Below are 284,208 nucleotides of genomic sequence, written 5' to 3' on the forward strand. Positions count from 1 at the left end.
GTGCCCATTTGTAACCATCATGAGGATCCAATGCTTTGTATAACTTAGCCTCACACCATGGGTTAGGTCTCCCTAGCAGCCTGCCACCTGTTAGTAATTCTTACGATTGGAAGATGTAAAAGCATATCCAGTATTTGGAACATCTGAAGCTGTCCAAGGGCTTGTTCCACATCCTGCTCTGGCTGTTCCCCTTCCAGCCTTGTCATCCTGGTGCTAGACTGTCCCACACCTTGCACAGCCATCTCCCCATCCTGTGCCCTGGCAGGACGGCACATAGATTTCATAGATTTCATAGAAATTTGAGCTGGAAGGGACCCCAGAGGATCATCGAGTCCAGCCCCCTGCCCCAGGGGCAGGAAGTCAGCAGGGATCATAGGTTCCCAGCATGATAAGCATCCAAATGTATCTTGAAGGCGTTCAAAGTGGGTGCTTGAACCGCCTCCGGTGGCAGTCTATTCCAAGCCTTGGGGGCTCGGACAGTAAAGAAGTTCTTCCTTATGTCCAGCCTGAAACGGGCGTGGTGGAGTTTGTCCCAAGGTTTGCTTATGACAAGAGTTCATGCATCAGGCAGGTTCACTGATCAGGCCGACTCTGTCCAGTGCTTTAGCAAAGCCTTTGTGTGAGCAGCATATACATTGATCAATATTGCAGCGAGGCCTCCAGGGTCACTGAGCCACGAGGGGACAGCCGGGATGGACAGGCAGGCAGTCAGGACTGCATGTGTTGGGGTGTGCACAGCGGGGCTGTGTCTGCCGTGGGAGGGCCAGGCAGTGCACAGGGATGTGCGGGGATGAGTGCATGCGAGCAGGGTTGTGTGTGAGTGTGGCTCTGCGCTCGTGATGGCCTGGACGGGGCGTGTGGAGAGGGAGATCTGTCAGGGCAGGGCGATGTGTGCAAGGGGTCAGGGCCAGGGGCAGGGGAGGTGTGTCAAGGCAGGGCGTTGTGTGTGAGGGGACAGACACAGGGGTGGTCAGGGCCCTGGGGATCCCAAGCACCTGACTGCACATGCACCACACAGCCTGGCTGGAGCCAGAGCTGCCTTCTCCATCATCCAAACCCAGCTATGCTCTTCTCCTTTTCCAGCAGTGACAGAGGGTTATGGGGTGGTCTGAGCCTCCCTACTAGCTTCTGCTGACACTGGCAGGGACTTCCGCCACCCACGGCTTTGCAAGCAGCAGTGCCAGGAGCAGAGCAGGGATGCAGATCTGCCACCAGCAACCTCCCACTGGACAAGCCACTGGGAACCAGGTGCACCATCCCACTCTGTCCCATGGGAACGGTGTCAGAGCAGGTTGGGATGGATCCTGCCTTGAGCCGCAGCCAGTCCAGACAGAGCTGGGGTCCCCTCCTGCCACGCAGTCAGCCCCACTGCCCAAACAGGGCCCAGGCCCACATTGTGCCCAGGCTCCTCAGGGAACGGTGCTGGGCTGGGAGCCTGGGGGGCTCCTGCATCCCGCACCCACACACAGCAGCTGATTCGTGGTGGTTCAGTGCGATGGAAAAGCAGCTGATCCCAAGCAGTTCAGTTCCATGGAGGAAACATCAGCCCAGCTCAGGCAGCAGCTGTGGAGAGGGGGCCTTACAGCTACAGAGGGCATGAGCTGCCCCACCAGGAACCACGGGAAGGGAATTCCCCTCACCCCATCCCTGTCCCCACCCGGAGCCAGCCAGGAGGGGAAAGGTGCGCGTGTGTGTCCTGATGCTGTCCCAGCACAGAGGGAGCTGCCCATGGACTGCAACTGGGACCAGAGGCTGCCCCACAGACTCACACCCCATGGGTTGCCTTGTGCCGAACTGGGGCCATGGGGCTGGAAAGGAACAAGCCCAGAGACCCCAGCCCCACATGAGCTCCCCGGGGCTGTGCACCCACCTGTACCCTCACCGTCCCAAAGGCACGAGGCAGCGCAGAGTGTGTTGATGCCTCCTACAGCTCATCCAGCTGGTCTCCAGGTGCCTCCTGCCTGACGTCAGACTTACACAGCTGCCACCGCTGTGACGTCACACAGAGTGCTGCCAGGCTGGTACTGCAAATCCTTCCACCATGGAAAATAGTCCCTTACCCCACCCCCAATCCCTCCAACATGGGAAATAGTCCGCACCCCGGCCCTAGGGTCCCTGCACCAGAAGGAATTGCTCCCGCTCTCTCCAGAAAGAAAAAGTGAAAAAAAGTAGTGAGGAACAAGCAGGATTTAGTAAAGCAGAGTGGTCACTGTGGGCCCCTCCTGGCCTTTAGGACATCAGCGTGTTTCCACCTCCTGTAGCAACAGGTGGCAGCTGCCTGGGACAGATACGGGGCACCCCCCAGCACTCCTGGGTTCTGCCTCCCGCTCGGGGGGGGAAGTGGGATCTAGCACCTACAGCATGGGATGGGGAACAAGGGCACAGACAGACCAATAATGGGACAAAGGGCCCCAGCAAGCAATGGTCTCAGGTGTGAGCTCCTTTCCCCTTGCCTTTCCCAGCCCCCTCTTCCCCATGGCTCTGCAGCAAGGGCCCCGTGGTGCTCCACCTGGGCACTGCCCCCACCTTTCCCCACTGGGGCTCCCTCCAAAGCAGGCCAGGAGCTGGGAGATTGGCCCCCTTTGTCCTGCAAGTGGCACAGCCCCCGGCCACGATCAGTGTCCTTCTAGGTCCAGCCCTGCCAGACCCTTCTCTGCCCCAGAGACCTGCTGATTGTCACTGATCTTAACTTTGCACCCAGCCCAGCAACCTCAGTCTGCCCAGCTGCCACCTGCTGCCTTGCCCAGCCCCCCGCCACTGCCTCGGGACCTTCTCTCCTGTCCCCACATCAGGTGTCAGGGAGCAGAGACACCAGCCCTGCTACCATCCCTGCTCCCCCCCGGGGAATTAACTGGACTAGAGCTGGGCCAGGAGCTCCAGGCACACGAGAGCGAGAGGAGCATGATTGTGCCACCACTCCCAGCCCAGGAAGGGCCCGCGGCGGTGGCTACATGTGCCGAGTGGGCACCAGTGGGCACCCACAGGGCAGGGAAGGGAGGAGACCACAGCAAGAGCAGCAACGTGAATTGTGCCCAGGGCTGTGAGCAGCTCTGGCAGGTTTGCTGCAGATGGGATCCTGCCCCGAAGAGCCCCATCGTGTCAGCTCCCCTGGCGGGACGGCCTTGGCTCTGACCATGCAAAGGGCCCTGGTGCAGCCCCCGTGGGAGCCCTGCCCCCAGCCCCTCTCCAACACCAGGAAGCAGGGTGGGCTCTGCCCCCCACCCCGCCTTGGGGCATAGCAGAAGCATGGAGGAGACTATGGCTGAGTCTCAGCCAATGGGAGCCCAGAACGTTAATGACCTAGGGAGGGTCATTCTGGCAGGGGGTAAGGATTGGCTGAGAGGGCTGTGGACGGTACTCCAAGAGGTACCCCCTCTCCAATTGAAGGGATCAAAGCAGGTGCACAAGCGCTGTGGGAGGTGTAGAGACCCTCCTCCCCGTATAGAGCAGAGCCAGACCACCAATGGGGACTTAACCTTTTAATGAGGGAACAGTACTGGGAACATAACAGGCATAAATCGGAGGGTATAGTGGACACTACAACGCCCCAAGGGGGCAGGATTCAACAAAGGTTAGACACTTACAATCATTGACAAAAAACAGGGTTAACAAAATATAAAACACGAACAGCAGAACAAACAACACGGGTTGGTGAAATACAGAAAGGCACAAAATACAAAATGTCAAATGACAAGGAAATACAGGGTCTTGGTACCTGGAGGGGGAGAAAACACAAAGGCCCCTTTTCATTGCAAGGAGATTAGTTCCTTGTTAACTTACCCATCCCAAGTCACTTCAGCTAGGACTTGAACTCAGATCTCTCACATGGCAGGAAGACTGCTGCTGCACAGCCACCACTAGTAGCCCTACACCAACCTGCTAGGGGCCTTAGCCTTCCTGGAGCCCCGGCCTCACGCTGATCTGCCTGACCTCTGCTTGGAGGAGCTGGGAACCTCTCGAGTCGCTGCTCAGATCCTTGCTGGAGCTGGGGAGCCTCTCTTCGGGGATCCTGGAGCCCAGCGGGGAGCCTCTCCTGCCGGCCGCATGCTGCTCTGCTGAGGGTCCAACTGCTGCCTGCAGGTCCTGCTCCTTGAGGCTCTTCTGGGGCAACTGCTTCCACCCTGCTGGCTCAGCTCTTGCCAGCTCTGCGAAGCTCCTTCCTCGTGGTCCCTCACTGGTGTCCTCCGAGTCAGCTGCAGTGCCCCCTTTTATCCCCCTCCAGGTGACCCAAAGGGCCAATCAGGGGACACGGAGGGTGAGTCTCTGGGGCCTGATTGGTGAGGAAAGGGGATTCCAAGTTCTCCAAACATCTTTTACCCCTTCAAAACGCCTGGGCCAAATCATTACCAGATTGGTGAGGAAAGGGAATCCCAAGTCTTTTGCCCTTTCAAAACCCCTGGGCCAGGTCACTGCCAGCCAGCCCGTCACATCCTCCCCCGCGGAACGCTTCACCGTCCCCGGTGAAGTGCGGGCCTCAGCCTGGAGAACTACTGGAGCCAAGGGGCAGCGATGGGGACCTCCCCTGGCACCCCCGGGCATCGTAAACGAAGCAGCGGACTGGCTGAAGCTCCCGCCTTGGCCGTGGGGTGCAGTCTGGGCCAGGACTCCACGAGGGCCCCGGCGACTCGGGTTCCCTCTCACTGGAGGAGTCTGCCCCACTGGCAGGTAAAGGCATGGGGATGTTTTCTCCTTCGGTCTCACCAGGCGGGGCCCCATGAGCAGCAGTCCCCGTCTCCCCTTCACCCTGAGGAGTGGCAGGTCCTAAACTCGGGTGAAAGTCAGCAGGGTGCCACCTGTCAGAGTCCGAGTCCTCCAGGGGAGCTGCAGGTACAACTGCCGGCTGGGTGGTGCGAGGCCTCTTTCTACGGGGAGACCTAGGCCTCTGTTCTCATGGCTCTCTCTCGGGTGGAGGGGGCCCCGCCAATTCACCAATAGGCAGCAGGAGGTTCTGGTGGACCATGCAACTTCGACCCGGTCCAGACTCAGGGGAGAATTCGTATACTGGGAAGTCTCCCAGGTGTTGCACCACTGTATAGGGTTCAGCCTGCCACCGATCAGCGAATTTGTGTCTCCCAGTTAGCCCCAGGTTTCGCAGCAGCACCCAGTCTCCTTGTAACCCTTGCTCACGCACTCAAGCATCATAAAGCCGCTTATGGCGTTGCAGTTTGAGCTACCAGGCGGTATGTACGATGGAGACAGTCCCGAAGCTGTTGTGCATATTGACCATGAGTCAAATGTTGTTGGTAGACTCATTCGACCCCAAAGCACAAATCTGTGGGTAACCGGGGCTCCCTCCCAAACATGAGTAAATGCGGCCTGACCCCCGTTGCATCATTCTTAGTGCAGTTGTAGGCATGCATCAGGTATGCGATAAGCTGGCGCCATGCGGCCTTCTGTTCCTGCTGGAGGGTACCCAGCATATTCAAGAGAGTGTGACTGAAGCGCTCAGGTTGGGGATCCCCTTGGGGGTGGTAGGGTGTAGTCCTCGATTTCTTTATGCCAGCCATTCGCAGAACTTCACGCAACAACCGGCTCTCAAAACCTCGCCCCGATCGGAGCGGATTCTTGCGGGCAGCCCAAACACGGAGAAGTACTTTTCCCACAGTACTTTGGCAACTGTTCTTGCTGTTTGATCTTGTGGAGGGAAGGCCTGGGCATATCGGGTGAAGTGGTCTGTCACAGCCAGCACATTCCCCTGTCAGTGCCCCTCCTCTTCTCTGGCTAGGAAATCCATGCACACAAGCTCTGTGGGTTTTGAGCTCTGGATGGTGTGTAGATAGGCAGTTCGAGCGGGCAGGGTCTTCCTCCGCACACACCGATCACAGTTTGAGCATTTAGCCCTTATGTCTTCAGCCATTTTGAGCCAAAAGAACCGCTCACGGGCTAGAGCCAGGGCGCGCTCCACCCCCACGTGCCCAAAGTCATCATGCAAGGCCCATAACACAAGGGCTTTATACTTCTGAGGGAGGATGAGCTGCCAATATATCCGTCCTTCTGGGTACTGCACTTCCTGCTGTAGCACTCCATCAAACAAGTGAAGACTTTCCCACTCCCTCAACAGGAGGTGGGATGCTGGGGTAGCATTATTAAGGGTCGTGGGGCAGGTATTCCCTGATCTCCGGGCACGCAGTGCCTCTCACACATCTGGGTCCTGTTCTTGTGCTGTCTGCCATTCTGTGGCCGTGATCTGGGGCAACGAAGAGGGAGTTTACATGGACTTGGTAGCCTGGGGGGTGCCCAATCTGGATGCAAAAGATTCAGCTAAGGTGTCCGGAAGGCATGCAGGCCAGACAACTGGAATGAAAGGAGAAAGGTCCCCCCAGCTTGCCCAAATGGGGGAGGAGTGCCATCTAGCAGAAGAGCGTCTGATGAATCTTGAGCGTATGGCCGCTAAGATATATTGAGGAGGCCCTTGCGCTCCCCCTTCCCAATGTGGGCTTTGGAAAATAGCCTTTGGGCAGAAGAACAGGCAGGTTTTAGAGGCAGCTATTCTGGCAGGGAGCACTGCTCAGCATTGCGTGGTTGGACACCCTGACATGTTAAGTGTCAAAATCATTGGAGGGCGGAGTCCGGGGAGGCAACAGGAGCGCTGGAGTGCTGAGACTGCTTGGCACAAGGCAGGAACCGGGTAGCACCATGGACCCGCAAAGCTCTCTCTGGTGTTTGCTGTTGCTTCCTACTCCAAAAGGGGAGGCAGATGGGAGAGTAGCCCTGGCTCCGTCCCCGGGTGGGCTTGAACCACCAACCTTTCGGTTAACAGCCGAATGCGCTGACCCATTGCGCCACAGAGACAAGGCCAAAGGGCTTAGCCCCTCAGGTCCTTCTCTTTCTGCCAGCCACCCCACCATGTTGTGCAGTGAAGCATATGCCCTGGGGCCCAGCAAGGAAGAGGCTGCTAGGTTCCCCCCGGGAGAGGCAATTCCTCTCCAGGAAGCCCCAGTTGCTGGTGGGCCTCCTGCCTTCCTCAAGAGACCTCATCGCAGCTGGGGCCACTCTCTGCCTGGGCTCGGGGGTGAAAGGAACCCAGTGCTCAGGCCCGGAAAAAGGGTGCTGGGCTGAAAGGTGCAGCCACTCCTATCAGGATGGCTGAATTGTCAAAGGTGCTGCATTTAGATTACAGCCTCCCCTGGAGGTGTGGGTTCAAATCCCACTCCTGACATCTGGCCCTTCTTTTCCCTGCAAGGCTCCTTCCCTCCCTACACAGCTGTTGTTCTTGCAGTAGAGGACGACACAGCAGCTTCCTCCAATAGGCTTCTGGTGCCCCATGGCTGGAGGTGCAGCTCATCCTTGGGCCTGCACCCTGTGCCAGGCCTCCTTCTCCAGCCTGCAGCTGTGGGTGGGCCAGCCTGTCACAGGGTGTGCCAGCACCTGGGAGGATGGACATGGTGGTACAGGCCTCTGCTGACAGGAGATCAGACGGCAGGTGAGGGGCAAGAGAGAGCTGCAGCCTGCCTCCTCCCATTGCCTTGGCATGCTGGGTGCCCACAGCTCTTCCTTCCCACTCTTCTGGAGGACAGCTTCTGGGTCAGGAAGAGGAGCTACCAGCTGGCCCCACCCACCTAACTCTCCCCCCCAGAAGCTGAGGCAGAGGCACCCCCTGCCATCCTCCTAAATCCTGCCTGGCACCACTGCTCTTGCACTCTCCAACAAGACCATCCCCAAGAGGCACTTGCTCACACTCGAGCTCTTTCTCAAGCACCGCGGAAACCCTCCCTCCCCGCAACGTGTCCCTGTAGGGAGCAGGTGTGGGCAGCACAAGCCGTGCTTCCAAGGCAACTGCTCGAAAGCTCCACACTCTCTTCTGCAGGAGCCCGGGAGGAGTACACATCTGCACAGGCCTGGCTCCATGCCCAACGGCTCAAGGAGATGATGAGAAAAAAGGGCAAGCAGGCAACAGATGGCAAGAAGACGCAGCATGACGGGAGGCTGTGGGAGGAAGTGGTCGAGGCAGGGAAAACTGGGGACAAGTGACATTTCTGGCAGATGGTAGCCAAGAGGCCAAAACATTTGAGCCCCCCCTCGGGTCCTTCTTTTTCTGCCAACAGCCCCACCATGCTGTAAAGCGAAGCGTATGCCCCGGGGCCCCATGTGGTCTTTGTCCAGTGAGGAAGAGGCTTTTGGGTTACCCCTGGGAGAGGCAATTCCTCTCCAGGCAGCCCCAGTTGCTGGCAGGCATCCTGGCTTCCTCCAGTGACCTCATAGCGGCTGGGGCCACTCTCTGCCTGGGCTTGGGGGTGAAAGGAACCCAGTGCTTGGGCCCAGAAAGAAGGCACTGGGCTGAAGGGGGTGGCCAGGGAAAGGCCCTTCCTGTTAGGATGGCCAAGCAGTTGAAGGCACTGCATTCAGTTTACAGTCTCTCCTGGAGACTTCACTCTGGGATCCAATGGAGACTAGCTAAAGTTGGCTACAAGCCAATCAATTGGAAATGCATCACTGGTTGCCAGGTAGATGGACAGTGGCTTTTCTCCTCACTCCCAGCCATGAGGTTATTGCTTAGAACAATGGAGTGTTTAAGCTGCACCCTCCTACCCTCAGGTGTGTGAGGCCAGTCACATAGACAAAGGGAGCAGGTTTCCCCCTCCCTCAGGAATGTATCCAGCTCAGGTTACAACTCAGGGTTACCTGAAGTGGATTGCGGGGTGGGCACCTGCCATGGCCTTGCTGCTTTTCCTTCCCCCTCACACCACAGCAGCTCAGCAGAAATGAAGTAGGTACTGGGGCTGCCACTAGTGACCACCACTTTCCCTAAGATCTGCCCTGAGCCTCTCCTTTCAGCAAGGGCTCCACACCTTCAAGCATCCTCTCTAACTCAACTACTGTTCTCAGTCACCCACATGACCATCCTCTGCTCCCTTCAGAACTCTTTACTCCAGCTTGGCATTTTCCTCCTTCTCTACTGCCAAGTAGGCCATGTCTTGCAAAGACAAAGCCTCCAGCTCAGCCCCACCATTTAGGGCCCAAGGCCCCTTCCTGATCCCCAACGCTCTGGGACAGGATTCTTTCATCCTAGGCCAATCAAGCCACGTACTACCTCCTCCCCACTCTGTGCTTTGCAATTTTGGTTCCCTCCTCACTTCTTTACCCCATAAGCCTCCCAATCACAGAAAAAAACCTTTCTCTATGCTAGGCATGCACTACATTTGGGAAACTCAGCCCAGGAAGAACACTGCCAGCAGCACTCACACCCCTTCTAGCCATCATGGGAAGGAAGAGTGAGAGGAGACCAAGCATATGCAGCTGGAATCTACCTCAACTGCCCCACAAGGGGCCTGCCTCAGGCAGCAAACAACTACCTTGCCTTCTCTGAGGCTCAAACTCAGGACCTGCAAGTTAGGAGACTGATACAATACCAGCTGTGCTAAGAGGGCCCTCCTGGCTGAAGTTATTGGTCTAGCACCATGACCTGGAATCATTACTTTGAGGTCACAAGGGTCCATCTGCCAGGTCTAGAATAAGAGACCTGGAGGGGAAAAAAATAGCACCTCTTCAGATCAGAACATGATTGTCATTCTCTCTTTCAGGGATGGCCTCCTTCTCCACAATAACCCAACCAGATTATTGTGTGGATATTAGCTCTGTGAACAAGCCTGGTGAATTCTTGACACAAGCTGCTGGTCTTTTGCAACAAACAGCTCCGTTCAGGTCCTGGGACTGAGCACTCCACCTCCATTTGACTTCTCCCTGGGGCAAGGAAAAGTGAGGCAGGACTAAACATGAACAAAGAAGGCACACCCCAGCCCCACAGCACATGAAGGGCACTAAGGGCTGCTCAGGGCTGGGGTAGCCCTATTCAGGAGCATTGGGTATTTCTTACCTCAGGGAGAATACTCATGGCCAGGAATTGACAGCTGTGCTGGGCTGATGCAGAGTCCTGCCTCTTGGTTCTTGATCCTGAAAACATTGCCTGGAGGCAAAACCCCCATGACCTGCTGTCAAAGGCTAACAAGAAGGGCCCTGGGAGAAAGAAAGGGTTGTCCTTCCATCTGGGCTCCACAGGAATCTGTCCAGTGGTTGCATGTTCACCAGAAGAAAGTCTCCTTGTATGCACCTCAGCTCCCTAGCCTCCTCCCCCAAAGGCCCTAGGGTGGGGCGGGGGTCTTTCTCAGTGACAGCATTGCCAAGGGAGTGTGAGTGGGGGCCTGTGGGAGCCCCAGTGCAACTGTGGCCTGGTTCTTCTTGTAGGCAGCAGAGCTAGACTTCTTCCTCAACTTCTAACCACAGCCCAAACCCGACACCAAAGTCCCACAGTAGGAACCACATCAGATTCAAAGGGTGGAGCTAGATAAAACCATAACAATATAGTATTTTATGTCTGCACCATACCAAGCACATGAGATTGTGTGTGTGCATGTGTGTATGCATGGGTAATGTGCCCCATCTAGGGACCAGCCGCCAAAAAGTGTTAAATAGCCAATAACAGAGAGACTTAATTGTTCTTTTGCTTCAGCTGAAACAGCCCCAGGCTGCAGTTTGGAACTGGTGACACCGAGCTCTGCGTGTAGAGGGCCCTCAGTTTCAGACATGGAAGATTTGACCACATAAGGGGAAAAGAGGGCCTTCTAGAGAGGAGGGCTCAGAGAGCTGGTTCTGCCTGTGGTTCTAGGGCTGATTCAGCATGCCTTTCAGGAGTTTCGATCAGGTAGGTATCTGCAATGCTAGAAAGGGAAGCAGGTTTTACCCAGGTGTTCTGCACTTCTCAGGTAAAGCACCTGCTGAAGACAAGCCCAGATAACATCACCTTGGTGGAGCTGTTTACTATGAGTGTCCTCAGGTGAATGGCGGGAGCAAATCTAAGTGTTTTGCCCAGGGATCTGCAACTAGTCCATGCCAGTGGTTGAAGTTAAACCCCATATCTGATCTCGCTCTTTCTACTGGGCAGCATGAATAAAACTCCCAAACCTCCTGAGTAATGACCAGCTAATTGACTTTAGTGTGAAATACCAGACAACTCCATGGGCACATGGGATCACAAGGAAGCACTCCTCTGTGGAATCAATGACAACTAAATATCCCCAGCTGGGGGGAGAGTGGATAAGGGTCACCGCCTCCCTCATGGCCCGCTCTGCAGTGCAGTGCCTATTGCTGTTTTGTGCATGGAGAAGGCAGATCTCCCCAAGGTGAAATGCTGCAGCACAGTCTGCACCTTTTCTCAGACTGCTGGTCCCCATTTAGGTTACACCTCCTGCCACATGCAGCTTCCTGCTGGCTCTTGCTCCCACCCCTTATTCCCAATAATTTTTTGCGGGGAGGGAGGGAACCTGCTCCCTTTGTCTATGTGACTGGCCTCACACACCTGGTGGTAGGAGGGTGCGGCTTAAACACTCCATTTTTCTAAGCAATCATTTTAGCTTCTCATATCTGCCAAGACATCTGGAAGCTAAAAGAAGGGGCAAAGCAGTCCTTTCTGTGCAGGGAGGACACTGGGGGTAATGGCAGATTAGTAAAGAGCAGGATGCCAAGATCACGGCCGCTCCCTTTCCACAACAGTGAGCATCCACCAGAGCAGCCCCCCTCTGCTCCTGCCTTCAGCAAGAGGAACTGAAACGTTTTCCTGTTTTAGACTCACGGGTCCTGAACCAAAATGGTTTTGGCAGGTGCAGAGCTGAAGTCAATGGGGTCACCGTGTGTTAAAACCACTTTTCCTCCTCTCGAACAGTGCAGACCTGTTTTCACATGACAGTTTTTGACACTTAGGGGTTTTGTTTTCTTTTTGTGCTCCCTGCTGGCTCTTGCCACCCACGCTTAGCTCAGCACTAACCTCTAACCCTTTCCTGTTTTCTTAAACACGCTCCCTTTCATTTTCTGCCTGTCTCAACTCTGCTTTTTAAATGTGGTTCTCCTCTCTTCTGTTAGAAAGTCAAAAGAAACAATGAACTTAAAAAAAATCTCCATGTTGAGTTAGGGACAGAAGGCTGCTAAGGAAAGCAAGGATGGGAAGGTCTACCTTGACATTGGCTGCTGCGGCTGTTGGGCTGGCTCCCTTCACACTGCCTCCTTGGAGCTGAGCCAGGGGCTGGGGCTGAATCTAGTGCCAGATCCTTGCACCCTGACTTTCCTGGGGCCAGGGTTGTGGTGGGGTCTGTGCACAGTGCTTTGCTGTGGCTGTTGTGGTGCCAGGTGACTCCCCCTTTGTATTAATGCCTGGGGCTCCTGCCCCAGGAGTGATGCTACTGACAGCCAGTTGTGGACACAAAAACCAAAACATTTCAGAAATGATAGGGACAAGCATATTCTCCAGAGACTAATGAGACATAAATCAAAGAACCATAGATTTGGAAGGGAGTTCACGAATCACCAGATCTAGCCCCCTGAAGAAGAGGCCTGAACTCCCAGCTCCCTGCTGTCCGCAGCACACATCTGTCCCTATGTCAGCCTCAGAGTCAACGGCCTCAGCAGGTGAAGGCTGGTGGGTACTCTACAAACATAAAAATCCAAACAGCTTAAACTTTCAAGGGAGGAAGCAAAAAACTAGCAGGCTGTTCGAAGAGGGAGGATGTGGTGAGAAACCAAGAGGACAGAGTTAGATGTGTACGGTTTTCAGTTAGATGCAGTAACAACAGCTCACAAGACCGTCCACTTCATACTGTCACAAGCCAGGCAGGGCTTCCTTTCAGCAGAGAAAAAGAAACCTAGAGCACCAGGACACATTAGTAAAGCACTCACTTTCCAGGAAAACATGTTGTTGAGTTACTTGCTGCTGTGCCTGTACCGTAGGGCTGATATTTAATTCCTCTTTCCCCCAGGTGGTTAGCATACAGGTCCATATTTTCCAGGATTTCTAGGCAGGTCTCAAAGGAGAGGCCTTTGGGGAAAATGGGTGAGGATGACCTAAGGGAACAAATGCCCTGACCAAAATTCCTATTCCTTCTACTCCATCCATTCCCTGAGTGACAGACTCTGAAAGGAGACTAGCAAGCTCAGGAAGATAACGAACCAGGAGAATAGTGAACTGAATCAACAGAGAAACAGAAAAAACAGAGCCCATACTATACTCTGGTTAATGCAGGCTGTCACTACAGTTGCATTTGGCAATTGCATCACCCTGCTGGATCATAGTGCGACACAGTCCAGTGAAAGCTGTAGAATGGATCCTTCTCAGCAAGGATACTTCCTGGCAAAACCTCTCCTACTCCATTCCTGTATTTCGTTTTACATTCTTTGCCTATGTTTGTCTTTGATCTGAGCTGCCTCTGTCTGGGGAAACTGCCCATGGGGGCAAAGGAGCATGGTCACACTCATTCCCCCAAATCTGCAGTAGGTCCTGGGGTTTCCCAAGCCCTAGCATATGCCAATGCAGACTTTTGAAAAGTTGGGTGCAGGAAGGAGGGTAGAGTTTGGGGGGGGGCAGGGAGGGAGGGGGTTCATCATCACATCAAAATTAAAAATAAATTAGAAGCTTGATGAATATGCTGTGGGTCAAGTGATACATTATTTTGTTTAAGATCCAATCAGAAGAAAATACCACTGAGTTGGGAAGGGGTAAAGGGAGGGCAAACATATGGTGCTAGGGCTATATACCTGTCACCAAGCCTGGCCCCTGCAGTCGTATGCATGCCTTGATGTGTACGTTGCATACATTGTTCTGGGTTGCTATCTTCAACCTTTAAACATCTTGGCTTTAGCTCCACACAGCCCACCAGGTCCCACACACTTGGAGGCCTCCACCCTGGCCTCAGCCCCTTATAATGCAAGTTACTTCCCAGGCACCTTACTTGTGACATCTTATCTACCTTGATAACTATAGATCAAACCTCTAGGTTTTTATAACCCACTGTAATTATCAGTTTTGGCTGAGTGCCTCTCTCCAGGGTCTCTCTGGTTTCTTCTCTATTTGGCTGGCTCCTCCCAGCTCCTGCCCTCCTGGGCTTACTTATAGCTTCTGCTGCCTCTCATCTCTATGCCAGAAGTTCCTTCTGTTAGCACAACCTGGGACAGACTGCTTCCCTAGCTCTGGAGACAGGCTTATCTAGCCCCTGACTCCTCCCCTACCCCATCATCTGACCCCAGCCTGTCCTTGCAATAGGGTCCAGGTGCTGCAAACCATCTATTTCCAGGCTTACTACTCTACAGCCTGTACTTCACTTCTGCAGTCTGTACCTTCCTGGAAGTTTCCCTCACTGGACACAAGGATGGCACAGTCATCAGCACATTGAAGAGCAAGGGTGATTTTTTTGAAAATGTTGGTCTTCAAGCAAAAATGTCCCAAATGATGAGCCCTCCATCTGCTCAATATTCAGTGTCCATTCTGGAAGGAAGACAGTCCTTAGTGAGAACTGGTTCTGTCCTTCATTTTTCTGACCATCATCCTGGTTCTCACCAAGGACTGCCTTCCTTCCAGAATGCATCTTTGCTTGACCCCAGTTCAGATGACAAATGGATCTGTCTCCAATCTGCTACAAAGTACAGTTATACACATCTGGTCATCAAGAACCCTTAGGACCTTGATGAATTTTTCAGGGCATCCAAATCTGGCCAGCGGTTTTCAAACGGCTTTGTGACTGAAGGAGACAAAGGCCTTAGTAATGTCTGTGCAGGCCAAATACAGGTCCTAGTGTTGTTCCCAACACTTTTTTTGGACCTGGCAGGAAACAAAGTTCATGGCAGTTGCTGTACAGGATGGTATGAAACCACAGGGAAATTCCAGCAGGACTTCCTCAGAAAGGGGTAGAAGATGCTTCAGAAGGATGCAGGTGAGGATTTTCCTTGCTGTAGAAGGAAGGTGATACCTGGACAGTTCCTGAAGACAGACTTTTCTCTTTTCTTAAAGATAGACACAATGTTAGCATCCTTCCGGTCCCCAGGGATCTTCTCATTGTTCCTAATTCAAAGTATATATTTTTGGAATCTCAATTCTAGTTCGTAGCTATGAGGTTGAAGATTTCAGCAGGTATGCCATCCAGTCCAGTAGCCTTGCTGTTCTTGGTTTCCATGATGGCATGCCAAACTTCTTCTAGGATAGGAGGGTTGGCTAGGGATCCACTTTCAGGTTTTTGGGTGATATACTCGATGGTGGCATCCATCACAGTTGATTCATGGTTCAGGAATGCCTTGAAGTGCTCTTTCCATCTTTAGATAGTTTAATTATCTTGGAAGAGCATTGAACCATCCAGCAACTGCAGGAAAGTAGGACTGTGGGAGGTTGGACCACAGATGTCTTTCATTGCCTGGTAAAAATTATGCATATGATGTTTGTCAAAGTGGAGCTGAATCTTCTTGACTGTATTTTGCCACTTCTGGATTTGATTTCTTGGATCATCCTTTGAGCATTGTCTTTGAAGAGCTGATAAGTCTCCTTCTGCTGAAGTGAGGTGTGTCATCTTACCAAGCAGAATGAGCCATTCTCTTTCTGTGAAGGAGGGCTTGTATCTTGATATCACTCTCATCAAACCAGTCTTGGTGTTGATGTGTGATAAAGCCAATGGATTCGTAAAAGGCCATATGGAAAATGGTTTTAAATCTCTTCCAGAGTTCCCCAATTATAACTTCAGTTGTGGGCAGATCAGAAAGCTTTTCATGAAGACACTGATGGAGATCCTTGCAGACATTCGACTCTTGAAGATATTTAGTTGGAAGTCCCTCACATTGCATTTGGCTGGTTTTGGTGTTTTTGGAGCAAGCCAGATATTCATAATGGCTTGAACAAGATGGAGAGCTGCCCAGTAGCCACTGGTTCCTTGCATGGCTCATATGAAATGGACATCTATTCCACCATGGGCTCTAACAATAACAGCGGAGGACATTCCAGTGCTTAGAGCAAGGGTGTCTCTCAGTTGTCTTGTATTTTTCACTTTGATTTTGTCCTCCTTCTGAATATTAGTCAGAAATAGGTCAAGTTTGGAACAGACCTGGTAGTGGGGGTCTACTACAGACCCCCACACCAGGAGGAAGACGTAGACCTAGAATTCTCAAGACAGCTCTCAAAGGCAGCATGCTCAAAGGACCTGGTTCTCATGGGTGACTTAAATTACCCAGACATCTGCTGAGAGGAGCAGTCAGCCAGGTCTGCCCATTCATGTAGGTTCCTAACCTGTATACAGGATCTGCACCTAACACAGAAGGTATATAGTCCCAGTAGGGGAAATGCCTGGCTTGACTTGGTGCTGGCTACAAGGGAGGGCTTGGTCTGGGATCTGAATGTACAAGGTAACCTGAATGGCTTCTGACCCTGGATAACCACCCGACCTGGCCACCAATGACCTGACACGGCTATGCAGGTAACCTGCATAGTGACCACCTGTTGGTAGGATTCACGATCTGGCAAAAGGTGGGAAAGATAACTAGTAGGGCAGAAGTCCTAGACTTCTGGAAGAACAACTTCAACGAGCTCAGGCGATTAGTTTGAGTGGGACTGAGAGGTAATAACATCAGTCAGTTGGGAGACCAGAAAGGATGGGAGTTCCTCAAGGGACTGATCTTGCAGGCACAATGGGGTAACATCCCGGTACACACAAAGGGAGGCAAAAGAGCCAAGAAACCCTCTTGGCTAAGCAGGGAAATCCAGGAGAGCCTAGAGGGGAAGAGAGAGGCTTACAGGCTGTGGTAGTAGGGGGCAGCCACCAAAGAGGAGTATACCTGCTTGGCTCGTGCTTACAGGGAAGCAGTGAGGAAGGCCAAAGCAGAAACAGAAATCAGGCTGGCAACAAAGGTTAAAGGAAACAAAAAGTCCTTTGTTAAGTACATCGGGAGCAAGAAAGCGGCACAGGGCTGCTACAGGATGGACTAGGGCAACTTGTACCAGATAGGATGGACAAAGCTGAGCTCTTAAATGATTTATTTGCATTTGTGTTCCTGAACACAGATACGAATACACCTCCCAATGAGACTTTAGTGTGGCGTGAGAGAGATACCAATCCACCAATGGTTAGTGCTGACCTAGTGAAGGAGCACTTGGAGGGGTTAGATGTATTTAAGTTGAATGTGGATAACCTGGAAAGCCTTCAGAGGAGGGCTACTCATATGGTTGAGGGCCTGCAGGTAAGATCCTATGAAGACAGACTGGGGGACCTGAATCTTTTCACCCTCTGCAAGAGAAAGCTGAGAGGTGATCTCATGGCTCTCGACAAGTTCATCGGGGTCGGGGGGTCAGCAAGGAATAGGAGATACTCTGTTTACCAGGGTGTGCCTCGGGGTTACCAGAAACAATTGCCACAAAATGAAGGAGAGCAGATTTAGATTGGACATCAGGAAAACACAGTTATGGTGAGGATAGCCAAAATATGCAATGGGCTTCCAAAGGAGGTGGTGCTTTCCCTATCTTGGAGGCATTTAAAAGGAGATTAGGCAAGCACCTGGCTGGGGTTACTTAACCCCAGTGCTCTTTCCTGCCCAGAGCAGGGGTCAGACTCAATGATCTGATAGGTCCCTTCCGACCCTAGAAATCTATGAAATCCATGAAACTGTTCTTTGACATCATCATCAGCTTATACACATTGAGGACAGTGGCATACAGGGTGTTATTGAGCTTAAGATGAAGGGTTATAAGACATTTATTGATGCCTATGGGGAGTTCTTTAAAATGGCTAATTAGCTTCTGGTTTATGGCAAAACTAAGGTCATGAATGTGTCTGTCCTGGGCCACTATCCCTATCCAGAAAAGGTATAAACCTTGACCCTCTTACCTCAGCCAACCCTTATCTGGTCATCTTTTATCATTGAGAATTGCAAGGTTGAGGTTTTTAAAAGTTTATTATTATTTCACTGGGCCCCTGGAGCCAATGACAATCCTTCTTTACAGTTATTTATTGTCTTGGTTGTCCATCAAAGTACAACTGTTGCTGGCAGGCTGTGCCCTTGAACCCAGGTTTTTGGCCTACCTGGTGTAGCCACTCATCCTAGTCTGCCTAGTCTGTTGCCTCCTCAAATGAACATTGGGGCAGACATAGGTAGTCAGAACCCGATGTCTGGGCCTACCTACCCACCCAAGCCATACAACTGGAGTGGTCAGCTGACCCTTTACCCCTTCTTATATAAAGCCCTAACCCAGAAGAGGAAATGTCTGGACAAAAAGGTTCAACCTTGTCCTAAAGCTGTCTCACCCTCGACTTCTGCCTCAAATGGAAACTCTGGCTGCCTGACTCAGCTTGTGCATGGACCCTGAGTTTGGCCTGACCCTTTGGATTCTGAATCTGTTTCCGGTTTATCTCCCAGATACACAACCCAGATATCTCCTGACTCCATACTCTGCCCAACCCTCTGTATCTTTGATTTGATTCCCCAGATGAATAGTCTGGCTTTCGATTTCCTGGCTCCCCACACTCAGACTCTGAACGCTCCCCTTTTATCTTGGTTGTTTCTTCTGACCCTGGATAACCACCAGACCTGGCCAACCAATGACCTGACATAACATTTCCATGTTGCAAAAGTCTGTCTTCTTATGATGATTTCAACTGTAGAGACTGTGATCCCACTGGACATGGTTATCTAGTCAAGAGCAGATAAGACACCCAAGGTTTAGGGTTCATTTTCTAGCAACCTTCTTGTGTAGGGTGAGCAGAGGGGATCCTGAATAGAATCGCTCAGGTATGGTAGCAGCTGCCAAATTTTAACCCTGTCTCAACCCAGGGAAAAGACATTAGGCTACCACTACCTGAATGTAGACTCATGGCTGAAAACTGATGCATTTATTGGCTATGTCTTCAACATCACTGGTCAACTGCTGTGGGGCTTTTCAAGGTTGGTACAAGAGACAGTGTCATTTCTTGTCTCAGATATCTGCATCTGACAGTGTGGGGGGGCACAACTTTGCGCCACTGCCACTGCCAACCCTATTCCTGCGAGGCACTGGGTCTGGCTGGGTTGTAGCCCCAGCCCCACCACCGGCACTGAAATCATGATGCCACCACCATCATCATCCCCAATGCTGATGGGCCCTGGCTCCAACCATACTGCAGCACCATGCCCTGCACCCTGCTGCTGGCACAGAAATCTTGGGGGGAGTTGCATGCCCCCATCTGCCCTCCAGGCACGTCACCTATGACTGAGACTGCTGGTGAGTGGTCCCCATACAACAGCTATTCTGGATGAGCGGGGGACGCTAAGGAGTGATGGCACAATGGCTCATCCCCAGGTCTGGGATTCTTGCATGGGTTGATCCTGCAACCCTGCAGCTGGTGGTTGAGATCTGCCTCCAGAGAGCTGTCTGTCATGGGAGTTTTGATGGTAGATTTTTATGTTGCTATACATTTCATATTATTACTAGTTATGAAAAAATGTTTTTTCTTCATGATGACAGATGCAAGCATCCACTACAAGCTGAAAAGTTTTCTGCAGATTCACTTTGTAGATAAACTCCCTGCCCTTCTCCCTCAATTCATTCACTCACCTTCACAATAAGTTCCTCCTTTGTTTCTTGCGCTTTAATGTATTCCCCACCCATTTCCTCTCTGTCACAGTCCAGAGATAGTCCTACTTACCATGCACCTTTTTCTTTTTTTAGTTTCTTTTTTGATTATGTTCTTTCTTCTATGCAGCTGCACTGAAAGGTAAGAAGAAATATGCCTAGCAAAGAGAGCTCAGAGCTTGTTTATGAAGATGTTTCAGGCAGTTATGGGACTTGGTGGGGACTGTGGTGTGCAAATGTGGCACAGGCTATAGCGAGCTCAGGAACATGGACGGAGGGGGAAAGACTCCCCTGCTGCCACTGCTGCTACTTTTGTGCTGCCTGGGGTGGAGGTCAGTGATCCGGGAGTGGAGGGGCAAGTCAGGGACTCTCAGGTGATCCAGGGGTGGCAGGACTGATTGCAGGGTGGACAGAGGATTCAGGTTCTCATACAGAGTGGTGAGGTGATTTGCGGGGTGGAGGGAACAGTCCAAGTGGCACGGTGAGGTCCCTTCCCCCAACCCCATCCTCCCTGGCCTATACTGTGGCTTTCGACCTGGAAGGATGTGGGCAGTGGGGTTCCGCAGGGCTCGGTCCTCGGGCCTGCACTGTTCAACATCTTCATCAGTGACTTGGATGAGGGGGTAGAAAGCACCCTGTTCAAGTTTGCTGATGACACTAAGATGTGGGGGGATGTGGGTGCACTAGAAGGGTGCAATAGGCTACAAGCTGACCTTGACAGGTTGCAACGGTGGGCGGATGAGAATAGGATGGGGTTTAACACTGATAAGTGCAAGGTGTTGCACATGGGGAGGAAGAACCGGCACCACACTTACAGGTTGGGGAACTCTCCTCTTGCCAGCACGGAGACGGAAAAGGATCTTGGAGTCGTCATTGACTCCACGATGAACATGGGCCGGCAGTGTGGGGAGGCAGTCAAGAAGGCCAATCGTACCCTATCATGCATCCACAGATGCATCTCGAGCAGGTCCAGGGAGGTGATCCTCCCCCTCTATGCGGCACTGGTCAGGCCGCAGCTGGAGTACTGCGTCCAGTTCTGGGCGCCACACTTCAAGAGGGACGTGGACAATATGGAAAGAGTTCAGAGGAGGGCCACTCGTATGATCAGGGGTCAGCAGGGCAGGCCTTATGAGGATAGGCTACGGGACCTGAACCTGTTTAGCCTCCACAAGAGAAGGCTAAGGGGGGACCTTGTGGCCTGCTACAAACTGGTCAGGGGGGATCAGCAGGTATTGGGGGAGTCCCTGTTCCCCCGTGCGCTGCCAGGAGTGACCAGGAATAACGGTCACAAACTGGCGGAGGGTAAGTTTAGATTAGATATTAGGAGGCGCTACTTCACAGTCAGGGTGGCTAGGGCCTGGAACCAGCTTCCAGGGGAAGTGGTGCAGGCTCCTAGCCTGGGGATTTTTAAAAGGAAGTTAGATGAGCACCTTGCCGGGGTCATCTGACCCCGGTGCTCTTTCCTGCTAAGGCAGGGGGTCGGACTAGATGATCTACCTAGGTCCCTTCCGACTCTAGCTACTATGAAACTATGAAACTATGAAACTAGACAGCAAGAGAGCAGGGCAGGTATGGAGCAGACTGGCAGGTCCTAGGCACATCCCTGCTCATCAGTCCTCTAGCTGTAGGTCTGAGCAGTACCCATTAGAGAAGGAATTAACCTCAATGTGTGGCTAAACACTAGGGATCCTGATTTTCTGTTTCCTGCAGAAAAAATGTGGAAAAACAGATTTTCATAGACTTCACAGATTTCTAGGGTCGGAAGGGACTTATCAGATCATTGAGTCTGACCCCCTGCTCTGGGCAGGAAAGAGCACTGGGGTTGAGTAACCCCCACCAGGTGCTTGCCTAATCTTTTAAATGTCTCCAAGGTAGGGGAAAGCACCACCTTCCCTGGAAGCCCATTCCATATTTTTGGCAACCCTCACCATAATTTTTTTTCCCCTGATGTCCAATCTAAATCTCCTCTCCTTCATTTTATGACCATTGTTTCTAGTAACCCCAAGGGATGCCCTGCTAAACAGAGTATCCCCTATTCCCTGCTGACCCCCATGATGAACTTGTAGACAGCCACAAGATCACCTCTCAGCCTTCTCTTGCAGAGGGTGAAGAGATTCAGGTCCTTCAACCTGTCTTCATAGGATCTTACCTGCAGGACCTCAACCATACGAGTAGCCCTCCTCTGAAGCCTTTCAGGTTATCCACATCCCTCTTGAAGTGTGGCACCCAAAACTGGACACAGTACTCCAGCTGTGGCCTCACCAATGCCACACAGAGGGGACGTATCAGCTCCCTAGACCTACTCATGATGCACCTACTAATGCAAGAAAGAGTTCAGTTAGCCTTACTTATTACCTTGTCACATTGGTAACTCATTTTCATTTTTGCATTGACTATGACTCCAAGATCCCTTTCCACTGCTGTGCTACTGAGAACGGTACTTCCCAATCTATAGGTGTATTGGTGATTCTTTCTTCCCAGGTGCAGCACTTTGCACTTATCTTTGTTAAATTGCATCCTATTCTGATCTGCCGACTTCCCCAGTCTGTCCAAATCTGTCTGAATTCGCTCCTTGCCTTCAAGTGTGTTTACTATACCCCATAGTTTGGTGTTGTCTGTGAATTTAGACAGGGTGGTTTCTACACCCTCATTCAAATCACTGATGAAGATATTGAACAGTACTGGTCCAAAGACAGAGCCTTGAGGGACACCACTGCCCACATCTCTCCAGGTAGAAACCGACCCATCCACCACCACTCTCTGAGTGCATCCCATAAGCCAGTTTTCCACCCACCTGACTGTGAAAAAGTCCATGTCACAGCCACTTAGTTTATTTATAAGAATTGGGTATGACACTGTGCCGAAAGCCTTTTAAAATTCAAGTAAATAACATCTACTCCTGCATCGAAGCACTTTGTGACCTTCTTTTGCCTTTAAAGAAAACCACAGGAAACCACATATTTCCTCTTGCAGACTGGCAAAGTTGCAGTCTGAATGGAGCTGCTTGGGGCTGGGGGAAGTGGGAGCAGGGAAAGCGGAGGCAGGGGGCACCACATACATGTGAGCATGCACACACATGTGGCTAGCAATACAGCCCGGCAGGATAGTGGGAGGCAGCTGCATACAGGCAAGTCTATGAGATAGGGGGAGGGGTTGGAGGGCCAGGACTTAGGGACTGGCTAGGTATGGTCCAGGCATATCTGCTGGTGACACATCGGGGGCATGTGCCCCCCCACCCAATTTTTTGTGCCAACAGAAGGGTGCAAGGCACAAGGCTGTAGCCTGGCTGGACTGGCACTGGTCAGGAGCCACCTCTGTGGCCCAGTGGGTGGAACCTGATGCAGGAGGGTGGAGTGGGGTGGGGAGATTTGGTGCCTGCTGTAAGCACCCTGACAGTCTGCCATCTGCTGCTGCTGCTGTTGGGGAGGCACTGTGTGCCAGGAAGGGGCCATGTGCCCCCATACTCACATACCACCATACCCACACACACCTATACCTGTCCACACAATGTGCACCCACACCCTCTCCCATATTTCCCCACACACCCTAGGTCCACCTACACCCCCCACATTCACCTGCATCCTCTTCCCCCCCCCACATACTCCACACACTTTCCAATAAATCCCACACACATGCCATATCCCACACCCCCCACACAGGCACAAACCCCACACACACTCACGCCCCCACAAACCCTACATCCACCCACAAAGACATATCCCACACACACACTCCTCCACACCTCACAATGCACACCCACTCCCTACCACACCCCAAACACTCCCACACATACCCCCCAAAATCAATATACAAAAGGAAGATTTTATTTTTAGTTATTATGTGATTGCATTAATATACACAATGAAAACACACATAAATCAGGACAAAATATTTTTTGAAAGAAAATTAAAGTATATTATAGTAGAAGTTTGATTTTTAGTATAGGATTTCTGTTTTTTCTGGTTCCACGTTGACAAACTGCCCCCCCAAAACTTCTGATGGCAAAGGTCAGAGGGTATGGGTGGGATTTCCAGTCCCAAGATGGCAATCAGGGGGGAAGGCACCCATCAAGGGGTGGGACTACCCTTGCAGACCTTGACAGTTCATGAGAACTCGTTTAGTGGCCCTCCAGCCAAAATAATTGTCTGCCCCTGCTCTAGATGGCAATAAAGGAATATGTTTACCTGACTGAGCACTCAGTTCACAAAATGCTGTACACTGAGGGAAATCCCATTCAACAAGCTGATTATTAATCCACAAAATCTGGCAATTTTCCTTTTCCTGAACTTGTCATAGTCAGCTACTCACAATGTACAAAAGCAATTCAAACTATTTTTAACGCTACAGTTCTGCTGAATTCTCTTCAGTAATCAGTTCATTCATGTAGGTGTTTGTTTGGTTAAACAGTTTAACAGTCATGCATAGCATAAATGGCCATTCTTTCACCAGTAATTGGCTTCTTGATGCCCTCTGAAAATTTTACTTGCCTTCCAGTGCTCAAAGTAGCTGACGTGTCTCTTAATATTCTCCATGCTTGTCTAGTTACAAATATACATCTCTGCCAGAGAACTCCCCAGGCAAAACCAGAAACTTGATCTAGTTTTTGAAGTCACTGACTAGAAAATAGTCCACTTTAGGACAGGCTCTGAACCAGTCTTTGTGTCCTGTACTTGTTCCACACGGGGCACTAGATACACCACAGTGATAGATTAGATTTCCTATCATCACTCAATGGATTGAACGAATCAGAACAACAGGTTTATGTGATTTAGAACAATGGTGAGACTAGATGTGCAGACGAAGGCCAACCAAGGGAGGATGGGGGGCCTATTTGTTCTTTTGGAAAGGGAAATCTGCAAATGACAGGACATTGGTTTTACCATCAAGGACAAGATTGTCAGCTGATGACTGACTTTGCTGTTGCAATTAATGAGCTCCTCATGATCTTGGAGTCATTATTGACTCCAAGATGAACATGGGCCAACAATGCGAGGTCGCAGTTGGCAGGGCTAACTGGACCTTGTCGTGCACCCACAGGTGCATCTCAAGTAGGGCCAAGGAGGTGATCCTCCCCCTCTATGCAGCACTGGTCAGGCCGCAGATGGAGTATGTGTCCAGCTCTGGGCGCCACACTTCAGGAGGGATGTGGACAACATTGAGAGGGTCCAGAGGAGGCCACTCGCATGATCAGGGGACAACAGGGCAGACCCTATAATGAGAGACTGTGGGACCTGAACCTGGTCAGCCTTCACAAGCGAAGGCTGAGGGGGGACCTGGTGACCGTCTATAAACTCACTAGGGGGGACCAGAAGGGTTTAGGAGAGACCTTGTTTCCCCTAGCACCCCCTGGGGTAACAAGGAATAATGGCCACAAGTTGTTGGAGAGTATGTTTAGATTAGACATCTGTAAGAACTACTTCATGGTCAGGGCGGCTAGGATCTGGAACCAACTTCCAAGGGAAGTAGTGCTGGCTCCTACCCTGGGGGTCTTTAAGAAGAGGCTTGATGCTTACCTAGCTGGGACCATTTGAGCCCAGTTTTTTCTCCTGCCCTGGCAGGGGGTCGGACTTGGAGATCTACAAGGTCCCTTCGACCCGACTTCTATGACTCTATGATTCTATGATTTGGTCCCCCACACTTCACAATTTGCTGATGACTTAACTTATTTAATAATAATATTCCTACATAGCTTCTCAGGTGTATACCAGGTTTTTGTTGCACCTTACTATATGTCTTCTTATCCACAATGGCAGGATGTATTCATTCTGTCCCTGCCAGGATGTTCTTGTTCAGGTTCCAATGTTCTGAAACACTCCTTAAGGTACATCCTAGATTGAATACATCAAATGCATCTGAATTTCTTCTAGACCCATCAATGCTGATGCCTTCTCTCATTGTACATGAGCAAACAGGTCTCTGTTGTTAAGGGTACATTTGGTTAACCGTGTTTCAAAGGTAAATGCAATGACTTCATTTTTTTGGCCTAACCTTTTTTATTGGGTCTCATGACACTCCTTCTTACTTTGGTAGTGCTTGCAACTCAGGTACAATCTCTGTATTTCTGATTGTGGAAACAAGAGCACTCCAGATTTTATTTAAGAGGATACCTCACTTAATCCTAGAATTTTCTGACTGAAATGGAGCTGTCCTGCTCTGGCCTTTCCTTTTGAGAACGCAAGGCAGAGAAAGGAGGAACAAGCATAGGAAACAATTTCAAAAGCTGAGTGACAAGAAATCTCCATCGGGAGAGGTGAAAGTGGAAAAGTACCAGCAAGGGCAGACTTTTGCTAGGGCAGCACAAACCCATGGAGAACCATGAAGAGGAGGCCAGAGAAGTGTCCCAAGGCACAAGCCACAGCAGCAAGCTCAGCATCCTGGACTAAAGCAGGGAAAAGAAAAGTGAAGCATTGGGCTGAATGGAGAGAAGATTCAAAGTTCCTAACTGTCCATGATTTGCCATCCGTGTAGAAACTGGAAATACCCATGAAAATGTACAGCAAGGTGGAAGTATTAGTGCAGGGAGAGAAGGGCTAGGAAAACCGAGGCATTGATGGAAGGTCCAGCAAAGGATACACACATAAGAAAAGGTCTAAGTGAAGATGTGAGAGGCGGGGAAACGTTGGTGCAGGAGCAGTGAGCAGTAAGTCAAGTACTAGAAACTTGCTTACATGAACTGAAGTTGAGGGAAGAAAACGAGTGTGTAGGAGAGATGCAGTGTTACTGAAGCAAGACCAATCAGAATGGTAAATTTCTGGATGATTCCTAATTAAGTCTGTAAATTAGCATTGGGTATGCAGTGTGGTGGTGTGTACAGGAAAATGGAAGGTTCTGAAATAAGGTCAAGCAGGTGCACCATGTCCTCAGGCCCACACAAGTGACCTCCTCACTAGTAGGCGCACTGCAGCACTGGAAGCAGCCACATCCTGCACAGCAATCTGGCCTCCCAGCCAGATGAGTGCCCTCTGGGCAGGCAGAAAACAACACAGACAGTCCAGGAACAACCCACAGTCGCCTCCCCAGCAAGTCTCCACATCCCACCGTCTCCTGCTACTCCAGACTTCATTCACCGCATAGCCGCAACGTCTGCCAGGCACAGCGGCCAAGCTCTGTACTGCTGTTTGCCAACTATTACAGCTATTTCTTGCAACAGGACAAGTTCATGAAGATATCCAGTGTGTTATATTCCAATGTACAGATATCCAAATTAGACCATTAATTTGGTATGTGCCACATGGAAAGGCACAAACTGTGGTGAGTCTGAGAGCACATGGAGAAGGTGTTTCTTTTGCACAGAAACTGAGCATTCCCAATCATTGTCACTGCAATTTCATGATGTTCACAGATGACTCCCAGTTAGTATTTTAATTGGGTTTTGTTTGTTTGTTTGTTTGTTTTTAAGTTTCAGGTATTTCCACATAGTTCATGATGGCTGGACCCAAGACACTGATGGAAGTCCTTTTGGAACATCTGGAAAACCTCTCAAAAAAAGATTATAAACACTTCAAATTTATATTATCTGAGATCCCATTTGACAACAAACCTTCAATTGCCTGGGGTAAACTGGAGAAGGCTCACAGGACAGATGTTGCAATACTCTTGAAACAACACTATGGTGAGGAGAGAGCAGTAGATGCAGCTATCGAAGTCTTCAAAAGGATCAATCGCAGGGACTTGGCTGCTAAATTCCAGGAGGAAAAGGACACAGGTAAGAAGTCCAAAGATAAATGTGGCAGCATCGGGGAGATGCCCATCACTGGGTATTCCCCAGCCCGAGGTTATCCAAGGGTTGTTGCTGCCTGTGGTATCTGCTTGCCTGTGAGGACTTGGTGCTGATTAACAGACTGAGAGTATGCCAAGCGGGCCAAAAATCCCTTTACAGGTAGGATTTATAGTTTTGGTATTAATATGTCCATCAATAGTTTCAACACAGTATGAAATTAGGGCCTGCCCCCTTAAGTGCTAGCCAGATGCTGTAACAGTCCATCCATCCATCCTACAAAACTTGAGGCTGCCCCCGTTAGGGTTAGCCAGTCTTGCCAATGGGGTGGCCTGCAAGCCTGAGCTGGTCACTGCTGCCTGGGGGCTCCATCACCCCTGCACTCCCTCCACAATCCCCCGGAGTTCAAACCAAAGTTCACATAACAGAAAAACAGGAGCCTTGCACTCCTCATACCCCGATCCGGGAGTGATGCAGCTGGGCTGCTTCATTCTCTCCTCTCCGGTTCTTACTTCCCCACTGTGCTCCCAAAGGCAGATCCTCTGGCTTCCTCGCCGGCTGTCAAGCGGATGAGTGTCTGCTCCTGGGGTTTCCCTTTAGTTTTACTCTGGCTGGGTTTTCACTTTCACCCGGCCATGGGCTGTTTTGAAGTTCACCATGGCTCTATGGGGAACAGCTAAGGCCAGGGAAGGCTCACAGAGCTTTCTTCTCCCTCACTCTGCTATACTGAGAGCTTCTACCTCCCATGAGTCGTATCTCAATAAAATATCCCCATCTGTGATAGCTATAGTAGGAGCAACAGGCAACTGGTAACACCTACACAGGCCAAAACTCAGGGGCAGGCTGGAGTGATGGAAACTGCAGAAGAGGTGAGGCCTGGCCTCCTAGGTTGCAGGTACATTTTTAGGAGCACTGGACATGCCAGGCTGACTGGAGCACTGGTCCATCTTGCACAGTGGCCTGGCTCTGGCAGTGGGCAACAGCTCAGACAGAGGCCTCAGAAACTCTGCAGTGTGCAGTTATCTAGTAATTTTCCCAGAGAGATGAGTTCTTAGTAACTCAGATGTCAGCTTGTATTTCAGGACAAGAGTGCTTAGAGCCCTGTCAAAACTCCTGCTTGCCATTTAATGGATCCTGTTACAGGTGTGTGTCCCTGGTGGCCCTTAGAAATTTCTAATTCTCTGTTTAATCTTGTCAAGTGTTTGACCTTGGCATATAGTGGCAGTGAGTTCCCGAAAATATTCCTTTTCTGTGCATAAAAGATTTTTTAATGGTTTTTAATCTGCCATCTTTCAGTTGCATGGACCGGAGGTGCTCAAACTCCTGGCCTCTGCGAGAAATGCAGCTTGTGGTGCAGTGTCATCTAGCCTACAGGGCTCCCCACAAAACTATGGGGAGCCCCACGCCCTGGTCACCAGCTCAGGTCTCTGATCCCTATGAAATCCCAGCACACAACACTAGGTGAGGGTCACACCAGGTCCCAGGGCCCAATCCCAGTATAGACAGTTGGGAGGGGGCAGCATCAGGCTCCTGGGGCCTGGGCCTAGTGTTGGGGGCTGGCAGGGAGTGCAATTAGGCCCCAAGCCCCCATCCTGGTGCATGGGAGTCCCACAACTCTTCAAATAGCTTGACCAATGGCGCTGCTATACGTTCGGCCAGTTCTTTCAGGATCATTGGGTGCAGGTTTTCAGGTCCAGCGGATTTGGAGAAGTCCAAGCATTGTAAAAGATCCTTTACCTGTTCTGAGCTGATTTTATTTAGGTTGTTGCCTTCCCCGCATTCCCTAGGCCTCTGGTCAGATGACCAGCCCCCAGTGGGTTTCAGAAATACCAATGCAAAGTATGTATTCAGGAGTTCTGCCTTTTCACAGGCATTGATGTAGGCTGCCCCTGGGTATTCAGTAGAGGTCCTACAGTGGAGCCCAATTTTTTCTTGTTCCCTATGTATCTCTCTTGGACATAATAGTCCTTTTAAAATGCATCTGGCCTAGACATAAAATCCTAATTTATGGTTAAGTTCCAAGTCTTTACTTACAGAAGATCATCCAGGCAGCAGCTTGGAGGCACGTTGCTTGTTGCTTTCCAAAATGTCCAGCACCAGGAAGAGACTGTCCCCCCGTCCTTTCATTTATCTGGCCAAGTCACCTGGCTGACCAGTTTGAACCAAAAAGAAAGCAAAAGAGAAAGACAGAGGTCCACCTGCAATGACCCAAGTGCTGGGCAGAGAGAGGGGGATTTCTTCACATGGAGCATGTGAAAAGCACATCTCCTCATGACCTAGACAAGGGCTGGATGTCTAAAGGGCACTTTCTACCCTTCATATACTAAGCTCTTGTGAGAACCCAGCCCCATCTGTGTGAGCAAAGCAGCTTGCAGGGTCAGGCCCTATCATGGTAAAAGAAACGGTATTTCTCAGGCAGCCCCACGTGAGCAGAGCATGTACCCTTTTCTCCAAAGATGTTTCCTGCCTCCCTGAGCCTTGGGGGGAGGTGATTGTGTTTCCTTTTACTGTAGAACCCGCAATGACCAACTCGTTCCACCTTCCTGTCCCCAGGGCCACACTCTCTTCTGCACCACTGACATCTGCATACAATTCTTTTTGCAGCTCCAGGTCATGGGCAAAGCTGTGGAAGATCAGGAAAAGGTATGTCACAGACCAACAAACTGGTGCCGAGCAGATATCACTGATTGCCAAAGCTCAGCTAGATCTACCATCCCACAAAACTTGGTTTGCTACTTGAAATCAAAAATAGCTCGTGTAAGGTAACAGGCTGGAAAAAAGGAAATGGATGGAGGCCTGGCAACAAATTCAGTTTCCCCAGAGCACGGTTCTGGGAATGAGGTGAAGCTGTCTCCTCCAAGTCACACCTGAGGCAGTCTCCTGCAGGCTGCTGTAAGACCCTCTCGTCTAATCTGAACTTCTTTTAAACAAAGTAAAAACTAGAAATCAGCAGAACTAGGCTGTCAGCTCAGGCATCTGCCTTAGCACACCCCTGTGCAGTCTGAGCTCAGCCATCAAAGACAGTGACAGACAGATTGTACAGCCTTTTAAGCAAATTGTGCTTGCCAAAAGTGTACAAAGCTCACAATGTTTTGTACCCTGAAAACCCCCTGCAGAGGCAGGGAGGGAGGTGCCAAGTGCCAGATACCAGTGGGGGAAATGGGGAGGGGGTGTGGGGTGGACATGACACATCCACTTTACTGCCCCAGGGAAACATGATATGATAATGTCACCCAGACCTCTTCCATTTCCCACACATTCCCCAAATTGTAACAATTGCCTATACAACTCCTTCTCACTCCATAGCCTGAGGCATTATGTAGTGCTTCTGTGTCCTGAATTGACAGGTGTCACCCCAGAAGTGGCTGCATTTCAGCAATTAATACAGAGATGCCTGAATATACACACAGAGCATTTCTGTGCTTCCATGTTAATGTCAGTGGGGCTATTGATATAAGGATGGACTATAAGACCAGGGTCACAGTTAATTAACTGGGGATATTTGATGAGGAAACGGGCAATACAAATGTAAGAAAGCATTATGTCTGTTAAAGTTGCAACATTAATAATTACTGATTTTTTTCCTTTAATTCCTTTGAATTTCCAATGCAGGGTATATAATGTTTTATGTCTCTAACCCAGGCTGCATGGAGATGTATACTGCACATATACAGAACGTCTACAGATACTTAAAAGACAGGAACTGTCTTCTTGGTGAGAAGGTTAATCTAACCAACAGATACACAAAAGTGGTCATTGTAAAGGACCCACATGCCAAAAAGAAAGATCAACATGAAATAATGACTTTGAGAGAGAAATACATAAAAACCATAAATGAGCAAAGGAGATCCCTTACCATCGGTGACTTATTTGCAGGTGATGAAAATGGAGAAACTCAGCAAATTGTGGTGCTGTTGGGAGCTGCAGGGACTGGAAAAACAATGACTGCAAGAAAGATCATGTTTGACTGGGCATCTGGAGAGCTTTATCAGAATCAGTTTAATTATGTTTTCTACATACATTGCAGGGGTTTTAAGTTAGGCAGTGAGCAGAGAAGTCTTGAGGATTTGATCTTAACAAACTGCCCTGCTGAATGTGCACCAATGGAAGAGATTTTAAGGTATCCAGAGAAAATCCTCTTTATAATCGATGGATTTGATGAACTGAGATTTTCCTTGGATCAGCCAGAAGACAACCTGTGTTCTGATCCCCATGAGAAGAAAGCAGTGGAAATCACACTGGGCAGTTTATTCAGGAAGAAAGTGCTTCAGAAATCCTACTTACTCATTACTACACGACCAGCTGCCTTAGAGAAGTTGAACGAGTTGTTGGAAAACGAGCGCTGTGTAAAAATACTGGGTTTTTCCGAAACTGAGATGAGAGAATACTTTGACAAATATTTTAGGGATAAAGAGAAAGCAAGAAGAGCCTTCAATTTTGTAAGAGAAAATGAAATGATCTTCACCATGTGCTCTGTCCCCATGGTGTGCTGGATCATCTGCACTGTTATAAAGCAGCAGATGGATGAAGGTGAAGATCTTGCACAGAGTTCAGAAACAATCACAGGAGTGTACCTGCTCTATCTTGACAATTTATTGAAGGGTTGTGACCAAAATTCAAAGCAACCTATACAAGCCAACTTGAAGGGACTCTGCTCCTTGGCTGCAGAGGGAATCTGCAAGCAGAAGATCCTGTTTGAGGCTGAAGAACTCAAGAAACACGGCTTAGATGCATCTGACTCACGCTTTCTGAATGAGAACCTCTTTCGAAAAGCCAGTGACCGGGAATGTCTCTACAGCTTCATTCACTTGTCTTTCCAAGAGTTTTTTGCAGCTTTGTTTTATGCTCTAGAGAATGAAGAAGAAAGAACAGGCAGAGACTCAGGAAATGATATAAAAGATTTGAAAACCTTATTGGCTGACTATGACAAATCAAGAAATTATTTAATGCTAACTGTGAGATTTCTGTTTGGTCTCTTGAATGAAGAGAGAATGAAGAACATTGAGAAAAAACTCAACTGCAAAATTTCATTGACTATTAAACCCAAATTACTAACATGGGTTAAAACAAAACCCAAAACATGTCCATCTCCCCCATTCTCAGAGTCTGGTAGACCACAAACATTCCTTAGTAAGAAGCATACTGAAACAATTGCCCAGCTTGAGGAATTTCACTGTTTGTATGAAATAAGAGAGAAAAGTTTTGTGCAAAATGCACTGAGTCATTTAACTGACCTATGGCTTGATGATTATACATTTACCAGAATGGATCAAGTAACACTTGCATTCTGTCTAAAGAACTGCCAGAAACTGGAATTACTTAACCTAAATTCCTGTGCATTTGTGTCTGAGGACCCGGAGGAAGGCATGAATGAAGATTCCCTAAGACCCCTGAAGCAGCAACATCTGTAAGTATTACTTGACTTATAAAACATCATTTCGAGACCATATTTTGTAGGCTGTCCCAACACAGGTTTGCAAACGCATCCTCTTCCCATTGACATTACCCTCGGTCACACATTAACCGTGGCAGTGGGGCCCACAAACTGGTGAGTGGTGAGTGATGGGAGGATGCATAGGAGTGCTGATGTCCAGTGGGAGGAAGTGGTGCCATTTACAGGTCTCTAGTGGATTCTTTAAGTGGAGTCAGTGGTTGTAGAGCTGAGTGTAGTCCCTTTTGACAAGGCCTGCTGTAAGCCCAAGGTTTACCTTAGCAAAAAAAAGATGTTTGACCGTGTCCTACAGTCCTGGTGTGTTCTGTACCTCAAGTGCTCTGTTCCAGCCCTAATGGTGAAGTGGGAATAACTATAAGGAGGGTGATAGTGATCTGACATAGGACTCAAACATGACAGAGTCAAGGTGGCTTTTCAGAAGCTGCATCCATTAAAAACAAAGTTTTCCCTGCCTCCCCCTGTTCCACAACCCACCTTTCCCCTCCTCTGTTCTTATCCCCTTGGCAACAACTGTGACCACTGAAATCCATTGGCTTTCTGTTAGTCCACTTGCAGCATCTTATTCCCCATCATTGTGCCTGTAGATTATAGGCCACACTTATCACATGAAGCAGTAGGCATCGGCCTTGGTCCCAGAAGCTAATGAGATGGGGAGATGATGCAGAAGCCATGCAATGACTAGCACAGACTCCAAAAGGGCAATTTTTGAAGGAGGACAGACATAATGTAGGATTGGGGTGGGAGGGATCTTACATAGAGTATGATCTAGGATCAGATGCAGTTCCCAAATTCTCTTGCTGCACAGCTGACTGCTTCCTTTAAATTACCCTCTTTTAAAAATTTCTTCAGTACCTCTGCATATTCCCCTCATGGAACCCTTTCCCCAACATTTCCCCTCACTCCTCCAACATCTTCAGACCCACTCCAGCATTCCTTCTGTGACACCTGCTGCTTTTGGCAAACCCCATGTTTCCCATTACTTCAAGGCCACCCCCATGCAATTTGCCTTTGTTTCTAACCACTCCATGCTCCTGGAAGGATGGAAAGACTTTGGGGTGGTAGTGTGTCTATGAGCCAAAGGGGTGGCATTTTATCTCCTTCCTAGCCATCCAAGTAGCCAGATTTGGAAATCAAATGCATATTTTTGGTATTGCTGTGTCCAGGGGAACTGTACTACTTAATGCATAGTGCTCCCTACCTAGGTGACTACATTGTCCTCCTGACTAAACATGCTTGCAATCAGCCATATCCCATATATGTGCCCCTGATGGATTTATAGTGAGCTCAGAATTCTTAAAACAAAGTTGTCCACAACCTTTAGTTGTCAAACTACCTATGACAGAGGGAAAAGCTGTGCACGGCTTTTTAAGGGGGAAGCTGTGCATACCATTTTAAGGGGGAAGGTGTGTGGCAGGGCACTGTTGGTGCCTGCCACTTTAAGACCAGAGCCAAGCGGCCAGCAGGTGCTTGATCGAGGCAGCCATTTTCGATCCCTGGCTGCCTATATAATCAGATCAGTTTCCTGGTGGCAGAGGAGGTAGCAACATTGCTTGTTTGTTTGTGAGGTTTTATGTATCAACCTGGAGGTAAGGGGGGAACTGTAGGGGATGGTTAGGAGGCTCATTAGGAGGATGGTGAAGCACTGGAACAGGTTACCTAGAGAGGTGGTTGAATCTCAATCTTTGAGGGTTTTTAAGGCCCAGCTTGACAAGTGTTCTAGTTGGGGCTGGTCCTGCTTTGAGCAGGGGGTTGGACTAGATGAACTTCCTGAGGTCCCTTCCAACCCTAATTCTCTATGATTCTATGACTGGTTATGTACTATCCTTTGGATGCTCTGAAAGGATCCTCAGGGGGAAACCTTTGCCTACAAAGCAGCAGGCACATCAACCTCCTGACACCCTCACGTTTCAGAGGAGCCTCAGAGAATTTAGATTATCAGTATGGCTGGGAATTATCCTATTTAAGTAATCTGTTCCTTGCCATCTCATCTATTTAAACCAAAGGCTGTTGAGAGATGGGGCAGATCTTTTGCCAGGGGAATATGCAGTGCCATGTACAGTAGGACCCCAGACAATGATGGGGTCTGCACCATTATTTTTGGATGATAGTGATTGAGTGCTTTGCTTTTTGTTGAGTTTAGTGCTTTCTGTGAGTGTGCCTACATGAGATCTCTACTGTGGAGTTGCCTAATTAGCTCTGTAACAAACATCTCAGCGTCTACACATGAAGCCCTATTAGGCTGCAGGAAACTAATAAACTCTGCAGCCTGTTTCCCCACATCCCCAAGCAGCCCCTTGCAGGCTGGAACTCTGCTAGTCTGCAAAGGAAAACCTGTGTTTTTCCAAATTTTTCTCCTTGAAAAGAGAGAATCTATATCTTTCTGTGGCAGATGGAAAATCCAGATCCCTGTTCATTACTCAGCCTTTTGCTGGCTCCATAGTCTGCAGTCACTGACCCTGTTTGCAGCCTACAAGTAAAACTCAGAAATAATGTAGAGGAGAAGGCCACTCCTGTGCTGAGCCTGAATAGCCAAGATGTTACACTCTTCCACTAGGAAGCTGAAAACCCACATTCTTGGCCCCATTTCCCAAGAGTGGGTTTGAAATTGCATCTCTCTGACTTTCAAGGCAGTGATCTAACTTCTGTTCCAGAAATCGGGCATTACCCAGAACCCTTCCTGGTGCTTGTTTTGAACTGAGGCACTGTCCCTTACAGGTGATAGTTACAGGCAAAAATGGATGGGAGATAGTTAAGGGAGTTTGTGCCATAACAGAAGTAAGAATCCAGGCCAGAACTGCTCAAAGGCTTTCTCCTTTCCTCCTGGGCCCATATATCTTCCTTACTACTTAGGGATCCAGCTTCAAAGGAATTCCGGAGAGAGCTCTGGATGATATTGACCTGTCCCTCAGTCTCTCACTTTATTTTTTTGGAGATCCTCCTTTATAGCCTGTTTGTCCATTGCCAGTGTCTTGCACTTTTTGGCTACCACAAACATCCTCGGCTCCTTTTGGTACCTCTATCCCAAGAGCCTTCATGATTCTTCCAATGTTGACCTGGTTTATTGTACTGCCCTATTCAATCTTTCCTATTACTTACAGTTTTTGAGCTGTTGTTGGGTCAGCAACACAATCTTTTCCAAGTGTCCCACCTGTTCATGGACCTAGAAAACCTCAAATGGGGCACTAGACTCCTGGCTACTGAATATTGTTTTCCTACCTGGTGTGCAAGGTCATTATCTGGGACCATGCATAAGGTCTGTCTTGACCTTCGATAGCTGGATGCCTCCTGATAATGGGGCAGGTATTCAATCTACCATGTCTGCTTAGGAGGAGACAGGAATAGGGTACACCCAGGCAGATGGGTGGGAAGCTGGAAAGAAACCCTGAGGGCAGTGGTAAGTGCAAAGGCACTGAACTATGGAGTGGGGTAGGAGTCCTGGAGTGGAAGGAGGAAGGGGGCATGTTCCCCAAAGCCATGCCCCTGTGGGGTATTCCAAAAACCTCATCTTAGCACACCATGTACTGGGCCCTGTGGTCTCCTCCTATGAGGGAGACGGTCAAAGCTCCCTGGTCCAGCCAGCTTCTTCACAAGCAAGTGTGATCTTGCCCATCATCACTTACCACCACTTGTTTTGGTTAGACTTTGACTATCCCTGGCTCCACCACAGGTTTAATCTACTGTCATAATTCACTTCACAGGTAGTTATGGTTTGTGTGTGTGTGGAGGGGGGAGGAGAGTGCAGGGTGAGGAGCTGCGTCTTGAGGACGGCTCTGGTCTCCTGTCCCAGGTACTGGGCCATCAACTTGTTTATGGTCCTCGGCTCCTTGGGGGGGGGCGGGGGGATGGCACAGTGAATAGGAGTGATATGACTAGAAAGGCTCCTATATGTATCCAGGGAGCTCCTACATATTAATAGAGAGCAATTGGATGCCACTTCCACATGGACTTTTTTCCCATGTAGGCACCTAAAAGTCTGGGAGGCAATAGTAGAATACCACCTGATGTGTTTTTGCTCTACCCTCTTGGGTTTCTCCCCTCAGCCCCAAATACCCATCTGTCCTCACTGTCCCCTTATGTAAAGGTTAAGTGTGCTACCCATGTTCCCCACTGTATGACAAAGTGAAGTTCACCACCAAGATCTTTCATGGCTGGACATGGTACTTAGCTCTGGTCCTTGGCATCCCCTCCTAAGTGCTGCTTCCCTCTGCCCCAGTATTGAACACATGCAGCAGCCCCTCTCTCCCATACCCCTTTCCATGAAGATAGTGGCCAGAAAGGTGAAAATGAAACAAGACATGAATACTACTGTCATATCTTCCATAGCCTCCTACCACTGTGAACACGTCTTTTATCCATAGGCAGATCCAGGATGTCATGAAGGAGGGTGTTGGACCATGGAGGATATGGGAGCTGGGCATGCTTGGAGGCCCCAGGCCAAAGGGAACAGCAAGGATCTGGACATGAAGCAGGCCCACTAATGTGGGGTTGGGGGGGGAAATGCCCACTTCATGGCCATCACCACTGCCACTGTCTCCAGCTGCAATGGCCATAGTGGGTGTCCCAGAGCTGTTCCTGCTCTGCTGCAGTCAAGGGCTGCAGGGAGCAGGTGTTCAGGTGTTACCAGATTTGCAGCTGCTACCACCCCCTTATGGGCACTAAGTTGGGCATGCAGTTTACTAATCTCTGCCTCACACTTCTGATGGCTTGCTGCTGCCTTTGCTGCTTTGTTCTCATCTGCCAGGAAACAAGTTGCTGCTCTTGCTTCTGCTAACAACACTTTAGTGAGTGCTAAGTCTTCCTTATACTGCTCTTCAGTCCTGCTTGCCTTGTCTCTCTCCTCCTGCATATCTCTAAGTAAAGTCACCATTTTAAGCTTTTCTGCTATAAAGTCACACCCATCCCTCTCACATTAATTCAAATGCTGTTGTAATTGCTCTTTCTCATGCTCCAGTTCCTGCCTCCCCTTTAATATTTCAACCGTTTCCAAACATGCATAGAATAATGCCCATGCAGCAGCTGCTACCACGTGGCTTAATGATTGTGCAATACTATTCAAAGCCCAGACTCACTTCAGTCATGGATTCTCACCCTTGAAGCACCCCCTTTCCCAGGGACATTTTCCCTTCTTCATTACCCATCTCTCTCACCTGCTGTTTTTCTTCTGTCTCAGGCGAGCAGCTAAGGGGGTTTTTCCAGCCATCTCAACTTTCCTTACCACACTACCAAAAGCCTCTTTCATGCAGTCACTCAAATCTTTATCACAGACACAATATTGCTGCAAAATCTGAATTCTAAGGTATAGCTCTTAACTTTAAGATAGTGCCATAAAGAGTTATTCTAAGCACAATTCTTAACTTTAAAAGTTACAGGAGGTTACAGAATAGTCTATGAGAGAGGGACCTTGTTAAAGGAGCTTGGTATGATAGAAAAGGAGAGGGAGAAAGCTTTCTGAGGTCTGTGCCTCAGTTTTCATGCTCTGCTGCAACTACTCAACAATTACCTCATGATCAGGGTCATGTGCTGCCCACATTCTCCACCAATGTGTTACCAGATTTGCCCAGCAGTTTGGGGTGTACTCATTTACTAGGGGTATGCTTCTAGGGGTCTCTGTAATTATGTCAATGTGCTGCTTGTGTTACTTGTGTTTCTATATGGAGCTGTAACTGTCTCTTCTAAAAGCCCTCACCCCCAATGGAGCTACCTTGCAGGACTCAGTTTCAATGGGGCTAGGTTCCTCCAGCCACCAAATCAGTCAAGTACACACACTAACGTGACATGCTTGACCTGGCCAGGTTCATCAGCATGGACAGGCTGACACCCTCATATGCCAGGAATCAGTTCATTAAGGTAAAAACAAAATGCAGTCAGACATAAGCACACAGGTAAACAAAATACCTCTGAATCCATCTGGGTATCCAGTTGACACCCTCATGGGCCAGCATTCAATTCATTACGGAACATCTGAGCCAACCTGGGTCAACTAGCCTGTACAAGTTGACCCCCTTATGTGTCTGAAACTCAGCCCATCCCAATCTTTCACCCTAACTGTCCTAGTAGTAACCCCCTTGATGAGCAGACCCCACTGTGGTTTTGGGCATTACAGGGATCTTTGGCTTAGGTAAAAGAAGCACTGCTGCAGAGAAAATAGGGAGGTCGAGGGGAAGAAAAAGTAGGTGAGGTTCATAGAAAAAGTATAGCAACCAGCTTGACCAAAAAAGTTATTTATTGCCAGGTATATGAACTTATGATGATACCAGTAATAATAGCCATACAAGAGAAAATCAACTAAACAGTTACAATATTACATAGTTTCAATTAGGGTTTTGGGGAAGTCTAACTAGAGTTTGATTAGCAAAAGTCAGGTTTAGAAAGGTGTGCCTGGAGTAAGAGAATAAAAGTCAGGTTCCTGGAGTCAGAGAGGGAGAGAGTTGAGGTCTCACCACTTAGAGAAGCTTGAACCAGTCAAGGTTCCCAGGTGTTGTTGGATCTGGCAGACAGACCGTTCTCAGCATGATCAGTGGAGAGATTCCAGGTAGAAAAGGAGTGGAACTGGTGCAGCTTTGGATCCAAGCACCAGGACAGATGCTTGAGCTTGGGTAGGCTTTTTGTAGGGAAGGGGAAACACTACGTTTGTTTAGGGGTAAACAATGGTTCATCTGCTGGATAATAGGAATTGATCATTGCTGGCTACAGGTGGCATTACTCTGAGGGAGCTCATAATACAGACAGGAAGATTCAGTGTTTTGGATACCAATAGAGGAGTCATTACTAGAATTGGTCTGATAAATGCTGAGCTGGGTGTATGTAGATGTGGGTTGAACTGAGAGGTAACACAGGGTATTGAGCTCTGCCAGAAACAGTAGTAGTAGCAGTGTACAGGTTCCTGATTTTTGCACTTGCTCCCTGTCTACAGCCGCAGCCTGTGTGTCCCCCACTGGCCAGAAGCAGGTGCTGGGAGGAGGACACTGTTTGCCACTGCCACTATTCCAAGTTGAGCCTTGCTCCTTGCACAGCTGGAGTGGGACAGGAGCAGCTGTGGGGTTCCCCCCGGTTCTTGCATCATCCAGGAAAAGCAGCAGCAAGGAGCACAGGTTCTTCCTTCCAGAATCTGTTCCTGGAGTGTGGGATACTGGGTGGTGGAGGCAAGGAGTTGGTGCTGGATGAGGCACCCTGTACAGTCCCAATCCACTACTGAAGTGGGGCAGGAGTTGTTCTGGGGTTCCCCCTGTGCTTGATTCAGATAGAGAGAGCCATGGCAGGAGCAGAAGGGGCTGTGACTGCACTGTCACACACCTTGGATCTGGCCCTGCTTCTAACCCATTCTGCTCTCCAGAGCGGGAGATCAGAGGCTTCTCTGTGGTGTTCTCCAGGATCACTTAAGAAAAATCCCAAACTCCATTTAAGGAACCTGCACTCAGTCTGGGCTTGAACATCTAGCCCCAGTGGGAGTCCCCTTACATTCCTAGCTCTTCTTCTGGAACACCACCTGTGGTGGGCCAGTAGGGAGTACTCCTGCTCTGGGGCATCCACCACACTGCACCCAACCTACTACCAGGCACCAGGCGTCTCCCTGGGTCACCTCACATCTGGCTGACCCCCTTCCTGGAGTACACCCACAAGCATGGGGGTATCACTGTCACCACCCAGGAGTCCTGATCTGTCCATGGCCCTGTGGGGTGCACAGGCTTTACAGACCTTGAGGGTGCTCAACCCACTGCAAGGACTTGGGGTGCTTTCTTTAGCTTGTAGCAGTAAAAGCAGCTTCCCTTAGTCAACTGAACTAAGGGAAACCAAGTCATGCCACTCTCTCTCTCCCAGTCAGCTCACACTTAGTACAATGGTGAACTTTATTAATTACAGGGAGTAGGCTTGGGGGAGGGTACAGGATAGGGATGTATCACAGAGTAACCTTAGAACAAACAGTGTGGCTAGGTAGCTTTTGATCACTTATCTCCTTTACAGCAAGGTATGTATCTAGATAGGCTTCAAGTAGTTTACTTACAAGTAGCATTCAGAGGCTGACTGTGCTTTCCTCTGGAGGCAGGCAGTTTATGGTGGGTCAGTGAGTTTCCAGAGAGATCCCTATCTCTCTGCCTGGTCAGTTACTCACATGCTCCCCCAAGATGGCTGAGCTACTTCTTCCAGGAAGAAGGGCTCTTAAATAACTTTTCATGACCTCATCACTAAGTTCCCACCAGGACCAACCCCACTGGCTGAAGCCCAGTGCTTTTAAGTGATATCGCCTTCCTAGGTGAAGGTATTAGTCATCTGACGTGCAAGGGTGGGAAACTTGAGATAAAGGGAGCAGGTTCCCGCTCCCTCAGGAGTGTCTCCCTCCCAGGCCAACTGACTTCCATACCCAATCAATTCAGGTGTTTTTGGGTGTTAACCCAATGATTTAAAGACCATCACTGGTCAGCTCAGAGACTGACATCTCTTGAGCAACTGCCCCCCTACCACAAGGCTAGGGCTAAAACAAAAGAGACTAGGTTCACTCCCCCTGTACTTGCCTTGAGGTCACCGTACTGGCCATAACCTGGAGCAACCAGATTGACAGACGGGTGAGGAGACAATGGCATTCTGCTACACCACCTCCCAGGGCTGTGTCTTCGGCCTTGCTCTTTCTTCATAATCCACTGCAGCAGGACCCTCCAACTTGTGGGCTGTGGGCGGCATGCAACCTGTGAGGGGTTAATATATGGCTCCTGCACTCTCACTCAGGCAGTGCTCCCTACATTTCTCTTATAGCAGCTGATGTCTCTTGACTCTGCTTTCCCTCCTCTGGATGCTACTTCTTTCCTTCAACTCAGGAGATGGAGCACTGCAGCATCATGGGTAGCTGATAGTCACACCTTGGGGGGGAGGAGATCAGGTCTGTGTGCCAGGGAATCATGCCCCTGTGGTGCAACAGTGGTGGAGGGGGGATCAGGTTTGCATGCCTACTCAACACAGCAGGGTTGGGGTGCATTGTGCAGCCCCTGGAGGCTTAGAAGTTGAACATCCCTGCACTACAGAACAACTTTACCCTGACTCCCACATGGCTCCCTTCACAGAGACAACATCCAACCACCCTGCTGCTTAGTTTCTTCCCAAGGTTCTTCCTAGCTAAAGATCCTCTGCCTCTGGTGTCTGAGACTTCCCAGCATCATCTACCAGCTTTGTTTTAGTTCAGGACACTTCAAAGCCCTTAATGGGGACAAGATCTGGCCACACAGAGTGACTCTTCACAGACCTTTTCTTTCTTTTAGGAAAACTGAATCTTTCCCAGTTGAACCTGAAAACGGAAGTGTTTGATATACTTCCTGGCACATTCCCAATAACTGATTGAGCTGCCAGTCTCCTATTAATCCTTTCTCCGCCAGCATGGGCCCATATACCCCATCCCAGGGTTGGAATTGCAGAGTGAAAGCAGTTGCTCAGTACTGATAGTACTCTGTAGCAGGCTTGCCTTTTGGAGCTTGGGTTGAATGCCAGGCTTGAAATCTTCCTGTTTTGATTGGTGGAGCTCATCTCCCAATCAGGAAGCAGCAAGAAGAGTTCAGTCATGCCCCTTTCCTGAGGGGAGGGGGTGAGGAGTTCCCCCTCCCCTGCCCTCTGGACCTGATTGAAGACTGCAGCACTCAGGTCCAGAAGACTTTAGGGGTAGAGCTCTAGGGAGTATAAAAGGAGCTGTGTGCCCAGCATGAGGGGAACACATCCAGGAGAGAGAGAGAAGAGCAGGGCTTAGAAGAGCCGAGGAGAGCTGCAAAGCAGTAGCCCAGAAGTGCCCCTGAAGACTTCCATCAGTGGGGAATGGCAAACAGCTTCAGCAGCTAGGCTCTCGCTGTGCAGCAAGTCACACCGCGTCCAGACCCTGGGAGCTGCATGAGGCATTTTGGGTCTGCAACCTCTGGCAAGCAGCCGGAGACACAGTGTACAGGCCAGTGCATGAAGCTGGACCCCCGGAATGAAGCTGGGAGCTCGGTGCAGGAGGTGCTGCCCAGAGGGTCCGGGAGCGGACAGAGCCTGGTGCTGCACGAGGCAGCCCAGGCCTCCGACCCATAGCAGAAGGTTGTGCCCAGAGACCCAGACGGTGATTGGGCTACTGAGCCAGCCAGCAGGGCCAAGCCAGAGGCCCCAGGAGCCCTGCATAGTGGAGCCCAGTTCCAGGGTACAGCGACCTCCCCCACCAAGCCCACTGCTGGCGAGAGAGCAGCCTGGCGCAGAGGACGAGGGCCACCCTCCAAGTCTGGGAGCCATGAGTTGCAGGGAAAGGAGGATTCCCAGAGGGGAGGGGAGTCCCCCCTCCATCCTGGTTAGTTAAGGGCTCCTGAAAGTGGAGGTGCCACTGGGAGGGCCCCCCTAAAATTACCAGCGTCTTTGTAGGGCTTGGGGAAAAGCTCAAGGGCATTGAGGTTTCCCCTTGGGATTGTTTATCTTTGAGGTTTCTCTGTTTCAGATCCACCTGTGACTTACCTGTAGCTGGAGCACTGGTATAAGGTTTTATGTCATTTACCCAGAGGGTATTGTTTATGTTACTGGTTTAGATCTCTTATATAGTACATATGTTTATATCCATGATCCTTTCCCTTGTGATAAGTGAATGTAAATACATGTGTATATAGTGAAGTCCTCTGCCTGTCCTGGCCTGGTTCTGTAGGGACGGAGGGAAACTGAGCAGCCTGCAGTTCCCACCCCACAGCACACCTGCCAGCTAACAATCCCCTTCAGTTGGAGAAGGGGAGTATATACCCAAGTTACCTGGGCTACAACTCATATTAGACTTTGGAAGCAAACCCAGAAAACTTTGGACTTTTTGAGTAAATTAAAAGCGGCACTCTCAGTTAAATAAATATGACATCTTTTACTGTATATCCAGGTATGAACAAACAATTGGGCAACACAAAAGGAAAGAAAAAAACTGGAGAGATGCGTGCTGAGAAGTGGTAATTTAAGCATTCAAATGCCAAAGGTTAAATAATGAATTGATCCCACTAATTATAACCTATTCTGTTTGCCTGTAGGTACATCTTTTGGTACCTGATACAATTTGCTTTCGACGTACAGCGGATTTAAACTGTTGAATAGCTCACATGCAATGTCTGATCCCTCTGTCTAGGATGGGTTTGTAATGCTGAAGAAGTGGAATGAAGATCTGTGTGCACAGAATCAAACCAGGTCTATTCTCTTTGCAGGGAACAGAAGAAGCACTCCTCTATTTACCTGCTGTGTGAAGCACTGAAGGGCCCACACTGCAAATTAAAAAAACTATGGTAAGAAAAAATGTTTTTCTTGTAAAAGCCCCTCACTCCCTGATGTTACCCCAGGAATTCTGCAGCAGAGGAGGCATCTCGCTGTCCCAGGCTGGTTTAGCAATGGTAGAGAATTATCTCATTGCTCAGGATTATGTTTACATTTCTATCCACTAGATCTTTCATGGTCACTCAGTGGTAATGCCATAGTAGATATTTCCTCCCCCTTGCTTTCTTTGGGCCACCCACCCCTTCTCTCTTTCTTTCTTTCTCCTTCCACTCTCACCTGTTTACCTTGCCTGCTACCACAGCTGCTTTTACAGGGAAGGCCTTTAGTACAGGGAGGGTCTGGTATTTGGATCAGACGGCAATGCCGGGGCTCAGTTTGGTCCCCTCTCACAAGGCCTTCTACAGCTGGATTGTAGCTGTGGAGCATGCTCTGTTTTAGTCTCCAACTCCTCTTGTTGGATTTGGATGAACAGCTGTTTGGCAGGACCCAGGATGCATGCACCTCTCTGAGACTGCCTGCTATAGAGAGCATTGGCCTCAGCAACACTGCAATTGCCAGACACAAGTGTGACAATGCACTGCCACACACACACACGTGTGTTTAACATCAGTGCACAAGGGTCATTTTTTCTTTGGTGTTCAGCCTTGATCAGAGCCATATGAACCAGATGTGACCACCACAAAGTCCCATTGCACTGCCCAGCACTGGCAGTTCTACAGAACCCCTTCCCCCGAGTGCATAGCAGATTTGACACCTCAGAGGACCAGCTCTGGCACGTGCTGAGTCCAGCTCCTCATTGCAGCTAGTCAGGAAGTCAGAGCTTTAATGAAAAATGTACAATATAGCAGAAAGCATTCTCTAGAGAGCACAGTTCCCATTTCCAGCAGTCCTGCCCCCACATACCTGCTGCAGGTCAGCTCCGGAGGGCACTTGGGGAGCCAAAGCTAGTCTATTTGTTGTTGTCTTTGCTCTGCCTGCCCCAACTACACCCGGCTTCCTAAAGGCCCTGTCAATCTGGAGGGAATGAAAGGGACATGAGGGGGGCTGTGGATGTAGGTGCCTCATGTTTAGTGAGCCAAGAGGCCTTCTGTTGGGTTGAACTGGCTGCATCCCACCCAGGACTGCAGGAACACTCACATCCATGAAGGACATCAGTGAGACTGCCCCAGGCTCATTCCACTGCAGCTGCTCCTGAGAGGTAGGAACTGAAAAGCAGCTTTGGAGGGATAAGCCCAGAGCCCCAGTACTGGGTAACTTCTGGCTTTGGAAGAACCTTGCCTGCCATGGGTGACTGGTGCAGCGGCCGGTCAGTGACCAGGGGGGTGCTCCTCCTGTGGCCAATCTCACCAACTGTGGGGGGGGGAAGAGGCGCGTCCAGTGGCACTTCACCTGGCGCCCCCACTCCCTGGCTGGCACTCAAGAGGGGGCACTGGCATCCCCGCCTGCCCCCTGCCTGTCACCTAAATGGGGAGTACTGCCTGTCTGGGAGTGCACCAGTGCTCAGGGGGTGCACATGAACCCCCATGCACCCCTTAGGTGTCACCACTGTTGCCTGCCTTTTTGTGATTTTTTTTTTTTTTTTTGACATTTCAAAGAGGACAATTAGCACCTCCTCAGGCTGAGCTCTCTCTCTTTAGAGAAGCTGAGGGGTTCCTCCCGCCAAAAAAAAACAAACCAAAAAACAAAACAACCAGGTGGATATATTTCTTGCCAGGGTCACTTGATCCCAGCTGACTTCCCACCTATGGTGGAGGGGCTGGACCTGATGATCTCTTGAGGTCCCTTCCAGCTGGTAATGTCTATGAAATCCCCCCCACTCAGGGACAGGCGTTTTTGTTGCTTCACAAAAAAAAAAAAAAAAAGGCAGGCAGACAGACAAGTGAACATGCATTTTTATTGCACCTGAGCAATTGGTAAGAAGCACACTCAGGTGTTAAGAAACTCTCCTCTTGGAAGAAACTCTGGCTTGATGGAGAAAGGACACTATGCACCTGGAATCCCCAAGATGAGACAGTGATCTGTGGGTCAGTCAGGGGTCCTCATGGAAACTGTACCAAGCCCAGACAGCTGAGGGATGCTGGGAATTATACTCCTGCCATGCAGGGGAGATCAGTGACATGCCAGTGCCCTGCCTTTGCCCATTCTGTTGCCCCTCGATGCCAAGCCACAGCCCCCACCCCCTCAACCCTGCTGCTGCCCCTCACTCCCAACCTGAAGCCTCCTGCCTCCCCAAGCCCTGCCAGAGGGGCCCCAGCTGTCCCCATCTTGGCTAGAAGAGGTTCATTACACACCTTTGTGTTTGCATGTTATGAAGCCATAGATAAGGCAAGGTAAGCAGTGGCGATGCAAAATAAAACGTGTCTTAGCAGTTTTACTTTAACACGCTGAAAAGACTTTTAAAGCAGCAGGAAATCCCTCTCATGCAAACACAAACGCAGTTGTGGCAGCATAAATGGGAAAGATCGTGGTGGTACAAATGCCCTGGGATGCTAGTCCTTAACCCGGAGGGACAACAGAGACAGCCTGAAGCTGAAGACAAGAATTTGAGTCCAGAGGGGGAACTAGGGGCAGCTAGGGGCCATCGATACACTAAGACTGAAGGGCCAGGCCAGAGCCTGTGGGCCTAGGCTACCAGCCTACAGTCAGAGCAACCTGAAGTCTAAGGCTAGGAAGGCCAAAGCCATACAAAGGACTAACTGGTAACCAAGTGATTCCTGTGGGGCATGGAAGTGGCTGTAAGGGTGGGAGGAGGCCACAAAGGTAGCCTATAAGGCAAGTAGGGCCCAAGGAACAAGTACACAGGGAGAAAAAGAGAGAGACTCATTTGTCTGTTAACATCAAGGCATGGCAGGAGAGTAGGGTGAGACCCTGGGAGGTGGCAGTGGGAGCTGGAGAGGAAAAGGCATCTGTGAGGGGGAACCACAGAGGCCCTCAGGCACCAATCTATTACACTAGGCTGGAAGGCAAAGTGGCAGTAGGCAGCAGCCAGGCTTGCAGATGATCACAGCCACCTGCTGCCTTCACTTCTCAGCAGGATGCACCTGTGCCAGGAAGTGAAGGAACTGGGAGTTACATTCTCCATTCAGATCCACACTGGAGGCTCTGGAGCAGGTCCTGACAGCATGAGAAACAGGTTGCCTGTTTTACCAGGTCTTTACTCTCCACCATGACCTGGGAGGCTCCCTCTTTCTGGGATGTGACACCTCTCTCCCTCTCTCTTCTTTTGATGCTTTGTCTCAGTGGAAGGTGGGTGCAGTGTGTCTGTGCTGGGCTTGGCAGCTGTGACTGGCCTCTTAATGCCCCGATCACTCTCCTCTGTGTTTCTTGCTCCTTCAGGTTGTATCATTGCCAAGTCACAGCCACATGCTGTGTGGGGAAACACACCCACCTAATGTTCACTGTTCTGTCTTCCTGGTCTGTATAAGCTGTGGTGTCAGAGCTTTTCCCACTAAGATTATCTTAGACCCCCTTTCTGGCTTCAGAGGAGGGAGTGGGGATTTAGGGTATGAAGTTCCTTGTATGTTAAAGGTAGAAATTCCTTTTGAAAGAATCAGTAGAGACTCCCTCTGGGGAAAGGGCTCATAGCTTGGAAATAAGGGACATTATGCCATCCTTTATGCCTTCAAGGAGTGCAAGTGCCCTTCACTTTCTCCCATGTTAGGTGCCAGGACTGAAAACAAGGTTACAGGAGGCAGCAGTCAGGCTTCCAGGTGGTGTGTGAGGAACCAACAGTACCACTCTCCATGTAGAACAGCCCCAGAGCTGTGGTTCAGACTTTCCCGACAAACTCACATGGTCTAGACTCTAGGCACTCTCAGGGTCTCTTCTCTCCCAAACACTAGCACCTCACATGCCTTGCAGTCATTATTGCTCTGTCTGTGTCTCCCTTTCATTGTCTTTCTCCAGGGAAAAGTGGGTCATTTGTAGGTTGAGCCCCTTTTTAAAGTGGAAAGGTGGGACCCATGCATGCCTCTTCATGACCCCCCCGCCCCTGCAGCTGGCACCATGGCCAGAGATGAGCAGAGTGTAAGTGGATGTAGGCTTCCCACTATGGACTAGGGGCTCCCTGCCCACCCAGAAGCAGTGTGGGGTACACTGTGTGTGGCAACACTGCTGCCGGGCAGGCAGGGGGTATGTGAGTGGTGTGGGGCTCCCAAGGGAAAGGCAGAAGGGCAGGGAGCCCCTAGCCCACAGTGGGCAGCCTACATTCTCCCCACTCCGCACACAAATCTGGGGAGGGGGGTATGTGCCCACTCCAGTCCTGGGCACCATGCACTGCCCTGGATGAGAAGCGCCCCCAGCTCCCACTCCCTTCCTTACCATGGGGATCTTGATCTGCACCTGCCCAATTAGGTGGTCACTCTAGTCATTTGCTTCCTGTGCTGGGCCAGGCTGCTGCCTCCCCAGGCCACAGAGCTGGGAGTGGATGGGCTGTGGGGAGGCAGAGCCAGAAGAGGGCTGGGGTCTACAGAGAATAGCAAAGCTGGTGCTGGGGTGTGGGGGAGCAAATCCAGTATGGATCCTGCTTGATGCTAGAGAGGAGGCTCCTCCTGCACCAGGAGCAGCTCTGATCTGCCTACACCCTTCCATGGCTGGGCAGAGCTGGACCCACCTGATTGAGGGACACTGAGTTTGAGGGACTTCAGGGGCAGCCTCCTTCCAGTTCTGCCTTCTGATTTGGCAGGAGGAAGGTTCAGGGGCAGGGCTTTAGACAGGAACTGCTTGCTCAGGAGCAGATATTTTTGTGGCTGGGCTCTTTTTAATGCTGATTAGCCACAGGTGCAGTGCAGGCATTGGGAAGCACTGGTCAGGACAGGGCAGGAGGTGGAACATCTGTCCCAGTGTCGATGCTGATTGGCCAAGAGAGTGCTGGTGGGTGGGACCGCCTGTCAGAGCAGATGTGCGGAGCCCCTTTCACACATCAATATCTCTCCTCAGTGTTTTTTCTCTCCTGCAGGTTGCAGGAATGCTATCTCACAGATTCCTGCGGTGGAGATCTCGCAGATATTCTCAGCACCAGTCTCAGCCTGATAGAGCTGGACTTGACTGGTAACAATGGTCTGGGGGCTGGTGGCGTGCAGCTGCTGTGCGAGGGACTAAGACAACCCAGCTGCAAGTTACAGACACTGTGGTAAGGCGGGCATGGCTTGCACCAGCACCTCGATATGATGTGCTTGTTTGAGGGAATTTTTTAGTTCAGCCAAAGCCAGGCCCACCCCCAGCACCTATCCCTGCATCTCTGAGTCTGTCGGTGCTGGGGGCAAATGCAATTCCCAGGTGCAAGGAGGCAGGGAAGGTGCAGCCTGGTGCCCAGGCCCTACCAGTGGGCTGTGGCAGTGGCTCAGGTAGGCACAGCAGGAGACACAGGGCAGGGGAATGCAGCAACCTGCCAGAACACCCCTGGCACCCCACGCTGCTGTGACTGAGATGTATTTCCTGAAGAGGAAGCAGCAGGACAGCCTCATTACAGTGCCACAGGTCTGCTCATCCGCACCCCTGGGAGGCAGCACTCATTAGCCCTGGTGCCCCTGTGTGAACAGCTCTGCTGCTGCTGGGGAGGTGCTGCGTGCAGAGTCAGCTCTTGTGTCTGCGCGGCCTGCCCGGCCAGTGACCAGTATCGGGCAGGCTGTGGACCTGTTTAGAGGTTTGGGGTGACGTGGAGACCATGTTGATGTGAAGTGTCCTGTTCAGTTCTGTGGGAGCCTGAAGCAGGGAGCACAGGGATGCAATCAGTTGAGAGTCACTGGCCTGAGGCGCAGAGACCTGGGCTGCCAGTCAGGAGATCTTTGCAGGGGCAAGTCACTCACCCCCTTCTTCTTTCTCATCATGTGTAGTATAGGTGCAATGATGGTTTCCTCCCTTCTCCTGTACCTTGTGATATCTGCAGGAAAAGTGCATGAAATGTTAATGAATGCCTGAGCGCAGAGGCACTTGTTTTCATCATTACTCCCCTTCCCAAATGCTAGGCTGTTCTTCCTCAAGACAATTGGTCACTCCCTCAGGGAGCATTACTACAGCTGGGAATTGCTGTGGCACTGCAATGGTCTGCCCATATTCACAAAAAGCAAGACACCAGTATCAGGAGTCTTTTGCTTATGAGAATGTTATGGGAGACTGTATCAAAAGTCTTGTTACAATCAAGGTAGACTACATCCCTTTCTCTCTGCCCTGCCTTGGGATATCCCGCACACCCCTCCTTTTTCACCTGTGTACTATTTGGTTTTAGCCTGGTCACCTACTCCAAACCAAATTCCTGAGGGAGTGGGAGTTCACTCTTTCCTTTGTCCCAGAGCCAGTATTTCAGGAAGGAGAAGGGTCGTTTTGTTAACACAGACAAGCTTGAACCTCTGGAGGGAGGCTCCAGATGTTTGTACTGTGAGGAGATAAAGAAACTTATCCTGTTTATTAGGATTAAGTGAATTTTAGCCATGTGTTAAGAGTTGCTGAACTCAATATTGAATGAGACTCAGTTTATTATATATTGCTCAAGGTGTTTTCTCTGAAATCCCCTTTTTTTCCCCTCTAACCCCACTCTCTTTCTCTGAACAGTAAAAGGCTACCTGCATGCAGCGTGCTGGCCATAGATTCCTGAGGGGAGAGGGGTCAGACAGCCTTTATAGCTCCCTTTGCTCAGCTAGCTACAGTGGGCTTGGCCCTTTACTTTCCTCCAGTACAGGAGGCTACTTTTGAATGTTTCAGGCTAAAAGAAGCACCCTAAAATACCATGGTGGGGCTAAGTACCCCCAAGGTCTGGAGGTTCTGCGTATTCTGGGCTACAAAGAGCCCCAACAAGGACCAGAGCCCGGGTGGTGGCAGCAATTACCCCAGGCTTGTAGGTGTGCTCCAGGAAGGGGGTCAGCCGGATGTAAGCTCCCCAGGGGAGACACCTGAAGCATGGTTTTGGTTAGGCACAGTGAAGTGGCTGGCTCAGCATAGTAGTGCCCCGTACTGTCCCGCCACTCCGTGATCCCCAAGTAGATCATCCCAGAAAAAGCTTTGTTTAACTGGGTCTTGAAAACCTCCAAGGATGCAGATTCTGTAATCTAGCTGGGTAACCTGTTCCAGTATATTAATACCCTGCTAGGAGAATATTCTTCCTAATATCGAACCTATATTTCCCTTGCTGCAAGCTGAGACCGTTGCTCCTTATTCTGTTATCTGCCACTGCCAGAAACAGTCCATCCTCTTTCAAACATCCTTTCAGGTAGCTGAAAGCTACTATTAAATCCACTCTGTCATCTCTTCTCCAAACTAAATAAGCTCAGTTCCCTCAGTGTCTCATCAGAAATCATGTGTCCCAGGCTCCTCACCATTTTTTTGCCCCCTGCAGGCCTCTCTCCAATTTGTCCATATCCTCTCAGTAGGGGGGAGGGCCCAAAACTGAACACAGTACTCCAGATGTGGCCTCACCAATGCTTGATAGAGGCAAAGAATCACTTCCCTTTACCTGTTGGCAACACTCCTATAAATGCAGCCCAGGATGCCATTAGCCTTCTTGGCAACAAGGGCACACTGTTGGCTCATATTCAGTTTATTGTCCACTGTAACCCTCAGATACTTTTCTGCAAAGCTGCTACCCAGCCAGTCAGTACCCAGCCTGTACTGGTGTGCTCTGTCCTAAGTGTGGGGCTTTGCACTTGTCCTTGTTGAACCTCATGAGATTTCTTTTGGCCCCATCATGTAATTTCTCTAGGTCAGTCTGAATCCTAGCCCTGCCCTCCAGCATATCTGCTATCCCCTCTTTCCACCCCCAGCTTAGTGTAATCTGCACACTGGCTGAGGATGCACTCTGTGCCATCTTCCAAGTTGTTGATGAAGACATTGAACAAAACTGGCCCCAGGACCGACCCCTAGAGCACTACACTTAATACTGGCTGCCAACTAGACATTGAGCCATTGATTGGGCATTGACTGAGCTGTCTGAGCCCAATGCTTCATCCAGTTGTCTATCCACTGTACAGCCATTCATTCATCCCAGACTTCCTTAGCTTGCCTATGAGAATGTTATGGGAAACTGTATCAAAAGTCTTGCTAAAATCAAGGTAGACCACATCCACTTGTGTCCCCACATCCACAAAGGCAGTCACCTCACCATAGAAGGCAATCAGGTTGGTCAGGCATGACTTGTCCTTGCTGAATCCATGCTGACTGTTCCTGATCACTTTCATCTCCAAGTGCTTAGAAATCAATTCCTTGAGCATCTGCTTCATGATTTTTCCAGGGACTGAGGTGAAGCTGACTGGTCTGTAGTTCCCTAGATCCTCCTTTTTACCTTTCTTAGATATAGGCACTATGTTCTCCCTTTTCCAATCATCCAGGACCTGTCGTGATAGCCATGACTTTTCAAAGATGGTGGCCCATGGCTCTGCAATCTGCTGCTTCCATGCTGCGTTTTTGAAGGTTCAAGTGTGTGGTTTAGTTGCCCTGCCCCTCATTCTTCATTGGCCAGGAGCAGAGGGTAGCAGCCAGGCCATTTTCAGTGCTAACTGGCCACAGGTGCAATACAGACATTGGGGCTGATCAGGAAGCACTGCTTTCTCCTTGGGTGAGGGGTGGACCTTGGGGCAGGGCAGAAGGAAAGACTTCTGTCCCACTGGCCATGCTGCCTGGCTGGGAAGGGGATGGCTGGCTGGGGCTGCCTGTTAGAAAGGCCCTGTTCATGCCTTGATCTCTGTTCTCTGTGCTTCTCTCTCTCTGCAGCTTGTGGGGTTGTGCTCTCACAGATGCCTGCTGTGGTGATCTCGCCATTGCCCTTGGCACCAGCCCCAACCTGACAGAGCTGGACCTGAGTTTTACCACTGGTCTGGGGGCTGGCAGCATGCAGCTCCTGTTGGGGGGCCTGAGATATCCCTGCTGCAAGTTACAGATGCTGCGGTAAGGAGCTCGCGGTGTCCTCGAGGCACTCCCCAGGGTCTTTGTGTAACTTACTGGAGGGCCGTAAGTCAGTGAGAGGCTGGTGCACAATGGTTGCTCTTTGAAGCAGCAGGGAGGATTACAGAGCTCAGTGTCTCTCCTGCACCCACCTGCCTGGACTGGGATGACATGTTCAATTCTGGATTCCTTTTCCCCTCCAACTGGCTTCCAGTGGATCCTGCCCATGAGTTCCCTGAGGGAGTCAAAGTCTGCTTTTCTGAAATCCAGGGTCCTTACTTCATCCTTCCCTTCCTCAGGACCCTGAACTCAATCCTTGCATGGTCACTGCTGGCCAAGTTGCCATCCACTACTACAGTGGTTCCCAACATTTTTTATACCACAGCAGGACAGGGCACATGGAGCTGCCTGCCTCCCTCCCAGGGCTGCCCCACCTCCCAGCACATGACTGCCAGTGGTAGGAGCTGCTCACCTGGGCAGACAGATGGGGGTCCAAGCAGGGGGCTCATGCCATGACCCATCAGCCAACCCTTCGCAGCCCAGTGGTTGGGAACCTATGGACTACTACATCCCCCACAAATTCTTCCCTGGTTGTGAGCAGCAGGTCAAGAAGAGCACGGCCCCTAGTTGGCTGCTCCAGCACTTGCACCAGGACGTTGTCCCCAGTACTCTCCAAAAACTTCCTGCATTGCCTCTGCACTGCTGTATTCCCCTCCCAGAAGATGTCAGGGTGATTGAAGTCCCCCATTGAGAACAAGGGCCTGTGATTGGGAAACTTCTGTTTGCTGTTTGAAGAAAGCCTCATCCACCACTTCCTCCTGGTCTGGTGGTCCTTAGCAGACCCTCAAGACCACATCACCCTTGTTGCTCTCCCCTCTAACCTTAACCCAGAGACCCTCAACAGGCCTGTCTGCAGTTTCATACAGAAGCTTTGAGCAATCATACGGCTCTTTTACATGAAGTGCAACTCCTCTTCCTCTTCTCCCCTGCCTGTCCTTTCTAAACAGTTTGCACGCATCCATGACAGTGCTCCAGTCATGCAAGCTCCCACCAAGTCTCTGTTATTCCAATCACGTGATAGTTCCTTGACTGTGCAAGGATTTCCGGTTGATCCTGCTTGATTCCCAGGGTCCATGCATTTTTGTACAGGCACCCGAGGTAACGAGTCAGTTGCCTTGATTTCTGACTCCTTAATGCCCAGGAAGTGTGAGAGCATCTCCCCTGCTTACTCTTCCTCCAGGTATTCCACTTCCCCACTTACTCAGGGCTTTGGTCTCCATCCCCCGGCGAACCTAATTTAATGCCCTCTTTGCTAGGTTAGCAAGCCTGCCTGCAAAGATGTTCTTCCCTCTCGTCTTCATATGGATCCCACCTCTTCCCAACAATCCTTCTTCTGCTCTCTTAGCTACTCAGTGAGGTGCCAGTTGTGCCGGGAGGCAGGAATCAGAAGGGAGCTGCAGGAAGCAGCGGTAAAATTCTGTATTCAGATGCTACAATCCCTCTGTTGTGGAAGGCCTGAGAGCATGGCAACAGGGTGCCTTCTCAGGCCATTACTATCTACTGTGTCCAGGGGACCTGCTTGCCATGGGGTCTGACACCCTTTTCCCCTCTTCACCCTTGGTACTTTGTCTCAGTGGAAGGTGATAGTGCTGTGTCTTTACTGGGCTTGGCAGCTGTGACTGGTCCCGTAATGCCCTGATCACTCTTCTCTGGTTGTCGCTCCTGCGGCTTGTATCATTGAAAAGTAGCTCTGCTGCTACCCCTACTTGGCCTGGAAGCTGCCTTCTCTCCCCAGTCCTGCTGCTCACAACCAGTAGCAGATTGGCTCTTTTGAGGCAGAGCCAGAAGAGGCCTGAGGTCTGCAGGGAGCAGCAGAGCTGGTGCTGGGGCGCAGAGGAGCAGATCCCCCCCAGCTCCTGCATGGAGCCTGCCTGCATGGGTGCTGGGGAGGGGGCAGCCTCCTGCCCCAAGGGTGGCTCTGACTGGCTCACCTGGTTCTGGGCAGGAACGAACCCACAGGATTTGTATGGAGGTGAATGGGCAGCACTGATGGGGCGGTGGTGTTTTTTATAACATTTTGTTAGAAAACAGGCAATATCAAACGGATTTAAAAAGGACCCCACCTGAGGCCTCACAAAGGGAATACAAATACAATTTCAAGAAATTACATAATACTCGCATGACAAACAACGTCTCATTCACTTTGCTTAAAACTCACGTGCTGCCTTGCAGCTGGCCGGTGGGAAGGCTCAAGAGCGAGGCTTAGGGAGGAAGTGCTTGTTGTGTCCCTCGTTCCCGTTTCACGGGGAGCAGAGGGTTGCAGCCAGGTCCTTAGGAGAGTGCTGATGCAGCACAGACATCGAGGCTGAGCAGGAGGCGCTGGGTTCTCCTTGCTGAAGGGTTGGATCCTGGAGCACGGCACAAGGCGGGACTTCTGTCCCGTTGTCCATGCTGGTTGGCCGGAGAGGGGGCTGGTGGGTGTGGCCACTTGTCAGAATGTCCCTGTCCGTGCCCTGACCTTCCTCCTCGGTACCTCTCTCCTTCAGGTTGCGGGGTTGCGGTCTCACGGATGCCTGCTGTAGGCTTCTTGCTGCTGCTCTCAGCACCAGCCCCAGCCTGATGAAGTTGGACCTGAGCGATAATGAGGCTCTAGGGGATGGCGGCGTGCGGCTGCTGTGCGGGGGGCTGACCAATCCCGGCTGCAAGTTGCAGACACTGCGGTAAGGAGTGTGTTGGCTGCTTTAAGCACCCACCAGGGTCTCTGTGTAGTGCCCGGAGAGGGAGGGAGTCAGGGACTGGCTGGTGCCTGGCAGCTGTTCTGTGACGCGCAGCGGGGAGCTCAGCGCTCAGTGCCCCTCCAACCCTCCGCCACCGGCTTACAGCCTGCACCCTCCTGCCTTGACTGGGGTAACACCTTGCTTGGTAAAGCCAGGCCCACCCCAGGCCCAATGCCCCTCCCTCGTGTGGGGGGGGGAAGGGGCAGCTCAGTGCATCCAGAGCACGGGGGTCAGTTCCAGTGACAGACCTGGGACTGGGCAACGAACCTGGATTGAAGCTGCTCTGTGAGGACCAGAAATGTCCCAGCCGCAAAGTGCAAGCGTCTGTGTAGTGGTGCAGCCAGGGCATTTTATCTTGCCTTTGATGCCTTTACTCTAATCCAAAACAGGGTTTTTTCCCCACATCAGCCCGGGTGGAGGGGAAACCGCCTTACTGATTGCAGTAGCAGCCCCAGAGCTGGGGGAGGCTTAGCTCTGGATTAGGCCAGGATGGCTCGTTTGTGTGGGGACACATGGCACAGAGGAGCATGGGAGAGTCCATGGGGTGGGGAGGGGAAGCTGCAGGCTGCCCCCGGCCCTGCCCCCCATACCTGTGTCTGCAGCCTTTCTGCAGACAACTAGCAGATGCTTCCTGATCTCAGGCGCTCATGGGGGTCTTCAGTCCCCCTGACAACTGCTGGGAGGGAATCCAGCAGTGTGCAGGCAAGCTGGGGGGGTTTTGGAGAGGGTGCAGTAACTCTGGTTGCTGTACAGTCATTTAGTATTTGACTTGCACCAGGAAGTTGTTCCCAACAGTCGCGCTGCTGAATGTTTTTTTTCACGCCACTGACTGTGCAATAGCTTGTGACTGCTGCACAACAGCGTCGCATCACACCTCTTGCTACGTGACACTACTGTGCAGTAGTCATGGCCTACTGTCCAGTCAGTGCCTCATGTAGATGTGGCCAATATTCATATGTTGCTCATTCATATAAAGATTCAGGTCTGTGTTACCCAATTTTGTCTTTCACTGAGATTTTGCACTGAACCTGTTTGCCTGTGGACTGGAAGGATGCCAATTAGCTTGTGTCCATGTAAAAAGTACTGATCTGGAAAGAGGGCTTCGTATCCCTTTCCCAGTTCGGTTTCTTTTACTTTGCTGGCTAACCCGTTGTACCATCTGCAGAGGGTCCTTTTGAAACAGGCTGGCTTTAGCCACATACCTGCAATTTAGCAAGAGTCCCTTGAAAACAGCTAAGGTTTCAACAGGCCAACAAAGTCTGTAGCTGACTACATACGGTGCAGCTGTTCCAGAAAGGCGAAACATAAGTTGTTACGGTTCGCTGCTGTTACACACTTTTCCAAAAAGCAGTTCTTCCTTCTTGGCCAACTCTAATATTAGTGGCTTGAGAAGCAGATTCCTATTCTCCTGCCCAGGCTATTGCTTGCGATTCAAAAGCAAGCCGATTGATTCCTGACTGCGTGCCAGTTCAAGCACATATATTCCTAATTCAGGGTTGTCCTAGGCCAGACTCAGTGCGGTCCATCAGTTACTGACCACTTCTACAGCCTACAGGGATGCCCTCAGCTATTTCTTCCAGGAAGCTTGTAGTGAGACCGTGACACAACTCTCTGGACACGGTGGTGTTGATGGAGGCCAGGCAGAGGTGTTCAGGCTCAGGGCACGATGACATGAAGGTGTGTGCAGGCTCTGGCGTTTCCTGTTAGGAGATGCCTCCTTCTCCAGGAAGGCAAATGGCAGTAGGTAGCAGCCCCGTTGTAGATGACCACAGCCACCCTGCTCCCTTCACTACTCAGTGAGATACCAGCTGTGCCAGGAGGCAGGACTCGGCAAGGAGTTGCAGGAAGCAGGAGTGAAAGTCTCCATTCAGATCCACCCCAGGGGCTTCGTAGCAGGGCCTGAGAGCAGGACAACAGGGTGCCTTCTCAGGGCTTTACCCTCCACCATATCCAGGAGCCCTGCTCGCTCTGGGGCCTGACCCCATTTCACCTTTTCTCTCTCTCCCCTTTCGATGCTTTGTCTTGGTGGAAGGTGGATGCGTTGTTCCTGTTCTGGGCTTGGCAGCTGTATCTGACTCCTTAATGCCCAGATCACTCTTCTCCACTTTTCTCACTCCTGCCGCTTGTATCATTGCCCTGTCACACCCCTGTGCTATGGGGAGAAACACCTTCATGGTGCCCCCTGTTTTGGCCTTCCCCGAACGGTATAATGTGTGGCTTTTCTCACTGGGATGTCCTTAGACCCCCTGCTCGGTTTCAGAGGAGGGAGTGGAGTGGGGATTTAGGGCCTGAATTTCTGTGCATGTCGAAGGTAGAAATCCCTTCACTGCGGGCTACGACTCCCTCTGGGGAAAGGGCTCATAGCTTGGAAGAAGGGACGCTGTGGCTGTGAAGGTTGCATGTGCCCTGCACCTTGTCTCATGTTAGCAGGCAGGACTGAACACAGGGTGTCAGGAGGCAGCAGCCGGCTCCCAGGTGGTCCATGAGGTACCAGCAGTGACAGTCTCGTCTCCAGGAGCAGCAGCCACCGACCTCTGGCGCTGGTCCTGCCAACAGGCTCATGCGGCCACGGTCCTCTCAGGGTCCCTTGTCTCCCTCGACACCAGGGCCCCCCATAGCCCTGGGGCCGTCGCCCTCTCTCTCTTCACCTTCGACCCCTGGTCTCAGTGGAAAGGCAGGTCTGCTCCTAGCTCTACTGGGCCTGGCAGCCACCTCCTCTCCCCAGACCTGGTGCTCAGAGCCAGTAGCAGACGGGCTGGGGTCTCCTGGTGCTGGGGCACGGAGGAGCAGATTGGTGCTGGGGAGGGGGCTCCTCCTGCTCCAGGGGCAGCTCTCACTGGCCCGCACCGGTCTGGGGCTGGGCAGGGATGAAGCCACCTGATTCATATGGAGTTGAATAAGCAGCCCTGATGAGATGACCTCCTGCTTGTGCTGCCTTGTGGTTAGCCAGGAGCGGGGTTTAGGGAGGAAGCCCCTCGTTCCTCTTTGACAGGGAGCAGAGGGTGCGGGCTGGGCCCTTTTCAGTGCTGACTGGCCACAGGTGCAGCACAGACTTTGGGGCTGTGCTGGTTTCTCCTTGGCCAAGGGGTAGATCCTGGGGCAGGGCAGGAGGCAGGACTTATGTCCCATTGTGCATGCTGATTGGAGATGGATGGTGGCGAGAGCCAAACCTAAGAGCAGCTGCTCTGCGCCCCACTCATGCCCTGATCTCTCTCCTCTGTGCTTCCCTCTCCTGCAGGTTTCATAGCTGCTGTCTCTCAGATGCCTGCTGTGAGGATCTCACTGCTGCTCTCAAGACCAACCCCAGCCTGACAGAGCTGAACCTGGGCGGTAATGCTGGTCTGGGGGATGGCGGCGTGCGGCTGCTGTGCGAGTGGCTGAGACATCCCAGCTGCAAGTTACAGACACTGGGGTAAGGAGCACAGGGCTTCCATTGGACCCTCTATGTGTTGGGCTTGGTTTGGGGGGGAGGCATGCCTGGTGCCCATACTGGGCACAAAGCCAGGCCTACCTGTACCACCTCTCCTGCAGCTCCCAGTGCATGTGTGCTGGGGGCAAATGGACTTCCCTGGTGCACGGGCCCTACCAGTGGGCTGTGGCAGTGGCTCAGGTGGGCACGGCTGGAGGCACAGGGCAGGGGAATGCAGCAACCTGCCACAACACCTCTGCCACCCCGCGCTGCCCAGCTGAGATGCGTTTCCCGAATGGGAAGCAGCACGATTCCTTCACCGTGGTGCTAGAGGCCTGCTCCTCAGCATCCCTGGGGGGCAGCGCTTGTTATCCCTGGTGCCACTCCGTGAACAAGGCTCTGCTGCTGCTGCTGTTGTGGAAGTGCTGTGCGTGGAGCCAGCTCGTGTGTCTTTCCGGTCCGCCTGGCCAGTGACCAGTGTTGTGTAGGTTGTGGGCCTGTTCACAGGTTTGGGGAGAGTGCTGGGGGCCATGTTGAGGTGAAGTGCCCTGTTCAGTTCTGTGAGAGCCTGAAGCAGGGAGTGTAGGGATGAAAAAGGTTGGCAGCCACTGGCCTGAGGCACAGAGGTCTGGACAGCCGGTCAAGAGATCTCACTGCTTCTTGCCAGGAGGCAAGTCACTTTTCCCCTCTCTTCTGGTTAGTTTGCTGAAAAGGTGCTGAAGAAGGAACATGATAGCAGACTTTAACTATTTGCCATGAAGAGGAGGGAAAGCACCTTTTCCCTCTTGCTGCGGAGAAGGATGTGAATCAATTGCCTAAAGCTACAGCAAAGTAAATTTTGCTTGGATAGCCAGAAATACTCTTCACTGTGCAGATAGTGAGGTAGTGGAATAGACTGCCCAGGGAAGTTGTGGACTCTCCATCGCTAGAGGTGTACGGGTAGAGGGTGGACAGCTACCGGTCAGGGATGATCTAGGCATAGCTATGCCTATTTTCTACCATGGGCATTTATTCCCATTGCTTCTGGGCTTTGCTGCTTGTTCCTAACCCCAGCTCCCTTTTTTATGCTATTTGTGTCAGGGTGTTTTTAAGCCTCCCCAGTGGCTTTGGGTGTTAGGTATAGCTAAGGCTGGGGACTTCAACTGGGGTGTGCTGATTCTCCCACTAGGAGCAAAGCTAGAGGTTCCTGGCTGGAGGTCATGCACCTCCACTGAAGGTCAGACTGATTGCCATGTTTAGGAATTTTACCCCATGGTCAGATTAGTATGGACTGCAAGGGTTTTGCCTTTCTCAGTAGCTGGGGGCATAGCCCTCTACCTGGGACCTCTTGAATATGTATTTTCAACATTTTTTATAAACAGGAGGCTATCTACTGCGGTTCTGCTTTACCTGTGCCTAATTAGAGCATTAGGTCTATGTTGTATCAGGGTTAGTATAGTTTTATGTACAGTTGATATAGGATAGTTGTATAGGATAGTTTGAAAAGGGATGATCCTGCTTCTGGCAGGTTTTTAGACTAGGGGCCCTTGTACATGCCACAAAATTGGCCTTTAAGGCTGCTTAAATGTACTTTAGCACCACTTTAACTGTGCTGCTGCTTACACTGTTGGTGGCATATTCCACTTTAAATGACTTTGGGACACAGCAAAATAAAATGCCTCCGAGGTGTTTAGTTTGCTACCTAATGAAGTGCAACAGCTGCAGAGGGAAGCACCAGGTCCTGTGCTGCTCAGGGGCTGTGCAGGCAGCTCAGCGGCAGCTCATGCGGGCAGGCTCCACTGAAAAACAAAACAAAAAACCCCAGCAAGCCTGATCTTCCCCGCTCCTCCCTGCACCCTGGAGTCTGCCTTGCTGCCTGAAAAAAAGTTGCCTACCCGGGTCTAGATTATGCCCTTGGGTCCCCTTGGTCTGGCTGACTAAGGGAGACTGCTTCAGACTGAGGGAAGCACAAGTTCTTGCAGTGGGTCAAATACCCTTAGGGACTACTAGGCCTGTGTTTCCCAGAGGGCTCAGGTCCCAGATCAGTCCAGATACTGGGTGGTGGTGGCGTTACCCCCAGGCTTGTGGGTGTGCTCCAGGAAGGGGGTCAGCTGGATATGAGGTGCCCCCGAGGGAGGCACTCAGAGCCTGGAAGGTGGTCAGGCACAGTTAGGTGGGTTACTTGATGCAGGAACACCCCCTCCTGGCCACCACAGGGGAAGTCGAGCAAGAGGCATGTTGAGCAGATGGTGTCTGTAGTGGGGCAGCCTCACTCTTGTATTCCAGGAAGCTCCATACGAGGGCAGGAGGCTGCTTCAGGACACCTGTAGTACTGGGGGAAACATTCAGACTTGTGTAGGGCATGAGGAGCATGGGTCCAGATTGTGAATCTGTGGCTGGGAGAGGCCTCATTCCCATTTTCAGGAGGCTGTTAGAAATATTATTAAAAATGCATTATCAATAGCTGTTAGCTCCCATCAATAGTGTTGTCCTTTGAATAAGCAAGGCTGCCAGCCCTCCTTGTCTCCTTAATGAGAGAGGGAAGGGGGGGGTTGGAAACTGAAGGAAAAACTCCAAGAGCTCTCTTTGTTCTGCAAATTTACTATCTCTTTGTTACACTAAATCACACTTTCTTTGATGGCTCCCACAGTTCTTAGGCTAAGATAAGAATAATTGCAGTCTTAGCCTTGAAGTTAAACCCTCCATAACCTCCAGTGCTTTCTGGGCAAGCGTAATAACCTAATACATATTAAGCCTATCCGCCCCGCATACTTAAGTAGCTAATTATAATACACATGGGATGCATGATCTGACGTATTCTCATGCATGTTTGTATGAACCGGAAATGAGTTGTAAGAGTTCCTGTTTCTGTACACGTGCCAGAAAAGAGGGGATAAAAGCCTGCTAATGATTGTACTCAGGGGCAGAGGGTTTTGATCTTTTGTCTTCTCCCTCTGACCCTATTTGCAAATATATACCTTTTGTCTCACCAACAATGTGTGCCTAAGGATTTGTTATTCAATGAGCCTCCAAAGAAAACGAACCGAGAGAGAGTTTTTTTACTTCAAGGCTGCACATGGGGCCACAGCCGAATACAAAGGGTCAGTAGCAACATCCAGGCTCCCAGCTGGCTCATGAAAAGCCAAGAATATCCTGATTTAAAACAGCAACAGGGGCTGTGGAGCAGGCTTATATAGTCCATGCCCTCTCAGGGCCTTGTTTTTTCCCAACTTCCTGTTTTGTCATTGGGCAAGGCCTGAAACTTGGACCAGACCTAAGGTAGGGTTTTCTGCCCAGTGCTTCGTGTTAATGTCCTTCAGGAGAGGGTTATGGATGGGGCTGCCTGTGAAAGGATCTGCAATGACCTTATTTTGCCCTGATCACTCTGCTCTGTCCTTCTCTGTCCTGCAGGTTGTGGGATTGTGGTCTCACAGATGCCTGCTGTGGGGATCTCGCCTCTGCTTTCAACGCCAGCCCCACCCTGTCACAGCTGGACCTGAATCATAACACTGGTCTGGGAGATGGCGGTGTGCGGCTGCTGTGTGAGGGACTGAGACATCCCAGCTGCAAGTTGCAGACACTGCGGTAAGGAGCCTGCAGCTTCCTCCGGGCACTTGCTGAGTCTCTATGAAAACATTCAACATGAGGCGATATCTTCTTCCTACTTTTGGGGGATAGTGGAATAGGTAGACTTACTTCAGACACCTGGGTCTGTGTTGCTTGGTCTCTGTTGGGTAGGGTGACTATATTATTTTTAGTGAAATCGGGGATGGGGGTAAGGCAATCTGGAACAGGGGGGCACTATTTTTGGATGGGTATAAAACACCCTCCCTAGTGTCTAGATTCTATAGCTGAAAAGCAAAGATGTCCCCAAGTCATAGAATTAAAAATGAAAATAAAAAGCATTTAAAAATCATGAAGCAACTGAATGAAAAAACAAGACTTGTGTAGCTGGAAGCCAGATGGGAAGACGTGGTAAGAGGTAGGGCTGTGCCAAATGGAAGCGTTTCATTTCGACCAGCGTTTTGATGTTTCGACAGAACAGCGTTTCGTTTCAACTTTTTTTTCGAGTCGAAACGGCTGTTCCATTTCGTCCCGTCAAAACGTTTCACCGTTTCGACGCTTTCAACGTTTCGCCCGTAGGCTATAACGGGGAAAGTCAAAACAGCCCATGGCTTCATCATTTCTGGACAGATTTGGATACAACTTACAGAAATGGTAGCCGCTTATGAGGGCATAAAGCGTGCCACGTTTCAAGAAGATAGGTGCAGGGGGTTCAGAGAAACTGCACCCCAAAAACTTGAGAGCCAAACCTGTGTCGTGTGCATGTGTGAAGCCTCAGCGGGGTCAAAACTACAGGAATGCTAGCCCCTGCTGAGGCCACAAAGCCTGCCATGTTTGAAGGAGATAGGTGCAGGGGTTTGGAGAAACTGCACCCCCAAATCCTGAAAGCAAAACTTGCCTCATTTCGTTTCAAGGCTGTTTTGACCATAACCGTTTCATTTCAATTTTGCTGTTTCGGCCTCAAAACAGGTCGAAATAGCGTTGAAACAAAACTGGTGGTGAAATCTCACACAGCCCTAGTAAGGACTTCTGTGGATCTGTCAGACAACGAATACATTATGAAATGTTTAGGGCTTCACAGTGTCACAGGGATATGGGGATGCATGGGCTTCAGGTGGTCACATCTTATCCAACCCCTAATTCAGGGCAGGATCATCCCTGTCCTAATCTTCCCATCCAAGTATTTGTCTAAACTACTCTTAAAACCATCCAAGGGAGGAGATTCCCCACACTTCCTATCTAGCAAGTCCCAATGCCTAAGCAATGCCATGGTTAGAAATTCTCACACCGAAGGCTAATCTCCTCTGAAGTAATGTAAGACTGTTCCTTCTTTCCCCATCCCTTGCAGACACAGAGGATCCTCTGTAACTACAATCATGTATGTCAGGGCTGTCCAAATTATTTGTGCTTAGATGTTGGAACTGGACCCTGGGACTTTGCACAGGCTGTATCCAAAGTGTGCAGCTTCTCAGTGGCTGGATGAGCCCATGTGGCGGAGGAGCAGCAGGTTATCAGCACAGCTGCCGGAGCCACTGTGGTGGAGCAGCTCCAGAACTGAGGGGCTGATTATTGCCACTGATTTGCACCCCCCCCCATCCTTCCCCTGCTGCTGACCTTGAATAACCACTGAAGCAGCCCCTGAAGACCCCAAATTTGGCAATTAGCAAACAGTGCAGGAGTGAGTGGTGGGGGCAATCACCCCTTGGGTTCCAGAGCCATGCAACGCCATGGGTTATATTTGAAACCTTCCTGTACTGCTCATGGCCCATTGATCTGCCACCTGGAAACCCCTAATGTAGGTGACGCTGGTTGCCAAATCTTCCCTCAGTCTTCTCTTTCCCAGACCCCGAAGTCCCCTTTCTCCCTGCCTTCCTTTGTACTTTTTCCTCAACAACAATTTTGCACTGGTGTTAGCCCCATGATGTTGTAAATGGTCCCCTCAAGGATGTACCAGAGCAGATTTTAGAATGAGTGAGGGTTTGCAACTGTAAATGTTCAAGTGAAAGATTTGGGAAGGAGTGGATCCTCAGAAGTCCAGTCCTGTTGGCTTGGTGTGGCTGTAACAGGGCTGTTGTGATATGGGTCCTCTGGGAGCTGAGGGATTCAATCTGTGACCCGTGTTTCTAAAAGCACAATCGTGGGTGTTCTGCATGTGCGGATCCATCGTGTTTACCTGAATCCTAGATGACTTCAACTTTTAAGACAACTCCTCAACAATTAGATTCTATATATAGGAATTTAATTGATTAGTTATGGTTTTTCATGTGTAGAAACTAATTATTGGTGGGTCATATTAAATCCTCCCCCATCCCCAAATGCCTACAGTGGGAAAAGAAGCAGCATGGGAGCATGCAGAGGGGGCCAGGTGGCTTGGTGGGACAGGTTCGCCCCTTCTTCCCCCACTTGTGCCAGCACTACCTACCCCTGCCTCCTGTCACCCTCTGTATCTGTGCCCCCTGGAACCTGCCTTCTGTGGTACTTATATACCTGTTTCTTGTACCCCCTGCCACCTGCCCTCTTCAGCCTCTGATCCCACCTGTGCCCTCCAGCCTCAGAGAGAATTAATGCTTTTTTCTTTCTCATTTACCCCGCAAAGGCTGAGCCTTCACCAACTAAATGCAAAAACAAAGGAAGAGCTGGAGGCTGTAAAAGGAATAAAGCCTGATCTGGTCACAGAGGAACTGAAATGGCATGTTTTTGATTGGTGAGAAATCTCCCTGCACTGGCTGTCCTGCCACTACCTGGAGGAGAAGGGAGAGGAGCAGGAAGCACCTGCCACGTTTCATCTGCTCAGCCGTCAGCGCCAGGGACTCCAGCAGCAGCGCACAAGTCGGGTGAAGATGGCCAGGGCCAATCTCCTATATGTGAGGAGAGACTGATGAGTAGGAGCTGGGTTTGCTCCATGTTTGGGCTGATGTTGTGGGGGACTTGGCTTCAGGGGTGGGAGTGGGGTGTAGAGCAGCAGGTCTGAGGGGCTGAGGCCCCGGGGATTGGGAGCTGTGAGCTCCTGACGGGTCTGGGTACCAGTTCCTTTCTGCTTCTCTGGGTGGAGAAGAGGCCCCCAAAGCCCCTCTTTGGAGCCTGTGGGAAGTTTCCAGTCTGTCACGTAGCTGTCCTTGGCACTTGAGTATCCCCAAGGTGTTTGCAGTGTCACGTGCTTCCGCAGCCACAGAGCTGGTGTTTTCTGTCTCCGTCCCCAGCATTTCACTTTACCTGGTGTGTGCTTGTGTTGGTTTTGCTAGACTCCAATAAAGATCCTGCATCCAGAAACTGTCTTGTACTTTGGGGGCTCTCATTCTTGCTACAGTCAGCATATTCCCTTAAGCACAGAGGTGGAAACTTCCCAGAATTTCCCCCTACCCAGAAGAGCCATCCCAGCCCACACAGCTCCAACCCTCTTGGGGTGCTCTGCCTCGCCTGTGAAGCAAGGCTGCTGGTTCTCAGTCCTAGCAGGCAGGTGGCTCTGGCAAGAAAGGATATTGCCTCTTGCATGATTCCTGAAATGCCACAGCTATAACATCCATCTGGCATTACAGTAAATTGCTTAATTACATTATGCCTATTATTGACGTGCCCACTTCACATACACAAGAGTATGTGTATGGGAGGGGTGTATCTCTGTGTTTGAACGCGTGTTTTATGCATGTGTCTGGACAGAGAGTTTATGTGAGCAAAAGGCTCTGTCCATGTATATATGATTATAGAGTTGGAGACGGGGTGAGGCACAGGGGTCTGCACAGGTGGGTGAGAAGAAGATTGATTCATGTCAGTCTGAACTGCTACACCCGGTGTCTGGAAATAAACATTATACAGAAATACTGGCAAATTCCAGGTAGCTCCTTTCTCCTCTCTGCAAATGGAAGCAAGATGTGGTGGCCGAAGGAGTGAACTATACAAGAGTTGCAGCACTGTCTGGTGGACGAAGGGGCTCTTTATGAGTGCATTTCTATTTGCAGGCACGGTTCTTTGGGTGAATCTGGTATCTTTTTATTAGACCAACTTAATTTGCTCTAATAAAAGATATCAGATTCATCCAAAGAACCTTGTCTGCCTGTGTCCTTAGACCACCATGGCTACAACCTACGCCCCTGGCACGCTTCTGTTTGCAGCTAACAAATCCATGGACGCAAAGGTTTAATTCGTGGTGACCCAAGCTAGACTACGTTGGGATGAGTTTTACTTTAAAACACCAGGAAGACTTTTAAACTGTCAGGAAAACCCACGTGTGCAAACTGTAATGCCTTTGAAATTCAAGAAAGGGCAAATTTTGTCACATGTACAAGCACATTTAGAGACTGAAGATGACAGCAGGGGAACTGGATAGACAAAGATACAAGTGTGCTCAGGCACTGTGGTGGGTGATGATTGTGTTACAACTGTTGTGAAGGGAGACTGATCACCTGGGCATTTCTGCAAGCAGAAATAAGAGCTCCATGGGCCTAGAGAAGTGCTGCTATGTCTACAGTGCTGGGTAGGTGACAAAAGTAGCAGCATAAGGGAACACTCACAGTACAACACACCTGCATTACAACTCAGTGAATATATCATGTCCATTAGAGAAGGGGTTGGAATGAGACCCAGAATGCTCATATTTGATGGCAGGTTTGGCTTGGGCAGAAAGAGAATCGGTCTTTCTCTTGCACTCATCCAATCTGGCATCAAGCAATCTTCATTCATAAACCCGGGACAGACATAGAGATTTTCTCTCCATCATATGACCTGACAGGTGAGATGAAAGCTTCTCAGCAGTGGCCTTCAGGTGTGCCAGTCCTCAGACCCTCGCTGTGTGCGTGATGGATCAGGTGCCCCACAACCCAAGTTCCAGAGGCAGGAAACAGCAGTCGCTTCTGTCTCCCCGGGTTCCCAGCATGTGCGCACACCCATGCATACCTGCTTCCTCTTTTTATACTTTCACTTTTGGAGCTTCTTGGTCACAGGCATTGATTATCTATCAAGCTTATTTTTTTACCATATGTACAAGGTGCATGAAAATTACTGCAATTGTCATCTGAACATTTAATTTATAGCATCGTACTTCGGTCTTGGGCTTAGACTTGCTCAAAACCTCAGCATGACTCAAAATCTCATGCTACACTTCCTTCCTTGATGCCCGTGTTCAGATGGCATCGTATTTCCAGATATGCCTTTTAACCTAGTCACAAGGCCAGTGGGCCGCTGGAGGTTTGAGAGTGAACTAATTACCTCTGAATGAACCAACCACATTTTACGATTCAGTTTCAGTATCGTAAGGATGGTTTTCTGGCAATCTTTGCGGTTGTCTGCTACACCAACCTAATCATTCACTTCTGTGCCACCTGCATTATAATGTTTTAGATTGTTTCTGTTATGTCTATCAAAGGGTGATTTGGAAAACCACATCCTCTTGCAGCTTGCTTACTGACAGGGGTTACAAATAGGTTACAAAATGTTGTCTTCAGAGATAAACCACATAGCACAGATAGCCTCACTTGATAGGGGTGAATCTTGGTTTGCCACTTATTAATTTGCAAGGCAGACTTCCACCAGCCATCCCAGGCAAAGTATGACAACCTTTGGAATTTGGAAATCCAACGGACTAGAAGTTGTGATGAGTTCCTCATTTTAGTCCTTCTGTTGTCCATACCCCCATGTGGCTCTATCTAAAGCCTCTACATTCCCCCATCCAGCAGTAAAGCCGTATAGCCAATTATGCCTTCTGCAAGCGTCTCATATTGGGCCCAGGGAATGTATGGCCCCGGGATGCCTACAGAGCATTTCTTGTGGCAGTCCATGCAGACAGGGGTCCCGGGGCATTAACTGTGTTTCTTTTAGCTGTACCCCTCCAGCACAGTGAGTGCCAGCTGCACCAATCTGGATTGGATTATGACCACAGCAACACCACCATCACTCTTCATGTCTTGTTTTTAAGCTTTAGAGGTTTGTGAGAGGAGAACTCAAAGCTCCTCTTTGCATTCTTTGTTTTTGACTTGAGTCATCAAACTTTTAGTGCAGCAGGCAAGCAGGCACTAAAAATAGAGGGTAGGACCCCAATGGTTAGGATTACCACAATAGGGTGAAAGGCCAAAGTAAATATGTGAATGGCAGTAGGTGACCAGCAGAACCATGTCTCCCACTACCAATGCTGTGCAGCATCCTGAACATCATGCAATGCAGATACAATAGCATTTGCAGACTTTTGAATTATAATTGAAGTTTGCTTAGCTGTTTCTTGAACTTCTCGCACTTTTCGCTCTAGGCCTGGACCCCGAATAGTGCGAAGAAGATCATCTGGTGGCATCCGTTCCCGCACATCTTTTAAATCACTTTTATCAAACACCTCATATCCTCAAAAGGCTGACTGCCAGTGCATGGGTCTTTGAGTATAGTTAAAATCACATCCTACCATTTTCACAACTTGACAAATATGCAGTTGAGAAACATTACATCACCATTTTTTTCTTTGACGATTGCCATGGAAGTTATAGTGAGCCGTGTTTATGCACCTTCTCAGTTGGAGTATGCACCAACAGGGGGGTTTTCCTTCAGTATTTAGCCAAATTGTATCCAGTAAATTTTTCAGTCACTTGAATCAGGAGAGGCAGGCTTGACTTTCAATTTGATGCTAACGCCTACACAGAGTTACACCTTGGTCCACAATCAGTTTCCCAAACACGACCCAGTAAGTTAGCATCATATGCCACATTTCAATACCAATGGGACTCTCTGGAAAGTGGCAAATACATGTCAACCAGGCTTATAAAGAAGATTACACATATTACCACACAGCAAATGCCATTTTACCAAACAGTGTCTTTAATCTGAAACTCTCACATAAGCTGCCACTTTTTACCTCAAGGATTAAGACATCTTTCTAAATCAAGTTGGATGGAGGTGGCCTGGTCTGGGATCCACAGCCAAGTGTAATTTTCAGGCTCACTATTCCTCAGCATTTCATATAAGCTAAGGGCCGCATGCAACGGCATGCTTAGCACAGATTTTATTTAGATCATAGTAAGCATTCCCATACGGTATTAAAAGCTAGAACATGTTCAGAGGAATTGCATAAAAAGGCTTACGATGCTCTCCCACCCTGTATACTTCATAAGAAGTGCTGGTGACTGGGTTTCTATCACTGACAGAGAGCAAAAGGAGGTGTGGGGAGCCAAGCCCACAAGTGGATGTTGTCCTTTCTGCTGGATCCCACTGGTGGCAGATAAATGCTCCCATGCAGTCCTGGGCCTACGACTCACAACCAGTGGATTGTGGATCATAGTCCTGGGACCACAAATTGCTTATGTTATCTCCATGGAGCAGCTGGACAAAAGCAGGGAGCAGTTGGAAAATAATTGGACAATAGCAATTACCTCTGTCTTAAGAATAGGGAAATGTTAGAAAGCAGCAAGACTGTGGCACAAATGAGACCCCCCCCCACAAAGTGCAAGGCAGTTTCTGGATGCGGGTTCTTTATTGGACTCCAACAAAATGGACACAAATATACACCAAGGAAACTGCACTGCTGGGGACAGTGACAGAAAACACCAGCTCTATGGCCGTGGAAGCATGTGACACTGCAAACACCCTGGGGATACACAAGTGCCAGGGACAGCTACGCCGCAGACTGGAAACTCCCCATGGGCTCCAAAGAGCGGCTTTGAGGGCTTCTTCTCCATCCACAGAAGCAGAAAGGAACAGGTACCCAGACCCCTCAGGAGCCCACAGCTCCCCATCCCCAGGGACTGAGCCCCTCAGCCCTGCTGCTCTCTACCCGCCCCCACCCCCATCCCCAAAACCAACTGCCCCACAAAAATCAGATCAAACATGAAGCAAGCACAGTTTCTACTCATGAGTCTCTCCCACCCACAGGAGATTGGCCCTGGCCATCTTCACCCAAATCCTACCACACTGGCTGTACATTGCTGCGGGACTCCCTGGCAATGATGGTGCCCAGCTTGAGTGCCAGATGGTCCCAGCTCCTCCCCTTCTCCTCCAGCTACTGGCCAGGCAGCTGGTGCAGGAGGATTTTCTACCAATCTGCACTGTCGTCGAACACGTCCATTTCCAATTGCTCTATGACCAGACCAGGCTTCATTCCTTTCACAGCCTCCAGCTCTTGCTTTGTTTCTGCATTTAGTTCATGAAGGCTCAACCTTTGGGGGAAAATGAGAAAGAAAAAAGCATTAATTGTCTTTTGGGTATCGCCATGTAGAAGCCATGGACCCCGGGATACCGCACACCACTGGGGTCTGCGCTGGGATAGGCCTTGTCCTGCAGCAGCCCCAGCACAGAGCAGACCCCCCTGTGACAGGCCCTGCACAGAGAGAACAGAAGTGCGGCCCTTGCTAATAAGAGCCCCCACCCCGGTGCCAGCTGAAGCCTGCAGCGTCCCTGTCATTCCCACCCCTGCTGCTGCTCCCACCACCCCCAGCTGCTTTGCACTGAGAGGAAAGGGGAGGACAAAGACTGGGTTTTGGTCTGGAGCTTTTTCCTTCTCCCCACCCCACTGCCCTGGCGAGCTCTGTCCAGAGCACAGCACATGCAGGTGGGACCGTGTAGCCCTCACCCGGGTGCTGAGCCTTTCCCCACACAGGCTGCTCTGCTGCTTTCCCTGGGGCTGCTCCATGTGCAGAGGGGGTGGGAGATGCAGTCTCACTAATCATCTCTGCTGGGAAGCAATATCATCTAAACCCTCCTTGCTGTGTCCTACAGCACCTCCTTGCAAGCTGTAGAAGCAAGTTTCCAGCAGCTGCTGTACTCCTGCAGCATCGGGCAGAAAATGCCTCTGGATTGGAGCTGGGGAGGTCAGGATCCACCCCAGCTGCAAGCACAGCAGTGGCATCTAACTGACCCTTGTGTTTGTTGTACAGCCAGGTCAAGGAAGGATGCTGGGACGGCTGTTCACAAAAAACAAAATAAAACAAACCCCAAAGCAGGAGCCAGAGCTGTGGGTCAGAGGATGGGGCTGCTTTAAGGATGTGGGGGTGAAGAGCTCACTGGCCAACTTCATAATGACACCAAGTTATGGGGAAGCGTGGTCACGCCTGAAGAGAGGCTGCAGTTACAGGCAGACCTAGACAGGCTGGCAAATTGGGCCAACTGAAACCTGATGAAGTTCAACGTTCAGAAATGTAAAATGCTCCACCTCAAGACGAGCAGCCCCCAGCACACCTACAGGCTTGGCGGCACCGAACTGACCAGCACCATGAATGAAAGGGACCTGGAGGTAATAACAGTTCACAGTATGACTATGAGGCGGCAGTGCAATGCTGTAGCCAGTAGAGCAAATAATACTCCGGCATGCATCAATCGATGCACCTCCACCAAAACCAAGGAGGTGATTCTTCTGCTCTACTCAGCACTGGTGAGACCACAGCTGGAGGACTGAGTCCAGTTCTGGGCACCGCACTTTAACAAGGATGTGGACAAGCTTGAGCGAGTGCAAAGAAGAGCCACCCGTATGATCACAGGCTTACACGGCAAGCCATGTGAGGAAAGGCTGAGGGATCTGGGACTCTTCAGCCTGAAGAAAAGAAGGCTGAGAGGGGACCTAGTAGCCACTTACTGTTACACTAGGGGAGGACATTAAGTTAGACTCGGTGAGCAATTGTTTACCAGGGCACCCTTGGGGAAAAACAGGAGTAATGGCCACAACCTCCTGAAAGATCAATTCAGGCTCAACATGAAGAAAAACTTTTTCACAGTCAGGGTGTCCAGACTCTGGAATAAGCTCCCTCCAGAGGTGGTGCAATCACCTACCCTGGAAATCTTCAAGAGGAGATTGGACGGTCACCTTGCTGGGGTCACCTGACCCTCGGTTATCTTTCCTGCTTGGTGCAGGGGGCTGGACTCGATGATCTTCCAAGGTCCCTTCCAGCCCATTACAAACTATGAATCTATGAGAGGGTGTCAGCAATGTAACACATCCACCAAGGGAGGCTTCCTTGCTCCTTGGCACCCAGAGATGTTTCAGATTAACGGACTTAACATCTATTTTATTCTAATCCAATATGAGATTGGTTTCCCCATTCATGGTTGGGAAAGAAACCCCCTGTCTTGGATTCAAGTAGGAGATGGAGGGTGTCAGGGTCGAGTGCAGGAGGTGGCTGTTGCAGCTCTGGCTTTGGCTCCAAGTTCAGGTCAAGGCCACAGTTACGCAGACACAAGGGTGGCAGGAGGGAGGTGTTGGCACTGCAGAGTGGGAGGAAGGCTGCACAAGGGGAGAAGTGGGGAAGGAAGTGGGGAGCCTTTCCCACCAAGCCACCTGCCCAGCTCTGTATGCCCCCGTGCTGGTGCTTTTCCAACTGTAGCTTTGGGGGGGGGGAAGCATTTAACATAACCCCCTGACAACTAGATTCTATTGGAAGGAGGGGCATTGGGGAGGGGGGCACATGCCCCCCCCCCCAGAGATCAGCTGCTGCCAACAACAAATTGTAACAAATGTATAGCATTTCAATATATAGAATCTCATCATAGAAATAATAGAAACCATGGAAATTAGAGGCTGGAAGGGACCTCAGAAGATCATCAAGTTCACCCCCGCCCTTGCCTGCTCTGAGCAGGAATACTGCTGAGATCAAATTATCCCTGCAACATGAACAAAGGAGGATCCCAGCAAGGGGCTAAGGGGCAATCTTAAAACCGATGTCATCTTTGATTTGAGCAAATTTGGCAGATCCTCAAATGCAGAACACCCATGGGTGTCATAGATGTTAGGGCTGGAAGGGACCTCCTGAGATAATTGGGTCCAGGTCCCTGCCCAAGTGGCAGGAAGTCAACTAGGGCCAGATGACCCCAGCAAGGTGAGCATCCAGGAGTTTCTTGAATGTATCCAGAGTAGGTGTTTGCACCACTTCAGGGGGAGTCTATAGTTGTTTCATAGTTTGTAGGGTCGGAAGGGACCTGAGCAGATCATCAAGTCTGACCCCCTGCCATCGGCAGGAAAGAGTACTGGGGTCAAACGATCCCAGCTAGGTGTCTATCTAGCCTCTTTTTGAAGACCCCCAGGGTAAGAGTGAGCACCGCTTCCCTTGGAAGTTGGGTCCAGCTCCTAGCTGCCCTGATAGTGAAGTAGCGCCTCCTGATATCTAGCCTGAATCTACTCTCCGCCAACTTATGGCCATTATTCCTTGTTACCCCTGGTAGCGCTCGGGGGAACAGGGACTGTCCTGTTCCCTGCTGGTCCCCCTTGGCAAGTTTGTAGATGGCCACCAGATCCCCTCTCAGCCTTCTCTTGTAGAGGCTAAACAGGTTTGGGTCTCGTAGCCTCTCTTCATAGGGCCTGCCCTACTGCCCCCTGATCATGCGAGTGGCCCTCCTCTGGACCCTCTCCATGTTGTCCACATCCCTCCTGAAGTGCGGTGCCCAGAACTGGACGCAGTACTCTAGCTGTGGCCTGACCAGTGCCGCATAGAGGGGGAGGATCACCTCCTTGGATCTGCTCGAGATGCATCTGTGGATGCATGACAAGGTGTGGTTGGCCTTCCTGACCATGTCCCCACACTGTTGGCCCATGTTCATTTGGGAATCGATAATGACTCCAAGATCCTTTTCTGCCTCTATGCTGATGAGAAGGGAGTTCCCCAGCCTGTAGGCATGCTGCTGGTTCTTTCTCCCTAGGTGCAGTACCCTACACTTGTCAGTGTTGAATCCCATCCTGTTCTCATCTGCCCACCCCTGTAACCTGTCCAGATCCAATTGCAGCCTGTCCCTCTCCTCCAGCGTGCCCACTTTTCCCCACATCTTAGTAACATCTGCGAATTTGAACAAGGTGCTTTTTACCCCCTCATCCAAATTACTGATGAAGATGTTGAATAGTGCAGGCCTGAGGACCGAGCCCTGGGGGACCCCACTGCCCGCATCCCTCCAGATCGAAAATGACCTGTCCACCACCACTCTCTGGGTGCAGCCCTCCAGGTGACCCATCTGACTGTGTAGGCATTGACACCACAATCTCCTAATTTTTTAACGAGAATGGGGTGAGAGACAATGTTGAAGGCCTTCCTAAAGTCCAGAAAGACTACGTCCACCGCAACACCTGCATCCAAGGATTTTGTGACCTGGTCGAAGAAGGCCACCAGGTTGGTCTGACAGGACCTGCCTCAAATAAACCCATGTTGGTTACCCCTAAGCATACACTCCCCTGCTTCCCTCTCACAGATGTGCACCTGGATAATTTTCTCAAAGAGCTTCCCCAGGACTGAGATAAGACTAACAGGCCTATAATTTCCTGGGTCCTCCTTCCTCCCTTTTTTGAAAATGGGGACCACATTGCCCCTTTTCCAGTCCTCTGGCACCTCACCAGAGCACCATGAGTGCTCGTAAAGCTGTGCCAGGGGTCCTGCATTGACCTCTGCTAATTCCCTCAGCACTCGGGGGTGGAGATCATCAGGACCTGGTGATTTGAACATGTCTGGATCCCAGTGGGGGGGATGACCTGGTCCCTGCTCAAAAAAATGGAGGTAAAGTTTGTGACCATTAGACCTTGTCTTCCTTTGGGGTGCCCTGGTAAGCAAACGCTCTCCCAGTTCCTAGTGCACCCACTGCCATGTCCATACAGGCCACCAGCAAGTCTCCCCTGAGCTTTCTCTTCTCCAGGCTGAAGAGTCCCATTCCTCTCAGCCTCTCCTCAGAAGGCCTGCTCTCTTGACCTCTAATTATATGCGTGGCTGTCCTTTGGACAGCTCAAGTATTATCTCAATATTCATGTTGAGACCAGAAGCCTGCTCTGAACCATTTGAGACAGAATTACCAATTACAGTCTAGGTCCGGATCAGAGCTCTTCCATTTCAGAAGGGTTAGCATCAGGGCAGCTGGTGCAAACATGATTAATATAGACATGAGTTAAGTCCATCAGACCTAGTACAGCTCTTTCTCTATGCTCCACTAGCACACAGGGGCTGAAGTTTGATTTTTTTCCCAAAACACAGAGACTCCCTGTTCGTGGAGAAATCCCTGGATGTCATATACCTCGGATTAATGCCACAGCAAAGGGTGGCAGAGAGCTCTGATGGCTTGCACTATTCATCCTGACACACTGCCACAGTAAGCACCTTGCACACTCCCACAGCCCACTGTTAGGACCTCAGCCTCTACCCCAGATAACACTCTCCTTCTTTCCCTTCCACTCTGCGGGACCTAGGAGGATGCTGGCCCCCAACACTAGGGTGACCTTTCATCCAGGTTTGTCTGGGACAGTCTTGGATTTCATAGGCCATGCTGGTGTCTTGGCCAGCTGGTGAGAATTGAAGCAGAAGTCCCAGGTTGGCAGCACCCGCCCCCCGCACATGCCCTGCCTGCCTCCTCCTGAGCAGCAGCTGGAGGAAGGTAGGTAGGTTGGACTGCATCATCCTGCATGGGGTGGGGGTTGGCTGGGGTGGGGCAGGGGAGGGGGCTGGGGCTCAGGTACGTGACTCAGAGGAACTGAGATGACCACCTGCTGGCAGAAATCTCATGCCCTGCTGCTGCAAGTGCTGCTGAGGCCTGAGCTATGTACAGCGGTCCCAGGTGGGTGCGCTCAGTGGGGGAGAGATGCTGTGTGGCTGTGCAGTGTTGGATGGCAGAGCCTAAGGGGAACCACACAGTAGCTCCTTCGAGCAGGGCTCGGCCCCTGCTCATGGAGCATGGACCCTGAACACGGACCTCTGTGGTGTCCCACCCCACCCCACCCCAATCCAACAGCCCTGGGGGTGCAGCTGTCTCTGTGTATGCTAATGTGTGTGTGCATGCAGGGTGGAGGATGCAGAGGCCCAGGTGTGTGTGTATGTGTGTGTGGGGGGGGGGGGGTACCCCCCATCCAAGGTTTTCCTACTCTCATCCATGTTTTACTAAATATAATATAGCCACGCTGCCCAACAAGGATCCAGAGACAGAGACATAGACCCAGGAATCTGCAGTCAGTCGACCTATTCCACTATTCCAAACAGTAGGAAGAAGATATCTCCCAACACTGAACATTTTCCAGAGACACCCTAGTGAGTGCCAGGAGGAAGTTGCATGCTCCTTACCGCAGTGTCTGCAACTTGCAGCTGGGATGTCTCAATCCCTCACACAGCAGCTGCACGCCACCATCGCCCAGACCCTTATTATAACTCAGGTCCAGCAGTGTCAGGCTGGGGCTGGTCTTGAGAGCAGAGGTGAGATCCTGACAGCAGGCAACTGTGAGACGGCAACTCTGCAGCCTGCAGGAGAGAGAAGCATAAAGCAGTGTGACCAGGGCGTGAATGAGGCCATCACAGATGCTGTGACAGGTAGCATCCCCCCGGCATCTTCTGAAGAACTTTAACATGAAGAATCAGGCAAAAGTTCCTACCTACGGTCTGGTCTAAATTTCAGGGCTTGTCCAATGATCAACCAAGGGAGACGCATAGGAAAATGGGGAAAATCAAACCCTTGAGGGGGCATGGACTATGTTGCCACACCCTGCTCCACAGCCCCTATCACTATTTTAAATCATGAATTTTTGTGGTTCCTCACGGACCAGCTGGGATCTTGGCTGCTGTCTTTGGCCACTTTGTATTCAGCCCTGGCCTCACATGGAGCCTCCTGGGAATGAGGATGAGGCCTTTCCCAGCCACAGATGCAGAACCTGGATCCATGCTCCTCATGTCCTACCCAAGTCTGAATGTTTCCCCCAGCACTACACATGCCCTGAAGCAAGGTCCTGCCCTCGTATGGAGCTCCCTGGAATACAAAGGTGAGGCTACCCACTACAGCCACCATGGAGAGACATGGTGGGTGTTACTAGAAAGATCCCGAGACAGTTCAAAGGTACTGGTGATAGCTTATTTAGGAATCATAGAGGGCATGAAAGTGGGAGCAAACATTAAATACCATGGAGCAGAAGATAAGAAAGGACAGTCTAAATTCTCAGTGCAAAGTGTTTTGCTTGGAGGAAGAAAGACAACGAGGAGGAATTTTAGCTTTTTAGAAAGAAACAAGATCTAAAATTCACTACATCCTTTATTACATGCATACATGACAATTGACACTGGTTCTACTGTAGTGGCAGAAGTCTTCAGCAAGTATTTCTTTTTTGCCATTGAAATGAAGCTGGAGACTTTATTTGTGTCACAAATGATGATGAACTACTGAATATTGCCAAGAGGAGGTTAAGCAGCATCATTCCAACTATACACGTTTTTACATCACTAGGGTTAGATACATCCAAAGTGTTTTTGCATGATGTGGCCAGGGTTCGTTCTGCATCACTGAGGCTACGCATACCACTCAGGCTACACACATTCGCATACATCTCATCTTGTAGATGGTCTCTGAAAAGACTATGGCAAATATTATGAAATAGTATTTTCTCCCTGATGATTGTAGGTAGCCAAGGGCTGTTAGACAAAGAGGGAGGAGGACGATCCTTTAATGGGTTCCCAGGATTTTATCTGCTCTCCTGGGCAAAGAACAAAGTTGAGGGCTGTTCCATGTGGCAGAGCCTCCTACTCATGAATCCAAATGGAAATGAACTCTGTTAAATGAGACACAAAGCAATAAGCCAGCTCACTTGTGGCTTTAGGAGCCAGTCTTACTTCAGCTTTCCTCAGTAATTTGCATCCCTCCATGGCCCTGAGTGAGAAGACCAGAAGCCACAGAGCCTGGGGCAGTGCAGTTCTCTCACAGCTATGTCTGCAGGCATGTGTGTGTGTGCATGTGTGGTATCCCCATCATGGATTTAACTAAAAATAGTATGGTCACCCTACCCAAAAAGACTCAGAGAGACAGACTCAGGTGTCTACTGTCAGCTGACCTATTCCACTATCCCTGACATTTGGAGAGACACATCTCTTCATGTTGAAGGTTTTCCATAGAGACCCTAGTGAGTGCTCAGAGGAAGCTGCATGCTCCTTACCCCAGTGTCTGCAACTTGCAGCTGGGATGTCTCAGTCCCTGGCACAGCTGTTGCATGCTGCCATCCCCCAGACCCCTGTTATAACTCAAGTCCAGCACTGTGAGGCTGGGGCTGGTGCTGAGAGCAGCAGCAAGATCCTCACAGCAGGCATGCGTCAGACGGCACCACTGCAACCTGTAGAAGAGACAAATACAGAGCAGAGTGATCAGGGCATGAATACGGTGATCACAGATACTGTGACAGGCAACCCCATCCCCCAGCCTCTCCTGAAAGACATTAACATGAAGGACCAGGCAGAAAGATCCAAGTTTCAGGTCTTGCCCAATGGCAAACCAAGGGAGACCCATAGAAGGCTGCAGAAAATCAAGACCTGGAGAGGGGATGGACTATGTGAGCCTGTTGGGGTGGCCTGCTCCACAGCCACTGTTGCTGTTTTAAATCACAAACACAGGTGACTGGTAGGAGGGGCAGGGGGGGCACATGCCCCACCCTGAGATTGGCCACTGCCAATGCCAGCTTCTGTGGGCAGTCACCACTCACCCTCCCCCGCCATGCACACTTTCCCTGATTCTCCTCTTGTTGCCAGCATACTTGTAGAAACCCTTCTTGTTACCCTTCACATCCCTTGCTAGCTGCAACTCCAGTTGGCCTTTCTGATTTCACCCCTGCATGCCTGAGCAATGCTCTTATATTTTCCCATGCAGAACCTGGACCCATGCTCTTCATGCCCTACCCAAGTCTAAATGTTTCCCCAAGCACTACACGTGTCCTGAAGCAGGGTCCTGCTCTCATATGGAGCTTCCTGGAGTACAAGGGTGAGGCTGCACCACTACAGACACCATGTGCTGGACATGACTCTCGCATGACCTCCCCATATATATCTCTGCATGCCATCCTCCACCACTAAACATGCACTAAAACTAGCATCACTTTACAAAAAACAAAGGGAAGCAACCACTGCATGGGACAGAAAACGGCCAGCGGATCCCTTGTGAGGGAGAGTGAGAAGTCCACACCACCCAGGAACAGGGAGCACACAAAAGAACAATGTAGATGATGAGGGGTTGCTGAACTCTCAGCTTCTCCATATCACTGCAGAGATCAGACATAAGGCACCAGCTTTTCCCTTTCCCTCTCCCCTACCATACTTGTGATGGTGTCCAATTGACCTCCTGGTACAACACATCAGTAAACCCAGTGTAACCAGCCAATGTGTTCAGGCAGAGAGGTGCTACTTTTTTGCACAGGTCACCAATCCCTTATGAAGTAAGAAAAAGTTTATATCAATACATTTAATGTACAAGCACAACTATTAAAAGCCACTATTTATTTGGACATCAAAGTAAATTATGGCATGCCTGCCCTCTCTCATTCCCTGCTTGCCCAGTGCGGTTTTCTTTGCTGTGTAAACTGAAGTTAGAGGGGTGTTCTTGGTAGCTGTGTTGGTCCAAGACAAAAAGACATACAAAAAACTAGAACTCTTGGCCCCAAAATGATACCTTTTGTTAGACCAACTAGGAAATGGCAAGAAAATTGTCCTTTTCTGTAAGCTTTCAGGATCAAATTCCCTTTGTCAGGCTCTGGGAAAAGTATAGATGGTACAAGATGGTAAAAAGTCCCCATAGGTACCAAATACATTTCATTTTTGCACAGAGGGAGCTGGAGATGGAAGGCTGTCCCTCTGGGTCCATGAGAGTGTCTTTGTGAGCTGTGCTGAATAGCTCTTTGAGTCTGAATCGTTTCAGGGCTGCTCCCAAATCAACAGCTGGAGCAAGATGCAAACTCTTACCCTTCAGCATGGCTGGCACCTTGGCCTGTGGTGCAAACATATAACATACAGTCACTGGGCAAGTCTCAGCCCTGACACAGCTCTTTCACTCTGCTCTGCTAACATAAAAAAATGTTATTTTTCCAGGAAAATAGAGGATTGCCTGTCTATGGAGGAAATCCTGCATGTCACAGACTGGCCTTAATGCAGATGCCCTAAAAGGCTCTGGGCATTGCAGTCTCCCATGAACATGGGCAGGCACTGCACGGCCTCAGCAGCTCCCAGCTGTCATAACATCCCTTGAGGATGCGACCAGCTGCCTTGAGGGAGAACAGCCTGGCATTTGGGAGTGGATGCAACAATGAAGCCAAACCTCTGCCTCCAGGCTCATGCATCTCTTAATAATTCATTGTACTGATACAGCACTTTTCCTGCACAAATCACAAGATTCAGGAAAAAGGAGGAAACCTTCATTGTACCCATGTTGCAGATGAGAAGTCATAGAGAAGTGGGGCTGGAAGGGACCTCCAGAGGTCACCTAGACCAACCCCCAACCAGAGGCAGGATCATCCCTATCCAAATCATCCCATACAACATAGTCTAAACTCCACATAAGACTACCCTCAGCCCTGACACAACACAGACCTAACACCCTAGCCTGCCATAAGGAAAGCAGGGGAACCAGAGGAAACAACTTCCTGCTTCAATAAAACATTGAAAATACATGATAAAAAGGTCCCATGTAGAGGTGATGCCCCTGCTCCAAAGGAAGGCAAACCCTCTACAGTCCATACCAATCTGACCGTGGGGTAAAATTTCCTCCTGATGCTAAATATGGTGATCAGTCTGACCTTGAGTGGAGGGGAGAGACCCCCTAGCCAGAAAACTTTGACTTTGCTGCAAGCAAGAGAATCAGCACACCCCAGTTGAAATCCCCAGCCACAGCTGTAGCCAACACCCCATGTCCCTAGGAAGGCCTAAAAACACCCTGAAACATAGAGCAGAAAGAAAGAAGTTGGAGGTAGGAGCAAGCAGCAAAGCCCAGAAGCATGGGAAATACCCATGGTAAAAAATAGGCATAGACACAATTGCATCATCCCTGACCAGCGGCTGTCCACCCTCTTCCTGAACACCTCCAGTGATGGAGCGTCCACAGCTTCCCTAGGTGTCTACTCCACTGCCTCGCTGTTCTCACAGTGAAGAAGCATTTCTGGATATCCAATCTATATTCGCTTTGCTGCAACTTTAGGACATTGCTCCATGTCCTCTCTGCAGCAAGAGAGAAAAGGTGCATTCCCTCATCTCCATGGCGGCCCTTCAGAGAGTTGAAGTCTACTATCATGGTCCCTTTTGAGCACCTGTTCTGCAAGCTGAAGAGAAAACTGGGGAAAAGTGACTTGCCTCCTGGTCAGAGGAAGGGTGAGATCTTCCGGATGGCAGCCCAGGTCTCTGTCTCCCAGGCCAGGGCTTTCAACCTATTTCATCCCTGCACACCCTGCTTCAGGCTCCCACAGAACTGAGCAGGCTACTTCTCTCCACCATGGCCCCCTGCTATCTCTTCAAACCCACATGTACCCCCCCAAACCTCTGAATAGACTCACAACCTACCCAGGCAGGCTATGCAGACATGAGCTTGCTCTGCCCACAGCACCTCCACAACAGGAGCAGCAGCAGAGCCGTGTTCGCAGAGCAGCACCAGAGCTAACGAGCACTGTGACGCAGGAGTGCTGATGAGCAGGTCTGTAGCGCTGCAGTGAAGCCATACATCTGAGGCACTTACACAGCCTGTTTTTAAGGCCTGTGCACCAGGCTGCACTCTCCCTGTTCCCATGCGCCTGGGAAGTTCATTTGCTCCCAATACAGATGGACGTGGAGGTGTTGGGAGTGGGCCCGGCTTTGGTTGCACTCAGCACTTCCACTGTCCCAAATCAGGACACCAGGCATGCCTCTCCCCCAAACCAAGCACATCACATCACAGATGTTATGGTGGAAGCTCGGTCCTCCTTACCGCAGTGTCTGCAACTTGCAGCTGGGATGTCTCAGCCCCTCGCACAGCAGCCGCATGCCACCATCCCCCAGACCAAGGTTACCACCCAGGTCCAGCTCTGTCAGGCTGGGGCTGGTGCTGAGAGCAGTGGCAAGATCCTCACAGCAGGCATCTGTGAGAGGCCAGCACTGCAACCTGTAGGAGAAAGAAGCACAGAGGAGAGAGATCGGAGCATGAACCGGGCAGCTGCTCTCACAGACGCCCTGCCTCCCATTTCCCTCCATGGCCAAACAGCATGGAAAATAGGACAGAAGTCCCTCCTCCTGTCCTGCCTCAGGATCCACCCCTGGGCCGAGGAGAAACCAGAGCTTCCTGTCCAGCCCCAATGTCTGTTGCTGCACCTGTGCCAGTCAGCCCTGGAAAGGGCCCAGCCCCAACCCTCTGCTTCTGGCCAGTAAGGAACGGGTGGGGAGCAAATGCTCCCTTCCTAAGCCCCACTACTACCCAACTGCAAGGCAGCACATGTATCAGTGCTGCCCGTTTAGCTCCATACGAACCAGGTGGCTTCATCCCCGCCCAGCCCCGGAACAGCAGGCTAATCGGGGCCACCCCTGGTGACCAGTTCTGGCCTAAGCCAGAGCTCAGCTGCCCACTGTCCTGGGCTGCTACTCCAATTAACAAGGAGTCCCATTCCCCCCCCCCCCCCCCCATGCTGGGGAAAACCCTGTCCTGGATTGGAGCAAATATGTTAAACACAAGATAAAATGTCCCAGCTGCACCACTGCGCAGATGTCTCCAGTTTGCATTTGGGGCATTTCAGGACTACATGCAGCAGCTTAAGTCCCGGTTCATCCCCCAGTCCCAGGTCTGTCCCTGGCACACCCATGCTCCAGATGCACTGCACTGCCCTTCCCCTCCTCTGCATGAGGGAGGGGAACTGGGATCCATCACAGGTGCCTGGGGTGGCCCTGGCTTTACTGAACCGTGAGTCATGCCAGTGCAGGCAGGTGGGTGCAGGTCCTGAGCTAGTGATGTGGGAACTGGAGGGGCACTGGGCTCTGAGCTCCTCCTTGCTGCTTCACAGAGCAGGTGTCTTGCACCTGCCCCTTGCAGACTCCTGCCCCTCCAGCACATTACATGGAGGAGAGCCCGGAGGAAGCTGCGTGCTCCTTACCGCAGTGTCTGTAACTTGCAACTGGAACATCTCAGTCCCTTGCACAGCAGCTGCACGCCGCCATCCCCCAGACCAGTGTTACCAGTCAGGTCCAGCAGCGTCAGGCTGGGGCTGGTGCTGAGAGCAGCGGCAAGATCCCCACAGCAGGTGGTTGTGAGACGGCACCACCGCAACCTGTGGAGCGAGAAGTGCAGAGGAGAGAGATTAGGGGCCCACCAGACTCTTCCCCCACCAGTCAGCAGGAAGAATGGGACAGAAGTCTCACTTCACCCTGCCCCAAGACGGCTCTTCTCTAATCTGGGGCATGGTGTAGGGCATATGTTGCTTTCACCACCAAAGGGAACAGAATAAATTCTCTCCTTCCAAGTAATGGCCTAGGGGAAGGCTCAATAAGTTCCTTTGGAAGGAATTTCTACCTTCAACATACAAGCAATATCCATTCCTAAAGCCCAACCCTGTCTTCTCATATCAAGAGAGGAGCCCATGAGGCAGTGCAGAGGGAAAAGCTCTGATACCACAGTTTCTCCATATGCAGCAAATCCAGAATGGAGGCCAGAGAGGTGACTACACTTCCTAGAACTGACTCTGTCCTTGGTCCCCGGGTGGATTACAGAAGACGGACAAAGCCCAGTTTCTCCCAGTGGCGAACAAGAGCAGCACGAGACCAGCTCTCTGCTGTCTGCTCCTTCTGCAGCTGTCCCTGGCTGATCCAGGAGCAGGGCACAGTGAAGCCTCAGAGATGTTCCTGCCCCACTCCAGCTGCAGGCTGTGCCTGTGTGTGGTGCCAGGGTCAGGAGGTGACAGTGTCAGTGGTGCACAGCTTCATCCTGCCACTGCTGACTCCCTGCCCCACCCCCACCCCTGTCCCCAATTGCCCTGAGTGGGGGCTAGAAGGAGGAACCGGTGCACCACTGCTGCTATCCCTGTCCAAGCCCATCACCCTGTACTACCACTCCCCACAGCCCCTGCCTGGATGGGGCAGCACTGACTGAGGGGGCAGGACTGGCTGCAGGTGCCCTGCCCCGCACCACCCCCAGGGCAGCCAGGGACAGGGGCAGTGGTATCTGCAGGATACAGAAACCCCCACCCTTGCAGATGCTCCCTGCCTGGTTATCCAATGTCTCCCAGTAACCTGTTGGCCCCAGCCATGTCTCTTGCCCATTCCCATATGGTGTGAGGGATGATATGCCACAGCTGGACCCACCCAAGGTAGATGCAATTCTATTAACCTTGCTGCCCTCAGGATAGAAACTGGGTAACACCTGCATATCTGCAAGCCATGATCCAGAGGCAGCAATAGAGTCACTTCAACACTGCAAGCAGGACACTCACAGCTGGTCACAATCTGCACTTGGGTTGCCCACTACATGAACTGGATTTTTGTCTGGAGTGGCCCCTCTTAGTACAGCAGCACTTGGGCAGGATGAGAAATCCAAGAGGCACACTTCCCTATCCTCCACCTCTTCCACACCCTCCCGAGAAAGGAAAACCAGAGGTTCAAAAGCAAAAGGGAGAAACACTACCAAAAGTAAAAGCAACATGCTGGCTCCTCAGTCTCTTCCTTTCTGAACACGGAGCACGTTTTCAGCATCACCCCAGGCATGCATCAACCAGGACATGAAGGAGAGACCTCTTCCCTCACACCTTGGACAGGTGGACCCTCTGAACACAAGAAGCTCCTAAGGGCTCCACAGAACTCATTATGGGCATTAAAGCCAAGGATGGGCTATGTCTGCCTTTCCCCCCATTACCTTCTGCTCTGGCTCATGTCCCTCCAGCCCCAGCCTGGCTGGGACCTGCCCCCACTTCTCCTAGCCAGGCTGAGGTGGGCCCAGGCTGGGGCCATGCTGCTTCTGACAGCCCCAAAAGAGCAGAGCTGCAGCAGAAGGTAAGGGGTAGGGGGTGGGCAGAGAATCAGGAGCAGGCTGTCCTCCTGCAACCTGGGCTGGCAAAGTGTCCCCCTGCAACCTGGGCTGGCAAAGTGTCCCCCTGCAACCTGGGCTGGCAGAAGGAAGAACACCCAGGTGGGATTTACCTGATTCAGCCACATATCCCAGTGGATAAATTCTGTTTCTAACTCTGCAAACTCCATAGGCGGAGGCAGAATCTGCAGCTCAGATAAAAGACCCAGCCATCCCCTCTGGGGATGTATTTTCCAAAGGACAAACAGAAGACAGAGCAGAGGAAAGTCCAGCACAAGCAGAACATCGGGGAGAACTCAGAGAACCTCTCTTTAATACCTGGAGCCCTGCCGAGGGCCCACAGCTTTGCTGTTCTACATCACTCTGCGGAAAACAGGGAAACCCACAGGGGATGTCTGCGCTGTGGCAGAGCCCTGCTGCAGCTGGGCCGTTACTGAGCATGATCTGTCCACCTGCCCCTGCTGACACACCCCAAGCTGGGAGCCGTGCCCCTCAAGCTACTCCAGAGTCATGCCCAGGTACGCTGCAAACGGGTGGAATGGCCCTGTTGCCACCGCACTAGCAAATTCCAGGGTCTGGGATACATTGCAGGAGGAGGTGGTGAGGTGCGCTCGGGGACAGCTCTGCTGTGGCTTTGGTGTAGACTTGCACCAAATTCCAAAATGCTGAGAAACACTCTATGACTCTGGTTGCTTTGCAACACTTTGAAGGTGTAACGCATGAGGAGACCAAGCTAACAAGCCAGCCTGCTCTATCAGTGCTGTGCCGCTTCCTGCAGCAGTCACCAAGAGCTTAAACATTAGACAGAAATATAATTTCTAAAAATGAATCTGAATTATGAGCGCAGCCGTATCTAACAAAGGCTAATCCACCAGGCATGAAACGGTACTCCATCTACAGTAAGAATTAGGGGCATAAACACCATTTTCCCAAGGCAAGAGCAGATTCCCTTGTGTTGCAGGGAGCAAGCCCTGCATGTCACAGAACAGGCCATAATACAGCTGCCCAAAATCGTGTCTGGAGGAAGCGCTCCCAGGAATGGATGAGGGAGCATGAGAACAGCACTGCAGTGCCTCAGCAATCCCCAGCTCCTTCTACCCGACACGCTCATATCGTACTTGTTTTCTGAATAAGGAGGCATATTCTGGCAGGTTGCTTTCCCCTCCCTTCCTGTGTCTTTCATTGTAAACCACCGCCACATTGCCAGGGCCCAGTTAGAGATCTGCATCAGACTGCACTGTCCCTGCTTCCCCGCAGCTCCCCCAGTCACTGAGGTGCGCTGGGCCTCTGGACAAGCCAAGGTGCAGGGGCATGTGTCTGGGGTGGGCCTGGCTTTACTGACATTTTTGAGCGAGCCTGTGCAGGGACCCAGCAGAACTAGGATTTCCAGGCAAAGCAGGTGACATTAGGGGACCCCTGGCAGACTCTTTTCCTTTGCTGTGTAAGTCAGGAGAGCTGAAGAGTTTATTTAATGATATATTTGCTCTGCACCAGGGTGTTGTGAGCTGTAGCTGGAGCTGATGTGCAATGGACCCAGGGAAGACTACAGTGAAACGGCACCTCACTAGCGATCCCCAGATGCTGGAAGGGGGAGAGATAGGAAAAGGCAAGTGCTAGGACTTGGGGGATACCTCTTCTGCAGCCAGAGCTGGAGGCTAGAGCCTGCTGCTGATTCCCTGAGCTGCTCTGTGCTGAATCCAGGCTCCTCAGGGCTGCATCCTGCTCCAGGCAATCTCGCCCTGGGCGGTTCTTAGATCCAAGCAAATAGGCCTTAGCCTCTGATTTCCACCTCACCCTGGCTTCCTATCACTCGTGCAAGCTGTGTGCCCCTTACCGCAGTGTCTGTAACTTGCAGGTGGGGTATTTCAGTCCCTTGCACAGCAGCCGCACGCCGCAAACTCCCAAACCACCATTACCACTCAGGTCCAGCTGCATCAGGCTGGGGCTGGTGCTGAGAACAGTGGCGAGATCCCCACAGCAGGCATCGGTGAGCTTGCAATCCCTCAGCCTGCAGGAGAGAAAAACACAGAGAGAGATCAAGGAATGAACCGGGCCAGCACAGGTGCCCACCAGCACCCTCATTACAAATCAGCAAGGACCACTGGACAGAAGTCCCAACCCCCGCCCTACCCCAGGATCCACCCCTTGGCCAAGGAGAAACCAGGGCTTCCTGCTCAGCCCCAATGTCTGCCCTGCACCTGTGGCCAGTCAGCACCGAAGCTGTGTGGCCCTCTGCCTCCTCCCGCACAGGGTAGACTTGCTGAGCTGGTTAGCGAGGGATTGCTAGATTCTGCTGAGGACTCAGCATCTAAACCAGACATCCAAAGACAAGTGTCCCTCTTTCTTGACTTATCCTCCTAGCCAAAATCAAATACCAGGGCTGGGCAAGGCTTCGGACAGAGCTTTGGATCCAGAGAAGCTTCAGACACGTTTAAAGTATGGAGCCGCACGTCTGGATTGAAGCACTGACTTTGCTGGTCTTTCCAAAGTGGTTCAGAGCTTCCGGACCACTTTGGGAAAGGTTCAGAGCCGCTTTGGAGATCCGGCCATAGGGTATAATGGGAAATCAGTGAAATTGGAAAAAAGGAACTGTAGTCTCTGCTGAAAGCATGAAGTCTGCCAAGTTTCAAGAAAATCGGCGCAGGGGCTTGGGGGGAATTCCACCCCAAATTCTTGAATGCAAAACTCATGTCATGCCAATGTGTTACACCACAGGGGGGTGAAAACTGCAGGGCTGGTAGCTCTTGCTGAGGCCACAAAGCCTGCCAAATTTCAAGAAGATCAGTGCAGGGGTTTGGGGGGAACTGCACTTCAAGCTGCAGACAAGCAAAACTCGTGCCATGGGTGACCCTGCGTGTGTTAAGGTGCAGCGGGGGTGACAGCTGCAGGGATGGTGGCCCCTGCTGAGGCTATGAATCCTGCCAGCTGTTGAGGAGATTGGTGCAGCGGGGTCCTGGGGCCCTGCACCTCTAGCTGCTGACAGACAAAACTCGTGACATGGGTGCTTGTGCAACTGTGTCTGTCTCGGGACCTGGGAGACACTACTGGAAGCCTGGCTGCTAAGCTACTGTGTTACCAGTTACCAATCAATCACGATTCACTCAGGGACCAGATCAATGCTCAGTACCTAGCTAATGTAACCAGTTAATTACCATCAGTTAACATGCACAAAAGCAGAGGCTCAGGAGAGGAAATAATCGATACAGACAATCAACTGCCCCAAGACAGAGACAGTCAGCTGCACAAGCACCCATGGCACGAGTTTTGCCTGTCAGCAGCTAGAGGTGCAGGGCCCCAGGACCCCGCTGCACCGATCTCCTCCACAGCTGGCAGGTCCCACGGCAGGGGCCACCACCCCTGCAGCTTTCACCCCGCTGCACCTTAACACACACAGGGTCACCTAAGTCACCAGTTTTGCTTGTCCGCAGCTTGAGGTGCAGTTCTCCCCAAACCCCTGCACTGATCTTCTTGAAACTTGGCACATGTCATGCTCTCAGCAGGGGCTACCACGCCTGAAAGTTTCATCCAAATCAGACAGAAAACAACAAAGTTATAGATATGTCGTTGATTCCCCATTATACCCAATGGCTGGATCTCCAAGGTGGCTCCGAAGCTTCGGAGCCACTTCAGCCAGATCGAAGCAGAAACCCGGTCCTGAGCTCCGGATCAGCTCTCTGGCATCCAAAGTGGTCAGATCCAAAGCCGGATTGGATCGCTCCCAACACGCACAGGCCTATCAAATACCTCTAAGGCTGTTTTTCAGCTCTTGCCTGCTAGGAATTCAAGAGCAACCACAGTGAATCACGCCTATACACATGCAGGGAGGCTGCTCCAATGCACTGTAATTGCAGCATATCAGAGCAGACTTGATTAACCAAGTCTGCTGGAGTGTGGTAATTACTAAGCTCAATTAATCAAGACCTTGGAGCATGGTAATTAACAGGAGCCTAGTTTTCACTGATAAAATCACTGATAAAAATCACAACTGATAAAAAACCCCAAATCCATGACTCAAATGAAATGCCACTATAGATATAAGTATCAATTTTATTGATATATTTATAATTTTAAAGCAATTTGAAAGCCGACCAGTGCCTCAGTCACTAGAATAAAATATATTTTAAATACCTATACAATTTGGTATTTGATTTGGGGATTTTTATCAAAGAAAATCAGAGCTTCCTCCCCTCCTTTGCTCACGAGGTCCAGCCTCTTCACTCCCAAGCCACAGCCCCCAAGCCCTGCTGAAAAAATCCATTTTTTTCTTGGGTAGAAGAGAAAATCCATGGGTTGGTTTTTTTTCATTTTTCCATGGGAAATGGAAAATCTGGATCCACGATAATTACCACACTCCAGCAGATTCCACTGTCATGTGTATTAGTGTCTCTGTGCTGAAAAATGGTGGCTAGGGTGCTTTAACTAAAGCTCATTCGAAGAGATTTAGTTAAAGTCACTCTGCCACCATTTTTCAGCATGGGGACACTGATACACGTGATGCTCCGGGCGCTTTAAGTAGAGCAGCTCTTGGAGTCACTCTACTTGAACACTCCCAGCCCCCACTCCAGTCCCAGAGCACGTCTATAAATGCCCAATGAATCTAACGCAGCCCCACTTATATCCTTCATGGAGGTGAGTGTGCCTGCAGGCATGGGTGGGAAGGAGCCAGGTCAGGCCAACAGGAGGCCTCTTGCCTTAGTGAGCATGAGACACCCACATCCACAACCCTTGCCACATCCTTCTCACGCCCTCCAGATGGACAGGGAAGCCCTGGTTCCCCTCCTGCCCTCTGGAGCTCTTAAGCAGCAGGTGTGGGGGCAGGGCAGGACTGCTTGAAATGGGAACTGTGCTCTCCAGAAAGTACTGTCTGCCATTGTGTACATTTTCCATTACAGGTCTGAGATTTTCTGACTAGCTGCAATGAGGAGCTGCACTCAGCAGGTGCTGGAGCAGGTCCTCTGAGCTATCAAATCTACCGTGCACTTGGGGAAGGGGCTCTGTAGAACTGCTGGGCAATTCAAAGGGACTTGCTGGTGGTCACATCCGGTTGCCCTGGCTCTGAGCAAGGCTGAACACCAAAGAAGATGTGATCCTTGTGCACTGCTGCTAGCACACGTGGGTGTAGCTGTGTGGTGTCACATCTCTGTCCGACAGTTGTAATATTGCTGGCAAGGCCAATGCTCTTTAGCACAGGCCATCTCAGAGAAGCTTATCTATCCTGGGTCCTGCCAAACAGCTCTTCTCCCCAATCCAACTAGAGGAGATTTGTTACTGGATGGGGGTGGAGAGCTAAGAGTGGAAGGAGAAGAAAGCAAGGAAAAAGGGAAAGGGTGAATGGCACAGAAAGCAAGGGGGAAAATAGCCCCCTCCTCATTTACTGCCTCACCACCGAGTGAGCATGAAAGGGATGAAATGTGGATAAGTGCATGTGACTTACATAGCAATGCAAAGGATTTACACACTGTAGTGACAGGTACTTAAAACTGCATAAGATCTGACTATCTTGTTTTCTAGGCATGCTGCAGCCTCCAAGTATCCCACTGGCCACATCGCTCCCCTTTCTCACTCCTGCTCATCTGAGTTAATTGACTTAAACATCATGGAAAAGCCAAGCTTCCATAAACTGCTCACACACTCATTTGAGCAGATCCTCAGCTAATATAAACTGTTACAGGGCCCCTGAAACGAGGGAGCTAGGAGACAGCTTACTCCAGGTGAGAATCTGCCCCATTGACTGCGCGTGCAAACACAGTCCTAAGAGATGAGGCAATTCTCTCCCCTTGTTACACCAGCCCCGGGACAGGCTGATTCCTGCTCTGCTGTAGGCTTCCTGCGGTAACATCAGGGAGCGTGGGGCTTATAAAAGGAGAGGAGTTTCTTACCACAGCCTTTTCACTTTACAGCGTGGGTCTTTCAGTGCTTGACACAGCAGGCAAATAGGCGAGTGAGTCTCCTGTTCCCTACAAAGAGAGAACAGAACCGTTTGGATTTTCTACCGACAGACTTCAGCTCATTTCTTCAGCTTTCCAAACCCATTTTGGATAGTACGATTATACCTTACATGTAAACGAGTCCACAGCTTCAGTCTACTGTACATCATCGAAAGCAGAATGTATCTAGTACCAAAATATGCACTTACCATCAAGTGGAGCAGGCTCTTCTAAGTGTGATCTATCTGTTCATTGTGCGAATGTGAACACGTGGTAGCATTCAAATGCAGTTCTCAGCACTCACGCAAACATCTCCAATGCTTTTTTTTCTTTTTGTGCTGACCAACTGTTTTATCATTTACCGTTTTATCATACAGTAGAAATCAGCACATTTCCTGAACCATGAGTGTTGATTTAAATTTAGCCACAAAATGCAAAGGTTTGGGTTTTAGCTGTCATAGTTAGATTTGGAAGCAATCTGCGTGACTGCTGCTCTTTGAAATTCCAGTTGGCGTTGGGCTGTGCACGCCTGCAGTGACAGAAGGAGGCTTAGCAGAAGTCTGACAACTCAACCAGTCCTCTGAAATGCACTTCTGAGCGTATCAATCACTTAGCTATCTGGTCTAACTGAGAAGGATACAGTTTTCCTCTGAAGGAGATAAAAGGGATGGAAATAGTTCTTTTGTGTATGTAATAGTTGCTGTTTCTGTCAGGAGGCTTGAGGTGCCCTAAGTCAGCTCAAACTTGGTTGCAGATCAAGCAGAAAAGCCTGAAAAGCTTGAGGTAGAGGCTTTCAGGAGGTAGAGGGCTAGGGAGAAGCTCAACAGGAAACCAAGGAGCATAGTGTTGCCTCTCCCTGTGGTGGAAGCTGGGTGGGAATCAGAAGTGAAGCTAGCTCCTCCACGGTAGTGGACCATGAGAAAGAGAAAGATGCACGGAGGCATGCCCGTGTGTTTGTGTTCCTTAAGAGAACCTACAGATGAAAGAAGAGTCAATCCAGGAGTCAATGCTTCATCTTCAGGCCAGTTTGGGCTGTCCCTTGAGTGCTGCTGGAGACCACCAGAGAGAAAACCTCAGTCTTGCCGCCTAGAATGAAGAGTGAGACAGGACAGGCGTCTCGAAGGGAAGGAGGAAGTGGAGCACATGGCAGTAGCCCTGGGGACTTCACTGGATTTATTTGGGACTCCCTGGTCATCGTCCCCTCGGAAGGAGCGGGGCTGCGAGGGCAAAGTGTAAGAGGCAGAGCCCTGAGGCAGAGGGAGCAGCTCCAGGCAGGGAAGACTGAGGCTCAGAGCCTGCGGTGCCATGTCCAGCCATGTGGGCTGGGCTGAGTGATGAACCCACTTTGTCATACAGTGGGGAACATAGCTAGCAGGGTAAGCAGGAAAGAAGGACAGACGGGTATTTGGGCGAGGGAAGTGGATAGAAGTGATGCATAGAAGGACTCCTGTGAGGTTGTCCTTCATTTTCAGGAGGCAACGAGGTAGCTAAAGCAGACCCAGACCATCTTCCTGCAGCTCCTGGACTGCCCACACATCCAGGGGAAGGCATGGCCGGAGATGAAGGGGCTGATGCTCCAAAGCCGAGGAGCAGCCACCAAGCCTGGTAGGGGTCTTGTGCAAGGAAATGGTCTGGCACCATGTGTATCAGTAGGAAAAGATATCTGAGCTAAGGAAACCAGAGACTCAGCTCTGGGTGACTAGGTCTGTGCAGGGACAGGACACTATGAAAGGTCTTGCCCTTATTGCACTGAAACTAGAACGCTTCTGTGTCAGTGGAGGGCAGGAGCAGCTGCAAAGGTTTGAGCCATCATGAAAGCATTAATGTGAGGTGCATGTTCCTGGCAAAGGGCAGACAGAAGCAGGGGCCAGCCCCTGTTTTAGCTATTAAGCAGGTAAGAGGACTTAGGTGCTTATTTCCTCTGAAAAATTGTTTAGATAGATTTCGGATGAGTCCTGCTCTTACTCATGGCTTGTTCATGCTTCCATCTTAAAGCCAAAAAACCAGCATGTGGGAAAAGTAGATGTGTAAATGAATTTTCAGGGACACAGAGTGGACTAGGATCAGAGCTGAAGGTCCATGTCCACTAAGATGCTTAAAAGGCAGAAGAGGACCGAGTCCTAAGTGTCCATCCTCCACTCCCCTCAAAATGCACTGATGCTGCACCTGGCCAGCCCCCCAGAAATGAACCCAACAAGACTTGCACTTGAAGGAAGCACAGGGCAGAAGCTGGCACTCACATACTCAAAAGGCTCTTTCCCCATTTCCACACGGCTGCTCCTGGAAGCCTCTGGGCTGCTCACCAGCCGCTGCACGGTGGAGTGGTGAAGCAGCACCTCAGCTAGGAGGGGGCTTTATAGTTACATGCTGTTGAAGGGGTCCACAATGCAAGTGCTACAAATAAAGACAGACTTTACATGTCTGTCCAGACCCTCAGTATTGTAGAGCTCACTCCTGGGATGGCAGCCCACACCCATGGCAATAGGCATATATTCACTTCAATTCAAGAGCTTGAGCTGAAACATTTCCGATTCTCGGTCACCAGAGCAAGAGTAGCTGCACTAATAACTGTGATAAGAATTACCCTACATCTAAAATACAATTCCCATTTGCTGGACAGCAAGGAGAATATAACAGCTACTTCCAGAGAGATTCACATGCTCCCCATCCCACAGCAAGCAAACTACTTTGGCAAAAGCTAAGGTGGAGCAGTTTGGCAAGTTGTGCCGGTCATAGAAACAGCTGCAACCCCACCTGGTGGAAGAGGCAAGCCCACCAGAAAACCGTGTTATAGACCCAGGGCAGGAACTCAGAGGATGCTTCACTGCTTAACAGAAAGCTGACATAGGCAGGGACCATCATGCTCAGAAAAATGTGGGGGTCTAAAATTCGAAGCAACAGTGTTTTGATCATTTTGCCTTGTGAGCTGAAAGTAAGAACAGTCTACGAATCCTAATTCTCCTCTATGCATGAAATCCATATGAGGAAATATTACTTTAAACATTAATGACATTTTTACACATGCGTGCACCACAGCACTGGATGATTTCAAAAGTTTCCAGTGCTGCAGTGCATGCATTTATATAAACGGCAAAATGCACATCAGCTCACAGAAAATGGCAGTGGTCTGCTTTTGAGCCAAACCACATTGAAGGTGTTTTAGTTCAAAAGTGCACTGCTGCCATTTTCTGTGCACGGACGTGCATTTCGCAATATATACAAATGCATGCCATGCGGCACCGTGCACGTCAGCTCATGTGCGAAGCAGACTGAATTAATCGGGTCTGCTCTGACATGCTGGACCTCCAGCACATCACAGCATAGACAGGTACGAGTATAAAACCCTAAAAGCCTTTCAAACAATGACATATATAAATTCTGAAAGAAGAAACGTTTCGTACAAACAGGTGGTGCAGTTAAGGGGAGAGCATGTCCAGTAAATCTACTCTGCAGGAAAACTGTGTGGCTATGAGAAAGACTAGCCAAGTGCCCGTCAAGATTGATAGTGGGGGGAGCTGGGGTGGGACAAAGGCCCATGTCCGGCCCCCACCCCGCATTTAGGGTGTGGCCCTGCTCCCCTGTCTCCCTTCAGGGCTGGGGCCAGGGCCAGTGCTGCTCCCCCTGCCCCCTGGGTCCCAGATCCACGGGGTCTGCACCCCCCTCTCCCCTCCCTGGGGGCTTTTGGTGGAGGGGGCGGGGCAGCAGCACCACTCTCTCACCCTTTATGGTAGGTGGGAACAGCTATTTGTCAGCCAATCAGAGTGCGAATAAAGCGTTATAGACAGACAGACAGACAGACTAAGGCTTTTATAATATTAGAATTATTGCTCAGTAGCACAGGGAGGGTTTAGCTATTCAGGTCACTTAAAAAAAGGCCTTTTTCACCTCCAACTTGCCTGCTGTGCTGTTATTAACACACTTCGGCACACCCCATGGCCCTGTGCGAGACAGCGAGTTTTATAAACTTTGGGAACATTATGCTTTAGTATTATTTAGAGCTAGAAGTGACATCTTATGTAACACAGGAGACTTTTCTTGAGTATTACTGACAGTTTGAAGATGAATTAATTTGTTATTCCTCAAATTGCTGCTTCCCAGGTTTTGTGAAGAAGTAGCACATCCTTTTTAAGTCTCAACCCTTAACGATGGTAATTCTTTACTGTGGACCATTTTAAAGCTAAATCTGAGGTAAGGGGGAGGGGAGCGTGAGAAGGGGAGGGAAAGACAATATTTTACAGATTCAGTTAAGTTTCTTAAGAAAATATGTTTTTGAGCCCAGGTAATACTCACAGAGGTGACCAATTTGGGGATCTCGACACATCTTCGTTTAGGGCTTCATAGCTGAATTCGCAGGATTCTAGGAGAAGCGATTCTAACTGGTGGCAGTTTCTTAAACAGTATGCAAGTACCTCCTGATCCATTTGGGTAAATGTATGATGTTGTAACTTTAAAGTTGTTAAACGGCTCAATGCACTTTGCACAAAATTTTCATCCTGAATTTCGTACAAACAGTGAAATTCCTCAAGCTGATAAAGCGCTTCAACCTTAGGTGCAAAACTTGACCCCTGCCCATGAAATCCCAAAGACAACGGAGATGTTTTGGGGTTTCTTTTAATCCATTTCAGTAATTCTGGTTTAATTTTCAATGACATTTTGCATCTCAGTTTTTTCTCAATGTCTTTCATTCTCTCTTCATTTAAGAGACCAAACAGAAATCGCACTGTTAACATTAAATGATTCCTAGATTTCCCATAGTCGGCTAACAAAGCTGTCAAAGCTGTTATGTCATTCCCCGAGCCTTCGCCTACTGCCGCTGCATCTTCTTCCAGAGCATAAAACAGAGCTGCAAAAAACTCTTGAAAAGACAAGTGGACGAAGCTGTAGAGACATTCGCAGTCAGTGCTTCTTTGAAAGAGGTTCTCATTCAGAAAGAGGGAGTCAGCAGTGTCTAAGCCGTGCTTCTGGAGTTCCTCTGCCCCAAACAGGATTTTCTGCCTGCAGACCCCATCTGCAGCCAAGGAGCAAAGTCCTTTCAAGTTAGTTTGCAGGAGTTGCTTTGACTTGCTTCTTGGATCCTTCAGCAAATTGTACAGGTAGAGCAGGTACACTCCTGTGACTGTTGTCGAAGTCTGTGCAAGATCTTCGCCTTCATCCATCTGCTGCTTTATGACAGTGCAGACGATCCAACAGACAATGGGGACAAAGCACATGGTGAAGAGCATTTCATTTTCTTTTACAAAATTAAAGGCTTTTCTTGCTTTCCCTTTATTCCCAAAATATTTGTCAAAGTATTCTCTCCTCTCGGTTTCTGAAAACCCCAGGATTTCAGCGTAGCGTTCATTGTGCAAGCACTGCCTGAGCTCCTCCACAGCAGCTGGTCTTGTAGTAATGAGTAAGGAGCATTTCTGGAGGACTTTTTTCCGGACTAAACTGCTCAGCACGATTTCCATTGGTTTCTTCTCCCAGGGATCAGAGCACAGATTCTCTTCCGGCTGATCCAAGGAAAACCTCAGTTCATCAAAGCCATCGATTATGAACAGGAGTTTCTCTGGATTCCCCAACATTGCTTCAACCGGTGCATGTTGATCAGGACAGTTCCTTAGGATCAGATTTGCCACGCTTCCCTGCTCAGTGTCAAAGTTAACTTCTCTGCAGTCTATGTAGAAAACATAATCAAATGCCCTGTTGTACAGCTTTCCAGCCGCCCAGTCAAACATGATCTTTTTTGCTGTCAGTGTTTTCCCAATCCCTGCGGCTCCCAGCAGCACAGCAATTCGCTGGGTTTTCCCCTTCTCATCAGCTGCAAATAAGTCACCGATGGTGATGGATCTCTTTTGCTCAGACATGATTTCTGCATGTCTCTGTCCTGAGGCCATTATTTCGTGTTGTCTTTCCTTTCTGGCACGTGTTTCCTTCACAATAATCAGCTTTGTGTATCTGCTGTTCAGCTTTATATTCTCACCAAGAAGAGAGTTCCTGTCTTTTATTACTCTGTACGTGTCCCATACGTGTTCAGTGTACTTCTCCCTGTAGCCTGGGTTAGAGACATGAAGCATTAGATATCCTGAGGCAGGAGTTCATGGGAAAAAGACAATCTACATTAATGCTGGAATAAAGCTAATTCAACAATAATTAATGGTGCCTTTAGCTAATTGTATTGCACATTTCCTCATACAGTATCCTCCAATCACCTAGCTGGAGGACCTGTAGTTCTTCTTTATATCAACAGTCCCACTGGAATTAGGATGCAGGTAAAAATGGTAGTTTGAACTCGTGTGTATATTCAACAGTCACTTTACTAACTGGTGAAATGCAGTCATGTCTACAGTGAAAGCCAACAATGCAGGGCACAGCAGCAGTACATAACACTTCAGATCAGGGGCCAGCAACCTCTAGAAGCCATGGGCCAGAACCACCTGGCCTCAATCTGGGTGGCTTCAGCCGTGCATCGGCAGTGAGAGCAGGCATTTGCCTATGTCTGCACTAGGGCACGGTGCTGCTGTCACTTCTCCCCATCCCCCAGCTGCCTGGCCCCAGTGTGGGCACAGCTTCCAGCCAGTGAGGGACTGAGCCAGGGCCGAGCAGCTCAAAGCTGTGTCTGCATTGCTGCCACTTCTCACCACCCACCAGCTGCAATGCAAGCACAGCTGGAAGTTGCCCAGCCCCAGTTCAACTCCTCACTGGCTGGAAGCTGAGCCTGTGCTGCAGGCAGGGGATGAGGGTGAGGAGAAGTGGTGGTGATGGAGAAGTGCTGCTGCCCTACCCGAGCACCACTTCTCACTGCTCAGTCCCAGCATGGGCATGGGCACAGGCAGACACAAAGCCCTCCAGCTCCATGGGCCACATTCAGTATCTAGCTCATGCAACATGTTGCTGACACCTGTTTAAGCTACAAACTGAGAAGGGACGTAACAGGAAAGTGGGATATTTTGGGGAATCCGCCGAAAATGGAGGAGGCCTGATTCATAGTATCACATGATTCATGCTATCCCAAAATGCCTCCATCTGGATGGAGAAAACCTGCTTCTGGGTTCTGAAAAGACTATGGTCTGAGGTGTGCTATTCACTACTTCTACTAGCCAAACCCTTGGCAGCTCTAGAGTAACTGCCAGTTGGTGATAACAGTCCTGTTGCCATGTCACATACCGTCTGCTCTTCTTCCATGGGTTTGATTGGGGCCCAAAGCTGGAAAAGAAATGGCATGTGAGTATTAGAGTTACAGAACTGAAGACAGAGTGTTGCCCATGGAGGGAAGTGAGAGAAGTGTTTCATTTAAGGTTCTCCACAGTAGGAGATAACCTAAAGCTCAGAGGCAGAGATTTCTTTGGAGGCAGGAGTACAAGGCAATGTGCGGTATGGGACTGCCCCCGCAATGCCTGTGGTTTTACCATGATGGGCCCTGCCACCGAAAGCAGCTCTGTTCCTACAGATGGGGCCAGATTCCCACAAGAGCTCAGCACAGGAAGGGCTGTTGCAATCCAGCCCTTGTTTAGGCACTTTGATTGGAGCTAAGTAGCTTTGAAAACCTGGCCCCATATGCCTGCCTCACAGCCTACTCTCCCTCCTGTATTGTGTGCACAAGATTCACATGGGAGCCCCAAGATAGATTGAGCACCGGCGATGCTGGCCAGCTCTTTGAGGTTGGATTTGCTGCTGTTTGAGAGCTGAACAAAACTCTCAGCTACCGCCGCACAGCACTGCCAAGCTCAGGCACTTCCTCCTTGACCAGCACTTCCTGCCCTCGCTCCGCTGCTGTAACTGGTAAAGTCCCCCCCAAACTCTTTGACTACCTCAGGCAGCAGCACCCCTTCCCCTCCACCCCAGCCCCTGGCTCAATGAATGTGCCCCACAATGCACCTGAACACGACATCCCTCCAACAGCTTCTGCCCTCTCTTCTCTGCTGGTGCTGCTCTCTCTCCTGCCAGCTGGACAGCTGGACACCCTCACTGTCCCCCCACCTCCCAGATCCCCTTCCCACTCTTGCTTTTAGAGCATTTGCCATTCCCAAGTGTCCAGCATCTCCTTCTGCTGCCCAGTAACGGGGAGTGTCACAGTGCACTGAAGTGCCTGTCCAACTAGAGAAGGACAGGTGTTGGTTGCTGGGGCAACCACAAGGGTCAGCTGACCAGGAGGGGGCGGCACCTGGCCTATATAAACAGCCCAGGCTGAGGCCATAGGCAGTTCCCCTCTGGCAGTCGCGGAAGATGGAGCTCTGCGGGAGCAGGCCTAGTTGAGCAGCCTGGTGGAGCTTATGGGTGAGGATACCAGGCAGAGGAGCCCTGGCAGGGATGGAAATAATGATGAGCCAGAGGGTTTAGGGTTTATGTTTTAAGCCAGGAGGCGAAAGTTTGAGTTGGGGCCGATTGGCTGATGGTTTTGTTTGTTGTGACACCAGAGGACCGGGTGAGGCTATAAGGGGTTGGAGGAGGCCTCATAGGAGCTCCCCAGTAGTGTGGGGGGGGTTCCTGGTGACAGAGGGGGCATTGCATTTTGGGGTGTCTCGACCCCAGTCCCAGTGTGGGCATTATTGGGAGAAGCCCCAGTGGGGCGCAAGACCTGGAAAGGGGGTCTGGAGGCCAGGCACGGCTATGGCCACCTGAGCTTCAATTGCGGGAATCACGAGGCAAGGCCCCAGGGAGGACGTGAGGGCGAGATATCGCGCTGAGCCCCAGGGAGGGCATATAGGAAGAAGCAGCCCCAGAGGCGGCACACTAGTCAGGTGCCAGAGAGGCCGCAGCAGTCAGGATATAAGGGCCAGGTAAGGGGGAAGCCACCTGAGCCGGACAGAAATCATAGACCCGAGAAGGGGGTCTGGGGGCCAGGCATGACTAAGGCCACCTGAGCCCCAACTGTGAGAAGCACCAGTGTGGGCACTAGCAGGAAGCCCCAGGGAGGGCGAGTGCACCGCGAGAAGTAGAAGATAAGCCCAGAGGGCATCCGTGAGGGTGCGGGCACTAATAGGGAACTCTTGGACCTCCTGCACCTGAAAAAAAGAAGCTGGTAAAGGATGGAAGATAAGAAACACCACAAAGGAGGAGTATTCAGCATTGGCCCACATCTGTAGGGAGCATACTAGAAAAGCCAAGGCTGAAACTGAGTTCAAACTGGCCACACAAATCAAAGGCAATAAAAAGTCCTTCTTCAGATATGTGAGAAGTTGGAAAAAAAACAAGGGTAACATTGGAGCCTTATTAAACCAAGTGGGACAGCTGATAACCAACGCCCAGAAAAAAGTCAGTCTCCTTAACGACTATTTTGTGTCGGTCTTCCATCAGTGCAAGGGGATCACCCTGCCTGGCAGCATGCAGGTTCACCAGGGGAAGGGAAAACATGCACCCATCATTGGTGTTGATCTTGTGAGGGTACACAATGAGAGCCTGGATACCCACAAATCAGTCAGCCTGGATGAAATGCACCCAAGAGTGCTAAAATATTTGACTGACATCATAAAAAGACCAATGGCAAGGATATTTGAGAACTTGTGGTGCATGGAACAGGGTCCTGAAGATTGGAAGAGGGCCAATGTGGTGCCTATCTTCAAGAAAGGGAGGAAGAAAGATCCAGGGAGCTACAGGCCAATCAGTTTGACCTTAATCCTTGGAAAGTTCTTGGAAAAAATCATCAAGGAAACCATTAACACCAGGCCAACAGAAGGTAATATTCTGAGAGAGAACCAACAGTTTTGTCGTGGGTAGGTCATAGATCAGTCTGAGAGACAGCCAACACAGTTTTGTTGTGGGTAGGTCTCGTCTGACCAGTCTCATTTCCTTTTATGACCAGGTGACACATCACCTGGACAAAGAAGACGAGGTGGATATCATATTTTTGGACTTCAAGAAAGCCTTTGACCTGGTGTCCCATGACATCCTCATGGAAAAATTGGGGAATTGTGGCCTTGACAATTTCACGGCCCGATGGCTGGGGAACTGGTTTTGTGGATGGACCCTGAGAGTGATAGTTGATGGGACCAAAGCAGCATGGCTCATGGTGACCAGTGGCATCCCCCAGGGCTGCATTTTTGGACCTGTACTCTTCAGTGTATTTATAAATGATCTGGACTCTGATATCAGAAGCGGACTGGCTAAGTTCACTGACAACACCAAGCTATGGGGAAGTGCTGTCACCCTAGAGGATAGGCTGTCAATCTAGGCCAACCTCAACAGGTTTACAAGGTGGGCAGATCAAAACCTGAGGGCATTCAACACTGAGAAATACAAAGTGCTCCACCTTGGAAGGAAAAACCCACACCACACTTATAGTCTTGGCAACACTATACTCACTAGCACCACGACCAGAAGATACTTGGGGGTCATAACTGACCACAAGATGAACATAAGCCATCAATACAATACTGCAGCTGGCAAAGCAAACAGAACTATGGCTTGCATCTACCCATGCATCTCAAGCAAGACCTGGGAAGTCATCTTCTCACTTTACCCGGCCTTGGTGAGGCCACAGCTGCAATACTGTGTCCAGTTCTGAGCTCTGGAATTCAGAAAGGATGTGGAGAAGCTTGAGAGAGTCCAGAGGTGAACCATAAGCTTGATTAGAGGACAAGAAATCACGCCTTATGAGGATAGGCTGAGAGGCATGGGGCTCTTCAGCCTGGAAAAGCGCAGGCTCAAGGGGGACTTGGTGGCAGCCTATAAGTACATAAGGAGTGTGCATCAGGGGACTTGACAAATTTCTGTTCACCAGGGCACTCCATGGAAAGACAAGGTCCAGTAGTCACCTGATGATCTTGTGAGGTCCCTTCCAGCCCCAATGTCTATGAAATCTATGATATACAATTACATTTCATCTGGCCAAATCTGAAGGAGTCAAACACCAGCCTGAGGACATTAACTTTTAGAAAGGGGAAATTAAGAAAATAAACATTTAAAAGGAAACACAGAGAATTTATTTAGAAAAGCCGAAAGACTTTTGCAACGTTGTTATTGCCGACGAGCTTATATGGCCAGATTCTTGTTGCATTACCCAGTTCTCGGTGGTAGGTTTCTATCTAGACCCAGCATCTCACAAGAAATAGTTTGCTTGATAGTTCAGGGAGTAGCAGACTGCTAGTTCTTGCATGCATCTTTTGTTCTTATTACTACTTTCCTGCTACCAGAAGACTCAAAGGAGCATGAGCCTGCAGACATAAAATAGGAGACAGAAGAGCAAGAAACAAGCCAACTGTGCTAAATGACAAGATCCAAGAAATTACTAGAGTGCACTTTCTTCACAAAATAGAAACCCAGATCCCCCGACCACAGGAACACAGAAATGGCCTCAGTGTATCAGACTCAGGCTCCAGCTTTTCCATCATTCTGTCTCTGACAGGGCCCAACACTAAAATTTTCAGAGCAAAGAACAGAAAACCACACAGATGACAACAGTGGGTTACTCTGCCATTGTGAAAATTCTCTCTTAATCCCCAGGATGAATGGATACAAAGCAGGAAGCAGGAAGCTTAGATCTTTCCCCAAACACTTTTTCTAGCATTATTGAAATGCCAAACATTCTTGTTTCTTGTACACCGCTTGATCCTTCTGGAAACATTGCAGTGGCATTACCTGGCGAAAAGTTCAATGTGTAATTACACATTGGCTGAAAAAGTTCTTCCTTTCATCTGTTACCATCTTTCAGTTTCATTAAGCAACTGACCGAAGCTTCCAAATTGCACTAAACTGGGTGAATCTACATGTGCAAATGCTTTGGTGTGGGTTTACTCTAGAGTAATTTACTCTGCAGAAAACCCACCCCAGGCAGGGGTCTTCACATGCAGGGAAGTGGGAGCAGATTTGCTCCTCAAGGCAGCAATCTGCGCTCCCCACCCCCCCAGCCTTGCACCAGCCAGCTGCAGGTGCCAGGGGAGGTCTAGGTTCCCCATGGGTGCTAACCCAGGAACAGGCAGAGGAGACAGGTGTCTCCTGGCAAGGGGTGGGACACTGCAGAGAGGGGGCTGGGAGATTCTTATCTCCCAGCCCTAGCTCCATGGTCTTGGGGCCTAGTCTGGGAGATACTTGTCTCCCAACCCTAACCTCATGACCATGGAGCTAGGGCTGGGAGATAAGAATCTCCCAGCCCCGACTCCCTGATCATGAAGTTGGGGCTAGGAGTTCCCTGATGCCAAGGTAGAGGGAGATTGTCCCTGCCCAGGCTCTGGTGGCAGAGCCTGCCCCAGCAACAGGCAGCTTTATGTCCCATGCCCGGCTGCAGATGTACAGGTAGCAAATTTACTCATGATTAGAGCAAATTACAGTGCAGTAAGCATCTGTACATATCGACGGTGATGTTTAGTGAGCAGTGATTTGCTCTAATTTTGAGTAAAGCAGGTCATGTAGTGTAACAGGGTGCTGAATCTGGTCCCTGTTATGCATCCTTCCCATGAGGAATCCAGCCATGAAGTGCCAAGGGCACCAAGCCCAGAGCCTTGGGGAAGACCTGGTCGAGTTAAACAAGAAGGGGAGCAGTCCCCTCTTCAAGGCACTAGAATGACTGGAAATGGGTAACTGCTAAAACATCCCAAAGACTTGGAAGCAGATAAAGTTGCTCCACTTAGGAGTATTCAGTGCCTTTGCAAAAAATATGGCATGTTCTGATGTATGTAACCAAAGTAGCAAACCCTGAAAAAGAGAAAACAAGAAGGCCAATTTCAAGAATGCAGTAAGTAAAGTAATGAATGACCTCAGAGGCTCCGGACTTACCCAGTGGAACCCAGTGAGGAGACCCAAAAATGGTGCACTTGGTAAAGAATAAGATAATGTTGGAATCGCCCTTTTAGTACATGAGTATAGGCACAGTCAGCGTGTGTAATAAGTGACCTTATGATTAACCAATGTATGTCATGGGATCATGTTATGAATTTGAAGAAATGAAATGTGCAAAATACCCGATTTGTGTTAGAAATTTTGAAAGAGATGCGTCCCTTAACATGGAATTCAGGGATTTTTTTTTGGGGCGAGGGATGGAAATCATGACTTGTAGTTTTTGGATTCAGACGTATGGTGAAGAGTTGAGAATCTGGGTGAGCAGGTGACATGATGGCAAATGAGGTTTTGTGTTGATAAGTGCTAAGGAATGCAAATGTAAAGGAATACTTGGAACTACCCATGCATCTCACTGGAGTCTGATGAGATGTACTGTATCAGCTAAAGAAAAAGACCTGGGCTTCACTTAGCATGTTTCAGTGAGGACTTCTCCAGAGAAAAATAAAAAGAAGATAATTAAGAGCTTGAAGAAATTGTCATATGACCAGTCTGAAAGGGTTGAGGCGTATTACATGAGAGAGGAGACAGGTGAAAAGGGGAATGAGAAGAGCACAAAAATGCAAATGGAGCAAGGAAGGCAGCCTGGGAACTTCTATCCTCCTTGTATGGTAACATGGGAAGAAAAGCAAGTATTGCCTCTGCCAATGGTGCTCAAGCTTGTGGCCTTGCAGGCCAGATAAGTGGCCCAAACCAAGTCCCCAGTACCACCCCCTCCCTGCCCTGCATGCCAGGATTAGGCCCTGGGGCCAAGCGCCACCCCCATACACAAGGATTAGGCCTTGGGGAGCTAATGCCACCCCCTCCCAGGCCCTGACACTGGGAACTGGGTCCCAACGGTCTGATGCTGCCCCTTCCCTATCATCCATACTGAGACTTGGCCCTGGCACCTGGTGTGACCTTCACGCAGTCCTGTCCTGTGTGCTGGGATCAGGCACCCAATTCAGTGCACAGGGCCTGGGGCTCCCTACAGAACTGGATGACGCTGCACCTCAAGCCGGATTTGTCCCGCAGGCCAGGAGTTGAGGACCTCAGGTCCATGCACTTGAAAGATGGCAGACTTAAAACCACTAAATAAGCATTTTACACACAAACCAGGAATGGAGCTCACCGTCACCACATACCCAGGTCAAACCCTTAATGGGATTAGCACAGGATTAGATATTTCTAGGGGCCACCACGGGGACACAGCTGAAATAGGAAACATTAAACAGCCAGCAAGATTTTTGACAGTTATAAACACTCTTGTCCTAAAATACAAGCTAGTATCAGAGTTATTAAGAATTCACCTCTCTGGGCAAATTATTGTAAAACTGCATACTGCAGGGTTTCTGAGGACTTTATCTGAACTCCTGGCCACTGCCAAAGCCAGGACACTTTACAGGATGGACCAGGGCTCCAGTCAGCTTGGTCCATCCCGTGTGCCTAAAAATGCACCTACAAGCCAGGTGGCCAGGCCTCACCTCCGCTTTCCAGTAAATCACTCCGGCCTCTCTCTGAGTTTTGGCCTCTTTAATTGTTGCCAGTTTGCTGTTGCTCCTACTACAGATGTTGTGGATGGGGATATTTAATTGAGCAATGTCTCAGGGGAGGTGGAGGCTGCATTAGCTTTGGGCTCCTTACCTCTGTCCTTTTCCGCTTGGAGTTTCCCAGCCAAGTCCCTCCGATTGATCATTTTGAAGGTTTCAATAGCTGCATCCACTGCTCTCTCCTCACCATAGTGCTCTCTCAGGAGACCTGCAACATCTACACAGTCAGCCCTGTCCAGCTTACTGCGGCGAACTGGGGATTTGTCATCAAATGCCAAGCTGCATAACCGGTATCTGAATTCTTTAAAATTCTCCTCTGTGAGTTCCTGCAGATGTGGAAGGATGTCAGGTTTTCTTTTTTGCCTGGCCATTGTGAGATATTAGGAAAAGTCTGAAAGTGAAAAAATAATGGGTTAGGGGAGTCACCTATGGATATTATGAAGCTGCAATTGCATGATGAAGCGCACACAGCTACTGCACGGAAAGCAACCCCTTCCCATCTGCTCTCGCATTCACCACAGCATGCCTTTCTGCATGCCAGATTTTATCCAAGATGTTTCATGGCCTCACTCGCAAATAGCAAGCTTCAACCTGTGGCAAACAGCTGCTGTCCTAAGAACTTGGTGCTGTGCCTGGGGGAAGAGTCACAGGGGGAGGATGGCAATTCCTCAGGGGCTGCTGAAATGAGGAATTGCCATCCTCTGGCTGCTGCTGCTGCTACAGGTACCTGGGCCCTGGGTAGCTACTGGTGAAGGAGAGGGACAACAGCTGCTTAAACAGATCCTGGTGAGCTGGAGTGGTGTAGGCTTGTGGAAGCAGGTCCACCCTGGTTCTTTTATGAATTTCCTTTTTTCCAACCCACTACTCACTTCAAGACCCCCTCCCTTCCTCAGCTTCCCTTCAGAAAAGCCTCCCCATCCCTCCCGTTGAGGACTCTTCCCCACTCCATAGTCTTCCTCATCCAGATCAGGAAGTACTCTTCTTTTTTCTGCTTTTTCTTAGCCAGAACTATATGTTTCTATTATATTGTTTCAAGAGTTTCGCAGCATCTGTCCTCTCAGCCTTCCAGTGCATACCACGCAATTGAAGGTTTATTGTCAAATGGGAACTTAGCTAATATAAATGTAAAGCATTTATAATCTTCCTTTGAGAGGTTTTCCAGAAGTCCCAAAAGGGCTCCCATCAGTGTCTTAGGTCCAGCCACCATGAACTATATGGAAGTACCCGAAACTTAAAAAAACCACCCTATTAAAAACTGACTCCGAGCCATCTATGAACATCATGAAATTGCAATGACTACGCAAAAGGAAAACCTTCTCCATGTGCCCTCAGACAGTTTGCGCATTTCTGTGTGTCATGCACCAAGTTAATGATCTTATTTGGATATTTGTACATTAGAATATAATAGGCCTGTGTGAGTTGGCAGCGATCCAGTCCGGCTTCAGATCCAGGCACTTTGGATGGGAGCAATCTGATCCGGAGCTCAGGATCAGGTTTCTGCCTTGATCCGGCTGAAGCAGCTCTGGAGCTTTGGAGCCGCCTTGGAGATACGGCCATAGGGTATAATGGGGAATCAATGAAATAGCTATAACTTTGTTGTTTTTTGTCTGATTTGGATGAACTTTTCAGAGATGGTACACTCTGCAGAGAGCATGATGCCTGATATGTTTCAAGAAGATTGGCACAGGGATTTTGGGGGAACTGCACCCCAAATTCTTGAAAGCAAAACTCATGTCATTACTATGTGTTACAACACAGGGAGGTCAAAACTGCAAGGTTGGTAGCTCTTGCTGAGGCCACAAAGTCTGCCAAGTTTCAAGAAGATTGGTTCAGGGGTTTGGGGGAAACTGCACCTCAAGCTGCATACAAGCAAAACTCGTGCCATGAGTGACCCTGTGTGTCTTAAGGTGCAGCGGGGTGAAGGCTGCAGGGGTGGTGGCCCCTGCTGAGGCCACAATGCCTGCCATCTGTTGAGGAGATCGGTGCAGGGGGTTCTGGGGCCCTGCACCCCTAGCTGCTGACGGACAAAACTCGTGACATGGGTGCTTGTAGGACTGACCATGTCTGTCTTGGGGCAGTTGTCTGTATTGACTCTTTCCTCTCCTTAGTCTGTGGTTTTGTAGGTGTTGATTGATGGTAATTAACTGGTTCCATTACCTAGGTACTGTGTATTTATCTGGTCCCTGAGTGAGTCATGATTGATTGGTAACTGGTAACACAGTAGCTTAGCAGCCAGGCCTGCAGTAGTGTCTCCCCCGCCCCAAGACAGGCCCCAGGACCCCACTGCACCAATCTTCTCAACAGCTGGCAGGCTTCGTGGCTGCAGCAGGGGCTATGTAACAGGACTGGCACGCTGGAGCCTTTCTGTGGGTGGCTCCACCTTCCTGTCTTGGGCCCACCTCCTGCTTACTCTCCTGCCACGCCTTGATCTTAATTGATTGAGTGATGTAATTAGCAGGAGGCTGCCCATTTTATATGCCCGGTGTCAGAGGGTGTTACTTGCGGCTCCTTCTCCTCCCCTACACCGCAGCCCAAGCCTCGCAGATGTTACTTGACATGGTTTGCCCTATGTCTTGGCCCTCTTCTTTACTTCTGGGGCCCCTCTCTGCCTCCCCTCGCTCCGGGGCTCCCTGCTGCCCCCTCTCGCTCCGGGGCTCCCTGCTGCCCCCCGTAGCTTCGGGGCTGGGGCCAACGCGCCCCTAAACAATGCTGCGCCCTCTCTGGCACCAGGAAACCCCATGCTACCATGGTGTCCCTATGAGGCCTCCTCCACCCCTAATAGCCTCACCCGGTCCTCTGGTTGGATAGTAAACACCAAATACAAAACACAAAGCCCCTGGGCTATAACGTAAACTAAACCGCCCGGTCAAAAGTCCATGTTCTATCCCTACCGGGGTTTTCCTCCACCCAGTCTCATCACGGCGCAACTGCGCAGGCCATCCGGCTTCCCTGCTCTGCTTGCTCGAACAGGTTCCACCTTCCTTGGCTGCCAGAGGAGAACTGCCCTCCTGGCCTTATGCTTGGGCTTAAGAAGGGGCCAAGCCCTGCCCCTTCATGTCAGCTGACCCCCTTGGTTTCCCTGGCAACCAGCACCTGTGCTGCCCTGGTGACTGGCAGTGGAGCCTCCCCTCCTCACCACTAGGGGTCTCTCCTGCCATTTCTGCTTTTAGGTGCAGGGCACCCATGTGCACTGCAACAGGCTATCATCTCTGCAGCTTTCACCCTGCTGTGCCTTAACACACACAGGGTCACCCACGTCACGAGTTTTGCTTGTCCACAGCTTGAGGTGCAGTTCCCCTCAAACCCCTGCACTCTTCTTAAGTAACCCCAGTTAGTTAAGCAGGGGGTCAGACCCAATGGAGCAGGGGCTCAGACCCGATGATTTACCAGGTCCCTTCCAACTCTAGAAATCTATGAATCTACCAATATCTTCTGTACTGTAAAGCTCACCAAATTGTGACTCCCAGGCAGAATGGTGATCTACATTATGAATAGGCAATACCACAAAACAACCAATTAAAGGATTATCTATGGGAAGCTCACTATAATTTCTCACTGTCATTATTTCAGGCTGGGTACAGAAGATACACTTACCACACAATAAGCACACAGAAAGGGCTCTACAACTGTAAGAGAGCAAATGTTCACAGCACATAGAGATCTTTAAAAATGGTGGATCCTGCTTCTAAGTTAACCCCAGATGAATATAGTATCAGGCTAAAGTGCTTTAAGTTAGAGCACTTCATTGAACATCTGTACCACATCCCACCACATGACCTCTGTGACATAGCCTCCCCACGGCTTATAGATTTCATAGACATTAGGACTGGAAGGGACCTCATGAAACCTTCTTCCAGGAATCTCAGCCCAGTACTGATAACTGCTTGATGGAAAACAGTGTGGCCTCCAGAGCTGACTTGACTCAGAGCCCAGGACAGAGGTCGGGCATTCATGCTGCTCACAGCACTCCCTGACTGAAACCTGCCTTTACACAAACCCTTGCGGAAGCAAAGTAAACACTGTGGCATGAACCTCCCAGAGAAAACACCCACTCACACAGTAGGGAGGGGAACCAGGGAGACTTTACAAGCAGGTGTACTTGGCAAGACCTGCATAGACTCCTACTGCCAGGCCCTTCTCCCCTGGGAGCCACAGGGGAGAGCACCGTCTCCCTCCAGGACTAAGGAGGACTCTGGGACCTCCTGCTCTGCCCAGTCAGGGGCATGGACCAAGGTGGTCAAGGGCCCCAAGGCCCGCCGCACCAAGGCCCCTCCCTTGCCGGAGCTTAGCAACAGGTTCGCACCTCTTGCAGCCCCAGCAGAGCCTGCTCAGTTGCTGGCTCCCGCAGGCAAACCAGGCTCAACCACAGCTACCGCCCCCACTCTCCCCAAGTCAAAGCGAAAGGTGTTTGTTGTGGGAGACTCCATCCTGCGGGACACTGAGGGGGCAAACTGCCTCCCCGACCCCTTAGCCCGGGAAGTCTGCTGCTTCCCAGGGGCCCGCATCCGAGACATTGCGGAGAGGATCCCGCAGCTCCTCCGGCCCACAGACCACTACCCCATGCTCCTTATTCACGTGGGCACCGATGACACGGCTCGGAGCACCCCCAGCCAGGTCATGAGGCGCTACAGGGAGTTGGGAGCGGGGCTTAGGGGTCTGGGAGCTCAGGTGGTGTTTTCGTCGATCCTCCCAGTCTCGGGCTATGGGCTGAGGAGGGAGAGGAGGATCCATGCAGTGAACCAAAGACTGTGGAGCTGGTGTCATCGGGAAGGCTTTGGCTTCCATGACCACAGCCCACTCTTTGGAGAGAGAGGCAGCGAGCTGCTGGGAAGAGATGGCCTCCACCTCTCCCCCCTGGGGAGGAGGCTCTTCTCAGCCAGCCTGGCTGACCTGCTGCACCGGGCTTTAAACTAAGCCCGCTGGGGGATGGGGGGACGACTGCCACTGCTGGCCCACTGAGTGACCCTTGCAAAGCCAGCAGACCAAGGCACTTAAGGGAGCCCACCCCTGCCCCAGCCCTGGCACAATCTGTGGGCAAGGCAAGAGCCCCTAAGGGCACACTTGCCTGCCTGTACACTAATGCCAGGAGCCTGGGCAACAAGCAGGAGGAGCTCGTCCTCCTGCTCAGTGCAAAGAAATACGATGTCATTGGGATAACGGAGACCTGGTGGGACTCCACCCATGACTGGACCACGGGTATAGAGGGCTATACCCTGTACAGGAGGGATCGTGTTGACAAAAGGGGCGGGGGTGTAGCTCTCTATGTCAAGGAAAGCTACATGTCCCTGCAAGCTGATGTTGGCGACTGGCATGGACAGCTAGAGACCCTCTGGGTAAAAATTCATGGGAAAAACGGCACAGGGGACATAACAGTGGGAGTCTACTACAGACCTCCCACTCGAAGTCCTGAGCTTGACCAGGAGTTCGCCCGGGAACTGACTGAGGTCGCTTGCTCCAGGACCTTGGTTGTCATGGGTGACTTCAATTACCCGGACATCTCCTGGGACGATCACTCAGCAAAATCCGAGCGGTCGCAAAGCTTTCTCTCGTGCGTGGATGACCGCTACCTGACTCAAGAAGTCTATGGGCCAACGAGAGGCAAAGCGCTGCTCGACCTGGTACTGGCTATGGGGGACAACCTAATCGGCGACCTAGTGATCGATGGGGAGCTGGGTGACAGCGACCACGAGCTGATCACCTTCACCATCTGCCGTAACGCTGGCAAGTCAGTCAGCAACACAGAAGTCCTTGACTTCAGAAAAGCCGACTTTGACAAGCTCAAGAGGCTTGTCAGTCAGGCCCTCAGGGACCGTGACCCCAGGGAGATGGGAGTTCAAGAAGAGTGGTTGCTTCTCAAGGAAGCGATCCTCAAGGCACAAGCTAAATCTATTCCAACACGGAGGAAAGGCAGCAAGAAGGCACAGCAGCCCTCCTGGCTCTCTAGGGACCTAGCGGACCTCCTGCGACTAAAAAGGAAAGCCCGCTGGTCCGGTCCTGCAGGGACCAAATCAGGAAAGCCAAGGCTGCAACTGAACTCCAACTAGCTTCAAGCATCAAGGATAACAAAAAGTCCTTTTTCAGATATGTGGGGAGCCGGAGGAAAAGCAAGGGCAATGTTGGACCCCTGCTAAACCAGATGGGGCAACTGAAAACTGACGCCCAGGAAAAAGCCAACCTATTAAATAGGTACTTTGCGTCAGTCTTTCATCAGTCCCATGGGATGCCCATGCCTGCTATGGGACAGGGAGATCCGAGTGATGGGGATCCTCTACTCTCCATAAATGCCGACCTCGTGAAGGAACACCTTGAAAAGCTGGATACCTTCAAGTCAGCCGGCCTTGACAATCTGCACCCCAGGGTACTCAAGGAGCTGGTGAGCGTCATAGCCCAGCCCCTGGCACGGATCTTTGAAAACTCCTGGCGCTCTGGTGTAGTGCCCGAAGACTGGAAGAAGGCCAATGTGGTGCCGATCTTCAAGAAAGGGAGGAGAGTGGATCCGGCTAACTACAGGCCCATTAGCCTGACTTCTATCCTGGGGAAGATCCTAGAAAAGTTTATTAAGGAGGCCATCCTTGAGGGACTGGCCCAGGCTAACATCCTAAGGGATAGCCAGCACGGGTTTGTTGCGGGTAGGTCTTGTTTGACCAATCTCATTTCCTTCTATGACCAGGTGACCTATCACCTGGACAAGGGAGAAGAGATTGATGTCATATATCTTGACTTCAAAAAAGCTTTTGATCTGGTATCCCACGATCACCTCTTGGCCAAACTGCCCAGTTGTGGCCTTGGCTCCACCGTGATCCGCTGGCTGGGAAATTGGCTCCGTGGTCGGACCCAGAGGGTAATCGATGGCAGTCACTCAACGTGGTGCCCTGTGACCAGTGGGGTCCCTCAAGGCTCTGTCCTGGGACCCATCCTGTTCAACATCTTCATTAATGATGTGGACATTGGAGTCGGGAGTGGACTGGCCAAGTTCGCTGATGACACCAAACTTTGGGGCAAAGCATCCACGCCAGAAGATAGGCGGGTGATCCAGGCTGACCTGGACAAGCTCAGCAAATGGGCGGACGAGAACCTCGTGGTGTTTAACACCGAAAAATGCAAGGTTCTCCACCTTGGGAGGAAAAGCCTGCAGCATCCTTATAGGCTCGGCAGTGCTACGTTGGTTAGCACTACAGAAGAAAGAGACTTGGGGGTCATCATTGACCACAAGATGAACATGAGCCTGCAATGCGATGCTGCGGCTAGTAAAGCAACCAAAACGCTGGCTTGCATCCATAGATGCTTCTCGAGCAAATCCCGGGACGTCATTCTCCCCTTGTACTCGGCCTTGGTGAGGCCACAGCTGGAGTACTGCATCCAGTTTTGGGCCCCACAATTCAAAAAGGATGTGGAGAAGCTTGAGAGAGTCCAGAGGAGAGCCACGCGCATGATCAGAGGTCAGGAAAACAGATCTTACGATAACAGGCTGAGAGCCATGGGACTCTTTAGCTTGGAAAAGCGCAGGCTCAGGGGTGATCTGATGGCCACCTATAAGTTTATCAGGGGTGACCACTAGGATCTGGGGGAACGTCTGTTCACCAGAGCGCCCCAAGGGATGACGAGGTCGAACGGTCACAAACTCCTGCAAGACTGTTTCAGGCTGGACATAAGGAAGAATTTCTTTACTGTCCGAGCCCCCAAGGTCTGGAACAGCCTGCCCTCAGAGGTGGTTCAAGCGCCTACATTGAACACCTTCAAGAGTAAATTGGATGCTTATCTTGCTGGGATCCTATGACCCCAGCTGACTTCCTGCCCTTTGGGCAGGGGGCTGGACTCGATGATCTCCCGAGGTCCCTTCCAGCCCTAATGTCTATGAAATCTATGAAACATCACCAACACAGTTTCGACCTCCCAGAGTCTCCCTCGGACTTCAGACAAAAAAGCACATACAGTATGAAGTTACGTGGCTGTTGCCTTCACAGAAATGGGATCTCCAGGGGATTTTTAAAATCCTGCCATAGGTTGTCTGTACACAGAGTCTTTGTGTATTGTAATGGAGCAAACTGAGTTAAAGCTGCACACAGCGGTGGCAGCATTTTCTAGTCAGTTATTGCTGCTAATAGTCCAGAGTACTGAAGATGGGTAATTTCTGTGACATTAGACTTGTGTTTTACAATTCATGGAATTGTTAGTGTCTAGTGTCGGGGGTTTCTCTGCACCCAGCATCAGTCTCCAGCAAAGGACAGTTTTGTGTGGACCTTGGATTGGAAAAAGAAAGCCGCTGATCAGCAAAGTGACCAGAATGCAATAATGCTGCCTCACTTCCCTGTTTGTGTTTCTCCCCCTCTCTCCTCCCCCGGCATCTTCCTCAGTGTGTTAGCAATGGCGTCCTCTGCACCCATTTCCCTGGCTTCCTCCTTCCCTGTAGTTAATGCCCTGCCCTGATCATGGTGGCACCTCTGGGCGCTGACCAGGGCAGAGCAGCGGGCAGATGGAGCAGCGCCCCCAGCACCAGGGCAGTCTGCAGGGAGTGGAGGCTTGGTGGGTGGTGGGGGTATCTGTGCTTCTCCATGGGGTGGGGAGGGGGAAAGGACCATAAAGGATATAAAGGTCCGAGTCTCTCAGTGTGGAGATCCAGTCTTTCTGTGTGGAGAAAGCTGACTTTCGCCCAGACAGGTCTGCTCCCTGTCCTGCACCCTTGGCTCAAGTCTCCTTCTTCACTTATGCTACAGCTCCTGCCAGCCCCCACTTCCTCCCTCCTTCTGCCTCCCTGTGCCTTGCCACAAAACACCTGCCAGCTCCCTGGGGTGCTGCAGGGAGCAGCACGGCCCAGACACTCCTCTGCGTCCAGTGGAAACACCAGCTTGTGCAGCCACAGGTTGCCAGACAAGGGGATCCCAGGCCTGTAGAAGCTCCTTCCTGGGGAAAGCAAGAACTCATTGCCCCACGCACTGTCCTGCCACCGCACCCCTTCTCTTCTAACAGAAAACCCACCCGTCCTGGAGAAAGGTAAAAACAGACCGATCCAAACTGTTTATAGACAAGCAAAGTGCTGCTCATGCTGAACTCACCCTGCAGAAGCAAAACAAGCAGGCTCAGCATAAGACACGATCCATTTTTCTTCCTCTTGAGGCAGCCAAGGCCCTTGCTGAGCTGGCAGGATTCAAAGAGTTTCACTTTCTCATTGCGGTCCAGCCCATTCTGCTCCCTTCACTCTCAGTCGGGCGCTCACCTTCCCTCTCCAGCCCTGTGTCACAGTGAGCCCTCCTGGAAATGCACAGTACAGGTGCACCTGGTAGACTCAGGGAATCAGAGATGAATAATCCCAGACAGCTTCCTTCAAGCATCAGGCTATTGAACTCCTATTTGCACCTAGCTCCTATTTACACCAAGGCATGCTGGCACCAGGCTTTGTAGCAAACGCAGGTGAAAGCTTTGCTCCCTCATCAACCCAGAACACATCGCTGGCCCACATAACATGGATTATAACTGCAGACACTCATGCCTCTACTTATCTACCATGCCATACAAGCTGGCTCCTGCTTACAGTGGATAGATGGGGCACTCCCTGCATGAAAGAACAAGGGGACGACAAATTGACCTCAGGTTCAAAACCACTCAACAGACTGTGGCACAGCACTGTAACCTTCAGGGAGAGAGTCTGATGCCGGACTCTGGCACCATGCTGGAGGGCTCGGTGGATTATCCTGACGAAGGAGGACACGTGATGGCCTCTGATTCCTGCAGACACCAGTTTCCAACACCTGTGATGCCTCTGCATCCAGTAGCAGAGACTGTGCATCCCTTGCAGAGCCAAGCCCCTAATGTATGAAATATTGGGCTATATTTTTTAAAGCTTGGTCTCAGAAGTTAGATTTTCTCCTCTAATCTTATATAGAAGAAAACCAGCCCTTAATCCCAGAGTTTTTAGTAGAGACTCATTGACTCAACACATTTTATTTAAATCATTTTAATAGATAATACTAAATTTATACTGCAGCCTATGCTTATTCAATTTTATTTTAAGCTGATTCATTTTTAAAAAGGAAAAACTACTTATAATTTAAATGTAAAAAAATCTGATTTAAATTAAAAAATCCATTGAAAAAAGAAAAAAGAACCGGCACCTGGTTTCTGCACGGGGAAGCGACAGCTCCTGACAGGTGGTGGGAGCTCCCCCAACAGAGCCCATTGTCCTCCGTGTCCAGTGCTGAGCAGGGTCTCCTAGGACTGCCTCCTTCTCAGCTCTTGGGGAGGCTTTTTCCTGCAAGTCCTGACAGTGTCCCGGGGACACTGCAGGAGGCCCAGTGACCATGTACCTGCAAGCAGGCTGTCTTGGGGGGGCGTGCACATGACCTGTTGTTCTGTTTGGGAGGCAGGGTGGTGATGGATTTGCTTTCCAGCGATGCAGAAGCATCTCCCTTTTCCTAGACTGGGGACACTTGATCATCCAGTATGTGTGTGCACACGGGGGGGGGGGGGGGGGGGGCAGGAATAGGCTCGCCCCAGACACTGGTCAGGTGAGTCTGAATTAGTCACAAGCTACACTGGGTGAAATATTGCTCTGCCATCTCTTCCAACCTACTGTCTCGGCCTTGGCCACCAAAGAGAAAACAGCCTGAGGAGCCTGCAGTGTGGACAGCCTGTGGGCCAGGGGAGTCACAATTATCTCCTTCCAGGGAGCACTGGGGTTCTTCGGCCTGCCCTCTCCTGGACAGCATTGCACGCGCTGTCATCCTAGTCCAGGTGTTTGCCATCCTTCACCTGCCCCACAGCTGGCCACATGTGGTGTGTGAAGCTGTCCTCTTGCTGGAGAGGTGATGGCTGAGGGTTGTCACACCTCCCTTCTTTCTCTACCACTGCCTGGGGCCTGGCTACCCCTTCTTGAACCCAGCAAGGGGGATTTTGCTATCAATTTGCTCCCAGAGCAGCACATGAAGCTCCTCTGAGGTCACACTGAACAGTGACTTGAGCCCAGCCTGTGCCCAGCCTTGTGGGTGTCACAATGGGTGTCACAAGTGGGACCCTGGAGCCCTAAAAGTAGTTTCCGGGGAGGGAGCAGAAAATGCTGCGCCCTGAGGAGATAGGGCAGGAGAGAGAAGAGTGGACAGCACTGGAGACATGTCTCGTAAGCTAGGATCCAGGTTTTCTGTCCGCCACAGAAAAGTGCAGGAAAACCTGGATTTACTCATTTTAAGGAGAATAACTCACATTTTCTCCTTTTAGGGAGAAAAACAGGAAAGACAGTGTTCCCTTGCAGGCTGGCAGAGTTCCAGGCTGCAGTGGGCTGGGGGGAGCAGGGATCAGGCAGGGGTGTCACTCATGTGCGTGTGCTCACACGTACGTGTCAGCCAGGCAGCATGAGAGCAGCTCCCACAGGTAAGCCAGGGAGGGGACAAGAGGAGGATTGAGGTCCCCATAGGGAGGGAGGGGAGAGTTGGGCAGAGCTGGGGCTGCTGCCCAGCTGGGATGGTGCGTGGGGCCCAGGATGCCTGGACAAAGGCCCCAGGTGGGGAGCAGGAGCCATAGATGGCTTGTCCGGGGGTTAGTGGGGTGGTTGATTCCCCACTGCCGTGTACACTCCCAGGGAGGGGCATAGGGGGCACATGCCCCCCCAGATTTGTGCCTGGGATCGGAGGAATGCAGGCTGGTGGCAGTGGGATCAGAGCTTCCTGCCCTGCTGCCCTCCCCCAGGGCCCTCTGTGACCCATCAGGCAGGACCTGGCGCAGCAGGGCAGAGCGGGGGCAGGGAGGCTCCAGCCGTGCCACCTGTGGGGAAAGGCAGCTGGGCTTCACCCTCTGCTCTGGCCACATCAGCCAGTCTTTCCTGCAGGTGGCAGCCAGGGCTCAGGCACTGCTGGAGGTTCACAAGGTCCCTGGTCCTATGGCCCTGGCAGGTGGGGGCCCCTCTGGCGGAGCTGGGGGGGGGCGAGGGGCTGTGAATGGGGAGTGAGGGGCAATGGTGTGGGCAGGGCAGTGGCATATCAGGGCTGCTCAGTGCCACAAAGCAGTGGGGGTGGGGTGGGAAGCTTCAGCTGGATCCAGGTCCTGATGAGTGAAGGAGGAGGGGAAGCTCTGGTTTTCCATGATAAAAGATCAAACACCAAAATATATGGGTATTTATTTTGTTATAGTGATTGAGGCACTGGTAGTTTCCAAATTGCTTTAAAATTGTAAACATATTAGTAAAACACTGTGTTCAACTGATCCCTGTGTGGATAGTGGCATTTCATTTTAATTATAGAAAAACATGGATTTTGTTTTTCTGCAGCTCCACCCTCCTTTGTGTCACCTGCAAGTTAGCTAAGCACCCACTCAGTCCCATCCTCCAAAGCATCCATGAAAATATTATCAATTCAGGAGCAGGACAGACCCCTGAGGCCCCACTCGCTTTCTTCTCCTGACTAGACATCGAGCCATGGATGATCCAGCCTGTTGGGTATCCAGTACCCAGAAGTCCTTTCAGCTCAGCCAATGAGGAATGGGAATGCAGATGAGTCAGAGGGGCGGCTGGGGGTTGGCTCAGGGATCTCCGATGTCATAATGTGCAACAATGACTGGCCGTGTCACTTACATCACAACGTCCTGGCATGAGGTCACCAGGGAGACTGACGCCCCCAGCTGCCCCTCTGCAGTGGTTGGACCCCATTGGCTCTGGCTGCAGCTGTGCCCAGCAAGTCTCTGGCTGTGGGCGCAAGAGATCCCGGGACATAGTTTCATAGTTTCTAGGATCAGAAGGGACCTGAGCAGATCATCTAGTCCGACCCCCCGCCATGGCAGGGAAGAGTACCTGGGTCAAACGACCCCAGCAAGATGTGCATCTAACCTCCTCTTAAACACCCCCAGGGTAGGAGTCTGCACCACTTCTCTTGGAAGCTGGTTCCAGACCCCAGCTGCCCTGACCGTGAAGTAGCGCCTCCTGGTATCTAACCTAAACCTACCCTCTGCCAGTTTGTGACCGTTATTCCTGGTCACTCCTGGCTGTGCTCGGGGGAACAGGGACTCCCCCAATGTCTGCTGGTCTCCTCTGACTAGTTTGTAACAGGCCACAAGATCCCCCTCAGCCTTCTCTTGTGGAGGCTGAACAGGTTCAGGTCCCGTAGCCTCTCCTCGTAGGGCCTGCCCTGCTGCCCCACGATCATGCGGGTGGCCTCCTCTGGACCCTCTCCATGATGTCGACATCCCTCTTGAAGTGTGGCACCCAGAACTGGACGCAGTACTCCAGCTGTGGCCTGACCAGTGCCGCATAGAGGGGGGGATCACCTCCTTGGCCCTGCTCGAGATGCATCTGTGGATGCATGCCAAAGTGCGGTTGGCCTTCCTGACTGCCTCCCCACATCACCGGCCCATGTTCATCTTGGAGTCAATGATGACCCCCAGATCCCTTTCTGCCTCCGTGCTGACAAGAGGGGAGTTCCCTAACCTGTAGGTAACACGAGCACATGTAAGACCCAAAGATTAACTTTAACACCCTAGTCTGCCACAGCTCTCCCTTCTCTGAAAATGAACAGGGCACGGTCACTATAATCACTGATATTGGATGTTCAAGCCCTCCCCTTTTCTCCTAAAGAGTCAGCAAAAGATTTGCACTGCCCTTAACATGAGCGGCTTCCACATCATAGCCTTGGTTGGGAAGACCCCAGCTCTGCTGTTCAGCATTGGTACCTTTCTGGTGGTGGAACCAGGTCAGTGGTGAGCGCTCAGCGTATCCAGTGAACCGTCTCCCAAACAGATAGGCTTGCGACTTCTTAAAGTTCCCTACAATACCTAGAGGCTCCTTTTTAACTGCTGAATTGTCTGTCTCCTTGGGGAGCAACATTTGGCTTCAGATACACAACAGGGTGTCTCTGCTTTTGGGTTTCTGCCTGCATTTGCCCTGCCCCAGTTTGGTTTTCGAGGCATCCGTGATACCAGAAATATTTGCTGAATTCAGCTCTTGTGCATCCTGCTGTCCAGACCACTTCATCTCCTTGTCCTTTCTCTTTGTAACCCCCGGTGGAGTTGATTTTTGTACCTGCCTGAATACAAAAAGATTTTAAAATGAGCTTTTGTCAGTCCGAACGTGTAGGCCTCAAACACGCAAAAATCTACTGCTGTTTCTCAGGTCCCATCTGAGACTGAAAAGACCCTTTGGTTAATCTGGTTGAGGGACCCCAGCTTCCCTTGCCAACAACATGCTGGGGAGTGCTAAAGAGCCATCACCTTTAGGCACCTCTGACTCCTCTGAGGTGTTCAGATATCTGTTCACTGTTGAGTCACCGAAACGTTGTCTTCAGCAGGAGTTTGGAGGAAGTGCCTCTCCCACCTGGCCTGCAGCCCCCAAAGACTAAGGATGCCCCTTGGTGCAGCTGTGAGGAGTACATCCCTTTCCCTCTGCATTGTGAGTTCCCACCACTCTGAAGGACTCGAAACCCCTCTGTCCTGAGGCCCCTCCACCCCACGGCCAGGACCAGCTTGACACTTGTCAGGGTGCCAGGCCTGTAGTTTTGCTCTCTTTAGGACAATCCAGAAATCCTGTGGCTGCACTATCCGAAGGGGACAAGGGATGTGGAAGTGCCTCCTGTGAAGGGGACAAGGGATGTGGAAGTGCCTTTCCGTTTCCCCACCAGTAGCAGGGGCCAGGAGGGAGCAGTCTCAGTGCGGCCCCGGCAGCAGTTAGTGTTAAATATTCTCTCTTAATCCTCAGGTCACAATGTTTTTCTCTCTTTCTTGCAAATATCATGCAACAGAGTTTCTTCTCGTTTACAGGCTTCAAATGGTCTGGAGAATTGACCTTCTCCATGCCTTTCTGCTTCAGAGAGTCCAGGGGGAGTCCGAGTCAGGACATGATAAAACTGTGAACAGGATCTGACACGGGCTTCATAAGAGAAACAGAGAATGAGAAGAGATGAGATGTGCAGATTTCCTAGTCACAGTTCACTGACCGTTGTTTTCCCAAGACTTCCCCCTTTCCCTCTGTCCACCCCCAGCAATAGGAAGTAAGAGCTGCCCTTCTCAGCCCTGATTCTAGCTTGTAATCATTTCAGAAGTAAGTAAAGCCTTGGCATATGGATAGGCTGGGCCATTTTGCCCCTTGGTGCTCTGGCCACAAGCGGTCTGAAGGCCTTCCCATCCCAAAAGGGCTGGCCTGGTCCAGTTTAGGTTCGTGACTTTTGCCACCCGCTTTGCTTATCCACCCTGACACTGCTCAGCCTGTGCACACAGGTCAGTAGCAGCACCGGGGAGTTATAGATTCAAGTACACTGACACGAGAGCTCCTGGACCAAGGCTGCCCGGCTCCAGCTGCATCTCGTGGGGAATAAAGGCTGCTTTGAATCCAGCTGCAACAAGCCTCAGCTTCCTCGTGGCATTTTCCACCCTCTGATAGCCCGCTTTGAACTCTTGGGCACTCTGGCTTCTTCGTTAGTCGCCTCCCCTACTGTCATCTGTAACACCTTTATTGTAATGAATATTCATTTAGGAGGCAGGCCTCAGTTTCCAGTGAAAACGTTGGTGCTGATCTTCTCCCTGCTCATCACAGAGCTACTCTTTGTCCTAGCCTAATCAGCTGCTACAGTCAGTGATTCTGCCAACAGGCACCTGCTGTCCTCCCAGGCTCACTGCAGTCAATTAGGACACCTGTACAGGTGTCAGACATCTGCTCTGATGCATGCTAATAATTACATTTCAGAGCAGACTCAGTTGATTATTTGAGTCTTCTGGACTGTGTTAATTGATGTGCTCCAGCAGCCTTTGTGTCATGTCTATTCAGTGTCCCCTCTGCCATTTGGAAGCACAGGACACTGAATACATGTGACGCTGCAGGCGTTTTAATTAGAGTGACTTTTGGAACCACTCCAATTAAAACATCCCTCTCTCCACCCTGGAGCATGTGCACAAATGTCCAAGGAGCCCAGCAAACCATACAAGTGTATACCCTGAGGGCACTCCAACATCCTGCCACAGGGCATCAGAGCACCATTGCACTGGGCCCTGTCTGATGGAGAAGCTTCAGGCAGCCCCTGTGACATGGCCTGAGACTTCTGGGTGGGCTGGAGAAGCTAAGGAGGGATGGCACCATCAGCTCACAGCGCAATGGCCCATCCCCAGTTCTGGGACTCTTGCAGGGGTGGGTCCTAAATCCCTGCAGCTGGTGGCTGAGACCTGCCTCCAGGAAGCAGATTCTCTCATGGGAGTTTTGATGGTAGATGTGTATTTTGTTACACATTTCACATTATTACTAGTGATGACAAATTGTTTTTCTTCATGGTGGCACAAGCAAGCATGGTGCCACAAGCTGAAAAGGTTCCTGGAGATTCAATTTGTAGATGTAATCCCTGCCTGTCTCCTCTACCTCATCCTCTCAACTTCACAGCAACTTGGTTGCTGCTTTGTGGGTTTTTTTTAATGTATTCTCCGCCCATTTCCTGCCTGTTACCATTTAGAGCTAGTCTTGCTCATTTTCCTTTTTGTATACTTACAGCTCTTTCCCCTATGCAGCAGCACCAAGAGGTAAGAAGGGATCTGCTTGGCAAAGAGAGCTGAGAGCTGGTTTATGAAGGTGTTCCAGAAGCTGCGGGACCTGGTGTGGGTTGTGGGGTGCATGAGGGTGGCCCAGGCTGCAGGGAGAGAGTGAGAACGTCCCCACTGCTGCCACTGCTGCTGCGCTTGGGTGGACAGGGGTGGCAGTGCAGTGCTCCAGCAGTGTCGGGGCTAGTCGGGGGTTTGGGGGTGATCCAGAGGTGGGGGCAGCGATTCCAGGGTGGACAGGGGATTCCGGTTCTGATAAGGAGCAGTGAGATGATTTGAAGGTGGAGGGAACAATCCAAGTGGCACAGTTGGGTCCCCTTCCCCACCGTGTCCTCCCTGGCCTGTACTAGCCGGCGAGCAGGACAGACAGAGAATCATAGAGAATTATGGTTGGAAGGGACCTCAGGAAGTCATCTAGTCCAGCAGTTCCCAATCTACGGCAAAGGTACCACCAGTGGTATGCAGACATCCCATCAGTGGTACGCTTTAACAGATTTATTGTAATTACTTTATATGACAAAAATTTGCTGGTGGTACTGAAGGTCATATTGTTTTAAATTGGTGGTGCGCAATCTGTCCAAGTTTGGGAACTGCTGATCCAACCCCTTCATGAAGCAGACTTGCAGGCCCCTGCTCATCAGTCCTCTAGCGGCAGGTCTGAGTAGTGCACCTTAGAGAAGGTATTAACCCTAAATGTGTTAATCACTGATCACTAGTACTAGTTCCCCTTCACGCAGCCCTCATAATTAGCTCTTGCTAACACTAATGTGCAATCTGACCTATACTGTCCAGTGGATTTATGAATTTCTGTTTCTAGGCCTTGAAAAACCTTTACCTTGCCTCTGAATGGGTATGTCTAGCAACTTTTGGCAAAGGAGGCCAATGGGAACATGTCCGAGAAAGGCCATTTTTTAGTCTGTGTGCTAGGGTAATGGAGGGAGGGGTCACAGAGAAATAGAGCAGTCATGGAGTTGATTTTCCTGAATTGGTGTCTGTCACAACCCAGTGAATGATGCTGTCCAAATAATTTCACCTTCTTCTAGAAATACCAGGCTAGTCTGTTACTGTTTACTTAGCCAACTTCCTGATTCATTTTAAGTCAGGGATAGTATTTCTCCATCTGGTCCTTTCACTGGGTGCATGTCTTGACCACACTTCAAGCTGAACATGCAGTTTTTGCTGAGCACAAAGATCAAACTCAGGCCTGGAGGCCTCTGGATCCCAACAGCTTATAGCCAGTTTCTTTCCATGGTGTGCAAACGGTTTCTTTTCCATGTTGCATACAAGTTGTGCTGTATAAAGCTTTAGGATGAAATTCAAGTATATATTTTTGTTTTTTTCTAAGGGAGTGGCTGGCAAAGTAATGAGCTTCACCTCCTGACCTCTGCCTGGTGCCCAAGTATATGCTAGGCCGGGAGTGGGCAATTATTTCAGCTGGAGGGCTGCTTAATGACTTTTGGGGAGCTGTCAAGGACTGCAAGGGTAGCCCCACCCTTTGACAGGTGTCCCACCCCCTGATCACTACCTTGGGACCAGAAGTCTCATCCCATAACCCCTGACCTTTGCCACTGGAGTCACTCTCCTTGTCCCCACAAGTACTCCTTTTAAGAGTGGGGTGTCCATCTTCAAACAGAAAAAATAACAACTTTTATACTAAAAATCAAACTTCTACTAGAATATATTTCAATGTTATTTTGAAAAATTGTCCTGATTAACATGTGTTTTAGTAGTGCATATAGATGTGATTGCATAATAGTTCAAAATACAGTCTTACTTCAGTATATTGTGTGTGGGGGGTAGATTATGATTGAAGGGGTGAGACGCATGTGTCATTTTGGGAGGTGAATGTGGTGGGGGGGTTGTGAAGAGATGTGGGGTGAGTGGGTGTGTGGGGGCGGGTTGTGGGGGGTTTGTGAAGGGGTGTCTGGGTATACATGAGCACTTTGTGGGGTGATGTGGGGTTTCTGGGGGAGTCTGTGAGGAAGTGTGGGAGTGTGTGTGGGGGTGTGGGCCTCTTTCCATGGTCCACAGCCCCTGCCATGGATGGCAGCAGGAGAAGCAAGCAGTGAGCCCTCAGGGCACTTATGGCCCATGGCAGGCAGAGCCCCTTGGTGGCACATGGATCCGACTGAATCTCGGGAGCTTTACATGATGGCACAGAGCCCACCTGGCCTGGCCACTTGTGTGTGCCTTGAAGTCAGACTGGCCTGGCTCCCTGCCAGGTAATGGGGCTTCCGGCATTGCAGGTGGGAGCCACGTGCTACTGGGCTGGGCCAGCTCCATGCCTTCACTCCCAGCTGAAATGTGGGAACTCCTCCTGGTTCAATGGCACACGACCTCTGAAAGCCCATCTCCCACCATCTTTCAGAGAGGCAGCCATGGGCCTGTAACAATTATTTTTTGGAGGGGCCTCATGGGCCAGATAGAATGGCCTAGTGGGCCAGATACGGCTGCGTATTTTCTTTCATTTTTTCGTGCATGCTAGTGGAGACAACCTAGTGATAGATAAAGTTGAAAAGGCTCGTGTACTCAATGCCCTTTTCACCTCAGTCTTCAAAGGCAAGGTCAGTTCCCAGACTACTGCACCTAGCAGCACAGTTTGGGGAGGATCTGAGCAGCTGAGAGTGGCCAAAGAACAGGTTGAGGACTACTTAGCAAAAATGGACATGTACAAATCCATGGGGCCAGATGCGATTCACCCATGGGTGCTGAAGGAGTTGGTTGATGACTGGCTTTGCTGGGAGAGTAGTGGATGTGATATACCTTGACTTTACTACGTCTTTTGATACGGTCTCTCACAATATTCTTGCAAGCGAGCTAAGGGAGTCCAGGCTGGATGAATGGACTGTAAGTGGCTCAGAGGTTACTAGTCAATGGCTTGATGTCGAGCTGGCATCTGGTATCAAGTGGAGTACCCCAGGGGTCAGTCCTGGGGCTGGTTTTATTTAATGTCTGCATCAATGACTTGGAAGATTGGATGGAGTACACTGCTCATGGAAGAAAGTGTAACCCCGGTGTGGGCAATTATTTTGGGGCAGAGGGCCACTTAGGGGGTTTTAGTGAGCTGTCCCAGGCTGAGTCAGTACCTCTACATACCCCAAGAGATCACCAAAATGCCATAAGTGGCTCTGCACCAGGCTGGGCCTGGCACTAGGATGGGGTTGCACATAATCAGAGAACAGCACCTGAGAGCACGAAGGGTGGGTGTGGACAAGGCTGGGATGGCAGGGCCATGGCAGTGCTGGGCTATGGCCAGAGCCAGAGTCACATTACACTCTCTGCATGTTCTGCAGGCAGTGGCATACAGGGGGCACATTGCAGTTCTGCCCCAGGCCCTGGCCCCATGCTGTCACATCCCCACAATCCCAGGGTCTTCATGCAGACTAGCTGGGACCCACACAAGCAGAGCACACAGCTGAGTGGGTGGGAGGGAGCCACAGGAAAGCAGAGAGCTGTGTCCAGGAGTGGGACGAGCAGGCAAAGCCAGGGCTGGGATCTTGGGGTGGTGATAGTGCACGGCTGGGGCCTGGGATAGATTTGTGATCTGCTCCTTGCATTCCCCTGCCCAATGATGTATTTTGCCCACCCTGATGTAGCCTAAATGAAGGACACGAGTCAGAGCACAGGATTCAGGCCATATGCTGCATTGTCCCATCAGGGATCAGCCTTCTCCTGACACTGCTCTCAACATGGAGTACAGGCCACGGGATCTCCAGTGCTGGACGCCCATGAGAAATTGTGCCACTCTCCACTGATCTCCCAGAGGAAGAATTGCTACCCACTGGTGCCTTGAGGGACTCTGGACACTGAGCTGTTGTTGAAGATTGTGTTTGATTGGTGAGTCTTTTTGCCCAGAACCGCTGCTGTGATGAGGGGAGGGTTATTGATAACTGAGAAGAAAAGGCAGCCTGAGAGATGCGTGCAGGGGGTGTATTCCTTATGCTATTGAGCAAGGAGGATGTGTCAAGGAAGACCATGGGGGAGGAAAAGAAATGGGGAAGTACCGGAGTGCTGTTGCATGTGGGTCACTTTGCTGATGTAGGGAGGTGAGGAATGCTCCTTCCTTAAATCATGTTCTCAACAAAAATGTCCTTTGCTGGAAGCTAGGGCAGTCAGCATAGGAACCCAGGAAATGAGAAATGAACAGTTTCATGAAGTGTATAATGCAGAAGTCATGCTAGGAAATTATCACATTATGCAATGGGAGAGGGTCCCTCAGTGGAGTGGTTATTTAGAGCCTGACAGAGAAATGCAAAGAGTTTCCTAGTGCTCCACAAACAAAGTTTGGTTTGAGAAGCTGTTCACCAGACCTGGATTTAATTTTTGCATTTTCTTTTAGATTCATTTCCTGGAACAAAGTGATGGGAAACCAAAGCAGCAGACTCAGTAACCTGCTCTTACAAGCCCTTGAAGACCTTTTGCAAGAAGACTTCAAAAGGGTTAAGGATGAATTGTCACATTCTGAGTTTAGGGGAAAGGGCAGGATCCGTCGAGGGCGGCTGGAGAACGCCGACAGGATAGACACCAAGAACCTCCTCATGGATTTCTATGGGGCAGATGCTGCAGTAGATGTAATCATAGAAGTTTTCACTCGGGTCAATCTCAGGGACGCCGCTGCCCGACTGCAAGAGGAAAGACAGAAAGGTAAGAAACCTGGATGTAATGGTTGTGAGTCTTGCCCAGGACTGACCCCCAGAGCAGCGACTACATAAACAGAAAGAGAAACAAGAGGCTGATGGCAAAAAAGGAAACTCTAGATCCTAGCAGGACATCCAAGATACTCACAGCAGAGCAGGCCAGCGTGGGTCAGATTTTCTGACGTATCCCACTTCTCTATTGCTCCTCTGCTGGCCCAAGGGGAGTAAATGCAGCCTCTAACTTTGTAACTGTGGTTGTCTGCAGTTTGGTGGAATCAGCAGTGAAAAGTGTGGTGGAGGATATAGGGAGTGTCACAGAGGAGGAAAAACTGGATTTCACCCCAGGTGCTTAAACGTTACGTGAGACTGAAACTGAGAGGGTGCACATTACTGAAGTCCTGACGCTGCTCTAACCTAGCAGAACCAAGAATCCTCTAAGTCTAATAAACTGCTCCCACATTGGTGGGCAGTAACTCTTGTGAATTGGGGAATAATCCTCAGAGTAACTGAGCTAGAGATTTATGTACAATGAAAGTGCGGATTCTTGACAGTCTGACATCATGGTAGGGGTCAACCCAGTTTATCTTTAGGATTCATCTGCCCCACTGATTGTATGCTTGGCCCCCTGCTTTCAAAGTTTTAAATCAAGTATAAAAACTGAGTGAACAGCTCAGAAGAAACCTCTGGTGCGTCAGGTCTTTGATGAGTACAATCAAAGATGTCTTATAAGGAACAGGCCACTGAATGACAGGGAGAACACTCTACATCGACACCATTGCATAAATCCATGTTACTTTGCCCTGTGGGTAGTGTGGGTCACTCCGTCTCCAGGTGGGGACAGCAGAATTTGAGAAGTCTGCAGGGGAGATGATGACAGCAGTCAAAGATGTCTAAGAAATCTGCTGCGAAGGGAAAGCGACAGGATGTAGTTTCACCTTAGAAAGGAATTGAGTGCCATGGTATTATGAAAAAAAAGGAAATAATGAATGATTCAATTATTTTAGCAAATACTGAGCTTTCTCTTCTGTTACACAAGAATCATAGGAATGTAGGGCTGGAATGAATCTAATGAGGTCATTTAGTCCAGTGCCCTGCCCAAAGCAGGTTATTTTTGATTAAACCACGTCAATAAAGTTGCTGCCCAACCAGCTGTTTAAGATTTCCAGGGATGCAGATTCTACAGCTTATTTATTTAGAAGTTGAACAGTGCGGGCCCGAGGACCGAGCCCTGGGGGACCCCACTGCCCACGTCCTTCCAGGTCGAGAAGAACCCATCCACTACCACCCTCTGGGTGCGGCCCTCCAACCAGTTGGCGACCCATTTGACCGTGTGGGCATCGACACCACAGTCTCCCAGCTTTTTGATGAGGACAGGGTGAGAGACAGTGTTGAAAGCCTTCTGGAAGTCAGGAAGACTACATCCACAGCAACCCCTGCGTCTAATGATTTGGTGACCTGATCGTAAAAGGCCACCAGGTTGGTCTGGCAAGACCTGCCACTGATGAACCCATGTTGGTTGCCCCTGAGCATGCATTCCCCCGCAAGGCCCTCCTGGATGTGTGCCAGGATAATTTTTTCAAAGAGCTTACCCGGGATTGAGGTAAGACTAACTGGCCTGTAATTTCCCGGGTCCTCTTTTTTTCCCTTTTTGAAGATAGGGACCACATTGGCCCTCTTCTACAAGTATGCCAGCAAGACAGGGAAGACCAGGGAAAATGTGGGTCTGTTATTGAATGGGGGAGGCAGCCTAGTGACAGAGGATGTGGAAAATGCTGAAGTACTCAATCTGCTTTTCACCTCAGCAGGGTCAGCTCCCAGACTACTGATTCTGCAGCAGTTTGGGAAGGAGGTAAGCAGCCAACAGTGGTGAAAGAAGAGGTTAGGGACTATTTAGAAAACTGGACATACACAAGTGAATGGGGGGCCAGTGGACAATAAGCGTAATATGAGCCAACAGTGTGCCCTTGTTGAGAAGAAGGCAAACAGCATACTGGGTTACATTATCAGTAGCACTGCCAGCAGATTAAGGGAAGTGATTATTCTCCTCTATTCAGCACTGGTGAGGCTACATCTACAGTACAGTGGCCAGTTTTGGGCCCCCCACTACAGAAGGGATATGGACAAATTGCATAATGACTATAGGCCTGGGCACACGCATGAATGACGTGTGCCCTTGGTGGCTGTGGCAGCATGGAGGCACTGGCAATAGGGGAGGGAGTGTGGCAGCAGTAAGCAGTGACTGTCCCCAGGCACCGCCAGCACTGCCTGCGGCACCTTTTTATAGGGGGTGCACCGTCATGCTCAGCGGGTGCATGTGCACCCCCTATGCAATGCCAGTGAGCACATGACTTATGCCAAGAGTCTGAGAGAACTGGGTAATTTGTCTAGAAAAGAGAAGGCTTATGGGGATTTAATAGCAACCTTCAACTCCCTGAAGGGTGGTTTCAAAGAGAATGGAGCTAGACTGTGCTCAGTGGCAGATGACAGAACAAGAAGCAACGGGTTCAAGTTGCAGCAAGGGAAACTTAGGTTAGGTGTGACGAAAATCATTCTCACTAGGAAGATTGTAAAGCACTGGAACAGGTTACCCAGAGAAGTTGTGGGTGTTGGGTCTTCCAGACAAAGCTTTGGTTGGGATGATATGGTTGGGATGATGTGGTTGGATGGACCTGCTCTGAGCAGGGGGTTGGACTAGATGACCTCCAAGGGTCTCTTCCAACTGTAATTTTCTGTGATTTTTATAATTCTTAAAGTGTGGGGCCCAAAACTGGACACAGCACTTCAGGTGAGGCCTCACCAGCGTGGAATAGAGTGGAAGGACCACTTCCCTTGATTACAATGTTACACTTCCTTTTAGTATAATTCAGAATGCTGCTTTTATTGTTTCTGCTCTTTGCACACCCCCACAAGTGCATACTCTTGGCTAATATTTAGCTTCTAGTTCATTGTAACGCCCAGGTTCTTCGCTGAGGTACTGCAATCATCCCCCAGTCTGTGTTTATGCATGCAATTTTTCCATCATAAGTGCAGAACTTTGCAGTTATCCTTGTTAAATTTCATCTAATTAATTTCATACTATTTGTTACAGTCATTTTAATAAAATCACTACAGAGTATCTTCAGCTCCATGAAACCTAGTATCATGTACAAAAGTGCTTTCTCCATTTCCTCCCCTTATACCGTACTTCCTCATCTCCCATATGTAGGAGATGACAGCCACATGACAAGACCTTGCCAAGAAAGAACAGGGCTTTATTCACATTCCCCAGCTGGAAAGGGATTTAATAGCAGGAGGAAATGAAGCTAGGTGGTTGGGAGTGGCAAGTGCTCTAAAAGCAAGAGTTGGGGAGGGGATCTGTGTGTAATGGGGGGCCAGGGAGGGTGTTCAGGCAGGCGAGACAGCGACACCAGCAGGGAAGAAAAGGCAGAAGTCATTGTAGGAACATCGTGTTGAGGTGCATTGTGGGGCACGTTCGTTGGGCCAGGGGCTTCTGATGGTGAGCTGGAGAGGAGGGGAAGGGGTGCTGCTGCCTCAGGTGGGCAAAGAGTCTGGGGCATTCTGAGCCGGGGTGCCACCAGGGTACCTCAAGGGAATACAAGTTCAACTGATCACAAACTGCTGGAAGACCATTTTAGACTGGACATAAGCAAACACTTCTTTACTGTCCGAGTCTCCAGAGTCTGAAATAGACTCCCTGTCTCCCCCACCACACAGAAGTGGTGCAAGCAACTACTCTGGACACGTTCAAGAAGCATTTGGATGATTATTTTGCTGGGCCCCAGCTGACTTCCTGCCCTTTGGGCAAGGGGCTGGACCCAATGATCGCACGAAGTCCCTTCCAGCCCCAGTGGCTATGACAATGCCAGTTACTGCAGGGGAGTGAGGGCAAGAACCACTGGTCAAGGAGAGGGTGCCTGAGTTTGGCAGTGCTGCACAGTGATAACTTAGTTTTGTTCAGCACTCAAACAGCACCAAATCCAACCTCAAATAGCTGGCCAGTGTTACCAATGCTCTGTTTAACTTGGGGCTTTCATGTGAATCTTATGGGCACAATACAGCAGGGAGAGTGGGCAGTGAGACATGCCTATGAGGCCAGATTTTCAAAGCTACTTGGCTCTGATCAAATTGCTTAAACAAGGGCTGGATTTCAACAGCCCCTCATTGCTCAGCTCTTGTGGGAATCTGACCCTACCTGTTGGAACAGAGCTGCTTGTTAGTGGCAGGTGTTATGGGCCACTTGGCACTCTTGTGCTGAGCCATCCATCTCACTGTGCCCAACCAAGAACCATGCTTTGGGTGTCTCCCCTGGGGCACCTACATTGGGCCAAACCTCTTCCTGGAGCACACCTGCAAGCCTGGAGTAACCACCACCACCACCACCCGGGCCTTGGTCTTTGTTAGGGCTCTGTGCAGCCCAGGGTATGCAGACCCTGCAGACCGTGGGGGCACTTAGCCCACTATGCTATTTTGGGGTGCTTATTTTAGTCTGAAGGATTCACAAGTAGCCTCCTGTACAGGAGGAATGTAGAAAGCCATGCCCACCTTAGCCAGCCAAGCAAAGTGGGCTATAAAGGCTAGTCTCACCCTCATAAGCATTTATAGCAAGGCGTGCTATAACAGATAGCTTTATTGATCCAAGAGGGAGAGGTAGAGAAAGGGAAACAAAATAATGGAAAATTGAAAGAAAACCTACTTGAGCAAAACAGAAAGGGTTTGTTGGCCCTTTTGGTACACATCTAGTTCACTTAATCCTGAGTTACAGGCTAAATTTCAGGTAAGTTACTCACATGTTCATCCAGAGACCAGTGAAGCTCTGGAGGCTTACTGCTTGTTTCAGTGCCTCACAATGACTGACAGTCCTCTTCCCAAAATGCCTCTTGCAGAACAAAGGAAAAGTGAGTTCCCCTCGCTTTCAGGAGTGTCTCTAGCCCCAGTCACGTGGATGTCCAAGGACAGTTGCCCAGGTGACTAGGTGGACTTAAGTCATGCAGCTAGAAGAAACAAGTGGAGGGGGGCTGGGCTGAGGCTGTCTCAGACCAGGAGACAGAGAGAGGATTTTTTCACACCAGGGCCCACCATGGTAAAACCAGAGGCATTGACAACCCACCTCCAAGGAAATCTCTGCTTCCCTGAGCTATAGGCTTTTTTCTTACTGTAGAGAACCCTGAATGAAATGCTTTTCTCACTTCCCCCCATTAGGCAACACTCTCTCTTCAGTTCTGTAACTCTTATATTCACATACCATTTCTTTTCCAGCTTTGGGCCCCAGTCAAACCAATGGAACACCAGCAAAAGGTATGTGACATCCCATCAGAACTGTTACCTCCGATTGCCAGTTACTAGTTAGTGGGAGTAGCAAGTAGCACACTCTGAACATGGTCTTTTCAGAACCAAGAAGCAGGGTTGTCTACATGCAAATGGATGCGTTCTGAGATAGCATGAATCAGGCCTCCTCCATTTTCAGTCAATTCCCCGAAATATCACAATTTTGTTATGTTCCAGCAGCATATGTTCCATGAGCTAGATATGGCCTGTGGAGCCATTGGCTGTGGCCCATGGAGCTGGAGGGCTTTGCCTCTGCCCATGCCCATGCTGGGGTGAGCAGTGAGGAGTGCTGCTGGGGTAGGGTAGCATCATCGCCACTTCCTCCCTGACTCCCATGGATGCAGGGCAGACTCAGCTTCTAGCCAGCGAGGAACTGAACTAGGGCTGGGCAACTTCCAGCTGTGCTTGCATTGCAGCTGGTGCGTGGTGAGAAAAGGCAACAGCGCAGACACAGCTTCCAGCTCCCCAGCCCTGGCTCAGTTCCTCACTGACTGGAAGCTGCACCTACACCGGGGGTAGGCATGTGGAGGATGGGGAGAAGTGACAGCAGCTCCGTGACCCAGTGCAGATCCAGGCAAATCCCTGTGCTCGCCTCTCCCCCCTGCCCACACTGCTGATGCACCACTCAAGCTGTCTGGATTGAGGCCAGGTTGTTCTGGCCTTGGCTTCTAAAGGTTGGTGGCCCCAATATGAAGTGTTATGTACTGCTGCTGTGCCCTGCATTGGCTGCTTTCGCCCTAGAGGTGACTGCTGAATATGCACACAGAGGCTGCATTCAGACAAGCATGGACATTTGGTTCCTTAGGGATAAGCAGCAGTAGCACACCTTATGCAACTGCTGCTTGTCCCTGGGGAATGCCTGTGCCACGTGCACTCTGGCATGTGACAGGTCACCCTGGGTGGGGTAGAAGAGACTGGGGCCAGCAACTGTGCTGGCTCCAGCAGCCTTACCGGGATTCCTGGGGGCCTGGGGAGCTGCAGCCACTGTGTTCCTGAAGCTAGGAGCCTGGCTGGCAGTCAAAGCCTGGGTCCAACCAGCCAGGCTCCGGTTTTGGGCGATGCACACTGCCACTACTTACACTGCTGAGGTTTTCTTTGCATGGGTTTTTTGGACCCCGGGATCTTCTGAGGCCAACCTCTGCCCTCATGCTACAAAGTAGCAGCCCAGGGAACACCTGAATGTGTGGTGTGTGACTGCAGACAGGTATGCGCACATCCATACTCATCTGGAAGTGGCCAGAGATTTCAAATTAACCTTTTTTACCTGGATCCTAATTCCAATCAGACTATTGATATCAGGGAGGACTACAGGGCCTATATTTTGATTGCAGAAGGTCTATCGACCTGTGACTTATTGGGGGACACTACATGAGGAAATGTACACTACAATTAATAAAGACACTATTTATTCTTGTTGACATAGCTTTATTGCAATACTAATGCACTTCAACCTCTGGATATCTAATGCTTCGTATCTCTAACCCAGGCTACAGGGAGAAATACACTGAACACATACGGGACACGTACAAAGTAATAAAAGACAGGAACTCTCTTCTTGGTGAGAATATAAAGCTGAACAGCAGATACACAAAGCTGATTATTGTGAAGGAAACACGTGCCAGAAAGGAAAGAGAACATGAAATAATGGCCTCAGGACAGAGACATGCAGAAATCATGTCTGAGCAAAAGAGATTCATCACCATCAATGACTTATTTGCAGCTGATGAGAATGGGAAAACACAGCAAATTGCTGTGCTGCTGGGAGCCGCAGGGATTGGGAAAACACTGACAGCAAGAAAGATCATGTTTGACTGGGCGGCTGGAAAGCTGTACAACAGGGCATTTGATTATGTTTTCTACATAAACTGCAGAGAAGTTAACTTTGACACTGAGCAGGGAAGCGTGGCAAATCTGATCCTAAGGAACTGTCCTGATCAACATGCACCGGTTGAAGCAATGTTGGGGAATCCAGAGAGACTCCTGTTCATAATCGATGGCTTTGATGAACTGAGGTTTTCCTTGGATCAGCCGGAAGAGAATCTGTGCTCTGATCCCTGGGAGAAGAAACCAATGGAAATCGTGCTGAGCAGTTTAGTCCGGAAAAAAGTCCTTGAGAAATGCTCCTTACTCATTACTACAAGACCAGCTGCTGTGGAGGAGCTCAGGCAGTGCTTGCACAATGAACGCTACGCTGAAATCCTGGGGTTTTCAGAAACCGAGAGGAGAGAATACTTTGACAAATATTTTGGGAATAAAGGGAAAGCAAGGAAAGCCTTTAATTTTGTAAAAGAAAATGAAATGCTCTTCACCATGTGCTTTGTCCCCATTGTCTGTTGGATTGTCTGCACTGTCATAAAGCAGCAGATGGATGAAGGCGAAGATCTTGCACAGACTTCGACAACAGTCACAGGAGTGTACCTGCTCTACCTGTACAATTTGCTGAAGGATCCAAGAAGCAAGTCAAAGCAACTCCTGCAAACTAACTTGAAAGGACTTTGCTCCTTGGCTGCAGATGGGGTCTGCAGGCAGAAAATCCTGTTTGGGGCAGAGGAACTCCAGAAGCACGGCTTAGACACAGGTGACTCCCTCTTTCTGAATGAGAACCTCTTTCAAAGAAGCACTGACTGCGAATGTCTCTACAGCTTCGTCCACTTGTCTTTTCAAGAGTTTTTTGCAGCTCTGTTTTATGCTCTGGAAGAAGATGCAGTGGCAGTAGGCGAAGGCTCGGGGAATGACATAACAGCTTTGACAGCTTTGTTAGCCGACTATGGGAAATCTAGGAATCATTTAATGTTAACAGTGCGATTTCTGTTTGGTCTCTTAAATGAAGAGAGAATGAAAGACATTGAGAAAAAACTGAGATGCAAAATGTCATTGAAAATTAAAGCAGAATTACTGAAATGGTTTAAAACAAAGCCCAAAACATCTCCGTTGTCTTTGGGATCTCATGGGCAGAGGTCAGGTTTTGCACCTAAGGCTGAAGCGCTTTATCAGCTTGAGGAATTTCACTGTTTGTATGAAATTCAAGACGAACATTTTGTGCAAAGTACACTGAGCCATTTAACAGCTGTGAATTTAAGTTTCCATAGATTTACCCAAATGGATCAAGAGGTACTTTCATTTTGCTTAAAAGACTGCCAAAACTTAGAATCACTTCTCCTAGAATCCTGTGAATTCAGATATGAAGCCCTAAATGAAGATGTTTCAAGATCCCAAAAGCAGCCACCTCTGTAAGTATTACCTGGGCTTCTAAAACATTTATACTTAATTTTTTTTTAACTGAGATAATCTCTGAAGCCTTGTCTTCCCCCTCCCCATTCTCCCCTTCTCCCCACTCCCACCCCTTCCCCCTTGCAGGAATTCTTAGCTTTAAAATGGGCTATTGTAAAAAATGACCACGGTTAAGGATTAAGATTTCAAAAGGATGTGGTACCTCTGCCCCAAACCTGGGAAACAGCAATTTGAGGAATAAGAATTTAATTCAATTTAAACCCACTAATATGCAAGAAAACTCTTTTATATAACATATGATTTCATTTGTATCTCTAACAGGCATTAAAGCAATATGTTTCCAAACTTGCTGTCTCACCAGAATCATGGGGTGTGCTGGAGTGTGGTAATAGCAGAACTGCAGTGATTTTGAGGCAAAAAAGGCAGGCACCAATGCCCTTTTTTAAAAGTTCGCTAAAATGGCTATGCGTACTGTCTATCTCACTATTGATGTCTCTGTCTGTCTAGATATATAGATATGTATCTAGATAGATCTATGCAGATCCGTGTAACTAGCTATCGGGAACAAATACATTTGAGAAAAGAGCCCATTGGGCTGGTGAGCAAGTAGTGTCAGGTCAGTGTTGGGCTCGGTCTCAGCACAGGTTCACTGTGCACTGAGAGGTAGACACGCCGGCCCTGAGTTTTACTGGCGTGGTTATTAGTGATACACACAAGGAATCAGATTTGAAAATTAAAACTATGCACAAGATCTATTGATAAGACAACAGGGAATATTTACGGAAGTAAGGGGCAGCCACAGCAACAACGCTTTAACAAATACAAACACAGGAAACACCCAAAGACAATATATGCTTTACCAATATTGAAATGATGACCAGGAAGTGAAAGAGAAGTCAATTCAGTAGCTGAAGTTGAGAGGAAACCTATCCGAGTCAGGTGTCATCAGGAAGTGATTCAGGAAACCAGTGCAGGGCACTGGGCTGTCGTGGATGGTGTCTCGCTCCTTGCATGGGATGAGCGCCCAGCCTTACTCATGCTCACGATCTACCTCCAATCGCAAGGTGGAATCCAGTTCCCCAATAAAACCACCTTCACGAACCACAGTGCTCACCACAAAAACTCCTTGTCATAATGCAAGACACCACACAACAATACCTTACACACCCCACCGCACCCCACAAAAGCCTCACACGTGTCACATGTCACAGACAGATCGTCACACACACGCACACCAGTGCCAGAGTCCTTGATTTTGACATGCCACAATCACCCCATTCTCAACACCCGGTCCTCTGGGGCACAGATCCTGCCGCTTGCTGTTCGTGATGTCCAAACCAGTTGCATCGCTCAGACTCATCTCTCGCACAAGATACATTAGCTGTCAGTCACGCCTTGCTGCTCACCTTTATCCCAAAACAGACGCACAACTTTCCAGTCCTGGATATTAGCACAACTACGCATGCCCAAGCTGGGAACCAGGGCCAGGAGATCAGAAGTTCACTCCTGGAGTCTTCCAGGTGATACAAAGACTGTACATGCTTTTCAGTTAAAATTACAATATGCATTAACCACATGCATGCTGGAACAAAACATATATATAATTTCCTGATAGCCATACTGTTTTCCTGCATAAAAGGTTTAGTTAAACTGCTGTCCCTTTACCTGCATCACCTGCTTGGAGGAAATGTTTCTCCTTTTAGAAGGTACACATCCCATTGTTTGAAAAGGTTTTAATGTTTAAAATAATATTTCCTCCTATGAATTTCATGCACAGAGCAGGATTTGACAAATCCATGCAGGGTATGTCCCTCAGTGGGCGCTATGCATTGCAGTTAGGGGTGCAAACTCCAAATTAGTTGTTCCCACGCCTCTGAATGCTGAGGGAGGGGCAGGGGGTGAATCAGTCTGGATAGGCCCTGCAGAAATACTCTTTCCCCTTTTCCTTTGAATGCAGGACATGGAGTTACATGTACCTGTGTTCTCAGTTCAAAAGAAAATAATCAAAACACTTTTTCTTGGGATTCCCCCCGACACACACATTTTTCTGAGCACGATGGTCCCTGCCTATGTCAGCTTTCTGTTAAGCAATGTAACATCCTCTGAGTTCTCTCCCTGGGCTCTGTAACACAAGGGCTAGGTATAGACAGTCAAAAAGCCCAAGGCTTTACATTATAACTGAACATATTTTAGATTATTTACATTATAACTTAAACAAATACTTATAAATACTTATAAATATATTATTTTGGGTGAGTGCTGAGAACTGCATTTGAATACTACCACACGTTCACTTCAGAGAATAAACAGCTAGGTCACACTTAGTACAACCTGCTCCACTTGACGATAAGTGCATCTTCTGGTGCTAGATACATTTTGCTTTAAATGATGTGCAGTAGATTGAAACGGTAGAATAGCTTATGTGTAAGGTATGATCGCACCATCCAAGATGGGTTTGGAAAACTGAAGAAATGAGCTGAAGTCTGTTGGTAGAAAATCCAAACGGTTCTGTTCTCTCTTTGTAGGAAACAGGAGACTCACTCGTCTATTTGCCTGCTGTGTCAAGCACTGAAAGACCCACGTTGTAAAGTGAAAAAACTATGGTAAGAAACTTTGTTCTTTTTAAAAGCCCCATGCTCCCTAATGTTACCACAGGAGTCCTACAGCAGAGCAGGAATCAGCCTGGCCCAGGGCTGGTGTAACAAGGGGAGCAAATTGTCTTACCTCTTAGGACTGTGTTTGTATGCTCAGTCAATGGGGCAGATTCTCATCTCGAATAAGTTGTCTCCCTGGCTTCAGTGGCCCTGTAACGATTTATACTAGCTGAGGAACAGCTGCAATGTGTGTGTGGGCAGTTTATGTCTGCCTGGCCTGGCCATGATGCTTAACTCAATCAAATCAGATGAGCTGGAGTGAGAAAAGAGAACAGTGTGGCCAGTGGGATACTTGGAGGATCCAGTATGGCTGCATAAGGCTAGCAAAAATACCTATGTTTAAGATCTGTCACCATGGCGTGTAAATCATACGCACATCTGTAATTCACATTCAGGTGTCCACGTTTCATCTCGTTCATGCTCACTTAATGGTGAGGCAGGAGGTGAGGAGGGGATTAGTTTTCCCTCTATTCTTTCTGTGCCAGTCACCTTTTCCATTTTTGCTTTGCTTTTTTCTCCTTCCACTCTTAGCTCTCCATGCCTCTTGCTGCCTCAGCTATTGCTATTGGGAAGACCTTTAGCAGAAGGGTGATTTGGTGCTTGAATCTAATGTAACCAGGTCAGGGCTTAATTTGGTCCCTTCTGACAAGGGCTTTTACAGCTGCATTATTGCTGTGGAGCATGCACTGCTCCACTTTCCAGAGATTTGCACCCATACTCTTCTTGTGGGATTGGGGTGAACAACTGTTTGGTAGGACCCCCTTCTCTGAGATGGCCTGCACTAGGGAGCATTGGCCTTGCCGCAAGTGCATAGCAGATTTGACAGCTCAGAGGACCAACTCTGGCACCTGCTGAGTTCAGCCCCTCTTCGCAACTAGTCAAGAAATGTCTTAATGAAAAATGTACACAGTGATAGGCAGCATTTTCTGGAGAGCACAGTTCCCATTTCCAGCAGTTCCCCCACACACCAGCTGCAGGCCCGATCCAGAGGACAGGAGGGGACCTATGGTGGGTCTCTGTGGTGTCTCTGCTCTGCCTTTCCCAACCATATCAGGACTCATACATTTCATAGATTTCATAGACATTCAGGCTGGAAGGGACCCCGGAGGATCATCTTCCCCAGGGGCAGGAAGTCAGCTGGGGTCATAGGATCCCAGCAAGATAAACATCCAAATTTCCCTTGAAGGCGTTCAAAGTGGGTGCTTGAACCACCTCTGGCGGCAGTCTATTCCAGACCTTGGGGGCTTGGATAGTAAAGAAGTTCTTCCTTATGTCCAGCCTGAAACGGTCACAGAGAAGTTTGTGACCGTTTGATCTTGTCATCCCTTGGGGCGCTCTGGTGAACAAACGTTCCCCCAGATCCTGATGGTCACCCTGATAAACTTATAGGCAGCCACCAGATCACCCTGAGCCGGTGCTGTTCCAGGCTAAAGAGTCCCATGACTCTCAGCCTCTCATCATAAAGTCTATTTTCCTGACCTCTGATCGTGCATGTGGCTCTCCTCTGGACTGTCTCAAGCTTCTCCACATCCAAGGGAAGAACAACGTCCCGAGATTTGCCTGAGAAGCATCTATGGATGCAAGCTAGTGTTTTGCTCACTTTACTAGCTGCAGCATCACATTGAAGGCTCATGTTCATCTTGTGGTCAATCATGACCCTCAAGTCCTTTTTGTCCATAGTGCTAACCAGCGTAGCACTGCCGAGCCTATAAGGATGCTGCAGGTTTTTCCTCCCAAGGTGGAGAACCTGGCATTTTTCGGTGTTAAGCACCATCAGGTTCTCATCTGCCCATTTGCTGAGCTTGTCCAGGTCAGCTTGGATCGCCCTCCTGTCCTCAGGTGTGGATGCTTTACCCCAAAGTTTGGTGTCGTCGGTGAACTTGGCCAGTCCGCTTCTGATACCAATGTCCACATCATTAAGAAATAATTAATAATTAAGTAGTAATAATTAATTAATAATGAATTAATAAAGGCAAGAACTATACATACAATTGTATAGAATCCTCTAAAACACTATAATTTATGTAGCATCTTGGGATTCTCCTGAAAAAATATCAAATGCAAATGAAAGGGTAATTAGCATTGCTAAAAATCACGTTCCAACCCCCCCACTCCTTCCCCCCCGAAACCCAACACCACATACACACGTGCACACATTTAAGTGTACAGATGTACATATGTAGCTGGATGTCTATTCACACTCACAAAACACCATTTTCCATGAGGATAGCCATGGCTATTTGTTTGCTTTGAACTGCCCTGTCCATCTCAGGGGAACGACAAGGACTTGGCAGGGGTTGTGGATGTGAGTAGCTCATGCTTAGTTAGCCAAGAGACCTCCTGTTGGCCTGACCTGGCTCCATCCCACCCAGGCCTGCAGGAACATTCACATCCATGAAGGGCATCGGTGAGGCTGTGCTAGGTCCATTCACTTCAGCTGCTCCTGGACTCCTGAGAGGCAGAGTCTAAAAAAAAAGTTCTCCAAGGGATGAGCCCAGAAGCCCTGTACTGGGTAATTTCCAAGTCTGGAGTATGTCTGAGGGTGCTGCTGAGTGGGAAACAGGCAGAGCAAGGTCAGGCCAGGCATGTAAAGGAACACCTGCTTGTCAACTTGACAGGTGCCCCACCCCCTGCTGCCATTTTGGATCTGCCACCTTGGAACTGAAATCCCACCCCTCCTCCTTTATATGGGAAGGGAACAGCCTCGGTTCCCCTTATATGGTGTGTCAGAAACCCAAACTCCACGCACCCTGTCACATGATGCGTGACATCAGACACCCCACCCCTGCCTTCAATCACATGATGCGTGACATCAGAAACCCTGCCTCCTGCTTCACTCACATGGCGTGTGACATCAAAAACTCCCCACGCCCAGACTGCCCCTTTGGTTCCAGAATTCCCTGCCCCATCACATGGTGTGTGATGATGCCCATCGCACAGCCTGTGACATCAAAAGTGTTCCCGTTGAACCCCAAAGCGCACCCCTCATGCTGTACGGGAGGGCTGTGCGAAACAGCACCTTTCTGCTTTGACATTGTGATGGGACAGTGTTTTGATTCAGGTTTTGTTTCGTTTCGGAAGAGCCATTCTGTTTTGTTTCATTGAAACTGTTTTGCTCTTACGACGTTTTGCCCATAGGCTATAATGGGGAAGCACAGAACAGCCTATAACTTTGTCATTTCTAGCCTGATTTGGATGAATCTTGCAGGGATGGTATCCCCTTCTGAGGGCATGAAGCCTGCCAAGTTCCAAGCAGATAGGTGCAGGGGTTTCTGGGAAACGGCACCTCAAGTTGTTGAGAAGCAAAAGTGTCACTTGCGGCAGTGACAGGTGCCTCTCATCTGAGGTGCAGAGCCGGGGGTTGAACCCCTGGGAGGGCTGTGGGGCTGCATCAGACTCCTCCCAGGCAGACAGCTTCTCATCTGCCTGCCAGATGACAGGTGTCAAGGGAGTCTCTGAGCTAGGGCACCACTCTCTTTAATCTCCCCCTCCTCCTCAAAACTACTGCTATGGTATGGTTACAGGCATCTGACAAGTCTTGGTGGTAAATGAGGATGAGGGGTCTTACCGGTGTAGCGAAAGAATCTGTATCTGCCCCTATCTGCCTTAGCATGGTCTCAAACAAACAGGTAGTCTTCTTTGGAAAGCAGATAGACTGGGGGCTTGCAGCCTAGAACCCACCCACCTATTTATAGTTTCATAGTTTTAACCACTATTTGCACTAGTTGGTTCAGCATCATTCTTGAGGAGGCCTGAGGCCTCTGAAACCCCCACTGATTAGTTGAGGGTGGTGAGGTGGGTTGTTAGAGTGGTTACAACCCCACCGCTACCTGATAAGCTGTGCCTGTGCCACATGGTCTAGGATGATACTGTGCACCATGAGGGTTGGGCTTTGGAACTTGATGGGACTTGATAGGTTGTGCCTGTACCATGTGGTCTAGGGCAGGACTTGAAGCATGAGGGCCAGGCTTTGGGGCCTGAATTGGTGGCCTTTCTGATGTCACAGATCATGTTATGGGCACAGGGAATTCTGGGACCAACATGGTGTGGGGGTGGGGAGTTTCTGATGTTATGTGCCATGTGACCGAGGCAGGAGGTGGGGTCTCTGCTGTCATATATCATGTAATCAGGGGCATGGGCAGGGTTTGTGATATCATACATCATGTGATCAGAGCAGGGATGGAGTTTCTGATGTCACGAGTCATGTGACTGTTTGTATGGAGGTGGGGATTCTGACATCACACACAATATAGGGGGAAGAGGGGCAGGACATCCAGGGCCAGGACATGCAAGATGGTGGATCCAAGATGGCAGCCAGGGGTGGGCACCTTTTACGCTGACAAACAGGTATTCTTTTATACTACTCAGGCCCATCATGGCTGAGTCATGTCATGAGTCCTGTGAGGCCACGGGGAAAAAAGGCAGAGAGCAGTGTCGGGAGAGGGCCTTGAGATCCACGTGCTCGTAACGCCCCAGTGCCTCAGTCTTGTGCGCACCTCCCCTGGGAGCCCAGACACAGCAGGAGGGTTCCAGAAAATAAATAAATCCTCTATTTATTATCGCCCCAGGGGAGCTTGGGAGCAAGCCCAGGGGACCCGCTCCCAAGGGCAATGATGTCTCAGGGTCTCCTCTCCACACAGAGCAGCCTCCTGCCACTGTTGCCTTGCAGCTGGCTAGAGGGAAGGTCCAGGAATGGGGCTTATATAGGAAGTGCTTGTCCCGCCCTCCCATTCCTTATTGGTTGGCAGAGGGTTGAGGGTGGCCTTTCTCAGAGCTGATTGGACACAAGTGCAGCACAGACATTGGGGCTGAGCAGGACTTACTGTTTTTTCCTTAGCCAAGGGGTGGATCTTGAGGCAAGGCAGGACACAGGACTTGTGTCCCATTGTCCCTGCTGATCCATCAGGGAAGGACTGGTGGGCAGGGCCGCCTGTCAGAGCACTGCCCCGGACCCCATTCATGCTCTGATCTCTCTCCTCTGCTTCTCTGTCCTGCAGGCTGACACACTGCCGTCTCACAGCTGCCTGCTGTAGGGATCTTGCCGCTGTTCTCAGCACCAGCCACAGTCTGACGCACCTGGACCTAAGTGGTAATGGTGGTCTGGGGTCTGGCGGCGTGCGGCTGCTGTCCGAGGGACTGAGACATCCCAGCTGCAAGTTGCAGACGCTGCGGTAAGGAGCACGTGGCTTCCCCTGGGCACTCCCCAAGGCCTCTGTAAAACGTGCTGGAGGGGCAGAAGGCAGCAAGGGGCTGGTGGCTGATACCTGCTCTTCACAGCAACAGGGAGGTGCTGAGAGCTCACTGTCCCTCCAGCCCCCGCATACTGGCTCACAACGTGTACGCACCTGCCTGGACTGGAACGGCGCACTGTTTAAAGTCAGGCCCACCCCAGGCACCTGTGATGGAGCCCAATAACAGAGGAGGGAAAGGGGCAGAGCACAGGGTTTAGTTTTAGTGACAAACCAGTGACTGGAGGATGAACTAGGACTGAAGCCACTGTGGAAAGGACTCGGAGGTCCCAGCCACAAACTATGGGCACCTGCGTAGTGGTACAAGCAGGCAGGTCCCTTTACCTTCTGTTTCACCTGTGCACTAGGTTGGCAGTGCAGCCCAAAGAACGGCCCTCATCCTTCCCCCACTGCTACACTGGCAGGGTTGCATTGGAGTAGTAAAAGGTTCAGGGTGTTTGTCTGTGGCTTTTGGTTCACTCCAACAGCTGCCTGGGTTCACAGCAGCCCCCCAAGTTCTCACTGGGGCCCACCTGGACCCTACTCCTGCTGTGCACATGTACTCCTGATGTGCCCCAGGAGAAGAGCCTGTGTTTAGCGATACCTCTATGTACGGCCCGAATCCCAAAGGTTCCCATGCTCTTCCCCTTCTCTGTCCTTGTGATGCTTTGTCTTAGTGGAAGGTGAGTGTGGGGTGTCTGTGCTGGGCTTGGCAGCTGTGAGTGGCCACTGAATGCCCTCATCAGTCTCCACTGCATTTCTCACTCCTGCAGGTTGTACCATTGCTGTGTCACAGCCACCTGCTATTGTTAATAGTAGGTGGATATTATACCTGGCATTGTCTATTATGCCCTTCCTGATCTGTATAAGCTGTGGTATCTGAGCTTTTCCCATTGAGATAGACTCCTCTTTTAGTTTCAGAGGAGCAAGTGCATCTGTAGGGCCTGAAGATCCTCCATGTTGAAGGTGGATATTGCTGTTCAAGGAACCGATGGAAGCTCTGTCTGGGGCGAGGGCTCGTAGCTTGGAACGAAGGGACACTACGCTGTCCCCTGTGACCGTGCAGACTGCATGTGCCCTGCGCCTGGTCCCGTGTTAGCAGGCAGGAGGCAGCAGCCATGCTCCCAGACGGTCTCTGAGGAACCAGTAGTAAAGTCTCCCTTTACAGCAGCTGCAGGGCTCTGGTACAGGCTCTGCCAACAGGCTCACGTGGGCAAGGTCCTCTCAGGATCTTTTTTCCCCACAACACCGAAGGCCCCTGCGCCTTGCACCAATTTTCTGTCTGTCACTCTCTGCCTTTCCTCATTGGTCTCCATTGAAAAGTGGGTCATTTTCTGTCTGTGCTGGCCCTGGCACCTGCCTCCTCCCCGGGGCTGGTGCTCAGAGCAGGGACCAGACGGGCTGTGGGAGGCAGAGCCAGGAGAAGGCTGGGGTCTGCAGGGAGCAGCAGAGCTGGTGCTGCGGCACAGAGGAGCAGATCCCCCAGATCCTGCATGGAGCCTGCCCGGTGCTGGGGAGGGGGCTCCTCCTGCAACCCCCTGCCCGATGGGAAGCTCTGATTGGGCTGCACCGGTCTGGGATGCAGAGGGATGAAAACACCTGAACTTTTTAGGGGTGGTGGGTCCTGTTCAATCCCTGATCGCTTTTCCCTATGCTTCTCCTGCAGGTTGCAGTGGTGCTATCTCCCAGCCGCCTGCTGCAGGGATCTCGCTGCTGCTGTCGGCACCAGCCCCAGCCTGACGGAGCTGGACCTGAGTGAGAATGATCTGGGGGCTGGCAGCGTGCGGCTGCTGTGCGAGGGGCTGACGCATCCCAGCTGCAGGTTACAAATACTGCGGTAAGGAGCTCACAGCTTGCACCAGGGATATGATTGTTTTGGAGGGGATGGTGACCTGTGTCCATCTCAGGAGCAGTAGGATCATTAAAGTGGTGCCAAAGCCAGGGCCACACCCAACACCTGCCTCTGCAGCCCTAGACCCATCTCTGCTGCTACTGAATGGACTTCCCAGGCACAGGGGAGGAAGGAGAGTGAAGTCTGGCACACAGGCCCTACCGGTGGGCTGTGGCGGTGGCTCAGGTGGGCTACAACAGGAGACATGAGGCAGGGGAATGCGGCAACCTGCCAGAGCACTCCTGCCATGTCACGCTGCCCTGCTGAAATGTGATTCTTCGTGGGGAAGCAGCAGGATTGCCTCCCTGCAGTGCAACAGGCCTGCTTGTCAGCACCCCTTGTGCCAGTGTTTGGACGCAGCCGTGTGCAGAGCCAGTGCGGGTGTCTCTGCAGCCTGCCTGCCCAGCCAAGCAATGTCTGGTAGGCTGCGGGCCTGCTCAGAGGTTTGGGGAACGTGGATATGGGGAGAGAGGTGGGGGCTATGTACAGGGCAAGCGTCCTCTTCAGTTTTGTGGAAACCTGAAGCAGGCAGTGTAGGGATGAAATAGGGTGAAAGCCACCGGTCTGGAGCACAGAGACTTGGTCAGGAGATGTGGCCCGGAGACCAGTCACTCACCCCCTTCTTCTTTATCCTCATGTGTAATATAGGGGCAAGGATGATGTCCTCTTTTGTCTTGTACCACGTGATCTTTGCAGGAAAAGTGCAGTATCACCTCATGAATTACTAATAGGTGTCTGAGCACAAAAGCTGAGCACTCCCTTCATCATTGTCCCTCTTCCCAAATGACACGCTGTTCTTCCTTACAACATCTGCTCCCAGCCTTTTGAAGCTCCACCTGATCTTCAGAGTTGGTTCTCTCAGTACGTAGCACCTCAGCACTAAGGTCTTTTGTCCTCACCGTCTTGTGGTACCATCTTTATAACCAGGGGGAGAAAGAAGAACCTGTAACGCTGGCATCTCTGGCAGTGCCAGGCAGCAGCCCACTCCAGCACACCGTGCTGCCCTGTCTGTGTGCCCTCCCAGACTTGGAGCAGTTTAGCCCCATCAGATGTGTGCAGTGGTCAGGCTAAATATCCCTGCTATAAGCAGAGCTGCCTGGCATGTTTGAGCATGGAACGGCCTGGCCTGTAGCCCGGACCTGTGCTTTCAGACCCTCAGGGATGTTTGTGACTCTTCCCCTGTAAGGAACCTATTTCTGCCTGTGCGAACAGCCATCACTCATCAAACACATCGAGTTCCTGCTACAGAAACTCAGGTGCCAACACTAACTCCTTCCCTAAGCCTTCCCACAGTCCTGAAGGTTTTCAGCAGCTGTTCAGGTCTTTTTGGCAGCCTCATTGAGATGGCAAAGTTGGTTCACAGTCAGGGAGGACATCTGTCCCACAGGGAGTGACAGTCATGGATCTTGTCAGCCTCTTGAACGTTTATCCCAAGACATCAGTAAAACCATGTCTCATATATTGGATGCCATGAATTCCCATGCCTCCTGCCACCCTTCACATGTGCTCCACACATGAGTGAATAAAAATGGTATATCTAATATAGGAAAGAGCACATGAACATGCAGCTGCTGGCCCCACCTTCCTAGCACCAACTTCTGGGAAAGACACACTTCTGTGGTCCTCTCCTTTGCCAGCCAAAGCTCTGGCAACCAATGTCTCCACTTGAGGATGGTGTGTTATTTCAGAGCCTGGACAGGTGTGTGGTCTCTGCAAGAGGCTTACCTGGGCAGCGGTGTTTGGAGATCAGAGCACTCCTCACAGTCTAGCCTGTCCTACCCCCATTGCAGTAATGCCTGCCCAGGTGCTAGCAGAGCACTCTGGAGTAATGTGTGGTCACAGCCAGGGTGCCTGTGGTCTGGTACATTGAATGCAGCTGGTGTCTTAATAAGGGGAGACCCAAAGAACAGATTCAGGAGCAGAACCAGCAGTGAATAATGAAGCCAGGGGTTGGATCAAGAAATTGGGCTAAGACAGTTCCATAGGCCAGGAGCTAGGGAGCCCGCAGCACTGGGGGCAGCGGGGAAGGAAGATACTGCAGGCCATGGCAGAGGAATGGGACAAGGCTGAGACATCACTCACTGCACATGAACACATGTGGCACTGACGCAAGTCTTGCACACCAGTGTAAGGTGTGATGGTGCGGAGAGCAGCCCAGGTCTCCTGAGGCAGCTGTCACCAGCCCAGAGCCCAGCACTGGGTGTCAGGAGCACCAGGAATAGCCTGTTTGCTTTGGGCACATGGCTACCCCGGGATAGGAGAAGGGCACACACCACAGGTATGTGGTGTCACCACCGACACCAGCTTCTCTGCCAACGTCAGTCACACTGGTGCCAGGAGGGGGTGGGTGCCGTGCTGTCTGAGAAGCAGACATTTTTCTGTGTGGATTTTGTCCTGCAAAGGAAAACACATGGTTTCCGTGTTTTGCTCCTTTAGAGGGGAAAATCCATGATTTTTACTTTTAAAGGACAAAATCCACATTTTCCTGTGTTTTTCTGCAGTGAAACAGAAAACCCAGACCCTGATCATTACTGAGCATGACCTGCCTACCTGCCCCTGCTGACACACTCCGAGCTGGGCACCACACCTAGCAAGCTGCTACAGAGGCATTCCCAAGCAGCTGTTTTTAATCACACTGCAGACAACAGAGAAATGGCCCTGTTCCCACCTCGCTAGCATGCCTCAGTGTCTGGAAGACGCGGCAGGAGCAGGGGGTGAGGTGTGATTGGGAAGAGCTCAGTTGCATCCTGCCGTGGCTGTGGTGTAGACATCTATCGCATTCTCAAATGCTGGGGAACGCTGTAGACCGTGGCTGCTTTGCAGTGCTATGAAGGCAAAGCACATGAGGAAGCCAAGCTAACAAGCCAGCCTGCGCTGGCAGTGGTGTGTTGCTTTCTTCCACAGGTCAGGAAGTGCTTACACATTAGAGAGAAATATAGTTTCTAAAAATACATCTGAATTGTGATCGTAGTTGCATCTAACGATGACATTGTACTAATCCACCAGTCAAGAAGCAGCATTCAATCTATTTTAAGAATTAGGGGCAGAAACACTAATTTGTGTTTCCCTGGGGGGGAGGTGAAAGGGCTAGGCCACCTGATGCAGCACAGAAGCCCCAACCCCAGTGCAGGGATGCCTGCAGCCTGCACTGGGGCTGGGTTCACTCCACCACTGCCCACGCAAGCAGCAGCCACCACAGCTGCAGCTGCTTTGGTTTGGGCTGGGTGGGACGGAGACCACCTGGAACCCCTTGCCCTCTCCCTGCTGCCCACACCGTGGTCTGAGCTTGGCCAGATCCAGACCCAGCTACATGCTGCTGCTGTGGAGCACAGTGCTGGTCCTCCCTGCTGTGCCACAGCCCCAGCTGCAGCCCCAGCTGGCAGTGTGGAGCCACATGGCGTGCCCCCGCCACTGTCTGCGCTTCCACCTGAGGTGTGCTGCATGCACCTCATGCTGGTGTCCATCCCCACCATGTCCCTGCAGAAAACCATACTGTGAGCCCATTCTGGGCTGGGCTTGGTGGTGGGGTGGGGCCCAGCTGTGGGCCCCCTCTGCCAGGCTGGGGGGAAGGGGGCTGCTGGTCAGGAGCGAGGGGCACCAATGTAGCCAGAGGGGCTGGGGGGTGTGGGTCAGGAGGGAGGGGCAGCAGCAAGGTCAGGCTCACCCCTGCTGAGGGCACACTGGCCCCTGCATGCCTAGCTGTGAGAAAGGTGTGCAGTAAGACGATTTGCAGCTCTTATTCTCATTTTCAGGACTTTAGAGGGCAGGGGAGAAAGGAGGAAAGAGAGAGCGCTCAGCCATGATGCAGCTTGGTGAACATATCTGAAAGAGGACTGGCTCAGAGAGCCCCAAGGTCACAACGGAGCCCAGTCATCCCTTGGTTTATTTTTCAATACAACTCACGTCCATTCAGATTAATGTGTAGGCGACTCTGAAACATGCAGGAGCCCCAGGTTCATCCTCTGGCCATGAGTGCAGGAACAGAGCCCTGGAGACCACCAGAGCGACTGTCCTCATCCCTCTGTTTCTACAACATGTTGCCACCTTCAAGGAAGGGGGAGACCAGACTGTTCCAGTTTTGCCCTGGTCCGTTTGTAATGCCCATACCAGAGATCACTGTAGACATCCCATTTACTCTTCTGTATTGTAGAACAACGGTGTGCTCTCAGATTCCACCTGTAACATCTTTCAATATTTATTTAATGTCACAGGTGCACCAAATTCTTGGCCACGTCCTGGGAAAACCTCTTGGACAAATGTAATCAAGACCTGCTGATTTAAAATCAGTTGTAATTTTGACAGCGCTATTTATCCTTCATTGCAATATTAATTATTTCATAGTTTTCTGTGATATGAATAAAGCCTCCCACTTCTTCTGTATGACAAAACAAGAGGATTAACTGAACTTTTCTACCTTTTCTTTCCAAATATTGGGAGTCGTAAGTCTCATAGTTAAAGGGCCTACTCAATTTTAGCCTCTCTTCTGTTCCCCACATACTAACATTCATTGTCCTGATCTTAATTCGTACTGGCAGTAGCCTTCACATTGAGAATTGAGACTTCCCTTATCATTTCAGTCCATTTAATGTCTTTTGCTTCATGACATTCAGTGTTCATTTCCTCTTCTGTCCACACCATCTTTCCTAAATAAGTGGTTATCAATCTCTCTCAAACCCCACATGTATCCCATGGCTTGCAGCTCTTTTCCCTTTGTCTGTCCCCCTGATCCCTCATCTCAGTACAACAGGTCTGGTGCTGCCTGGGCTTGTCCTGATGCTCACAGCTGGAGTGGGTGGGTGGTGGGGAGCAGAACCAGGAGAGGGTCTGGGTGTATGGGGAGCAGCAGAGCTCCTGCTGAGGCATGGAGGAGCAGATCCTGCCTGGATCCTGCCTGATGCCTGGGGAAGAGGCTCCTCCGACAGCCTCCTGCACCCGGATGGGGTCTGGCTGGGACGCACCCGTTCCAGGACTGGGCAGAGATGAAGCCACCTGCCTGCGGTAGAACTAAGCAGGCAGGATTGACGGGGCAGTCTCCTGCTAGTGCTGCCTTGTGCTTGGTCCAAGGGTGAGGCTGAGAAAGGAAGTGCTTACCCTGCCCCTCATTCCTCATTACCCCATCCTCTGCTCCTGGCCAATCTCAAGCACAGACATTGGGGCTGGCACTTGTGCACATGACGGGAGTTTAGTTTTCTATGCCCCCTAAATTGAAATGGCAGGGTTTTTTAATTGAAACCAACCATTTCAGTGTAGGGGGTTTATTTTTCCGTCACATTACAGCAAGGCACCCGATCCTTTTATTCATTTATTTATTTTTGGTGGAGCCTGCCCATGGCTGGAGGATGAGCTGCCGATGGGCTGAGTGGCTGCTGAGCTGCGGAAGGCCCTGCCCTAGTCCTCCCCTCCTTGGCAGCAGCGTCCCCCTGGGAGGAGTTGTATTGGACCAGATACTGCCCCCAATCTGGCCCCGGGGGTGCCACCACCATGGAGGGAAAGACTGGGGCCCCCCAGACCTCAGAGGCCACGCAGCCCACTGGTATCTCACCCCCTGGCCGTGGGCAGGCTCTGCTGGAAAAAAAAAAGGATCAGGCCCCTCACCACTTCTGCCTCCAGCAGATGCCTACTAAAGGCAGAAGTGGCAACGGGCCCAATTCTTTTTTTCCGCGGTGCTTGCCCGCCTCTCCCACGGCCAGGGGATGAGCTCGGTAATAGCTGCTTGCAAACTGAAGTACGTCAGAATGTAGTTGAGTTTGCAACGACGCAAACTTATCTAAAACCCCCAATATTGGTGCACGTGTGATGTGCGATGCCCCATTCACGCCTTCATCTCTCTTCTCTGTGCTTCTCTCACGCAGGTTGTGGCGTTGCCGTCTGACAGCCGCCTGCTGTGGGGATCTTGATGCAGCTCTCAGCACCAGCCCCAGCCTGACACAGCTGGACCTCTGTGCTAATGATGGTCTGGGGGATGCTGGTGTGCAGCTGCTGTGCAAGGGACTGAGACATCCCAGCTGCAAGTTACAGACACTGCGGTAAGGAGCATGTGGCTTCCCTTGGGTACCCCCCAGGGCCTCTGTGTAATGTGTTGGAGGGGCAGGAGTCAGGAATGGGCTGGTGCATGACATCTGCTCTGTGAAGCAGAGAGGGGCTCTGAGCTCTGTGCCTCTCCAGCCCCCGCATCAATTGCTTGCAACCTGCACCCAGCTCCTGCACTGGGATGACACATTGCTCAGTAAAGCCAGGCCCACCCCGGACACCTGTGAGAGAGCCCAACGCCCCTGCCTCATGCAGAGGAGGGGAAGGGGCAGCTCAGTGCATCCAAAGCACAGGGCTTAGCTCCAGTGACAAACCTGGGACTGAAGGATGAATCCAGACTGATGCTGCTGCATGAGGGACTGAAATGCCGCAAGTGAAAACTGCAGACATCTGTGCAGTGGTACAGCCGGCTCATTTTATCTTGTGTTGAGCATATTTACTCTAATCCAAGACCTCCTCCCCCCGCCCTCTAAGCATGGGGGAGTGAAAGGGTGGAAACTTCATGGATGTCTGGAATACCAGTCCATGGCAGGGGGAAGCTCAGTCCAGACTGGGGAAGGGTGGCTCATTTGGGTGTGGAGGGGTCACATAGCACAGGAGAGCATTGGAGAGACCGTGGAGTGGGGAAGGGAACCTTCTAGCTGGCACCTGGTCCCTGGTCCCCATTACCTTCTGCTCTATATCGGGCCCCTCCAGCCCTAGCTTGGTGGGGAAGTATTCCCATTTCTTCCTGGGGTGGGGCCCAGCTGGGTCCGTGCTGCTGCTGACTGCCCCAGAGGAGCAGAGCTGTAGCAGAAGGTAAGGGGTAGGGGGAAGGACAGGGAGTCAGGGGCATGCAGGGAGCAGGCTGCAGGGGTTCATTGAGCAGGCTTGACGGGGGAGTGGGGAGGGCAAGCTGCCAGGGGGGACAGGCTGTCGGTGGGACACTATGAAGCAGGAGGTTGTGGGACAGCGAATTGGGGCAGGCACAGGCACAGATTGGCAGGTAGGAGCAGGGTACATGGCAGGCAGGGAGACGCATGAGGGCAGGGGAGCCAGGGGTTGGGATCTGGTCCGTTGGCCTCTGCCATTGCTCTCTTCATCATAGGAGTGAGGGAGACAAATTGAAGGCAACCTTCCACTAATCAGATTCTAGACATACACATTTATAACATTTTTCAATTTTTATGTACATCATCTAATTATGGGGCAGCTGGTAGGCGGAGGGTTCAGTCATCTTAAATTCAGGCTCATCTTAGTTTCAGGTAGACGTGGCAAGTTGCGCTCCAGGTGCCACCTGTGCCCTAGAGAGGCGGTGCTGGCCCTGAATGGCCCTCGTTCTCTCCCCTGCTGCACTGGCAGGTTGCGTTGGACTAGGGAAGAGGTTTAGTAGCACTGTGAGTGGCTTCTGGTTTATGCCGATAATTGTGCATGTTCATGGCAGACCCTCAAGCTTTGTGCACTGTGGCCCACCTGGCCCCACTCCTGCTGTGCACATGTCCCAAGAGAGTGAGTCTGGGTCTCTCTGTCCAGCAACAGCTACTAGGATTGTGTGTGGCCGTGCCCTTCCCCCACTGACCACGAAGGGCAGGATGGACCCTCCCATCCCTCAACCCCTTCCTCCTGCCTGGGACAGTGGGGCAGAGCCCCTCCGTGTCCTTCTGCTTTCCTACCTGTCTGCTCACAGGTGGGTGTTTGCTAGCAGTGTCTGCGCATGTTTGTCTGCTAGTTAAGAAGGGGCAGTATGAAAAGTATCCAGTTAGTTCATGGGCTCAGACTTTTCCCTCTTTTCTCTCCTCCACTTTGCTGCCCCTCCAGTATGAGGACTGTGGGTGCTGGAGTGAGGACCACATCAGGACAAAATTGTGCCCTTTCTTTATGTTTCTTCCTCTTTAAAAGGGGCACTTGGGTGATGTTTTGCTGAGAGAAGCCCTGTCCTATGTCAGTGGCCCATCTGAAGCTTTTTCCCCCAAACAGTCCCAGGGGTCTTAGATAGGAAGTGCTTTCTCCACTCCTCATTCCTAATTGTTTGAGAGTAGTGTGTTGGGGCTGGGCTTTTCTCATTGCTGTTTGGCCATAGTTGCAGCACAGACAGAACAAGATGCACTGGTTTCTTTTTTGGCCAAGGAGTGGATCCTGGGGCAAGGAAGCAGGAGGGACTTCTGTCCCATTGTCCATGCTGATTTGCCAGGCAGCGGGCTGGTGAGCAGGGCTGCCTGGCAGAGCAGCTGTGCCAGGCCAAATTCATGCCCTGTTCCGTCTCCTCTGTGCTTCCCGCCTGCAGGTTTTGGCGTTGCCGTCTCACAGCCGCCTGCTGTGGGGATCTCGCTGCTGCTCTCAGCACCAGCCCCAGCCTGACACAGCTGGACCTGAGTGGTAATCATGGTTTGAAGGATGGTGGCGTGCAGCTGCTGTGCCAGGGACTGAGACATCCGGGCTGCAAGTTGCAGACATTGTGGTAAGGATCACACAGCTTCCACCAGAGCCTCTGTGTGTTGAGTCAGGTTTGGGGGAGAAGCATGCCTGGTTCCCATACTGGAGACAGTGGAGTTGTTGAGTAAAGCCACAGCTAGACCCACACACAACACCTACCCCTGCAGCTCTAGGTCCATCTGCTGGGGGCAAATGGACTTCCCAGGAGGAGATCAGCAGGGAGAGCGCTTCCTGGTGTACAGTGGGCTGTGGCAGTGGCTCAGGTGGACACAGCGGGAGGCACAGGGCAGAGGACTTCAGCAACCCGCCACAACAGTCCTGGCACCCCGCACTGCCTGGCTGGGATTTGATTCCTCAATGGGAGGCAGTAGGATTGCCTCACTGAAACTCTGCAAGACTGCTTATCAGCACCCCTGAGAGGCAGCGCTCATTATCCCAGGGACACTGCATGAGCACGGCTCTGCTGCTATTGGTGTTGTGGAGGTGCTGTGCGCAGTCAGCTCATGTGTGTGTAGCCTGCCCGGCCAGTGGAACAGTTCCAGATAGGTTGTGAGTCTGCTTAAATGTTTGGGGGATGTGCATTTGGGGAGACAGGTGGGGGTGAAGTGGCCTGTTCAACTCTATGGGAGCCTAACGCAGGGGTTTTAGGGATGAAATAGGTTGAAAACCACAGTCCTGGGTCACAGAGACCTGGGCTGCCAGTATGGAGACCTTGGCCTGCCTTTGGCCAGGAGGCAAGTCACTTCTCCCTGCTTTTCAGTTCAGATTGCTGAAACGGTGCTGAAAAGGGGCCATGATAGCAGACTGCAGCTACTTGAAGGGCTGCCATGAAGAGGCAAAGCACCTTTTCTGTCTTGCTGCAGAGAGGAGGACACAGACCAATGGCTTGAATTTGCAGCAAAGTAAAATTAGACTGGAGATTCAAAAATACTTCTTCACTTGGAGAACAGTGAGGTAGTGGAGTAGATGTCTAGGGCAGCTGTGGACTTCCCATCACTGGAGGTGTTCAGGAAGAGGGTAGACAGCTACTGATCAGGGATGTTATGACCGTTTCCTACCATGGGTATTTCCCATGCTTCTGAACTTTGCTGTTTGCTCCCCCACCCCCTCCACCTTTTTCTGTTATATGTGTCAGGGTGTTTTTAAGCCACTCCAGTGGCTTTGGGTGTTGGGTACAGCTAAGGCTGGGGACTTCACCTGGGCTGTGCTGATTCTACCCCTAGGAGGAAAGCCAGAAGTTCCCAGCTAGAGGGTCTTGCCTTCCACTCAAGGTCAGGCTGATCAGCACATTCTGGGTCAGGAAGGAATTTTACCACATAGTCAGATTGGCATGGACAGGGGTTCTTGCCTTCCTCTGTAGTCGGGGGTGTGGCCGTCCTCCTTGGACCTCCTAAGTGTACGGTGTCAATGTTTTATAGAAGCAGGACATTGCTGCCATGGTTCTTCTGCCTTACCTGGAGTAGGCTAGGGTGTTAGGTCTATGTTGTGTCAATGCTGAGGGTAGTTTTATGTAGAGTTTAGATTATGGTTGTATGGGATGGTTTTGATAGGGATGATCCTGCCTCTGGAGGCCCCTGCTGATGGAGCTGCAGGGAGCTGGGGGAGCCATCACCAGTTTGTGACAGTCTGGCCATTGGTTAAAAATTCCCTTCTTCATCCCAAATGCAGTGATTGGTCTGACCCAGAGTGGAGGACCCACACTTTAGAGCTTGATACCTCTGGTTTTTATTCCTATCAGAAGCACTGGCACACCCCAGTCAATACCCACAACCTTTGCAACAGCCAACACACAATACTTTTGAGGCAGGTAAAGACCTCACAACCCTGACATGCCTAGCAACAGGAAGACGGGGGGAAAAAAGTCCTTCCCAGCCACATGTGACATCCAGAAACTCAAAAGTATGGAAAATACCAAGGCCGGTGACCAGTGTCTCCACTCTATGATGGTGTGCCATTCACAGCATGAACAAGCTTATGATGGTCCTTTCATGGAGCACTGGTGAAGTCTTGCAGGCTGTGGCCTGGTGGCCTGCAAAGCCATGTACTCAAGGAGCTGACTAGCATCATAGCCCAGCTCCTGGCACAGATTTTCAAGAACTCTTGGTGCTCTGATGAAGTGCCTGAAGATTGGAAGAAGGTCAATGTGGTGCCTATCTTTAAGAAAGGGAGGAAAGTAGATCTGTCAAACTACAGGCCCATCAGCCTGACCTCTAGCCCAGGGAAGGTCTTAGAAAAGATTATCGAAGAGGCCATTATTAATGGACTGGCCATTGCCAACATCCTGAGGGATAGCTTGCATGGGTTTGTTGCGGGTAGGTCTTGCTTGACCAATCTTATTTCCTTTTACGACCAGGTGACCTATCACCTGGGCAAGGGAGAAGAGATTGATGTCATATATCTTGACTTCAAAAAAGCCTTTGATCTGGTATCCCATGATCACCTCTTGGCAAAACTGGCAAACTGCGGCATCGAATCCACCACGATCCACTGGCTGGGGAAATGGCTCCGTGGTCAGACCCAGACGGTGGTGGTTGATGGAAGTCAATTGCCATGGTGCCCTGTGTCCAGTGGGATCCCCCAAGAGTGTCCTTGGGCATATATTGTTCAATATCTTCATCAATGATGTGGACAATGGAGTCAGAAGTGGACTGGCCAAGTTCGCTGATGATACCAAACTCTGGGGTAAAGCATCCACACCTGAGGACAGGAGGGTGATCCAGGCTGACCATGACAGGCTCAGGAAATGGGCGGACAAGAATCTGATGGTATTTAACACCAAAGAATGCAAGGTTCTCCAGCTTGGGAAGAAAAACCTGCAGCATGCTTATAGGCTCGGCAGTGCCACGCTGGTTAGCACTACAGACAAAAGGGACTTGGGAGTCACAATTGACCACAAGATGAACATAAGCCTTCAATGTGATGCTGTAGCTAATAAAGTGAGCAAAATGCTGGCTTGCATCAACAGATGCTTCTCAAGCAAATCCCAGGATGTCATTCTCCCATTGTACTTGGCCTTGGTAAGGCCACAGCTGGAGTACTGCATCCAGTTTTGGGCTCCACAATTCAAAAAGGATGTGGAGAAGCTTGAGAGAGTCCAGAGGAGAGCCACATGCATGATCAGAGGTCAGGAAAACAGACCTTACGATGACAGGCTGAGAGCTATGGGGCTCTTTAGCCTGGAAAAGTGCAGGCTCAGGGGTGATCTGATGGCCACCTATAAGTTTATCGGGGTGACCACCAGGATCTGAGGGAACATCTGTTCACCAGAGCGCCCCAAGGGATGACAAGGTTGAATGGTTATAAACTACTGCAAGACCATTTCAGGCTGGACACAAGGAAGAACTTCTTTACTGTCCGAGACCCCAAGGTTTGGAACAGCCTGCCATCGGACGTGGTTCAAACACCTACATTGAACACATTCAAGAGCAAATTGGATGCTTATCTTGCTGGGATCCTATGACCTCAGCTGACTTCCTGCTTCTCAGGCACGGGGCTGGACTCGATGATCTTCCACAGTCCCTTCTAGCCCAAATGTCTATGAAATCTATGATGGGTGGTGTCTAGAATAAGCTCATCTGCTCATCAGCATTCTGGAACTCAAAGCCCTCCCCATGGTAGGCTAACCAGTCCCTCCCTCAATTTGTCTTAACAGCCAGGTATTACCAAATAACTCCAAGGTCATGCACTGTGACAACCATGGTGCCTGTGGTCTGGTACATTGGATAAAGCTGGTCTCTTAATCAGGGAAGAACCCAAGAGCAGAGTTGGGAGCAAAACCAGGGGTGAAGAAAGAATCCAGGGTCTGAGACCAAGACATTGTATGAAAATGGTTTCAGGGACCAGGACCCAGGGAACTTGCAGGGCTGGTGGAAGCTGGGAAGTAAGAGAAAGCAGGGCACAAGACCAAAATGTTATGCATAGCACCCATGAATGATATGTACCCTTGGAGGCTGGGAGAGCACAACAACTGCCTGCAGATGGTGGTGGTGGTCTTGGCAGGGGGGGCAGGGTGGCAGTGAGTGGGGGTGGCTGCAATGACATTGGTGGCAAGGGTGGGCTGAGCGGGGACCGCCACAGACAACCATGGCTATGTCAGCAGTGAGGGGGGTGGTGGTGAGTGGGGACTGACCACAGCTGCCAGCAGCTGTGTCCGCATCAAGAGGTGGGGTGGTGACCGCCCGCAGAAGCTGATGATGACTTTGGCAGTGGCCAATCTCAGGGGCGGCATGTGACCCCCTATACCCCTCCAAGTGTCACCTATCATTACACATTAACACCTGTGGAACTGCTAAGTTTTTTTATACCAGTGTAAGGTGTGATGATGTTGAAGTGTATCAGGAAGGGTTTCTACAAGTATATCACCAATAAGAGGAATATCAGGTAAAGTCTGGTTCCTTTGCTAAATGAAGTAGGTATCCTAGTGACAGATGAAGTAGAAGAGGCTGAAGAACTCATTGCATTTTTAATCTCAGCCTTCACAAGCAAGGACAGCTCTCAGATACTGCACCTGGCGGCAGAGTTTGGGGAACAGGTGAGCAACCAACAGTGTCAAAAGAACAGGTTAGGATCTATTTAGGAAAGCAGGACATATACAAGACCATGGAGTGAGGTGCAGTGCACCTGAGGGTGCCAAGGGAGTGGCCAATGTAATTGCAGTCACTGCCCATCATCTTTGAAAAAATAATGCAATTGGGAGAGGTCCCAGACAATTGCAAACAAACAAATGTAGTGCCCATTTTTTAAGAAAAAGAAGGAGGAAGATCTAGGGGACTACAGACCAGTCAGCCTCACCTCAGTCCCTGGAAAAATCATGCAGCAAGTCCTCAAGGAATCCATTTTTAAGCACTTGGAGGATGAGAAAGTGATTAGGATCGGTCAGCATTTGTTCGGATCGTTTGTTCACCAGAGCGCCCTAAGGGATGACGAGGTCGAACGGTCACAAATTCCTGCAAGACTGTTTCAGGCTGGACATAAGGAAGAATTTCTTTACTGTCCGAGCCCCCAAGGTCTGGAACAGTCTGCCAGCTGAGGTGGTTCAAGCACCTACATTGAAGACCTTCAAGAGTAAATTGGATGCTTATCTTGCTGGGATCCTATGACCCCAGCTGACTTCCTGCCCTTTGGGCAGGGGGCTGGACTCAATGATCTCCCGAGGTCCCTTCCAGCCCTAATGTCTATGAAATCTATGAAATCTATGAGCATGGATTCACAAAGAGCAAGTCATGCATCACCAACCTGATTACCTTCTATGATGAGATAGCTAGGCTCTGTAGATGTGGGAGACCAGTGGATGTGGTTGATTTTAGCAAGGCTTTTGATACAGTCTTCCACAATATTCTCACAAGCAAGCTGAGAAAGTATGGGTTGGAAGAATGGACTGTAAGGTGGATAGAAAACTGGTTTGATCTTCAGGGTTAGAGGGTAGCAGTCAATGGCTTGATGTCTAGATGGCAGCTGGTGTCAAGTGAAGCACCCGAGGGGTTGGTCTTGGAGCCAGTTTTGTTCTTTATCTTCATCAGTGACATGGAAAATGGGATGGGTTGCACCCACAGCAAGTTCACAGATTACACCAAGCTGGAGAGGGAGTAGTAGATACACTGGAGGGTTTGACTAGATTCAGAGAGACCTTGATAAAAAAAATTTGATGAGATTCAGTAAGGACAAGTGCAAATTCCTGCCCTTAGGATGGAACAATCTCATGCACTGGTACAGGCTGGGGGCTGGCTGGCTAAGCAGCAGCTCTGCAGAAAAGGACCTGAGGGCTACAGTGAACAATAAGCTGAACAGGAGCCAACAGTGTTCCTTTGATGTGAAGAAGGGTAACAGCATTAGTAGGTGTTGCCAGTAGATCAAGGGAAGTGATTCTTCCCCTGAATTCAGCACAGGTGAGGCCACATCTGGAGTACTGTGCTCAGCTTTGGGCCCACACTACAGAAATGGTGTGGACGAATTGGGGAGAGTCCAATGGACAGCAACAAAAATGGTTCGGGGGCTGAGGAACAAGACTTATGAGGAAAGACTGAGGGAACTGGGCTCATTTAGTATAGAGAAAAGGAGGCTGAGGGCTATTTAATAGCAGCCTTCAACTCCCTGAAGTGGGGCTCGAAAGAGGATGGAGCTGGACTGTTCTTAGTGGTGGCAGATGATAGAACAAGGAGCAATGGTTGCAGCAAGGGAAGTTTAGGTTAGATATTAGGAAGCATTTTCTCACTAGGAGGGTAGTCAAATACTGGAACAGATTACCTAGAGAGGTTGTAGACTCTCCATCCTTGGAGGTTTTTAAGAACTGGCTTGACAAAGCCCTGGCAGGAATTATCCAGTTGGAGCTGGTCCTGCTTTGAACAGGGGGTTAGAGAAGATGACCTCCTGAGGTCCTTTCCATCCCTAATTTTCTACAATTTTATGGGGCAGTTGGTGTAGGTACAGACCCCCACCACTAGCTGGTAGTATCACCAGGAATAGCCTGTTTGAGCAAAACTACCCAAGAATAGGTAAAGAACACACATCAAAGGTACCCAATGTAACCACCAATATTAGCTTTTAGACCGAAGTAAATTACGCTGGTGACAGGAGCAGGTTGGAGGCAAGCTCTTTTGAGATGTACCAGTGTTGGACGGTTGTTGTGTTGTTGCCCTGTACAGGAATTGGATGAGAGGTCGGGATTTTATAGGACCAATTCCTGCCCCAAGTTTGTGGATAAGGTGTTGGACAAGCTTTCAGGCACAACCTGCCCTTCTTGACAACCTCTGGCCTGTAGAATAGATCCAGCCCCTGAAGAGACTGGTTATGGCTGGGGGCAGTTCAGGGAAGCAGCAGCAGGCTCCAGCCCCAGGAGCAGGGAGGCAACCCCAGGATCCTTATTCTTGTTGCATCCAGCTCATTCTCTCTGCGGCAGCAAGTAAAGTATCCCCAGGGTCCTAGCACCTCCTAATTCTACTTACTGCCCTCCAAGCATCTGGTGATTGCTTGGGAGCTGTGGGGCTGTGTCCTGCAGCGGGGCCTACATCATTAGCAGTGGCCCAAAGGAGTAGAGCTCATACAGATGCTGAGTGGGAGCAAGTTTGCTCCCCATCAGCCACTTCAGAAGTGGACCCAGTCCTGTCTTTGCTCAGCTCCCAGCTCCCCCCAGGATGCAGGACCCAACCAATGTAGGGACTGTGGAGTTTTTCCTTCCCTGCTCTGTCAGGGGTGGTGGGGAGCCAGCCTTTCTGCCTGGTCCTTCATGTTAATGTCCTTGAGGAGAGGCTGGTGGGTGGGGCTGCCTGGAAGAGCATCTGTGATGTCCTTATCCATGCCCTGGTCACTCTGCTCTGGTTCTCTCCCCTGAAGGTTGCAGAGTTGCTGTCTCACAGGTGCCTGCTCTGAGGATCTTGCTGCCACTCTCAGCACCAGCCCCAGCCTGACAGAGCTGGACCTGAGTTTTAATAAAGATCTGGAGGACAGTGGCGTGCGGCTGCTGTGTGAGGGACTGAGACATGAGAGCTGCAAGCTGCAGACTCTGGGGTAAGGAGCATGTCACTTCCTCTGAGCACTCACAAGCGTCTCTAGAAAAAATGTTCAACAGGGGGAAATGTTCCTAATGTTTTGGATCGTGGATTAGGAAAGCTGACCACAGACATCTATGCCTCTACGTCTCTGTTGGGTAGGATGACCATAGTATTTTTAGCAAAACCTGGAACCGGGGGTATCGGTATCTGGGATGGGGGGGCACCATGAATGCACCCCCCCCCCCACCCTGTGCCTCTACATACACATGCATACATGCACATGCACCCATGCCTTTGGACAGGTGCAGGCAGCTGCTGTGGATATGACAGTGGTGCTGACCTGGACTTGGGACCAAAGTCAGAGCTGCAGCAGCCACTTCCTTCACTCCACCCCGCCCCACTCCACCTTCTTCTTGAATCCAAGACAAGGGGCTTCCTTCCCAATGAGGAATGGGGAAACCAATGGTATCTTCAATTAGAATTAGTATGGTAATTCCATTAATCTAAAACTTCCCTGGATGGTAGAGAACAAGGAAGCCTCCCTCAGTGGATGTGTTACACTGCTGAGACCCTTGTCTTAAGAGGAACCCCATGCTCCAACCTAGAGCCCTGGCTCCTACTTTCTTATTTTTTTGTGAACAGCTGTCCCAACCTCCTTCTCCCAACCTGACTTTACAACAGACACAAGGATCAGGTTGATGCCACTACTATGCTTGCAGCTAGGATGGATCCTGACCTTCCCAGCTGCAATCCAGGGGCTGCAGGAGCACAACAGCTTCAGTAGGGGAAACAGGCAGTAGGGGAAGGTGCTACTGCAGCCTGTGAGGAGGTGCTGTAGGACATGGCAAGGAGAGTTTAGATGATATTGCTTCCACGCGGAGATGATTAGTGAGACTGCATCTCCCATCCCCTCTGCACACAGAGAAGCCCCAGAGAAAGCAGCAGAACAGCCTGCGTGGGTAAGGGCTCAGCACCCAGGTAGGGGCTGCACAGTAGGACTATGCAAAATTTGTCTGGCTATTTCATTCCAACACTGTTTCAACCAATTTTGAGGTCAAAACAGCAAAATCAGAACAAGACAAAGGCTATCGAAATAGCCTTGAAACAAAATGGGACTGGTCAAAACGTTTCGAAAGTTGAAATGTTTTGACCATAGGCTGGGGATGGGAAGTTAGTCCAGCTGGGCTGACTTCCCATCCCCAGTGCAAGATCTGGCAGAGGGAAACTTGGCAGCTCAGCAGGGCTGCTTTCCCATCCCCCCCACGCTACATTGCGTCAATGTAACATGGGTGACAGGAAAGCAGCCCAGCTGGGTTCCCTTCCACCCTGGCTCAAAGTAGTGTAAAGCAGCCCAACTGGGCTGCCACCCACCCCCTGAGGGATCTAGCGCTGGAGATGGGAAGTCAGCCCAGCTGGGCTGACTCCACATCCCAAGTGAAATTCGAAACAGCTTTGAAACAGCCTTTCTGTTTTGATAGAACGGAATGGAACAGTTGTTTCGACTCAAAATGAAATTCGATACAAAATGCTGTTCCAACTCAAGGCAAAATGGAGTGGTGATGTTTCTCACAGCCCTACTACACAGTCCCACCTGCATGTGCTGTGCTCTGAACAGAGTGAGGTGGGCAGAAGGAAAAGACTTTAGACCAAAACCCAGTCTTTGTCCTCCCTTTTCTTTTCAGTGCAAAGCAGCTGGGGGTGGTGGGAGCAGGAGGCAGGGGTGGGAATGACAGAGATGCTGTGGGCTTCAGCAGGCACTGGGGTGGGGGATCTTATTAGCAAGGGCCGCACTTTTGTTCTCTGTGCAGAGCCTGTGACAGGGGGGCCTGCGCTGTGCTCGGGCTCTGAGAAACTGCTGCAGGACAAGGCCTGTCCCAGCAAAGCCCCCAGTGGTGTGTGGTGTCCCGGGGTCCATGGCTTCTACACGGTGGCACCCAGAGAGAGAAATTCATGCTTTTTTCTTTCTCATTTCCCCCCAAAGGTTGAGCCTTCACAAACTAAATTCAGAAACAAAGAAAGAGCTGGAGTCTGTGAAAGAAACAAAGCCTGGTCTGGTCATACAGGAACTGACAGAGCTTGTTTTTGATTAGTGATAAATCCTCCTGCACTGGCTACCCTATCACTACCTGGAGAAGGAGAGAGAGGAGGAGGAAGCACCTGCCACTTTTTGTATGGGCACCCATCACTGCCAGGGACTCCAGTAACAGCAGCAGCCACCTACAAGCTGGGTGAAGATGGTCAGATCCTGTGGGTTGAGAGGGACTCATGAGTAAGAGCTGGGTTTGCTCCGTGTTTGATCTGACCTTGTGGGGGACTTGGCTTCAAGTGGGGGCAGGAAGGAGTGACAGCCAGGCTGAGGGGCCCAGGCCTCAAGCATGTGGATCTTGGTCTCCTGAGGGGTCTGGTTACCTGTTTCTTTCTGCTTCTGTGGATGGAGAAGAAGCCCCCGAACCCCTTTTTGAGCCCATGGGGAGCTTCCAGTCTGTCACATAGCTGTCACTGGGATTTACATATCTCTGGCATGTTTGCCTTCACAACCACAGAAGAGGGATCTCTGTCCCCACCATTGCATTTTCCCTGGTGTATGTTCGTGCCCGTTTTGTTGGAATCCAATAAAGATCCCGCATCCAGAAACTGCCTTGCACTTTGGGGGTCTGATCCTTGCTGCAGTCTGTGCCCTTTTTTAAGATTTTCCCCATTCCCAAGGCAAAGGGGAGTCTACAGGGATGTTCCCAAGGAAGTTTCCATGGTCCCAGTTTCTGATCCATTGTGGTCATGTGTGTGCAGACAAAGTGACAGTTCAGACAGACAGAAGATGATGAATTCTTTCCTTCTCTGGATCCTCAGGGCATTTTCAGAAAGACAGTGTTGGAGGCCAGAAGGGGCCATGAGCACCCAGTGAGGGTGTGGAAAATAAAGGTCCAAGCCAGGCCTAAGCAGGACGGTCTCATCTGAAGAGTTAGACCAGTGCCTGGGGCCCAGGGCTCCAATGACAAACTTCCTTTGTGACCCCTATGGCTAATTGCCCAGACTCTGTAGACTGCAATTCTCCACCTAGAAACTGAAGATGACAGCAGGGGAACAGGAAAGAAAAAGACACAAGTATGAGAGTTGCTCAGGCACTGTGGTGGTGGTGATAAGTGTGTTACAACTATTGTGAAAGGGAACTGATCACCTGGGCATTTCTGCAACCCCAAATCAGAGCCCCATGTACCCAGAGAAATGCTGCTAGTTCTGTAATAGTGAATACGCAACAAAGTTAGCAACACAAGGGACCGCTTGTGGTACAACACACCTACATCACAGATCAGTTAAAATATAAACATACTTTAGAGAAAGGGTTGGGATGAGACCCAGAGGGTTCATATTTGAGGGCAGGTTTGGCTTGAGCAGGAGGATTGACCTTTCTCTTGCACTTCAGATGGGATAGAGATCTGTATCCACTGACCTGGGAATGCCATGTCAAGCCTGACACTTTGGATCTGTTAATTTCACTTAGAAGATGAGAGTCTGTGTGTTCAAGCAGTAAATGAGTTGCTAAATGCATTTGCAGTTGTAACAAAATTAGGACTTTGGTGGATGGAGTTTCTCCAGGCCTTTTAAGTAGTACGTAGTAGTATGTGCACATGCTCTGCTATTGTTTAAGTTCTCCATGGAGATAATACAAGCAATTTGCCATCCCAGAGCTAGTGCAGATAAAAGTGTAGTTTGGTACCCTCTCATGAGGCAGCTTCCCCATGCGTAATGATGTGCCCCTTGAAGTGTTTGCTGGCTCCGCTCCTGATATCCACTCCACTTAATGCATGCCCCCAGCCCCCTCCCACCCACAGCACGTGCAAAGATGCCCCTTATGCCTTCTTTGAGTCACCACAAAAGTTTACCTGAACTCTCTCTCTGTCTGTACTGGATATATATGTTTTGGTTTGGCTTCACATTATCCTGACTGGATTTGGGAAAGAAATAATATTAACCTGTTTATTTCTTCCAGTTTGTAGTTCCTACTTTGAGCCACTGTGGAGTCATTGTTGTTCCCCTATTCCCTTTTCCCTGCTGTTGATGTTAAATAAATCTGTGTTTTGTTTCACATCTGTATCAAAACTAATCCTGGTCTCTAAAATAAAACCAAGATGGACACATGCTCTGGCACTGCCAGTTGTTCAGTGTTGATCATGTTAGCTCACACTGAAAAGCCATTGTACACCCCTTTCCAAACCAGACATTGGGGCTCCAACCTCATCCCAAACATGGGTGAAATGCTAGAACTCACAATCCACTGATTGGGGGTCTCAGCCCTGGGACAGCATGGTAGACTTGATCTGCCACTGGTGGGTTCCAGCAATGGGGATGACACCCAGTCCTGAGCTTGGCTCCCCATGCCTCCCTTCACTGGATGTCAGTGACAGAAACCCATCTCACCAGAGCTCCTCATGAAGCATGTGGGCAGAGACCATCACAAGCATTATCATGTGATTCCTCAGAACAGGTAATAACTTTTCATAGAATCATAAAAAATTAGTGTGAAAAGGGACCTCACATGGAGTCCAATCCCCTGCTCAAAGCAGGACCAGCCCCAGCTACATCATCCCAGCCAAGGCTTTGTTTAGCTGGGTCTTAAAACCCTCCAAGGATGAAGATGCCACCACCTTTCTGGGTAAATTGTTTCAGTGCTTTACTGCCCTCCCCGTGCAAAAATTCTTCTTAATATCTAACATAAAAATCCCTTGTTGCAACTTGAGACCATTGCTCTTTGTTCTGGCCTCTGCCACTTGAGAACAGTCCAGCTCCATCTGCTTTTGAACCCCACCTCCAGTAGCTGAAGCCTGCTATTAAATCCCCTCTCAGTCTCATCTTCTCTGGACTAAATAAGCCCAGTTCCCTCAGCCTGTCCTCATAAGTCATGTGCCCCAGCCCCCTCACAATTTCTCTTGCCCTCCATTAGATTGAATAGATTTCATAGACATTAGTGCTGGATGGCCACGATGTGATGGGGAGCTCGGGACCGGGTTTCTGCCTTGATCCGGCGGAATCTTCAGAGCCGCCTCAGAGATCCAGCCATAGGGTATAATCGGGAATCAATGAGATATCTATAACTTTGTTGTTTACTGTCCAATTTGGATGAAACTTTCAGGGATGGTAGGCCATAGGGTATAATGGGGAATCAATGAAATGTCTATAACTTTGTTGTTTACTGTCTAATTTGGATGAATCTTTCAAAGTTTCAAGAAGACCGGTGAAGGGGGTTGGGGGAAACCGCACCCCAAATTCGTGAAAGCCAAACATGTCACGGGTGTGTGTTACACCATATGGGAATCAAAACTGCCGGGGTGGCAGCTCCTACTGAGGCCACAAACCCTGCCAAGTGTCAAGGAGATTGGTGCAGGATTTTGTGGGGAACTGCACCTCAAGCTGCGGACAAGCAAAACTGGTGCCATGGGTGACCCTGTGTATGCTAAGGCGCAGCAGGGTGACAGCTGCAGGGATGGTGGCCCCTGCTGTGATGCCTGCCAGTTGTGGAGGAGATCGGTGCAGGGGGGTCCTGGGGCCCTGCACCCCGAGCTGCTGACAGGCAAAACTCGTGCCAAGACTGTGTCTGTCTGAGGGCAGTTGATTGTATTGAGTCTTTCCTCTCCTTCGCCTGGGTTTGTAGGTGCTCACTGATGCTCGTTAAGCCATTGTGTAGTACCTAGGTCCTGTGTATTGAGCTGGTCTCCGAGTCCCTGGTCCCTGAGTGAATCATGATTGATTGGTTGGTAACTGGGAACAGAACAGCTTAGCAGCCGGGCCTGCAGCCATGTCTCCCCCTCCTGCCCCAGGACAGACACAGTCAGTCCCACAGCACCCATGGCACCAGTTTTGCTTGTCCACAGCTTGAGGGGCAGTTCCCTACAAAACCCTGTACCAATCTCCTTGAAACTTGGCAGACTTTGTGGCCTCAGTAGGAGCTACCAGCCCTGCAGTTTTCACCCTGCTATGTCATAATGCCTAGACGTGACATCAGTTTTGCTTTCAAGAATTTGGAGTGCCTTTCCCCCAAAACCCTGGGCAACACTCACACGCTCGGCCTGTGCGAATAGGGAACTATTCAATTCGGGTTTGGATTAAGCTGATTCAGATGCCAGCGGTTTGATTCATAGTTTCATAGTAGTTTGGGGTCAGAAGGGACCTGAACAGATCATCTAGTCTGACCCCCCGCCACTAGTAGGAGTACACGCTGTGATCACACGACCCCAGACTTTGGTTTCCCGCTTCAGCCATATCGGCTCTGAAGCTTCGAAGCTGATTCGGCGATTCGGCCATAGGGTATAATCGGGAATCAATGACATCTCTATAACTTTGTTGCTTTTTGTCTGATTCGGATGACATTTGCAGGTATGGTAGATTCTGCTGAGAGCATGAAGCCTGCCAAGTTTCAAGGCAATATATACAGGGGTTTTGGGGAAACCACACCCCAAATTCTTGAAAGCAAAACTCATGTCATGTGTATGTGTTATGCCACAGTGGGGTGAAAACTTCAGTGGTGGTGGCTCCTGGTAAGGCCACAAAGCCTGCCAAGTTTCAAGGAGATAGGTGCAGGAGTTTGGGGGAAACTGCACCTCAAGCTGCTGGCAGGCAAAACTCGTGACATAAATGACTGCATGTGTTAAGGTGCAGCGGGCTGAAAACTGCAGACATGCTAGCCCCTGCAGAGGCCATAAAGCCTGCAAAGTTTCAAGGAGATAGGTGCAGGGGCTTGGGGGAAATTACCTCAAGATGCAGACAAGAAAACCTCGTGCCATGGGTGACACTGGGTGCGTTAAGGCGCAGCGGGGTGAAAGCTGCAGGGATGGTGGCCCCTGCTGCGCCCACAAAGCCTGCCTGGTTTCTGGGGCCCTGCACCTCGAGCTGCTGACAGACCAAACTTGTGACATGGGTGCTTGTGCTGGTCTGTCCGGTCCTTGTCCCTGCTCTGCTCCAGCTGCTGGACCCACCCAAGCTGGGGCAGGGATGGAGGGAGCACGGGACTGAGGCTGCGAGCCATGTTGGGTGCCTTCAGGGTGCATTGATGTGTGTGTGTTATTGCTGAGTTGGGCTGTTGTGCGAGTCTCAGGGTTGTGTAAGCATCTGGGCTTGTGTTCTGTGATTGTCACACCAGTTTCCTGCAAGCTGCTTGAGGTGAGCGCAGCGGCGGTGTACTGGGGCTCGCCTGCATCCGGTCAGGACATGAGGAGGCTTCCCGGAGGTCGCAGGCAGTGCCAGGACCAGCTGTTGTCCACCAGGAGTTGTTACCTGAGCCAGCGGGGGGAACGTGTCGCCTGCCCGACTGCAGCGCGACCGCCCAGAGCAAAGGGAGTTGCGGGCCGGGGTGGGCTCCCAGGGGAGCGCGGCTTGCTGGACCCCGGCGCTGGCTGCGGCTGCGGCGCCTGGCGCTACACTTGCAACGGAGCTGGCCCCCCAGGGAGACTGGGTACTTGCTTTCTGGTTAGTTCGTTGCTGTTTTCACTGTTCGCTTGTTCACCTGTACGTGTTGTTCCCTCGCATGTTAGTTATTTGTTCTCTTTAATTATAGTCTTCTTCTTTGAGGTAAAAAAAACTCTCTCTCGGTTCGTTTCTTTGGAGGCTCAATGAATATTAATGATCCTTCAGGCACACATTGTTGGTGATACAAAAGGGTATATATTTGCAAATAGGGTCAGAGAGAGAAGACAAAAGATCAAAACCCTCTGCCCCCGGGAGCAATCATTAGCAGGCTTTTATCCCCTCTCTTCTGGCACGTGTACAGAAACAGGAACTCTTACAACTCATTTCCGGTTCATATAAACATATATGTAAACATGTCGCTTCATACGTCCCGTGTGCATTATAATTAACTACTTAAGTATGCGGGGCGGATAGGCTTAATATGTATTAGGTTATTGCGCGTGCTTAGAAGGGACCTAAGGTTACTCAAGGTTCAACCTGAAGGCTAAAATGGCAATTATTTTTATCTTAGCCTAAGAAATGTGGGAGCCATGAAAGAAAGTGTGATTTAGTGTAACAAAGAGATAGTAAATTTGCAGAACAAAGAGAGAGTGATACCTTAGTACAAAGAGCCTTTGGTAGTTTTCCCTTCAATTTCCAACCCCCCCTTCCCTCTCCCATTAAGGAGACAAGGAGGGCTAGCAGCTGTGTTTTTTCTAAATCTGCTATTGATAATGCATTTTTAATAATATTTCTAACATCTTTATACTCTAATTAAGGGCCTGATTTCTTTCTTTCGAGCGGCTGGAGCTGGGCACTGAACTAATAACCTGACAAGAGTTTAGCTACCCATTATTTTTCACAGAGGCTTGTTATTAGCTGAAGTAATTTGGATAGTTAATTGTCTGTTTTGCGTAATGGCCCCTAATGCTGTGCGCCCTAGGTCAGGAGAGCTGCTGCCCAAGAGGAGGGCTCCCCTCGCCTGAGGATGAAGGAGCAAGTGTCCGGGGAAACACCACAGGCCTCTTTTTTTTGGGCGGGGGGGGAGTTTTGGTGGGCTCTGGGAAGGGGATACTAGGAGTTGGGGGAGGTTTTATGTCCACCCCAGAGAAGCCCTGGCAGGGCTGATTATGCCCAAAGAGACTGAGATCTGTCTGTGGGGACACCAGGGGCCCAGGGATGTGGCCTGTTTTGAAAGTCCGGTGTGGGTTTTGGTGCGAGACACCTGGGAGGGGCCAGAGCCCAGACTGGCCAGAGCCGGGACAAACAGGAGAACTAAGGCTGGGCCTGGCGGGGCTGGCCGTGTACCGAATGAGGAAAAGGATGGGGGGAAGTGGTGTGGGGGGCAAAGCCTTGCATGGCTCTGATAGACTTGGAGCTGGGGACAGGATAGGGAGGCACGGTTTCATAGTTTCATAGTTGGTCAGGTCAGAAGGGACCTGAGCAGATCTTTGAGTCCGACCCCCTGCCATGGCAGGAGAGTACTGGGGTCAAACGACCCCAGCAAGGTGTACATCTAACCTCCTCTTAAACACCCCCAGGGTAGGAGCCTGCACCACTTCTCTTGGAAGCTGGTTCCAGACCCTAGCCGCCCTGACCGTGAAGTCGTGCCTCCTGATATCTAGTCTGAATCTCCCCTCTGCCAGCTTGTGACCATTATTCCTGGTCACTCCTGGCAGTGCTCGGGGGAACAGGACTCCCCAGTGCCTGCTGGTCCCCTCTGACTGGTTTGTAACAGCCTTCTCTTCTGGAGGCTGAACAGGTTCAGGTCCCGTAGCCTCTCCTGGTAGGACCTGCCCTGCTGCCCCCCAATCACACGATCACGTTGTTACTCTTGCTGTGGTCGCCTCCCTTCCCTGCCCTGTGGGTGCCCACTGGTGCCCCGCCACCGCCACGGGCCTTTCCTGGGCTGGGAGTGGTGGCACAATCATGCTCCTCTCGCTCTCGTGTGCCTGGAGCTCCTGGCCCAGCTCTAGTCCAGTTAATTCCCCGGGGGGGAGCAGGGAAGGTAGCAGGGCTGGTGTCTCTGCTCCCTGACACCTGATGTGGGGACAGGAGAGAAGGTCCCGAGGCAGTGGCGGGGGGCTGGGCAAGGCAGCAGGTGGCAGCTGGGCAGACTGAGGTTGCTGGGCTGGGTGCAAAGTTAAGATCAGTGACAATCAGCAGGTCTCTGGGGCAGAGACGGGTCTGGCAGGGCTGGACCTAGAAGGACACTGATCATGGCCGGGGGCTGTGCCACTTGCAGGACAAAGGGGGCCAATCTCCCAGCTCCTGGCCTGCTTTGGAGGGAGCCCCAGTGGGGAAAGGTGGGGGCAGTGCCCAGGTGGAGCACCACGGGGCCCTTGCTGCAGAGCCATGGGGAAGTGGGGGCTGGGAAAGGCAAGGGGAAAGGAGCTCACACCTGAGACCATTGCTTGCTGGGGCCCTTTGTCCCATTATTGGTCTGTCTGTGCCCTTGTTCCCCATCCCGTGCTGTAGGTGCTAGATCCCACTTCCCCCCCCGAGCGGGAGGCAGAACCCAGGAGTGCTGGGGGGTGCCCCGTGTCTGTCCCAGGCAGCTGCCGCCTGTTGCTACAGGAGGTGGAAACACGCTGATGTCCTAAAGGCCAGGAGGGGCCCACAGTGACCACTCTGCTTTACTAAATCCTGCTTGTTCCTCACTACTTTTTTTCACTTTTTCTTTCTGGAGAGAGCGGGAGCAATTCCTTCTGGTGCAGGGACCCTAGGGCCGGGGTGGGGACTATTTCCCATGTTGGAGGGATTGGGGGTGGGGTAAGGGACTATTTTCCATGGTGGAAGGATTTGCAGTACCAGCCTGGCAGCACTCTGTGTGATGTCACAGCGGTGGCAGCTGTGTAAGTCTGACGTCAGGCAGGAGGCACCTGGAGACCAGCTGGATGAGCTGTAGGAGGCATCAACACACTCTGCGCTGCCTCGTGCCTTTGGGACGGTGAGGGTACAGGTGGGCGCACAGCCCTGGGGAGCTCATGTGGGGCTGGGGTCTCTGGGCTTGTTCCTTTCCAGCCCCATGGCCCCAGTTCGGCACAAGGCAACCCATGGGGTGTGAGTCTGTGGGGCAGCCTCTGGTCCCAGTTGCAGTCCATGGGCAGCTCCCTCTGTGCTGGGACAGCATCAGGACACACACGCGCACCTTTCCCCTCCTGGCTGGCTCCGGGTGGGGACAGGGATGGGGTGAGGGGAATTCCCTTCCCGTGGTTCGTGGTGGGGCAGCTCGTGCCCTCTGTAGCTGTAAGGCCCCCTCTCCACAGCTGCTGCCTGAGCTGGGCTGATGTTTCCTCCATGGAACTGAACTGCTTGGGATCAGCTGCTTTTCCATCGCACTGAACCACCACGAATCAGCTGCTGCGTGTGGGTGCGGGATGCAGGAGCCCCCCAGGCTCCCAGCCCAGCACCGTTCCCTGAGGAGCCTGGGCACAATGTGGGCTTGGGCCCTGTTTGGGCAGTGGGGCTGACTGCGTGGCAGGAGGGGACCCCAGCTCTGTCTGGACAGGCTGCGGCTCACAGCAGGATCCATCCCAACCTGCTCTGACACCGTTCCCATGGGGCAGAGTGGGATGGTGCACCTGGTTCCCAGTGGCTTGTCCAGTGGGAGGTTGCTGGTGGCAGATCTGCATCCCTGCTCTGCTCCTGGCACTGCTGCTTGCAAAGCCGCGGGTGGCGGAAGTCCCTGCCAGTGACAGCAGAAGCTAGTAGGGAGGCTCAGACCCCCCCATAACTGCTTACAGTGCTTGGCTGCACTGTGACATAGGGCCATCTCAAGGCTGGTCCAATGATTGGTCCACCTACCTGTCTAGGGCAGTCCGCCCACCTGACTTCTCCTGCCACACCTTCGATGTCACTGAGAAGTTGTTTCTAGGTGGGAGGCTGCCCATTTAATGCCCTGATGCCAAAGGCTCTGTACCATCCCTACACCATGTCCCATGGCTCACAGATGGTATCGCTACATGGCTCTGGCCCCACACTGGGTCCCACTGTATTCCCTACTGATGTTCAGACCCCTGCTTGGATCCCTTCAACTCAGGTGGCCTAACTGCCACCATGATCGTGCAAAACTCCCTACACTCCTTTCCCTCTCAGCAGTGGCCCCCTCAGTGACCTTTGACTTTGCAGGCCCTGGCCTTGCCTCTAGGCCAGTTGGGACTTCAGGCCTCTAGCTTCTAGCCATTCCTCATGGTAGGCATCCTTGACCTTTGACCACCATGGTCCTGGCCCCAGCATGGGCAGTAGAGGTTCTCTAGCTAGGTTTTTGAGCACCTAGCCCTCTCTCCCATATAAGTCCGATTGCTTGGGCCCCTCCAAATACTGTCCCCACTCTCTGAGCTTGTGGGCCACATAGTTACTCTCTGGACTCCTCCTAGGCCTATTCTTCCACCCTACCAGGCCTTTCCGCCTCACTGGGGCCACTACTCTGCCCCCTCACTGGGGCGCCTGGACCTGATGCCCCTTTGGCCTCAGATATCTGATGACATGCCTGTCCCATCAATGGGGTAACCCAAAAAGTCATGGGGGCTGAAACTATATGGCACCCTATCCTCAGCTTTCACTGGGCAGGCTCAGGAGTGGCATTTCTTGGAGACTACTCTGGCACAGGCAACCCCACCACATCATCCAACCCCAACAGAGTGTAATTTTAGGTCATTCCCCAGAACCAGGAACCTCCTCTGTCCCCATCATCCCCTTAACCTCCAGTTGTTCTGGAAGCAACAGCTCTCCAGCTCAGTGATGTTCATCCTTCAGCTCCCTGCAGCAACTGGCTGGATCTGCTCTCAGAGCTTGTCTTATACTCTGACTGCCTAGCTCTACACCAATCAGGCAGCCTCCTGGATGCCATGTGACTACCTGATTGGGTCTGCTGGTTGAGCAGGCTGATCTACAGGTTGCTCAAGCCCTTAAAGTGGCAGGCACCAAGAACCAGGTTCTGCTCAGTCAGGAAAGAAAAGTGGGGATGTGTAGAGGGGATGTGGAAGTCACCATCCAGTGCAGGGTGTCAAAGGCCTGCAGCAAGGCAGCAGTCCCAGACTTCAGGAGGGCTGATTTCAATGAGTTAAGGAGATTAGTTGGGGAGGCACTGAGGTCCCAGAGGAGAGGGGAGTTGAGTTGGGAGTCCAAGAAGAGTGGTCATTCCTTAAGAAGATGATCCTCCAAACCCAAAGGGTGACAGTCCCAACGCGGATCAAAGGGGGCAAGAGTGATCAGAAGCCCCCGAGGCTCACCATAGGCATCCAGGAATGTCTCAAAACTAAAAAGGAGGCATACATCCAATGGAAGGGAGGAACCATCACCAAGGAGGACTATATCTCCATTGCTCAAGATTGTAGCAGGGCTGTTAGGAAGGCTGAAGTGGAGACAGAACTGGAACTAGCGACCTGGATCAAAGATAACAAGAAGTCCTTTTTTAAATACATTGGGAGTAAAAAGAAGGTACTGAGTAATGTGGGGCCTCTGCAGGACACGCTTGGAAATCTGGTGGTCACACCAGATGACAAAGCTGACCTCTTTAACAAATTCTTTGCTTCCATTTTTCTGAGCAGGGACTGGGACATCCCCACCAATGGGATTCTGGATGGACCCAGGGGATGCACAGCCAGGCCTAGGGTCAGTGAGGACCTAGTCAGGGAACGTCTGGAGCAACTGGACGTGTTCAAATCAGTAGGTCCGGATGACCTCGACCCCAGGGTGCTGAGGGAATTGGCAGAGGTCATTGTGAGACCCCTGGCACAGCTTTATGAGTACTTGTAGTGCTCTGGCAAGGTGCCAGAGGACTGGAAAAGGACTAATGTGGTCGCCATTATCAAAAAATGGGAGGAAGGAGGACCCAGGAAACTATCGGGCTGTTAGCCTTACCTCGGTCCTGGGAAAGCTCTTTGAGAAAAGTATCCAGGAGCACATCTGCAAGGGACCAGCAGGGGACATTATGCTTAGGGGCAATTAACGTGGGTTCATTAGAGGCAGGTCCTGTCAGACCAACCTGGTGGCCTTCTTCGACCAGGTCACAAAATCCTTGGATGCAGGTGATGCAATGGATGTAGTCTTTCTGGACTTTAGGAAGGCCTTCAACACTATCTCTCACCCCATTCTCATTAAAAAATTAGGCAACTGTGGTGTTGATGCCTACACAGACAGATGGATCACAAATTGGCTGGAGGGCCACACCCAGAGAGTGGTGGTGGATGGGTCACTTTCGACCTGGAGGGATGTGGGCAGTGGGGTCTCCCAGGGCTCAGTCCTCGGGTCCGCACCGTTCAACATCTTCATCAGCGACTTGGACGAGGGGGTGAAAAGCACCTTGTTCAAATTCAGAGATGACACTAAGATGTGGGGAGAAGTGGGCACGCTAGAAGAGAGGGACAGGCTACAACTAGAACTGGACAGGTTACGGGGTGGGTGGATGAGAATAGGATGGGTTTCAATACTAACAAGGTCCAAGGAGGTGATGCTCCCCCTCTGTGTGGCATTGGTCAGGCCGCAGTTGGTGTGCTGTGTTCAGTTCTGGGCGCCGCACTTCAAGAGGGATGTGGACAGCATTGAGAGGGTCCAAAGTAGGGCTACTTGCATAAACAGGAGGCAGGAGGGCAGGCCCTATGAGGAGACGCTGCAGGACCTGAACCTCTCAGCATCCACAAAAGAAGGCTGAGAGGGGATTTGCTGGCTGTCTATAAACTAGCCAAGAGAGACCAGCAGGCAATGGGGTAGTCCGTGTTCTCCCGAGCACTACCAAGAGTAGCAAGGAATAATGGCCATAAGTTGACTGAAAGCAGGTTCAAGCAAGACAACAGGTGGCACGACTTCATGGTCAGGGCGGCTAGGATCTGGAACCAACTTCCAAGGGAAGTGGTGCTCACTCCTGCCCTGGGGGTCTTCAAAAGGAGGCTAGATAATCACCTAGCCAGGGCCGTTTGACCCCAGCACGCTTTTCTGCTCATGGCAGGGGATTGTATTTGAACATCTGCTCAGGTCCCTTCTGACCCTACCAACTATGAAACTATCCCCTCCTTTACAGGGCTGCCTGTGGGTTAGGCTGCTGAGTGTTTGATGGGCTATGTGTGTTTTAGGTGCACGCTCTGAGCAACTGGGAATGCTGCTAGCTGAGTAATTCCTGCCTGTGCCTGACAAGAGCCTTAATGAGGGGGTGGAGCCAGGCCCAGCACATTATAAAAAGAGACTCTCGAGCAACCATGGAGTGAGGGAACCAGGGAAGCCAATAGGCCAGTTCCTCAATCAGTTTGATACCCTCCTTTTTACAAGCCTTCAAAGTAAACTCTTTCTTTCATAAAGAGTAGCAAACCAGCAAATATTTAGTGTAAGTAGCTATAATTCAGCAGTGAGACCAGTACTTGGGCCCCTTACTTAACTAGAGTCCCAGCTGAGGCAGGAGGGAGGGTGTTCACTAGAGGGTTGCCTGGAAACTCTCTCTCATCCTCCTTCAGCCTCCTGTAAACTTGGTAAGTGGAAGCAGTAAAAAGGGAACCTTTCGGGACCAAGGAGCAGTGAACAGGCCAGCTTACAGGGGAGTTAGTTAGGGAAGGTGCTTGGAGAGATGGGCAGGAAGAGAAAGGCAGCAGATTTAAAGTCCCAGATAAATGGGTGGAAGATGTTGCATTGCCAGAGCCACTGCAGCTCTTCCTCTGTTTGTACTCATGAAGTGTCTATCCACACCTCCTTGCAGCCACAGGAGGAAGAGCACATTCTAGTGCTGGAAGAAGCCATGCCAGGCATCCCCAATTTTGGATAGAATTAAGACCACTGCCACCAAAAGGAAGCAAAGACTGTTGGTGGATGGGGTCTCCATTCTGCAGAAGACAGAGGCATCCATCTGCCAACCTGAGCTGTTGTATCAGAAGGTCTACTGCTTGCCCAGAGCATGGATCTGAGATGCCACAGAGGGATAAGTGAGGTTCATCCATCCCTCTGACTACTACCTCAGGCTGCTCATCCATGTGAGCCCCAATGAGACTGCCGGGGTGACCCTAAGCAGATCAAATGTGACTACATGGCTCTGGGTTCAAGCATGAATAGGGTCAGGAAGTCAGGTGGTGTTCTCCTCAAACCTTTCAGTCAAGGGAAAGGACACAGGCAGATCCTGCAGACCAATGTATGGCTACATGGATGGTGTCACCAGCAGGGCTTTTGCTTCTTCAGCCATGGGATGCTGTTCCAAGAAGCACTGCTAGGAAGAGACAGGATCCACCTAATGAAGAAAAGGAAGAGCATCTTCACAGACAGGCTTGCCAACCTACTGAGGAGGGCTTTAAACTAGGTTAACTGGGGGATGGAGAGAAAATCCCTGAGGTAAGTGGGGAAGTGGGTGGCCTTGAAGAAGCACAAGAAGGAGGGAGCAACAGGGGAGGCCTTCTCATTCTTCCTGAGAAAGTAGAACCAAAGGGTAGCTATCTCAGGTGCATGTACACGAGTGCACAGAGCCTGGGAAACAATCTTGAAGAACTGGAAATCCCTGCACAGTCAAGAAACCGTGATGTGATTGGAGTAAGAGACTTGGTGGGAGCTCATATGACTGGAGCACTGTCATGGATGGGTACAAACTGTTCAGGAAGGACAGGCAAGGGAGAAGAGGAAGAGGAGTTGCACTTTATGTAAAAGAGCTGTATGATTGCTCAGAGCTCCACTATGAAACTGAAGATAGGCCTGTTGAAAGTCTCTGGGTTAGGATCTGAGGGAAGAGCAACAAGGGTGATGCCATGATGTGCATTTGCAAGAGACCACCAGACCAGGAGGATGAGGTTTTCTTCAAACACCTAGCAGAAGTTTCCCAATCACAGGCCCTGGTTCTAACCAGGGACTTCAATCACCCTGACATCTGCTGGGAGGGCAATACAGCAGTGCACAAGCAATCCATGAAGTTTTTGGAGAGTGTTGGGGCCAGTTTCCTGGTGCAAGTGTTAAAGAGGTCAACTAGGGGCCATGCTCTTCTTGGCCGTAGCAACCACAAAATGATTGAGTTCAAGATCCTGAGGAAAGGATGAGGATTTGGGAAGCGGAGTAAGGACCCTGGACTTCACAAAAGCAGACTTTGACACAGTCAAGGAAGTGATGGGCAGGACCCCCTGGGAGGCCAGTCTGAGGGGCAGAGGAGTCCAGGACAGCTGGTTGTATTTTAAAGAAACCCTACTGAAGGTGCAGGAACAGACTGTCATCATGTGCAGGAAGAATACTGAATGTGGCAAGCAACCATCTTGGCTTAGCAGAGAACTCTTCAGTGACTAAAATATAAAAAAGCTTACAAGAAGTGGAAGCTTGGACAGATGACTAGGGAGCAGTACAAGGATACTGCTCAGGCATGTAGGGATGGAATCAGGAAGGCCGAACTGCAATTGGAGTTGCAGCTAGCAAAGGATGGGAAGGGTAACAAAAAGGTTTTTTACAAGTGTACAGACTGGCAGCTTGGAAAGCAGCATCTGGCTGGTATGTCTCTTGCAGGGGAAGAGGCATAGGGGAAGGAAGGAGAATGGGGGTCAGATTGAGGCCCCTGCGGTGTGGGAGGGAGGGGCTGGGGCAGGCATTGCCCAGCCAGAACAGGGCACAGGGGAGGGGAGGGCATGGGATGGACCACATGGCTCATCTCGGGGAGCCCAACCAAGAGTAGACAGCTGAACCCCAAGAAGGCCAAGTGGGACACAGGAAAAGATTGGAGAATGTGGTCTTGATAAGTGGGTTTGCAGGCAATTGGCATATGGCTACCTGGGTTAATAATAATATGTTCCCAGCATGGGGAGATACCCCCTTGAGCATAAAAAGAGTATTCCCAGAGTTGGGGTGGGACAAGGGTTGGAGGGGATGGTACCCCAGTGAAAGAGAGGAGAAAGGAGACAGTCCCTGTGAAGCTGAGATAGGGGCAAGGAAGTTGCAGGAGGTTCCAGAGACCTGACTGGCAGCAACTAGACCATGACAGTCAGAACAGAGACCACCAAGGACAGCTGCAAGAGGCTCACTCACCAAACCAAGGAACAAGCTAGAAGTTGCTCCAATACAAGACACTGAAGACAAGTTTTACCCCAATTCAGTAAGAAAGAAATGAGGGACTAATTTCAGAGCAATTCTGAAGGAAAGAAGGGTGTTTATTAGTAACCTCCTTCAACATGTCAACTGGTGGACTTTTAAGGATCAATTAAGAGAAGGACTTATACTACAAGTGGTTAGCAGGAAGGTGGTAGAGAAAAAAGGACTTGACAGGTGAGGTTTGAAGATCTGACATCTCTGCTAGGTCCTGGTCTGATATTTGGTTCCTTGATGCTGGGGCACAGGCTCATATGGAAATGTTCCCAGGGACTTGAGTATAAATAGGATTTCTTCCAGGTGCACCACAAGATACCTAGGGCATGAACTAGCCCTTATCCTCCATGTCTATCAAGATGTTTACAAGAATGGCTTCCAAGTCTACAATTCCTCACAACATCTGAAGGACTAAAGAGCAATGGGATGATTCTGGCCTGTCTCTCTATAGGAGGTCTCCCCCAGTGAAGTGTCCAAAGGCAAGTAATCAGCAAATGGTTTCCCACCAAGATATTCATCAAAAGTACCTTTCCCTTTGTAGACATGCAGAAACGAGGGGAGCAAAAAATTGACTTGGATGACAAATGTGATATTATTATTACAGGAATGCGGTGACTCAGCCATTTGCAAGGAGAGATTCTGTTATGTATCTATCTATCCACATAGAGGTACATCCCTCTGTGCACTCCAGCCCCTCCAACACTCCCTGGATAGGCAGCAGGTCATAGCTTGTGCCTACTCTCAACAGCTTTAGGAAGGAGAACTCCTAGCACGTAGATGCTCCTACTTCACAAGGCAGTACTGCTGTCTCCTACAATACGCTCACTCGTGGAAGTCTCCTTCAAGAGGCCAGGGAGGTGTACATGGGTGATAGTATAGTGTGCAGCACAAGGACAATCAAGCCCCTTCTTGTCCCAGCTGAGGGCACCCAAACACACCTAGTTCTCCAAGCTGCCAGAACAGGGCACAAGCTGCACTGCTGCAGCTCTGCTTGGAGGGTGAGCTGGACCTGGCTGCCAGAACCCCTACACTGCCACAAGTTCTCCACTGCACAGAGCCCCTTTCCTGGCCGAGAGAGATAATTAGTAGGGTTTGCATCTTGGGAAAGATCTTCAGGAGACAGAGGGGAATAGGAGCTGCCACCGAGTGCTGGAAGAGAGTGTATGCCAAGAGGGGAGGGGGAGTTCTTACCTGCTCTGGGGACCCCGGCATGCAGGTACAGAGCCACCAGCACATTAGCTATACAGTGGAAGGGGGGTGGGAGGTGCAACCATGCCATTGCACCTTCCTCGCACCACCACTGAAGTTGGCTACCACTTGTGAACACCAAACTATGCTGCTCTGGTGTGCACAGACGCATCTTCTTTGCCAGGGTTCCTGTGGGGCCTTCACAGCAATTCCAGCCAGACCAAACCGCAACACCTTCCAGGCCCAGCTTTCTCAGCCTGGCTTCAGTGATTGGCCTGTACAGTTGAATACCCCACCATATTTCAAAAAGCAACCAGCAGGGCCAGCAGCTCCTGGAACCCATGAGGGAAAGAAACCAGAGAGAAGGAAGATGCCATCATGGGAGCTGTTCAGAAGTGCTGACCCGTTGTCCTGAGGCCAAGCGCAGACTAGGGGAGCCCTTCCCAGCACCCCGGTATTTCTAGGCGGTGAAATTATTTGGGCAGCATCATTCACGTGGTCATGACAGACACCAACTCAGGAAAATAATGCAAGGGCAGTAACATGACTTTCCTGTTTCTCTGTGTCCTCCCGTCCCTCCATCTGCCCCGGTATGCAGACTACAAAACGACCTCCTCTCAGACCTGTTCCCAGTGGTCTCCTTTGCCAAAAGTGGCTAGACGTCCCCACCCCATGGCATTGTAAAGACTTCTAAAGGCCTGAAGACAGAAATTCGTAATGCTGCTACACAGGACAGGGGAAATTGCATGTTAATGTTAGCAAACACTAATTGTAAGGACTGTTAGTCAGCAGCCATATCTACACAAGCAGCTGACAGCGCTGTCGTCGCTGTGTAGTCCCAATGCCACCTGGTTGTTCTTAGTTGCTACTGTGCAGTGTTGTCAGCATCACGGTTCATGTCCAGCAATGCTGTTGCCATATTGATGAGCTACAGTGCGGTAGCTTGTTGCTAAGGTGACGCAGCATCTCCTGTAGATGTGCCCTGTGTGAAGGGAAACTAGCACTTGTGACTGATCACATGTTCGGGGTCCATGCCCTCTCCAAGGCTAGGGATGTGCCTAGGACCTGTACGGCTACTCCAGCCCTGCCCTGCTTGCTGGCTCTCCAGGCCCTGTCTAGGCCAGCGAGGACGGGGTGGAAGAGGTACTTGGACTGTTCCCTCCAGCCCCCAAATCCCTTCTCTGCTCCTTAGCAGAGCCCAAGCCCCGTCCACCCTGCAGTTCCCCGAGCAGTTCCTTCCTTAACAAAGAAATCTGAGACTTACTTTTCTGTAGGCCCCAAACTTCAGGCTGTTTGATACAGGAACTCCACCCAAGTGGGAAAATGAAAGTAACTGGAACCACAGAGCGGGGAGGGCTGGTCTCAGGCTCCATCCCATAATAATAAGGACAAACACTTTAACCCCATAATTGCCCAATTACTGCGGAGAGGCGACTCTCTCCCCCTCTGTGGCCAGGTCTATCATGACCTCCCCCCTGGTCTAGGGGCGCAGTCCTTGGGCAGGGGCTTGAGCCCAGGTCAAGGTTGATGCTTTCCCCATTGCAGGTTGGCCTCAAACAACACTTCATAGGCGCCGCGTGGGTGGGCACGGGGCCCTGCTCCCCCCACCCCTGCCATGGACTCAGGGGGTTCAATTCCCCACCCCCAGGGCTGAGGGGGCAGGTGGGGGGGCAAGAGCCACAACTGCCCCCGGAAGGAACCGGGGCTGGGGGCTGCCTTCCCCTCGCATGGCGCCTCCCGCTCATCCTCCCGGGGTTAGAAATCCCCAGTGCTGGGGCGATTTCCCAACCTGCAGTGAACAAGGTTCTTCCCAACCCTGAACAGAGGTGTTCCCCCCCAGGTGGGTGGGAAGGGCAGTGACAGCCCTACCCCAGGGGTCACAGGGGGAGTGAAGGGAAATGGCTCGAGAGGCGGATCGGGGACTCCCTGTGCCAGGGACAGAGAAACCCACATCTTTCCTTCCACCACCTGTGCACAGACCCCAGGGCACCAGGGATGCTGCTCCCCCACTGCTGCAGCTGGGGCAGGACCACGAGCGCCCCAGACCGAGCCGGGGGGGTTGAGGCATCGGCTGGGGGGTCCGCACCCTCACCTTTATTCCCCGTGGATGAGATGCTGCAACCTGCTCACGAAGGCCCCTGTGACCCGGCACTGAGGCCTTGTCCAGGGTCTCTGGGTGGATCCTATATGCTAGTGTCACATCTTCGTCCCACCCTGCGTGCAGGGCCAGACACACATCTCCTTAGCAGCTCACGTGGCCCTGACCAGTCAGTGTTTCACCAGGCCTGGCCCTGTTCACAGAGAGACGTCCCCCCAGGCACTGCCCTCAGAGCCCCTCAGGTCCACCCAAAGTGGCGCCAGCCACTGCCATGTCCCCGGGGTATCTCCCAAGGGTATTGCTGGCCTTCCCCAGATGGACATGCTCTAACTCTGCCACATTAAACATATGACACAGTTCAGTGGTGAATTACACCACTTCAGACAAGCCACTTGCACAGTGTAATTCTCACACTATAGAAGTGTCCATCCAGAGAAAAAAAGCCAACCAGCCACAACACTAGTGCTTGAAATTGTCACAACTTTCTAGCTAGTTCCCACCCAGCTTTCACGTGCCCGTGGACAGGGCCCCTCGAAAGTGCCATCTCCGCACAAGGGGTAACGTGTCCTGCACACGTCTCCCCCCACAGAGCCACGGGTGTATCAGCCACACTGACACACAGGCGCACACATCCCCATGCTGCTCTCCCACATGCACAAGGGACACATACACACAAATACGTGTGCGCTCCCCTCCACACACACATGCACATAAAGATTATGGAACACACACACACACCTGCACACATACATGCACATGCAGAAATGCTTGTGCACGCAGGGACCAATCTATGCGCACGCACAGCCCAGTCCGCAATCTCCCGGGGGGTCGGGGCGGGGGGAGTGCAGCATCCAGGGCAGGGCCTGGCTTCCAGGGGTCGCGAGGGGCTTCCAGCATTGATCAGCCCTGGTTTTAAGCAGCCACACATGCGTGTCCTGCATTTTCATCAAGTAACAACTAAAACATCAACTTATAACTTCAGTAAAAGCTCTGTTCTACGGCATCCCCTGGGAATAGGGGATGCTAAACAACACAATATGCCGCTTAATTGAGCGCCCCTAGCTTCTACTTCTCATGCTGCATCTGGGGCGTCCCCGCGTCACTTCCGCAGCATAGCCGCCGCATCGCCGCCCTTCCTGCGGGGCGCTGCGGGACGGAGAGGAGTGTCCCGCACAGCCTGCTGTGCCCCGCGCCGTGGGGACCCCGCAGCACAGGCCGCTTTCCTGCGAGACACGGGAGCTCGGAGAAACCGGAAGTGTCGCGGTGAGTACTTCCGGTTTCACTTTACCTTACAAGGCGGCATGCCCGTTAGCGGAGCATGCCGGCTTGTAAGATGCTGGATAACAGAACTTTTACTGTAAATACCATTTTTAAGTTTTTGTGGCATATTTGTGTCCCAGGTAGAGGATATTGATTTCATAAATACGTATCTCATTTATCTCAGTTGTCCGGCCTTGTAGTTTGCTATAATGTGGTGAAATGCATTTCTCCTTCACCAGCCGATTAACTTTTTGCTCATCTCTGTATCAAGCTGCATGAAGGCGGCAACTTGCAGGTCCTGAAGCTCACACACCAGCACTGAAGATTGATTTAAAAAAACCAGTAACATTTTTGGATATTTTTACATTTAAAGTAACATTTTTGAAACTTTCTTTCAAAACTCGCAGAACGATCCCAACAAACTCCTGTATTAAACACTGGTATTAAGTGCTGTCGTATTAATAGTATGAACTGTGGTTAGTGAACTGAACCAAATATTTGGCATCACCCTGAAAAAAAATTTCTACGATGCCAGAAGACGGGATGACTTGAGCTTAAATTACTATTTACCGAATTCTCTTTAAAATTACACATTTTTACCAATGTTGTTTGAAATTTTTTACCCCCTTCCAGGTTTTTAGGACCCAAAAATCTCATTTTCCTCCCCCACCTCCTCCCCAGGCCACAATGGAGGGGGGGAGGGCAAGTACACCTGCAGCTGGGCCTGCATCCTGGTGGGTGAGGCTGGCAGGGGAAGGTCTAATTTAAAAAAAACCCAAAATCTATTTAATCAAACCATGTTGATGTGTCAGAATTAATGACTTGAATTGACTTGAGTCAGATAAGTAACTTGACTTGAGCTTTGCATATCAACAACTTGACTAGAGTCTTTACTCCCAAATGACTCGATGCGAGTCCCAAATTTTGAGACTTGTTACAGCCCAGCTATAGGCTGGAAAAGGAAAACTAGCTTCCCTACTTCTTCAGCTCCCAATTCATGTCCCAGCCTTGAACCAGCCCAAGTGAAGAAAACGGTCTTTCGGCCCCTGCAGCAGAGGCTACTGGTGGTAAAACCTGGTCTAGTGCATTGGCAACTCCGGATCCTGGCGCCGTGCTAGGGACGTCCACCAGCTCAGTGCTGTGACTGACTGTAAAACACCCTTGCAAACATGGGCTGCTTGAATGGTTCACCGCCAGCCCTGAAATGTGTCATGGCAGCATGACTGACGGGTGATGAGTGTCCATGTCGTCGCTACGTTTTCCTCTTGGGCAGTTGGGCATCTCCTGTGGTGCTTTGGGTTAAGACTCTTGGCAAGGAAGTGAAGTGCATTTTAGTGCTTGATAAACCCTTTTCTTTGTCGGTATAGACCAGGTTGGGGGAACAATTCCACACATTAAAAAAATGATCAATTCCTGTTAAAACTTTATTCTGCACAGCTTATCCTTACCTGGGGCTTGTATATTTGCTTACACTCACAGTAAAACTCCCTGTGACACAGCCCAGAGCACTCTTCACCCTTTCTTCCTCAAGGTCTATTAGCCTGCCGCAGACACAGCCTTAACGGATGGGATCCACAGCCACAGAACAGGGCCAAAGGAGGAAGAGAGCAGAGCCAAGGTCAATGCTGAGTTAGATACATGCATGGAGAAGTGACCTGTTCATGGCTGTTGATGGTGAAGAGATGCCAGAGGAAACATCTAACCCAATAACGGCAGGTACCACAGAGTGATGAATGGGGGGTATGGAGTTCTTGGGTTCTGCAAAGCTGGGAAGTGCCTGCTGGGGGTGGTCCTGGGGGAAGCGACAGCCTGGGCAGGAAGGGACTGGGCCCAACAGTGCAGGGGGTTGCACCCAACCCTGTGTTCCATGGGGGAGGCAGCAGCCCTAGCAGCAGGGGAATCAGCTCAGCCTCCTCTACTCAGCCCTGGCCAGAATCCCCCCTACCCTCACGTCCACTGGGCCGGTCCAGTCACGTAATGCACAAACCCCATTCCTGAAGGCAGCCCCTTCAGCACAACAGTAGAAACTGCATTAAACAGCAACAGTTGGAACAGGTTGTCACAGACCCAAGTGCCTGCTCTGAGCCACCCTGCTCTGCACATGGCCCTGTGCCCTGGGCACTTACAGAGCCCGTCCCCACATCCGGTAACAGCCTTTACTGGTCCTAAACACCCTGCCCTGGTGCAGGCAGGGGGAGAAGAGGCCGAATGTGAGGATGGATGAACCAATCCTGCCAGCTGAGAGGGGAGCAGAGCAAATGTCCATTTCCTTGGGCTGGTGGCAAAGGTTAAACCAGATTTATTTGGTACAAAGCACCTCTTCACCAATGGGTTACCAACAATTAGTCCTGGATACTTCTGGAGAGGTCCTTGCCCAGCTCACACAGGGAGGCCCCTGGCCAAGGGCACCACTCCATAGGTCACCAGGTCCTCTTTGATACACTGACTAAACAACTTGCATTTCTGTCACACATGTACTGAACAGAACATTTAAAAGGTCATCAGACTGCACATACAAATCCTTCTCCTCCATCCAAAGCATTCATGAAAATATTATCAATGCAGGACGAGGACAGACCCCTCAGGTCCCTCTCGCTTTCTTCTCCAAACTAGACATTGAGCCATTGATAATCCAGCCCATTGGGTATCCAGTACCCAGACGTTCTTCCAGCTCAGCCAATGAGGTATGGGAATGAAGATAGGCCAGAGGGGAGGCTGGGGGTTGGCTCAGGGATCTCCGATGTCATAATGTGCAACAATGACTGGCTGTGCCACTTACATCACAAAGTCCTGGCATGAGGTCACCAGGGAGACTGATGCCCCCAGCTGCCCCTCTGCAGTGGTTGGACCCCATTGGCTCTGGCTGCAGCTGTGCCCAGCAAGTCTCTGGCTGTGGGCGCAAGAGATCCCGGGACATCAAGTCTGATCGCTCACATCGGTTCTTAGCCAGAGTGCAGGACCTCCATCTAACCCAGGAGGTGCACAGTCCCACCAGGGGAGACGCCTTGTTGGACCTGGTGCTGGCCACAGGTGATGACCTGGTGAGGGGGCTGCGGGTGATGGGCCACCTGGGAGACAGTGATCATCGCTTGCTGGAATCCACCATCCAGCGTAAGGTGGCAAAGGGCTGCAGCAAGGCAACAGCCCTAGACTTTAGGAGGGCTGACTTCAACAAGCTAAGGAGGATCGTTGGGGAAGCGCTGAGGACCCAGAGGGGAAGGGAATCAGATGTCGAAGGTGAGTGGTTGCTCCTTAAGGAGACGATCCTCCATGCCCAAAGGGAGGTAATCCCAACAAGGGTCAAAGGGAGCAGGAGGGCACATAAACCCCCATGGCTCACTAAGAGCATCCGGGAATGTCTCCTTGCTAAACGGGAGGCATATACCCAATGGAGAGATGGGGTCATCACCAAGAAGGACTATGTTACAGTCGCCCAAGGATGTAGGGGGGCAGTCAGGAGGGCCAAGGCAGAGATGGAGATAGGACTAGCTTCCCGGATTAAGGACAATAAGAAGTCCTTCTTCAAATACATAGGGGGTAAAAAGAGGGTCCCGGGTAATGTGGGGCCCCTGCAGGACACGATGGGCAACTTAGTCATCACGCCAGATGATAAAGCTAACATATTTAACGATTTCTTTGCCTCTGTCTTCCTAAGTAGGGACCAGTTCAGCTACCTCCCTGCTGGGCCCCCCTCGGGCCCCGGGAGAAACACGCCTGGGCCAGGGGTTAGCGAGGAGTTAGTTAGGGTACTTCTGGAGAGGCTGGACGTGTTCAAGTCCGCTGGTCCGGACGATCTTCACCCTAGGGTTCTACAGGAACTGGCCGAGGTCATTGCGGGACCCCTGGCGCGGCTCTATGACCACTCGTGGTGCTCTGGCGAGGTGCCGGAGGACTGGAAGAGGGCCAATGTGGTCCCTATCTTCAAAAAGGGAAAAAAAGAGGACCCGGGAAATTACAGGCCAGTTAGTCTTACCTCAATCCCGGGTAAGCTCTTTGAAAAAATTATCCTGGCACACATCCAGGAGGGCCTTGCGGGGGAATGCATGCTCAGGGGCAACCAACATGGGTTCATCAGTGGCAGGTCTTGTCAGACCAACCTGGTGGCCTTTTACGATCAGGTCACCAAATCATTAGACGCAGGGGTTGCTGTGGATGTAGTCTTTCTGGACTTCCGGAAGGCTTTCGACACTGTCTCTCACCCTGTCCTCATCAAAAAGCTGGGAGACTGTGGTGTCGATGCCCACACGGTCAAATGGGTCGCCAACTGGTTGGAGGGCCGCACCCAGAGGGTGGTAGTGGATGGGTTCTTCTCGACCTGGAAGGAAGTGGGCAGTGGGGTTCCGCAGGGCTCGGTCCTCGGGCCCGCACTGTTCAACATCTTCATCAGTGACTTGGATGAGGGGGTAGAAAGCACCCTGTTCAAGTTTGCTGATGACACTAAGATGTGGGGGGATGTGGGTGCACTAGAAGGGTGCAATAGGCTACAAGCTGACCTTGACAGGTTGCAATGGTGGGCGGATGAGAATAGGATGGGGTTTAACACTGATAAGTGCAAGGTGTTGCACATGGGGAGGAAGAACCGGCACCACACTTACAGGTTGGGGAACTCCCCTCTTGCCAGCACGGAGACGGAAAAGGATCTTGGAGTCGTCATTGACTCCACGATGAACATGGGCCGGCAGTGTGGGGAGGCAGTCAAGAAGGCCAACCGTACCCTGTCATGCATCCACAGATGCATCTCGAGCAGGTCCAGGGAGGTGATCCTCCCCCTCTATGCGGCACTGGTCAGGCCGCAGCTGGAATACTGCGTCCAGTTCTGGGCGCCACACTTCAAGAGGGACGTGGACGATATGGAAAGAGTTCAGAGGAGGCCCACTCGTATGATCAAGGGTCAGCAGGGCAAGCCTTATGAGGAGAGGCTACGGGACCTGAACCTGTTTAGCCTCCACAAGAGAAGGTTAAGGGGGGACCTTGTGGCCTGCTACAAACTGGTCAGGGGGGATCAGCAGGTATTGGGGGAGTCCCTGTTCCCCCGTGCGCTGCCAGGAGTGACCAGGAATAACGGTCACAAGCTGGCGGAGGGTAAGTTTAGATTAGATATTAGGAGGCGCTACTTCACAGTCAGGGCGGCTAGGGCCTGGAACCAGCTGCCAGGGGAAGTGGTGCAGGCTCCTAGCCTGGGGATTTTTAAAAGGAAGTTAGATGAGCACCTTGCCGGGGTCATCTGACCCCGGTGCTCTTTCCTGCCAAGGCAGGGGGTCGGACTAGATGATCTACCTAGGTCCCTTCCGACTCTAGCTACTATGATACTATGACATGGAGAGCAGCGTGTGCTGGAGCTGCCTGTAGCGGGCCCTGACCTCCTACTTCTGGCAGCAAGAGGACAGGTGGCAGCCAAGGGACAGGGCTTGGGGGAGTAGGAGGAGGGGGTGTCTGTCTCCCTGGACTGAAATGAGGGGCAGCAAAAGTAGGAGGGACCTTTGCACAGCATGACCTGCTCCAGGAAATGCATCCAGCAGCCCTACCCAGACCACCCAGGGCCTGACACAGCCATGAGACATGGATCACCCCTTCCCTACCACCGCGGTCTCTCCAGTTGGGCTGCCAGTCCATGTGGAGCATCAGTCACTGTCCCTGGTGACAACCTGGGACACACCCAGGGTTCACATACCAAGGCCCAGTCTCCTGGCACTGCCAGTCCCTGCTCCTCGCTCTCCGCACACGCACCTCTCCTGAACTCCCGCCTGGTGCCTTTGGAGGGCATTGGGGTGCCTCATCCCCTCAGCTGCCTAGCACCCTCCCTCTCTGCTTGCCTGGCAGCGCTGTGGAGGACAGTGTCCGAAGCAAATACCCAGAGGCAGCTTAGGATTCATGAGAGCTTCATGAGAGCTGCATCTATCAGACATCATCATCAGCACCCTGGCAAGAGCCCAACCTGAGCCTGGAGGACTTCCCCTATGTTCCTATGGACACCCCCACAAACCTGGACAATGTGCATAGGTCATTGTCTGGTTTAAGTGGCAAGACAAGGAGAATGACTTGCTACATGACGTGGGTCGGCAGGGAAAGGAACAGCCAGAGAGGGGAGACTGGGACTTGGGGTCCCTGAGCAGCAAGGACATGGTGAGTCTCTGCTTGCCTGGCAGCTCTGTGGAGGACAGTGTCCAAAGCGAATACCTGGTGGCAGATTTCGATTCATGAGAGCTGCAGCTCTCAGACATGACCAGCAGCAACCTGGCAAGCTGGAAAGAGCCCATCCTGACCCTGGAGGACTTCCCCTACATTTCCAGGTACACCCTCATGGACCTAGACAATGTACACAGGATCATTGTCTGGTTTTAGCAGGAAGACAAGGAGAACAACGTGCCACAAGACGTGGCCCAGCAGGGAATGGAAGAGAAGCCAGAGAGGGGAGACTGGGAGCTGGTGTCCCTGACTGGTGAAGACATGGTGAGTACAAGGAGACATGGTGAGTGAGGAGTACAAAGAGACATCTTGGCTCTGACCACAGCCCCAGGGCAGGATGGGATGGCACTGCACAGGCCCAACTGGCCCCAACCAGGGTCCTTATGATTTATCCCTGCCCAGGAGCACACAGCTTGACACACAGCACTGCCCGGTCACAACAGTGCTGAGCACATGCAGGGGGCCACAGGGAGGTCTGTGTCCCCGCACTGCATAGGGAAAAAGGTCGCCACTTCTGCTGAAATGCCATTGATATCCACTCTATGGCTGGCCACTTCCCTGTGTGGCACCAAAGTGAAGTGGGAGCTGTCTGAAGCAGAAGTCCAAATCCTCCCGTGTATCCCAGGCTGCTTATTGTCTGCTACATTTACAGCACTGGAAACTGCACAGCGCTCTGGGCAGCCACACGACCAGAGCCCCAGGCTGCAGCACAGCACAGATGCTCTCCAGCTGGGACATAGCAGGCTGTGGTACAGCTCCTGGCAAGATGGTCAGTGAGCCGACAGCCAGGACAGGCCTGCACGCCTGGCTCCCAGGCAGCCCAACAGCTGAGCCAGTCTGGCAACAGGGAGCCCTTCACCATTCCCCGTGCTTGAATAGGCAGCTAGTGTTTGAGCACCAGCCCCTGCGAATTCCCAGCTGCAGGCAGCTCCCTCCCCCTTGCTGCCAGGTTACAAGGGAGACCCAGGACGACGTGGAGCAGAAGCACAAGCAACAGAGAATGCCTCAGAGCAGCTTGGCCTAAACGTTGGATCGGGGGTCTCAGACCAGAGACCTCCAGCCCACAGGGGCATCCCTTGCTGGACTACACCCTCCAAAGCAGCTGAACTCCTCAGCCCCACGTCCAGCCATTCAGGACGAACCCCAGCGGGCAGTGAACACATGCTGGAAAGGGCTTGGTCAGAGGCTTCTTCAGGTCCGGTCCCTGTGCGCCCTGCAACACCTCACACGTCTGGGTGCTGAAAACCTCGGCCCTGCGTTGGCACCACAGAACCCGGCCTCCCAATCCAGCTGCCTTTGCCCTGAGCAACTGCTACCATAAATGACCAACAAGTACCCGACTGCTGTGAGCCTTTCCTGGGCAACACTCACACACACCCACAGGGCTGCACCCCGTTCCCAACAACGCACAAACCCAGATATTCAGACTGGCCCACACAACAGCAGCAGGGACCTTTTTTCCGGTCCCCGGATCAGGCAAGGGCTTTGTCTGCACCACCCTCTGCCCACCCATCCCTTCCCCTTCCTCCACAGCAGCACGGCCTCTCCTCTCCCATTGCCCCTTCTCCTACCCACTGCTGTCCTCAGCTGCTGTGGGCATGGGTTTGCAGCTGCTCCTGCCCCACTCCAGATGTGCTCCACAGGGGTGGCAGCGGCTCTTGCTCTCAGGCTGGCAGGGAGCAGCCAGTCGAAGTGGGCAGGGAGAAGGAACCCGTCCGCTGCTGCCCCCAACTCAGCCTGGCTGGAGCATGGGAGAAGCGTCTCTGGAGCTCCCCTTCCCTCACAATCAGCCACAGAGAACAACAGCGGTGGGCAGGGGAAGGGCAAAGCAGGAAGGTGCTGCTGAGGTTGGAGGATAAGGGAGGGGGCACTGAGAGCTGCAGAGGGGGCAGGCATAAGGAAGGGAACTAGATTCTGACCTAATTTGGGGACATTAAGAAAAATGTCCTGCTCTTGCTCCGGGGCATGGCCCAAATGAGGGTTGTGTTTGAGCCACCACATTGCATCTGGCCCTGCCCCAGGACAGGGGTGGTCAAAATACAGCCTGTAGGTGCCAAGGGATTTTATCCAGGCCACAACAGGTCCCTCAGTCCCACTTGTCCCAGGGCAGGGGGCAGCCTGGGCTGTGGTGTGTGCAGTCAGACCTGCCGCACCCTGATGAACAGTAGGGCTCGGGTGGTGGGGTGGCTGAAATCAGATTCCCGGCCCATCATCCCTGCACACACTACCAGGGACACTGAATGGAGCAGGTGGGCAGCCAGGATCTCCGAGATCAGCCTTGGATCCCTGTGGGCAGGGTGCACTCACTTGGGTTGCTGGGATGGGACCGCAGGCAGGCAGTGAGCAGCATCAGGGAGTGGGACAGGCAGGCAGGGCTGGTATCACAGGGCAGTGAAAATCTGGGGTCAGGGCTGGGGTGGCCCCAGGGCAGGGGCAGAGGCACAGTCCCTACAGTATCCCTGCCATGGGCCCATGCTGTAATGACCCCATGATTCTGGCCTCCCTCGCAGGCCCCAGCCATGCCTGGACACCACTCCACACCTACCTGTGGCCTCATCTCTTCTGCCATCTGAGTGCACCATAACTGCAGGGGTCTTTGTGGGCACAGGGCAAGCCAGGCAGGATCAATTAATTGCCTCCCTGGGAACCCTGTCTTGATGCACCGGGAAGGGTAAACGCCCTGCCCCGTCCCCCCGATCACAACAGCTCACCAAAACTCTCTCAGGAGCCCTCCAGCCCAAAGCATTGCCCACCCCTGCCCTAGGATCTGCAGTGCGCCCTGGCCCACACACCATCCTCTCCCCCACTAGGACCAGGGTACACCTTGGCAGACACACACATGCACACGCCCCTCCCTTACCGGGACCAGACATGTGAGGATCCAGGACTTTGTGAAGTGGGGACAGAGGCAGTGACAGGCACTGCAGGGGAGGATGCAGCCCAGCGCCCCGCTGCCCCAGCCACTCCCTGGCAAGCACAATGCAGGATGGTGTAACAGCAGGAACTTGTTTGAAGTTCCCAAATCTGGGAACACTCCTGTCCTTGGCTCTTAGCACCCCCTCCTTTTTCTCCCCATCCTCAGCAGCACGTCCTCTTCCCTACCATCACCTCTTCCCTGCAGTTGCTGAGGGGGCAGAAAAGGAAGCTCAAAGCTGTTTCATACCCTCTCCAGCCAGGACCCATAGGGGACAGTGGCAGGTTCTTCCCAGGTGTTACCTGCCAGCCCAGGTGCAAGCCCGGCTGCTGCCCCTGCCATCGCTCTGGAGTCCCTTCCCTCACAGTGCTCCCCATTCATGTCACTGAGCACCTGCCTGAGCTCACCACACTGCACTGACACACGCACAGCACTCACCATACTGCTCTGGCAGGGTGGGGTTGTGGGGGACGGGCAGAGGAAGAGGAGGAGGGTGAAAGGTTGGGGGTCAGGAGTGGGGGCTGCGATGGGGCAGGGTTGGGGAAGGGAGCTCAGAGGCCCTGAGAAGCAGCAGGGGCTGTGGACATGGCAGGGCAGGAGGGGTTTGGAGGAGGGAGGTGAAAGGTGCACTGTGGGGGAGGGAATGATGGGGTATTGGGTACAGGAAGGAGCTGTGATCTTGCCAGGGCCTGGCCACATGCAGGACAAGAACATGCTCCATGCAAGGAAAGCTGATATCTAGCCTAAATCTACCCTCTGCCAGCTTGTGACTGTTATTCCTGGTTGCACCTGGCAGTGCTCGGGGGAACAGGGACTCTCCCGTTCCCTGCTGGTCCCCCCTGACTAGTTTGTAACAGGCCACTAGATCCCCCCTCAGCCTTCTCTTCTGGAGACTGAACAGGTTCAGGTCCCGTCGCCTCTCCTCGTAGGGCCTGCCCTGCTGCCCCCTGATCATGCGAGTGGCCTCCTCTGGACCCTCTCTATGTCGTCCACATCCCTCCTGAAGTGCAGCACCCAGAACTGGATGCAGTACTCCAGCTGCAGCCTGACCAGTGCTGCATAGAGGGGGAGGATCACCTCCCTGGACCTGCTCGAGATGCATCTGTGGATGCATGACAAGGTGTGGTTGGCCTTCCTGACTGCCTCCCCACACTGCCGGCCCATGTTCATGTTGGCATCAATGATGACTCCAAGGTCCTTTTCTGCCTCTATGCTGATGAGAAGGGAGTTCCCCAGCCTGTAGGCATGCTGCTGGTTCTTTCTCCCTAGGTGCAGTACCCTACGCTTGTCAGTGTTGAATCCCATCCTGTTCTCATCTGCCCACCCCTGTGACCTGTCTAGGTCTGATAGCAGCCTATTCCTCCCTTCTAACATGCCCACATCCTCCCACATCTTAGTGTCATCAGCAAATTTGAACAGGGTGCTATTTACCCCCTCGTCCAAGTCACTGATGAAGATGTTGAACAGTGCAGGCCCGAGGACTGAGTCCTGGGGGACCCCACTGCCCGCATCTCTCCAGGTCGAAAATGACCCATCCACCACCACTCTCTGGGTGCGGCCCTCCAGCCAGTTGGTGACGCATCTGGCTGTGTGGGTGTCAACACCACAGTCCCCCAGTTTCTTAATGAGAACAGGGTGAGAGCCAGTGTCGAAGGCCTTCTGAAAGTCCAGGAAGACTATGTCCACTGCTACCCCTGCGTCTAAGGATTTGGTGATCTGGTCGTAGAAGGCCACCAGGTTGGTCTGACAGGACCTGCCACTGATGAACCTGTGTTGGTTGCCCCTAAGCATGCAGTCCCCTGCTGGCCCCTCACGGACATGTGCCATAATAATTCTCTCAAAAAGCTTGCCCAGGATCGAGGTAAGACTAACTGGCCTATAGTTTCCCAGGTCCTCCTTCTTCGCCTTTTTGAAGATGGGAGCCACACTGGCCCTCTTCCAGTCCTCTGGCACCACACCAGAGCACCACGAGTGCTCGTAAAGCCGTGCCAGGGGTCCTGCAATGACCTCAACCAATTCCCTCAGTACTCAAGGGTGGAGATCGTACAGACCAGCTGACTTGAATACATCCAGTCCCTCCAGAAGATCCCTGACTAGATCCTCACTAACCCTTGGCCTAGGTGCGCCTCCCCTGGGGCCTGAGGGGAGCCCAGCGGGGGGGCTGACCGTTCCGGTCCCTGCTTAGGAAAATGGCGGCAAAGAAATAGTTAAATATGTTGGCTTTGTTGTCTGGTGTGAAGACCTTGCATGTGTTTCTGTAATAAGATTGGGAAACATTTACTACTTGTTTTTTCCTTTTAACTATTTCCTTATTTTTGAGAAACTGGACTCTAGAGGGCATCATTGCCTCAAGACAGAACTGCAAAGGTTCACACTTTATGAGTGAATGCCAAGCTCAAGTAACGTGCTTGCTGTATAGCCAGTTGTATCTTCCAGGCGTGCTTAAAGCAGGCCCCTAGTTTGGATATCCTGCCAGGGGATGGAGAAACGGACATCCGGGGGATGGAGAAAGAGACATTAAGTAGTATATGCAGGAAGCTGGAGAACCACAGGGTCTATTGTTGTGCCTGCAGCCTAAATAAATAATTTATTTTATATGCAGAGAGAGGTAGTGAACAGTGTGAGTCTGGAGTCAGGCAGAAGGCAGGGCAGAGGTATACCTTATAGACTAAATGAATCACAGAGGCACAAGCTTACATAAAGCAACAGTTTACTTCATCTCTACCCTTATCTTTTTTATGCATGAAGCAAGCCTGCCTTCTGTTTCCATTCTTGCTGCTGCTGAGTCCTAATCAGTACCCTGCATAGTGCTGCTCTTTGTGTACATTGGCTCTGCTACAAGGGGAAGATATTTAAAACAGGACTTTGCATAACGGCCTATGTTCAAAGTTCTCTGAAGGAAAAATGTGAGCTCTCTCCCTCCCTCCCTCTAATGGACTGCAATGTATCCATTCCTTTCCTAGTGCCTTGCCCTAAATTTTTCACTCTCGTAATGATTAAAGAGAAAAGATGAATGCCCAAGGATGGACCAAAGGAACGGAGATGCAGCACGACACCTGCAGTGAGTGGATGTCCGTGGGTTACCTACAGTGCACAGGGTAACACAGGATCAGACTTGAAGTTATACAGCTCTGCAGGTGAATTTTGATCCAGATCACTCCCATTTCCCCGTACAGAAGCTGCTGGGTGGGGGTGGGTGGGTGATCCTGGGTCCCATGAATAGTGAGGGGGGGCAAAGGGTTGGCCACAAGCTGATGGGAGTTTGGTGCATGGGAGAGCCCCTTGTGGGTCCCATGTGGGCAGAGGCTCAGAGCAGCCTGAAGGGGAAGGAGAACAGGGAGGGTGGGAGGCCAAGCAGCTCTGCGCCCCATGGGTTGGGGCCCCTCTCCCTTTGTAGAGCTGGTTTAAGGTGTAGAAGTGGCCAGACTGCTGGGGCCAGCACCGGCACCAGGGTGCAGGAGAGACTTGAAGCTGAAGGATGTACGCATGTGGGCGAGGCGGCCGGCAAAGCCTATGCCTGCAGAGGCCTATGTGGGAGGCAGATTGCCACAACTCTCAAGCATTTCTGCTTGTGTTCAGTGTCTGTGTGTTTTTTTTGTTCCTGAGCAGGTGGTGTGACCTTGCCTTGCGTGCAACAAGCCTTCATTAAGAATTACACTGAAGGATGGAGGCATAAAAAGATGGCAGGCAGGCAGGCAGGCCAGAGGGATGGATGGATAGAGGGAAAAATGGAAGGAGAGAAGAATGGCTGGACAGAGGGATGGATAGAAGAATGGAAGGATAGACAGAGGGATGGATAAATGCAGAAAGTTACAGAGATAGCTATAGAAAGAGAGAGATAAAGAGATAGAAGTGTCTATTTATTAGGCCTTATTTTGTGTTAGCTACTACATGGTCACCACCATAGTGCAAAAGTCTTGTGAAGATGAGTCAGCCCATAGTTTTCATGTGATCTTTGCTTTGAAAATAGTTTTCAAAGTAAAGATCATGAGAAAACAAGCGTTCACTGTGGCTGTCAACTGATTAAACTGATTCAGATTAACACTTGTCTTTATTTTTATCTTTTATCGCTCTGTACAATTTTCCTTTATTTTCAGGCAGAAGCTGTCTTTTTTGTATCCCTTTTTTTTTTTCTTTAACCCTATCAATAATATCAACTTTGTAACTCTACTTATATAATGTTCTTATGCAACAGCTATCAATTTGGCTGAACTGAACTTAGTATTAGTAAACAAAGTCTCTTTCTATCTTGTTCGTCTCTTTTTCTCTATCCCCATTGTGGGCTTTTATCTTCAAACTCCAGTGTATACTCTCTCTTTATTTTGTTGATATATGAGTCTGCCTTTTATCCTGAGTGTGACTGAAGCCTCAAATCCTCTTGATGGGCAATCAGACGCCGTCTCCAAGTCTGAGAGAGTGGGTCAAAATTCACTCTCTTCTTTTCTTTGTTTGCTTTGCAGGTCGGCAGTCTGCCGCATCCCTCACTTTGTCTGCTCGGGGATCCGCTCCTCTTCCTCATAGCTCCACTCTCCCCGGCGCTGTGAGAAGTCTTCAGATAAGCTTTTTATCCCCTGGGGATCCTCTTTCTCCCTCTTTTTCTCATTTAGCCCCCACTCTTTTTCTCTGGAAGCTCCCATCTCCTCTCCTCGCTCTGATCCTGAACTTCTATCCTAATACGGTAATGGCTCTGGAAGCGGCGTTCTCCGGGTCTTTTCGCCGCATCCGTGTTTACTCCTTCACATGATCTTCCAAGACTTTGTGGCCATTACTCCTGGCTTTCCTCATGGCTGCCCTGGTGAACAGTTGCTCACTGAGCCCTTGATGTCCTCCGCTAGTGTAGCAGTACGCTGCTACCAAGTCCCCTCTCAGCCTTCTCTTCTTCAGGCTGAAGAGTCCCAGACCCTCAGCCTTTCCTCATAAGGCTTGCCATGTTAGCCTCTGATTATACAGGTGGCTCTTCTTTGGACTCTCTCAAGCTTGTCCACATCCTTGTTAAAATGCGGTGCCCAGAACTGGACGCAGTACTCCAGCTGTGGTCTTACCAGTGTTGAGTGGACCAGAAGTATCACTTCCTTGGTTTTGCTGGAGATGCATCAATTGATGCATGCCAGAGTATTATTTGCCCTGCTGGCTACAGCATCGCACTGCCAGCTCATATTCATACTATGGTCTGTTATTACCCCCAGGTCCCTTCCATTCGTGGTGCTAGTCAGTTTGGTGCCACCAAGCCTGTAGGTGTGTTGGGGGTTGCTTGTCCCGAGGTGGAGCACTTAACATTTCTCAGTGTTGAACTTCATCAGATTCCAACCCACGCAACTTGCCAGCCTGTCTAGGTCTGCCTGTAACTTTACCTTATCTTCAGACGTGACCACGCTCCCCCCATAGCTTGACGTCATCTGAGAACTTGGCCAGTGAGCTCTTCATCCCCACATCCAAACCATTAATAAAGATGTTGAAAAGTACTGGACCAAGCACTGACCCCTGAGGGACACCTCTGCCCACTTCTTGCCAGGATGACACAGATCCATTCACTATGACCTTCTGTGTCCTATCCTGCAGCCATTTTCTCACCCACCTGACTGTCTCAGAGTTAAGCCCACAATCCTCCAATTTTCTTGTGAGGACATCGTGTGATACTAGATCAAAGGCCTTTTGGAAGTCAAGGTATACAATGTCAACCCGCTCTCTCGTGTCCAGGTGGCGAGTTACCTGGTCATAGAAGGAGATGAGGTTGGTAAGGCAAGACCTTCCTGCAACAAAGCTACGCTAGCTGTCATTCAGGATCCCAGCTTCTCCAAAGCTTTGAAACAGGAAAAATCTCCTTTGTCCCCAACCTTAGCTGGTACTCTGCTGCTCCACGAACATCTGTCGGGAAGAGTGACCGACCCTGAGGGACCAACTGAGGAGGAACCCCCCACTGGAAATACAATCAAAGTCATGGCAGGAAAGTTTAGGGTCCTGCTCAGGGGTGATCAAGGTCCCTCCCAGGGATCACATGAATCCCCATTACATCCACCACCAGACACCTGTGCCAGGGTGGCACGGGAATGGGTGTTCAAAGCCAGGCGGTCACAGAAGCAAATATACCTCATTGTAAAATTTAGTTTAGGTATCCCAGAGTAAGGTAGGAAGAAGTTCTGATCTTTTATAAGAGAAATATTGATTAGAATGTTGAACCAGTTTGTGAGCTACTTAATATGTTTAGCTAGGTTGTAAAGGGATAATAGTCACAAATATGTTCTCTCTGGGCAAGGTACTTCAGTCAGATCATTTCTGAAGACACTGCCCTGGGTTCAGAGGAAGCGATTAGTACAAGAAATAGAGGGTTTCCTTTGTTTCGGTTTTGTTGCAGCTTCCAGGGTCTGGCAAATCACCTGCTCTAAAACTGAGCAGAGTGAATTACTGCAGTGTGTGTATCTTTGGCAAGCATATTGTCACTAATCACCAGTTCTGGGTGCAATGTCAGCTAAATACCTTTCCAATCCAGTGCCTTGGCCTATCTTGCCTGTGAAATTGATTTAAGAACAGAAACCAGCCTGCTGAACAAATGATGTGCTTGAGCTAAGCAGATGGGCTCTAAAAACAATAACTGTTATTATTCAAGCTGGCATTCAGTTAATACAGGAACCAAGGTCCTGCCTTTCTTGCTGGAGTACCCCAGTTCTCTCAGGACCATCTGTTTCACTTGCTGTGATCAAGAAAGGATTAAGTCCTTCCTTGACTTCTGTGGTCCAACTTTCTTGGATGCTTTAGATAAATACAAAGTTTGTGTGATCACTTCTCATGAATGACCCACCCCACCTCCATCATCCCATTTCCATGAGGATCCCACTCTTACAAAGATGCAGAAATATGAATGTCTAATTTGAGGAGCGAGGAGACTTTCATTTGACTAGGTCTGGCTCTAAATATGGAAGACTGTTAATATACTGTATTTAGCAATATGCTGAATGTGTGAATTTAGATCTTGATTTTACTTTCTAGCTACCAGGGTCCAAAGTTTAGGAGTATTCCAGTCTGTGATTTTGGTTTGGCTTAGTGTATACAGACTGGGGTAGATAGGAAACTCAGTGTTGGTTCTGACTCCAGCACTTTCCCCAGCAAGTTTGTGGTATTGAAACCTGGGACTGAAAGACCAAAGATTGACTCATCCTTTGTGAAAGGATGAGCACATAGAAGCTGACATTCTAGACCTAGATCTGCCACTGACTGGCTGTGTAGTCCTGAACAAGTAGAGGAAAAGATATTTTTCTGATAACTTTTATTGGCCCAACTGTATAGTTGGGAGAATTATAGGATGAGCTTTTCAGATGTCAAATGCCCTTCCTCAGCTCTCAGAAAGAGGCAGCCACAGGCTGAGCTAAACAGTGTAGAAAAGTGAATACCAACCATCTGATGGGACAGACGAAGGAGGGCTGTGAACTAGGAGTGAAAAGGTGTTAGCATTTCTTTTGTCCTGACATAACAATACTTCAACCCTACTTGACCAAATAACTTTATTTATACGTTTCTGTTTTTCCATCTGTAAAATACAGAATTGTACCATATAAGTGAGCTCAAAAATCAGGCTTACCAAGGAGAATTTTCAGCCCCAAAAAAGGTAACAAAGAGGTGTCTGATGCTAAACTTTTAATTTCCCTGTTCCTTGCCTGAAAAACTAATAAGAACAGCAAGGATAAGTAAAATTCACTAAGCAGTAAATGCAGCAACAAAATACTAAACTTGACCCCCACAATCCTCAGACGTCCCACAGAAAATAATTTTCTAAGGGCATCAATTAGTTATTAAAAACTCTAGCTTGTTGCAGGGAGTGATGGAAGAGGAACATAACAGTAGCTGGGGATTTCTAATGTGTCTCCAGGCAAGTTGACTGTTTTAAGCCTGCTCCTGTTTAAAACCAAGGAGCCTGATTAACATAGTTAATAAACAAAAATGGTTTGATAGGTAATCATTGCAACCTACCCTGAGGAATGAGAATGCTAATAATTGTACGGTCTATGTTGCAAGCTGGAGGGGATTGCAAAATGTCAGCATCTTCTGTTAAATGCAGCATGCAGACATAAAAGAAGAGGGGACATTGTTATGGTCAAGTCAGTCATTACTGTGGGTACACTGAAAAGAACTGGCAAGTCTAAGTAAAATTTATAGCCTGCATTGGGATAACCCAAGCAGAAATAAAGTGATGTCAACCAGCACATTTATACTGAGTTGTAAATCTTGTTACCTTTGCTCAGGAGACCTCTATCAACATTATTATTGCTCAGTTAGTGACCATATTTCTTTCAGCTCAAAATGGGACAGCCTCCTCACCCCCTGCTCTCTGGCATGTTCAACTGTTTCTGATCCTCAGATAGCTGTGCGTTGGTGAGCAGGGGATGGGAGGTTTGGAGCCAAGTGCGCTGATGAGTATGGAAGGGTGCATCTGGCTGGTTTCTTCAAAATAATGCTCTTGTCCCATTTCCAAACACCCTCCCGCTCTCTCCTAGCAAAAATAGGATGTATGGTTGCCCTAAGCTCATTTCTGTAAGACCAAAGATGTGGTTTTTTTCTATGCAAATACAAGGTAGTATCCCTCCTTCTCTCTCTAATAAGCTGAATACAGTGCCAGAGAAGATGGGATGTGATGTGAAAGGACACCTAGAAAAAGGAATTGGCTCTATTCTTGTGAACAGTGTAAACAAGTGGAGACTTACTTAACTATGAACTTAATGCAAAAAATTGGGTTCAGGATCCATTTGAACATACAAGGAAACTGTCATTCCATATCGATACAAGATCCACCGGTTATTGCTGATCTCTTCTTGGAAGCATACTAGCCTTATTGATATCCAAAAGTGTGATCATTGCCCTAAAGTAATTATTTTCTCAAGAGCAAACATCACAAGGTGCTGATTTAATGTATATGAGTAGCCCAAGGTACACAATGTAGAAAAGTGTATGTAATGTTAGCCTTTGATGTTGGCAAATCAATACCACCCAGTGGAAGCGGGGTGCGATCTCCAAAGAGGAGTATACCTCCTCTGCTCGGGCCTGTAGGGGGGCTGTCAGGAAAGCTAAGGCGGACACAGAGCTAGGACTAGTGTCCAAGATCAAGGATAATAAAAAGTCCTTTTTCAAATACATAGGGAGGATGAAGAAGGCACTGGGTAATGTGGGGCCCCTGCAAAGTACGCTGGGCAATCTCGTGGTTGCGCCAGAGGAGAAAGTGGAACTCTTTAACCAATACCTCACCTCCGTTTTCTTCACAGTTCAGAGCTAGTCTTGCTTATCAGGCACTTCCTTTCTCTTTTCTTTTTCAACGTTCTTTCTCCTATGCAGCAGCGCTGGGAGGTAAGAAGATATATGACCGACAAAGAGAGCTCAGAGCTTGTTTATGAAGGTCTTCCAGGCAGCTATGGGACCTGGTGAGAGTTATGGGGTACATAAGGTTGGCACAGGCTGCAGAGAGATCAGGAGCTGGGAGGGAGGGAGAACGGCCCCACTGCTGCCACTACTGCTGCTCTTGGGCTGCCTGGAATGGCTCCAACAGTGGAGAGGCAAGTCAGGGGCTGTGGGGTGATCAAAGGGTGTCTGGGGGTGATTGCAGGGTGTACAGGGGATTTAGGTTCTGATACAGAGCAGTGAGGTGATTTTGGAGGTGGAGGGAACAATGCAAGTGGTTCAGTGGGGGGAAGTCTGCCAGCCTTCTTTGCAAACCTGCAGGGGCTTCTCCACTAAAATGAGAAATCCACATTTTATTCCACTAAAGGGGAAAATCCACATTTTTCTCCATTTTTCCAAGGGAAACTGAAAACCTGTCACTAGCACTAGTTCTTCTTCATACAGAGTAACAGTCATTATAACTAGCACTTCCTGAGACTAATGTGTAGTCTCACCTGTGCTGTTCAGCAGAGTTAGGATTTTTTTTCCAGGTCTTTAAAAATCTTTAAAATTCCCCTGAGTGTGTATGTGTAGCCACTTTTGACAAAGGATGCCATCGGGAACACTGCTGAGGAAGGAAGCAATTTTTTTTACCTGTGTGTTGGGGAATTGGAGGGAAGTGGGGACATAGAAACAGGTCAGTCAGGGATGGTTACTGCCTTTGGATTATTTTCCTGAGTTGGTGTCTGTTACAACATAGTGAATGATGCTGCCTAAATAATGTCACATCATTCTAGAAATACCAGGCTAGTCTGTTACTGAGGAATGATAGCTACCAGCTCAAGTTAACAGCAGAGGTAATGCTTCAGCTATGGGTATACAGCCAGTTTCCATCCATAGTGTACAAATGGCTCCTTTTCAGTGGTTCACACAAGTTGAGCTGTATACAGCTTTAGGGTGAATTTGATTCTTTTTTCTTTTTCTTGAGGGAGTGGCTGACAAATGGTAACCAGAGAACTGAGGTCCTATACAACATGACATTTTCTTCTTGTGGAGTAGGCTCTTCATCCCCTGATGTCAGGGATTTGAATTTGTTCTTCATCTCAATGGTTGAGTGCTCAAAGGTGGAGTACTGACAGGTGCCAGCTTCCATCCTTGTGAACACCCTTCTCCTTTCCATGTTGTCTTCTAGGATCTCTTGCTCAGTACTGGCAATCTCCTTGAAGGCGCCTTCTTCTTGGCTTGTGGCTATTGTCATCAGCCCCAGATGCTCAGCAATGGCACGCAACCTTATCATTGCATCTTGGACCTGTCCCTTGCTTCTGCTTTTTGACATGGTACCCGAAGTACTGAGATTCACCTCCTGACCTCTGTCTGGCTCCCAAGTACATACTTAACCATGAGCTCTAGCTCCAACACATGCAGGAAAACAATGACAAGAGGAGAAATGAAGATTCCTTTTTAGAAAAAAAAGAGTTTTTATAGTGGGTTTTTATTATCTTTGTGTTTGGTTTTGCATAAAGGGCTGAACTTTCACAAGCAACAAACTACTTCAGATGGTATGAAAGGACTGTCAGAAATACACGTTTGATGTAGAAAGGAAAGGCAACACTAATAAGTGGAAAGAATGAATTGGTTGGATCAACTGAGGGGAACAAGGCAGTTAAGACCCCAAGAGATGCTTGCATTGACAGCTCAGCCAGCTAATAGGATAAGAGGAAAAAATAGGATAAAACACATCTGTGCTGATACCATGATTAGTAGAATTCTGTGGGGGATTTTCTGTTTTGCATTTGCATATTCCAGTCAGTTTTAAAAGCTTTGCTGTTTAAAATGAGCTACTCTGAGGTCAGGGATGGCTTGTCCAGGGAGGCTAACATGCTCTGCCATGGGTTATTTTGTCTCTGTGATATTCAAAACAGTGTCCATACAGATGGGCAGGTGGTGTGCCCTCTGTACATGGTAGCCTCAGGGACCCTTCCTGGGAGACAGGGACCCTCTCAGGAAGGAGGATGTGGAGGAGGAGGGACCTGGGTGGGACCCAGGAGGAGGATGAGGAGGGAACCGTTACTGCTCCAAAGTCCTTCTTTTGTATTCTCCTTCACTCCTGATGATTCCTGATGCCTTTATCTGTGGCCATCTCTGGTTGGTCCCTCTGTGTGGTTGTCATGCATCCATATAGCTCATCACATGCACACATACTAATTTGGTCTTTCCAGGCTTTCTTCCTAATTTGGTCCGTGTAATGCCTCAGCTTGGTTGATGAATGGCCATGTGGAACCTGGAGAAGGGCACCTCCCCAACTCACCTGCCATGTCTTGATGCTATTTCAAAAGAACTGGGGTTCAGTGATGTAATTGGTGGGCCCCCATGGGGCTACTTATGGCACAGCCATGGCTGATTTGGGGCTCCACCTTTCCTACACGCTGTCCACTCACCAACCATTGACGTCAATACTTTGAGGTCTATGCTAGCTTCCCTGGCTCTCTGGCCTCGTTCACCTCTCACTGACTGAAACTCCAATGTCGGTCCTATGCTGGGCCAATCCAGGGTATAATGTGCGTGTTCCTGGCATCCTTTTTTGCCACTCAGCACCAACCCTTATACCTGGGCTTATGGTACTGGGCCTTCCCCTATTAGGAAGTAGCCCTTTCCCTTTTGACCCACCAGGTCTCCAAAAAAACCCCAAGAGTGAAAGGCAAAGAAAATAGCAAAAGAGCTGTCTCCTAGAAGCTGAGACAAGCCTCAGCACGTTACCTACCTTCTTAGCCTCCCTTCCAGACAGAAGCAAGGGAGGTGGGGTAGAGTGAGAAGCCTGGCAGGAATGCCCTGCTTTCTCAAGTCCTTATCTCAGTGGGGACCAGCTACTTGGGTGACCCATCAATCTGACACCCCGTGGCATCTCCTGCTCCCAGGCTCACTCTGTCCAGTCTCAGATCCCTATCTCCTCTGCTTCTCCTCTTTGGCAACATCTGTCAGGCCTTTTAAACTCCCCACGGTGGTGACCAGGGCTGATGTCATCAGCTGGACGTTGCCGAGATGGACCAACAGCATGGATAAAAAGTGGTGCTGCAACACTGCACATGGTATCAGTCCAGGTTCACTGTCCCTCGCTGTTGAGTACTGGGCTCTTCAGAGTCTGGACGGTGTCACAGGGTCACGCAGGCGCCCTGTTCCTATGAAGGAATAAGGGCCGCTGAAGCTCCCTGAGACAGCACAGGTGGTGGTTGCTGGAGCAACCAGGCTGGTCACATGGCCAGAAGGGGGCAGCGCCGGGCCTTTATAAACAGCCCAGGCCAGAGCCTTAGTTAGCAGTTCCCTGCTGGCAGCCTGAGGTGCGGGAGCTCTGCAGGAGAGCAGAGCAGAGCAGAACTGAACTGATTGGTGCAGCCTGACCACCCAAGCGGCTACAGCATGGTGAGGGGTGGAGAGGACCCTGACTGGGAGGCCTTGGCGAGAGAGCCAGGTGGGCTTAGACCTTATGTTATAGCCAGGAGGCTTATTGTTGTGTTTCAGCCGTTTGGCTTATGGTTCCGTTTAGTTACTGTTAAACCGGAGGACCGGGTGAGGCTATAAGGGGACGGAGGAGGCCTCATTTAGGAGCGCCCCAGTAGAGTGGGGGGTGCTCCCAGCGCCGGAGTGTGGCACTGCATTGCAGGGTGTACTGCCCCAGCCTTGGGGAGGGGCACAGTGCCAGTGAGTGCACCGTAGTTGGGGTATAAGACCCCAGCCCTGAGAAGGGCAAAGAGGATTTTGGGGGCCAGGCATGGCTAAGGCCACCTGAGCCCCACTGCAAGGAGCACCAGTGAGAAGCCCGAGGGGCTTGTGTTAGGCTCCAAGGGGAGAGCCACACGAGGAGAAGCCTAGGGTGGGTGCTACTAGAGAGATGAGCCTGGAGAGGGCGAGTCCATGATTATAGAGAGCCTGGAGGGGGCAGAGAGAAGCCCCAAGAGCGGGCACGTACTTGAGGGAAGCCCCACGAGGGGGCGAGTACAGAGAGAAGCCCCGGTGGGGGCAGGTTTTAAGCAAAGCCCCAGGAGTGGGCATATACTATTGATAGAAACCCCAGTAGGGGTGTGGACCAAAAAGGATCCCAGAGGGGCTCCCAGTGTCGGGGACCCCGAAGGGCCAAAGGGGCCAGGTAAGGCTCCAGCAATTGGACCTGATAACGTCCAGAAGAGCTGCGAAGCATGGGGCGTGCTAAAGGGGAGGTAGGAGGCATGCATTGCCCATAAGGCTGAGGTGCACCGAGTCACCTCATACGGAACGGGGGATAGTTCAGCATAACACCGCGTATTAGTGGATCAAAGGCAGCCTCCCATATAGAACCAGATATCATCAAAGAAGTGGCAGGCGAGATAAGAGGGTGCTGAATCACCTAATTGACATGGTAGGGGGCACTAGTGGGATCACGGCCGCTCCTAGGTCCTACTCTGTGACAGATGGACTTGTGCAGTCTTTGTCGCCACAGTCTGTTCCCCCAAATCTGGGACTCAGCTCCCCCTGCTTTGGGGCCTTGTTAGCTATTGCCACTTTGCCTTGTTGTAGAACAGTGTGGTGCATGTTCCCCTGTTTTCCAGAATAGGTGTCCTTGGCCTTGTGGTGTTAGACAGCCTGTCTGCTTCCAAGGCTGTGTGAAATTATGTGACGGTGTGGCTCAGACTCTTAGAGATCAGTTAACTCCTGCTTCCCATCCAGAGCCGTTCTACTGCATATACATAAGCCAGTTCCCAAAAAGCGAACCTTTAAATACCATTTCTAAGCCAACAGTGGCAAGAGGGATCCTGCCTTCCTTGTCATGAGGTCAGTACTGCAGGAAGCGAGACTAGGACTCTTTCATTTAAGTGGCTTCCACCCACATTTTGAAACTTTAGTAATACAAGTTAAGCTGTTAAATACGTATTTGGACATTTTGTCAAAACAGGATGCTTGTGGGGGAAACCTATGAGAAACTGCATCAAAGTGTTCAGGAAATACATCAATATACATGGGACTGCTTTAAAAATCTCACCACTTAGAAATGCTTCTATTAAGTTTTTTTTACTGCTGTCCTATTTCTTATTGGATACAGGGGGGAAAAACAGATTTTATTTTATTTTATTTTTAAGGAGTGGAGAGGTTGGGGAAAGGAGACTTTTTCTGAGCTGCAGGGGAGGAAAAGGGCAGGGAATACTTTTGAAGAAAAAGCCCAGGAAAGGAGTGGAGAAGCAGAGTTCACACAGGTAGAGAGTGATAGGTGGAGATTCCGTTTAGAAAGTGAAACTTTTTATTTTCCATCAGCCTGTGGGGGGGTTTGCTCAGTCTTGATGTTCTTAGCTGATCTGCAGCTACACAGAGGAGCTGCTACACTGGAAAGGAGAAAACTGTTCTGCCCTGTCCTGTTGTTTCCTACTCAGATGTGCTGGCAGATGTTGAGGGTAAGAGAATGAGGAAAAGGGAAGCAAGTACCAGCAGGAAGCTGCTTGTGGCAGATGGTGTAACCCAGAGGTGGGCAATTATTTGGACTGGAGGCCACTTAGGGAGTTTTGGTGAGCTCTTGTAGGCCATGTTAGGGGGTTCAGGTCATACACTGGATTGTCCCAACAGGGGATCAGCCTTTTCATAGATTTCATAGACATCAGGGCTGGAAGGGACCTCGGGAGATCATCGAGTCCAGCCCCCTGCCCAAAGGGCAGGAAGTCAGCTGGGGTCATAGGATCCCAGCAAGATAAGCATCCAATTTACTCTTGAAGGTGTTCAGTGTAGGTGCTTGAACCACCTCCGCTGGCAGACTGTTCCAGACCTTGGGGGCTCGGACAGTAAAGAAATTCTTCCTTATGTCCAGCCTGAAACGGTCTTGTAGGAGTTTGTGACTGTTCGACCTCGTCATCCCTTGGGGCGCTCTAGTGAACAAACGTTCCCCCAGATCCTGGTGGTCACCCCTGATAAACTTATAGGTGGCCATCAGATCACCCCTGAGCCTATGCTTTTCCAGGCTAAAGAGTCCCATGTCTCTCAGCCTGTCATCATAAGATCTGTTTTCCTGACCTCTGATCATGCGCGTGGCTCTCCTCTGGACTCTCTCAAGCTTCTCCACATCCTTTTTGAATTGTGGAGCCCAAAACTGGATGCAGTACTCCAGCTGCGGCCTCACCAAGGCCGAGTACAAGGGAGAATGACGTCCCGGGATTTGCTCAAGAAGCATCTATGGATGCAAGCCAGCATTTTGGTCGCTTTATTAGCCGCAGCATCGCATTGCAGGCTCGTCTTCATCTTGTGGTCAATGATGACCCCCAAGTCTCTTTCTTCTGTAGTGCTATCCAACCTAGCACTGCTGAGCCTATAAGGATGCTGCAGGTTTTTCCTCCCAAGGTGGAGAACCTTGCATTTTTCGGTGTTAAACACCATGAGGTTCTCGTCTGCCCATTTGCTGAGCTTGTCCAGGTCAGCCTGGATCACCTGCCTATCTTCTGGCGTGGATGCTTTGCCCCAAAGTTTGGTGTCATCAGCGAACTTGGCCAGTCCACTCCCGACTCCAATGTCCACATCATTAATGAAGATGTTGAACAGTATGGGTCCAAGGACAGAGCCTTGAGGGACCCCACTGGTCACAGGGCACCACGATGAGTGACTGCCATCAATTACAACCCTCTGGGTCTGACCACGGAGCCAATTTCGCAGCCAGTGGATCGTGGTGGAGCCAAGGCCACAACTGGGCAGTTTGGCCAAGAGGTGATCGTGGGATACCAGATCAAAAGCTTTTTTGAAGTCAAGATATATGACATCAATCTCTTCTCCCTTATCCAGGTGATAGGTCACCTGGTCATAGAAGGAAATGAGATTGGTCAGACGAGACCTACCCACAACAAACCCGTGCTGGCTATCCCTTAGGATGTTAGCCTGGGCCAGTCCATCAAGGATGGCCTCCTTAATAAACTTTTCTAAGATCTTCCCCAGGATAGAAGTCAGGCTAATGGGCCTGTAGTTAGCCGGATCCACTCTCCTCTCTTTCTTGAAGACCGGCACCAAATTGGCCTTCTTCCAGTCTTTGGGCACTACACCAGAGTGCCAGGAGTTTTCAAAGATCCGTGCCAGGGGCAGGGCTATGACGCTCGCCAGCTCCTTGAGTAACCTGGGGTGCAGATTGTCAGGGCCGGCTGACTTGAAGGTATCCAGCTTCTCAAGGTGTTCCTTCACGAGGTCAGCATTTATGGAGGGTAGGGGATCCCCATCTCCCGGATCTCCCTGTCCCATAGCAGGCATGGGCATCCCATGGGACTGATAAATAGGTACTTTGCATCAGTCTTTCAATAGGTTGGCTTTTTCCTGGGCGTCAGTTGCCAGTTGACCCATCTGGTTTAGCAGGGTGTAGCAGGGCACTAGGGTGCCTGCTACTGAACATAGGGAATGGCTTAGCTGCCAGTTAGTAAGGCAGCAGGTGTTAGCTGTTGGGAACTGATTAGATCAGCTGGCCACCAGGGGGCGAGGCTTGGCCTTCATAAAGAAGGGAAGGCCGAGGCCAGAAACAGTTCCCCTCTGGCAGCCGCAGGAGCAGGAGCTCTGCGGGTGAGCTGAGCAGCCTGAGTCAGAGGTTGTAGCCTGACCACTCCGACCGGCTGCAATGATGCAGGGGTGGAGAGAACCCTGACAGAGGTATGTGAGTGAGCCAGCATAGTTGTGGAGTTGTGATTATTACACCGGAGGACCAGGCGAGGCTGTAGGGGTGGAGGAGGCCTCAGCAGGAGCTCCCCAGTAAGGTGGGGGAGTTCCTGGCATCACGGAGGGTGCTGCGTTGTGGGGTTGTCCCGACCCCAGTCCAATGGGGCGACTTCGGGAAGAGTCGAGTAGAGGCGGGGGCCCAGGAAGGTGGGTCTATGTAGTGGGGGGTCCTGACCCCAGCCCAGCATGGGCATTACCGGAACAGCCCCCAGTTGGAAGCCCCAGTTGGGAAGAGCCCCAGTGGGGTGTAGGCCCGAGTCGGGCATAGGAAGGCCCGAGTGCAGGCGGGGAGCGCAAGAGGCGCGACCAAGGGCCCCAGTGGGGGCATAGGAAGGCCCGAGTGTGGGTGACGAGCGCAAGAGGCGCGATTACAGGCCCGAGTGCAGGCACGGAGCTCGAGAGGTGCGACCACAGGCTCGAGTACGGGCATAGAGACTGCGGGGAGCGCGGGATGCAGGTCAGGACGCGAGTGGCCGTGGAATATAAGGGAGGCAGGCCTGAGTGGGGCGCTGCCTGTGAGATACGAAGCCTGGGAGGGGGCACGTGTATTGAGTTGGCCCTGGGAGAGGACCAGCACCGGGACTCGGAGGAAATCCCGGCATAGTAAGACCGGCCCTGTGCCAAGAAAGGTAGGAAGGCAGCCTCCTTAACTGAACTAACAAGTTCAAAGATGTGGTGAGCGAGACGGAGGATGTGTTAAGGACCAGACTTGGCACGGTAGGCAAGGGCACTAGGGGAGGTCACGGCACCCCTAGGGGCGGCCCTGCCACACAGGGATCCAATGTTGCCCTTGCTTTTCCTCTGGCTCCCCACATATCTGAAAAAGGACTTTTTGTTGTCCTTGATGCTTGAAGCTAGTTGGAGTTCAGTTGCAGCCTTGGCTTTCCTGGTTTGCTCCCTGCAGGACCGGACCAGCGCAGAATAATCCTCCTTGGAGGTGAATCCCGTCCTCGATCCTTTGTAGGCTTTCCTTTTTAGCCGCTGGAGGTCCGCTAGGTCCCTGGAGAGCCAGGAGGGCTGCTGTGCCTTCTTGCTGCCTTTCCTCCGTGCTGGAATAGATTTAGCTTGTGCATTGAGGATCGCTTCCTTGAGAAGCAACCACTCTTCTCGAACTCCCATCTCCCTGGGGTCACGGTCCCTGAGGGCCTGACTGACAAGCCTCTTGAGCTTGTCAAAGTCGGCTTTTCTGAAGTCAAGGACTTCTGTGTTGCTGACTGACTTGCCAGCTTTACGGCAGATGGTGAAGGTGATCAGCTCGTGGTCGCTGTCACCCAGCTTCCCATCGATCACTAGGTCGCCGATTAGGTCGTCCCCCATAGCCAGTACCAGGTCGAGCAGCGCTTTGCCTCTCGTTGGCCCATAGACTTCTTGAGTCAGGTAGAGGTCATCCACACACAAGAGAAAGCTTTGCGACCGCTCGGATTTTGCTGAGTGATCTTCCCAGGAGATGTCCGGGTAATTGAAGTCACCCATGACAACCAAGGTCCTGGAGCAAGCGGCCTCAGTCAGTTCCCGGGCGAACTCCTGGTCAAGCTCAGGACTTTGAGTGGGAGGTCTGTAGTAGACTCCCAGCGTTGTGTCCCCTGTGCCGTACTCCCCACAAATTTTTACCCAGAGGGTCTCTAGCTGTCCATGCTGGTCACCAACATCAGGTTGCAGGGACATGTAGCTTTCCTTCACATAGAGAGCTACACCCCCGCCCCTTACAGGATGGGGACTGGTGAGTATCCACTCCTTCTCTTCTCTCTCCCTGGGGGGCTGGGCCAAGTAGGGTCCTGGGCAGGGGCTTGACCCACCCGGCTCCATGCAGCCGCCTCCTCCCCGGGAGCGAGGAGTTAACCCCTTCCCACCACGAGCCCGCTTACCTCCGGCTGTGCTGGGGGTCGGCAGGGGGCTCTGCGGCTGCTGAGGGGGTGTCTGGGGGGCTTCGGGGGAGCGGGGGCGCAGCGGGCTTTCACCCGTGTGTCTCTCATCGCTCCGGAGCCTAACTGAGGCTCTTGACACTGTCTCAGTGTGGAGTAGAGACCACTGGATCTCTGGTGCAGGGCACCCATGAGAGGGATCCTGCCTCTCTCCACTCATTTCCCCGAGGAAGAAAAGCTGCCCACTCTGGGACTTTAGATACTGGGATGTTGTTGAATATTGTGTGTGATTGGTGGGCCTTCTGCCCTGCTTTCTGCCCAGAAGGGCAGATATGATAAGCAGATGGTTATTAATAACTTACAGGAAAAGGCAGCCTGAGAGATGCGGGGGATGTATTGCTTAAGCTGCTAAACAAGGAGGATTTTCAAAGAATAAGATGAGGTGGGGAAGCAAATAGGGAAGTAATGGACAGTTATTGCATGTGGGTCACTTTGCTGATGAAGGCGGTGTGGGGGACATGCCTTCTTCCAACCATGTTCTTATCAAAAGCATCCTTTGCTCTGAGCTCAGGCTGCTGCAGAGCAACCCAGGAAATGAGAAACAAACAGTTCCACGAACTGTACAATGCAGATGTCATGCTGGAAAATTATCACCTTATGCACATTAAAATATTAACAGCCAAGACTGAATAAAATGCCCAGCACACTTCAATTCATGCAGCTTTACACCTGTTATCTGTTACATTGTCTGGACACAGCATAATCAACCTAAGACAGAATTTTAAGATGCTCCTGAAATCTCTGTTGTATGGAGGCTGTGACATGACTGCATCCAGCCTTCAGGTTCCAGGCAAACTCTGAATGAAAGAGATACGCCAGGGAGTCCTCTGGGAGTGAGTGCTGGGGCTGTCCCAGTTCACCTGTTGCATAGGCTGTTATCTGGGAGGTATCTGTGATGTGTTTGGTTGGGTCTGTAAGCCTCTGTGTAAATGAAATGAGGGGCTTGTGTGCATGTCACTTTAAAGCAGGCTAAGTGCTTTTGCACGGCTTTAATGGTTTGCACGGCTCATTAGTGTATTGTGCATTAATTCCAGCTGTTGTAGGAAATTCAGCAGTGTAATGCACCTTAAGTGACTTGTGGCACAGCAAACTAAAACTTCTGTGAGAGAGGGGTATATGAATATTTTTTCAGACATGGAGGGATGAAGTCAGGAAGGCCAAAGTGTAATTGGAGTTGCAGCTAGGAAGGGATGCGAAGGGTTTCTACAAGTTTATTAGCAACAAGAGAAAGGCCAGGGAAAGTGTAGGTCCCTTCCTGAATGGGGGAAGCAACCTAGTGACATCCGATGAGGAAAAGGCTGAAGTACTCAATGCCCCTATACCTTGGTCTTCTCAGGAAAGATCAGCTCCCAAACGACTGCACCTAGCAGCACATTTTGGGAAGGTGAGCAGCCCTCAGTGGTGAAAGAACTGGTTGCAAGCTACTTAGAAAAGTCCCTTTGAACACTTCACTGGGGGAGGCCTTTTCTTTTAGAGGGACAGGCCAGAACTCTTGTCACAGGCTAGTTGGGCACTGTGAGTATATTAATTTAGCCACTTGGCTGTTTGGTTTGGGATTGAGGAGGCAGAATTGGGAGTAAAACAATGGCAAATTTATTATAGCTTATACATGCACAATGGCTAACAAAAAGATAAATGCAATAAGCAGATAATGAAATATTAAAGAGCTAATAGTAAATAATAACGGATAATAACAACAGATAATAGATTAATCTGTCGCAGGTTAGCTAGGCACTGCGAAAATATCAGCCCTTGGGCTGTTTAAAACAACAAGGAGAAAGACATGGGTTGGCAAGTTATGGGCAGTCCCTCAATGCTAGGTGTGCACCAGGTGATTCCAGCAAAGTCAGGCATCTCTGATCAATGCTGTCCGAAGGATTACCGGGGAAGATCCCTTGATCAGGATCTGAGCCTCACTCACACTGGGAGTTCGGAGTCTGGGCTTGGAACAGCAATTTCCGTCCTGTTCCCTCCTTCCTGTTGGTCACCTGACATACACACTTTTTATACTTAGTCTTATGCTAATCTGCTGGCCTCAGGGCCATTCACAATCTTGTTTTATAGCTGTTACCCTATGGGATTAAAAGGCTTTAAAATTATTATAAAAGGTTACTACCCAAACTTGGGTTTATCCAGTAAGCAGACTGCAACACAGCATCTTCAGGTTTGAAATTAACATTACCCTGCCTAAATCCAGCCCCTCTAGAACTCACTGACTGTGCTTCTTTGAAATGTCCTTTCCTGGAATGTGCTGGATAAGCTGGGCAGTTGAATCCAGTTTTTATTATCATTAAGGATAAATTCTGAGCAAGAAAAGACCGTTAGGTCAGCTAATTTTATAGCTATAGCTTTGTCTTTGAGGCTTAGTCAGCTCCACACACAGTTACAAGTTACATTTGCGGGTTACAAAAATACAAGCTGTATATTAGACAAAAATTCTAAATGCCTCTAAGAAGCACATCTTTATAGCTTATTAATTTCTTTGGTTCTGGCCATCACCAACCCTCCCATTACTCTTTAGTCCTTCAGATGTTGTGAGGAATTGTGGAGTCCATTCTTGTAAATGTCTTGATAGACAGGGAGGATGAAGACTTGTTCACACCCTAGGCACCATCTGGTTCACTTGGAAAGAATTCTGTTTATATTTAAGTCCTTAGAGATGTTTCCATATAAGCCTGTGCCCTAGTATTAAGGAACCAAATATCAGACCAAGGGCTAGCAGAGATGTTAGATCTTCAAACCTCACCTGCCAAGTTTTTTTTCCTCTCTCCCACCTTCCTGCCAACCACTTCATGGTGTAGAATTTCTCCCCAGTTTTGCCTGATTTCTATCTCTACTTCTTGTCCCAGTTCTGCCTTTTGGATCAGCAGTCCTGAGATTGGCCTGCTTTGATTTATTTCATTATGTGACTGCTGTATGCATCTGAAGAAAATGTCATGTATAGGACCTCAGAGATACCTGAGGCAGGGATGCAATGGCACTGAAGAGGTGTGTGGTGGGAGCGGGGGTGGGGGGTAGTGCACAGGCTGAAGAGTTGCACTCTGCTTTCTCCCATAGCTAGAGGCACCAACCCATGTGCAGCACTGTAGTGGCTGGCGCCTGCAGAGCACATGGGTATGGGCACCTCTAGCTGTAGGGGAAAGTGGGCACCACCCCTCAGGTGGGTCCATTGCATAGGGGTGCATCCCCCCAAGACAGGTGCTTTGGGAAGAAGCAGGGGTCCTCAAACCCCCTCCAACACAGACAGACACCCCCTGTCTGCGTGCCAGCACCCACTACAGAGTGTGGTAGTATGCAAGCAAGTCCAGGCACGGGCTGTGCAAGTGAGGCATGCAGGGAAACTGAGGAATGGGCTATGGGTTGGGTGGAGAGAAGCAGTGGTGGTCCAGATGCAGGGGGAAGCAACACCTGCAACCTCCCCCACCCAACACACACAATTGAGCCTGTGACTGCACCCCCCCCAGGAGTCCTAGCAGGGAAGTGAGCTTGACAAAGTGGCTTTCCAGGGCAGGGGTTGGAAAATCCAGAGTTCATGGGGGTGATGGGGAGAGGCTAGACCCTCCTGCCCCTTGGGAACCACAAAAATAAGGGCATACTGCCCTGCAGCACCTGATACCACCCCACTCCCTGCATATATACTTCCACAATACGCATCTCCTTCCCCACCCCCTGGGAAGGCCTGGGGAAAATCCAGGTACTGACCTGGGAAGGTATGATGACTTGGATGCACTGCCCGCCCCGGGGGCCTTTTGGAAGTAATACAGTCCTAAAAGGTGGGGGTATGCATCTGCAGCAGTGTATGTGGGGACACTTTTGACCAGGGACACTTTTTGATCTGGTTCCCAACTGGTGACTTCCTTGAAACAATTCAGGAACAATATCCTTTGGGCCCACACACCCTGCCTCTGCCCTTCATTGAAGCAAGGGTCAGATAGAGAATCTGAACACTTTGCTTTTGTTTATTTCTCTTACCATTTTCCTACAGCTAGTAAGAAAACCCATGATTAATCTCCTTCCCTCCATTGAAAATATGGTTCTGACAACATGAAATATTTCTAAAACTTCCACGCTAACAATTCAGGGGGGAAGGGGTAGAGGATCAAATTTTGTTGTCATTTTCCCTCTTTCTGTTTCACAGAGTTCTCCAACTGGAAAACAAATGTAGGAGAAAATGGGCCTTTTGCCTTCTTTAACAGCTTTAATGGAAATCTTGTCAATTCTGACATTTGATGGTTGGCCCACAAGTGTTTTCTGCTGTGAAGGGCAGAACTTCGGCCTCCCAGTAATTTATGAACTCCTGGGTGTTGGCCATTTTGGGGTGTTCCTGCTGTCTTGGGGCAGTCTGCCTTGTCATTGTGTAACAAGGTTGTCTGTAGAGTTTTAGGGCTAGGTTAGATGAGCATTTGCTTGGGATGCTTTGGGTAAGGATGATCCTGCCTAGAGCAGGGACTTGGACTAAATGTCATCCCCTGAGGTCCCTTCTAGCCAACTTGTCTATGATCCTAAGTGCCATTCACATGCCAAAGCCCCTCATTCCCAGCTCCATCATTCTCACCACCCCAACTCAACCCCAGAAAATATTCAATATCCCCTAGAAGTCTACATCCCCTCCCCTACAGTGGGGCTATAGTTCTCCTTGCCACCCCACACCCACCTAATGTACCCCCTGCCCCCTTACCAGTGGCTCCCTGCACTGTCTATCCCCGAGTGCAGGCAGGGACGGGTGAACCTGCCAACCAGTCTGTGCTGCCAGGATGAGCCTCCTCCAGGAGGCAGCAGCATTGGGGGTGGCTGGGCAGGCAGGTTAACCCCTTCCTGCCTGCTCTCTGGGTCAGGCAGCATTGGCAGCCACAAGTAAAAGGAGTGGGGAACAAGCGGGATGTTCACACTGAGGTGTAGCCTAGAGAAGCTGCACCTTAGTGCAACATGAGATGGGTACCAGGGGTGAGACATAATGCTACCCTGCAGTGATATCACTCTGAGCTGCATAAGGAGTGCTTACAATGAGTTTCAAGTCTTAATGTGCAGACAGTCCAAGGGGTAAGAGCTCCAAGAGCCAGCTAAAATTAACATTTGCCAAAGCCGTTAGTCACAAAAGAGCCAGAATTAGCAGCTGTGACCCATTGCAGACCTGCCTTCTGGAAATGAGGAACCTCCCAGGTTTTCTCAATGGCTTAGTAATTAGGCCACTTACCTAGGGAGCTGGGCACCTACATGTAAGGGCCTCTTTATACAGAGGGAATTTAAACCTGCTTCCCAGGAAGGTGCTCTAGCTACCAGGCTTCAGGCTGGACACCCCATGGAGACTCGGAAGCCTTTCTCTGAAGAAAATGTTAAGTGTGAGCAACAGGAAAAGATCCAGTCATCAGGAGTGTTGTTCACTGAAATGGATGGTGCCACAGAAAGAACAGGGCATGCGTTTTAATCTTGGCCCCTATCTCAGTAGGCTGAAATGACCCCACTGCTTTCCTTCCATTTTATGCAATGAATACTACATGTAAGGTGCAGTGGGCTGTCCTCAAAGGAGAGGGGTGGAAAGCAGTCCAAGCAACACTTAATTTGTTTTCTGGTAGTTAAGGCACATTGCAGAAAAGTTAGAGATTGGGGTCTTACTACTCTCTTCATTCAGTGGGCCCAGGTCTGTGGCATGACAGGCAAGGGCCCCAGGCTATTGAGCTGAAGCAGGACAGGACCCTCTGCCTGCATTTTGCTGCTAGCAAGTAGGTGAGCATGGAGAACCCATTCTGCCACAGGTGGGGAAAGAAACCAAATTGCAGAGGTGCCAAAAATTCCCATTTCATAGCTACGTAAGTGCCATGTAGGCATGTGAAAATCACGTAGTATTTAGCCCAACGTGCTTCCATATGCTATGCATGCACTTATCCTCTTATCCTACATCTTGGATGTGTTCATTGAATAACGAAACAGAGTTTGGATATTTTACTTACAATGTGTATACATACATTGACAGAGACACACATACATAGGTGGTTTGTGTGTGTAAATATATGTTTACAGAGACACACACACCCCCTTATCTATGCCTGTGTATGTACGAATATACACATGCGTATTTTAAATATTTGTAAAAATAAAGTGATATTTGCTCCTTTTTCTTGATATGAATTTTGGGTAGAGTTTTAAAGAATAAAACACTTTGGGAGATGCAAGATACCACAAAAATTTTGTCATAGATACTGACAAGAATAGGAGGACTACATTCAAATATCTTCAACCCCAGGTTCAGTAGCAGACTGTCATGCCAAAACCGTGTACAGTTATTCTGTTGTATAGAACTGAGAAACACCATTCCAAGTCAACTGTTTCAACACTGTGGATTCCTATTTGAAATGCCTGGTTTAGATGTGCAAGCATGATTCATAAAATAACAGCACAAAGATATTATGTAGGCCCCATAGCACCCTTGAAAAGATCTCAACACACCCCAGGGTGCCACAGCACCCTGGTGGAAATTCACTGTACTAAACCAAATTATTTAGATGTGCCTGGTTGAAGTGTGAGTGAGGTATTCAAATTCTGACTATTTAAAAATCCCTGTGCTCCCATTTGCCTCTTCTCAAAATGTTCTGACACCCAACCACAATCCTTGGCTGTGGTGAAAGACTTGTTCTTTTACTAACACGTCTTGAAGAAAACTGTGCAGCTCTGGGAGCAGAAGTCGTAAGTTCAGAACTTTCTAGGATGAAAATCTACTGCCCTTTTGGCTCACTGCAGCAATGTGCCTATAAGCAATATCCTTGAGTGATTCAGGAGCAGTTAGTATCCAATAACTTCAGAGATCAGGTAGGAAGCCACAATATTGACTACTTTTGAGTACTGCCATTAAGTGTTGGTAAGGTAGTAAGAAAAGTTATCATTTAGAGGCACTCCTTTGTTTAGACTACAGAGGTTGGGAAGGGGGAGGTGGTCCCTTAGTTAGAGTAGTTAGTTAGAGCCTAAGAGAGATCCTGCAAAGAGGTTGGCTACTGCTCCACAAATAAAGTTTAGGGTGAGGATCTGTTCATCAAACCTTGGTTTAATTTTACATTTTCTTTTAGGTTCAGCTCCATATGAAGTGATGGAAAACCAAAGCAATATAATCCATAACTTTCTCTTACAAGCCCTTGAAGACATTTTGGAAGATGACTTCAAAAGGTTTAAGGATAAATTATCACATTTTGAGTTTAGGGGAAAGGGCAAAATCCCACGAGGGCGGCTGGAAAATGCCGACAGGATAAATACTAAGGACCTCCTCATGGATTTCTATGGGCCAGATGCTGCAGTAGATGTAACCATTGAAGTGTTCACTTGGGTCAATCTCAGGGACGCCGCTGCCCGACTGCAAGAGGAAAAACAGAAAGGTAAGAAACGCGGCGTTAACGCGATGCATGTGAGTCTTGCCCAGAACTGGCCCCCAGAGCAGCAACTACAAAAACAGAAAGAGAAACAAGAGGCTGAGGGCAAGAAAAGCAAGCTCTAGATCCTAGCAGGAAGTCAAAGATACAGCAGAGGTGCCTAGAGTGGGCCAGATCCTCTGGCCTGTGGCACTCCTCTCTTGCTTCTCTGCTGGCCTAGGGAAGTAAAGCCAGCCTGTAGCTTCCTACCTGGGGTTGTCTGCAATGTGATGGAGTCGGCAGTGGGCATTAGGCTTGTGTGAAGCAGCTAGTATTTGTTTCGGATTCAGCCTATTCAGGGGACATTGATTCGATTTGGTGATTCGAATCCTGATGACGTCCTCATGGTTAAGCTGGAGAACTGTGGCCTCAACCCTCTCATGGTCCGATGGCTGGGGAACTGGCTGTGGAGTCAGACCCAACAAGTACTAGTTGATGGGAGCAAATCAGTGTAGCACAAGGTGACCACATGTGCAGCCACAGAGAGGGGTGGGGGAGCCACGGAGCTATGCTCCGGCCTCATGCCAGCCTCCCTCTCCCCCTCCCCTGGGCAGGCGGCATATGTGCAGCCCACATATGGCGGGCACCACCACACTGCACCCCGCATTGCTTGCCCACAAAGCCCCCCAACAGAGGGGCACCCCTGCCCTCAACCCCTGGCTCTGCTCGCAGCTACAGTGTGCTGCCTGGGGCCAGCAGCACCCCCTACTCCCTCAGCCCCCAACCATCTTCCCCAGCCCTGCCCCACAGCCCCACTTACCTCTATGCTCCAGGGGCGAAGGGTGAGTCTGAGCCTGAACCCAGCCTTGGCTGCCTCAGAGGCTCAGGCACCGCTCTCCCCACTCTCCCTCCCCCTCAGGCCAGGGCTGGGGGTTTGCCGCCCTTTTTGCAATCCCTCTTGCAGTCTGGAGCTGTGCCAGCCTGCAAGAGCTCTTTGCAAAAGAAGAGAATCCATGCATTTCTCTGCTAAAAAGAGAAATCCATGTTTTTGCCGATTTAAAAACAGGGAATCTGTGGTTTTCTCCACTTTCTGTGGGAAATGGAAAACTCAGATCCCTGCTGATCACAGGCCCTGGTTCTCATGGGGGACTTCAGTCACCTTGACATCTGCTGGGAGGGCAATACAGCAACACAGAGGTCATGGGCAACTGGTGCCACCTTAGTCGGAGGGGGATGTGCCTGCCCCCGCCCCCCCTCCCTCCCCAGTGACTAGTCAGTGACTGGGGGGGAGGTCCCCCTGCAGCCGATTATGAGACGGCTGATTTCTGCAGCCTCGTCCGAAAGTGGCTGCAGCCACCTCCGGGAGTGCCACAGTGCTCCACTCCCTGGCCAGCACTTGCAGGGGGTGCACCAATGCTCCTGCCTGCCCCCCCTACCCGTCACCTAAGCGGTGAGCGCAGCTGGTCAGGGGGTGCACCGGCGCTCTCAGGGTGTGAGAGAGCATCGCCCTATGCACTGCCACTGTTCAAATATAATGGCCAGTTGCTCTGCAATCACATCAGCCAACTCCCTCAGCACCCTTGAATGCATCCTGTCCTGCCCCATGGACTGAACACATCCAGCTTTTCTAAACAGTCCCAAACCTGTTCTTTTGCCAATGTACACTGCTCACCTCCTATAGTTGCCTGGGTCCTCTCTCTTCATTATTTGGAGTGTTGCCAGCAGATCCAGGGAAGTGATTCTTTCCCTCTATTCTGCACTTGTGAGACCACATTTGGAGTACTGTGTCCAGTTTTGGGCCCCAGCTATACAGAAAGAGTGTGAAAAAATTGGAGAGAGTCCAGAAGAAGGCAACATAAATGATTAAAGGGCTGTGGTGCATGACTTGTGAGAAGAGGCTGAGGGAACTGGGCTTATTTAGTCGGGAGAAGAGAAGTCTGGGAGGAGATTGAATAGCAGCCTTCGAATACCTGAAGGGTGGTTCCAAAGAGGATGGAGCTGGTTTTCAGTGGTGGCAGATGATAAAACAAGGAGCAGTGGTCTCAAGTTGCAGCAAGGGAAGCTTAGATTAGATAGTAGGAAGAATTTTCTCAGTAGGAGGGTAGTAAAGCACTGGAGCAGGTTACCCAGAGAAGTGGTGGCATCTCCATCCTTGGAGGTTTTTAAGACCCACGTGGGCAAGCTTTGGCTGGAATGATATCACTGAGGGTGGACCAGTTTTGAAAAGGGAGTTGGATTAGATGACCTCCTGGGGTCTCTTTCACCCTTGTTTGTGATTCTATGGTTCTTGAAGTGTGGGCCCCAAAACTGGACGCAGTACTTTAGGTGAGGCCTCACCAGTGCTCAGTAGAGTGGAAGGACCACTTCTCTTCATTGGCAGGTTACACTCCTCCTAATATAAGGCTCCTCCTAAGGCTATTTTTGTTGTTTTCTTCTCCCCTGCCCCCAACCCACCCCAACAAATAGACACTTATGGCTCATATTTAGCATCTGGTTCACAGTAACCCCCAGGCCCTTCTCTGGGACACTGCAGTCACCTCCCAGACTCTGTTTATGCATGCATTTTTTCCTTCGTAAGTGCAGAACTTTGCAGTGGCCCTTGTTGAATTTCATCTGATTAACTACAGACTATTTATTAAAGTCATTTAATAACTTCACTACAGAGCATCTTCAGCTGCATGAAACTGGTTGTCATGTGCAAGCTTGCCAAACATGCACTCACTTCCATTCTTCAAATTGTTAATGAGGATGCAAAATAGCACTGGACCCCAGACAAACCTTTGGGGGTTCTTATCCAACCTCCCCTTAAACTTTTTCAACCAAGGTGTAACTAATCTATGGAGCTCACGCCTAGGTAATGCCACTACAACACTTCCAGAGTGATTAGGTGTGCATATTGGAAACAAAAGAAATTTGGATTTTGAGGAAAGATATAAACTTCATGCTTTCATGATGGCAGAGTAAGCCAGTTGGTCTGTATGCAGTAACCCATTGCTCTATATGGCTTGCTGTACTTTGTTCTGAAAATTTTAGTCTTGGGCCCTGTCAGAGAGAGGATGATGAACAAGCTGGGGTCTGAGTCTGATACCCTCAGGCCATTCCTATGTTTGTGTGCTTGAGGGGACCTGGATTTCCGTTTTGTAAAGGAAGTTCAACTTCAGTTGTTTCTGAAGGAGTTTACAAAACAGCACAGCGGGTTTGCTTCTTATTTTCCTGTCTCCTGTTTTAAGTTCACAGGCTCATGTCCCTTTGAGTCTTCTAATAGCAGGGAAGTAGTAATAGGAACAAAAGATGCATGCAAGAACTAGCATTGTGCTACGCCCTGAACTACAGAACAAAATACATTTCTTGTGGGATGCTGACTCTGTGTGAGTTCGATGCCGAATTATATAAGGACTGAATTAAGCACAGGCTCAGACCTGTTCAATTTAAAACTTTTATTGTTTCACAAAGTCATAAATTAAAGGAGGTCTGTTGGTTCACGAGGTTCCCAAATCAAGCCCTTGCTCTCTAACCCGGAGGCTAGGTGCGGCTGCCTGATTCAGTAGTCTCAGAACTGGTCAACAGCTCATTTAAAAGGAGTCCCATATCTTTTTTTAGACAAAAGATACAAAACTGTCCCCATGGTGGAAGTGAGGCATCTAACATAACTTTACTATTAGTTATATATGATAACACTTATACATATGCATTTCTAATTCTTACTTCTATTGGTTATTTAGTTAATTTATCGATATTATAACATCAGGTGGTACGCTTTGTATTATAATCATTACGCTCCTTATGTTAATCCTTAATGATCTTTATATTTCTTATGCTAATTTTCTATAACCTAAATACATTATTCATCTATATGTTTTGCTGGTTTTTGCAGGGTTAAAATGTCAAGACTGACATAATATGCAGTTGTTTTTTCGTCATTGCGGTTTAGCCATGCAGTTTCCTATTCTTAACAATATAAGCGACGCGTGCCTGCTATTTTTATCATTGTTCAAAGGTCAGAAGTTCAGCATTTTCATCTAAGGGTCAGAAAGTGATTACCAGAATGTCAATCGCTGACTCCTCAACCTCCTTGAAGCATTCTGGGAGTTTTAGTGCATTATTTCTAATGCTAGGCCTTGCTTAGCATAACCACTCTCTCACAGACTCCACATAGAAAACTACCACTGGGTACTCAGTAATGCAACAAGAATGTGCCCAAATGAGCTCAACAACAACAACAAAATTGCAAAAGTCTTTGGGCTTTTCTCAATACACTAGCGTTAAAAGCCCATAAAAAATGACTGGCAAAAATAGGATACTTGTTATAGGGTACCACGTTTCTGTTGTCATAGTTTTATAGTTTCATAGTAGTTAGAGGTCAGGAGGGACCAGAACAGATCCTCTAGCCTGACCCCCTGCCACAGGCAGGAATGAATGCTGGGTTCACAAGACCCCAGATAGGTGATCATCCAACCTCCTCTTGAATTTGCCCAAGGTAGGGGCGAGGACCACTTCCCTGGGAAGTTGGTTCCAGATTTTAGCCACCCTCACTATAAAAAAATTGCCTTCTGATCTCTAACCTAAACCTATTCTCCATCAGCTTATTACCATTGTTCCTCGTCACCCCAGGTGGTGCTGGGGAGAAAAGGGCTCTACTTGTTTGCTGTTGATCTCCCCTGATGAGTTTGTAGGCAACCACCAGGTCCCCCTTCAGCCTCCTCTTGCTGAGGCTGAACAGGTTCAGGTCCCACAGTCTCTCCTCGTAGGGCCTGTCCTGCTGCCCTCTCACCAAGCCGGCGGCCCTCTTCTGAACCCTCTCCAGGCTGGCCACATTCCTCTTGAAGTGCGGCGCCCAGTACTGGACGCAGTACTCCAACTGCAGCCTGACCAAAGTTGCGTAGAGGGGGAGGATCACCTCTCTGGACTGGCTTGAGATGCACCTTTGGATGCATGACAAGGTATGGCTGGCCTTGCTGGCTGCAGTCTGGCATTGGCAGCTCATGTTCATCTTGGAGTCGATAATGACTCCAAGATCCCTTTCCACCTCTGTGCTTTCAAGGAGGGAACTCCCCAGCCTGTCTGTGTGCTGTGGATTCCTTCTCCCCAGGTGCAGCACCCTGCATTTGTCTGCATTGAATCCCATCCTATTCTCGTCTGCCCACTTTTGTAGTCTGTCTAAATCTAGTTGCAGCCTCTCTCTCCCTTCGAGTGCGTCCACCTTGCCCCACATCTTAGTTTCATCCGCAATCTTGGACAGCGTGCTTTCCACCCCCTCATCCAAGTCGCTGATGAAGATGTTAAACAGTGCGGGCCCAAGGACCGAACCCTGGGGGACCCCACTGCTCACATCTCGCCAGGTTGAGTAGATCCCATTCACCACTACTGTCTTGGTGCGCCCCATCAGCCAATTTTTTACTCATCCAACTGGCATCAATTGCCACAGTCGCTTAATTTATTGATGAGAATGGGGTGAGAGACAGTGTCAAAGGCCTTCTTAAAGCCCATGGCAACACCATCATCCAAGGATTTAGTTACTTGATCATAGAAGGCAATCAGGTTGGTCAGGCAAGACCTGCCTTTGATGAACCCATGCTGATTGCCCCTGAGCATGATCTCCCCTGCAGGCCCCCCACAGATGTGCTCCTTAATGATTCTCTCCAAGATCTTCCCAAGCACCGAGGTGAGGCTTACAGGCCTATAGTTACCTGGGTCCTCCTTCCTCCCCTTCTTGAAAATTGGGACCACATTAGCCAGTTTCCAATCCCCCAGCACCTGGCCAGGTGACCACGAATGCTCATACAGCCTGGCCAAGGGCTCCGCGATGACCCCTGCCAGCTCCCTCAACACCCTTGGGTGGAGGGCATCTGGACCTGCAGATTTAAAAATGTCTAGCCCTTCCAGAAGATCCCTAATTATATCTGTGCCGATTGAAGGCCTGACAGAGCTATCCCCAAGATTGTCCCTACCTCTGGTAGGTGGGATATCCCGGTCCCTGTTCAAGAAAACAGAGGCAAAAAAACTGTTAAAAATATTAGCTTTCTTGTCTGGCGTAGCCACAAGATTACTGTTTGCATCTTGCAGGGGCCCTACATTGCCTGGTCCCCTCTTCTTGCTCCCAATGTACTTGAAAAAGGACTTTTTGTTGTCCTTAATCCTGGACGCCAGCCTGAGCTCCACTGTGTAATTACCAACTTGAGCTGTTTTCCCTGTTTTCTTCTATGCAGCAGGCATCCATCAACATTTCCAAGCATCTCCTCTCTAAACTCTTTCAGATATTCCTTCAGTGATGATTTTCCAGGCACAGTGCATTTGGATTCAACTCTCCACATGGTCCATGAATCATATATCTCACCACAGTGATCCTTGCTCACCTTTATTTAGATGCATGTGTGACATGCAATGATAAATTTGTCCATGAACTCTAAAGCAGTAAGGACCTGGACCTCTCAAATTTTGTTACTTGTGCTCCCATAGATGCAGAAGACAATGCACTGTTGTACGATCGAATGCTTATTTTAAGGTTTTGGTAGTGCTGGTTGCTCTGATTTGTCATCAAATCCCTCAAATACTCTGGAACTGGTCTTCCAGAGTATTCTGGAGGCAGAATTACTTTACCCTTATGACAACAACTCCGGAATTGGCCATCTACGGAATTGGCTCACCCCATCCTCATCAATAAATCTATTGGCCAACTCTGGAATTGGCCAAACTATGAAACTATCTGATGGTCTTTCAGCTTGGAAATGTAAAGTTAACAAAATTGGCACGCCACGTTCGTCAATCCACAACTATGTTCCTCAGTCTCACCTTTAGTGAATTTATTGTTGTCTACTCTGTCAGCCTCTCTTCTATTGCCTCTGTGAACCCTTTGCCTTTCCACTGCATCTCTTCTACGTTGACTTCTTTTTGCTCATTTGTTTCATTTTGTCTTACTTTTGCCATTCTTTCTGCATTCAATTATCATCTATTCTCTGCTTCACCTTGGTCAGAGTGAAAGTTAAAGTAAGGGTACTAAGGGACAATTTTTGCTCAGATACCAAGAGTACACTAACTAATTGAAATCAATCACTAAAAGTCCAGAAAAGTGAGCACAAATATATTTCTGTGTGTGACAGAATGACAAAAACATAAACAAAGCAAATTAAGAATATGATTCTTTATGTTTTTTCATTTTTTTTTTTTTTTTTAATTTTCCTTTTCTAAAAGTTAATGTCCTCAGGCTGGTTTTTGACTCTCACATTTGGCCATATGAAATATAATTAGGTATAGTGATGTAAAGTGGCTGATATGAACAGGGTCCTTTCATCTATAATAGTTATAACCAAGAGCAGAATTTGCCTAGTGGATGAGGGTTGTTTTTTTTTTCATATTTCCTCCCCTTACATGGTACTTCCATGTCCCCCAACTGTAGGAGATGCAATAAAATCTTCATTAACCAGAATTTCTAGCCAGCCAGCTAGATGGGGGCGGGGACAGGGCAGGAAGCACTGGTCAAGGACAGGGTGCCTGAGTTTGGCAGTGTTGTGCAGCAGCAGCTAAGGCTTTTGTTCAGCTCTCAAACAGCAGTAAATCCAACCTCAAATTGCTGCCCAGTGTCACCAATGCTGTTTTTTTGGGCTCCCATGTGAATCTTATGAATGCAACAAAGAGGGAAACTAGGCAGTGAGACATGCATATGGGGCCCCCTTTTCAAAGCTACTTGGCTCCAAAGTGCGAAACAAAGGCTGGATTTCAACAGCCCTTTTTGTGCTGAGCTCTTGTGGGAATTTGGCCCCATCTGTAGGAACAGAGCTGCTTTCAGTGGCAGGGCCCATCTTGGTAAAACCATAGGCATTGGTGGGCCACTTCCTGACAGCAGATTGCCTTGTACTCCCTAACTCCAAAGAAATCTCTGCCTCTGAGCTTTAGGCTTTTTCTAGTTGTAGAAAACCCTGAATGAAACACTTCTCTCACTTCCCTCCATGGGAACACTCTCACTTCAGTTCTGTAACTCTAATACTCACATGCCTTTTCTTTTCCAGCTTTGGGCCCTGATCAAACCTATGGAAGAAGAGCAGACGGTATGTGACATTGCAACAGGACTGTTATCACTGATTGGCAGCTCTAGAGTAATTGTCAAGGGTTTGATTAGTAGGAGTAGTGAATAGCACACCTCAGACCATAGTCTTTTGAGAACCCATAAGCAGGTTTTCTCAGTCCAGATGGAGGCATTCCAGGAGAACATGAATCGTGACTAAGTCAATATGACAAAGTGATCAACAAGGCTAACCACACTTTATCATGCATTAGCAGATGTATGATGAACAGGTCCAGGGAAGTGATACTTCCCCTCTATGTGGCACCGGTCAGACTGCAGTTGGAGTCCAGTTTTGGGCGCCGCACTTCAAGAGGGATGCGGAGAATCTGGAAAGGGTTCAGAGGAGGGCGACTCTCATGATTAGTGGTCTCCATGAAAGACCCTACAAGGAGCGGTTGAGGGATCTGGATCTCTTCAGCCTTTACAAAAGATGGCTGAGGGGTGACCTTGTAGCTGCCTTGTAGAGGGCTCAGAGGAGGCCACTCTTATGGTCAGAGGCCTGCAGGCAAGGCCCTACGAGGAGAGACTGAGGGACCTAGATCTCTTCAGCCTTCACAAGAGAAGGCAGCGGGGTGATCTTGTGGTTGCCTATAAATTCATCAGGGGAGAGCAACAGGGAATAGGAGACGCTCTATTTACTAGGGCACCCCTGGAGTAACCAGGAACAATTGCCACAAATTGACAGAAATCAGATTTAGGTTGGACATTAGAAAGAACTTCTTCACAGTAAGGGTTGCCAGAATCTGGAATCGGTTTCCAAGGGAGGTGGTCCTCTCCCCTACCTTGGGGGTCTTCAGGAGGAGACTAGACAAGCATCTAGCTGGGGTCATCCGACCCCAGTGCTCTTTCCTGCTCAGGCCAGGGGGTCAGACTCAATGACCTACTGAGATCCCTTCCAACCCTAATATCTATGAATCTATCAATCTTTGTGAGAACATGAATCGGGCCTTCTCCACTTTCAGTATATTCTCCAAAATATCCGAACTCCCTATTATGTTTCTTCTTACTTTGTAGCCTAAACAGGGGTTGGCAATCTATGTCCCATGAGCTAGATATGGCCTGCTCAGGACCCACTGCTGCCAGAACCCCTCATGTTGTAGCATGACCCCAGCCACCTGAGACCTGGTGCCACGTGTGCCATTTGCTGCAGCCTGGGCTGGCCTGGAAAGGGGTCATGTGCCTTCAGGCAGCACTGGGCCACTTGGGCTGTCACCCAGGCCCTGGAATCACTTACAGGGGGCTACATGTTGTGTTGCGCTGGGCTGGATCCTGCATCCACAGACCTGGCCCAGCCCAACAGCACATGGGGCATGTGGAGGCAGGACCTGGGCTGGTGTGACATGATGTATGGCCAGTGTGAGTGGTACCGGGTCCTGGGTGAAAGCCCGAGTGGCCTGGTGCTATCCAAAGGTGCACAGCCCTGGGCTGGGCTGGGTCTGGGACAAGCAGCACAGACAGCACTGGGTCTGAGGAGGCCCGGGGCGTGCCACACTGCAGGGGGCTCTGGCAGCAGTAGGCCCTGAGCACCCAATGGCCACTGCTGCTGTGGCAGGGGGAGCTATGGGCCCTGTGGGGGTGGCAGTCTGTGAACTGTGCAGGGGGGGCTGCGCCCTGTGGGGGGCAGGGGACCTACCCCTCCTGAGCAGCTCCCCCACACCCCCAGTGCCCCCACATACCCACCAACGAATCCCAAGCCCTGCACAAGACCTATACTCCTCCCCAGACCCCACACCCTGCATGGCCAGCTGGCCACATTGGATAGGATGGGACCTGCTGGTAGAAGCTGTGGCTGCAGGGGCAACTGCCACACTGCAACCCTGCCCTGTGCCCACACCAGTGCTGGTTCATGTAGCCCCAACCTTGGGGGAGGGTCCTGGTCCCAGGAGCCACTTGTGGGGTGTGAGGGGCTGGGGGGAGAGGTGAAGGTAGCAGCAAGGGTGTGTGAGAAAGCTGTGCTGGGGTGGGAGGGGGGGATGTTCCATATAGGAGAGGCCACCAGAGCCAGGCTTAGAGCCCCCCTAGAGCACTGTCCCAGGGACAGCATGGGGCAGGAAGCAGAACAGCAAGAGCTGGCACTGCTCAGAGCCACAAAGCAGTGGGTGGGACAGCTGCAGCTGGACTCATGTCCTGGTGCTGGGACAGAGCTGCGGCTGGGAGGGAGCTAGGAGGGGCAGGCAGGGGCTGCAGGTCAGAACTGAGGAAACTGGCCAGGGGAGGGGGAGCACTGTGGATTGAGAGTGAGGGGCAAGGGCAGAGTCAAGGCACTGGCATATCAGTGCTGCTCAGTGCTGCACATCATGGTGAGCAAAGGATTTAAGGGCAGCTCTGATTTTTCTATGACAGAAAGCCCATAAGTAAATGCCAAAATGTATAGATATTTAAAATTGTATTTTATTATGAATATAGAGGCACTGGTAGGCTTCCAAATTGCTTTAAACTTGTAAATACATCAATAAAACATTGCTCAACTGATCTCTCTACATAGTGGCATTTCATTTTAATAGTGGAAGAACACTGTTTTGGGTATTTTAATGAGAGAATTTGGGTTTCAATCACAGAATTTGCCATTTATAAACAGGGAACACCAGGATCTCTGCTGGTGAGACAAGTGGCAAGACCTGGGCAGAGGAGCCTGTCCATGGCCAGCACTAGAAACAAAAGCAGAGAAAACCCAGGACCCAGGAAATTATAGGCCTGTTAGTCTTACCTCGGTCCTGGGGAAGCTTTTTGAGAGAATTATCCAGGTACACATCTGTGAGGGACCAGCAGGGGACATTATGCTTAGGGGCAATCAACATGGGTTAATTAGAGGCAGGTCCTGTCAGCCCAACCTGGTGGCCTTTTATGACCAGGTCACAAAATCCATGGATGCAGGTGTCGTGGTGGACATAGCCTTTCTGGAGTTTAGGAAGGCCTTTAACACTGTCTCTCACCCCATTCTCATTAAAAAATTAGGGGATTGTGGTGTTGATGCCTACACAGTCAGATGGGTTGCCAACTGGCTGGAGGGCTGCGCCCAGAGAGTGGTGGTGCATGAGTCATTTTCATCCTGGAGGGATGTGAGCAGTGGGGTCCCCCAGGGCTCAGTCCTCAGGCCTGTACTGTTCAACATCTTCATCAGCAACTTGGACGAGGGGGTGAAAAGCACCTTGTTCAAATTCATGGATGACACTAAGATGTGGGGAGAAGTGAGCATGCTAGAAGGGAGGGACAGGCTACAATTGGATCTGGACAGGTTACAGGGGTGCGCAGATGAGAATAAGATGGGATTCAACACTGACAAGTGCAGGGTGCTGCACCTGGGGAGAAAGAACCAGCAGCATACCTACAGGCTGGGGAACTCTCTTCTTGTCAGTACAGAGGCAGAGAAGGATCTTGGAGTCATTATAGACTCCAAGATGAACATGGGCCAACAGTGTGAGGACGTGGTCAGGAAGGCCGACCGCACCTTGTCGTGCATCCACAGATGCATCTCGAGCAGATCCCAGGAGGTGATCCTCCCCCTCTATGCGGCACTGGTCAGGTCGCAGCTGGAGTACTACGTCCAGTTCTGGGCATCGCACTTCAGGAGGGATGTGGACAGCATGGAGAGGGTCCAGAGGAGGCCACTCGCATGATCAGGGGACAGCAGGGCAGGCCCTACGAGGAAAGGCTACAAGACCTGAATCTTTTCAGCCTCCACAGGAGAAGGCTGAGGAGGGATCTGGTGGCCACCTATAAACTGGCCAAGGGAGACCAGCAGGCAATGGGAGAGTCTCTGTTCCCTCACGCACTACCGGGGTAAAAAGTTATAACAGCCATAAGTTGGCAGACAGTAGATTCAGACCAGATATCAGGAGGCGCTACTTCGCTATCAGGACAGCTAGGAGCTGGACCCAACTTCCAAGGGAAGTGGCGCTCACTTCTACTCTGAGGGTCTTCAAAAGGAGGCTAGATAGACACCTTGCCGGGGTCATTTGACCCCAGTACTCTTTCCTGCCATGACAGGGGGTTGGACTTGATGATCTGCTCAGGTCCCTTCTGACCCTACTAACTATGAAACTATGAAAACAGAGGGAACACTAAACACTATTTAAAACACTACCAACTACAAGGCATAGTTCATAGGTTGCACCTTCTTGGGGGGGCTTCACCCATGCCCAGTCAGTCTTGGACTTGGGGCTCACCCAAAAGGCAGTTTCAGGGGCTTGCACCCTTATACCTATGCTTCAGCAATGGGCTAGAGAGGAGGTTTCACTGGAGAGTCCTTTGAGCTGCTCCTTGCATTCCCTGGCCCACAGGAAGCTGTCAGAGAGTGTCAGTCCTTCTGTGTTGCAAGGGGCCCCTCGTTGCTCCCTGTGATGCTTTAGGCCGACTCTCACTTGTGCCTGGTGGCCTGGGTGGGTTAACTGTGGCTCCAGACAGCACATTGCACCCTTACAGTCCTGGTCCCAATCCCTATATCGTACTGAGGCCCGAACTTATAGCTGGGGTTCAGCCACACAGCTAGGCTGAAAGACCAGAGCTGCAGAAACAGGAGAAAAGAAGGCCCAGGCCTATGGCTGTGACCTGGACACCTGGTCTTAGCTCTAGCCCATGCTGAGAGGATACAGTTTCAAATCAGAGAGGGCCAGGACCCATTCCTGGGCAGTTTGCTTCAGAGATTAATACCCACATGGCATTAATCCATTTAATAAAAAAAAGAAGGTGGGGGCAAGAGGGAGGAAATAGGAGTCTCAAACTCCAAAATAGACTTGTTCTCCCTCTACCTGAGGCTTTCCCTTTAAATAGTGTTTGCTTGCCTCTCCAGTGAAGCCAGTTTTTCTGGCTCCCAGCCCCAGGAGAAAGAGAGAGAGGACCTTAGCGAATGATTCTTATACACCTGGGGTAACATCACCCAAGCCTTGTCCAATCCGGGAGGGACAAAGTTAGGTCCTTCTCCCCACCAGTCTTTCTGAAGCATCCTCTGCTTCCTCTGCTCAATGAAGCCAGGGGGTTTAGCTATTTGCCCCAGGTACAGGCCCTAGCTTGCCATGTGCTGGGCACACGGCCAAAACAACAGGGGCCATCTTACCGCTATCAGAACATACACCCCAAAACACAATACACAGCCCAGTGTATGTGGGTGGGTGTTGCTTAAAGAAGGACGGCAGGACTTCCAGCTAGTGGGTACCATTTATTCTTGTTGAAATAGCTTTATTGCGGCATTAATTAAGAGTGTTATTTCCCCCTGAACTTCCATCTCAGGATATCTAATGCTTCATGTCTCTAACCCAGGCTACAGGGAGAAGTACACTGAACACATATGGACCACGTACGGAGTAATAAAAGACAGGAACTCTCTTCTGGGTCAGAATATAATTCTCAACAGCAGATACACAAAACTGATTATTGTAGAGGAAACACGTGCCAGAAAGGAAAGAGAACATGAAATAATGGCCGCAGGACAGAGACATGCAGAAATCATGTCTGAGCAAAAGAGATCTATCACCATTGGTGACTTATTTGCAGCTGATGAGAAGGGGAAAACCCAGCAAATTGCTGTGCTGCTGGGAGCCGCAGGGATTGGGAAAACACTGACAGCAAAAAAGATCATGTTTGACTGGGCGGCTGGAAAGCTTTACAATGAGGCATTTGATTATGTTTTCTACATAAACTGCAGAGAAGTTAACTTTGACACTGAGCAGGGAAGCGTGGCAAAATTGATCCGAAGGAACTGTCCTGATCAACATGCACCGGTTGAAGCAATGTTGGGGAATCCAGAGAAACTCCTGTTCATAATCGATGGCTTTGATGAACTGAGGTTTTCCTTGGATCAGCCGGAAGAGAATCTGTGCTCTGATCCCTGGGAGAAGAAACCAATGGAAATTGTGCTGAGCAGTTTAGTCCGGAAAAAGGTCCTCCAGAAATGCTCCTTACTCATTACTACAAGACCATCTGCTTTGGAGGAGCTCAGGCAGTGCTTGCACAATGAACGCTGTGCTGAAATCCTGGGGTTTTCAGAAACCGAGAGGAGAGAATACTTTGACAAATATTTTGGGGATAAAGAGAAAGCAAGAAAAGCCTTTAATTTTGTAAAAAGAAATGAAATGCTCTTCACCATGTGCTTTGTCCCCATTGTCTGTTGGATCGTCTGCACTGTCATAAAGCAGCAGATGGATGAAGGCGAAGATCTTGCACAGACTTCGACAACAGTCACAGGAGTGTACCTGCTCTACCTGTACAATTTGCTGAAGGATCCAAGAAGCAAGTCAAAGCAACTCCTGCAAACTAACTTGAAAGGACTTTGCTCCTTGGCTGCAGATGGGGTCTGCAGGCAGAAAATCCTGTTTGGGGCAGAGGAACTCCAGAAGCACGGCTTAGACACTGCTGACTCCCTCTTTCTGAATGAGAACCTCTTTCAAAGAAGCACTGACTGCGAATGTCTCTACAGCTTCATCCACTTGTCTTTTCAAGAGTTTTTTGCAGCTCTGTTTTATGCTCTGGAAGAAGCAGCACATACTCAGAGGGGGAAAAAATTATTAAGGGGTGCTGAGCGCACACGTGCAAGTGAGTGCACTCAGCCCCGCCAAATGCAGCGCAGGACACAGCTGCAAGCGGCTCGTCCAGGGGGCACAGGGAGGGGGAGGCGGCTCCCGCCACTGCATACACCCAGGGAGGGCATGGGGGGCGTGTGCCCCAAGAGCTGCATGGGGAGAGGCGGGCTGCTGCTGCAGGCTGGAGCTAGGGTTGTGCCAGGCTCTCCCCAGTTGGCATTGGGCCAGGCTGCACTCAGGGCAGGTGGCAGCAGTGCTGTGAAGGGTAGTCAAAGGGGCAAATTTTTGAGTAGCTGCAGCCCCCACCGTAGCCCCACTCCCAGTGCCCCTGCCACCTGCCCCAGGCGGAGCCTAGCCCAGCTCCCGCCCAGCCGGGAAGAGCCTGATGCAGCCCCAGCCCGACGCAGCAGCCTGACTCCCTCCACGCAGATCCAGGGGCACATGTCCCCCATGCCTCCGGGGGTGCATGTAGCAGCAGGAGCCACGCGCCACCCCACGCCCCCCCGACAAGCTGCTCGCGGCTCTGTTAGCTCCCCTGCTTCTGCCGCCTATGAAGAAGCAGCAGCATTAGGCAAAGGCTCTGGAAATGACATGCAAGCTTTGAAAGCTTTGTTAGCCGACTACGGGGAATCTAGGAATCATTTAATGTTAACAGTGAGATTTCTGTTTGGTCTCTTAAATGAAGAGAGAACGGAGGACATTGAGAAGAAACTGAGCTGCAAAATTTCATTGAAAATTAAACCAGAATTACTGAAATGGTTTGAAGCAAAGCCCCAAACACCTGACTTGTCTCTGAAATCTCATTGGCAGAAGTCAGGTTTAGGAGCTCAGGTCAAAGCGTTTCATCAGCTTGAGGAATTTCACTGTTTGTATGAAATTCAAGAAGAACATTTTGTGCAAAGTGCACTGAGCCATTTAAGAGCTCTGAATTTAAGTTCTCACAATTTTACCCAAATGGATCAAGAAGCACTTTCATTCTGTTTAAAATACTGCCACAAATTAGATTCACTTCTTCTACAATTTTGTAGCTTCACATATGAAGCCCCAGATGAAGATGTTTCAAGATCCCCAAAGCAGCCACCTCTGTGAGTATTACCTGGGCTTCAAAAATTCTTACACAATTTCTTAAGGAACTTAATTTAATCCCTGAAACATTGTCTTCCTCTCCCCCTTCTCCCCTCCCCACCCCAGATTTCATGAGCTTTAAAATGGTCCATTGTAAAAAATAATCGTGGTTAAGGATTAAGGCTTCAAAAGGATGTGCTACTTCTGCCCAAAACTTGGGAAGCAGAAATTAGTTCTTCTTCAAACTGTCGGTATATGTACAAAACAAACTTGCTGTTTCACACAGGAACATGGGATGTGCTGGAGTATCAATCACAGCATTGCAGGGAAATTAGGAGCAAAAAAGGCATGCACTAATCCCCTCCCCCCGCCCCTAAAAAAAAATTACTTCAATAGCTAGAATATGTATGTGCTACTGAGTGATCAGTATAATGCAGTATTGTCATAGTCACTTTGTTTTCTGACATAGTAGGCTTACTGAAACAACCCTCCCTTTAACTGGATCACCTGCTTGGAGGAAATGTTTCCCCATTTAGAATGTGCACATCCCATTGTTTGAAAGGGGTTTCATGTTTAAAGTCATATTTCCTCATATGAATTTCATGCACAGAGGAGGATTAGACAAATCAATGCAGGAAATGTCCCTCAGTGAGTATTGTGCATCAAAGTTAGGGGTACAAACTCCAGATTAGGTGTTCCTAAGCCAAGCCCCTGAATGCTGGAAGCTGTAATGAAAGAGGGGCAGGAGGTGAATCGGTCTGGCCAGGCCCTGCACAAATACTTCCCCTTTTCTGTGACTGCAGGACATGGAGCTAGATGTACGTGTGCTCTGAACCAGTCTGGCATCTCTTCTGTTCTTATTCTCAGTTCAAAAGCAAAAAGAAAACGCAGAATAGCATAGGGCCCCTACAGGACAAATCAGGTCAGTTGGTGGTCGATGCAAGGAAAAAGGCAGAGCTCTACAATGAGTTCTTTGCTTCAGTATTCCTTAATGCTGACCAAGACCATTCCCCCACCTTGAGCATAGACAGATGTCCAAAAGGCACCAGACCGCCAGAGGTCAGTGCTGACTTAATTAAGGAGCACTTGGAAGTGCTACAAGTCAGCTGGCCCGGATGACCTCCATCCATGGGTGCTAAAGGAATTGGCCAGTGTCGTTGCTGAGCCACTGGCACAGCTGTTTGAGCTCTCATGGTGCTCCAGCCAGGTCCCTGAAGACTGGAAAAAGGCCAACGTGGTGCCCATTTTTAAGAAGGGGAGAAGGGCTGAGCTGGGTAACTTTAGACCAGTCAGTCTTACCTCTATCCCTGGGAAAATACTAGAAAAAATCATCAAAGAGCAGATTTGTGAAGGCCCAGCAGGGGAAACAATGCCGAAAGGAAACCAGCATGGGTTCATCACTGGTAGATGCTGCCTGACAAACCTTATGGCCTTTTATGACCAGGTCACACACTGCCTTGATGCAGGAGCTGAGGCTGATGTCATCTACCTGGATTTTAGGAAGGCTTTCAACACAGTTTCACATTCTCATAGGGAAGCTAACAGGCTGTGGAGTGGATGCCTACACAATCAGGTGGCTTAGGGACCGCACCCAGAGAGTGGTAGTGGATGAATCATTCTCGGCCTGGAAGGAGGTGGGCAGTGGGGTCCCGCAGGGTTCAGTCCTTGGACCGGTGTTGTTCAGCATCTTCATCAGCGATTTGGACAAGGGTCTGTTGAGCACCCTCTCCATGTTATGGGGCAAAGTTGATACACCGGAGGGCAAGGAGCAGATACAGCCTGACCTGGACAGGTTAGTTCAATGGGCGGAACGTAATAGGATGCAATTCAACAAAGACAAATGTAAGGTACTCCACCTAGGAAGGAGGCATCCCCAGCACACCTACAGGTTGGGGGATGTCCTCCTCAGCAGCTCAGAGGCTGAGAGATCTTGGAGTCATAGTTGACTCCAAGATGAACATGAGCCGGCAGTGTAACAAGGCCATCAACAAACCCAGTAGCACCTTGTTGTGTATTAGCAGATGCATGACCAGCAGATTGAGGGAGGTGATGATCCCTCTGTATGCGACACTGGTCAGGCTGCAGTTGGAGTACTGTGTCCAGTTCTGGGCGCCGCACTTCAAGAGGGACGCGGAGGGTCATGGAGGATCTGGAAAGTGTTCAGAGGTGGGCCATTCGCGTGATTAGTGGTCTCCATGAAAGACACTAAGAGGAGAGGTTGAGGGATCTGGATCTCTTCAGTCTTTACAAAAGATGGCTGAGGGGTACCTTGTAGCTGCCTACAAGTTTATCAGGGGAGGACATCAGGGAATTGGGGATGTGCTGTTTACCAGAGCACCCCAGGGAGTAACTAGGAATAATGGGTGCAAACTACCGGAAAGTAGATTTAGGTTAGATATTAGGAATACATTTTTCACAGTAAGGGTAGCCAGAGTCTGGAACGGGCTGCCAAGCGAGGTGGTGCTGTCACCTAACTTGGAGGTCTTCAAGAGGAGGCAATCACCGGGCTGGGATCGTCTGACCTCGGTCCTCTTTCCTGCCAGGGGCAGGGGGTCGGACACGATGATCCATTGGGTCCCTTCCGACTCTATAATCTATGAATCTATGAAAACAGCTGTCTATGACAGGCACAACTTGTCAAACTGTTCCAACTCAGCTTAGTCCAAGGTAGTTTGTTTGTTGTGGGAAAGGGAGTAAATGTTCTCTTGCATGTGAATTTTCATTTCCACCTAGGAGAAATTTTACAATCTTTGCATTCTCCTATGCCTGAAGTAGTGAGTGTGTGCCTGAAAGCTTGCAAATAAAGATATTTTTGCAAATATCTAGATGGTCTAATAAAAGATATCACCTCTGCTACGAATTCTGATTCCTCTTGCATGTGAACCTCCCTGGAAGTGGCTGTTATATCCTTATTGTTCTCCAGCAAATGGGAATTACATTTTAGATGTAAGGTCATTCTTATCAGTATTAACGCAGCTACTCTTGTTCTGGCAAAGAATCTGAAATGTTTCAGTTCAAGATAATGAACACACATGACAGAAATATTTGAATATATGCCTATTGCCATGGCTGTGGGCTGCTATCATGGGAATGAACTCTATGATACTGAGAGTATGGACAGACATGTAAAGTCTGTCTTTATTTGTAGCACTTGCATTGTGGACCCCTTCAACAGCATGTAAATATAACGCCCCCTCCCAGCTGAGGTGCTGCTTCACCACTCCACCATGCAGGGGCTGGTGAGCAGCCCCAGAGGCTTCCAGGAGCAGCCGTGTGGAAATGGGGAAAGAGCTTTTTGAGTATGTGACTGCCAGCTTCTGCCCTGTGCTTCCTTCAAGTGCAAGTCTTGTTGGGTTCATTTCTGGGGGGCTGGCGCAGCATCAGCATCAGTGCATTTCGAGGGGAGTGGAGGATGGACACTTATGACTAGGTCCTTTTCTGCCTTTTAAGCATCTTAGTGGACTTGGACCTTCAGCTCTGATCTTAGTCCACACTATGTCCCTGAAAATTCATTTACACATCTACTTTACCAGTATGCTGGTTTGCTTGGCTTTAAGATGTAATCATGAACAAGCCATGAGTAAGAGCAGGACTCATCCGAAATCTATCTAAACAATTTTTGAGCAGAGGAAATAAGCACCTAAGTCCTCTTACCTGCTTAATAGATAAAACAGGGGCTGGCCCCTGCTTCTGTCTGCCCTTTGCCAGGAACATGCACCTCACATTAATGGTTTGGTGATGGATGAAACCTTTGCAACTGCTCCTGCCTTCTACTAACATAGGACCTTTCTTGTCTTCACTGCAGATAAAGGCAAGACCTTTCATAGTGTCCTGTCCCTGCACAGACCTAGTCACCCAGAGCTGAGTCTCTGGTTTCCTTAGCTCAAATATCTTTTCCTACTTGATACACATGGTGCCAGACCATTTCCTTGCACAAGATCCCTACCAGGCTTGGTGGCTGCTCCTCTGCTTTGAAGCATCAGCCCCTTCATCTCCAGCCATGCCTTCCCCTGGATGTGTGGGCAGTCCAGGAGCTGCAGGAAGATGGTCTGGGTCTGCTTTAGCTACCTCGTTGCCTCCTGAAAATGAAGGACAACCTCACAGGAGTCCTTCTATGCATCACTTCTATCCACTTCCCTCGCCCAAATACCCGTCTGTCCTTCTTTCCTGCTTACCCTGCTAGCTATGTTCCCCACTGTATGACAAAGTGGGTTCATCACTCAGCCCAGCCCACATGGCTGGACATGGCACCGCAGGCTCTGAGCCTCAGTCTTCCCTGCCTGAAGCTGCTCCCTCTGCCTCAGGGCTCTGCCTCTTACACTTCGCCCTCGCAGCCCCGCTCCTTCCGAGGGGACGATGACCAGGGAGTCCCAAATAAATCCAGTGAAGTCCCCAGGGCTACTGCCATGTGCTCCACTTCCTCCTTCCCTTCGAGACGCCTGTCCTGTCTCACTCTTCATTCTAGGCGGCAAGACTGAGGTTTTCTCTCTGGTGGTCTCCAGCAGCACTCAAGGGACAGCCCAAACTGGCCTGAAGATAATTTCATTCAATGTGGGATGAAGCACTGAGTCCCCCCTGGACTCCGTGTACATTTTTAGGTCCTCTTCAAGAACACCAAGACACAGGACTGCCTTCCTGGGCCTTGGGCCTTCTCATGGTCCACTACTGTGGAGCACCTAGCTTCACTTCTGTGGAAGAAATCAAACTTCGTGTTGTGGTTGAATCAAAACTGACAGAGCCAGCTTTTCTTTATTTAGGGCTATACTGTGATCACAAGGAGAATTCCACACAGGAAGGGGAATCACCCACTTGGCTGTTTCAAAGGATTTCTCGAACTCTGTAAGTTCACAAGCACATTTATACTTAAGACAGAGAAAGAGAAAAAAAATATGACCTTGGAGAAACAAAACAATAGTAAATTACACAGACATTTAGGAAGTTTACTTAAACAAACCATGTGTGCACAGGGTAATAAATCAAGACAGACCGTGACATGCAAGATTCTTTATCTCAGAACATATAACTGAAATAAGCAGTATCAGCACTTCTAGTCTCTGTCTGTTTTTCTAGTCAAATAGGCCAGAAGCCGACTAAATTTATCCCTACACTTCTTATTTCCACCCAGCTTCCACCACAGCGAGAAACAACACCTTGGTCTTTGGTTTCCTGATGAGTTTCATTCTAGATTAAGGGCCTCTAACTCTTAAAAGCCTCTACCTCAGGCCTTTCATGCTTCCCTGCACGATGTGCCACCAACTTTGAGCCAACTTAGGATGCCTCAGATCTCTTGACATGTTACACACTATTGATTGCTTCCAAATCTAAGCATGACAGCTAAAATCCAAACCTTTGGATTTTATGGCTAAATTAAAATCCACATTCATGATTCAGTAAAAGTTCTGATTTCTACTGTATCTCCAAAAACAATAAAACAGTTGGTTAACACCTTGCTGGGGTTGTTTGACCCCAGTACTTTTTCCTGCCAAGGAAAGGGGTCGGACTTGATGATCTGCTCAGGTCCCTTCTGACTATGAAATTATGAAACACAAAAAAGGAAAAAAGCATTGGAGATGTTTGCTAGATACATGCTGCTTTAGATGATGTGCAGTAGAGTGAAACTGTAGACTAATTTACATATAAGATATGATCACACCATCCAAGATGGGTTTGGAAAGTTGAAGAAATGAGCTGAAGTCTGTCAGTAAAGAATCCAAACGGTTCTGTTCTCTCTTTGTAGGGAACAGGAGACTCACTCGCCTATTTACCTGTTGTGTCAAGCACTGAAAGACCCACGCTGTAAAGTGAAAAGACTATGGTAAGAAACTTTGTTCTTTTTAAAAGCCCCACACTCCCTGATGTTACCACAGGAGTCCTACAGCAGAGCAGGAATCTAGCTGTCCCAGGTCTGGCGTAACAATGGTAGAGAATTGTCTCATCTCTTAGGACTGTGTTTGCATGCTCAGTCAATAGGGCAGATTCTCACTTGGAGTAAATTGTCTCCGAGATCCCTCACTTCAGTGGTCCTGTAACAATTTACACCAACTGAGGATCAGCTGAAATGTGTGTGTGGTCAGTTTATGTCAGCCTGACGTTTCCATGATGTTTAACTCAATTAACTCAAAGGAGCAGTAGTTAGAAAGAAGAGCTATATACTTGCAGAAGGCTGGCAAGAAAGCTTAAGGTGCCTATACACGAACGCGGAGGCGTCTCTGAAGCGCTGGAATTCCCGCGTGTTGGAGCAGACTCTATTAATCAAGTCTGTTAGAGGGTGGCAATTACTGCACTCCTTCAGCCTCCTGAGTTTCATATATCAGCATCCCTTTGCTTTAGTTCAGGCATCCCTGCTGCCATTTTTAAGTGCAGGGATGCTGGTACATGAGCCACTCTAATGAAACCACTGCCTCCCACCCCTGGAGCACGTGTAAAAGTGCCTTAGGTATTCAGATCTTAGGCAGTTTTAAGTACCTGTCACCACAGTGTGTGAATCCCGTGGGGCCTGGGTCGGTGGGCCAGCAGGAATGCAAGGCCTGAGGCCAGGGCCAGCAGGAGTGTGGGCCCTGAGCCGGTGTGAGCTAGCGCTCAAGGACACGTATGCAGTGTCCCCTGCCCCAGGCCACAGCAGGGCTGAGCCCACAGAGCCTCCCCTGCCCCTGGGCTGCAGCCCGTGACCTGTTCTGCTCCTCGCCCTGTCATGCACTCACCTGTGGGGCGCAGACACCGTCCCAAGGCTGTAGCAATCTGGCAGTGGCAATTAGTCCCAGTGCTGGGTGCCCTGGCGGGAGCCCCTCATGGGCAAAGTGGGGCAGAGGCACTGGCGGGTGGGTGGCCTCACTGCTTCTCCCGTAGTGGCCTGAGTCCTACTGCCTTCTCACTGTAAATCCCTGGGCAGGCGGGTCCCTGACTCAGGCCCAACAGGCAGGACGGTTGAGGCTGCACACAGGTGTGCTGGTGGCTGGCAGGTGCTAGCCAGCAGGAGCCATCGCAGAGGCAGAATAATGAGGTCAAGAGGAGCTGATGCCTTGCCTGGTGGAACCCACACATTGCTTTGCAGGTCGGACCCAGGGCGGGGCTGCAGGAGTGCAGGGTGTGGGCTGGCAGGTGATGCAGAACCAATTATACTTATTTACATTCAATTTTATGGGGAAATGGGACCTGTAAGATCATCAAGTCTGGTTCCCTGCCATAGGCAGGAGGTAATTGGGCTCAAATGAGCTCAGCAAGGTTTTTGTCCAGCCTCCTCTTAAAGACCACCAGAGATGGCGACTACACCACCTCTGCTGGAAGTGTATTCCCGATTCTAATTATTCATATGGAAAAGAAGTTTTTTCCTTATGGCCAGCTGAAACTTTTCCTTGACTAGCTTGTGTCCATTGGTCCAGGGGGGATGGAGGGGGGCTTTTCTGAAAAGTTGTTCTCCTAAGATCCTGGTGTTCTCCCTGGACATATTTGTAGGCAGCTATCAAGTCACCTCTCAGCCTTCTTTTGCTCAGGCTGAATAAACCCAGATCCCGAAGTCTTTCCTCATAGGGCCTGTCCCTCAGACCCCTGATCATGAGGGTGACCCTTCTCTGCACCCTTTTGAGCTTGTACACATCCTTCTTGAAGTGTGGTGCCCAGAATTGGACACAGTACTCCAGCTGTGGCCTCACACTGAATAAAGGGGGAGAAGCACCTCTCTGGATCTGCTGGTGACACACCTGCTGATGCACACCAAATTTCTATTTGGTCTGCTGGTGACTTCGTCACACTGGTGGCTCGTATTCATCCTCCCTCAATGGACACTCCCAGGTCCCTTTCGGATACAGTGCCAGTCAGTGGACCACTACCCATTGTATAGATATGGTGAGGGTTCTTCCTACCCAGATGAAGGACCCAGCATTTGTCCCTGTTGAATTTCATATGGCTTTGTTCAGCCTATAGGACCATCCTGTCAAGGTCTTCCTGAATCCTTGACCTGTCCTCTGATGTACCCGTTTGTTCCCACAGTTTGGTATCCTCTGCAGACTTAATCAGTGCACTTTCACTCCATCATCCAGGTCATTAATAAAGATGTTAAAGAGCACAGGCCCGACCACTGACCCCTGGGGTACACCACTGGAGATGGCCTTCCAGGACGAGGCCACCCAATCAATTATGACCTGTTGGGATTGGCCGCTGAGCCAGTTCCCAACCCACCCCACTGTAGCCTGATCTAGGCCAGTACTCTCCAACTTAACAGAGGATTTCATGGGAAACAGTATCAAAGGTCTTGCTGAAATCTAGGTAGATGACGTCCACCTCCTGTACCAAGTCCAGGTGGTTAGTTACCTAGTCATAAAAGGACACCGGGTTTGTTATTGATGACCTCCCCTCTACAAAGCCATGTATATGTGTATATGTAAAATCAGAGAATTTCAGATCCCTGATTATTACCCGTGGGGGCTAGGGAGCAAGCCCTGGGAACCTGCTCCCAAGGGCAGTGATCTCTCAGGGTCTCCTGTCTGCACACAACAGCTGCCTGCCAGCGCTGCCTTGGCCAGAGGGAAAGTCCAAGGGCCAGGCTTAAAATGCTTGCCGCGCCCCACATTCATGACTCACTGCGAGCAGAGGGTTGGGGCTGGGCCCTTCTCAGTGCTGATTGGCCACAGGTGCAGCACAGACATTGAGGCTTAGCAGGAAGCTCTGTTTTCTCCTTGGCCCAGGGGTGACTCCTGGGGCAGGGCAGGAGGCGGGACTTCTGTCCCATTGTCCATGCTCATTGACCAGGGCTTGTGGGCGGGGCTGCCTGTCAGAGCCCTACTGGCCCGTTCATGCCCTGGTCACTCTGCTCTTGTGCTTCTCTCTCCTGCAGGTTGCACTGGTGTGAGCTCACACCCAACTGCTGTAGGGATCTTGTCGCTGTCCTTAGCACCCTCCCCAGCCTGACGGAGCTGGACCTGAGTCATAACGTTCATCTGGGAGAAGGCGGTGTGCGGCTGCTGTGTGAGGGACTGAGAGATCCCAGGTGCAAGTTACAGACACTGCGGTAAGCAGCAGGTGGTGTCCTTTAGGCACTCGCTAGGGCCTCTCTGTAATATGCTGGAGGGACAGGAGACAACGAGGGGCTAGTGCCTGATGTCTGCTCCCCACAGCAGCAGCGAGGAGCTCAGTGCCCCTAGCCCTTAAGTCGCTGTCTCACGGCTTGCACCCACCTGCCTGCACTGGGATGACGTGTTGTTCAGTAAAGCCAGGTCCACCCGGGGCACCTCTGATGGACCCTAATTCAGCTCCCTCATGCAGAGGAGGGCAAGGGGCAGAGCCATGCAGCCCAGAGCACAGGGGTTAGTTCCAGGGACAGACCTGGGACCGGGGGATGAACCGGGACTGAAACAGCTGTGTGAGGGACTGAAAGGCCCCAACTGCAAACTGCAGGCACCTGTGCAGTGGTGCAGCTGGGACAAATTATCTTGTGTTGAACAAATGTACCCTGCTGCATGACCAGGTTTTTCCCTAATCAGCAGGTGGGAGGGGGGATGGAGGGGACCTCCTCATTAATTGGAGTAGTAGCCTGCGGCAGGCGACACCTGAGCTCCATATTAGCACAGAATTTCTCATTTGTATGGGGAGAGGGCACATGGCACAGAGGACCAGGAGGTAGCCAGGGGAACCTGCAGGTTGACCCCTGGCCTTGCCCCCCCATGCCTGTGTCTGCTTCTCCCCCCATTACCTTCTGCTCTGGCTCAGGTCTGTCCAGCTCTAGCCTAGCTGGGAACTGCCCCCACTTCTCCCTGGCCAGGTTGGGGCCATACTGCTGCTGACTGCCCTAGAGGAGCAGAGCTGCAGAAGAAGGTAGCGGGTAGTGGGTGGGCAGGGTGTCGGGGGCAGGCTGCAGGGGGTAGGTGGGCAGGCTGCAGGAGGGAGTCAGGGGCAGGTTGCTAGTGGGGTCAGATGGCAGGAGGGAGGTGGAGGAGGGGGCAGGGTTCAACAGAATGCCCCAGGTTGTGGAGCAGGGAATGAGGTAGACACAGGCACTGGGTGGCAGGCAGGAGACAGAAGACACATGAGGACAGGGGGTAGGGGAGCCAGGGGTTGAGATCTCACCCGCTGCCCCTGCCACTGCTCTTTTTGTTACAGGAGTGAAGGGGACACATTTAAGATAACCTTCCACTACTCAGGTGCAGAATACAGAATGATAACATTTTAAAATTTTCCATGTACAGAATCTCATTATGGGGAGGAGGGTGTGGAGAGTTCAGTCATCTTAAATCCAGGAGCATCTTCGTTTCAGGTAGATTATGGTAAATTGTGCCCCAGCTACCAAGTGTACCGTAAAGAGGCAGTGCTGGCCCCAGAAGGGCCCTTGTTCTCTGCCCTGCTGCACTGGCAGGTTGCATTGGACTAGGGAGGGGGTTCAGTACCATTGTGAGTGGCTTTTGGTTCAGTTCCACATCTGCCTGTCTTGGTGGCGGATCCTCAAGCTCTGTGCGCTGTGGCCCACCTGGCCCCACTCCTGCTGTACACACTCCCAAGAGAGCGAGTCTGGATCCCTTTGTCCAGCAACAGCTACTTGGATTGTGCCTGGATGCTGGGGGCTCCCCTGCCCTTCCCACACTGAAGCATGAAGGGCAGGATGGATCCTGTTGTCCCTCAGCCCCTTCCTCCTGCCTGTGACAGCAGGGCAGAGCCCCTCCATGTTCTTCTGCTTTCTTGCCTCCCTGCTCAGAGGTGGGTGTTTGCTAGTGCTATCTGTGTATCAGTTTGTCTGTTAATTAAGGAGGAGCAGGTTGAAAAGTATCCGGTTAGCTCATGGGCTCAGACTCTTCCCTCCTTTCTCCCTGCTTTGCTGCCCCTCCAGTATGAGTGAGCACCTCCTCAGGACAAAATTGTGCCCTTTCTCTGTGTTTTTTTCCTTTACAAGGTGTACATGGGTGCTGCTTTGCTGAAGGAAGCCCTGTCTTAGGGCACTGGCCCATCTGAAGCTCTTTTTTCTAAGCAGTGCTAGGGGGCAGGGATGTGTTCCTAAAACTCCCTTCTGGAGCACTCGCTGAGGGCCTGCCCAGGCATGGTGAGCCAGGCAGTCCTCCTTGCCCACCCCTAGTGATTTAGGAATCCCCCCCAACCTGAGCGCCAAGCCTATATCATCCATAGATGCCAGTCTGCAGCTCCAGTCAACCAGCCTGCAGTGTCTCAGGAAGGGGCATTGTGGGAAGGGTCGTGGACACAAGAGGCAGGTCACCCCTCTGGTACTGTTCAGGTCTAGCTCTCCCTGTACAATCCCAGGCACCAGTACAGGCTGGGCCTGACTGGCTAAGCAGCAGCCCCGCAGAACAGGACCTGGGGGTTACAGTGGACAGTAATCTGAATATGAAGCAATAATGTGCCCTTGTTGGGAAGAAGGCTAATGGCATCCTGGGCTGCATTAGTAAAAGCATTGCCAGCAAATCGAGGCAAGCAATTATTCCCCTCTATTTGACACTAGTGGAGGAAACCTCTAGGACTGTGGAGGAAGGACTGCCAGAGGTGGCGCTAGAAGAGGAAGAGGGTCTGGACTCCCAGAACGGTGGAGCCAGTCGGCCCCCAGCCTGTACTGGTGCCTGGGGCTGTTCCATCCTAAGTGCCGGACTTTTTACTTCTTATTGAACCTCATGCGATTCCTTTTGCTCCAATCCTTCAATTTGTCACAATCTCTCTGAATCCTAGCTCTGCCCTCCAGTGTATCTGCTACTCTCCCAGCTTGCATCATCCACCGCCTCCAGTGTATCCAGTGTCCAAATTGAGGGGAATAATCTTTGAGTCTTGTGTCCAGTTTTGGGCCCCCCAGTACAAGAAAGGTTGAGGACACATAGGAGAGAGTCCAGTGGAGAATACAGAAATGGTTCAGGGCTGGAGCACATGATTTATGAGAAGAGGCTGAGGGAACTGGGCTTATTTAGTCTGGAGAAGAGACAAGTGAAAGGGGATTGAATAGCAGCCTTCAAGTACCTGCAGGATGGAGCTGGGCTGTTCTCAGCAGTGGTAGATGACACATCAAGGAGCAATGTGCTCAAGTTGCAGCAAGGGAAGTTTAGGTTTGATCTGAGGAAATCTTTCTCACTAGGAAGGTAATAAAGCACTGAAACAGGTTACCCAGAGAAGTTATAGATTCTCCATCCTTGGAGGTTTTTAAGACCCGGGTAGACAAAGCCTTGGCCTGGATGATGTAGTTGGGGCTGGTCCTGCTTTGAGTAGGGGTTTGGATTAGATGTGACCTCCTGAGGTCCCTTCACTCCATCATTTTCTGTGAGTCTATGATGTGCCCAATGCAGTTTTGTAGCATCTCTGATTGAATGGAAGAGAAGACTGAGACTCCTGATGTCTGACAGGATTTAGCGTAATGGGATTTGGCCAAGTACTGCAGCCCTCTCTGCCTCGTTCCATGCAGGGTAAACTTGCTGGGCCTATTAGCAAGCGATTGTTAGATCCTGCTGAGGATTCAGCATCAATACCAGTAACATCCAAAAAGAAGTGTCCTTCTTCCTGGGCATATCTTCCTACCACAACTCTGTTGTACAGAGAGGGTTCCCCTTTGGACAGACTGTGTTACATGAAGGGGAAAACAAAGTGCAGCTTGTGCCCAAGTTATGAATTTTAGACTGAAATGTAGGAGCAATTCTGTCACTGGCCATGGACACGTAAGTGCTCCTGTTAAACAAATAGGTTCATTCTTCTGAGATACACAGATGTCTTGCACTTGCTTTCATGAAGGCAGGTAGGCATCCACAGTGGGTAAGAGAATCACTCCTGCACTATATGTGGGTAACTCAAAAGTAGTCACAAGGTGCCCTCTGCTTGTGGGCTGGCTGGCTGGGGGTAGCCACAATAATTTTCTGCTGGCCTGTCTCTGTGAGGCAGAGAGCAGAAGCGGCTTCCCAGAGATCTTACAGACTGCTTCATCTAATCAGGAAAATGCATTGCTTCTTCTTTTTCTCCCACTAGATGAAAATTCAAAAATCTTAGGTGGAAACTGACTCTTTTGCAAAGGTTACTGAGTAGTCCCATTAGTTTTTTCTGGGGAAAAGTTCTGATGGATCCTGCACTTTCAGCTCCGCTTGTAATGATACTGGAGACAGCTGCTGCTGCTCTCTCTCTCACCGTGGGGCTGTAGCTCTATTCTGCTGGAGGGGAATGACAGCTCTGCAGACTGAACCTTCCTTTGATCTGGATCTGTACTTCTCAGAGCCAGAGAGAGCTGGGCCCAGGAGGGACGAACTGTTTCTCCACACTGCAGTGTGAGACAGCTGCAGAGCCAGCAGATTTCTGGTTTCTGTTCTCTGCACTCAGGACAGAGGGCAGGGCAGTAAGGATGAAGGAGGGTCTATTCAGGTGTGATGAACCTTCGTGAAGAAAGACTGGCTCCAAGTCCCCACTCTGCAATGGAGCCCACACATAACCTTGTGTCTGGTTTTAATGCACTTCTGTTTTTCAGATCATATAGGAGGCTTTTCCACATAAGGAGCCCCTGCCTCTGTCCTCTGCTCAGGAGTGGGCAGAGGCCAGGAGCCCCAGATTGGGAACATGCTCATACACATGCGTCTTCCAGCTTTTGCCCACTTCCAGTGAGGTGGGAGACGTAAATATTATGAATCAGTTGTCTTTGCCTCTTGGGAGACAGTCCCCAAGAGAACACCCCTCTCAGCACATTTACACCTTTATATTAATAGAGGGAGAGTGGCCTTCTCAGAGTTTCATCTTTCACAAGGTATTTAAGCTTTCTTACTCATGCTCCTCCCCACCCCATCTTTGCCTTCCCTGCCCCGCTGCTCTCAACTGAGTTCCCTTCTCTCACTTCTCATTAGGTCCCACTTCTTCATCTTTCTCTTCCTGTCTATTTTTCACTGGTGTCTCCCAAGAGTCCCACCACTCAGACACTCCTTCCTCCACCTCACCCTCATGCCCTACCTCAAAGAGCTGCTAATGAGACAGGCATGCTCTCCTCTGACTCTCACTTTGCGGTATGCTCTGTCCTTACATCACTGACAGCACATGATCTAAACAACCGCTGAGATGCTTCTCTCCTGCATGGTCCAGGGTCCTGCCCTCCCTCCATCTCGCCACATACACTTCAGGGGCTGGGGGGCAGGTTTTGTCCTCCTAATCTGATGTAACAAGCCCCTGCAGTGTCAGGCACAATCACTGTAGGCAATAAGGGATTTACTTTATACTGATTGTCCTACGGGTTAGGGTCACAGGCCAACAATACAGGTATGTAGCAGGAGGGGCATCCTAGTGTCGCTGTGCTCTCCCGTAGTTGCCCTCTGTACTGTGCCAAGCTGACTAAAAGCAACCTTGAATCTCGCCTGCCATGTCTTTGATCTTATGTATTTTATAGGGAGGCTGCCTTTCGTCCTCTTGGCCACGGTTCTCCCACTATCACTAGTCCCGTTTCTTACAATGAGTGTTCCATGCACCCCAGCCTTATGAGCTATGCGTGGCTCCAACCACCCCTGTACCACGCCCCAAGTCTCACAGATGTACCGGTCGTTCTTTGGTTTTACTCAATACTTCACTGTCCCTTGGGTTCTCTGCAGCCCTATCTCGATCAGCACCTCACTGATGCTCTGTTCCTTCACAGCCTTGTCTCACTCGGCACCTCTCTGGCACTCGGGTTCTCTACAATCTTGTCTCGCTCTACTGCACCCCACTAGGCGTTTGGGTTCTCTGCAGCCCTGTCTCACCCTGCACCTCCCCTCAGGTTCTCCCCAACCTTATCTCGCACTTGCACTGAGCCTCTCTGGGTGCTCGGGTTCTCTGCGACCTAGTTTCTCTCTGCCTTACTGGGCACTCGGAGTTGGCACACCCCCATACTCCATTTATCCTGGCCCGAGTGCCAGGAGCTACATCAAACCACGGCTTTTAAAGGCTGCGGTTTGAAATTCCCACCACTGCCCCAACAGCCAATCAGGCGCTCTGGTCTTCCCAAACGTGCCGGGCAGCAGTGGGGCATTGAAGGGTTCCTTGCCACTGCCTCTTCCTGCTTCCACATGGCTCTGGGATTTGAAGTCCATGGTCAGCAGGACTCCACAACGTTGCTTCCCATGTCACTCATATCACATTTTCCATGCACACAATGCATTAGGTTACACTGACGCACCACCACTCTTATGGCTCTTCTCTCCCTAACTCAAACTGACCCTGTGGCTCTACTAATTTCTGTGGCACCTGGGGACTTGCTTCATCCCTTACAAAAGATCCCATGGCTTTTTCTGTTGAAAATAGTGGGAACAGATCCCCCAGCTCCTGTGTGGATCCTGCCTAGTGCTGGGGAGGGGACTCCTGTGTTGGGGCGGCTCTGCCTGGCCTGCACCATTCTGGGGCTGAGCAGAGCAGCACTGATGGGGTGCCCTCCTGCATGTGCTATCTTGTGGTTGGACAGTGGGAAGGTCCAGGATGCAGGTTTAGATGGGAAGTGTGTGCCCCACCCCCATTCCTGATTGGCTGGGAGCAGAGGGTGCTGACTGGGCCCTTCTCAGTGCTGATTGGCCACAGGTGCAGCACAGACATTGGGGCTGAGCAGGAAGCACTGGTTTCTCCTTGGCCAAGGGGTGAATCCTGGGGCAGGGCAGGGCAGGGCAGTGGGTGGGACTTCTGTGCCATTGCCCATGCTGATTGACCAGGGAGGGGGCTGGTGGGTGGGGCTGCCTGTCAGACCAGCTGCGCTGGCCCTATTCATGCCCTGGTCTCTCTCTCCTATGCTTCTCTGTCCTGCAGGTTGTGGAATTGTCACCTCACACCCACCTGCTGTGGGGATTTCGTTGCTGTTCTCAGCACCAGCCCCAGCCTGACGGAGCTGGACCTGAGTTATAACAAGGATCTGGGGGATGGTGGCATGCGGCTGCTGTGTGAGGGACTCAGACATCCCAGCTGCAAGTTGCAGACACTGCGGTAAGGAGCATGCAGCTTGCACCAGAGGGAAAGTGCCTTATCAGTACGGGGAAATTGTAATGGTGCCTGAGCGTGGAGGCACAGGTTGTCTTCATCATCACATCTGTTCCCAAGTGCCAGGCTGTTCTCCCTTAAAGCTGGTTGCACACTCAAGGGATGGTACCATATTTGGGAGCTGCTGAGGCCCTGCAGTGCTCTGTACATGTTCCTGGGAGACTGCAATGCCTAGAGCATGTTGGGGACCTTCATTAAGGCCAGTCTGTGATGGGCAGGGCTTCCTCCATAGACAAGGAATCATTTATTGCCCTGGAAACAGCATTTCCACCTGTTGTGCTGTTTTAAAACAGCAACAAGGCTGTGGAGCAGGCTGTGCAACCAGGCTCACATAGTCCATGCCCTCTCAGGGTCTTGATTTGCCCCAGTCTCCTATGGGTCTTTCTTGGTTTGTCATTGGGCAAGGCCTGAAACTTAGACCAGGCCTGAGGAAGGACTTTCTGCCTGGTCCTTCATGTTAATGTCCTTCAGGAGAGGCCAGTGGATGAAGCTGCCTGTCAGAGGATCTGCACTGGCCTTATTCAGGCCCTGATCTCTCTCCTCTGTGCTTCTCTGTGCAGGTTGCAGTGGTGCCATCTCACAGACACCTGCTGTGAGGATTTTGCCGCTGCTCTCGGCACCAGCCCCAGCCTGACACTGTTGGACCTGACTGATAATGATCTGGAGGATGGCAGTGCGCGGCTGCTGTGCGAGGGCCTGAGACAGCCCAGCTGCAAGTTGCAGACACTGGGGTAAGGAGCATGCAGCTTCCTCTGGGCACGCACTAGGGTCTCTCTGGAAACGTTCAACATGGGGAGGTGTCTTCCTAATATTTGGGATAGTGGAATAGATAGGCTGACCACAGACAAGGGGGTGTGTGACTCTGGCTCTCTGTTGGGTAGGGTGAACATACCATTTTTAGAAAAATTGAGCATAGTGGTAAGGAAATCTGGGGTGAGGGCACCCCCCTCCCCCATGCCTGCTCTCTCACACACATAAAGGACACATACACACACACACACAGACATACGTGTGCCTCTGCACCCTGCTTCCCACATGGACACATATACATGCACAGAAACAACCCCAACCCCATGGCTCCCAGGAGCCCTGATGGTGGAGTGGGGCAGGGTGGGACAGCATGGGGACCTATGCCCAGCCTCCATCCCCATCATGGAGAGGTTGGACCCAGCTGGGAGCAGCCCCTTTACCGCGCTCTCTGGGCTCTACCAGCTCCTCAGTCCTCACTGGCTGGGAGCAGCAGGAAGCACTGGTTTCTCCTTGGCCAAGAGGTGGATCCTGGGGGAAGGCAGAAAGTGGGACTTTGGCCCCATTGTCCATGCTGATTGGCCAGGGAGGGGGCTAGTGGGCAGAGGGACTGGGACATCCCAACTACAAGTCCCAGACACCAGGGTAAGGAGCATTCAGCTTCCTCTGGGCACTCATTAGACTCAGTATGGAAAACATTCAACATGGCGCGGTGTCTTCGTCCTAGTGTTTGGGATAGTGGAATAGGTGTCGGCTGACCACAGCTGCCTGTGTCTGTGTCTCTGGGTCTCTGTTGGGTATGGTGACCATACAGTTTTTGGTGAAATCCGGGATGCGGTTAAGGAAATCTGGGATGGGGTGCACTATGCATGCACATACACACACATGCACACACAAAAAGGCACACGCACACACCTCTCCTTTGCTTCTGCACGCATGCACATACCCACACACACAGACCCATGGTTGTGCACCTCCCTCCCTGCATGGACATACACGTAAGCACACAAAGCCCCAACCCTGTGGCTTCCAGGACCCCTAATGGTGGAGTGGGGTGGGTTGGGACACTACAGAAGCCCACAGCTGGTTTCCATTTCTCACACACAGAGGCTGGACCTGGCTGGGAGTGGCCTCTTTGTGATGCCCCTTGGGCTTGGCCAGCTCATGCTGCGTGGCTATGCAATGCCTCCTCCCCACCACCAGAAGCTGCTTGGGTTTGCCAGTGATGCGCGTTGTCCCAGGGTCCATGGCTTCTACACAGAGTTACTGATGGAGAGAATTCATGTTTTATTCTTTTTTCTTTTCTTTTCTTTTTTTATACTCCTTTTCCCCCAAAGGTTGAGCCTTCATAAACTAAATGCAGAAACAAAGCAAGAGCTGGAGGCTGTGAAAGGAATGAAGCCTGGTCTGGTCATAGAGCAATTGGAAAAGGACCATTTCCTCAAAGATAAAGATTGGTAGGAAATCATCCTGCACAGGCTGCCCTGCCAGCAGCTGGCAGAGCAGGGGAGGAGCTGGGAGCGCCTGCCACTCAAGCTGGGCACCGTCACTGCCAGGGACACAAGCAGCAATGCACAGCCTGTGGTAGGATTTGGGTGAAGATGGTCAGGACCAATCTCCTGTGGATGGGAGAGACTCATGGGTAGGAGCTGGGTTTGCACCATGACAAAACCAAGTCCCCCACAATCTGACCTTGTGGCAGACTTGGTTTAGGGGTGGGGGAGGGGAGAGAGCAGCAGGGTTGAGGGGCTCGGGCCCCGGGGATGGGGAACTGTAGGCTCCTGAGGGGTCTGGGTACCAGTTTCTTTCTGCTTCTGTGGGTAGAGAAGAGGCCCCCTAAGCTGCTCTTTCGAGCCCGTGGGGATTTTCCAGTCTGTCATGTAGCTGTCCCTGGTACTTGTGTGTCCTTAAGGTGTTTGCAGTGCCATGTGCTTCCACAGCCACAGAGCTGGTGTTTTCTGTCTCTGTCCCCAGCATTGCATTTTCCCTGATGTATGTTTCTGTCCATTTTGTTAGAGTCCAATAAAGATCTCACATCCAGAAACTGCCTTGCACTTTGTGGGGTCTCATCCTTGCTGCAGTCTGTGCTGTTTTCTAAGATTTTCCCCGTTCCCAAGACAAAGGGGAGTCTTCAGTGATGTTCCCAAGGAAATTTTCCATGGTCTCAGTTTCTGATCCATTGTGGTCATGTGTATGCAGATAAAGTGACAGTTCAGACAGCCAGAAGATGATCAAGTCTTTCCTCCTCTGGATCCTCAGGGTCTTTTCAGAAAGACAGTGTTGGGGACAAGAAGGGGCCATGAGCATGCAGCATGGGGGAGCGAGGTGGTGAGCGGGAGGGAAGCCAAGGGAAATGAAGGGCCAGGCCAGCCCTCAGCGGGATGGTCAGGGTGTGAGGCTCTGTGTGAAGAGTTGGGAGCCCTGGGCCCAGGCACTGCTCTGCCTTTCATCTTAATCACAGATTTGGGGAGTTTTATCAGAGAATTTGTGATTTTTTATTAGCAAAAACCAGGATCCCTGCCAATAACAAATTGTGGCAAAACAGCTACTTGTAATATTGCCATGGATTAATCAAGACACTATTCATTTCACAGCATCACTTGTGATAGTGAGGGGTGATGTATCCACAATACTCCAGGAAACACGAGGCAAGGATTTTGGGTGGTGATGCCTTTTCTGGGCCCACCTGTACAATCGGAGGGAGCCAGACAACTTTTTAGGCACCGCATCCTCACACCTGAGGAAAGGTACAGTGCTATCAGTGCCTCCGTTTGGGCTTGTGGTGCTAGTGGAGGGGTGGGGAGGTTAAAAGGGCTGGTCCCTCAGCATCCCCCCAGCTGCATTGTGGAACAGCACTCAGTTGTCTATGTGCAGGGAGAACGGCAATGGGGAGGGAGGATATACTCCTGACAGTGGTGCTGTATGGTTTGGGGAATGGGGCAGGGGTCTTTCCTCTCCTGGGGGTACTAGCTCTGATCTGCATCAGGGCAGGCACTGGCCGTCTCTGGGGGCCAAGAACAGGATGAGGAGTCTCCTCTCCTGGGCATATGGGTGGAGCAGCTCCCCAGTCTTTATAGCCAGTGCCCCACTCTCCACCCTACGCCTCACTGGGGGCAGGTGTTTCTGTCCTGTTATTTCTGCTATTGGACCAACCTCCTGGGAATCAGCAACTTCCTCCTGGACAAACCACTGGGAACCAGTCACACTGTCCCTCTCTGCCCCACGGGACTACATCGGGCAGGGCTGGGCTGAATCCTGCCGTGTGCTGCAGCCCATCCAGATGGAGCTGCGGTCCCCTCCTGCCATGGCAGCTCCTCCACCCCAGGGAGTCGGCCCCACTCCCCACGCAGGGCCCAGACCCGTGTTGTGCCCGGGCCCCTCGGGGAGCAGTGCTGGCCTGGGAGCCTGGGGGGCTCCTGCATTTCACACCCACAAGAAGCAGCTGATTCCAAGTGGTTCTCTGCGATGAAAAACTGGCTGCTCCCAAGTGATTTGGCTCCACAGAGGAAACGTCAGCTCAGCGAGACCTGAGCTAAGGCAGGAGCCATGGAGAGGGGGCCTTAGAGCTGCAGAAGGCCTGAGCTGCCCCACAGGAGCCACAGGAAAGGGAGGCCTCTCACTTCATCCCTGCCCCCACTCTGAGCCAGCCAGTGCCCACAGCAAGGGCCTGGATGGGAGCTGGTGCCTACGGTGACCACCCGTCCCTAACTGGGTCAGACAGCTCCAGAATAGGAACAGCAAGGCTCATTCCTGGGCTGGGTGACTCCGGGACATCATTTATCCTAGATTTACAGTACTGTACAGATATCCAGGTTTTCTGTTAACCGCAGGAAACAGCAGTTTCCCCTTCCAGGCTGGCAGCACTTCACCCTGCACGGGCTTGCTTGGCGCTGCCGGGAGTGGGGCACAGGGGGCACCACGCACATGTGGATGTTTGCACGCATGTGCGTGGCTGGGAATACAGCTCCAGACACTGTGGAGAGCAGCTCCCTGCAGGTATATCTATGGGGGGGGGAGGAAGCACAGGGGGGCAGATTGAGGCCTCCACAGTTCAGGCAGGGGCTGGGGGCACTGCCCAGCCAGGACAGCGCATGGGGCCTGGGACCAGGGCAGGGAGTGGGACAGAGCCACAGGTGGCTCATCCAGAGGGTGGGGGGGGATGCACCCTGTGGGGGAGGGGATGGGGAGGCACTAACCTCACTAGTTTTGTGTGCAAGGTGGGCTTGGGCTTGGAGCTCTCTGCCCTGCTGCTATCCCCCCGGGAGCACTGTGAGACTATGGCAAGGCACCCCTGCCCACCCAGGGGTGGAGGCATCAGCAGCAGCAGTGGTGTGAAGTTGTGCTCCCCGCAGGTGCAGGGGGGAGGGGGTGTGCAAGTGGCGTGGAGCTCTGGGAGGAGCCTCAAGCCTGCAGTGGGCAGTTCACATCGGATCCCGCTCAGCTCAGCTCTGCTTTGGCTGTGCCACCAGTGGAGGGAAGGTGTGGGGAGAGGTGGGCATGAGCCCTGCCTTCCCATTTTGAAAAGGTGGTCACCCTACTGGAGCCCCAGGAGGAGAAAGGCCCCTGCCCCATTCTCTGTCCCTCTGCAGTGTTGCCATTCGTGTCTCTCCAGACCCCTGGCAGCCCGTGGACTGCAACTCGATCCAGAGGCTGTGCTGTGGACTCAGACTCCATGGGGCACCTTGTGGGGCCATGGGGCTGGAAAGGAACCAGCCCAAAGGCCCCAGCCCCACAAGAGCTCACCAGGACTGTGCACTCACCTGGACCCTCACTGCCCCAGAGGCACCAGGAACCACAGAGCAGGTTGCCACCTCCTATAGCTCATCCAGCTGGGCTCAGGTGCCACCTGCCTTGCCTCCTGCCTGACATCAGACTCACACGGCTGTCACCTCTGCGCACCACTGTGACATCACACAGCGCTGCCAGGCTGGCAGCACAGATCCTTCCTCCATGGGAAATAGTCCCTGACCCCACGCCCAAGCCCTCCAGCATGGGACATAGTCCCCACCCCAGTCCTAGTCCCTGCACCAGACACACTCATCCCGTTCTCTCCTCAGGGAAGTAAAAGTGCAGAAAACAGGAAAGCAGATTTAATAAAGCAGAGCGGTCACAGTGGGCTCGTCCTGCTATGGCCTCTATGAGCTCTTTTCCACCTCCTGTAGGACAGAGGGCAGCTGCCTGGGACAGACACGGGGCAACCCCCAGGACTCCTGGGTTCTGCCTCCAGCTTGGGGAGGGAAGCGGGGTCTAGCAGCACAGGATGGGGGAACAAGGACACAGACAGACCAACAAAGGGATGAAGGTCCCCAAGCCACGGCCTCAGGTGTGAGCTCCTTTCTCCTCGCTTTTCCCAGCCCCTCCTTCCTATAGCTCTGCAGCAAGGGCCCCGTGGTGCTCCAGCTGGGCACTGCCCCCACCTGTCCCCATCAGGGCTCCCCCCCAAACCAGGCCAGGACTTGGGAGACTGGCCCCTTTGTCCTGTCAGTGGCACAGACCCCAGCCACGATCAGCGTCCTCCCAACACTGGCCATACCAGACCAGTATCTGGCCATGGATCCTGATGGGAACCCATGGACCAGCTCTCTCCAGCCCCCAGGCAGTGCATGTGTTGTTATAGGTGCTCCTCCAGGACAACTGGGCACCCATGTTGGGGCGGTACCTGGCTACCTACTGGGATCCCCTAGAATGGCTCTTCTCTTTCTTGACTTCAAGGTCCTGGTGGTAACTGAGGCATTTTCTCAAGAGGCTGTCTTTAGGGATCCTCACCCTAGGCCACAGGTGCCTTGCCTCCCTATCCCATCCCCAGCTCTGGGTCTGATGGGGCTGTGTGAGGCTTTTCCCCCCAGCTTCTTTCTCCTCGCTTTTTCTTGGTTGGTACATGCCCAGCCCTGCCAGGCTCCAGTCTGTCTTGTGTCCTGGTTCTCTCCAGTCTGGGTTCAGGCCACTCCCAGGTCTCTCACCCCCAAACCTGCACCAGGCTTTCAAAATTGGCTGTAATCCTCAGGATACCCACATCCCGGGACCCCCTGGTGGCACCATGAACAGCCCTCAGTCTCTCTGGGCATAGTCAGCCCCACCAGGGCTCTTCTGGGGTGGAAACAAAACTATCTTCAATTCTTTGTACCCCCTTCCTGGAGGCCCACAAGGCACACACACACACGAGAAATCTCACTGCTTCCTGGGCACTTGCTTCTTCACTCGGGTCCACAGGAGCCCTCCTCTCAGGCAACAGCTCTCCTGGACTTGGGTTCCCACTAGAGGTATGCCAGTACGTTGGTCCGGTATCAGATTGGTACCAATATAAAGCAACTGAGCCAGTTTTAATAGAGAGTAGTGAGCGACTGACTCTCCAAAGTGGGAGACGGGGCGTGGGGGTGTTCATACAGCTTCAGTAGTGGTCTCAGGAGGAGCGTTCTTGGGGGGGGGCAGGCCTGCCTGCTACCACTTTGCACATCCAAGCCCAGAAGGGAGGTGGTGATGGCCCTCTGATGCGGTTCCACCCTGAGTCACCACTCTGAAGCACGGCTTTCAGCAAGCCGGGAGACGGAGATTGTCTGAGTTATGGCAGGGGTGGACTTTGAGCAGCTTTGTCTCTAGGCTCACCCTAGTCGGCAGGATGTGCTGAATGGCAGCAGTCCCAGAACTGCTACAGAAGTCAGGCCAGCCTTTCCATGAGGAGCTTGATGGTCACTGACTTATAAAGCAAAAAAAAAAAAAGTATATCTGTCCTGAAAACTTTTTGCTATTTTGTGTGTTTAATAAAGAAGCTTCTTCCAGGGTAAATGAGTTTCTGAATTGCATTTCTGCTGCTAACAGCCGGACTCGGAAGTGTTGTAGTTCAAAGTGCACTGCCGCCATTTTCTCAGCGCTGACGTGCATTTTGCTATTTATAACCTGTATGTGACACAGAGCTGGGTGCTTTTAATTAGCATGGATTGCTAATTAAAACTGCGCAGCGCTGCATCTGGACCACATGTAAAAACACCCTATGTGCATACAGAAAGCTGGAGAGTGGATAAAACCAATGGTACCATTTCCTGAATGTCATCAAGTGGATGTCCTGTTCCCTTTGTAGATGTACCAGGTTGTGTCTGAGGTCTGCTCTGATTGTTAGAATTGCAGAAATGAAACAATGTAGAGATAGAACAGGAAGCCGACAAAGGCAATTCCTTCTACCTAGGAGAGGGCCCACAGCTTCTCCTGGGCCCCTGCAGTCACTGCATTCATGTTTGATATAGAGGGGTAGCCCCTGCGGCAGAAGGCCACCTCTGTTTCTCCCCAAAAGCTCTGCTCTGTGACAGTTTGGTTAGGATGGGCCCTGCAGAGTGTACACACCTTCCCCTATCTCTTTAGGTAACCTGAGCTGGAAACATTCCTGAAGGAGGGGGGAAACCTGCTTCCCCTGCCTACCCGACTGATATCACATACCTGGGTGAGGGGCTTGGGCTCCCTGGGGAGCTAGGAACTGCCAGTCTGCCTAGCAACCAGTGATGCAGTTCAGATTGGTTGGCTGACAGCCAACAGGTGCTGGCCTCCATTGGACCAGGTAAATGAGGTCATATGGGCTATATACGTTAAGGACTGCCCAGGAGAAGGGGGCAGCAGCCAATAAGAAAACAGAGAGAGAGAGAAGAGCTGGACTATCTGAAACTTGCTCTCTTTCTCTCAAAACTCATGATCAAGGAACTGCCTGCCTCCAGAGGGAATCCCCACCTGCCTCTGGATGATACTTGTGAATAAGCTACCTGAGATCTAACTAGATATATAGCTTGCAGTAATTCAGATGTGTGATCAAAGGCTACTCCAGCCACCCTGTTTGCTTTATGGGATTTCTCTGATACTACTCAACTCTGTACCTTCTTCCAACCCTACTCCTTGTAACCAATAAAGTTCTCCTTTGTACCTAGCGTGGGGGAGTGATTGGGAGTGGGTCTAGATTATGCCTTGGGATCCCCTTGGTTTGGCTAAGAGAGACCATTACTTGTGCTTCTGACTGAAGGAAGCACCCCAAGTTCTTGAAGTGAGTCAAGTACCCTCGAGGGCTACTAGGCCCATGTTTCCCAGGGGACACCATGCCAGAATCAAGCCCGTCCCTGGGTGGTGGCAGCTCTACCCCCAGGCTAGCGGGTGTGCTGCAAGAATGGTGTCAGACGGACATGAGGCACCCCCAATAAGGCACTTGGAGCCTGGAAGGTGGTCGGGCACAGTGAGGTAGGTGGCTCAGTGCAGGAGCACTCTCTACTGGCCCACCACAGCCCCCAGGGCCGTACAATTTCTTTCTATGTATCAGGCAGTTGCAAACACAATGGTTCAGTCTGGAGGTCCTTGGCTAAGAGTTTTGCAAGCAGCATTTGTGGCTGCTGCCTTGTCATGTGGCCTGAATGTCCCTGCATTGCTGTTCCTGGGATCTGAAGATGGTGTTTCTCATGGGGGAAAGGGATATGAAAGTGGCGACATGAGGCAAAGAATGCATCTCAGAATATGCACTGCCTGCAGTACCTTGTTTTGCAATGGGGACTTGGAGGTAGCAAAAATGTGTCACATGGAGCCTGGTTTGAAAGGCTGGTTGAGATCCAGTATCACAGTCAGAAACCAAATAGGAAGAGCAGATGTGGGGTTATTCAGGTGCTGGAGGCTTTTGGTAGGGCCACGCACCTGGGGTTGGTCTTGTGTCGAGGGGTTGGCAGAGCAATCCTCTGACTCATCAGCTCACTGGCTGGGAAGCCTGCGTGTCATTGTATGAAGTAGAGACCAGTTGTGTGGCCATAACCTGCTGAAGAGAAGGTCATGCAAGAAGCTCTGATCCCATATCCTCATGGGCTCAGTATCCAACCGGGATGTAGCCCCTCTTGCTCCACCCATGAGGATTCTTTGTCTAGCAGCAATCCTGGCTCTTGCTACACTGGTTTGCAGCCACTGGACATTTCTTCCCCCTGCACCAAGGGCCATTTTGGGGTTAGATCCCAACCTCTAAGACAGCTACACCCCCAGGGACCCTCCCACAAGTGGTCCCTGTGGAGGCTCCCAGAGCCCTGTGCCCATGGGGGAGCTTTCTGTCCTTGCCGGTTCTAATGAGTCTCTGCTTTTTGCCCCCTCCTGTCCCTGAGCAGCTGGTCACCCCCTGGACCCTGCAACAGAGTCAGCCCTCCCTTGGGCATCTCACCCTTGCGGTTACCAGCGGATGTCCCCTGTCCCTTGTGAAATCTTTGCCTTTGGCTTCACGGGGATGGGCCCTGTGTTACCAGCTCAGGGACTGGCTCAGGGGTCAGCCGGCTTTGCCTCCCCAGTGGCCAGGTTTGACTTATGTCATAAGGAGCTTCCATCCCCGCTGTAACACAGCCCATTGCTTCCTCTCCTAAGGCCCAGGAGGCTAAAGTTGTCTGGAAACAGGTTGTGCTGGGTCTGATGTGGAGAGTGACTGATGACGGTGGTGGAGGGTTTACCAGACAGAAGCCTGGAGCAGCTTTGAAGAAGAAGGGGAGAGACACTAGATCAGCTGGGCTCTTTCTCCATGGGTTTAAAGTGAATGATCCATCCTGGCCCTGAGCAGGGAGCAGTGATGGACTCTCAATCCCAGCTGTGAGGCTCGTCCTCCTGACAGCAAGAGTGTGAAACAGAAGCATAAACCTTTGTCCCCGTCAATCTCTGACTTTATTACTATTTTCTTTTTAAGGGGAGAAAATTGTTGTGAGAGGAAGAGACAGGAGCGATGGTGACATTCTGCAAGACGTGAGTGACAGAGTCTCTCTGGGGCTGGAAGAGATGTGGCACCTAGGAATGCTCCATTCTGCCGCTGCTTTTCTCCCTCTCTCCGGAGAGCCCCACAGCTTTCCATGTGTGGAGCACATCCTTGTCCTGCATGTGGCCAGGCTCTGGCAGGGTCATGGCTCCTTCCTATGACCCAGACCCCATTGTTCCCCTCCTCCACAGAACCCCCTTCCCCTTCCTCCGCCCTCCTCCATACACCTCCCGGCCTTGCCACGACCACAGCCCCTGCTGCCCCTCAGGGCCTCTGCATGTCTTTCTCGAGCCACTCACAACCTGCCCCCAACCCTGCCCCCTTGCAGCCCCCACTCCTCCCTGACAACTGGCCACCCTCCCTCCTTCCCCTAGAGGCATGCCCCCTCTGCCCCAGCCCCCACCTACCCTGGAGCACTGCTCTCTTGCTCCCACCTGGGCAGAGCAGGATGGCGGGTGCTGCGTGTGTCAGGATGATGCATGTGTGTCAGGATGCCAGGTACTATGTGTCAAGATGGGAGTGTTGTAGTGCATATACCACAGTGGGGAGAGGGCAGGGGCAGGTGCTGAGCAGCTGTATTGATGGCAGTGGGTAGGGAAGGGCAGAGAGAGGTGTTGCAGATGTGTCAGGGCTGTGTGTTGAGGGGAAGGCCCATGGGGGTCTGTGGGTGCTGGTGCAGGGGGTGCAGGAAGGATGTTGGCTCCTAATGGTGAGTGTTGGACAGTGTGTATGTGGAATGGGTTTGCTGTAGGCATGTGTGTAGGGGAAGGACTTGTAGTCATAGGTTCACCACAGTTGAGTGTATCAGGTCGGCAGGATGCTGTGTGTGTCACTGGTGGAGAGTGCAGGGAAAACAGGGGCGTTAGCAGTACTCATAGGTGGAGGGAGAAAAAAAATGGGGGAGCTGAGTGCGTGCAAGGGAAAATCTGTGGGGGAAAACCTGCCACGGCACACCAAGGACAAGGGCACCTGCCAGCTTTTCCATTTGGCACCAGGATTTCTACCAGCATGTTTAATTTCTACCCTGGTCTCACAGCTGTTCTTTTTCATAGAATTCACCATAGCACGTTCTCCTGCATGAGGCCAAACTCATTGCAAATGGGTCAAATTCAAACATAATTGAATCAGACTCACGTCTCGATAAACCGAGGGATTAGCCTGGACAGTCTGCGCTGTCCAGCGAGGCAGGAAGTATTCCAAATTCCACAGCTTGCTAGATGACACCTTCCAAAAACACTGATTCTGGGAGAGTGACCTTAAACACAAGGCCAGGTGAAGAAGCATTACACAGGGACAAGGCCGCCACACAGAGATCCACCCGCTTGCCGCCTATCCAACAGCAGACAGATTGGGGGCACTTAGGTCAAGAGCAGGGGGTCACACGCCAAGGTGCTGGGGCAGCAGGGCACCAGGGAGCTTGAAGGTTTCGATTGTCACACGCGCATGTCCCCCTTCTTGCTGAGTGGAAGCACCAGGGGAAAGAGGGCCGGGCGCACCCAAAAGGGGCAGGCCAGGTTCCACTGAGGCTTGAACTCGGATGCCTGGGTTCAGAGCCCAGCATGCTAGCCTTTACACCATGGAGCCCAGGCTGGGGCAGCTGGGGGCGCAGCATAGTGCAGCCTCGGCAGAGGCCACCTGCCCAGGTCGGCAGCATGTGTCCAAGCTTCCCGGGGTCTGTGGAGAAAAGCTCCTCCGGCGGGTGAGGCAGGCCGACTCAGTGCCACTCCTCCAACTGGGCAAGGCTTCAGAAAGAGGTCCTGCAGCCATTTGGAAAGAAGGAGTGAGGCTGCCCCTCCACCCCCTGCTTCCCTCTGGCCTCACAGGAGCCTCACAGGCAGGGGCAGGGGTGTGGTAGGGGCAGAGCCCTGCACTGGTGGTGTAATGGTGTGCATAGCTACCTTCCAAGCTGCTGATCTGGGTTTAATTTCTAGCCAGTGTGCTTTTGCGGCCCTTTCCGCTTACCTGGCCCTGCATCTCGTCTTTAGTCAGGAAGGGCACGACTGCCCTGCAATGTACCTGGGACAAATCAGATGGACAAGTCAGCAGCCCCAGCAAGCTGGGGCACCTTGAATGTAGCTAAGAGGGCTAGGTGGTGCTCTTCCCCCTGCTGCTGAGGAACTTGCTGAGCAGTCCCCTGCTGCTCTGGGGCTTGGCACAGGTGAAGGGCATTCACTTGCTTACCCTAAGCCCCTGGCCTCAGGGTGGCCATTTCCAGGCCAAGTGAAAGTGCCATGCCTACCCCCAGGCAACTAGGGCCCCCAGTAAGCCACTGAAGGGAACCAGGGCTCTGGAAGACCTTGGCAGCTCCTCCCTGCTGACCAGCATGGCAAGACCCATGGGCTTGGGCTCTCATCCTCTAAGCACATAAAAGCCACCTGCCCGCCAGCACGCCGCCACATATTCCCCCAACCTGGGCACGCGCAGGCCCTGCCTACCTCCAACCTGTCACAGAGCACCAAGGACAAGGGCACCTGCCAGCTTTTCCATCTGGCACCAGCATTTCCCAAAGAACAGGGGCTCCACACCTTCCCACCACCCCCGCAGGCAGGTCCGTCTCATGCCACCAGGCAGCGCGCTGGATGTGGAACCAAAGCGCCCCAGGCAAAGGCTGCGAGGCCTGGAGGGACAAAAGGAGCCTTTAGCAGCCAAGCCAACAGCAACAAGGATGGGATTCAAACCTACACATGCAGCACACAATAGATTAGCAGGCCATCACCTTCACTACTCGGCCACCTCGTCCAAGGTGATGGGGGCCCCTCTGCCCTCTCCTCCTGCTCCTGCTGCTACTGCCTTTCATGGAGCCACAGAGTCGCTTCGGCTGTCAAGGGAGAGGCGAGAGTGGGACCGCTGCACTTGCCAACTGGTGCAGAGCACACGCAAACGAGCGAATGGTGCCAAGCGTTGGGGAGCTAGAGGCTTGGGAGCAGAGAGGCCCAGCCACGGTGAGCCAGACATGGGCAGCACAGGGGAGGAGAGGTGGTGCCCTCAGAGGATCCCGCAGTGCAGGGCAAGAGACGACAAGTGAAGGAAGCCCACGGCCTGCAGCTTCACCTCACCTGCTCGCTGCTGCAGCATTGGACACGGAGCCCTCTGACCCAGCTCTCCAAGCTCGAAAAAAGACACAGGCAAAGAAGACAGAACATCTCCTCCACGCCTCCGGCACTGCACCGGGGCACTGCCAGGGAACGGGCTTCCTTCTCCGCGGGTTCCCTCGCTGCCAGAAAAGGGCTTCGAAGGGTCGGTTCAGCCGTGTGGAGATGCTCCAGGGACTCTTGCCGCCCTGCCTCAGCAGGGCATTCTTGGAAAGTGCCCCAACCACGCTGCCCTCAACTGAGGGCACCCGCACTGCGGGAGGAGCAGCACTGCTGCGCTCTCATGCCTGGCCTCCCTCCTTCGCGCTGGCAGCAGCTCCAGGGTGGGCCCGTCAGGAGGAGGGCTCAAAACACTCCCGTGGCCTCGAGAGGCTGACCTTGCAAGCGGGGCTGTGTTTGGCACCAGCAGAAGCGCACCAAGCTCACTGCCCCTGGGGTAGGAATGGAGCAGGGAACATTTGGACAAAGAGACCCCTCACCTGGCAGCTCAACCTGGGCCATGAAGTGCCTGAAGACACTCTTGCATGGGTCCGGCATGGCCAAAGTGCCAAACTCAGAGACCACAACCTGGTCATGCTGGTTGTTTGTCCTCTAGGAATCGCTCTGCAGGAACTTGCTCCTGTACATCATGCTGCCCTCTGCTACCTGGACCAAGTGCATAAGGGCCATGCCATCAGAGCAGTGGTTATACCTGCCAGCAGGGCGGAAAGGCAGGATCAGAAAGGGAAGAATGGCAACTGGTGCCGTGACACCTCTCCTGAGCCCTGAGTATGCACTAGTCATGTTAGGCTCAGGAGGACAGCAGGCCTCACTAACCCAGGCCTTGGACCTATCTGGTCCTACCCTTTAGTCCCCAACCCCTCACCGGGCCACTGGACCCATGTAGTCCCAGTGTTTCCTGCCCCTTGCTGGGCCTCTGGACCCAATCTCTTTGACATCTGCTTTTCTGATGGGGTGTGCTCCTCTAGCCTTTCCCACAGGGTAACCCACAAGTCAGTGGGGACTGAGGCTTTCTGGTGCCCCATGCATGGCATATCATGGAGACTGCCTTGCCACACGCAGCCCCACCACACTAACCAGCCCCAATAGGGTGCAATCTTAGGACTTACCCAGGACCAGTTTTCAGGCCTATCTGATCTTGCATCTCCCTTTCTGGGCTCCCCATAGATGTCCTACACCCCTCCTGGGCTGCTGATCGCTGGGTCCCCTGGTCCTAGCTCCATCTCTCATCCAAGTCCTCCATCTCTGGCCTTCAGCTTACTCTTGGACCCCTTTCCTTGATCCCTCCCCCTCAGATGGCCCAGCACCAGCCATCATCATCCTGGGCTGCAGGCCCCTCGACCCCCTCCCTCTTGGCTGTGGCCATACAAGGACTTTCAGCCTCTCCTCAGCCCTGGCCCCACTTCAGGCTAATCAAGAGCCCCAGACTCTCCCAGCTCTGGAAGTCTCTGCCATGGCCTGTTTCACCCTTCGGCCCCTCCTGGGTTCTGGCCCTGCACAGGCCAGTTGAGATTCCCAGGGTCAGTCTTCCAGCTGTCAGCCCCTTCTTCTCTGTGGGTCTGCCCTCTCAGGCCCCTCCATAGATGGCTTCTCTCTCTGGGCTTGTCCTGAGCCCTCCATAGATTGTCCTATGCAGCCCCCTCCTTCTCTGGGCTCCTCCAGCCCCTCGGTAGGCCTCTGTATGCTGCCCCACTCAGTGGGTTCACCCAGACCCTCCACTAGGTCTCTCCACAAATCTGCCCCTCCCTCAGCGTTCACCTGGCCTCTCACCAGGTCCCTGTGCACTCAGCTCCTCCATCTATTTGGGCTCATCTGGCCTCTCAACAGGCCCCAGGCACTCAGCCCCCTTCTCAGGGCTCTGGACCCCCACACTGGGCCCCCAGGAACCTCCTCCATCCCCTTAGCTCTACCCAAACCTCCAGATGTCATTCTCCTTGCTGGCATTCAGCAGCTGCAGCCTTCTAGATCCAGACCATGCCAAGGCAAAAAATGCAAAACTTGCCAACACATGTCCACCACCCCAACAATTACTACACCCCACAACAGAGCCATCAGAGCCCCTCCCTAGCCAATTCACTTGAGGCTTCTGCCAGGGCTGACCATGGCCCACCAGCACAGCTTCCCAGCAGCCATGGGTGCACTGGCGCCTGGCCTGAGCCACTGCAGGCATGTGCCTGCATTTCCTTAGTCAAGAGGGAATGTCTATCCACTTGCAAATTGGTTCAATCTAGGCAGGTTAGACTAACCTGCAAATATTGAATCTATTTAGACTCTGGCTTTTTGAGTGTCTGTCCCTAGCCATAAGGAAAACAAGCAGCACCACAAGACAGATAAGTGCCAGGCCTTATTTGCTTTTTTGGGGTTTATGTTTGGAGTGAAGGAAGAACAGTGCACGGATGAGGCTGACCTGTGGTAGGGAGATTATGTGTTAGTAGCTGAGTTGATGCCTGGATGGGGGTCCTTGACCCGGTGGACCAGGAAGTGGCTGAAGGGGTGAAGGAGGCTATGAAAAGTGGGGCAAGGGCAGCACCCCGAATCCCCAAGACTCATGAGCAGTGGCGCACAGAGACAGAGGGATATGCTCAGTGTGGTGGACTAGAAGCTAATGTTAACTCATGGGAGTGAGGGCAATGAGAGATTGATTGTAGGCTGGACATGGAAGGCCTGGCAGAAGCTTAAAGGGGAAGATCTAACTCCAGATCGCCAATCCTGTGCTGTGAGTGTATCCCACTGTGATGGAAGCTGGTGGGCCTGAACAGCAGGCCCCAGGCTAACTGATGCAACTAAAGCAAACTTGGTCAGGGCTTGGATAACCCTGCACCGTCCCTGGTCCCTAGGGCCTGCTGCACAATTATCAACCCTTTCTCTCCTGCGCTTGTTGTGTAAACGTTGCCTTTACCTCTGTCCTGATTCACACTCTTTGCACAGTCATGAGTTGTGTCTGTCCCGCCCCCGCAGTGCCGCCGTCTAGAGGCGGCAGGGCGTGCGCATGCGTCTTCACACCGACCTGGCAGGCACGCGTGCGCTTGGGCACACGTGTGCGTGCAAGTTCCTGCAGCTGCCCGTGCGTGTGTCTGCATGCACATGTCCACGTGCTCACGTGTGTGCAAGTGCTTTTGTGTGCCTGTGCATAGTCGTGTGTGTACACATTTCTGTATCCGTGTGCATGTCTGTGCACGTGTGTGCATGCTTCCACATCCATGTGCACGCATGCGTGTGTGTGTGCATGTCTGTGTGCACATGTTTCTGCATCCATCCGTGTGTCCACATCTGTGTACACATGTGCACGTTTCCACATCCGTGTATGTGTGTGTGTGTGTGTGTGTGTGTGTGTGTGTGTGTGTTCAGTTACAGGACTGGGAACACCCAGGGTTCACCCCCCTCCCCCGGCTGGCGCGGCTGCGAAAGGGTTAGCGAAGTGCCCTGCGAGTGCAATGTGACCTGGGGGAAGGAGCTTCTTACCCTGCTGCAGAGGGGTCATTTCTACAGCAGGCGAAGCCATGGCCCTCCCTGAATGGTAACTTGTGCCCTGGAAAGCCCCAGATGCCGCACGTTTGTCACCAGCTAGACAGTCAAAATGAAGCAGCCTGCAGCTGCCTCTGGGGTGGGAGGCGTGCTGATTAAATCCAAATATGGGCAGGAGCCAGCTGTCCTGTTTTCCGTCCCCCGATGAGACACTGTGATCCCTTTTACTGGAGCAACCGTGTATTTGGGCTGAAGTTTCCACAGTAAGACACGCTTCGTCAGGGCACCAGATCAATCCCTGCAGTTTTCTTCCATGACATTACCTGTGAGGAGGATGTGGCAGGCACCAAGGCTTGCGGGGCAGGGCTCCCTGCCAGTAATGCCCCCACAAAGGGCACTGAGCTCTTGCCCCAAGCCTGCCCGTGGGTCTTAGCCTGGCTATTAGAGGATGGCCTCAGCCAGGTCTGCATCGCAGGTCAAGCTTCAGCAGAGACGTAGCAGGTCCAGCCTGGCCTGGCCTTCCTGGAAGGGAAAGTAACAACTGGAGCACAGCGAGGGGGTTACATTCAGAAAGTGAAAATGATTCAATGATTCAACTTGGATTCTCCCAGAGACTGAGTCATTGTCCAGAGACTGTGTTGCCAGCTCAGACAGTTGCCAATACTGAGATAAATCTAAAAATACTGATGGCAAATAGCCTGAAATTTTAATTGATGATGCTGGCCTGTGCGTGTGGGTTCAGAGGTGGTGTTACAAAGTGAGAGAAAGCTGCAGTTATTCCAACCATTTGTGGATCTTTTTTCTCCTTCCCACTTTTGCAGCCAAAAGCTAGGGGGAGGGGGAGAGGGAGGCAGAGAGATTGTTATTACTTTGGAAAAGGGGCTTAAGAAATGTTTTTTGCTGGAAGTAAAACAGTGAATTACCACATGCTTGTGCTAATATTGTAGGTCAGGCCCTGCCCCCCCACAAGGAACCCAATACCAGATAGAAGGATTTACATTAGCTTGCAAACATTTTTCTTAGCAGCTGTAAAGCTGTACTTGTGTAGTGTGTGTGCTAATTGCAGAGTTTTTTTACAGTAGCATTTTAAGGTGAAACAATCTCCAGCCAAATTTGAAATGCTTTTTAAACTTTTTTAAGAGCGTTTGTATCCATATGCATATGCATGTCCAAGTTATAGTCTTACAGTATAATAAAGTATTAATTTATTTTAAACATAAAGGTCTGGAGTGACTGTTATTACATTGCTGTTTCCAAATGCTGGGAAAGCTATTTAAGAGTGTCTGGGTTCTGGTGTAATCCGGTTTGTGTGTGTGTTTGTAGAATAACGTGTGACGAACACAAACCATCAGTTCCTATTAATTCTAAAAACTCCTTTAGGATGTTTTCCAGCAGCTGCTAAAACAGCAGCTGAAAGTGATTTTTGCATTCCATCACAGCACTGAAATGGCAATTCTCAGCCTTCATGAAATGCATATAAGAAAAAAACAAAATATAGAAACATACCCATGGCATCTTCACAGCCCTCGCTGAAATGACAGCTCCAGATCAAAGGCAAACTGGCCCAAGAAGCCAGGGTCAGGAGGATTCAGAACTGCCCCGTGAGACCTCCAGGGATTTATAGTAGATCACTGCACCTGCTCAGCCAGGTCATTGAGAAACCTTAGTTTTCCACACTCTCAGTTTTCACTGATTTTTTTTTCACTGATAAATTCCCTGATTTTTTTTTAAGTCATCTGGTTTTTACTGATTTACAGCCGTTTTTCCATTCAAATCCCTGTTAACTGGCATGACTGCGGGTTGGCCCATTCCCCGCTCGTGCTAGTTAAGAGGGATTTGAACTGAAAAATGGGATGCGGGGGGGCAGTGGTGGTGGCGGTGCCCAGGTGGGGTCTGGGGGCGCAGGACGGGAGGGGCTGTGGGAATCACTCCTGGGGTGGGTGGGTCTGAGCTGCACCCCAGCGGCTCTGGCTTTGGCCCTGCACAGGTGCTGGAAGCTGCGGGACTCCCTGTGGCGGGCACTGCACCCGGCTACTCCGCAGGGGCCCACAGGACTGGAGGTGCTCCGGGCTCAGACCAAGGGTGGGACAGGAGGTGCCGGCAGTGGCACCAGGCTCTTCCCGGTGGTTGGGGCAGGTGGCAGCCTGCTTTCTTCCTGCGCGCAGATCCAGGGGCACAGGGGAAGAGCCCGGCACAGGCCCCCCAGTTTGCAGTCCTCCCTGGGATGCATAGCAACAAGAGCTGCATCCCCCTGCCTCGCACCCACTAACAGCTCCCCCTGCTTTGTTCCCTGCTGCAGCCCCTGGAGGGGCCGACACCCCTTCCCCTGCCCCTTCCCTGTTCCCAGCCGTACTCCCTCCCTCCCTCATCACTGATTTTTCCCTGATTAAAACCAATTTTTTTTCTCTTTTCTTCCTTTTATCCTGATTTCATCCCAATTTTTATGTTTCAAAGATAAACCCTGAAAAAATCCCAGATTTTTTTTTTTTGTAAATAAAAACCAGGAATGTGGAACAATAAGCATCATGTTGAAAGACACTTCCTAGTGCATGGCAAATCAGCCAGGCGCTAGCACGCCTGCAGTTTTGACCCCGCTGTGGCGTAACACATGCACGTGACACAAGTTTTGCTTTTAAAATCTTAGGGTGCAGCTTCTTCAACCCCCCCTACACCTTTCTCCTTGATACTTGGTGGGCTTGATGCCCTCGGAAGGGGCTACCATCCCAAATCAAGCCAGAAATGACAAAGTTATAGGCAGTTTTGTCCTTCCCCATTATATCCTGTGGGCAAAACGTCGAACCAGTTTCGCCATTTCGACCCTGTTTCAACAGAATGGAACAGCTGTTTCAAATTGAAACAAAATTCGAAACAAAATGCTGTTCCGTCAAAACACTGGTTGAGACAGGATGCTGCCGTTTCGCACAGCCCTGGTGACTAGACCTGGTCTTTCAAAAAAGTGTAAGCCTTGATTCTAAGGCATGAAGTGAGGGACAATTCACCACTTCTCTGGTACTATTTCTTACTGGATATTTATCTAGGGTTGTTCTCTAGCCTAGTGGTTCCCAGCCTGGATGCTGTGGCACACAAGGGTGCTGGAAGGCCCTTTCAGTGGTGCTGTGGCATGCCAGGGGCTGCAGCATGAGTATGCACTCTTATCTGCATTAGGTCTTTAATAAAATTAAATGAGACAGGAGTCTACGTGTTATTAATTTCAGAAACACAGGTGAAAATGAGGGCTGGTATCAGCTGGACAGAGAAAGAGAGACCACACGTACACATGGGGGGAGGGAGGCTGCTCCTCATTAACTAATTAGGAAGACCAACCCTACCAGCAGATAGCTTAGATCTTCCATACGCAGAAGCTCTGCACTACTGGAAAAGCAGGGCCTTTTTAAGTGTCTCAGCTGAGTCCTGCAAAAACGGGAGTGCCCCGAATGATGATTCTCAACTGAAGGGCCCCTGGGCTTCATGCATTGAGGCAAAGGCAGGGAGGGTCACATCTCCCTTGCGTAGGGAAAAGGAAGGGCTCCCTCTACCTGCATCCACAGAGGGTGCAGCTAAATTCAGAAAAGCTATGGAGGTGACCTGGAGTCTAAAAATGTTGAGAACCACTAATATCAATGCTCCAGTGGCCCTTTCTGGTCTTCAAACCTATGAGTGCTCAAACTGTTGCATTTTTTATTTCACTTCATCAATAATTTTAAGTATAGTTTTTGTGTGGGACTTTAGATCTGGTGTGCAGTCCCAATGCACAGTTGCAAATTGCCCAGCTGCACTCTGGGCAGAGTTCAAGGAGTCACTTTTCCTCCTAAGTGCCTGGAACACCTGTCCAAAGATTACAACTGGAAGCAACAAGAAACTCCAAGGGGCTGGGTTGGGGAGATATTGCTTGAAGGTGGCACAGTTCTCTGCTGTCTTTCCAGGTTTGGCACGTGTACGCAGGAAGGCAGGGCTGTGCTCTGCAGTGCTGGCCTTAGGACACGCAGCAGACATTGCCTCAGGGTACAGCTGCATGACACAACTTGGAGGAGTGGGATTAATTCACTCTTCCATAGAAATCTATGCTTCCTTTTCTAGGGGGCTCCAACTATCTAAGCTAACCTACTTAGTGCTACCTCTGTATCTGCACTATAGTGCAGGGGCAAGGTAGATGGGCCTTCAATCAGTGGGCAATTCACACACTGGGAAGGAAACACAGGTATGACGAGAGAAGCAAAGTAGCTCATACAGCAGGACCCAGTGCTCCCACTTCTGCCCCTTTGGTCGTTTCATCTGCTATACTGGCAGGGACTCCCAGGGCACTGAGATGTGGAAAAAAATCCTGGAAGCAGCAGCATGTTAGTCTGACCAGGCTTCACAGCATCTGTATAGATCAGGCACCTCAAAGGGGCTTGATGGCACTTTTATTTAAAGCTGGGTCAATCAGCTTTAAGATAAAAGCACCAAAAAAGTCCCACTAAAGCACCCAAACTATACAGACATTGGGAAAGCTGGGTCCAACTAACATGAGGCCTCTTTAGGGCATGTGCTGGGCTCAGCATGGGAGCACGCCAAGTTTAAAGTGCAATTTTTTTCCATGTCTGCAAACAGTCCCACAGACTAGCAAAATCAAGATATGCCATTACAAACTGGCCCCAGCATATTCACCAGGATATGGGCTTTACGTTTCTTTGAGTCAGATGACACAATTATTAAGGGCCCTAAGGGGACCTATGAAAGCCCCTGAAGCACCTGCCCTGTGCACACACACAGGGCCTCCCTTCCTACAAATGCTGGGTAATGCTGCCCTAAAAACCCTATCACTGTCCCTGGGTCCCTCCTGTCCCCTTGTCCTCCTTCCATTTACCCTAGGAACAACTTATGGAAAAAGCTGAATCTGCAGCACAGAGCAACATCAGGGTTAATCTGCCACAACTGCCACTCTGCTTATCGTAGCCAGGGCTGGCAGGTCTGGAGCAGGCGCTGCAGAGACCCTGACCCCCGTGCACTCCAGCCTGGGACTTGGGCCCTGCCTGCGCAGATCCTGGCTGCTCTTTCTGTGGCCACAGCCAGAGCCAGAGCCAGCAGTGGTGGCAGCAAGAAGAAGCTGCCATAGCCAGGGCTGCCAAGAAATGCAGCTTGGTCATGCCTCCCCAGCCCTGCTGCAGGCCTGTGGATGGCAGGATGCACCACGGGCTAGATGGTACCTGGGCCAGGTGGAACCAAGGGACTCACTGCAGGCCAGACAAAGTCCCTGCACGGGTTGAATCTGGCTCATGGACCATATTTTGTTCACCCCTGTTCTAGTCACGTGGCCTCAGAGGCCTCAGCTCTGGCAGCCAAGGCCAATCCAGGCCCTTGTGGTTATAACATACCAGGAAGAGGAAGTGGAGTAGTGTTAGCAGCAATGAAGCTGGTGTCCTCAGGCCACCTGGGATCTACCAGGAGGTGCGCTGGGGCCAGAGCAGCCTGATGCAGGTGGGGAAGGAGGAGAATGAGGGGAAGAGGAGGAAGAGCTTTACAGAGAAAATGGATGCACATCCTGGCATGCAGCAGTCAGGAGGGGAAGGCCTGGAATATGAGACAGGTGTAGGGAGAAGAGAGGAGGGAAGAGGAGAAACCCTGTGAAATGCAGTACCTGCCTCCTCTTGGTGCAATTCAGGGAAACACCAGGGTGTCTGCACTCGGGTGCTTGGGGCAGGGAAGGGGGGAGTCGGGAGGGGAGCAGAGGCAACTTGTTGAGTTTGAACTGTTTTTTTAAAAAAATCCCTGCGTAAACCAGTTGCAGGCTCTGACGACCATGTCCCCCTGCCGTGGCTGAAGGGAGGTGAATGGTCCCTCCACTGCCGCTGCCCCAGAGCCTTCCAGCTGCATCCGCCTCCTGCCACGTCACAGCTGCGGCGCCTGGCCTCCTGCCACCCGTGGCTCCTGTGCAGGAAGAGGCTGAGCGGTTGCTGCTGCTGCCAGCACCAAGGCGATGGAAGGGAAACGCACCTCTCCTATGCAGAAAGACCGATTGCACTTCCCCTGGCCTTCCTGAAAGTGCCAGAGACCACCTTGTTTTTGGAAAAAAAATATTTATCAATAAATAAACACCCCCCCCCCCGTATCTCTAACAACCTGTCAAGGGGCCACTGTGGCTCACTTGCAAACCAGCTCAAATTTGACAGTTAAGCGATTTTCGTCCCATTCCACTTTGCACTACGCACCCATCACCATTCCAGTGCTTTCATTCATTGTTCTCCTTGGAGGGTTTGCCTCTGAAAAGTCTATGCCTGAAAGTGCCAGGAGCTAGCACGGGCACGCGTGATGGCTGCTCACAACCCCCAGCTGGCAAGTGGACTGTTCCTGGGGCTGGAAGCCGCCCCTGCCACACACCTTGTGTGAACCAGCAAGGGACAGAGCAGGTTTGGCGCCATAATAACACCTTGAAAGGCAAAAAGCTTCACCATTTGCAGTGGCCTCCCAGACTCAACCTCCCCCGGCTGTATAAGCAGGGTCTGGCCTGCCTGAGCAGAGCCTGCGTGGGGAGGCTGTCAAAATGCCAGGGGAGGAAGAGCACGTCCACATCACGCTGGCGCGGTGAAGCACAAAGTAACACCCCCCCCCGTGCCCTCCTGGTCCCAGAAGCCCCTGGAAAGTGTGAACCAAAAGACAACCTGAGTATCAGGTGGGAATGAAACCTGCGCGGCCACCGCCAGCGGCGCCGGTATCAAGCCAGAGGACACAGACGGGTCGGGGCAGCGAGCGGGACTCGGAAAACTACAGCTGATGGCGGGGCCAGGGACCCGCGCGGTTCTGGCCGCGCAGGGCCAGGGCAGGAGCCTGTGTGAAGTGACAGGAAGAGTGTGGATTCTGGATGAGCCCCTCGTGGGGGTCGCAGCAAGAGGGGATGTACCCACGCGAGTGCAGCCTGCAGCCCCTTGCTGGGCTTCTCCTTGTCCGCCTCCAGGCCTGGCACCTCGCAGTGAGGCTTGAGGGCAGTGCCGTGGGCAGGTCCCGGGCCGGGGCGGCGGGGGTGCCTGCAGCCGGCCCCCCTCCCCCCCGCTGCCAGGGGCAAGCACGCGGCGGCGGGAGAGCGAGAGCGAAAGCGAAAGCGGCGCACTGCGCACGCGCGCCCCGGCCCGGCACCATGGACCTGACGCCCGCGCCCCCCGGCCCCCAGGGCGGCTTCAGCTTCCTCAACTGCCCGCGGTGAGGGGGGCGATGCCCCGCTCCCTGCCCCCAGCCCCGGAGCCGCCGCCCCCGCCCCCGCCCCTGCCCCCAGCCCCCTCCTGGTGCCCTCGCAGCGCTGCGGGGCTCAGCGCGGGGCCCAGCCCACGAGGGTGCCGGCGGCGCAGGGGGCGATGCTGAGTCCTGGTGGGGACAAACCCCGCTTGCCTCCCCCCCCGACTGGGCCCAGATGGCGCCCCATGCCAACCCCCGTCTCCCCCCAGGAACACGGCGCTGGAGCAGGGGTTGGTCTCGCAGGGTTTCCAGGCCCCCAAGGCCAGGAAGACGGGGACGACCATCGCTGGGCTGGTCTTCAGGGTGAGCCAGGATGGGGCGAGCTGGGGGTCTGCCTCGGAGGGGGGAGGGGAGCATTGGGCCTGGGCTGTGGGGTGGGGGCAGAGAGTCCATGCACGGCCTCAGCGCTGACCCCGTCCCCTCCCCAGGATGGGGTGGTGCTGGGGGCTGACACCCGGGCCACTGATGACATGGTCGTGGCTGACAAGAGCTGTGACAAGATCCACTACCTGGCGCCCAACATCTAGTGAGTGATTTCCCCCCTCCCCTTCCCTGTCATGGCAACCCCCAAGCCGGCTGGTGCCCCTCACTCGCAGCCTGTAGCCCTGCCCCTCCCCACTTTCCCCCAGCTCCTCCTTCCCGACCCCCAGTTGCCTACCCTCATACCCCTCACTCCCGACCCGCAGCCCCCTCCCTGGTGCTCCTCACCGCAGCTCCTGACCAAGCATCTCCCCTCCCTCCCTCCGGCAGCTGCTGTGGGGCAGGGGTGGCAGCTGATGCAGAGGTGACAACCCAGCTACTGTCCTCCAAACTGGAGCTGCACTCCCTGGCCACAGGCCGCCTACCCCGTGTGGTCACTGCCAACCGCTTCCTCAGGCAGATGCTCTTCCGGTGAGTGAGTGGGGCCTCCCACATGATGTCATCACCATGGTGCCATCGCTGTGTGATGGCACTTCGTTAGGGTGTGACATCGCGGCATGGAGGTGGAATTTCTGGGGTTTTGGGGACATGACATCACTACTGAGACGTGGCTGTGTGGCATCACTGTGTGTGTCAGGGCCCTGTGACATTTTAGTTTGGAGGTGGAGCTTCAGGCTGGCAGCAACAGGGCCTGGGGGGCATGACAGCACAGCAGCGGACAAGCCAGGAGGGTGTGACATCACAGCCTAGAGGTGGAGCCTTGGCAGGGGTGAGGCATGACCTCAGTTCTAGGCTCCTGGCATCGCAGCTGGGATGTGGCATCATAGCAGGACCTCCCTGAGCCAGATGCAACCTTGTGGCATGATGTTGCTTAGAGATGGAGCAGCTGGGGTTTGGTGTCACAATATCAGGTGGGGCTTTGGGGTGTGACATCACAGATGGGGAGACAGCATGGGTTTGCTGTCACAGGACAATGTATGACATCAGGGGAATATCATGGTGAAAGGCAGGCCATTCCTGGGGTGACATTGCAGGTTGGGGGAGGGAGTGGGGCATCTGAAGTTGTGGAGAGGGGAATGGCCAAGCCTGCTCCTGTGACCTCACAGGTTGGGGTGTGATGTCATTGACATGTCACTGGGGTGAGGTCACAGGGCCTTGATGTCACCCTCTCTTCTCTCCCCTGACCTGCAGGTACCAGGGCCACATTGGGGCATCCCTGATTGTGGGGGGTCAGGACTCCACAGGGGCTCATCTCTACAGTGTCCACCCCCACGGATCCTCCAGCCACCTGCCCTTCACCTCCATGGGTGAGCTGGGGAGGGGCTGGGCTGCAGCCGGGGCTTTGGGGGATGCTGAGGAGACTAGGGTTGGTGGAGGGGCTTTGGGGAGTCCACGCAAGACACTCCAGCTGAGGAAAAGCCATGTCAGGCACAGATACAGGCTGCAGGAGCCAGCTGGGATGAGGGCAGCCCACAGGGAAAGGGCTGGTGGATGATGACTCACAGCCCGCTGCCCCACTCTCCAGCCTTGACAGTGTCTGTCACTCCTGATCCCCAACCCCTTGCTGTCCCCAGGTTGCAGGGTAGAGTGCAGCATCTGGGTTTATTGCCAGGCTTCAGGGCTTTGCTGGTGACCACATGTGCTTGGGAAGGAATTTCCCACTCCTGTTGCTGTAGCTGTCAGGGATTTTCCCCTCCCCAGCAGCTTTGGGTGCTGGTTGCACCCAGGGCTGGGTGCTGTGAGTGGAGGGGAGCAGGGTCCATGGGGCAGGGGCTCACCCCTCCTTCTCCCCCACTCCAGGCTCAGGGTCGGATGCAGCTATCGCAGTGCTGGAGGACCGATTCAAGCCAAAGATGGAGGTGAGTCTAGGGCAGAGCAAAGGGCAAGGGCCCATGAGTCCGAGAGCACCATGCCTGACACACAGGGGCCTTGGGACTGTCTGGCTGGGTTGTGCCAGGTAAGGACAGGCAGGCTACGGGGAAGAGCCCGAAGTCCAGGAGGGCTGGGGCTGGTACCCCAGTGTGTGGGTAGGCAGAGCTGACCTGTTTGTAACCTTCCCCCTGCAGATGCTGGAGGCGCAGGAGCTGGTGGCTGATGCCATTGAGGCTGGCATCCTGGGGGACCTGGGCTCAGGCAGCAGCGTGGACCTGTGTGTCATCACCCAGGATGGTGCCCGCCGCCTGCGTGGCTACCGCACCCCTGGTACCTCCGGCAAGAGGTGAGACCCCTGTACTTCTCTGTCCTCCCAGGCACTGAGACGGGTATGGAACTGGGGGCTGTCTTGGAGAGCGAGATGGAGAATGGACCCAGGCATCTAGTCATGGGGATGTCTTGGAGTGAGAAATGGGAAGGGACCCAGGTGTCCGGGATGGGTAGTCCAGGTTGCAGGGTGAGAGTGGAAGGACCCAGGCGTCTGGATCATGGGTTTGCAGCGGTAGGGGGAAGAGGTGAGGACCCAGGAGTCCAGGACAGAGGTGCTGGGACCCAGGGGAGGGGTCAGAGGCTCAAGGGTGGGAGTTGGGTGCCATGGGGGCTCTTAGGGTGCCAGCGCTGATGCCGCTCTCCTGTAGGCTGGGCCAGTACCGCTACAAGGCAGGCACCACAGCGGTGCTGAGCGAGAAGGTGGAGCTACGGACCCTGGAGGTGCTGGAGGAACGCGTGCAGAGCATGGACGTGGAGTGAGGGGGCTGCTGGGCTTTCATGTGGTCAGCTGCCCCTCTCCCGCAGCACAGAGAGGTTGTAGCTATTTGGAAGCCAAACAGTCCACAGATGTTCCCTGCTTAAAATCTTTGCTAGGCAGAAGCTAGGGTTGGGAGTTCAACATACTCCAGGCAGCTTGCGATTACCATAAAATTTAGAATTTCAAATGCTGAGAAAACAGAGTCCAAGTTGATTTAATAAAATAAACCTAAATGATTTTGACTCCGGGTCTTACATGTTTCTTGGAGTCATGGCTAAACCATCACTCCAACATGCCCACAAGCTCTTTAAGGAAATGTAAGAGGCAAGGATTTCTGTGCAACTAGAGTTGTCCTCTCAGTGAAAACACAATTGGGCCCTCACTTCTTAGAATCACAGCTCTTGCCATGGGGAACTAAAGCTGTTTTGGTGCCTTAAGGGGAAAAACAGGTTATCATTTTAGGGTGTTCAGTTTTAACCCTTAAGTTTTACCTTCCTTGGAATTTCTTTGATTTTTTTGAGATTTGGTTTTGTGATTATTATGAAATTCTTGTAATTGCTTTCTTTACTACTAATAAAGATTGTGAATCTGAATTTCATCTTAATGTAGTTATTTGTTCAGCGATTCATTAATTTTATTATTTACCCCGTACTATAGTAGGTATGTGCAAGTCTATCGTTGCCAATAAAAAAAAGTTAGACCGGTCCTCACTCCAAGGCTTAAGATGCAAGTAAGCACCATTCAGACAAAGAAAGATGCAACCATAAACATGTTTAAACTACTGATGTCCTGCTTTCTAGTTTCACGTTTTCTTTTACACTTTTATTTGAAAGCCTTAAAATACAGATAGTTCTTCTCTCTCCTTCGTGTGGGTTCCAGACTAAAGGCTTCTTTAAATCCTGTAGCAAAAGGAACATTCACTATTACATATTTGTCATTTAAACAGCACAGACAGGACTGAGATGTCTGATCTACCTGCTTTAGCATGCAAAAAGCCTACCTCATTTCAGATGCTGTTCCCACTGTTGTAAAACAGACTCCAGTTTTCATGCGCACACTGATCTCCGGGGTGCGTGTTGGCCGCGGCAGGTTCCTTGGAGGGCAGTGTAAGAAGGCAACTAGAAACTGAGCAGTTGCTTGTAGCTGGTAACTGGAGTGGCAGAGGAGGAGAGGGGCAACCTCTGGTTACAACACTTATACTTCAACTTGCTTCCCTGGGAGCTCTGCCTTGACTTCAGTGAAAGTGAAATCAGTTTAAAGGAACCATTTTCACAGACCTGCCTTTCGCATATTGGCTTACGCTTCTGTTCCAGCCAGAAGAGCAGACAGACACCAGCAGACTCTTCCTATGCCTGCAGAAGGGTGTCTGTGCCCAAAAGCTTGCAAAGAACATTTTTTCTATGTAGTTGGTCTGATAAAAGATTGCTATCGCATTTACCTGAAGAATTTGTCTGCCACTGGTCCAAAGGGCAGAGCGTTCCCCTCCAGCCACCAATGAGCTCTCATCCCAAGCGGTTCTCACTTTTCACAGGGGAAACCCAAGCCAGGGACTTTCTCTCTGGTCTCCAGTTTTGTGACAGAATCATTCCTGGCCCTGTTTCAGGAGTTTCCTGAAATCTTTGGGTGAAACTGAGCCAAGTTTTCCTTCAATTGCTTCTTGCCCCCACATGTGCTGAAGCCCATGGAGAATTTTAGCCCAGATTGTGCAAAGCCTCCTGCCTTTGTTGGGCTTCACGTTGTGTTTCTCATAGATTCATAGATTGTTAGGGGCTGGAAGGGACCTTGCAGATCACCAGGTCCAGCTCCCCTGCCCCCAACCAGCTCTCGGGTTAAGACAACTGGGGTTCAGTTGTCAGTGAGGTGACTGTCCAGTCTCCTTGAAAACCTCCAGGCTAGGCGATTGCACCAACTCTGGAGGGAGTTTATTCCACAGTCTGGACACCCTGACTGTGAAGGAGTTTTTCCTGGTGTTAAGCCTGAAACAGCCTTCCAGGAGTTTGTATCCACTGGTCCTCGTCTTCCCCAGGGGTGCCCTAGTGAACAGTTGTTCACCAAGCTCCTGATGTGCTCCTCTGATACAGCAGTAAGCCACTATCAAATCCCCTCTCAATCTTCTCTTCTTTAGGCTAAAGAGGCCCAGGTCCCTCAGCCTTTCCTCGTATAGCTTGGTTTGCAAGTCCCTGAACATACGGGTGGCTCTTCTCTGGACCCTCTCAAGTTTTCCCATGTCCTCTATGAAGTGCGGCACCCAGAACTGGACACAGTACTCCAGCTGCGGTCTCATCAGTGCTGAGTACAGCGGGAGTATCACTTCCCTAGTTTTACACAAGATGTGTTGTTTGGTGCATGCCAGCGAGTTATTTTCAGGTTCATCAAGTTTTCAGGCCCCTCTGAAGAACTGCAGCTGGTTCAAAAAGAGTTTCACTGTATCCTAGGCAAGAGACTACAGGTGAATACAGAGATAAACACAGTGCCATGCTCCGCTCCCATTTCCATCTTTCTCCATGCTTGGAGACCCATGCTTGTGAGGAGAACATACGATTAGAAGTTTGCATCTGAGAGGAGAAGGTGTAGCAACTGGTACAGGGGTGGGAGATGCTCCCCATTGGCTCAGATCAGCTCCTCATCCAGGAAGGAGTCGGTATAGCACCTGATTGCCCCCTAGCCCCAGCCTGGCTCAGGTCGGAGCGGTGTCGGAGCCTCTGCCCTCCCCATCCCACAAAGACCTTCACCTTGTCCTAGAAGGAAATCAGCCTGTGTGTATATGTCTTGCTCTTGACAAATCTACATGGGCTGTTCCTCATCACTTTGTTGTCATCCAAGTGCCTAGAAATACATTCCTAGATGTCGTGTGCTGAGGTTTTCCAGAGATCAAATGAGACTGACTGGCCTGGAATTCCCTTGTCCCCTTTCTCCCCTCCTTTTTAAAAGATGGGCATTGTATTGGCCCCTTGTGCATTTTTGGAAGTCCCCTGCTCCTTGTGAGTCCTCAAGCCAGCTCTTTGAGTAGTCAGGGTGAATGCCTCTGGCCCTGCAGACTGAAACATGCTGCCTAAGCCAGCTCTAAGTAAGAAGTCTCTAAAAACGTCTTCCCTTGCTGTAGAGTGGTTGTCTCCACCCCGTCCTTGCTACCAACTGTGCTCTTCATCTAAGAGTTGACCTCTGTCCTGGCAGCGGGAGTCCTGAAGATGTCATCGCTTTCTTTTCTTTTCCTTAATTAGCTTCCAAATCCCATTGGGGGGGGGTGTTACACTTTTCTTGGTTCTCCACTTCTAGCATCCTGGTAGAAGGCTGCTTTGTTGTCTTTTTTCTCCCCTGTGCTAGATGTAGCTCCATTTGTGCCTCGGCCTTCCCAGTTTACTCCCAACGTACCCATGCATTACTCTTCTTATCCTTAGTACTACAGCTAAGGTCCCTGTTTGAGAGAGACATTTTTTAAGTTGCAGTCAGACTAAGACACTTCTCCTTTCAGAACAGCAGGTCTCCGTTTCCGTGAGCATCTTTGTGGAAGTTCCTCTGTTTTGAAGGTCAGGGCCCTCTGGCCAGCTCATTTGGTGACAAGCACACACTCTCTGCCCTGCAGTGCCCAGCCATTGTCCCTAATGATACCCTGAGCCTGGCTGAATTTTAACACACGAGTTTATTATTTAAACTGGGGGGAATCGTGTCTTCTTTGGAGAAGATGGGGGCCCAGCCTTGGAGGAGGCATCCTTCTGACTCCTTCCACTGTAAGACAAGGGAAGAACAGGGGACGTATTAGGAACAGGCTGCAGCCTTGCCCCGGGTCAGAGCACAAGCAGCTCCGTTTTGCGGTCCGTGTTGTGGCCACGATGTTGGGACTGAGTTGGACATTGCCTGACTTCAGCCATCTCTTCCTGCCAGTGCTGGGGATGCTCCCCTGTCCCACCGCTGCTCTGGGCCTCTCGGCGCATGCACGAGGGCTCTGCTGCCCCTGCACATAGTACAGCACCACCCGCCCTGCCAGGCCCAGCAGCTCATCCCCTGGGGCTCCAGGTCTAGGCACAGCAGTCTGGGTGCACAGCCCCCCTCTCCCCCAGGGGCAAGGACATCTCTGCAGTCTCTGCTAACAATCAAAAGCCTTGTGGGGGGATAGAGGAGCAGTGCCTTGAGGGAAAGCTCCCCCTGAGCTGAAAGGGAGTAAGAGGAGGTAGCAGGAGAGAGGGAGGAAGAGGGGCCAAGGCCTCAAGCTGCTCATCTCCTGGCTGTCAGGGCCAGCACTGCCGAGCCCTCCCTGAGCCCAGGTGAGCAGGTGTCTCTGTTCTTGCCAGGGCTGCGCAGACCTGCTGTGCTGTAGTTGCTTGCCCCAGTGGTGCTGCTCCCGGCTCTGGTCCCTCTTTGTAAGGATCAGTTCCAGCTGCTGCAGCCGGATGCTCTGCTGCCTCTGTTCCCTGCCCAGCCGAAACCTCTGTGGGACAGGCAGGGAGCGTAGGAGGTCTGAGGAAAAGGCTGGGGACAGAGCAGCTGCCTGGGACACAGCCCCACAGATGAACTGGCAGCACCACAGTCCCCTGACACAGAGCCAGATGCAGGCCTGTCCCTGATGCACTCGCATGTGCACACACACACCAGCCACACACCCGTGCCTGCACTTGCCCTCAGCTCACACATGCTGCCAGGCAGACACATTTGCACATGCACACTCATCCCCAGGCAGGCTATGCTCCTACCGACACATTCACAAATGTACAGAACCCACAAGATGCAAATGGGGCCACCACCCCTCACAAGTGACACCCCCCCACCCCAGGCCACCCCTCAGCAGAACCACAGACCCACTTCCCAACAGAAGGGGAGGGGGTTGCCCGTGACCCTACCTGCCTCCTCACTTCATGCAGCTGCCCCAGGACTGCTGGAGTTGGGACCAGCAGCAGCAGGACCCTTTCCTCCCGCTGCAGCTTCTTGGCCTGCGCTTTAGTTGCCTCAATCGCCACTTGAGTGTCCTGATGGAGACGCTGGTAGTGTCCCACATCACTAATGCCCTGCCAGGGAACACAGCACAGTGCCTTTAGCCGAGGGACATGGTTCTTTCTCCGCTCTCTGGGAAAGCTGAAGTCCTGGGGAACCCCTGACATCTTCCACCTCATCTTCAGGAACCTCCTAAATCCCAGGGCCCTGCCAGGCAGCCATCCTCAGTACCATTAGCAAAAGAGACTCTACCAACTGCATAGCAAGAGGTGGCAAGGGACATAAAGTGCCCCCAGTGCAGGAGCATGCTCAGGCCCAGACAATGTCCCTCTTTAGAAAAAACACTGCAACAACAGAGAGAGAGGAAGAAACAGTTTGCACAAACTGACAACCCAAACGAGCAGAAGTGAATGAGAACGCCCGGCAAGCCACGTACCCGCCCGGCCTGCGAACGTCTTTGTTCCTCCATGATCCTTCAGTCAAGATATTCATAACCTGGGGGTGTTCTTAACACTAGGGCAGTGGTCTCCAGCCTTTTGGGGTAGGAGTTGACTTTTTGAATTAAACAGCAACCCAAGCTCTACCGTGCCCAGCCCCTGCTCCTGCCTCTGCTGCACACTGTCCCTCACCTCAGGGGCCTCAATCTGGCCCCCACCCTTTCCTCCCCCACGGACTGACCTTCTGGGCTGGGGCCGGGGGAGGGGGGGCGGGCATGCACACATGCACATGCACATTTAGCCGCCCCCCACCTGAATACTGACTCCTAATAACGCTACTACTATTGACTAACTACTGACAATGCAAATAATTGAACTCTTAGGGAAAAAAACCAATTACTACTAGAATAAAATGTTACACTCCTCTAACTCTCACAAGAACTAATGTTCTCTTTCAGTCAACCTCCAAAGTTACCACCAAAAAAAGCCTTTGCTAGGCCTTTTTGCCTGCATTGGTGGTCTCCATGGCAATGTGATGACACAGAGAAGAAGCATCACAAGGCAGCCTGTGTCAGGTCCAGTACAAATGCAGTTCGGCAGGGACACTGGGCCAGATCCTGAACCCCCTGTTCAGCATTTCTGTGATACTCACACATCTGAGGATGATTCTCTTCCACCCAAGACCTTTAGTGCTGCAGAAGGGCAGTTCCTCCTCCTCCCTGATGCTAAGTTATCCCCCCGTGGGAGGCCAAGATGCATCAACATGTTCATGGTTTTAAAGGGCCCCAAGCAGGCTGGAATAGGATTGAATTTAGATGCCAAATTGCCATGAAGAATGGCCAGAGGCCAGGCCAACGTGAAATGGCAAGACAAGGCTAATTAATGGATACACCCCCCCAAACTCAGACTTGTTTGTAGATCAGGTCCCCCTTGAACCATCCAACTTCAGCAGTCACCAACCCAGGGGACAAGTGCTGCCCTGCAAGGGGGATGGGTGGAGGTGTCCACTCCTTCCTTTTATGTGTCTAAATTGCAATCTGTCTTTCAGATGCCCCCACAGCTCTGAAAAGGCCCCAGAAGGTGGGAGAGCAGGCAATGTTATGAAGCGGCTGGAGATGCCCATCTGGGAGGACAGGAATTCAGAGTGTGAGCATTATTAGCATTAGTAGTAATTAGCAGCCCCTAGAGTTAGGATTCCCCATGGTTTATAAGTATAGTGAAAGCAACATCCACAGCCCATGTAGGTACGTGGCTTGCCAAGGGTTCTTTTAACTTCTGCTGCTCTGAGTTGCCAAGTCTGCAAATTGGATCCCTCTCTATCTCCCTTGTAGGAGAGTTTTTCTAATGAGGGCCTGCTCCCACGCTGTGTGCAGTTTGTGTCCCTTCACGCCTCTTAATTCAATGTGTGGAGTCTCTTCTGCCTGTTTTTCTCCTTGTTCTCTTCTGTTTTTCTCCCCATCTCCCAGCTACTTCTCCTGCTCCTCAGTCTATCCAGTGCAGCTGCATCCTGTTATACTCCCAGCTTTTCTGGTCTGTCCTGATGGATCACTGCAGCTTGGTGCAGGCTAACAGCTTTTCCCAAGTCTGTCTTCCTGCAACCTGTTCTGTGGCTTGGGCTCTTGCAATGGAAACACTGTCTGATCATCTATAGGTAACGTGCCAAACTGCAATGATGACAAGCCTGACTCGGCGAGGTGGAAATGGCCATTCTTGCACCCTGGGCAGAGGTCGTGTCTGGGGCTGCAGGGTGCAACACTGGTATGCAGTGGGAGCCCCTTCCAAATTGCAGCTTGGAGCTGGTGCCCTGTGGTGTCAGAGGCCATAACGACTGGCACGCTGGATGGGGTGTGAACGGTCAGCCTCTGGGACCCTCCTAG

At 51.1% G+C, this 284,208-nt stretch overlaps 5 protein-coding genes, 1 long non-coding RNA gene and 1 other non-coding gene across 9 annotated transcripts; 4 read left to right on the forward strand and 3 right to left on the reverse strand.

The window, feature by feature from the left end:
- Positions 1-6,718: 6,718 nt before the first annotated feature.
- On the reverse strand, positions 6,719-6,792 carry TRNAN-GUU (transfer RNA asparagine (anticodon GUU)). The gene has a single exon. It is a non-coding gene; the product is annotated as a tRNA-Asn (tRNA).
- A 19,993-nt stretch (positions 6,793-26,785) lies between these two features.
- Positions 26,786-65,591, forward strand: LOC149860944 (NACHT, LRR and PYD domains-containing protein 12-like). The gene is made up of 9 exons (XM_090053706.1): positions 26,786-27,044; positions 30,699-32,463; positions 43,683-43,760; positions 48,707-48,880; positions 52,450-52,623; positions 55,167-55,340; positions 58,636-58,809; positions 62,197-62,370; positions 64,946-65,591. Exons 1-9 carry the CDS (start codon positions 26,786-26,788, stop codon positions 65,055-65,057), a joined length of 3,084 nt encoding a protein of 1,027 aa, XP_089909832.1. The 3' UTR covers positions 65,058-65,591.
- A 4,547-nt stretch (positions 65,592-70,138) lies between these two features.
- Positions 70,139-114,360, reverse strand: LOC149860945 (NACHT, LRR and PYD domains-containing protein 12-like). The gene is made up of 11 exons (XM_090053635.1): positions 114,289-114,360; positions 105,330-105,626; positions 98,103-98,141; positions 95,247-96,990; positions 90,909-90,986; positions 86,864-87,037; positions 83,108-83,281; positions 81,955-82,128; positions 78,179-78,352; positions 76,329-76,502; positions 70,139-70,475 (listed from the first exon to the last, which is right to left on the reverse strand). The coding sequence occupies exons 2-11, from the start codon at positions 105,604-105,606 to the stop codon at positions 70,352-70,354; spliced, it is 3,132 nt and encodes a 1,043-aa protein (XP_089909761.1). The 5' UTR covers positions 105,607-105,626; positions 114,289-114,360; the 3' UTR covers positions 70,139-70,351.
- Positions 114,361-125,418: 11,058 nt separating this feature from the next.
- Positions 125,419-164,745, forward strand: LOC149860946 (NACHT, LRR and PYD domains-containing protein 12-like). The gene is made up of 11 exons (XM_090053617.1): positions 125,419-125,563; positions 126,066-126,370; positions 131,620-131,658; positions 133,175-134,918; positions 137,445-137,522; positions 142,571-142,744; positions 144,468-144,638; positions 150,545-150,718; positions 152,986-153,159; positions 160,464-160,637; positions 162,603-164,745. The coding sequence occupies exons 2-11, from the start codon at positions 126,088-126,090 to the stop codon at positions 162,709-162,711; spliced, it is 3,120 nt and encodes a 1,039-aa protein (XP_089909743.1). The 5' UTR covers positions 125,419-125,563; positions 126,066-126,087; the 3' UTR covers positions 162,712-164,745.
- Positions 164,746-177,537: 12,792 nt separating this feature from the next.
- Positions 177,538-181,981, reverse strand: LOC149860947 (uncharacterized). Its single transcript, XR_016443164.1, has 3 exons — positions 181,368-181,981; positions 180,540-180,608; positions 177,538-180,257 (listed from the first exon to the last, which is right to left on the reverse strand). It is a non-coding gene; the product is annotated as an uncharacterized LOC149860947 (long non-coding RNA).
- A 99-nt stretch (positions 181,982-182,080) lies between these two features.
- On the forward strand, positions 182,081-252,404 carry LOC149860948 (NACHT, LRR and PYD domains-containing protein 3-like). Of its 3 annotated transcripts, XM_090053613.1 has the most exons (11): positions 182,081-182,636; positions 184,165-184,349; positions 194,697-194,870; positions 217,772-218,074; positions 226,051-226,089; positions 231,363-233,706; positions 239,424-239,501; positions 242,517-242,690; positions 249,392-249,565; positions 250,180-250,350; positions 251,704-252,404. In XM_090053613.1, the coding sequence occupies exons 3-11, from the start codon at positions 194,747-194,749 to the stop codon at positions 251,825-251,827; spliced, it is 3,531 nt and encodes a 1,176-aa protein (XP_089909739.1). In that variant the 5' UTR covers positions 182,081-182,636; positions 184,165-184,349; positions 194,697-194,746; the 3' UTR covers positions 251,828-252,404. The 3 variants fall into 3 exon arrangements, with proteins under 3 accessions (XP_089909739.1, XP_089909740.1, XP_089909741.1); XM_090053614.1 differs by lacking the exon at positions 194,697-194,870; XM_090053615.1 differs by lacking the exons at positions 182,081-182,636; positions 184,165-184,349; positions 194,697-194,870 and adding an exon at positions 208,401-208,725.
- Positions 252,405-273,706: 21,302 nt separating this feature from the next.
- Positions 273,707-277,555, forward strand: LOC149860949 (proteasome subunit beta type-10-like). Its single transcript, XM_090053626.1, has 8 exons — positions 273,707-273,835; positions 274,078-274,171; positions 274,297-274,394; positions 274,619-274,759; positions 275,480-275,595; positions 276,089-276,147; positions 276,355-276,506; positions 276,859-277,555. The coding sequence occupies exons 1-8, from the start codon at positions 273,774-273,776 to the stop codon at positions 276,968-276,970; spliced, it is 834 nt and encodes a 277-aa protein (XP_089909752.1). The 5' UTR covers positions 273,707-273,773; the 3' UTR covers positions 276,971-277,555.
- The last annotated feature ends 6,653 nt before the right edge of the window (positions 277,556-284,208 follow it).

Source organism: Crocodylus siamensis, chromosome 6 (assembly GCF_052110815.1).
Source record: "Crocodylus siamensis isolate JL-2025a chromosome 6, ASM5211081v1, whole genome shotgun sequence".
Lineage (NCBI taxonomy): Eukaryota > Metazoa > Chordata > Crocodylia > Crocodylidae > Crocodylus > Crocodylus siamensis.

Coding starts and splice junctions, on each gene's coding strand:
- LOC149860944 (XM_090053706.1), top strand. CDS start 26,786: ATGGAAGTCCTTTTGGAACATCTGGAAAACCTCTCAAAAAAAGATTAT. Junction 27,045..30,698: donor CCAGGAGGAAAAGGACACAG/GTAAGAAGTCCA, acceptor TCTCTAACCCAG/GCTGCATGGAGATGTATACT. Junction 52,624..55,166: donor TGCAAGTTACAGATGCTGCG/GTAAGGAGCTCG, acceptor TCTCTCCTTCAG/GTTGCGGGGTTGCGGTCTCA.
- LOC149860945 (XM_090053635.1), bottom strand. CDS start 105,606: ATGGCCAGGCAAAAAAGAAAACCTGACATCCTTCCACATCTGCAGGAA. Junction 98,142..105,329: donor CCAAGCGGAAAAGGACAGAG/GTAAGGAGCCCA, acceptor TTTCTTTTCCAG/CTTTGGGCCCCAATCAAACC. Junction 96,991..98,102: donor CCATGGAAGAAGAGCAGACG/GTATGTGACATG, acceptor TCTCTAACCCAG/GCTACAGGGAGAAGTACACT.
- LOC149860948 (XM_090053613.1), top strand. CDS start 194,747: ATGCCCAAGGATGGACCAAAGGAACGGAGATGCAGCACGACACCTGCA. Junction 226,090..231,362: donor CTATGGAAGAAGAGCAGACG/GTATGTGACATT, acceptor TCTCTAACCCAG/GCTACAGGGAGAAGTACACT. Junction 239,502..242,516: donor TGTAAAGTGAAAAGACTATG/GTAAGAAACTTT, acceptor TCTCTCCTGCAG/GTTGCACTGGTGTGAGCTCA.
- LOC149860949 (XM_090053626.1), top strand. CDS start 273,774: ATGGACCTGACGCCCGCGCCCCCCGGCCCCCAGGGCGGCTTCAGCTTC. Junction 274,172..274,296: donor TCGCTGGGCTGGTCTTCAGG/GTGAGCCAGGAT, acceptor TCCCCTCCCCAG/GATGGGGTGGTGCTGGGGGC. Junction 276,507..276,858: donor CCTGGTACCTCCGGCAAGAG/GTGAGACCCCTG, acceptor GCTCTCCTGTAG/GCTGGGCCAGTACCGCTACA.
- LOC149860946 (XM_090053617.1), top strand. CDS start 126,088: ATGGGAAACCAAAGCAGCAGACTCAGTAACCTGCTCTTACAAGCCCTT. Junction 142,745..144,467: donor TGCAAGTTGCAGACGCTGCG/GTAAGGAGCACG, acceptor CTTCTCCTGCAG/GTTGCAGTGGTGCTATCTCC. Junction 144,639..150,544: donor TGCAGGTTACAAATACTGCG/GTAAGGAGCTCA, acceptor TCTCTCACGCAG/GTTGTGGCGTTGCCGTCTGA.